This window comes from Rhinoderma darwinii, chromosome 1 (genome assembly GCF_050947455.1).
Source record: "Rhinoderma darwinii isolate aRhiDar2 chromosome 1, aRhiDar2.hap1, whole genome shotgun sequence".
NCBI lineage: Eukaryota > Metazoa > Chordata > Amphibia > Anura > Rhinodermatidae > Rhinoderma > Rhinoderma darwinii.
In genome coordinates, this window is record NC_134687.1 from 124,159,447 (window position 1) to 124,447,804 (window position 288,358).

General features: G+C 43.0%; 2 protein-coding genes across 5 annotated transcripts; one reads left to right on the forward strand and one right to left on the reverse strand.

Moving 5' to 3' along the window:
* Positions 1–8,320: 8,320 nt before the first annotated feature.
* Positions 8,321–143,663, reverse strand: ARFIP1 (ARF interacting protein 1). Of its 4 annotated transcripts, XM_075860345.1 has the most exons (10): positions 143,504–143,662; positions 116,692–116,771; positions 98,325–98,426; positions 75,195–75,303; positions 59,559–59,654; positions 58,720–58,823; positions 52,030–52,251; positions 43,763–43,920; positions 24,543–24,717; positions 8,323–11,747 (listed from the first exon to the last, which is right to left on the reverse strand). In XM_075860345.1, exons 2-10 carry the CDS (start codon positions 116,767–116,769, stop codon positions 11,592–11,594), a joined length of 1,200 nt encoding a protein of 399 aa, XP_075716460.1. In that variant the 5' UTR covers positions 116,770–116,771; positions 143,504–143,662; the 3' UTR covers positions 8,323–11,591. The 4 variants fall into 4 exon arrangements, with proteins under 4 accessions (XP_075716463.1, XP_075716461.1, XP_075716460.1 ...); XM_075860348.1 differs by lacking the exon at positions 98,325–98,426 and having other exon boundaries at positions 8,321–11,747; positions 143,504–143,663; XM_075860346.1 differs by lacking the exon at positions 116,692–116,771 and having other exon boundaries at positions 8,322–11,747.
* Positions 143,664–235,675: 92,012 nt separating this feature from the next.
* TMEM154 (transmembrane protein 154) lies at positions 235,676–258,369 on the forward strand. The gene is made up of 5 exons (XM_075849686.1): positions 235,676–235,946; positions 236,507–236,540; positions 243,820–243,902; positions 246,277–246,322; positions 258,185–258,369. The coding sequence occupies exons 1-5, from the start codon at positions 235,676–235,678 to the stop codon at positions 258,195–258,197; spliced, it is 447 nt and encodes a 148-aa protein (XP_075705801.1). The 3' UTR covers positions 258,198–258,369.
* Positions 258,370–288,358: the final 29,989 nt, after the last annotated feature.

Below are 288,358 nucleotides of genomic sequence, written 5' to 3' on the forward strand. Positions count from 1 at the left end.
TCTAATCTGGCCTTTCTATTTTTGAGGCTGATTAATGGTTTGCCCCTTGTGGTGAACCCTCTGTATTTGCTCTCATGAAGTCTTCTCTTTATGGTAGACTTAGATACTGATACACCTACTTCCAGGAGAGTGTTCTTCACTTGGGTAGATGTTGTGAAGGGGTTTTGCTTCACCATGGAAAGGATTCTGCGATCATCTACCACTGTTGTCTTCCGTGGACATCCAGGCCTTTGGAGTTCACAAGATCACCAATGCACTCTTTTTTTTCAAGAATGTACCAAACTGTTGATTTGGCCACTCCTAACATTTGTGCTATCTCTCTTAAGGATTTCTTCATTTTTTCAGCCCAACGATGGTCTGTTTCACTTACATTGAGAGCTCCTTTGACCTCATGTTGTGGGTTCACAGCAACAGCTTCCAAATGCAATGCCACACCTGGAATCAACTCTAGACCTTTTACCTGCTTAACTGTTGATGGATTAACGAAGGAATAGCCCATTAAATAGCTTTTGAGATAATTGTCCAAGTATCTTTGGTCCCTTGTAAAAGAGGCAGCGACATATTAAAGAGCTGTAATTCCTAAACCCTTCCTCAAATTAGGATGTGAATACCCTCAAATTAAAGCCGAGTGTCTGCACTTTAAGCTCATATTGATAATAAAACGGTATATTCAATAAGTTTTGGTAAACAGCTAAAATGCCACTGTCCAAATAATTCTGGACTTTACTGTATGTCCCTAACAGCTCCCAGGCCTGCTTTATTTAAAGGGCGCTTACTAAACGGACTAAATTGCCCCCTGCAACCCTTCACCTGGGAGGTGACTTTAATGTGATCTTCTTCGACTTAGTGGACTGCCTATCCCTAACTGGTAGGTCCTACATCTCACTCAAAGCCGATTCTCTTCAGACTTCCGTAAACTCATAGGAAAATACTCTTTATATGACCTATGGCGTATTAACCCCACTGACAAGTCTTACTTCTTTTTTTCACCGGTGCATGGAACCCATACGCATATTGATTACTTCTTTGGTAATACCCCAAGAGGTAACAAACCCCACACCCTTCTAGCCAAAGTTATGAGACCAGACTGAGCAATCTATGCCATGTGTCCTTAAGGGAAGCGATGGACGTGTGACATATGATCCAGATGCCATTGCTGGCATTTTCCATGATTATTATTCCAAGCTGTACTTCTTGCCAGACTGTCTACCCAGTAATACGGGTGAGAGGGAACATCGCTTCCGCTCTTTTTGTTTGAGTCTTGTCATCTTCCCTCTCTCTCCTCTACAGAAATCGCCTCCCTCAAGGAGGCTCTGTCACCAGATTATAAAATCCCTATCTCCTATTGAATGTGCTCGGCGCTGCAATGTAGATAACAGTAAAGTTTTTTTTTTTTTTTAAAACTATCATTTTTGCCCAAGTTATGAGCAATTTTAGATTTATGCAAATGAGCTTTTCAATAGACAACTGGGCGTGTTTTCTCGTTTTACAAACTGGGCGTGTATTGTTTTTTACCAACTGGGCGTGTTTACTCGTTTTACCAACTGGGCGTTGTGAATAGAAGTGGATGACGCTGACCAATCAGCATCATACACTTCTCATCGTTCCCACCCAGCTTTCACTGCACAGACACACAGCGTGTTCTCGCGAGATCCCACTGTGACGTCACTTCCTCCCACAAGTCCTTCACCATCGCGTCGGACGAGAGAAGACACATCGGCTCCAGGCGTCCGAGAGGGTACAGTTGAATCTGCAGCAGCATCACCGTGTGCAGGTAAGCATAGTGAACTCCCTAGAGACGAGCATATTACCCTCTCGGACACCTGGAGCCGGTGTATCTTCTCTCGTCCGACGCGATAGTGAAGGACCTGTCGGTGACGTCACGCTGTGTGTCTGTGCAGTGAAAGAAGCTGGGTGGGAACGATGAGAAGTGTATGGCGCTGATTGGTCAGCGTCATACACTTCTTTTCACAACGCCCAGTTGGTAAAACGAGAAAACACGCCCAGTTGTCTATTGAAAAGCTCATTTGCATAAATCTAAAATTGCTCATAACTTGGGCAAAAATGATCGTTTTTAAAAAAAAAACAAACTTTACTGTTATCTACATTGCAGCGCCGATCACATTCAATAGGAGATAGGGATTTTATAATCTGGTGACAGAGCCTCTTTAATCAACACATCACCATAGAGGAAATTGTGCTATTAAAGACCTACCAAATGGAAAATCTCCAGGCCCTGATGGACTGACTTATCTCTACTACAAAATATATAGCCTCGAACTTCTACCTCGACTTCTGCGTCTTTTTAACTCCTTTATGTCTGGGGACCCCATCCCATCTACTATGTTGCATTCTTTCATTACTTTAATACCTAAACCAGGAAGGGATCAGACAGATTGTAAAAATTACAGGCCCATTGCACTACTGAATGCTGATCTTAAAATATTCACTAAAATTCTAGCCTCGCGTCTTTAACGATTGTGGATTAGGGACGGCAGCCAAAGATCAGGTGGGATTTGTCCTGTTCCGACAAGGGGGGGACGAGATAAAGATTTCTGCCTACGAGGTGATTATCAATAAAACTGAGGCACTCTCGCTATGTAACCTATTCCAGTGGCGGTATGACTCCCTCAAATATCTGGGGGTCCGGCTGAAACCTGCATATCATTCTCTCTATGCCCACAATTTTCCCCCTATGAACAGGAATATACACAACTTTTTGGATAAATAGCTGAAGCTACCTGTCTTTGGTCGTATTTCTGCGGTCCAAATGACTACTTCCGAAGCTACTCTGTTTGAAACGCTTCCTATTCCTGTACCCATGGGTGATTTAAAAGCAATTCAGGCTTTACTGCGATATATATGAGCACGAAAAAGACACCGAATTGCAAAGTTGGTCATGCTAGCTGACAGAGAATTGGGGGGCCACGCAGTCCCAAATATCCTCTATTACTATTGGGCCTCACATATCCCAGAATGGTCCACACTAGCAGCTTACACTAAATGGATGGAAATTGAAAGACTATGGTTGGCTCCTGCACACCCAAATTCTTTACTATGGAACAATCCATACTCCCTTCCCAATAATTTCCTACTAGGTCCCATGATGCACACCCGTGACGTGTGGGAAATATTCTTTAGGCGATTACCCCACTGTTCTACAAACTCCCCCTCAACATCTTTCCTGTTTCATCCACACTTTCCTGATGGCCAGACGGCGCAACTGTCCAGATCTTGGTTCAACAAAGGTTTGTTTAACTTTGTGGACATAGTTGATCACACCACCAGGAAAATACATCCCTTTGACTGGCTACAAGACAAATTTTCCCTGCCCATACAGAGTAAATTCCACTACATACTGATAATGCACTACGTCAACTCTGTCTCCAGTGGTCATCCAGTGTCCATCCATACTTGGTTTGAATGATTATGTAGGCTGGGCATCTCAGCTAAGGGCCTTATTTCTGCTATCTATAACATTTTGCTTAATCCAGCACCTGACCAATTACCCAGACACTCTTAGGACGGATTTACACGAACGTGTAATACGTCAGTGCAACACACGTGCTTTTCATGCTCGTCGCACGGACCTATGCTAGTCTATGGGGCAGTGCAGACTGTCAGTGATTTTTGCGCAGCGTAAGTCTGCTGCGTAAAACTCACGACAGGTCCTCTATTTCGGCGTTTTTCGCGCATCACGCACCCATCGAAGTCAATGGGTGCTTGAAAATCACACGCACCACACGGAAGCACTTCCATGGGACGCACGTGATTCACGAAACAGCAGTAACACTATGAATGGAAACAGAAAAGCACCACGTGCTTTTCTGTTTACAAACATACAGTGTCATAATGATGCCGGCTGTGCGAAAAGCACGCAGCCGCGCACCATATGATCATGACACACGGAGCTGTCAAGTACATTTTGCGCGCGCAAAACGCACACGCTCGTGTAAATCTGCCCTTACATGCAGCAGTGGGAGGGGTATTTAGGGAGACCAATTTCAGCTATTACATGGCAAACTATCTGCTAAAACTTTGGTATGTACGATTTATAGAGAGAATCAATATGAAGTGTTGATGCACTGGTACCATACACCTGAATCCAACGATCCCTGCTACTTGCTGGGATGTTAAGGTGCTAGAGGGTCTTTATTTCATATTTTTGGGAATGTCCAAGAATAGAATCCTTCTGGGATGAAGTTAAACAGCTCGTATTCAGTACAGTTTAGTTGGATATCCCTTGGTTCCTTTATCGTACTGGTTGAATGTCCTGCCCATCCCAATTGGAGAGCTATCCTTAGCACTTCTCTTGCACATTTTGACAGCAGACAGATGTCTCATAGCTCACTGCTGAAAGCAACCCACCCCTCCCATGCTCACGGATTTATACTCCAGGATTAAAGATATTAGATGTCTAGAATACCTTACTGCTGTAATTTTTGATCGCCTAAAGGATTTCTCGAAAGTTTGGCATCCATGGGATGTGTTCTCTATTACAGGTCGTTTGTAGATAGTGACTTGCCCCATCCTTATTCTGACAAACGAATGGTCAGGAAGCCCTGAAATTTCCAGTTTTCTATCCCTTTTGTACTCTTTGTCCCATTACATATGTCTTATAAGTTTTTGGCATACTGTTCATCACAAAAGCTAGTGAACTGATACTTTCTATCTGGTATGTTTTTACTCTTTATATGCCGTAGATATGCTTAACTTGCTTCGATGTCATACTAGAAATACTATACGGATGTGATTTTCTACTTCCCATATTCATGGTTATTATTGTAACACATTGTTTGCTTCTCCTTATTTTTATTTTTTTTATTGCAACTGAAAAAAACCCTTTCAATAAATATAGTTGAGAAAAAGAAAAAAAAAAAAGAGGCATAGCTTATGCCACAGATAGAGGAAGATCTGCCAAACGTAGTCTATCACCAGGTTGGTGCACCACCAAATTTCCATTTGGATGCTCGCCGATACCTGAATGAAACGCTACCGGAACATTGGATCGGCCGCGCCGGAAACAACGATTCACCAATGTTGCGCTGGCCTCCATGATCGCCAGATCTAGCACCCTACGACTTCTTTCTGTGGGTCTACATCGAGGAGTCCCTATCTGCACACTCAGCTACAAGATCTGAACAACCGGAGACCATGCATCACTGAAACAGTGGAGTCCATATCCGAGTATATGTTGGCACACTTCTGGACTTCCGCCTAGAGATCTGCCGTGTCACCAATCACTTTGAACATTTCTAGTGTATAGATAAAATTTGGATAGTGTGTATTTTCATGTTAATAAATGAGTCAGGCTCTCTCAGTTATGAATACTGAGGCTATAATTTTGCACCATCTTTTTTTAATCACCCTATATAATACAGTGACCATAACCATGCCTTTAGATGAAACTATCCATTTACAAATGGTCAGTGGAATGGTTACAGATTACTATAGTTCGTTAAACTTTCCCTCCATAGTGCTATTTTTTCCATGACTTCATGATTTCTGAGAAGAATCCAAAAATTTGCACGTTATTGATATAGCCAACAACAAATGCACTGTAGCTATCATGTCCATGTAAAGAAGCCAAAATATCTAACATGCGTAATTTAATAACTTCATATTCTACTATCTATTGTGCCATGTTTATAGCTGTCTCTCCCTGCTGGTGTCCAGTCCTTTGTGGGCATTACGTCAGCAGCTGGCAGTTTATGCATTGTCACCAGGGCACGCGAAGTATGCTGTAATCTAAGGGAGTGAGACTATAGGTGTGTCTATGAGAAAGTGTGAGTGAAACTATAAAAATCTAGAAAGTCTGACCTGATTTGTAATGACCTTTGCGATCCTGAAGAAAAAGCATTCTTACAAATAAATATAGAAGAGATTTTTCAAATTTTTTTACATAATGTAGAAAATGGCACCAATTCCAAATTTATCAAAATAGTGCACGTGATATGATAAAGTTCAAACAATTCACTGGGCATGTAAGACACACTTCTCTTTACTCCAACTCACGGCAGCCATACACATACAGTAATCGAGTATTTAGTGTCGAATACATTTTATGACTTTTCTTAGTCATGCCCATTTTCCTAGAGTTTTGAAAAGTGTTCCTGTATGCTAGTTTTTTTGCTGTAATTTGCAACAGAATTCCCACACACGTTCATAAGGTGCCACCAAATCTGCCACTGTAGTGAAATGAAAAACATTTAGAACTGCTTTGAGGAAAAAATATAGCAAAACTGAATTTAACCCCCTTTATTATCCCATGTAATAATCCACAATCTCACTCTGGTACGTCAAAATCATGTCGTAAAGCCGCCTGGATTTAGGGTATGTTCACACAGAGTGTTTTCAGCCGTTTTTCGGGCTGTAAATATCCAGAAAAACGGCTGATAAATCTGAAGCAGAACGCCTCCAAACATCGGTCCATTGATTTCAATGGGAAAAATGGCGTTCTGTTCGGAAGAGACGTTTTTTTACGCGGCCGTTTTTCAAAACGGCTGCGTAAAAAAACGGCCGTGGAAAAGAAGTGCATGTAACTTCAGTCGTTTTTGGAGCAGTTTTTCATAGACCCTATAGAAAAACAGCTCCAAAAATGTCCGTTAAACGCCGCGAAAAACACGACTGATTAAAAGAAGTCTGAAAATCAGGAGCTGTTTTCGCTTGAAAACAGCTCCGTTATTTTGAGATGCTTTTTATTTTGTGTGTGCACATACCCTTATTCTCGCTATTAACCCATTAAAGACCAGCCTATTTTAGACCTTAATGACAGCCATTTTTTACGTTTTTCCATCGTCGCATTCCAAGAGCTATAACTTTTTTATTTTTGCGTCGACATCGCTGTGCAAGTTCTTGTTTTTTGCGGGACAAGTTGTATTTTTTAATAGCACCATTTTGGGGTACATCTAATTTATTGATAAACTTTTATGAACTTTTTTTGGGGGGGGGGGGGAATAGAAAAAAACCTGCAATTTTGCCACACTTTTTTGCGCCCTAAATTTACGCCGTTTAACGCGTGGTAAAAATAACACAATAACTTTATTCAGCAAGTTGTTGCAATTGCAACGATACCAAATTTATATAAATTTTGTATGTTTTACTACTTTTACACAGTAAAAACACTTTTTTCAAACTTATTTGTTTTTGTTGTCTCCATATTTGAAGAGCCATAACTTTTTTATTTTTTCGCTGATGCAGTTTGCATGAGTCAGTAAATGCGACTTTTTATCACATTTTTTTTTTAAGGCAGGATTCAAAGAAAACAGCAATTTTTGCATTGTTTTTTTACAACGTTCACCGTGCGGGTTAAATGATGTAATAATTTTATAGTTGGGGTCGTTACGATACCAAATATGTGTTACTTTTTAACTTTATTCTTTAATAATAAAGCAGTTTGTAAGGGGAAAAAGTGGACTTCACTATGCGATCCTCTGATCACATTTAGAATACACTGCAATACTTCTGTATTGCAGTGTATTATACCTGTCCGTGTAAAACGGACAGGCATCTGCTAGGCCATGCCTCCGGCATGACCTAGCAGGCATACACTACAGGCAGACCTGGGGGCCTTTATTAGGCCCCCGGCTGCCATTGGAGACAGACACGAGAGGGAGCTCCCTTCCTCTCTCCAAAACCACTCCGATGCGGCACTCGCTATTGAGCACCGCATTTGAGGGGTTAAACGGGTGAGATCGATACGAATATCGATCTCATCCATTCGAGCAGGGATGTCCCCAGCTCTCAGCTACCTCTGGCAGCTGAGAGCAGGGAGATTTAATGGCTCCCTGCTGTTTATATATTCCGATGCAGCGCCGTAAAAAGGCTATTGCATCAGAATAAAGCCGGTTAGTGGTCGCTGTAAAAACACTATGGGGCGGTCACTAACGGGTTAACTAAATCCTGTTTTTGCTATTGAAAACCATTAATGATCCCAGTAGAAGGAACAAGGAAAGCCTCTCCCAAAGGAAAAGTGCTCCTAATGTGTCACGCGTACTGCAGAGCCATGTGCACGTAATTTGTAGGGAGAAACAAGTAGTACAGAGCTATAGGCCCTCGCTGCTGTTATATGGGGCCTCTGTACAGCACCATGTCACCTCTGTAATAAGTATCAGATGTTGCATCCCACAATTCCTTTTCTGTTGAGCTCCATATGAATTTTGTATTTGAAAATAGTAAGAAAAAAATAAATCGATGTGTTTACCTAGAGAAGAAAGTTGTGCAGCACAATAACTACATACATAAAGTTCACGCAGAGCCATATTAAGGGTTGATAGTACTCTATTACAAGAACAGTATTTAAGAATAGAAAATATAATCAGACAATGGAAAGATATCACATATATGATGTAAATAGACACTAATAATAACCACCATTGGAACTAATGCATCATTGGACTATTCAACATATTATACAAAAATCTCAAGATATTTAATAGAGTAAATATTGTAAATAAAGTCAATTTGTATAAGATAAACTCAAAATAAAACACACAGGAATGCAGCTTCTCCAAGTGAAGAACATACATGATAAAAAGAATGGAATAGTTCAATGACTCAAGGTGTGAGTGACCGGCTTCTCCTGGCCCGGAACAAGCATTAATAGTGCACTTATAGAGAGGAAAGGAACAGGAAAAAGTCATCATCTAAAAATCCATAAAAGGCACATCATTGCAAGTTAAGGCCTGTACGGTTGTATACAAAACATTCCCATCACCCTGACACGTCTTCATCTGGCAGCACAGGCACATATATTTGGTTCTTCAAAGTCCCAAAAAAATATAGTGGAACAGAAGAGCTGTTCTATGGAGTGATACTGGAGAGCAATTTGGAGCCTTAAGGCCCAGGGGATCCCTCCTCCACCCCCATTACAAGTTATCTGTAATGATGGAATTATTAGTGTTTCTTTATAGAATGTAAGCTCGTTCAATAGCACTTCCTGTAGGGAACTCTTACATAAATGGTAAAATACATTCTAGGACAATAACAACATACATTGTTCCCAAGTTCCATAAATAGGATTACTTTTATTGTATAAAACAAAAGAAAACTAGATTTAAAGAAAAAAACTTCAGTTTTGCCGTGAGTATTGGGCGATCCTCCACCCGGGTCCCCCTTCTTCAACGACTTGAGGGTGCGCATATCTCAATAGCATTCTCTTATAAATGGTGCAATGCGGAGGTGGCGGCACATGTTTGCCAGGAACATTCCTGTAGGGTCACTATGGAAAGAGAGGCTGTGACAGGCTTATTGACCCCCCCCTACTCATAAACCAAGTGTAGAAGAATTGGTGTGTGAGGGGAGGGTCGCTAAAATTTCAGGAAAAAAAACGAATGTTCTATTCTGGTGTCAATTATTACAATGGTTAAACTGAGCCCCTTAAATCACCAACCGGCTCCCACTAAACGCATAGTAAAGCGAGTTATGATAACCACACAGGCTGATTTTACAGCTCTATACAAAGATCAGGCAAGAATCAGACTGTGTAGTGTAATAAGAACTTCTGAAAACTGGAAGTGCTCAGTATCACACAACGATATCTGCTGACATACTTGGAAAATACTTTGCTCATTACATAGACTTTCGTTTCTGATGGAGAGTGGTGTTGAGTTGTCCAGGGTAAGAAAAAAAGGTCTGCCCCTTCCTCCTCCTCGAAACCGCACCAATAATTATTGCAGTGTATCCCTCTTCAAGTGAATGGGGCCAAGCTGCAATACCAGACACAGCCCATGAACAAGACTGGCGCTGTTTCTGGCACAAAAGTGAACTTTTTTTCTTATTGTAGATAACCCCTTTAAATTCTTAAGGCATCTACAGACAGGACAGACGGCCATCACGTATAAAGCGACTGTGCTAACAGGCCTGACATTCTTACCTCTATTATATTGCGCTAACATTTAATTATGTTGCCATAGCTTCTTCCCTGCATTGGCAATTTGGTGGAAGGAGGAGTCTTAAACACTCCCCACAGCCGGCACTAAAGCTTGTATTAGACACCAGCATAATCTAGTAGTGAAAGGGGAGTAGATTGGTGAGATCACTTACCCGGATCTGCCGTCACCACTCTGCAGTGGCAGGCTGGAATCGAAGCACTGCGTGACGAAGACCCAGTGTATGGCTGCAATTAATGGATTTTCATATGTGGAACTTAATATTTCTGATCCATCTATAGTCCGTTAATAGAGAACTTCTGTTGATCAGTAGCTTGTCATGGCCCATAACAGATTTACAATAGGTTATAAATCTCCCAACGATATAAACAATCCTCCCCCTTAACTCATAGAAAAGGGAAGGAATGAATACCCCGCTGCACAGCCGGCGACACCGTTAGGGTTCAAGGGGGCAGGTGGATATGGGAGGTACAGGTGGTGTCAGCTAGACATATACGCAGTTCATTATCCTTCTTGTTACAGTATATACTATACAGATTTATAGATGAAGTTGATCTAACGTGCGGTTTTCATCTACACCACTGGGGCAAAATAATTAGACAAGAAAACAATTTGAGCAGCCTGAACTGTGATGCGATCAGCAATTCTTTTTAAAAACAACTTTTACATTAAAGTGACGTCTGAAGATGTTTAATAGATCGGAATATAAAAATCAGTAGATACCTGTACACATCATGAAACACCCACCTTAGAATTACTCCCCTAGACTGCCGTTCAAGCACGAACTGTACAAATCTGCTTTTCTCTTTTAGGCTCAGGTTGCACACAGACTCTCGGGGCTCTTTGTAGCAGACAAGTCTCACTTTGCAAAGATCATATGACGTGTTTAATTTTATTTATTTTTTACACCATGCAGATGTACGAAGCTAAATGCAACAGAATTCTGGCCCAATTTGCACCCAAACACGCCTTGCGCCAGATTTATTTTGTGTTTTAGATACTTTTTACTCCTAGAAAAAGGGTGTGGCTTAGTGAATAGGTGGCGTGGCTTAAAATGTGCACCAAAATTTGGACCCAAAATATTGGTCTAAAGTAAACAAATCAAGAGGTAACCTAAGGAAGAGAATTGTATATAACATGTTTAGCAAGAGGTGCCAAATTTCTTATACAGAGTACGCATCAGCTGCATTGTCTGGTTTTAAGATGTCTTAAGTTTAGGACCGTAATAGTAACTCTGCCCGGATGTATTTTTCATAGATAATGATGTTTTATTATGAGGCGGTCCTGTTACTCTATGGGGGTAGAATAAAAAGAAATCAATCATGACTGACAAATTACAAATAAAAATTCCATCAAGATATGTTGCAGTCCCATGTAAATTGTGAGGCTCAGCCTACTCCTATAGACTATCAAATGTCACGAGATAGAAGTCTGTATGTAGCCCTAGCTGAACAGTGCAAAAATACATTTCTATGTAATCCTATTGAAAGAGCCTGCCATCCGCATACAGAAAGTAACATAAAAGTGTTCTATAATAAAGTTACAGAATAGACATTTTTCACCATTAACCTGATAGAGTATTAAAAACTGACATCGGTCTGTGTATAGAAATCATTAATAGAATTCTTTAACCCCTGCCCCTTTCATCAAATTAAATGCATTGGTCATGATCGGAGATTGCCTTCTTGTTTTCTGGATAAGTTACTGCTCTTCCAGCCAGGAAGGAGCATCCACTCCCGGGGTTTTCAATTTAACATGGAATTGCTTCAATGTTTGTTCAAGCTGCTTTTGGTTCCCGGCAAAGTAGGCAGCAATTGCGTTGTGGAACAAGACGAGCTGATTATGAAGAACTTTAACCTGGACGTGAAGGGGAGAGAAAAAAATGTGCATTGGAATAAGGATTAGATAAATAGCCATTTTTATAGTGTTCTATAAGAAGTTGGCACAACAGAGTAAAAAGAAATTCACCCTGAACAAATCCCAGTGCGTACAATTGTCAAACTGGTAAAAAAATCTATTTAGCAGTTTCTCGGTTCTACTATATCCGTCTCTAAAAATGGCGAAACAGACTGCAAAGATGTGGTCGTCCAGCGTTTACATTCCGCTGGATGCAAATACCACTTAGTCATTCAGGGATCTGTCCCCTACACCTGGATTGTGCTACAACAAAGGTCTCCCATTCAGGTGTCTGGGAAAGCTGGGAGAAAACCCCCACAGGATATTTAATGTCAACCATATAGGTGGTCAGCCAGCTTTCCCAGAAACAAATACGGTTATAAAATGTCGGAATAGAATTTTTTCCATTTAATCAGAAGAGGACAATTCAAGGACTTGTATTTGCTGCTGATTCTCGATTGTGGGGAGCAACTGAATGGATAACATGATATAAACTGTGCTTGCTTCCACATATAATGACAAGTTAGACATATAATCATTGCGTTGGGCATATGCCCAATGTGTTCTTTTGGCATCCGACAGTCTGGTATATGTCAGCATACTTTTTATCTGCTGAATAGGAAGGTGTCTATATCTTTATAATGGTGGCCTAAGGGCCACATGTGTAACCGTATCACACAGTTGCAAAGGTTCATGGAATACATCTGGAGTATTTCTTGATGTGTACGTCAAATAGATGCCTCAAACGCAACGTGTATATAGCCCAATATGTCTATTTGCGGCACTGGAAAAAAAAAAATCCAGAGCAGCTATGGTACAGTGAATAATTTACCACCGGCATACATAATAGATTCCTATGATTTCTAAGTGATTTGTACAAATATACTTCAGTGGCTTTACAAACAGGAGTTAAGAATTATTCATGGAGAAGGATATTTTAAGTTTTTAAATGCTTTGATTATTATAAATATTTTACACTTGGTAGACTCAGCAGGGCCCCTTCACCGGACACCCTATACTTGGTATACTCAGCAGAGCCCCTTCACCGGACACCCTATACTTGGTATACTCAGCAGAGCCCCTTCACCGGACACCCTATACTTGGTATACTCAGCAGAGCCCCTTCACCGGACACCCTATACTTGGTATACTCAGCAGAGCCCCTTCACCGGACACCCTATACTTGGTACACTGGACACCCTATACTTTATATACTCAGCAGAGCCCCTTCACCGGACACCCTATACTTGGTATACTCAGCAGAGCCCCTTCGCCGGACACCCTATACTTGGTATACTCAGCAGAGCCCCTTCACCGGACACCCTATACTTGGTACACTGGACACCCTATACTTTGTATACTCAGCAGAGCCCCTTCACCGGACACCCTATACTTGGTATACTCAGCAGAGCCCCTTCACTGGACACCCTATACTTGGTATACTCAGCAGAGCCCCTTCACTGGACACCCTATACTTGGTATACTTGGCAGAGCCCCTTCACCGGACACTCTGTACTTGGTATACTTAGCAGAGCCGCTTCACAGGACACCCTACACTTGCTATACTTCGCAAAGCCCCTTCTTTATATTGGTCCTACACTGGACATGCTTCCCTCCACAGAGCCCCATAACCACACCCCCTTTCACTTTCTACACTTAGCAGAGCCCCTTAACTAGACACCCTTCATTTACTATACTTTGCAGACTGTACCAGCTTCCACTTGCTATGCTTTACAGAGACTATTCACCGGAATCCTCACTTGCTGTACTTAGTAGGGTCTTAGTCATCACTGGTAGATTGGAATGTTCTGCCAATCATTTTAGGAGGAGTTCACAAGTATAAGCCACGAAATGGACTAAAACGTGCCAACATGCGGTTTTACTGCAGATTGATACAATTTTCAAATGGATTGTTAATGGCCTTGCATTTTTGTGTGAACTCATCCTAAAGGATTCCCAAGTCTCTCCAATGCAGGATCAATGTAAATGAAAGCCACTTGCACATATATCATATCAGTACGTGTTTATATTATGCGTCGTATGTTGACAAACACCCTAGTAAAAATTGGAAACGATTGAGCAGAAAAGCAGACGGCCAAATAAATAAATTCCCATCCGTCTACAAGTGGATAAAAATAAATCTTTTCTTGAGGAACAAGAAACCTTCTCAATAACGTACAGTGGGATTAAAAGCTTTCTTCTGCACAGAATAAGTTGAAGCTCTTTGTCTCCCATTAGAGAATTTTCTCTGAGGTCCAAATATAATTTGTAATAAGTTTATATAATCAGCTTTTCGCAAATGGAGAAGACAAACAACACTTTCCCAGAATTTAATTAGACTGCTTAAGGCAACCATGTTTAACGGCTAAGCTGCTCAGAAAGTTCACTGCGCCCTCAAACAGCAAAGTTCCCCTGAACGAAGAGCCATCAAGAAGCAGAAGAATGCTTTGTTCTGTCCCGATATGTGCCTAGTCCTTTGTAAGACCCGAGCAGCATGATGTCACCTCCTCACTACCAGCTATTTAAAAAGTCCGTTCCTTGATATGCTGGCAATGGGGGGGGAATCAAAACATTTCATCCTGAGGAAAATCACTTTTTCCCTGCTCTTTTATGAAAACATTCCCACAGAAAAGGAGAAATAAGCGAGGACACAATAGGGAGGTTTCTGCATTTGGCCTCTTCCGGCGGGGCACAGGCCACTTTGACTTGCATCTTACTGAGGACATTAAATAAATGTCTAAAGTAGGAAAACCCTTCATTAACATGTTACATGTGGATTTTGCTGCAGAATCCCTTCTAATCTACTGTGAACAACGGCAACAAAATAAGAACACCGCAGATTTGAAGATCCGCAGCATGCTCTGAATTCCGTGCAAAAAAAAAATGTTTTGCAGCATGTGGGTGAGAGATCAAATCTTATCCACATAGCTGGTACTGTGATCGTATTTCCCTCCCTTGTGGACCCGGCCTAAGGTTTCATACAAGGCAATTTTATAAAAACAGCAGGCTCTAAAATCAACCAAATAAAATAATGGCGAGAAGCTGAATAATCACTTGTATCTAGTCTGTAAGTAAATACAACACGTAAGTGTGAAGGTTGCTAGGAATCTCTGCAGACACCATGTGAAATGTAGTCATAAATGACAGCATGGCAGAGTCCTGGGGGGCACAGTGACCTGTAGATGCACGGCTCGAAGCGTCACAATCACTTTCCACAAGATATAAATGAGTTACCTTCCCCTACATATTATCAAACAAGCTAAATAGCTTCCGGTAAGACTCTGATCAATGTTATAAAGGTTGGTATTATTTGCGCACGGTATAGTTGTATTCACTTAGGCATTGTGTGGCACGGCTACTTAGAATACTGTTAAGTATGTTATTTAGTGGGGATGGCACTATATAGTAATATTATTTAAGCAACAGTATAAGTGTTATTTGGCCAACATATGGCTATGCATGGTACTTATAATTAGGAATTGTTTGGTATGGTTATTTGTACACGGTGTGACAAAACACTATATGGAAAAGAGTGCCAACAGAAGGTACTACACAGGGCAACATTCAACAAAAGGCCGTCCCTGCCCGTACATGGTGTGACCCTAAGCTTCCACAAGCAGCAGCTTATTCCCCCCACCCAATTTAAATAAATATAGATAAAAACCACAGTCGTGTGCATGAGGCCTTACACTGGGCAATTATTTTCCTGACTGTTTGTGGTTTCTCTGAATTTTTTGTGTAAATGGACCTTTGTGTAAATGGCCCTTTAGTAGGAGGGCTTCACTAGAATGTCATCAGTTTCAGCACAACCTTAATGACAACTTCTAAAGGGTTAAGGAGAAATGCCCATGACCACTCTGCAGTACTAACGGTTATAGAGTAACAGCCGTCCATATATAAATGAGGCTGTGTCTATAACAACTAATTCATAAAACAGCAACAGCTCCAATACACAGGTAGGTAAAAATGGGGACCAGCTCCTTTCCTGTTCTCATCGGATCCAAGTTGTGTTCTTGTTCCTGCAGGTCAGGCCGGGAATGCACTGATCTCCAGACGTAGACACATGTTGTAGGTGAACAAGTATTGTGTGTGCATTCCAATGAAGACATCAAAAACCCAGCAGCCGGTTTTCCTTATTACAGAGCAATACATATTTTATTTTAAAAGGAGCGTGCCCCCAGATCTGCCATACAAATAGCTCCAAACTGATTCCATGCCTCGTAGGGCTTTGCAAATCATTATGTTAACAAAGTCCTTCACCCAGTGGAAAACTATTAATTTTGAACATCGACATTTGCAATTAAGTTGTGTCAAATTCTACTGAAATCAGATACACTACAAGTTCTCACAAGATATCATTTGTCTGCAGATCTATGACTAATGGTTGAGAGGTCTTCCTCTCTTTTTACCCAGGTGTTATTACTTTGTGCAGTACAGCTGAACATGACTGGATCATTCACCACCGATGTGTCACATGGATTGAACCTTTGTCTTTGAAGATGAGATTTTCAAAGAAAAGTCTGTTTTGGATGGTTTAACGCCATATATACAACCCATATCTTCCCCACAGCAGACTCATTAAATCTGAGAACTAGCATGTCAGGAATACAGAAGGCAGCAAGAGTTACAGATTTCATCTAGAAGAAGTTTCTAGAGGTTACCTTCTTCGTCTCTGTAAAACTTGATGCCAAAAGAAATCCTGGATTACATATTTATTCATAAATAACAAAACCACAAACTCAGACTTAGGCCACTTTCAGATGTCCGTATTCTGCATCAGTATTTGTCAGCCAAAACTAGGAGTGGGACATAAACAAGACAAGTATAATGGAAAGATTTGCACTTGTTCTACGTTTTGAACCCACTCTGGGTTTTGGCTTAAAGGGAAGGTGTCACGAATTATTATTTTTTTTTTATCATATTGCTTTTAGTATGATAAAAATATAAAATTAATTTATTTGTGTTCGTGTGTTCTACTTTTGACTTTTTTTTAATTTTTACTTCTCTATGGAGGCTGCCATTTTTTTTATCATCTCTGTATGTGTCGATTAACGACACATACAGAGATGGAATACGGCACATACATCCCCATAGAGAATGCGATGGAATACGGCACATACATCCCCATAGAGAATGCGAATGGGAGCCGTTCCATTCACTGCAGCGCCGTTCCCATACAGACCAAAACGAAGCTCGTTAGCAGAGCGAAATCCAGCGCCATTTCTATGTGGACCGGAAGCTGTTGCCGGACAGTCAGATGACGACTTCCGGCCGCGGCTTACAGCCATATGATCAAGGAAGCGAAGGCGCAAGGAATAGGAGCGGAGGCAGGAGCAGGTAAGTAATGTTTGTGTATGTGATGTGTGTATTATGTTCAGGTATGTTTGTGTTATACTGTCTGCTGAGCACTGTATCTAATCCTCCTACACTGTGCATTCGCTCAGAAAATGGCGGCACACAGTTTAGGAGGTTTGAAGATTCAAACCCCTCCTTCTCCTGCCACTAGCCAGAATAAGGGAGGGGGGATTGTGTGAGGACACTAGAGCGTGTGTGTCTACCCCAAATTTGCAGCATAAAGCAATGAGGTTGCTTTACCACATTGACCATGCTGCAATTTTGGGAACTGCTCCCTCTAGTGACCAGCACATGGAAAGGTTATAAATTAGAATCTAATTTATAATATTTCCTGATTTGTGAAAAAATTAAAATAAATGTGTAATCACTTAAATAATAATAGTTTAAAAAAGAAAATAAAAAACTTTCTAGCGACACATTCCCTTTAAAAATACTAATGTAAAATACTGACCAAAATACTGCCGAGTGAAAGTGGCCAGAGGCTCTGTTCACATTCGTGCTCAGGGGGTTCTGTGAAGCTTAAAGGGGTTTTCAGAGTTCTTAAAAAAATTGGAAAGGGGTAGGAGGGATGTGAAAAAAATAAAAAGAGCCGTTGCTCAATTCACAGATCCCTGTCGTTCCAGCGCCGCAACTTCCGTTCCTCCCTGCCGCTGTGTATTGACATAGCCGCAGCGATGATGTGCTTGTATACCCACATGATCGCTGTAGCCAATCACAGGTCTCAGTGGGTATACGGCACAAGATCGCTGTTGTCAGTGGTTTGCTGTAGCTATCCCGTGAGTATACGGGCACGTCCTCGCTGCAGCTATGTCAATACGCAGCAGCGGGGAGGAAAGAAGCGACGGCGCTGACACGATATGGATCTGTGGGGTGAGTAATGTCTATTTTTTTTGCATCCCTCCTGCATTGGCCATTTTTTTAAAAATAACTTGGAGAACCCCTTTAACCCCTTAAGGACACAGCCTGTTTTCACCTAATGGACCAGGCCATTTTTTTCAAATCTGACACGTGTCAGTTTGTGACAATAACTTTGGAATGCTTTTGTTTTTTTCATGCGATTCTGAGATTGTTTTCGTGTGACACATTGTACTTTATGTTAGTGTTAAAATTTGGTCGATAAATTCAGTGTTTATTTGTGAAAAATACCAAAATGTAGAGAACATTTGCAAAAATTAGCATTTTTCTAAATTTGGCTTTTGGAGCTCAAATTTAGCTGGAGTGGTTTTCAGTAGCATGTCGCATTTGCTAAGCCCCTGAGGGGTCAAATCAGTGGAAACCACCCAAAAGTGACCCCACTTGGGAAACTACACCCCTGAAGGAATTTATCGAGGGGTATAGTGAGCATTTTGACCCCACAGGTTTTGTTTGCTGAATTAAGTGGAATTAGACCGTGAAAATGAAAATCTACGTTTTTTCTAATAAAATGTAGTTTTAGCTCAGATTTTTCCATTTTTACAATAAATAATGGAGAAAAAAAAGTGTCCCAGCATTTGTAAAGCAAATGCTTCTGAGCATGGCAATACCCCATATGTGGTGATAAACTGCTGTTTGGACCCACGGCAGGGCTTAGAAGGGAAGGAGCACCATTTGACTTCTGAGCTCAAATTTAGCTGGAATGGTTTTCGGGTGCCATGTCGCATTTGAAAGCTTCCTGAGGGGACAAAACAGTGCAAAACACCAAAAAGTGACCCCATTTGGGAAACTACACCACTGAAGGAATTTATCGAGGGGTATAGTGCGCATTTTGACCGCACAGTTTTTTTTCCTGAATTTAGTGGAATTCTGCTGTGAAAATAAGGCCTCATTTACACGAGCGTGTGCGTTTTGCGCGCGCAAAAAACGCTGCGTTTTGCGCGCGCAAAAGGCACTTGGCAGCTCCGTGTGTCATCCGTGTATGATGCGCGGCTGCGTGATTTTCGCGCAGCCGCCATCATAGAGATGAGGCTAGTCGACGCCCGTCACTGTCCAAGGTGCTGAAAGAGCTAACTGATCGGCAGTAACTCTTTCAGCACCCTCGACAGTGAATGCCGAACACAATATACACCAACCTGTGAATAAAAAAAGACTTTCATACTTACCAAGAACTTCCTGCTTCCCCCAGTCCGGGCTCCCGGCCGTTGCCTTGGTGACGCGTCCCACTCTTGTCATCCGGCCCCACCTCCCAGGATGACGCCGCAGTCCATGAGACCGCTGCAGCCTGTGATTGGCTGCAGCCTGTGCTTGGCCTGTGATTGGCTGCAGCTGTCACTTGGACTTAACTGTCATCCCGGGAGGTCGGACCGGAGTTATCGGTAAGTCAGAACTTCTTTTTTTTTAAACAGGTTCATGGATTTTCGGAGCGGAAGTCACTGTCCATGGTGCTGAACCAGTTTAACGCTTTCAGCACCGTGGACAGTGACTGTCTCCTGACGTCGCGTACCCGAACATTTTTTACCGGTTTCGGTCAAAACGAGTTTGGCCGAACCCGGTGAAGTTCGGGGCGCTCATCTCGAATTTGACACTCCGTTTGGATGTTTGTAAACAGAAAAGCACGTGGTGCTTTTCTGTTTACATTCAGGAGTTTGACAGCTCTTGCGCGAATCACGCAGTTCGCACGGAAGTGCTTCCGTGCGGCATGCGTGGTTTTCACGCACCCATTGACTTCAATGGGTGCGTGAGTGCGCGAAAAACGCACGATTATAGAACATGTCGTGAGTTTTTTTCTGCGCACACGCGCTGAGCGCAATTCACGCATCGTCTAAACTGCCCCATTGACTAATATAGGTGCGTACGACATGCGTGCAAAGCACGCGCATCGCACGCGCGTCGCACGCGCGTATAATACGTTCGTGTAAATGAGGCCTAAAAATTACTTTTCTTCTGATAAAATGTGGAAATTTTCAATTTATACAAGGAATAAAGGAGAAAAGGCACCCCAACCTTTGAAAAGCAATTTCTCCCGATTATGGCAATACCCCATATGTGGTAATAAACTGCTGTTTGGACACAAGGCAGGGCTCAGAAAGGGAGGAGCGCTAGTAGGCATGCAGATTTTAGCTGGCTTGGTTTTTGGGAGCCATGGAGTATTTTCAAAACCCTATAAAAAAGTACCAGAGTACAGTGGTAGCCCCCAAGAAGTGACCCCATTTTAGAAACTACACCCCTCAAGGCATTTATCATTTGCCTGGACATATGACAGGGCTTGGAAAAAAGAACCGAGGTATAGCGCTGTTACCATCAACAAGGGACCATATATGGTCCCTTGTTGATGGTAGCAGCGTTATACCTTGGTTCCTTTTTACATATACCTGATCTTCTACTATAGTGGTTCGCCCTCCCAGTGGACCGGCTTTAGAACCTAGCTGCAGCTCCATCATATCTACCAATCCTGTCTAAACCAGAGTTGTGCCTGCTGTTGCACAACTCTAATAGGTGGATGTGATGTTATCACCTTATTTTCATCCTTTTGTTCCTTTATAGTTTGTGACCTGCACCATGTGGCACCGTGTTTTTTTGTCCTCTAGATATGACAGGGCTTAGAAGTGAAGAGCACCATGCGCATTTGAGGTCTATTTTGGTGATTTTCACACCATTGGCCTACAATTGCAGGGCTCTGAGGAAAATAGTAAAACAAACCGCCAAGTAGTGACCCCTATTTAGGAAACAACACCCCTTAAGGCATTTTAAGGGGTGTGGTGAGCATTTTGACGGCACAGGTGTTTTTTCATGAGAAATTAATGCGCAACAGATGGTGCAAAGTGAAACTTCAAATTTTCCGCTGATATGACATTTTAGTGCACAATATGTTGCATCCAGTTTGTGCTACTGAAGACAAATACTTCATAAAATTTTAAGTGGGTTCTCCAGTGTATGGCGATACCATATACCTAGACGTAAACTGCTGTTTGGGTACGATGTAGGGTTCAGAAGGGACGGAGCGCCATTTGGCTTTCAGCGTGCAGATTTTGCTTGGTGGTTGTTCTGTTTGGGGTATTGCTGAAATTTCCGTTTATAATGTGGAGGCATATGTAATCTGTGAGGCGTACATCAGGGTATAATAAGAGTATAATAATGGGGTAAATAAATAATAATCCGCAGATATGTGGCCGGTGTCGCACCGATAAATGTTGCCCAATCTTATCTACTTTTTGGAACACTCTGCACCTTTTGTGTCGCTATATTCTAAAAGCCAGAACTTTTTTCTTTTTTCTTCACCAGAGCTGTGTGAGGATTTATTTGTTGCAGGACAATCTGTTGTTTTCATTGGTACCATTTTGGGGTACATGCGATTTTTTGTTCACTTTTTATAAAAAAATTTGGCAAGCAAGGTGACCAAAAAACAGCAATTCTGACAATGTTTTTTATTCTTTTTTTTTTTTTACGGCGGTCACCGTGGGCTATAAATTACAACTTTACTTTACTCAGCGGGTCGATACGATTACAGCAATACCAAATGTATATATTTTTTTGACGTTTTTCAGTGTTTGTGCAATCATTTTTTTAAAAAATTTTATTTATTTTTTGTGTCACCATATTCTGAGCGCCATTACTTTTTTATTTCTCAGTCAAAAAAGCTGAGTAAGGGCTTGTTTTTTGCGGGACTGGTTGTAGTCTTTATTGCTATCGTTTTGGCAAACTTTTTGATCACTTTTTTTTCCATGTTTTGGGAGGGGTGGTGATAAAAAAAAAAAAAGATTCTGGCGTTGTTTTTTATTTTTATTTTTTGCAGTGTTCACCGTGCAGGAAAAACAACAACATTACAGTTTTAGGCTAAGTTCACACTTTGTTTTTTGACGAGTTTCTTGACGCGGAAACCGCGCCGCAAAACTCGTTAAAAACGGCTCGAAAATGCCTCCCATTGATTTTAATGGGAGGCGGAGGCGTCTTTTTCCCGCGAGCGGTAAAACCGTCTCGCGGGAGAAAGAAGGGATATGCCCTATCTTCGGGCGTTTACGCCTCTGACCTCCCATTGACATCAATGGGAGGCAGAGAAAGCGTATTTCGCAGCGTTTTATGCCAGTGGCGCTCACGTGCACGGAGAGGAAAATCTGCCTCAAACTTCCAAACGGAATTTTGAGGCAGAAATTCCGCCTGCGATACCAAATTTGTGTACTTTTTTTCACGTGTTAATTTTTTTCCTATATTAAAACACTTATAGGAAAAAATACAGTGTTTGTTTTTATTAACTTGAAACTTTTATTTTTACACTTTTATTCACCTTTTTTTTTAGTCCCACTAGGGGACTTAAGGGCCTGCACTTCTGATCTTCACACTAATGCATTGCACTACCCACGTTGTGCAATGCATTAGAGCGGTCAGTCATTCACTGACAGCAAGCCTATTAGGTCCCCACTCTGGGCGGGGGCCTAATAAGCTATCGTACGTGGCAGACCAGGAGGCCATTTTTAGGCCTCCGGTTGCCGTAGTAACGATCGGCAGCTCCACGATCACATTGTGTCGATGTCGATCACTACAAACCACTAAGATGACGCGATCGCTTTTGATCGCGGCATCTAAGGGGTTAATGGCAGGGATCGAAGATGGCGCAGGCTCCGTCATCAGCCGTCGGTGTCAGTTGTATATTACAGCTGACACCGTGCTGTAACGAAAGGCCATTGGTAGGCCTCCGATCTGCCAGAACAGCCATCGGAACCCAGCGATTTGTATTGCAGGGTTCCGATCTGCTAGGAAACACCACAGATGCAGCTCTTGCTTTTAAGGGGGGTTTCTAAGGGGTTAATCGCCCGGATCGGAGTCTAGCTCCGGCCCTGGCCATGCAGCAGGGTGTCAGGTGTAACATACACCTGACACCCGCTGGCGATGGTGCGGGCTCACCAACACAGCGTATCAGTACGTTGTGTTGCATTAATTCCTTAACAATGGACGTCGTTAAGGGGTTAACAGTTTGCAACTCTCTTCTTGCCGTCAAAAATACCAAAAGTCGAACAGACCCCATTATAGTCAATGGGGCCATCAGTGTGAGTTTGGATCAATTTGAAAACGAGAAGGCATGCCGCTAGTGTGAAGAGAGACAAATGTCATTTTAATTATACATTGAGTTTACAGAATACATGGTATTATATGAAAGGTGGGCTTTGACACAATTCACATCTTTACACTGATCTACAGGTTATGCCCTATTATCCGTATATTTAGGACAAGAGAGTAAAGTCATTAAAAATGTCGAAGTCTGACTATCCCTTCAAGATCTCATGGGGGTACGGAATCCCGGGGGACTCAATCTGATTCAGAGCAGATAGGGACCAATATAGTGAAATGGAAAAATAATTTAGAGGTTACCATTACTGATGAAGTGGTTAAAAGTAGATAACTAAATGGGTTAGAAAAGATCAAATCAGAAATGGAGGAAGACTTTATGCTATAAAACCATGATTATATTGCATATAATATGCTGGATAGTTAATATTCAGGACTATAAATAGGAATGCCCTAAATGCAAATCTAATGCATTGTTATGGGACATGTAATAAGCTTGATTCATTTTGGATTAACATACAAGAAGAGCTAATGACTGAGATGGGGATGCCTAAATATAAGTTGTTCCCTGGCTTTATCTATACCACTATGAAAAGAATTAGGGGGGCGGTGGCAAGTCTAAGAGAGTAGGAAGGATATAGCATCTTGTCCGTCTGGCTGGTATTGTTGGTAGCAGAAAGACAATATTCTAAAATAACTAATTTAGTTGAATTTTCTAACAAGTGAAAAATCTTTAAAAACAGAACACTAAACCTAGGAATGAATGATAAAAGTAAACAGAATATATATTTTCCCTACTGTTTATCAGTCTGCAGGATACTCTACATGTTCCTGAAACAAATGTAGAAATCCTGCAGAGAACAAAGGTGGTAGTCTAAATGAATCAACCATCACAACATCCTCTGGCAGAGTGTTCCATATTCTCACTGCTCTTACAGTAAAGAATCCTTGTCTATGATGATGCCGAAATCTTCTTTCCTGTAGGTGTAGAGGATGCCCTTTTGTCATGGTTACAGGCTTAGGTGTTAAAAGTTCTCTTTACTGTCCATTCTCTGTACATTGTATTTAAATTGCTCCTAAACCGTCTTTTTTCAAAACTGAATAACCCCAAATTTTAAAACCTGTCTTGGTAACTTCTTTATATATTTCTCAATTGTAATATGAGACAAATGGGGTCAAAGGAAAGGAGGAGATGAAGGAAGTGCTGGGATTTATTTATTTATGTTTAATGTTTCTTTATTCTCTTCTTTTGTCATCCACTATAATATTTATATTAACAAATCTGACGTATAGAAACTAGCACAAATTGTTTACTGCATCTGTAATGGCAAGAAAAAAAATACCTGTGTGACATTGTGACAGTGACTAGTTAACGTCCCGCTAATGCCTTTTCCATTTCCTACCACATTATTGTGCTTTTCTTACCTTGTTCTCCTCTAGGAATTTCAGTTTGACAGAGACATCATTTCTCATCTTGTCATACTTTTCCTTGTGAATCTGAAACATCTGCTGAGATTGCTCAATCTTCGGCATTGTCGTGGCATCCCGTGGTCCTAGATTCAGCTCCTCCAAATCTGTACGGTAGGCATCATACTCAATTCTGTAATGAATCCACCACCACAACATTCATTAGTGCTGAATATAATACACATAATATATATAATACACCACAAACATCATGACTCTTCAGCACAATTCTATGAGTACAAGTTACAGTAACCGCTTCAATTAGAAATGATTTCAGGGCAATTTCTAGATGCGAATGATGAGCCAAATTAAATAAACATGAAATGCATAACGATAATAAATATGCCATCTGTCTCAATGTATGAGGCATGGTTAATTTTGAAAGTATCTAAGATTCTAATAACTATTGAAAAAGGTGCCGTGTATTATAAAGTTACAGGAGGAGATATATTTAGGCCTCATGCACACGACCGTATTTTTGTCCACCCGTAAATACGGGTCCTTGGTCACACGTATTCGACCCGTATTGCACCAGTATTGCACGGACCCTTGCCCGTAAATACGGGTCCGGTGTCACCAGTATTCTACCCGTATTTACGGGCACGTTTTCGCTGCAAAATTGCACTGCAGTAATCGGCAGCCCTTCTCTCTATTAGTGCAGGATAGAGAGAAGGGACAGCCCTTTCCGCAGTAAAAGTAAAATAAATTTATACTTACCCGGCTGTTGTCTTGGTGACGCATCCCTCTCGACATCCAGGCCGACCTCCCTGGATGACGCGGCAGTCCATGTGACCGCTGCAGCCAGTGATGGGCCTGTGATTGGCTGCAGCGGTCACATGGGATGAAACATCATCCCGGGAGGCCGGACTGGAGGAAGTAGAAGAAGAGTTCTGGGTAAGTTAACATTTAATACTATTAACTCCGGCGGTAGTCACTGTCCTGGGTGCTGAGAGTTACTGCCGATCAGTTAACGGTTTCAGCACCCTGGACAGTGACTATCCAGACGTCGCCTAGCAACGCTCCCGTAATTACGGGTGCCCACACGTAGCCACCCATAATTACGGGAGCCCCATTGACTTCTATGGGTCTGCCCGTGCCGTTATTACGGCCTGAAATAGGACATGTTCTATATTTTTCAACGGCACAGGCACCTTCCCATAAGCATACGGGAAGGTACCCGTGGCCAATAGAAGTCTATGGGCCCGTAATTACGGGCGTTTTTACGTTCGTGTGCATGAGGCCTAAAATGGTGTTTCATATGCCAGTCTTAATAAATAGTGTCCTGGATTAAGATGTGACGCATTTATAAACAGGTGAACGCCTCTTAATAAATGTGTTGCATCTTTTTCAACTTGCTGTGCGCCACAATCGTTGCGTAACAAACACAGTTGACGCAGCCGGTTTCCATCTCTCTTTGCCCCCACCCCTGATCGGACACAAAATAAAAAATGTCTCACCTCACCGTTCTACCTTTTCCCCCTGGATCCCCTCATCTTCTCACAGCAGGCCGCATCGCATACAAGGTACTGATGCTGAGCAGCGCAGAGAGAGTTATATGCAACGCAGCACTCAACGTCCTGATTTCTGCCTTGCATCAGTACCTTGAATGCGCCGTGGCCTGCTGTGAGAGCCTGGGGGGGGGGGGGGATCCGGAGATGAGAAGCGGAGTGGTAAGTAAAAAAATTTTTTGTCTGATCTTGGGGAAAAGTTCGGGGCCCTCTACCTTGTTACGCTCCACAAAGCGATATCTACGCAAGCTAGGAGCAGACGTCGATTTTAGCTATAATTTACGCCGGTGTAATTATAATTAATTTGTTGAACCGAGGGCAGCTTTGCCCATTTCCTAGAAGCCTCATCCACTTTTCCGAAATTGGGGTGAACGTTGTAAACAGCCCAAAAGTCGCAATTTTCCCTGCAAATTGCAACTTTTGTTCCTTTTGCAATTTTTCTACCTTCTAGCGCCGCGGCCTGATGTGGAAGCCTGAGGAGATCTGGGGGGGGGAGTAATTTTATTTTTCATTTATTTTAATAGCCTGCCTGTACACTGCACCCCTAGATTTTTGTAAATGATAAAAAATTAGTCGGGCCGCGGGTTTCTCTGCTCCTTTAACTAAGCCCCGCCTACTTTTTAGAAAAGTGCCGGGAGCGACGTAAAAACAGCCCAGAGCAAATTGCGACTTGTGTTATTTGCGACTTCTCTACGCCAGAAAACTGCTGTAGAAAAGTTAATATTTTATTCTCTGAATGAAAAAAAAACAAAAACTGCATCATCACAAGGACCCAGAATATCGTCATTAACCCCCCAATCACCAAGGATATTATTATCTGCCTAGAGATTAAGACCATCATTACTAACCTCCAAGAAAGCAGGGATTTTACAATTAAGGTAACTTTATAAAAATGTATGTGCACCTTTGCTATATAGGCATCTATAAACCTGGAGAATTGGGTGTTGGTGGTTGTAGTACTTTTATTTTCATGACCTGCTTTCTCTGACAAACCTGACTGTTGACCTGCACATTCATAGCAAAAAGCAGGGGAGTAATACATGACTGAAGGATAAGACGAAACACTGGGGGAGTTTTAACAAAACTGGTGCAAAGGAGATGTGGAATAGTTGCCCATAGTAACCATCTAACTGGCTTTCCTTTTCAAAAGAGCTTCTGAAAAATGAATTGGTTGCTATGGACAACTACTTTAGTTTCCCTTTGCTCTAATTTTAATTATTCTTCGCCACTGGGAGACTGTTTTCGTGTCTGCAACCACAGAGAAGCCGCTGCATCAACCTAGTGAATATACTGTAAGTCTGTCTATGACCAGGAGTATTATAAAAAACCGAAAACCAGACACTGATAGACCGAATACAAAGTGCGTGGTGAGTGGAACGTATACTTTAGTCTGAATAGCCTCCCTATCTGCACAGTATCTCTGGGATCCATTACATTTCCCCACCTGCACGACGGCTAACGGCAAAAACTTCAGAGCAGCCGATCCCCGGCTGCATTTGGTCTATGCCCAGGAAAGCTACATCACTGGAGATTCCCTGGGGTAGCTCCAGTGATGTAACTGTCCATATATTGGATAGCTACATCACTGGGGCTGCCCCAGGGAAGCTCCAGTCACGTCGTTTTGCCTGTCCCCTATGTTTCCCCCTCAAGATCTTGGCACTATATAAAGATTATTAAAGGGTGACAGTCGGCCCGCCGTACAGGTGGACTGCAGGCTTGGTTCCTGCTTGCACACGATGGCACTTTGAGGGGAAAGTATATGGGAAAGGACAACGGGAGGGAGGGTGCTGGACGTTAGTCTCCCCTCCCCCCTTCCAGATCTTAAAAGTAGCTGGAGTCCCCAGCTGATCATCTCTGCTTGGGGGAGCTACGTCGCTACCCCAAGCAAGCACCAGTGGCGTAGCTTTCCTGGACCGTGATAAGACGACTAGGATTCACGTTTTTTTACTGGATAGTGTAGCGTAGTCGACTTTGCTATTCTATTCAGAGGCATTCAATAAAAACGATTACCCAATGTATACCGGAAGATGGAGGCCAACAGTACATTCTCTTGGAATTGGTCGGTGTAACGGGAGACTATGGGTGCTTTTGACGTATTTGCTGGGAGCTTTTAGCTAGGACAGAATCTACTGTACAAGTGCCCTAAATTACATATGGAATCTTAAAACGGATCTGGAAGAAGGATTAAAAAGGTAAAGGAAGGAAATATAATTACTGTAATGTAAGGTAGACTAATAATATATGCTGGTTTCCGGTTTACACTGAAATTTGACGGTGATCCAATAAAACCAGAACATACCTCATTCAGAGGACATGCCCAGTCTTAACACTTCTATTAGAATTCACACCCAGCACAGACAGCACATAATTACGGAAGAGCTGACATCCATACAGTAGGAGCAAATTAAGCAATTTGATTCACAGTCAAGTTCTGGCGGATTCTAAAAATGGCAGCTGAATCATAAGCCTTTGAGCAAATGCTCTATTAATCTGAGCATATGTTCCACCTAGAGATGCTATTGATGCAAACGATCAACTAAATGTCCTACATACTAAAGTTATAAATAAAAGCTAACTACATATCTAAGAATAAGGGCCTGTTCACATCAGCATCACTCTTCCGTTCATGGTTACCGGGTTTTTTAGCGGAAACAATACCATAGTCTGCTACGCTATTGTTTCCGCTAAAAAAATGGAAACCTTACGGAATGGAGACAAACAAAAACCATTTGAAACTGAAGCATTACCATTGAAATCAATGGTAATGCAAACGGAAGCAATGGTTTAGGTTTGCCTTTCAGTTTATGGGTGCCTCCGACGGAAAGCTGCAACGGATCCCATGAACGGAAGGGTGACACTGATGTGAATAGACCCTAACTATCAAAAGGTAGAAGTTAACTACAAGCACCAGTTGGTATGAGGATAATCTAATCTTATTTTCATTAAATCTGTTAATGCATAGACCTACAAAATATCATTTTAGGTTATAAAAAAAAACCAAAAAAAAAAACCCTGCACTTGTTAAAATACATGAGGATTCAGTTTGATCTCCAGATTTTCTGCACAATGCATTGGTTTCCTGCAAAAGTATGTGTTGCCAATATGAATCTCACTTGAAGGGAAGTTATTTTTAGTTCAACAATTCTGCAAAGTGTGCACATTACCAGTGAAGCCAAGCAATACGGCAGTGGAGTAGAACACACCTTTTGCAACAATACACCACTGGATCTAGGTTTCATCAGGATTTAGAAAATTAGGTCCCAGTGGAAGAAAAAGTCCTGGTATAGATTTTGCCTGCTAGCAGAATACGTTGTGGGCACAACATAGCTCTGTCTTGGCATCAGGTAGTTATTAGGCTCGGATCATACTGGCGTTTTTGTCATTGAGTCACATATTATGGCAAATGGACATCACACGAGGGTGGGGAGAATCGAGACCCTTCTCTAGGAGCCCTTAGGGAGGCTCCTGGTCTGCCGGACTGGACCAGTCTATTATAAATCGACAGCCATTCATTTGAACGGCCATCCTGTAATGCTGCTTTTGGCCTGCAGCTGCCACTGTGGGGGAAATGACTGGCCACGACACGGTTTCCACCAGTAACAACAGCCAAAGGTCACAATAACGCCTCTACAGCTGTCATTGACTGAAAAAGCATTTTTGCTTTTTAAAATCAGCCTCATGCGTATTTATAAGCATGAGACTGACTACAGAAATGAACGAGAGCCACGCCACTGTACTATTGTTGAAATCCATCCAATTAAAATGCTTTTTACTTACAGCCGATTGTCATAGACTAAGTAGACCAGCAGCTGATTGACTGTTTGAGTGCAGCGGCCCAGGATGAGCAGCGCAGCCTTTCAGGTGCTCTCACTAGGATCACAATTGCAAATGCATTTTGAGGGCTCTGGGATGACCCGGAGAGCTGTGGCCTGGAGACCGGTGGGCTCAGCTTCCAGGTGGTACCTGGACTTCGTCAGGGAACCACTGAGCCTGGGATTTAGTTTATGCAGGGAACAACCACCCTTGCTTTTAAGGTACACAATAACTGCAGGTATAGCAGCACTTGTTAATGTAAGTTTATGTGCCAAGATACTGGTAGCAGGTGACGTTGTCTGAACAGTGTGAGGAACATGAATGTCCCTTATAAAGGGAGTCTGATGGTGTTCCTCGTTCCATAGGGTAAATATATATATTTACTGTATTGCATACATATATATTGTCCCTGCTGTTGCCCTGCAATATGCTACTGGTGCCTTTTTAAATTGTTTTTAGTATCGGTCAAATTTCTTTTTTGATGGCCCACAAAACTTCACATTGGAGCAGTAAGCTTGGGCAGAACAATCCCTATGCCTGGTCATGACATCGTGACTGGAGGAGTTCTGATGGCCGGAGTAGTCTTGATATCCTGTAACAACTTGGGCAGTGCAGTCCTATCATACCAGCTTAGCCAGGAGTTCATAACATCACATATACCTATATTATATGAAATTCAATTACTGAAAAGAATATACTCCACGGCTAAAAATACTCCTTAAAAATGCTAAGAGGAGTATTTTTACTATGCGGGAAATTTTTTAGATCAACCTCTGATAACTGCTGATCAACATGGGTTAGAGAAACCAGACCTGCGGCAATCTGAAGACCTATTAGTTGAAATTGATTTTTTCTGATGGCAAATACTCTCAGATAATCTGTTTCATAAAGAATAAAACGCTTTAAAAAGCTTCTCAGAGACTTTGTGTATTTTAAAACATCCCTGTCGGGACTTGAACCCAGAAACTCCTGTGTCCCAGGCAGCAGCTCTTCTCACTGAGCTTACTGGTGCTGCTGGACAGCTCAACTGCTGAATCAGTTGTCTAGTTTCTCATGGCTTTTGCCTCTCTGGATACCCGGCCTTCATTACCTGATTGGTCTCACGCTTTTGGCGTACTATAAATGTCTAGCCCTTACCCTTCCTGATTGTCAGACTATTGAGCTTGCTGCCTGTAGTCTAGTTCCTTTCTAGACTGTTGCTGCTCATTTGTGTACTGAACTTGCACCGTTTCCTGACCACGTCTCTGCCTCCTACTACAAGCTGTTGCTGATTATCTGTGTACGGACATTGGACGGTTACCTGACTACTCTTGCTATTGTCACCCCCCTGCCAGATTATTTCAGCCACTGGATTCTAAATCTGCTAAATGGTTGGCATAGCCATTAAGGGGGCTTAGACAGTTTAAATTCCATAATATCTCAGTCTGATGAGTTAAAGGGGTTCTCCAATTTGGAAAATCCCTACTTGTTAGAAAAGTCCCTTGACAATAAGCTGATCACAAAAAGTGTCCCCTGCGGAGTCAGGAGAGGAGGATCCTGAACAGGGAACACCCTCTATAAATGCGCAGTTCTCTAATAGGGTATGTGAAAATGTGTTTTCTAAACTGGACAACCCGTTTAAATTCAATCCTTACACTTGTGCTACACCCATTGAACATAGGTCATTTTAAATATTTCCCCTAGACTTTGTTGCCACCCAACATCAGGAGTGTGGTTAATAGAGCAGTAGGACAGACTTAGGACATTAACACGAGCGTATCAGACTCACGCGCATGAAAAATGCACGTGAATCTGGTCCGTGTGTGTGCGCGCGTGCGTTGCGTTATGCATCAGTGTGCTTTGCGAGTGGCATGCGTTATTCACGCACTCGCAAAGCACATTTTTTTTAAAAATTATTTTCAATCTAATTGATGCGCAAATCACGCACCGCACACAGATGTGCATCGGTGCGTGGTTTTCACGCACCCATTGAGTTCAATGGGCACGTAAGTGCGTGAAAACGCACCAATATAGGACATGCAGTGAGTTTCACACAGCGGACGCTCGCGGCGTGAAAACTCACATGTGTGAACGGCCCCATTGAAATCAATGGGTCAGTGTGCTGCGCCGGATTTCCATGTGCAACACATGGTAATTATTCACGTTCGTGTGATTGGGTCCCTATGTGACGTTGTTTACATGAGTCTACCTGTACACTCCATAGTGATTATTCCTATGTAGCATATAAAATGGAATACAGAGAGAGACTTCAGTGCAGGAGATTTTAATTAAGAGATATATATATATATATATATATATATATATATATATATAATATAAATGTAAGCTAGTTAAAGGCAACAACCACATTGGATCGGGACATCCTACTGTCCATATTAGCTGGAGAAGATTAACTAAACCATCATTGTGAATGTAAACACAGACCATTATTAGCAATAGAAGATGCAGAGCGGTATTATGCTGTAACTGGAGTCTCCGGTAAATTATACTGTTGGTAGACTTGCGAACATTAAATGCATGCAGATACGAAATAATATGAATATTAATAATGCCGGCTCTTTAAAAAAAAAAACAAAAAAAAAACGGACAGAGTACAATTTTTATTAGGAGCATCAGATGCACAGAATTATTCAAGAATGGACATGTATGTGCAGTGTGGAAGCATTTTCCCCAGAATATATAAACCATTATCTGATCGTATAAAACATTTCATAATGTGCATCCGCAACTATATAAGCAGGACCAATGCCACCAATAATAATAATACTGTGTATTTAATACTAATCACTTCACACAGAACAATAGCACAGTAAAACATAATGAAAATAAACTGTGGTGTCATAAAAACAACTCTAGATACATCTTACTTGCTGCTTGAGCCTACAGATCACTTACATGAAAGTGCTCCCCCTGCTGCACAGATGAGCACATACTGAAAAAAGTGCATTCAGCTATGGAAAGTAATACAACACGCTGCAATATTCATCAATGCCTCCATGCCTTTTTGTAGTGTAGGCAGGGCCGGCTTTAGGTTGGATGGCGCCCTGTGCGGGACTCTATTGCCGCCCCCTACACAAACCAAAAATGAACCACACATATAGACACGCTGGAACATATATACCGTACATACATAAAGACAGATATTTATACATACAGGCAAATATACATACACACATCTGGAATATATACATACATACATACATACATACAGGTAAATATATAGACATACAAACACATACACACGCGCGCGCGCACACACACACACACACACACACACACACACACACACAAGTACATAAAAGGCACATATATACAAGCACAAAGACACATTCATAAACAGACCCAAATATACCCACACAGGCACATATATACACAGCACAGATAATGTAGTAGATGTTACCTGCAGTCCTATGTAACACCACAGATAACACACAGTAAATAACTGAGTACAGATAATGTAGTGGATGTTATCTGCAGTCCTATGTAACACCACAGATAACACAGTGATAACTCTCTGAGTAAAGATAATGTCGTAGATGACAACTATACCCACAGACACACACACACACACACACACACACACACACACACACACACACACACACACACATACATATATATATATATATATAAGGGCCAGCAGGGTATAAAGGGGGCAGCAGGGTATATAGGGGGCAGGACAGATATCTTTGTTTTATCTGTTCTACTTTAATATTGAACACAAACTTTTACAAGGAGACAAACACATGCAGACATATACACACACACACACACACACACACACACACACTAACATATACACATACAAACAGAGACACATACTGTATACACAGAGAGAGGCACACACACACACACACACACACACACACACACTCTCTCTCTCTCTCTCTCTCCCCATGCTGACAGGCTTTGTGCAGGACGGGCTGTGGGCCGAGCTTCCTCCTCTGCTCCTCGGCTCTTATTTACTCCGTGTGTGTAACTAAGAACAGAGCAGAGTAGAGGCAGAGCCCAGTGGTGCCCCCTACATGCTAAGGCCGGCCCTGAGTGTAGGTAAGGTAAGTAAATCTTTACAAGCATGGGACCGAAAGATAGCCAGATATATTAAAGGGTTGTTGGTATTATGGGATTGCATTTGTCACGTCAGTGGATGCAGCAGACAGAGTAAATCCCTGTTCGCACAGAGTTTTGTGACATACTTTATGCCACGGAAACCGCTGCAAAAAACAGCCGAAATTGCCTTTCATTGTTTTATATGGGAGGTGGAGGCGTTTTTTTTCCTGCGAGCAAAAAAGCAGCGACATGCCCTATCTTGAGGTATTTTTCTCCTCAAAAACTCAATTGAAATCAATGGGAGACGGAAAAACGGCACAAATGGGCGACGCGTTTTTTTTGTGTGTAAATTTTCTAATTCGAGAGCATAATAATCAGGGGCACAGAAAGAAAAAAGCCAGATAGAAGACACGCAGGTCCAAAATATTGCATCAAACAATCAACCGAGTGTGGGAAATCAATATTGGAGAGTGGGGAAAGAGGAAAATAAAGAAAAAGAAGAGAAAAGAGAAGGCCGAAGCAGTTTGACGCGTTTTTCCAGGCAAAATGTTCTGCCTGCAAAAAATTCTGTGTGAACATACCCTAAAAGTGCTCCTCTTATTTTTAAAGAGTTATTTCAACCAAGGAGTAAAACATTTGCAGGAATTCAACTTAATTGTATATAAGCACATGGGAAAAACCAGATACTCGCTCACTCTATAAATGGTACAAACATGACAATTGCTCTATCACTTCATCCACAATTTATTACATTGGCACTGCATTGTGAATGGGTCATAATAATGCACCACTTAAATTAATGGGGATGATGAAGCCAATACCTTTCTATGCCATACAGTAGTATAAAATTGGTGCACATACATGAACCGAATACCATTCTATGGCATACAGTAGTATAAAATTGGTGCATGCACATGAAGTGGATACAGTGTATGCCATACAGTAGTATGTTGGTGTACATACATGCCTATGCCACACAGTCAATATTATATTAGATATTTGCTATAAACCCATCTTCTACACAATACATCTACCAGTAATGTGTCAACACCTAGGCCTATCAACATGACAAGTTGTTTGTAGGATGTTAAGACATATTGCTTGCAGCACCCTGAAATGTTACAGGAGAGTTGGAACATGTGCCCACTTGGCACTGAAGTCTGAACGATCTTTTTTTTAATCAAGTATTTCTTTATTAAAGATTTTGTTAAACAAATAACATACGAAGTACATACCCCTTAACCCCTTAATGACCAGCCTATTTTGGACCATAATGACCAAGCTATTTTTTACGTTTTTTAATCGTCGCATTCCAAGAGCTATAACCTTTTTATTTTTGTGTCGACATAGCTGTATAAGGTCTTGTTTTTTGCGGGACAAGTTGTATTTTTTAATAGCAACATTTTGAGGTACATATTTATTGATTAACTTTTATTAACTTTATTTTTGGGGGGGGGGGGGGAGAAATAGAAAAAAATCTGAAATTTCGCCACTCTTTTTTGCGTCCTAAATCTACGCCGTTTACCGTGTGGTATAAATAACACAACTTTATTCAGCGGGTTGTTACGATTGCAACGATACCAAATTTATATAGTTTTTGTATGTTTTACTACTTTTACACAGTAAAAACGCTTTTTTTTCTAAATTATTTGTTTTTGTGTCTCCATATTTGAAGAGCCGTAACGTTTTTATTTTTTCGCCGATGCGGTTGTATGAGGGTGTTTTTTTGCGGGACGACTTGTAGTTTTTATTGGTACCATTTTGGAGTAGATGCGACTTTTTGATCACTTTTTAATCACATTTTTTTAAAGTCAGGATTCACAGAAAACAGCAATTTTTCTGTCGTTTTTTATTTCATTTTTTACAGCGTTCACCGTGCGGGTCAAATAATGTAATAGATTTATAGTCGGGGTCGTTACGGACGCGGCGATACCAAATATGTGTAACTTTTTTACTTTATTTTGGCTTTTTAATAGTAAAGCAGTTTGTAAGGGGAAAAAGTGGGTTTTTCATTTTTTTTCACATTTTTTTTATTAACTTTATTAAACTTTTTTTTTTACTAGTCCCACTAGGGGACTATAACATGCGATTCTGCGATCGCTATTATAATACACTGCAATACTTCTGTATTGCAGTGTATTATGCCTGTCCGTTTAAAACGGACAGGCATCTGCTAGGTCATGCCTCCGGCATGATCTAGCAGGCATTCGCTCCAGGCAGACCTGGGGGCCTTTATTAGGCCCCCGGCTGCCATTGGAGACACAGACACTCGGCGATCGTATCGCTGGGTGTCGGTGGGGGAGAGAGGGAGCTCCCTCCCTCTCTCCAAAACCACTCAGATGCGGTGCTCGCTATTGAGCACCGCATCTGAGGGGTTAAACGGGTGAGATCGATACGAATATCGATCTCACCCGGCAGAACAGGGACGCTCCTAGCCCTCAGCTGCCTCTGGCAGCTGAGAGCAGCGAGATTTGACAGCTCCCTGCTCTGTTTACTTATTCCGATGCCGCGACGTAAAAAGTCTATGGCATCGGAATAAGGCCCGTTAGTGACAGACGTAGAAACACGATGGGCCGGTCACTAACGGGTTAAATACACGTACCGAAGAATGACTATCACCGTACCAAAATAGTCTGCAGCATCTGCACTCTATCTCCAACTGATTCCCATCCCACCCTTTCCCTCCCCTCCCTACCTGGTGCACCTGAAACATGTTCGGATTATTCTAAAACATGCACATTCTACACAATCATGTGAGTTATACATATGATGAACCTATTCCACACCAATATCAGGCATTATGAACATCCTCAATATTAAATACATACCTATAATATGCATAGTTAAGAAATATAGATAAGTAGGAACATTCCATATTATTTTGTCTAGAGTCATAGTAGAGGAAGCCAGTAGTGAGTTATCCAACCACAGGGCCCACATTTCTTCAAATTTTTTACTTTTTAGATATATAGGTTTTTCCATACTAACAAGCCAATTTATTTTATCTACAATTTCTTTATGTGTAGGGGTTATTTCTTGCTACCATTCTTGAGCTATCAGCTTCCTTGCCATGTACAATATTTAAGCTATGACCGTTTTAAACACTTCAGAGCCCTGTAAGTCATCTACACTACCGTTCAAAAGTTCGGGGTCACCCGGACAATTTTGTGTTTTCAATGAAAACTCACACTTATATTTATCAAATGAGTTGCAAAATGACTAGAAAATATAGTCAAGACATTGACAAGGTTAGAAATAATGATTTTTATTTGAAATAATAATTTTCTCCTTCAAACTTTGCTTTCGTCAAAGAATGCTCCATTTGCAGCAATTACAGCATTGCAGACCTTTGGCATTCTAGCTGTTCATTTGCTGAGGTAATCGGGAGAAATTTCACCCCATGCTTCCAGAAGGCCCTCCCACTAGTTGGATTGGCTTGATGGGCACTTCTTGCCTACCATACGGTCAAGCTGCTCCCACAACAGCTCTATGGGGTTGAGATCTGGTGACTGCACTGGCCACTCCATTACAGATAGAATACCAGCTGCCTGCTTCTTCCCTAAATAGTTCTTGCATAATTTGGAGGTGTGCTTTGGGTCATTGTCCTGTTGTAGGATGAAATTGGCTCCAATCAAGCGCTGTCCACAGGGTATGGCATGGCGTTGCAAAATGGAGTGATAGCCTTCCTTAATCAAAATCCCTTTTACCTTGTACAAATCTCCCACTTTACCAGCACCAAAGCAACCCCAGACCATCACATTACCTCCACCATGCTTGACAGATGGCGTCAGGCACTCTTCCAGCATCTTTTCAGTTGTTCTGCGTCTCACAAATGTTCTTCTGTGTGATCCAAACACCTCAAACTTCCATTCGTCTGTCCATAACACTTTTTTCCAATCTTCCTCTGTCCAATGTCTGTGTGCTTTTGCCCATATTAATCTTTTCCTTTTATTAGCCAGTCTCCGATATGGCTTTTTCTTTGCCACTCTGCCCTGAAGGCCAGCATCCCGGAGTCGCCTCTTAGCTGTAGACGTTGACACTGGCGTTTTGCGGGTACTATTTAATGAAGCTGCCAGTTGAGGACCTGTGAGGCGTCTATTTCTCAAACTAGAGACTCTAGTGTACTTGTGCTTTTGCTCAGTTGTGCAGTGGGGCCTCCCACTTCTCTTTCTACTCTGGTTAGAGCCTGTTTGTGCTGTCCTCTGAAGGGATTAGTGCACACCGTTGTAGGAAATCTTCAGTTTCTTGGCAATTTCTCGCATGGAATAGCCTTCATTTCTAAGAACAAGAATAGACTGTCGAGTTTCACATGCAAGCTCTCTTTTTCTATCCATTTGGAGAGTTTAATCGAACCCACAAATGTAATGCTCCAGATTCTCAACTAGCTCAAAGGAAGGTCAGTTTTATAGCTCCTCTAAACAGCAAAACTGTTTACAGCGGTGCTAACATAATTGCACAAGGGTTTTCAAGTGTTTTCTAATCATCCATTAGCCTTCTAACACAGTTAGCAAACACAATGTACCATTAGAACACTGGAGTGATGGTTGCTGGAAATGGGCCTCTATACACCTATGTAGATATTGCATTAAAAACCAGACGTTTGCAGCTAGAATAGTCATTTAGCACATTAACAATGTATAGAGTGTATTTCTGATTAATTTTATGTTATCTTCATTGAAAAAAAACTGTGCTTTTCTTGCAAAAATAAGGAAATTTCTAAGTGACCCCAAACTTTTGAACGGTAGTGTACGTATCCCAAGATACAAACATACCGCAACATTAGGATATTAACAGAATAAAATGAATTAATAACATCCACCACTTCAGTCCAGAAATGCTGAAGCTCTGGGCACGACCACATCATGTTTATAAGGTCAACACTGGTATCTATTGCAAGTGGGAGAGTTTAGCAGTCCAATGTCAAAAAGGAACTTGGATTATATATCACTGTGACCAGGGGCGTAACTAGGAAAGACTGGGCCCCATAGCAAACTTTTGACTGGGGCCCCCCTCCCCTTGGTGTCACACAACCCCCCCCCCTTGTAGATAGTGCCTTTTTTACAGCCCCCCCCCCTGTAGATAACGCCATACAGCCCCCCCCTCTGTAGATAGCGCCATACATCCCCCTGTAGAGAACGCCATACAGCCCCCCTGTAGATAACGCAATACAGCCCCCCTGCAGAGAACGCCATACAGCACCCCCCTGTAGAGAACGCCATACAGCCCCCCTGTAGGGAACGCCATACAGCCCCCCCTGTAGGGAACGCCATACAGCCCCCCCTGTAGGGAACGCCATACAGCCCCCCCTGTAGGGAACGCCATACAGCGCCCCCTGTAGGGAACACCATACAGCGCCCCCTGTAGGGAACGCCATACAGCGCCCCCCCCCCCCCCCTGTAGGGAACGCCATACAGCCACCCCCCCTGTAGGGAACGCCATACAGCGTTCCCCCCCCTGTAGGGAACGCCATACAGCGTCTCCCCTCCCAAAAAAATGCGACCTACAGTGTGTCCAACAAAATACATGTATCCCCTCTCCACAGGATCTCCACAGGATAGGGGATACATGAGTGATCGCTGGCATTGATAAGGAGAACGGGGGACTGAAAGTCCCCTGAACTTCTCCATGACAAACCTCGGACTTCCGGCGTCTGCGCAGCTCAATAAAAATGAAAGGAGCGCTGGTCACGCATGCGCACAAGCGCGACCGGCGCTCCATTCATTTCTACGGAGCTGCCGACATAGACCCCGGAAGTCCGAGGTTTGTGATGGAGAACTTCAGGGGACTTTCAGTCTCCCGTTCTCCCTATCAATGCCAGCGATCACACATGGATCCCCTGTCCTGTGGAGATCCTGTGGAGAGGGGATACATGTCTTTTGCTCTATTTTGCGCCTTCAGGACCAGACACCGTTTAGCCATTTTTAGCACGTGTTAGTTAAATGGCTATAACTTTTTTATTTGTTGGGCTAACGACGTGATTTTTGCGACGTTTTTTCCGTAGATAATGCAGGTTTCATTTTTTATCGTTTTTATACACAGCTTTTTTGCTATTTTAGAATTTTTATTCATAAAGTTTGAAAATAATAGTAAAAAAATAAGCTTTTTTACATTTCAGCTATTTTTTTTTTGGTAATAACATAGTTAATAGACCTTTTATTTGTGATCGTCATTGTCTACCGTAAATTTTAATATATTACATGTCCATATTAGGGTAATTGGGTCAGCGCTAGCTTTACAACAATGATTGGCGGGGGGGGGGGGAAAGTTTTTTTTTGGGGTGGGTATTTTATGTGTATTTATTATTTATTTTTTTTTGCACTTTACTTTATTATTTTTTTATTACTATGGTCTGTCCCTCAATGGTCAGAAAAGACCTTTGGGGAACTTTATATATTTTTTTTCTTTCTTTTACACCATGTTTTTCCACTGTAACTGGAGATGCACAGCAGCCCCAGTTACAGGGGAAATCAGCCCTCTCATAGTGACGATTGTCACTAATAGGGCTGTGCTGGGTCTAGTAAGACCCAGCAGCAGTCTGTCACTAACGGCACCCGGCGATCATGTGACCAGTCACATGATCACCGGGAGGAATAGAGACACTCCGCTGCTGCTGTCTCTATTCCTGTACACAGCGCGCATTCAGCGCTGTGTACAAGTGATCGGAGAAGACAGAAGCAGCGAAAGCTGCTTCTATCCTCTCCTCAGGGTCCCCGGCAGTCACCGACAGCCGGAGACCCGACATTCAGCTGCCCGATCGGGCAGCAAGTTAAAACCCGAGCCGTAGAAAGTCTATGGCTCGGGTTTTAAGGACCCTGACCGCTGGCCGTAAAAATACAGCCAGCGGTCGGGAACCAGTTAATGGCAGAGCGGGGAGATACCTCCCTGCTCTGCCGTAGTGTTCAGTGGCGTCCCGCTGTAGCAGCAGTAGCGGCTGCTAGCGGAGTCTCCGGCCATGGTGGGGGCCCGTGCCGGCGGGCGACACGGGCCCCCTCATGCCGCGGGCCCCGTAGCAGCCGCTACGGCGGTAGTTACGCCACTGACTGTGACATTCTATGTGCCTCACTAAGCGACAATCTGGGGATATAAGCAACAATCTCTTGCCACTGTCCATCTTCTATAGGGCCGAGACCTCTCTCCCACTTTTCTTTAACGGTTAAAGGGGAATTGGAATGTATCTTTTCCAATAGAAATTTATACGCAATAGATATAAGCCCTTTAGATTTCTCTGCAGAACCCACAAGAGTACCAACAGGATTATTAGTGCATGTACCTAAGACTCATACATGGAATTCTGACTCCGGAGCATGTCTGAACTGTAGGTATTCAAAAAAGGAAGATCTTGGTAAGGCAAATTCAGATTGTAGATCAGAAAATTGTTTCATTACCCCTTCTTTGTATAATTGAGTTAACCACTACATACCCTTAAACTTCCATCTGCCAAAACCCTCCAAACTAGGAACTTCTGGTAAGCCTGGATTATCCCAAATGGCAGTAATTTGAGTATGTCCTGTTATACCCAAAAGGGTCTTAGTCTTTCTCCCATATTCTATGCAATTGGTATATTGTGGGAAACTGTCTAAAATGTATCCGAAACGTATTAGTATCAAGCGCTGCCAAAAGAATATCACAGTGTATGAAGTTTTTTTAGCAGGTCTCAAATGTATTTGTGGTCACCTAGCCCCCAACTCCAAAGATGTTGCAGCTGTGCTGCTAAATAATAAACCCCAGGATTAGGAAACGCCAATCCATTGTCCATCTTAGACCTTTGTATGGTGTCTAATTTAATACGTACATGTCCCCTCTTCCAGATAAGATCTCTAAACAACCTACTGACCGCGATAAAAAAGCGTTGGGGTATCCAAATTGGAGAATTATGGAGAAGAGAGCGCAACTGAGGCATCCACATCATCTTTAGGAGATTAGCGCGGCCCACTATAGATAGGGGCAAGCTACACCAGGCGCCTAGTTTGTTTCGCAATCTCACAATTAAAGGTTCTAAATTAAGACGCTCATAATTGGTCAAATACCGTTGAAATCTGCACTCCCAGATACTTAATGACAGTTGCACATCTTAATGGAATCCGCTCACTTTCCAGAGCAATGAGGGTCTCATCCAGCGGCAAAAACTCGGATTTTGCCCAATTAATGGACAAACCGGAATATGCTCTAAACTGTCCAATAACGGACATCACAGCATCCAACGTTTGTCCTGTATCTAATAAGAGCATGTCATCGGCGTATAAAGCTATCCTTTCCTCCACTATACCTCGCCTAAAACTACTACCCTGGATATATGCTAATCCAAGCCGCTAAAGGTTCTATGGCTATCGCGAAGAGCAGGAGAGACCAGGGACAACACTGTCGTGTGCCCCTGCCGAACACCTCGGTCAATCCCCCATTAATCCTCACGTGCCACTGGAGCCTCATACAGTAGTTGAACAGATTTTATGAACCTTTCACCAAATCCCAAACATTTCATGACCTGCCACAGATACTCCCATTCTATACTGTCAAAGGCCTTGGCTGCATCCAAAAGAGCATATAGCCCGTCTCACTATGTTTTCCACTGGTATCTACAAATTCAAACATAATCTCCTAAGGTTAATAGAAGTCGATTTTGCTGGCATAAAGCTGGTCTGATCCGGATGTATCAATGATGTTATTATTTTAGATAAATGTACAGCCAAGGCCTTTACAATAATCTTCACATCAACTGGGAGTAGGGATATCGGCCTATAAGAGTCTGGTAATAGTTGATTCTTTCCTGGTTTCGCCAGGACCACAAAAATAGCCTCCTTCATGGAATATGGCAAGGAACCTGACAGCAAGGCCTCTTCGTATACCTTCAGCAATTCAGGAAGAAGCACATCCCCTAACGGTTTATATAATTCCCCCGGTAACGCATCTATCCCAGGAGCCTTATTGTTAGCTAGAGACATAGTAGCATCTTGCAGCTCCTCCAATGTCAGCGGAACCTCTAAGAAATCCCTAACAGTCTCCGAAAGTGCACCCAAGGGTATGTTGGATAAAAATTATTGTATCTGGTCAGATGACATGAGCCATCTATATTTATAGAGACCCCTATAGAAGAGATTAAAAATCTCAAGTATGTGAGCTGTGTCAGTTACTAGAACACTCTGGGGTGTATTCATAGAGGACACATGTGAGGAACCTTCCTGTGCCCTGGCTATTTTGGCTAACATACGTCCTGCCCTATCATGGCAACGTTACATGGGGCTGCCCCCTTGTTTCTAATCATTTAGATGACTTGTTCGCTATTTACCGTGGCATTAGACGGGTTAAACGAGTGGAATCCCACTGAAGTGTCGGCTCTAACACACAGCCGACACACTCGTTCTATGGAGTAGGCTCAGCCCGTGAGCTCCTTTCATACCCCCATGGGTATGTGGGGAAGGGGTTAAAGAGGACTTGTCACTATGTCATAAGTTGAAGCAATTTACTGACCTGAACAGCGCTTTCTCCCGGATTCCAGCACGGTTTCTTTTTTTCCTGGACCTCCCTGCTCCAGAGATATGGCCCACTGTTGTGCTGGCTCCCTATAGGCTAATTTGGGTTGTTCAGGCCTTGTTGGCAATATCTCTGGTACGGGGGTCCAGGAAGAAAAGAAAAATATCGCTTAAATCAGGGAAACAGCAGTGTTCAGGTCGATAAACCAGTTCAACTTATATGACCTAGTGACAGGTCCTCTTTAATGGCTATTTATATATTTCTGAAGCAAAACTTTAAAAGTACCACACAAGAAAATGTGAAAATGATAAAATTGAATCACATTTTTCCCCCCATTACCTTGATGTCTCATACTGTTTGACAGTAATGAGCGTATCTTCAATTGTCTTGTTCACTAGTGTATTTACACTGGAGATGAAAAAATTGATGGCCCCCAGAAGAGTTTCTCCATTTTTGGCAAGAAGTTTCTGAGTGTCTGCATTGTATCCAAATTCTTCCTAAAATACATCAAAATGCAAAACATCACACACAAATAAATAATAATAAACAGTTTGCCAAAAAGCATAAACCAAGAAAAATGTAGAAAATAACTACAAATGGGTGGCACTCCTTGCTTTTATATTTTCTTTGCTATATTCATTCCCAAATGCTAAACTACTGGAGAGGAGGAGGGGGGCTTTCTACAAAATGTAGCTTATTGTTGGGGGTCCCAGCAAGTCTGATAAACTTATTGTCAAGGGACCCTTCTAACAAGTATGGATTGTCCAGAAACCGTGGACATGAGATGGTCAGAAGGATCCTTACGGCTAGCTTAGAGGTGCCTTTATACACCACAATTTTACAACCCATCGATGAACGCATGTCTGAGGATCTGTTAGACATTTCCCTTGTTCATCCTCACACAAGCCATGTGCTAGGCAGCAATGCCTGGTGTAAATGCTAAGCATCAAGCTGCATTTATATTTACGGATTGTGCCACCAACCCTGATCATTTTTGGGGCAGCAAGATTGAGGATTATCAATGTTCATCTTCTTCAGTCACACTGGTTAATTATTGTTATGATAATGCAGAACAAAGATAGGTAACTGCCTAGAGTAACACTCGGCCGGTGCAGCAAGCGCCGATCAACGAGACATCTTTGATCGGCGCTCATTTACTCCTGTCACACGGAGCTATGGATGGGGACTGGCGATCCTTACTCCGATCGCTCGTCCCCAGACATCATCATGCCGGCAGCGAGTCTCCCTACACAGGGAAGTGTGAAGCAGACAACGATAATATTTTACTTTTTTTAAAACTATACGATAAGCAGATGATCGAGCGTTTGCTCGTTCATCTGCTGAACGCTGCCCTGTTTACACAGGCAATTATCGGCAACGAGCGTTCTATGAACACTCGTCTGCACAATAAACGCCCAGTGTAAAACCCCCTTAAATGGGCCTCTAAGCTTTGTGATTTATGGTGGGTGGGGTGTGGGAATTCAGTTTGCTTGATAACATTGGTCTTCGCTTTGTATGAAAATGCGCCCTGTGTTTTCGTATAAGGTTGAGATAGGGAAATTAAACTTAGGGCACTAGTGGGGACAGGGCCCAGTACAAATACCATAATGCCTTACAGGTCATTTATGTCATAATTTGGATAATATAATGGTAGATCACATCAATAGGTTCAATAGTGAGACCTTAAAAAAATGTTTTTAAGACCATCTAAAAAACACACAGATGCCAGACACCGCTCAAATGACAGGAAGAGCCGCATTTGAACATTAGTTGCTATTTATTGAAGCCACCAGCATTTGTTCTGAAAATAGAACATGAAGAAGGCAGATCAAGTACATGCCGAGCATTTGTTATATAAAAAGCAAGATCAGAGACGATGATGTCATCAGGACAGTAAGACACTGAATGGGAACAATAACAAGGGGTTGGCTGGCAAGCAATTATACACGATCAAAGGAGAACTCAAATGTCAAATAAATCATCTCATTGACGGTAAGAAAGAGATGCTAAGAGAAGAGCTCCAGGTACAACAGTAATGATGATGCACATGCCCAATGAGTAGCATGCACATTACTATGGAAACATGCCTAAAAACAGGACATGTAGGACATCGAGCTATTATGGTAAGTGGGATGAGGGCGAGGACAGCCCAGTCCAGGCTAGTTATTAAATCAGATATCCCTCCATCCTAGTGGAAATACTAAGCGAACATAAAAACACATCATAAACGGATAACAAAAAAAAAAAAAAAAAAAAAAAAAAAAAAGAGTGCTCTTTTTCAGCCACCTTTTCTAATTTTACTATGCCAACGTTGTAGTCAGGGTAGATGAACACATCTTTATCTGCGGTAATGCCAAAGTACTGTATTCACATACAAGCCTGAGCAGCCTACGGGAAGCGGTCGCAATAAAATAATTGTTTTAGGTTGTAAATGTCATAGTGATCTACATAACAAGGTTTTGGCTTGGTAGCAAGACCTTACTGATTTAGTTTTAATAAACACACATTGCCTGCATCACCTTCAATAGATTATGGTCGATGATTAAAAATGGATACACAAATTTTTTTTTTATTACACAAAAAACAAACCAACAAATCCATGAAACCTATAGTTAATCACAATATGATGCATATGGATATAAAACGGCAATGCACAGAATGAATGACATAGTTATGTTTGTAGTGACATTACATTGTGCACATATATACTAATATAAAGCCTGTAAACATTTAGAAGAGCCAACCATATAGTTTCTGTTTTTACCCCCCCACTCCACAGCCATACACCGTAGAAGAAAACGAACACTTGGTGACAGGGCAATCTTCTTACGTGCCCAGTGCAAATTTGACAAAATCCCCTTTCATCCAACATACGGTATAAGGTCACTTAGCGTTCCGTAAATTCAAGTTTTAAAAAAAATAGGACTTTGAAGAGCCACAAATTTCACAAGAACAAACGTCTACATATTTTTTTTTTTCAGTCGGTTCCCAGGGAACCATTTAATGCCTCAATGTATAAACTGAAGAAAGGAAGGTGATCACAGCACCGGAGAGAATATGTGATGTAATATGACGGGTGCAAGCCTTTACAGGAACCTGATCCAAGGATCTACAAATGGAAACCACAATCTTCAAGGAACAAGGCAGCACATCCAAAAATAGGAATTTCATTTACCCACAAATGCGCCGTTTCAGTCCAGCAGACCAGATGCTTGAGAAAGATCCTGCTGGACTGAAACATCGCATTGGTGGGTAAATAAAATTCCTCTTTTTGGATGTGCTGCCTTGTTCCTTGCAAATTGTTGTTTCAATGTATATACTCTCCAGCACCACTTTACCCCCAAGTAAATTGGCAAAGCTGGCCCCAAAAACCTAAACATTCTTCACCTGGATAAGTACCTCGATGCGCGTTCGATATTAACATTTTTGTTACAGGTTAAAACAAAATCTGTAAAACTTTCAAACTGGTTCAACAAGAAAATAAATTAATCTCATTTAATTGCTTTCAAGGAAAGGGACTAAAATCAAGAAAGACCAGATAAGATACGAGACCGTCTTGTTTGCCTCAGCAACATTTTCTATAAAAGGATTGAACGAGTGCACCTCAATGTACAGTACAAAATGATCTAAAACACAAACTGTACTAGTAAGTTATGCAACAATGTTAAGTAAGTAAACATGCTAACAGGACTCACAAATGTCATCAATAAAACATGGGCACACGGTGTAGAGAAGCAGAGATTTATGGAGAGTTTCCGGGTTTTGTTTCCAGAAGCACTTTAAGCAAGAGTAGCTATTAGATGCCGATGAAGGGTTAACACCCATTTCATGATGGGGGGGGGTCAAATTTCATCTTTTGAAATGCTACATTCTAAAAGGTGATCTTATTAGACGCTGATTTTTTTTTCTTTTTTACGGGACAGATGGTACTTTCCTGATGTACCAAATTGGAGCCAAAACAATTGGCCAGAAATGGGACGCTTTTTAACTGTTTAATAGAACAATGCATTTAACCAATACAATTTATGTGAAAAATTAATCCTCCGATTCTCCTACGAATAGAAAAAGCAAGTACGTGCACTTCATATAACATCTGGCATCGCTATAGTGCCCAATGATTGTAATTTTTGATGGCTTCTCCTTCCGTTAGTTCATATGCAACAAAGGACACAGACAGTTGGCTACGGTTAATGGTAACACACTATGGCCTCATTCACACTCTCGTATTTTGGATCAGTATTTGTAAGCCAAAACCAGTGTGGTTCCAAAACACAGAAGAGGTACAAATCTTTCCATTATACTTTTTCTCTATTTTCCAATTCTGCTTAGTTCTTATACATACGGATGCAAAATACTGACCAAAATAGGCAAGAGTGAATAAATGAGGCCTTAGGCTATGTTCACACTGAATTTTTTGACGCGGAAACCGCGCCGCAAAACTAATCAAAAAGGTCCCGGAAATGCCTCCCATTGATTTCAATGGGAGCCGGGACATGCCCTATCGTCGGGTGTTTACGCCACTGACCTCCCATTGACTTCAATAGGAGGCAGAGAAAGCGTATTTCGCTGCGTTTTATGCCCGCGGTGCTCAATGGCCGCGGGCGAAAAACGCTGCGAAAATCGGCGTGCAGTGAGAGGAAAATCTGCCTCAAACTTCCAAACGGAATTTTGAGGCAGAAATTCCGCCTGCAAATAAGGCTATGTTCACACAGAGTTTGAGTGTTTGCAGTTAACCCCCCCGACTGGAAAAAAAAAGGACCCTTCCCTACCAAAGTATATTTACGTTTGGCGGTCAAAAGAGGTTAAACTAGTAGCTGCTAAAGAGTTCCACCAATGCAATTCACATAACCACAGTTTATGGTCTGTACACAATGTCTGGCATCCAACTGATAAGAACATTTAGGGTATGTTCACATGGAGTTTTTTGCAGGCAGAAAATCTGCCTCAAAATTTTGTTTGGAATTCTGAGGAAGATTTTGCTCTGCCTGCACGCCGATTTTCACCCGCAGCCATTAAGTGAGCAAAAAACGCAGCGAAATACGCCCTAAGATAGGGCATGTCGCTTCTTTTTTCCAAGACGGTTTTACCACTCGCGGGGAAAAAAAACGCCTCCACCTCCAATTGAAATCAATGGGAGGCATTTTCGGATGTTTTTTTGGTGCGTTTTCTGACACGGCTTCCGCGTAAAAAAAAACTCGGTGTGAACTTACCCTTAGGGGGAACATTGCACCAGTAGCAAATTGTATATGTGTTAGGTTGGGTTCACAAAATGCGGTAAATATGCAGGGTTTTTTCCCCGCGATTTTGTGAAAGTCATGGCAAAAAAAACAAAACATTCTGACCGCGACCTGTAAATTTAGGCCTTATGCACACGGCTGCAGCTGTGTGCACGGTCCGTGACTGCGGCACGGACAGCCGCGGAGTGTCATCCGCAATTCACGGACCATGCACACTTTGATTTAAATGAGCCCGGACCGCAAATGCAGCCCATATAATGACTTGCCCTATGTTTTTGCGGTCTGGGCTCCCGGCCAATGCACAGGCCGTGGAAACCACGGTCATTTGCATGGGCCCATAGTAATGAATGGGTCCGCAATTCATCCGCATTTTTACGGATGAATTCCAGATGCAAAAACACGTTCGTGTGCATGCGGCTTTAGTCTAAGGCCCCATGCCCACTTCCATTTTTTCCTTCAGGGTGCTAGCCATTTTTTTGACGGCTAGCACCCTGACCCATTCATTTCAATGGGGCCATGCACACTTCAGTTTTTTTGACGGTCCCGTTGTTCCGTTCCGACAAAAGTAGAGCATGTCCTACTTTTGTCCGAGATTCCGTGACTGTGCGGCCCATACAAGTCAATGGGGCAGTCAAAAAAACTGATAGAGGCTGCTGATCAGTGCTGGAACGCAGCGATAGAAAGAAAAATAAGTTCATACGTACCCCGGCCGTTGTCCTGGTGAAGCGTCCCTCTTCTGACATCCTGTCCGACCTCCCTGGATGACGCGGCAGTCCATGTGACCGCTGCAGCCTGTGATTGGCTGCAGCGGTCACATGGTCTGAAACGTCATCTCAGGAGGCCGGTCTTTTAGAAGAGTTCTGGGTAAGTAGTAACTTTTTTTTTTGTTGCAGGTTTTTTAAAATTAAACATTTATAATCTATATTGTGAGCATGATACTCACTGTCCAGGGTGCTGCACTGATCGGCAGTAACTCTTTCAGCACCCTGGACAGTGAATACCGCTGGACAGGGAATACCATGTGCGGCGCTCACAATATCGTGTACATAGTGTGAATGAGAACAGTTTCCTCTCGGAAACTGAAACACGGAAGTGTACACGGAGTACACACGGGAAGCACACTGATCCATTCACGGACACACGGGGCCGTGAAAACGGTGATGGAAGTGTGCCAGAGGCCTTAGCCAGAGTTACCCAACCTTTTCAGGCTCGAGGCACCCCTGGAAAAAAAAACATTTCCTCAAGGCACCCCTACCAAAAATAGTTAAAAAAAAAAAAAAAAAAGGCTCACATTTTTTTTAAGCCGTTAACGCTAATGCAAAAACCGGAGGCAAAAAAGCACTCCAAACGAGCGCTGCAGGTTTTTTCTGCCTCCTATTAATTTCAATGGGAGATCAGAGGCGGAAACCACTCAAAGACCATCAGCCCCCACTCACAGTAAAATAACCTTCTGCCCCCCACTCACAGTAAAATGACCATCAGTCCCCCCTTCACAGTAAAATGACCACCAGCCTCCCCCTCACAGTAAAATGACCACCAGCCTCCCCCTCACAGTAAAATGACCATCAGCCTCCCCCTCACAGTAAAATGACCATCAGCCCCCCCCCCCTCACAGTAAAATGACCATCAGCACCTCCTTCACAGTAAAATGACCATCAGTCCCCCCTTCACAGTAAAATGACCACCAGCCTCCCCCTCACAGTAAAATGACCATCAGCCCCCTCCAGTAAAGGGACCATCAGCCCCCTCCAGTAAAGGGACCATCAGCCCCCTCCAGTAAAGGGACCATCAGCCCCCTCCAGTAAAGGGACCATCAGCCCCCTCCAGTAAAGGGACCATCAGCCCCCTCCAGTAAAGGGACCATCAGCCCCCTCCAGTAAAGGGACCATCAGCCCCCTCCAGTAAAGGGACCATCAGCCCCCTCCAGTAAAGGGACCATCAGCCCCCTCCAGTAAAGGGACCATCAGCCCCCTCCAGTAAAGGGACCATCAGACCCCTCCAGTAAAGGGACCATCAGACCCCTCCAGTAAAGGGACCATCAGACCCCCCCCCCCCGTAAAGTGACCATCAGCCTCCCACTGACAGTAAAATTACCATCAGCCCCTCTAGTAAAGTGACCGTCACAGACAAATTGTGCTTACTCCTGGGGAAGGCATAAATAAGGAGGTGTAACAGGAGAGAATTACAACTCCCAGCACGTCCAGGCTGTTATTAAGAGATATCGTAGGACATTACAGGGGCGATATATAAGAAGAGAGAACTACAATTCCCAGCATGTCCAGGCTGTTATGTGATATCAGAGTACATTACAGGGAGGGGGTATAAGAGGAGAGAACCACAACTTTCAGCATGTCCAGACTGTAATATGATATCAGAACATTTACAGGGAGGGGGTATATGAGGAGAGAACCACAACTCCCAGCATGTCCAGACTGTAATATGATATCAGAACATTTACAGGGAGGGGGTATAAGAGGAGAGAACCACAACTTCCAGCATGTCCAGACTGTTATGTGATATCAGAGGACATACAGAGAAGAGGTATATGAAGAGAGAACTACAACTTCCAGCATTCCCCTGGCTCCAGTTCTCACACAATTGCTAACAAACTATATAAGAAATACTTGCCCTGCCCATTGTTAATGGCTCCTCTCCCTCCGTCAGGCTCTTCTAGTGGGAAGAGGTGGGCGGCACTTGCAGCAGACGTGCGCGCGTCACATCTGCTACAAGCATAGTTAAAGTAAACGTCGAGGGCGGAGCTTGTAGCTCCGTCCCCTGGACGAATCTCACGGCACCTGGCTGGGAACCACTGGTCTAAGCATTCCTATTTAAATAATACAATATAAGACAGCTGTGATAGTAACTGCTGTGTGAGAGGCACAGTATTTAAAAATACAAAGTGTTACTTGCATATTGATGCAACGGTCACGCAAAAAAAATGTTTGTAGATGCAGCTAGACTGGATTTTTCAAAACATTTTCTCAAAACTCGTAGGTCAAAGTCGCAAGCGAAAGTTGTCGTTTAATGGCTCATAATACCAATTTTTTTTTCTTAATACCATAAAATTATATATCATTGGATAGATCATTTCGGGAACACAGAAGGGCAGGAGAGGGGGTTGTATACAGAAGATCAAAAGTGTGGAGAGGGGGGAAAAGCATCTAAGTTTTCAGGGAGGTCAGATCACACAGAAAATAAAGAGTTTTGAAATTCCCACACATGTTCAATGCTGGCTGAATATACTGACATATTCCATTTTTATTCCTTCCATGTGATAGTATAGTATATGTAATAGAATACTTAATGAAAAGGAAATTAGGCCAAATGACAGTGTAAATAAGAAGCCCAATATATTGTAGTTATACTCACATGTAACTCTAAAGACTTTAAGCTAAGGTCCGCAAACGCATCTCCCAGTTGCCTTTGTGTCTGCACCATCTGATAGAGCTGTGAGGAGAGTGTCTGAGCCAGCTTTAATATATACTCATACTTCTTTTTGTTGTCTCTCAGAATTTCAATCTGTGCTTCTAATTCCAGGTCTACAGTTCTTGAGCCACGTCCTAGCTTCTCGGAGAGTATCTGCCGGGTGCACTGCAGAGGTACAGAAAAATTTCAGAGAGATAAGCAACCTCTTGCAATATGGTTGTCCTCATAATAAAATCGTATTCAATCATTAATCTTACACAATTTACATAGTAGATTATGGTTAGCAACAACTTGCATTTAATTATTGTAGTATTTGATGGTAGCCTCTACGAGTGTTCAGCGGTTGCATTAGAAACCACATTCTAACCGCCAGTGGCACAGCTTGTACCACCTGCTGTGATATGGCTGAATCCATTACATTCTCGTCGAATAATGCCGAAAAAACGGTTTTCAGCATGAAATGTAAAAATGCCAAACTGGGTTTTTGAGAAAATTGCGACTTTTCTACAACAGAAAAGTGGCGTAGAGTGCTTAATATTTCCCCCCAGTGTTTGTTCATGGTAAACGCCACTGCTGTATAGTTTGGTTTAAGAGTGTTCTAAGAAATTAGAAAAACTAAATGTACATTGTGGTGGACGGTTTTATCTGCTCTCCAGAGAACAGGTCTGGCAGGACAGCTTGTTACAGTGACGGCAGGGAAGATAGCCTCCCACTTATATCTGTAGTCTCAAATGATTTAATCCAATGAGATATAGCTTGATGTAATGCATGTTTCCCATACCAGGATGAATTTCTCAGGTTATACAGTAACATACATAATCGATGGTCTTTAAAGGGGTTTTCCAGCCTGTAAAAATTGATGTCCTATCCTTATGATAGGGCATCAATAGCTGATTGGTCGAGGTCTGACTCCTGGAAAACCTGCCAATCAGCTGTTTTGAAGGGGGTGCAGCTGCTTTCCCTTAATTTTTTCTTGCTCACTGGGAATCGTTGACACACACTTAGCGGCAATTCACAGGTATTGCAGACTTCTCCCATTCACTTCATTGGGAGAAGACGACTGCAATACCTGGGAATCGCCGCAACATCCATGTCGACGATTCCCAGTGAGCACGTAGAAATGAAGGGGAAGCAGCGCTTGTATGAGCACAGCACTCCCTTTAAAAACAGCTGATCAGCAGGGGTCCCAGGAGTCGGACCCTGACCAATCAGCTATTTATGGCCGATCCTGAGAATAGGGCATCAATTTTTACTGGCTAGGAAACCCCTTTAAGCATAATGTGCCTATTAAAACTTTAATAATCCGAGACATCGAAAATAAAATTCAACTACACAAAAATGAGTCAATCGGATTTAGTAATTGTCCTGTTGAAACATTCACACAATGCTTTGCTCACAACTGCTCCACTTCAACATGAATATCCACTTCACCAGGGTGAATATCTCTGTGGCAGATGTGAGCATGTTCGTCACCTGGAAGCTCGCATTAGAGATCTGGAGGAGCAGAATGCAACACTGAGGGCGATAGACAATCTTGAGCGGAGCATGCTGCTGACAGAACATGCAGTTAGTGGAGAAGAATTGGAGGGTGAAGACATGGATCAGCAGGATCAGGCAAGTAGCTGGGTTAATGTAGTTAGGGGCAGTAGAAAGGGGTCCAAGAAAAGGAAGGCCAATCCTGTTTCTGATATTCCAAGCAAAATTGCCAAGTTGGGTGATGATGCGAGGGTGTCAGTCTCAGAAATGGCAGCCCTAGTGGATACTGATCTCCCTAACAGCCGGGAGAACAGCCCAGCTAATAGTCGGCGGGATGGTAATGCAGGTAAGCCAAGACAATTGATAGTTGTAGGGGATTCTATCATCAGGAAGACGGATAGAATAATTTGTCGCCAAGACCGCCTCAACCGAATGGTTTGCGATATCCCTGGTGCCAGGGTTCGGCATGTGGTGGAACGGGTGGACAAATTGCTGGGAGGGGCTGGTGATGATCCAGCTGTCGTGGTCCATGTCGGTACCAACGACAGAATAAATGGTAGATGGAGGAGCCTTAACAATAATTTTAAAGAACTAGGCTACAAGCTGAAGGGAAGGACCTCCAAGGTTGTATTCTCAGGGTATGTGCCATGCGCATCACAGGAAAGACAGCGGGAGCTCAGGGAGTTAAATGCATGGCTGAAGTCTTGGTGTAGAGGAGAAGGATTTGGGTTCCTAGAGCACTGGGCTGACTTTTCATTGGGGTACAAACTGTATTCTGCAGATGATTTGCACCTAAATGGAAGGGGGTCCGCTGTGCTGGGGGAGAGAATTCTAGCTGGGGTGTCGGAGTATTTAAACTAGAACTGAGAAGGGAGATCAATGTAGAAAATAAAGGGGTAGTCAGGTTATAGAGGGGTAAGACTTTATTGGTGGGGAGAGAAACAGACTGTGGGGAGAGGACTAGACAACAGGATAAGGAGATCCTTTTGTTACAAAACAGCAGTGTAAATAAAAATGCCCAAATAATGTAAAATAATCACAGTTCTGATAATAAAAGTGAAAAACTGAAAGGAAAGTTAAAGTGTATGTTCAGAAATGCCAGAAGTCTAGCAAGCAAAATGGGGGAGCTGGAGGCCTTAATACTGGAAGAAGATATAGATATAATTGGTGTTGCTGAAACATGGCTAGACTCTTCACACGACTAGGCTGTAAATCTACAGGGTTTTACACTTTTTCGGAAAGACAGGACAAATAGGAAAGGCGGTGGTGTATGTCTGTATGCGAGAAGTGATATGAAGGCGAGTGTGAAAGAGACAATAGTGGGTGAAGACTGTGAGGAGGTTGAAACCTTGTGGGTGGTTCTAGAAAGGGAGGTAAATCACTGAAAAAAATACTTTTGATGTAATCTATAGACCCCCCCCCCCCCCCAATATAACTGAGGAGATGGAAGTTCAGAAATACAAACAGATGGAGCGGGCTGCACAGGCGGGTACTGTAGTAATAATGGGAGATTTTAATTACCGGGATATTAATTGGTGTCATGGTTCGGCTTCAACTGCAAAGGGGAGACATTTCCTCAACCCGTTGCAGGAAAATTTTATGGGCCAGTTTGTGGAAGACCCGACTAGAAGTGAAGCTCTGTTGGATCTGGTCATTTCTAATAATGCAGATCTTGTTGGGAATATCAATGTTCGTGAAAACCTCGGTAACAGTGATCATAATATAGTTACATTTTACCTATACTGTAAAAAACAAACGCAGGCTGGGAGGGCAAAAACACTTAAAGGAACAGTGTCACCACAATTTTTTTTTTAATATGTTAAAGAGGTTAGTGCTTTATTAAAAACGTTTGGATTAATTTGTGTGTTTGTGTGTTACTTTTTTTTATTTTTACACTTTTTCTTCCCTATGGGGGCTGCCAATTTTTTTTCCATTTCTGTATGTGTCGATTAACGACACATACAGACATGGAATACGACAGCTCCAGTCCCATAGGGACTGCGAACGGGGCCCGTTCCATCCACTATCATGTACGCCGCTGTGTGGGAACGGCGCATGCGCCGCTCCCACACAGTTCAATTTGAAATGCGCGCCGTCCGGCGCCATTTTCCTGTGGACCGGAAGTCGCGGCCGGACAGTAAGATTACTACTTCCGGTCGCGGCTTCCGGACTTGTGCACATGGAGCAGCGGCAGCAGACGGAGCGGATGGACCGGAGGGAGCAGCGGCGACTGGAGCAGGTAAGGGATTTCTATATATGTTTGTGTTTCAGTGTGTTTTACTACTGTATGTAAACCTACTACACTGTGTGTTAGCTCAAAAAATGGTGACACACAGTGTAGGAGGTTAGACCGTTCAAACCCCTCGTTTCTCCCGGCACTAGCCAGGTTAAAGGAGGGGGGGATTCTGAGAGCTCACTAGAGCGAGGGCTTTTTACCCAATTTTGCAGCATAAAGCAATGTGGTTGCTTTACCAAATGCAATGCTGCAATTTTGGGAATGGCTCCATCTAGTGACAAGCAATGGAAAATATTATAAATTAGAATCCAATTGAATCCAATTTATAATATTTTCTGACTCGTGAAAAAAATAAATAAAAATTAGAACAATGTTTAATCACCTATACACTAATTGTTTAACTAAAAAAAAAAAAACATGTTTTGCTGGCAACACATTCCCTTTAATTTTAAGAAGGCCAATTTCCCCAGGATGAGGGCTGCAATTCAAGATATAGACTGGGAAGAACTAATGTTAAAAAATGGGACAAATGATAAATGGGAGATTTTCAAATCTACTTTGGGTAATTATAGTGCAAAATTTATTCCTATAGGTAACAAGTATAAACGACTAAAATTAAACCCCACATGGCTTACACCTTCTGTAAAAAGGGCAATACATGACAAAAAAGGGCATTTAAAAAATACAAATCTGAGGGTACAGCTGTAGCCTTTTTAAATTATAAAGAGCGTAATAAAATCTGTAAAAATGTAATAAAATCAGCAAAAATACAAAATTAAAGGCAGGTGGCCAAGGATAGTAAAGCAAATCCCAAAAAATTATTCAAGAATATAAATGCAAAAAAGCCAAGGTTTGAACATGTAGGACCCCTAGATAGTGGTAATGGGGAGTTGGTCACAGGGGATCAAGAGAAGGCAGAGTTACTAAATGGGTTCTTTAGCTCTGTATATACAAGAGAAGAAAGAGCAGCTGATATAGCCGGTGCCAGTGCTGTTAATATATCAGTTGATATACTGAATTGGATGAATGTAGATATGGTCTAAGCTAAATAAAATAAACGTGCACAAGACCCCAGGACCAGATGGGTTACACCCTAGAGTTCTTAAAGAGCTTAGTTCAGTTATTTCTGTCCCCCTCTTCATAATATTTAGAGATTCTCTAGTGACTGGTATTGTGCCAAGGGACTGGCAAAGAGCAAATGTGGTGCTTATTTTCAAAAAGGACTCTAGGTCTTCCCCGGGTAATTATAGATCCGTAAGCTTAACATCCATCGTGGGGAAAATGTTTGAGGGGATATTGAAGGACTATATACAGGATTATGTGACAAAAAATAGTATTATTAAGTGACAGCCAGCACGGTTTTACTAAAGACAGAAGTTGTCAAACTAACCTGATCTGTTTTTATGAAGAGGTGAGCAGAAGCCTAGACAGAGGGGCCGCTGTGGATATAGTGTTTTTGGAAGTTTGCAAAGGCATTTGACACTGTCCCTCATAGACGTGTAATGGGTAAATTAAGGAGTATAGGCTTAGAAAATATAGTTTGTAATTGGATTGAGAATTGGCTCAAGGACCGTATCCAGAGAGTTGTGGTCAATGATTCCTACTCTGAATGGTCCCCGGTTATAAGTGGTGTACCACAGGGTTCAGTGTTGGGACCACTATTATTCAACTTATTTATTAATGATGTAGAGGATGGTATTAATAGCACTATTTCTATTTTTGCAGATGACACTAAGCTATGTAGTAATGTTCAGTCTATGGAAGATGTTCGTGAATTGCAAGCGGATTTAAACAAACTAAGTGTTTGGGCATCCAGTTGGCAAATGAAGTTTAATGTAGATAAATGTAAAGTTATGCATCTGGGTACCAACAACCTGCATGCATCATATGTCCTAGGGGGAGCTACACTGGTGGATTCACTTGTTGAGAAGGATCTGGGTGTACTTGTAAATCAAACTAAATAACAGCATGCAGTGTCAATCAGCTGCTTCAAAGGCCAGCAGGATATTGTCGTGTATTAAAAGAGGCATGGAATATTGCCACTTTACAAAGCATTAGTGAGGCCTCATCTAGAATATGCAGATGACGGAGGGAGCGCCCCCTTGTTTTTTGAGGGGGTTTTAAATGGAACAGGATTTCACCATATTTTTTGTATGTGCCATTCATATATTTATATAAGTTAATCATGTCCCCCCTTAGTCGTCTTTTTTCAAGGCTAAATAGGTTTAGTTCTTTTAATCTTTCCTCATAACTTAGATTCTCCATGCCCCTTATTAGCTTTGTTGCTCTTCTTTGTATTTTTTCCAACTCCAGGGCATCCTTTCTATGAACTGGAGCCCAGAACTGAACTGCATGTTCTAGATGAGGCCTCACTAATGCTTTGTAAAGTGGCAATATTATATCCCTGTCCCGCGAGTCCATTTACTCCATCATGTACCTTACACATTAACCCATTATGACTGAGAAACATGATGGGGTTAATTACTAATGTGAGGCACATTCAAAATTCATCACACCGCGTGCCTCATCAGAAAATGGAAGATTTTTTTTTTTATTACGGTTGGCAAAGTAACGTTTTGGTATCGAAATCGCAATACTACACAAAGTATTGGTATCGAAGTCCAAATTCTGGTATCGTGACATCCCTAGTGTGGACAAGCCCTTACAGGACAAGCATTTTATAGGCTTAGCATTTAATTGCTGCATCTAATATGAGGGAGGGGTGGGGTCGGACAAAAATGAATGAAATTAAATTATACTATGTAAAACAAACAGTTCCCCCCCCCCCCCCAATGAAAAATCATCCTGTAAAAGATGGCAATAGTCTTGTACAGCTCTAGGTGTATCGGAATAGAAAGCTTATATTAGAAAACAAGTACAATCCCACCAATAAAGAAAACAGATCTCAATATTATTCAGACCTTGTATGTATTTAAACTCCATCTTCTTACTAATTCAAATTTTTCAATAGCTGTATTTCTTGGTTCTTCAGCGAGGACAACAGGGCCACTTCTCTGACTTTCAGCTATGGAATCAAAGGGAAACAATGAAAATATTTTAGATCTATAAAAGAAGACGAAATGCTGCCCCCATACTACTCCATGTAAAAAGTGCAGAGAATCAGAGTTATATAATAAGAAATTTTCAACATTAAAAACGAACACGCGTTCATCTTACTTGATCAAAAGGCACAAATTCATTCATCTTTTACAAAATTATCATTCCAGACCAAATAATATTATTTCACTATGTGGTGTCATTAGTATACAGTAAATCAACAGGAAGACTGTCACCAATAGAACTGCAAGCGGAAATGGGTAAATAAGTGGTTATTGTAGCATCTGGATTTATTTTTTTCAGCAACGTCTTGTAAAACAACATCACCCTGCTCAATTCATACATTCCTCATGGGGTGTTCATCCAAGGTGTGTACACCAAGGATGGCCTTCACAGAAGCTTTAACCAAGCTCAAGGACCAGTTCTTCTATTCTGGTCTTTTCACCTTCGCAACTGGGAACTATGGAGCTCATACCCCCAATTATGGGCTACCCACACAACACAGTATAATCCGTATCGCATAAAGACAGAGTGATGTTGCTTTTACACAAAAGGAGAGATTAACTTTTTAGAATAATTATCAGAATATTAAAGCAGACTAACACGATATAATAATAACCAGGATGTTATTAGGGAAATAAAGGGATTAGTGCAGCAGCAGCAGCAGCAGCAGCTCCATTGGGGTTACCCAGAATTGCAGTACCTGACGGAAAAACTAAATCATCTTCTTGTGCAGCCAGTCTGCTGGCTGCTGTGCTGCTGGGAGAAATGACTGGAGACCTGGGTGCGGAGAAGGAACCTAAGAAGAGCACAAATTGCATGGAAATTAAAATAGTTAATACAAACATTTGTAAAATATGAATGGAAGGAATTAGACCAGACTTACTGCGGATAGGAAACACTGCCGACAGTGCATTGCTAACACTTATGAATGCATTCATTGCAGAGCAGTTCCTCCAAAATAAGACTTAAAGGCTATGTACGCCTTCAAAAGCGATTATTATTTTTAATAAAATTGTCAGCGTGTTTGGTGCAACTTTCAAATTAGTTTTTATTACAAATTCTTTTCACTTTTTGAGATACAGCTGCTCTGTATCCTGTAAACAGAGCAGCTGTAACGTTCACGAAGACTTGCATCCGTCAGGTCCGTGGGATCTATCTGTAATTGATCACATCTAAGTTATGAACTTAGATGTGATCGATTACACGCCGATCCTGCAGGTCAGACACAAGCAGGACCCGCTTTCAATGAACCCGTCAGTCCCACTGACCTGACGGATTCACAAGGGAAATCTAGGTGTTATATACAAAGCCGGCATCAATTAAAGGAACACTAAACATAGAAAATGCACAGAAAATTTAAAACAAAAACGCCAGAAATTGCTCCCTAATCTCCTCCTCCCCTTTCATCCTATTTTGTATCATATTACAGTTAAAGGCTATGTTCACACGGCTTAGCAAAAAACTTCTGAAAACACGGAGCTGTTTTCAAGGGAAAATAGCTCCTGATTTTCAGACGTTTTTTAATCAAACTAGCGTTTTTCACGGCTATTTTTGGAGCTGTTTTTCTATAGAGTCAATGAAAAATGGTTCCAAAAACGGCTCAAGAAGTGACATGCACTTCTTTTTCGCGGGCGTCTTTTTACACTCTGTTTTTTCGAAAATGAGGCGTAAAAAAATGCCTTGTTGGAACAGAATGCCGTATTTGGAGGCATTCTGCTTCCGATTTTTCAGACGTTTACGGCCTGAAAACCGTCTGAAAACAGGTCGTGTGCACATACCCATCTCAGACATTTACTGCATATCAATAAATTAAAGTAAATAAATAAAATTAGATCCAATATTTTTTAAATAAACAATTTTCATTAAACAAATATCACAAAAATACATATAGGCCCAGTTCACACAGAGGTTTTTTTTACACGAAAGTCAGTAAAAAAAAAAAGTCTGGTTTTCCCTTGAAAACAGCTCCGTATTTTCAGAAGTTTTTTAGTAAGCGTGTGCACATACCCTCACAGGAAAAAAATAAATATGGCCCCTTGTTTAGGGGAACAAAAACAAAAAGTATTTTTTATTTTTTTTAACCCCTTAGTGACCACCAATACGCCTTTTCACGTGAGTCACTAAGGGACCTTAGGCTAGGCTCACGCCTTTTCACGTGAGCCTAGTCTAAGTCCTGCACGGGTCTCCCGTGCAGGCTGGAGACGGGGCTCTGCTGTCTGATGACAGCTGAGCTCCTGCTCCAACGCCCGCGATCGAAGTTTACGTTGGGGATCTATGCTGGGGATGAATGTTTTCTGGGGGGAGTGTCGGACCTGCTTGTGTACTTTGAGGGGGGAGCTTTGGTGTCAGGGTTTTTACTTACTCCACTGCATCGAGTGGCAAAACAGGTGTGGACAGCGCTTAAGAAACAGTTTGGTATCACGGGACCCCATGTATCTTGGCCCTTATGGCATAATCCCATGCTTCGTGAGCTGCATCAGCTTGACGGTGCTGAATTCTGGGAGGACCTCGGTGTTACCCACCTGAAGTTTTAATTGAGGAGGATTTATGCTTAACCTTTGATCAATTGCAACATAAATATGAAATTTCCCCTAGGTCCTTCTACAGGTAACTGCAGCTCTGACATGCCCTCACATTTCCAGGGTATCCTCATCATGCTCTGAAGACACTTGAGATTGTTGATTTGTTTTTTACTAATGGCAGGCTTGGATGTATGTCATGTATTTACTCCTCTCGGGTACAGAAAACCTGTTCTAGACGGGTCATGCCTGCTAAAGCGGGTTGGCTGGGAGTTCTTCCTCTCCTGTCCGATGATGATTTGGAGAATATGTGGTCTTCCCTGGTCTCGCCGGCTGCTAACAACCGACTCAGGCAACTCTATATCACTCATCGTGCCTACTTGACACGACATGTCTACATAGAATGGGGGTGATTCAGTCCACCGAGTGTCTGAGATGTCACCAGGAGGCTGCTGATATTTGGCATATGATTTGGAAGTGTCCTTATATTACATCCTTTTGGGGTGAGGTTTTGTCTCATCTCTCTGGGTTCATGGGGGCCCCACTTCCTCAGGACTCACGTCATCAAAATTCTTCATTAAATTTTTCTTCAGGGAACCTTGTTTATGGCCCGTAAGGCCATTGCGCTGCGGTGGATGGCACCTGCGGTACCTGCTTTGACTCCGTGGAAATCTCTGGTAAATGGCCTACTTCCGTATGAAAAAGTTCTGTATCATCATCGTAAATGCCCTACCAAATTTGATAAGATATGGGCCTCCTGGTGGGCTATTTCTGACACTACTGATTAGGTGACTGTGTGGGCGCAACATGCTTATTGTTCTTGTAATGTTAATTTTTCTTGTATATTTACTGTGCTAATATATCTGAACGGTAAAGCTGTATATTGATTGACTGTTAATGTTGATAGTTTGGCGCTTTCGCCTATGTATTTGTAACTAAATCTTATAAATAAACCGAATTTTAATTTTTTTCTTTATGGCTTTCAAAATATGGAGATGAAAAAATAAATCGCCACATCCTGAAGGCCAAAAGTACAACTTCCCAACCAATTTTTTTATTTTTTATTGTCTCAATGCATCTAAAGTTAAAAATAAGGCAACTTTGCAATAGATCTTAAAGATCTCCTAACATTTTGTTTCTAGAGCTTCAATGGATCACCATGGTAACAGTCAACACACAAATTCTGTATAGCCTGATCCTGCAGTCATATTCCTTTATCCCTCTCCTCTACTTCCTGCTAACCTATTGAATGTCCGTCAGCATAAATTAGGGGACAAAGTGAAAAAAGTAGGACTGCAGGATCAGACTACACAATTTATTTGTTGTCGGTCTGCATGGAAACATATAGGCCTGCATAGGAGCTGAAGAAACAAAACAGCAATAGTTATTCTTTTGTTTTGTTTTTTAATAAAGACCTAGTGAAAAGTTTTTTTAAACAAATTCATACAAAAAATGTATGCCGTTTTATAAAAGGTAAGCATAAACATACAGAACAAAAAAAAAACATACATGCAAATAAAAAATAGCCATCAGCAAGTGAAATAGCAATGTAGATAGGACACGTCACACATAGAACAGTCTCGTACTGCAACATCAGAAGGCAGAGTACCCTGAGGAAACCCTGATCCAGAGTCAATAGTGCTATAATCCGGCACCACAGCAAAAATGTTAAAGTGCACCGTTAGGTGTCAGCAGCAAATAGAATGGTACAGAGAAGGAACAAGTACAACACTGACAATAAGACACCGGGATAGAAAAGAGAGGGGAAAAAAAAAAAAGTGGGGGAAGGAGTTAAATGAACTTATAATGAAAAACAAAGTCCACCGCTAGGTATGCAACCCACTTGGTAACCAAGTATTCTTGTAATAGATATATATTTCTGCTGTACGGGCACACGTATTCTCGTAAGCCACGGAGTCAAATCTGGGTTATTTGTGAAGGTGGTCCAACTAGACCAAGTATGTTGAAAAGCGTCAATCCACTAATAGGTCATCAGCCATTATGGTTTCCATACGTAAAATATAGTTAACCTCAGCCACCTACTCAGCAACAGTTGAGGTCAAGGTAGACCTCCAGTAACTTGGTATAACCGATCTGGCTGCTGTGAGAAAATGTCGCAACAGACCCTTATTAATCTGGGAAACAGGTCCAGGAATGATAGAAAGAGGAGTCACCGTAGGGGGAAGGTCTCACATCAGACCCTGTAACTTGAGAATTTGGAAAAAATTTCTTTATTTTTAATTTTAGATGCATTTGGACAACAGGAAAAAAAATTGGTTTGTATAGGTGTAACAAAGGTTAAAATTGGCCTTGTCCTACATGGGTTAAGCAGGATCTCCGGGTCCATGTGTGGTTACAAACTTGCTCTGCCAAAAGGAAGATTTATTTTATTGGCAAACAAACGAAACTACTGTTCAGTGAAATATCATTTATAAGCTCCACATAACCTGCCAAATAATCTGATTAAATATGATTTACAGGATGAGCTGGAAAAGTGCCCAGTACTACATCATCATGCAGCAAATCTGGACATATTTACATATTAGATTGTCAAATTCTATCAGAGTTGCATAATAGCTAAGCAGCGTCAAAACTCCAAAAATAATGTGTTTACATCTGGCAACAATGAAGGAGAGGAGTGCATAAATACTGACCCAAGGTACTCGAATCATAAAGACCATTTTCTATAAATGTAATCCCATATTAAAACCTCCACTTCACCATAAGTCTCTGGGGATAACCTAACCAAAAATCAAGGATGAGGGAAAGTGAATTAACCCTCTAGTGCCCAGACTTTCTGTTTCTCCATCGTCTCTTGTTAAAATCCATTTTCTGGCTTGTTTTTTGGGGGATAACGGAAAAAAAAAATTACGCCATTCTTTTTCGCATCTTAAGAAGAACCTGTCGTTAGGTCATTTAAGTTGAACTGGTTAAAAGGGGTTTTCGGAGATCTAAAATAATTTTTTTATTAACCCCTTCACGCAAAATAACGTGTCTAGTACATTGTAGTGCGGGGGTAATGTATGGAGAGCGCTCACGCTGAGCGCGCTCCATACGCTGCGGATGTCGGCCGTGTTTTACAGCAGACACCCGAGCCTAACTGCCAGGAACAGCGATCGCGCTGTTCCTGGCTGTTTAACTCCTCAAATACTGCGGTCCGCAGCATCTGAGGCGTTGAAAAGAGGAGGGCGGCCCTCTCCGACAGCTCATCACCCCCCTGCAGTGAGACCTGGGGGTGACTATGGTTGTCGTGGCAGTCTATGGCAGGGCTTAACAGATGCCTGTGAAAATGACAATATACTGGCTGTATTGTACCAGCGATCTAACGATTGCTGGTTCCAGTCACCTAGAAGGACTAATGAAATGTATAAAAAAAAAAAAGTTTAAGTATTTAGTAGTGAAAATAAGTTAAAGAAAAAAACCTTTTTAAATTGGTATAGCGGAGTTCGTAAAAGTCTGAACTATTAAAATATAGCATTATTTAACATGCACAGAGAACGCCATAAAAATACAAAAAATGAAAACACCAAAACCGTTGTTTTTTGGTAAACTTCGCTCCAAAATTTTTTTTTTATAAAAAGTGATCAAAAAATTATATGCACCAGAACATAAATGTGCTTTATTTGCGGATGATATCCTCATATTTATAACGTCCCCCTTACTACGCTCCCCAACATTTTCCATACCCTTACCCAGTTTGGAGACATATCGGGTCTTCGAGTCAATAATCATAAATCGGTGGCTTTAAATTTGTCCCTTCCAGATAGATTAGTAAAGTTGTTACAATTAAATTTTGACTTTGCATGGGCATCCCACTCCCTCACTTATTTGGGAATTAAGCTTACGCCTTCCGTGGATACCCTTTACAAGTCTAATTATTTACCTCTTCATTAAACTCATAGAAGCCAATCTGCATGCTTGGTCTCAATACCCATTGTCATGGTTTGGTAGAATTGCTTCAGTCAAAATGACTCTTGCCTAGAATACTCTATCTTTTCTGCAAACTCCCGATTAGAGTCCCTTATAAAGATATACAGGTCATACAGTCCAAAATAATGGGATTCCTTTGGGGTAACAAGAGATCCCGTATTCATAGAAGTACAATGTATACTCCTAGGGTGGCGGGGGATTGGGGGTTCCGCATCTTTTACATTATTATCATGCAGCTCGAGTGGCACAAATGACGGACATCTATATGAAACCGTACCGTCCTCAATTGGTGCAGCTGGAGAGTGTTGCGTGCGGGCATATACAGCTTGAGACTATATTGTGGCTCCACCCTCGGGATAGACCTCCAGTAATGGCACCAATATTATCACAAATGCTTGGATTGTGGGACGCACATGCTGGTAGGTATTGCTTAAAGTCACCACATGCTCCATTGGCAACCATCTGTTGTAATCCTGACTTCCCTCTGGGGTTACAGATGTGAACGTTCCAGTGGTGGGTAAACAAAGGATTTTATAGGATTATACTTTTTTGTAGGGCGTGATATGAAGACCTTGGAGTTTTTCAAAGAGACCCACTCCCTCCCTGGTTCTGAATTCTTCAGACATTGTCAGCTCCAGCATTTCTTACTTTCATGGAAGGCTAAATTTGAGGACGTGTCCACTATGACTTCCCTAGAGAGACTATGCCTATTTCCTCTTTCTGGAGGTAGGATCTCGTCTATTTATTCAGGGTTGGTTACTCCCAGTATTAAATTATCTTATATGACTAGATGGGAGTCGGAGCTTGGGAGGGAGTTGGATCTTAAATCAATGGCAGGATATGGCATTCCAGGTGTCTAAAATGTCCATGAACACTTCCTTAAAGGACGAGTGTCGCGAAAAATGTTTTTTTTATATCAATTTGCTTTTAGTGTTTTATTAAAAAAGGTTTTATTTATTTGTGTGTTTGTGTTTTACTTTTTTTTATTTTTTAACTTTTTCTTGTCTATGGGGGCTGCCATTTTTTTTCCATCCTTGTATGTTTCGATTAACGACACCTACAGACATGGAATACGGCACATACAGCCCCATAGTGAATGCGAACGGTGCCCGTTCCATACACTATGCTGTACGCCGTCTGTGTGGGAACGGCGCATGTGCTGCTCCCACACAGTCCAAATTGAAGGTCTTCGGCCGAGCGACGTCCGGCGCCATTTTCTTGTGGACCGGAAGCCGCGGCCGGACAGTAAGATTACTACTTCCGGTCGCGGCTTCCGGACTTGTGCACTTGGAGCGGAGGGAGCAGACGGAGCGGACGGACCGGAGGGAGCGGCGGCGGCAGGAGCAGGTAAGTTAGGTCTGTGTATGTACGTGTTTTAGTGTGTGATTACTACTGTATGTAAACCTACTACACTGTGTGTTCGCTCAAAAAATGACGACACACAGTGTAGGAGGTTTGACCGTTCAATCCCCTCCTTTCTCCTGGCACTAGCCAGGATAAAGGAGGGGGGATTCTGTGAGCTCACTAGAGCGAGTGTGTGTTCTCACATTTTGCAGCATAAAGCAATGTGGTTGCTTTACCACATGCCAATGCTGCAATTTTGGGAATTGCTCCATCTAGTGACCAGCACTGGGAAATGTTATAAATTAGAATCTAATTTATAATATTTCCTGACTGGTGAAAAAATTAAAAAAATTAGAACAATGTTTAATCACTTATACACGAACTGTTTAACTAAAAAAATAAAAAAAAAAATTTCTAGCGACACATTCCCTTTAATTGAAGCTAGATATAAGGTTGTGCTTCGATGTTACATGGTTCTCTCCAGGCTCTCTAAGATTTATCCCTCTTAAGATTCGGGTTGCTTTTGAAATTGTGGACATGAGGGTACCTTCCTCCACATTTGGTGGGATTGTCCTATAGTGGTGGGCTTTTGGATGGAGATATTTGATTTTATCGGGTTTCTAACCAACAGCTTGGTCCCAGTGGATGTCTCTGTTGCTTTACTTAAAGGGAATGTGTCGCTAGAATTTTTTTTCAGTTAAACAATTAGTATTTGAGTGATTACGCATTGTTTTAATTTTTTCACAAGTCAGGAAATATTCTAAATTATATTCTAATTTATAACATTTCCATGTGCTGGGCACTAGAGGGAGTAGTTCCCAAAATTGCAGCATGGTCACTGTGGTAAAGTAACCTCATTGATTTATGCTGCAAATTTGGGGTGGACACACTCTCCTCTAGTGTCCTCACACAATCCCCCCTCCCTTCTTCTGGCTAGTGCCAGGAGAAGGAGGGGTTTGTATCTTCAAACCTCCTACACTGTGTCACCATTTTCTGAGCGACTGCACAGTGTAGGAGGATTAGATACAGGGCTCAGCAGGCAGTATAACACGAACATAATACAATACATCACATACACGAACATAAATTACCTGCTCCTGCCGCCTCTGCTCCTGTTACTCGCACCTTTGCTTCCTTGAACATATGGCCGGAAGCCGCGGCCGGAAGTCGTCATCTTACTGTCCGGCAGCGGCTTCCGGTCCACATGAAAATGGCGCCGGAATTCGCTCTGCGAACGAGCTTCATTTTGGTATGTGTGGGAGCGGCGTACGCTTCAGAGAATGGAACGGCTCCCATTTGCATTCTCTATGGGGTTGTATGTGCCGTAATCCATCTCTGTATGTGTCGTTAATCGACGCATACAGAGATGATTAAAAAAAATGGCAACCCCCATAGAGAAGTAAAAGTAAAAACACAGTAAAAAGTAGAACATGAGAACACAAATAAAATTTATGTTAATATCATATTAAAAGCAATATAATAATAAAAAAAAAATATGACACCTTCCCTTTAATGGTTCACTGCCCCCGATGTCTGGACACCTCAAATGATTGATTCGTTATGTACTGTTGGCGGCCAAATTGGCTATTGCTCGATCTTGGCGTACCATCACGATCCCTATGGACTTAGTTAGGAATAAACTATCATGGATAATGATTAATGATCAGCTTCACAGTCAGCTCCTAGAGCGACAGGTTCAATTCGACAAGACTTGGGCTCCGTGGAAACTATATTTGGCCATTTAATGTACCCTCCTCTGTCTCCCCGTCTCCCTCTCCCTTTCGGTCTTCCTCCCTTTCGGTGCTTCCTCCTTTTCCTTTTCTACTGTTAGGTTCTTATTTACTGCACAACTAAGCGCATACCTATGTTTACGGGTGTATCCGGCTTATTGCTGGTCAAGAGCTGATGCATCATATTCCGCGTTATTCATGCTTGAATTGTGAGATGCTTATAGCAATGTATTGACTCTCTCTGTTCTGTCGTGATGATGCATCTTTAATATTATTTGTCACTAGAATGTTTTATTTGTGCCGCTGCAGTGACATGTTGGTCATTGAGGTGGCTATTTTGTATGTTGGTTGTGTTTCCAGTATTGCAAAATTAATTTTAAAAAAAGTAACAAAAAAATTATATGTACAAAAAAATAATGCCGATAAAAACTACAGCTCGCCCCACTAAAAAAATAGCAACGATAAAATAAAAAAAAATAAAAAAAAAGTTATGGCTCTCAGAATGTGGCGACACAAAATAATTTATTTTATTTTTTTTAACAAAAAGTTTTTTTTCTTTAAAAGTAGTCAAATATTTATTTGGTATCACGGTAATCATCTTGAGCCACAGAATAAAGTTAAGTTGTCGTCTTTACCGCACGGTGAAAGCCTTGAAAACGAAACCCAAAAAACAATTGAGGAATCTGTTTTTTTCCAAATTCAGCCCGCAAAGAATTTTTTTTCAATTTCAGTACATGAAATTATACTTTAAACGCTACCAATAGAAATTACAACTCCTCCCGCAAAAAATAAGCCCTCACACCACTTTTGATGGAAAAATAAAAAAAAGTTATGGCTCTTCGAAGGCGGGGAGGAAATACTTAAAATGAAATTCTGAAAAATGGCTGTGGCGGGAAGTCGTTAATGGTCTGTTGCTTTTTTTAGCCATAAATAAACCCCCCAAAATACCTTTTGTTAGTCATCCTTTTCTTTCTGTGCTGTAAACGTGTTTACAACCTTCACTTTGTGAGAAAATTACACGCAGGCGGTGTGATAGCGCAGAAGTGGTCATGCGTGGTAAACACTGATAATGTAGAAACCACGCATGCTCAGAGACGTCGGAGGAAGAGGATTTGGTCCACCCCTTCTTCATCCAGTGTACAGCGACATCAACGTACATTGAGCCGGCCGGAAAAAGGAGATGTACGGGGCAGCACCGGAAGAAAAGATTTCAAGATAAGAGACGCATCACATGACCGGCGCTGGAATCGGGTGTAGGAATTAGTTTATAGGTTCTGGAAAACCCCTTTAACTAACTTGAATAGCACTGTCTCCCTGATTCCAGCGCGTTTTTCTTTTTTTTTTTGCCCGGAGCCCCCCAATCCAGATATATGGTCGGCATCAGAGGTAACCGCTAGAGCAGAAGCCTGGACGGCACATGAACTGAACACTGACCCATTAAAGTCAATTGGCAAATTTAGATGTCCGATTTTCCTCAAGGATCGTTCACACGTTATGGATTTGCAGAAAAAAATCTGCAGATTGCAAATCGGATTTCTGCCGGGGATTAGCTATCAGATCCACAGACTGGTTGGGGTGCCAGATACAAAAATGAATTTGCTACAGATTTTATGGATATCTCCGGAGGACAGATATTCTCCTGAATTGGGCATAAAATACCCTATTTACATGTATTACAAGCAGAATGTGAGTGGAATCTATCAGGATTTAGGCACAGAATCTGCACCCAAATCCTGACAGTCATGAATCTGAACTGAGACTGAACCATCCAAAGGAAAAGGCCAAGGCATCAGATCGCCTCTCCACATGGATGGGATCTGCATCTTTTAGGCGAGTCGTATTGCAAGTCACATCTATAAAGTTAGATGTTGGAGAGCACTGCAGCTAAAAAAAAACCAAAAAAAACAAAAACAAACAACAGCAGAACAATAGTAATACATGCATGTGCCTGGACGTTACCATGGCAACCAATTTATTTGTATTTTTTTTCATTTTAAGCTTGCCAGCTGCATTTCGAAAACTCTGCACAGTATGGAACTGCCTTTAAAGTGAAGTTGGGGAGCATTCAGGCAGCAGTTGCATTACAAAACATCAATATAAATTAGAATATCAGGAATGGAGAATGAAATCCTCCAAAGCTTCCCCATAGAAAAAAAAAAATACAATCTGACACAAAACACAAAGTTTATTCGGTCCACTGGTTATGTGATAATAATCGTTCTATAATGTTTTTCCATGATGCACAGATCAGGCAGGTTTTTCTAATATGTCATGATATTAACAAACAAATGCAATTACAAGGACATACAGTAGTAGCTGGAGGCATGGAAAATTTATAATAAACAAAATGAGATCATTTATTGGCAAGTATAATCTATGATTGGTAGATTTTTTTCTTTTTTTTTAAAATGTCTACGCCATATAAATGTATTATGAATTACCAATGAAAACAGTGACTGAAGAACGGAGCCAATACTGCACAATGATATGTAATCTTCTGTTTGGTCACTGTAGACAAGTAAGGCCATGCTTAAAGGGGTTGTCCAGTTTAGAAAAACCCAGTTTTATATACCCTTTTAGGGAATTCTGAGTTAATATAAGAGGGAGATCCTCTTTTTAGGGTCTTCATTTCTTGGCCAGAGATAAGCGATTACAGAAAGCATCTCTCGCTCTGTTGGACCTCTCCTATATTACACAGACAACTCATCGACATGAATGGACAAAACCGCACGTAATACTCAACGTGTGCATTCGGCCTTACTGCTGGATTTCTCCCCACACATCTTATCGATGATTGTCACTTTGTGAACAGCTTATTGTCAAAGGACTTTTCTGACAAGTAGGAATTGTCAAAAGCAGACAACCACCTTAAAGGGAATGTGTCGCTAAAAATTATTATTATTTTTTTTTTTTAGTTAAACAGTTAGTTAGTGCATGCACGATTTCCTCTATATAGCTCTTGGGCCTCATGCACACGACCGTAGCAGTCTGCACGGCCGTGATTTTCGGGTCGGCCGGCTGCGGACTGTCAGCCGCGGGCCACCCGCAAATCGCGGGACATGCACATGGCCGCCGTCATTGTTTACAATGAGCCCGGACCGCAGAAGATGTCCGTAGTAGGACATGCCCGTTCTTTCTGCGGTGCGGGTTCCCGGGCCATGCACGGACCGTAAAAACTACGGTCGTGTGCATGGCCCCATAGAAAAGAATGGGGCCGCAATTCTCCCGTGGATTTTCGGGGGAATTGCGGCCGCAAAAACACGTTCGTGTGCATGGGGCCTTACACTGTCCGTAGCAGTGACACGCCCCTTTGCCAGAAGACTGATCTTGACAGCTGAAGTGAGAGCGTGTGCACCCTCTCCTCTATCCTCGCTCTTGTAGTAACACTGTCCATATCGGATTGGACAGTGTCACAGCCATAGTAACACGCCCCCTTGCCAGTACACGCCCCATTGACAGTTCAGGCGGTTATTTAAATATCGGGTGCCAAATATAACGGCACCGATATCTAAATAATGGAGGAGGGTAGAATATTATTTTTTTTTTTTTTTAAAGTGCCCCAGGGTTTGTGCAGCCCCACCCATTACATGCTGCAAATGTATGGTGAGGTAAAAGGTTCTCTTGAAGGAAATATGCACTTATGCAAACATTTATTATTGCTCCAGTGAATGAAAAAATATATAGTCCCCACCAAAAATTCCGGAACATCCTCATAACTTTTGAACGGCTTGAGGTAAAGGGTTGAAATTTGGTGGGATTTAATGGGGTCATAAAATCTACCAGTCAATGTCAAAAAATGCCACCGCCACCCCCACCCCCAGCCCCTTGGGGGCGGTGGGGTGGGCGGGGACAGCAAAATCTTAAATGGCACGGGGAGGGGGGTCGAGTGGGGGCTCATTTGAAAGCTCTTTTCAATAGAAAAACAATGCTGCACACGATTTGGAGATAGGACTTTTTTTTTGCTACCAGTGGTGGACCTGTGACATGAAACGGTCTTCCACAACCTCACCTTTGTTGCAGAGTTTGGCAGTCTAGCATTATTCAACTGCCTAAAATTTTTGCACTGTACTGTACATTGGCGTTTACATTTATACACTTATTTTGTCAAAAATGCAGAAAAAATGCTTTTCTGTTTCAAGTTTTATTTATTTATTTATTTACACCCTACACCGATCTTAAGGCTATGTTCACACAGAGTTTTTTGCCGGAGGAATTTCTGCCTCAAAATTCCGTTTGAAAGTTTGAGGCAGATTTTCCCTGCAAGCCGATTTTCACTGCGTTTTTCGCCCGCGGCCATTGTGCGCCGCGGGCATAAAACACTGCGAAATACGCTTTGTCTGCCTCCCATTGAAGTCAATGGGAGGTCAGAGGCGTAAATACTCGAAGATAGGGCATGTCGCTTCTTTTTCCCGCGAGGTGGTTTTACCATTCGGGGGAAAAAGACGCCTCCGCCTCCCATTGAAATCAATGGGAGGCAATTTCGGGCCGTTTTTGACGAGTTTTATTGGCGCGGTTTCCGCGTCAAGAAACTCTGAGTGAACATAGCCTTAGAAATTATGCTAAAATATTATTGTGCAAGTTGTTATGGTCGTGACAAAATACTGGTCATGATTACGGGCATGGTCGTGTGTATAGGGGGCCTAAGACTTGTGATTTCTGAACTATAGCCTCACAAAACAGACGGATGTAACCAGGGTTCTGAAGTGCACATCCAGTGCTAGGATACTTCAACATTTATAAAATCTTTTTATCCATAGCTGCAGTCCGAGGAAGCTGTCTGGAAAGCTTGTATCTGTAATCTATCCAGTTAGCCAATAAAAAAAACAAAACAACATCATGTATCTAGAATTCGTGGCCCATTTTAAGTTCAAGTGATGCAAAAAAAAAATATAAAAAAAAAATTAATATTTGGTGGTTGCAGAAAAGGAAGTATTTGCATGGCTCCACTCTATATAATAGAATGAGGGAAAAACTACATATCTGTGATGGAATAATACATCCACATACTTTGTTAGGGCTGGGCGATTAATAAAATTAATTTGATTAATTCGCCCTCAAGGGCTCTCACGATTCCGTTTTTTAACAGAATCGTTGAATTGATTCTATAGTGGCGCCGCCTCGTCACTGCCTGGTCTGCCCCGTCTGACAAGCTGCCCCCCGTTCTGTCTCTGCTTCCCCATGGAACTGCTGTCCTGTTCTGAACAAAATGATACAGTGCGGAACAGCAGTTCCGTGGGGAAGCAGAGACACCTAGTATATAGCCACACTGCAGATAGCACCCCCCCTTGCATATCCCACCCCCCTTGCATATACCCCCCCCCTCCTTTATAGGTCACCCTGCGGTAGCTCCCACTAGGAGCTGAATCCCCGGGCAAAGCGTTGGCAACCTCTGGCCAGGGATTCAGCTCCTAGCGGCAGCTACAGCGGTGTCATCTACAAGGAAGGGGGGTGCGATCTACAAGAGAGGGGGTGCTGCGATCTACAAGTGGGGTGGGGTGATGCTATCTGCTAGGGGGTATGGCACCATCTACATGGGCACTGTGGCACTATATTGGGGGTGGCACTATGTGGGCACTGTCATTACATGTGGGCACTGTGGCACTGATGTGGGCACGATCTACATGGGCTCTGTGTCACTATATGTGGGCACTATCTACATGGACATTTCGGCACTATACATGGGCACTGTGGTGTTTTCAGGGGATTGGGACAAAAAACCCTGACAAACGAAATCCATTTTTTATTTTTTTTCCAACGGCCATGAAAAACGGACAGACGCACTGGAAATGGATGAGAATTTGGAGTCACTGACTCAAAATGGACATTAAAAACTAACAAATAATTAGTTTTTAATGGCCATCTTTTTTTCACTGTCGTGTGGCTGTAGCCTGAATGACTATGATGCCAGGAGTCCCGTTCACATGTACCGTGGTCGGGCTGGGAAATCCGGCAGGCACACGGGTCATTTTTCACTGTCATGTGAATCCGGCCTTAAAGAGGCTCTGTCACCCGATTATAAGTGCCCTATCTCCTACATAATCTGATCGGTGCTGTAATGTAGATAACAGTGGTTTTTATTTTGAAAAACTTTTCATTTTTTAACAAGTTATGAACAATATTAGATTTATGCTAATTCGTTTCCTAATAGACAACTGGTTTTATACCTTTTTACCAACTGGGCGTTGTAAAGAGAACTGCATGACGCTGACCAATCAGCGTTATACACTTCTCTTCATTCATTTTTAGCTGTACTCGCAGCACAGCGTCACCTAGCGAGATCACGCTGTGCTGTCACATACTCCCACATTAACTTTACCGAAGTGTCTTGAGAGTGAATAGACATCGCCTCCAGCCAGGATGCGATGTCTATTCACACTCCCGACACTTCGATAAAGTTTCTGTGGGACTTCATCACAGCACAGCGTGATCTCACCTGGTTTTTCTGATGAAGTGGTTTACGTTGCACCATTACCTCAATATGTAAAGATGCCCTAATTGTACCAAAACAACATTGAGTACAATAAGGATAACAGACATTATTTGAATACTCAGATTTTGGGAGCTGAATATATTACAAACTGCATGCAATATTTCCTTCTGGTCTCCACAACTGCTTTCGCATATAATCTGTGCATTCCCCATAGGGATCAATGTTCCCCACTACTAATTTTAAGACATGTTGCACTCTGTTAGCTTGAGTGACCTCTGCAGAGCATAAGGGGGCAAAGTATTTCAGTACCAGCTTGAGAATAGTTACTTGGACATGTCCATTTATAAAAATAAAAAAAAAGTCTTGCCTTAAAAATGTCTTACCCTGAAAAGGCCCAGCTTCTATGATTCCTTCTTTAGTGCTATCAAAGCCACGGGAAGTCATGTGAGTTTCTGAAAGGCCAAGTCCCATTGGCACGGATCGCTTAATGTCCTTCAAAAACAAGAAAGGAGAAAAGAAAGTCTCAGTTTCATGACCAGTATAAAACACTTTCTTTACCTATTATTATTATTGTGTAAATCTATCATTAATACATAAAAATTGGGCAACAGAAATGAGCCTTCTGTAAAAAGAACAAGATCGCTACTCGGAAATCAGATTGTATAAATGGGCCTTTGCTTCTAATCTGATTGGTTTACAATGCTATAATCCACAATACTACTGGAATACAGATGAAAAGGAGAATTGCATTACACAAGCAGAGTAAGCAACCAGCACCAATAGCATGTAAACCAAGAGCATTACTGCAAACTGACAGGCAGTCTATTAGACCTAATAGGCATATAGCAATGGCAGGCCGGGAGCCTTGGTTAGGCCTCCGGCTGCCATTGCAACCCAATCACAATCGCGGGTCCCCGATCTGTGGCAGAGGGAGCCCCCTCTCCCTCTGTAAACCACTTCGATGCCGCAGTTGCTATTGAGTTCATAAGCTAAGACGTTAAACATCCGGGATCGAAGGTAATTCTGATCCCAGCTGTTATCAGGTAGCCAAACACCTGCTCCTTGTGCCAGGCTTATTTTGATGCACTGTAAAAAGACTTGTGCATCGTAATAAGGCCCCTTAGTGACCACCGTGAAAAAGGCATCTTGGCAATCACTAGGGGTTAAATGTAATACGCTTGTACCTACATTTTAAAATAATTCAAACCCGCAACATTTGCTTTGCTAAAAAACTGTTGGGCACCCTCTGCCAGGCAAGTTCATGCAAGGCTGTGTTCACATCAGCGTTGCTTTCCGTTGAGGGGTTCCGTCTGAGCTTTCTGTCTGGGGAACCCCTCAACGGAAAGGCAAACAGAAACCTTAGCTCCCGTTTGCACCACTATTGATCTCAATGGTGACGGAAACTTTCCTAATGGTTTCCGTTTGTCACCATTATGACAGGGTTTCGTTTTTGACTGAATCAATAGCGCAGTCACTGTTGTGACGGAACCTGTCACAAAAGTGACAAACGGAAACGATTAGTAAAGTTTCCGTCACCATTGAGATAAATGGTAATGCAAACGGAAGCTAAGGTTTCCATTTGCTTTTCCGTTGAGGGGTTCCCCCGACGGAAAGCTCCGCTGGAACCCCTCAATGGAAAGCAACACTGATCTGAACAGGTCCTTACTGTATAATGTAGAGGGAACATTTTATTTAATATGCTACAGTTGTGTCACATTCATCATATTCATATGAGCATGCTTTATCAGTAAAACTTGCACCAAATTATACATGTACGTTCAAAACCGTTGGAAAAATTATGCTAATGAGTTTCTCAATGGACAACTGGGCGTGTTTTTACTTTTTACCAACTGGGTGTTGTACAGAGGAGTGTATGACTCTGACCAATCAGTGACTAATCAGTGTCCTACACTTCTCATTGTTCCAGCCCAGCATGATCCACAGCACAGTGTGATTGTGCAGTGAAAGAAGTAAACACGCCCAGTTGCTAAAAACACAATACACGCCCATTTGGAAATAAGAGAAAACACGCCCAGTTGTCCATTAGAAAGGCTCATTTGCATAAATATAAAATTGCTTATAACTTAGCCAAAAATGATCGTTTTTAAAAAAAAACAAAAAAACGTTACTGTCATCTACATTGCAGCGCCGATCACATGCAATAGAAGATAGGGATTTGATAATCTGGTGACAGAGCCTCTTTAAGCTAAATATAAATACTGCAATGTGAAAAAAAATGATACAATTTTTATCTCCACCAAAACATGAATTCTGAAACACACTCTGCTTAGTCAAAGATTTATATGTACACATTTTCAAGACCCTTAAGCTAAACAGCAGTAATATAGTAATTTGGTAAAACCAGTTTAGACAAGGAGCATTGGCATAAATCTAACACAACCTGGTCCAATACACGAGAACATTTGATGTATAAAGTCATTGATATGATATATTTTAGCACACTATATTTGACTAGTTGGTAGACTAAGAAGTTGGACAAAGAGAAACAATAAAAATGTCATGACATCACTGGAAGGTTTAGATACCTAGAATTGACTGCAGAAAATACAATGCAGTCTAATGGATTTCCTTCTACAAATTCCTAGACATAGAAATGCCAATTAGTCATTCTTGCAGGCCGTTGCTTTTTTTGCCAGTAGAACAAAACAGCGGTCACCAAGTTGTTATACTGCAGAATACATGTCACCTAACATCTGTGCAGCACATTACAGGCCGGCACCGGTTACCGTAGTGTGAGAGTCAAAATATTGTACATGAAACGTAGCCATCATTGGTGAAAAGGTGGTCATTCTGGTCACAGTAACCTGTAGCGGGAAGGAATCCAGATGATCAAAAGATGAAACGTTTTTGGGCATTTTGGTTGGTTGTGCCTAGAAGTGGATAGTGGGTTATCCCCAGCAATGGTGCCAAGTTAAAGAGGCTCGGTCACCAGTTTAATACTTCTCAATCTCCTACCTATTCTAGTAAACACTTTGATGTAGATAACTACGGTTTATTATTGACAAAGTTCTGATAATTTTCAGATTTATGATAATTTTTTCTAAATACCCAACTGGGCATTTTTTTTCGTTTCACCAATTGGGCGTTGTAAAGAAAAGTGTATGACGCTGATCAATCAGCATCATAACCTGCTCTTCATTCATGCCCAGCTTTATTCACAGCACAGCGTGATCTCGCGAGATCACGCTGTGACGTGACTTACTGCAACAGTTCCTTCACCAGAGCGACGGGAGAATGGCCAGACATCGCCTCCAGCCATGCTAGGACTGCTGCTGAGGATAATCGTCCTAGCACGGCTGGAGGCGATGTCTGGTCATTCTCCCGTTGCACCGGTGAAGGACCTGTGGGAGGAAGTCACGTCACAGCATGATGTTGCGAGATCACGCTGTGCTGTGAATAAAGCTGGGCATGAATGAAGAGAAGTGTAAGACGCTGATTGGTCAGCGTCATACACTTTTCTTTACAACGCCCACTTGGTGAAACGAAAAAAAAAAAAAGCCCAGTTAGGCATTTAGATAAAATTTGCATAAATCTGAAAATTATCAGAACTTTGTCAATAATAAGGCTACATTCACACGACAGTGAAAAAAAAATGGCCATTAAAAACTGATCAATAGTCAGTTTTTCATGGTCATTTTGCATCAGTGTGTCTCTAAAAATTCATCCATTTGCAGGCAGTCTGTCCGTTTGTCATCAGTTTTTCATGGACGTTAAAAAGAAAAAAAAAAGAAGAAAGCAGGATGGATTTCATTGGTCAGGTTTTTTTTTGTCCCAACCCCCTGAGCACACCAGTGCCCATGTAGTGCTGCAATGTCCCTGTAGATAGTGCCCACATATAAAAGTGCCAGTGCCCACATAGTACCACAGTGCCCACATATAAAGTGGCGTAGTGCCCACATATAAAGCACCAGTGCCCACATAGTGGCACAGTGCCCATTGTAGATCGTGCCAAACCACCCATATAGCACCATCCCTGTAGATAGCACCCCCTCGTAAAGACCACCCCCTTCCCCTGTAGATAGCGCCACTGTAGCTCACTGTAAGAGCGGAATCCATCTGGACGGGGATTCCGCCCATAGAGGAGCCCCTGACGTCTCTGTCCATATATGGACATGCCATCTACAAGACTGGTGTCCCCGGCCAGAGATCTTGCGATGCTCTGGCCGGGGATTCCATTGTTGAAAGCCCTGACTTCACTGTCCCTATATGGACAGTAATGTCAGGGGCTTCACGGGCTCAGTGCTCATAGTAGCACTGTATGCGGGGAGACCTCGACCAGGATCAGTTTTTTCCGGTCGTTACAAGGATTGTTTCCTGAAAAACGACCGGTAAAAACTTCTGTTGACTTCTATGGGAGCCGGTTGGCAATGAAAACTGCCAAAAATAGACATGTCCTATTTTTTTGACGGCCAATATTCACCCATAGAATACACCCATAGAACTTCATTGTTCTGAAAACGGCCGTTAAAAAAACGTCCGCCACACGGCCGTTTTTCACAGTCGTGTGAATGTAGCCTAAAAGTTTAAAAAAAAAAAAAACGGAGTTATATACATCAAAGTGTTTATTAGATTAGGTAGAAGATAGACAAGTATTAAACTGGTGACAGAGCCTCTTTAAAGAGAACCTGTCACCAGGTCCTAATATCTAATGTACATATACTACCTTTAGCTCGTGCCCTCTCTGTTTTCAGCACCGTTTTCTTTGTTCTGCCCCCCACGTTAAAAAAGGTTAAAATTGTTGAATAACGTTTTCAGTGCAGTGGTGTACAAAAAACAAAATGAAAAAAAATTAGAAAAGTTCCCCAAAAAATACCTTTCCCCTTTTTTTCCTCTAAAGTAATGTGTAAAAAAAAAAACCTGTAAACGTTGCAAAAATAAATAAACGCCAGAATCGCTGTCATGTTTTTTTTTATTACCTTAGGCTAAAAAAATATTAAAAATAAGTCATAAAAAGTGATCAAAAAGTCGTATGTATCAATCTAACTTTAAAATTAACATGAGTAATTTTGAATCCTTGAGTGTCTGGCGACCTTAATCTTTATGAGTGGCTCGCCACTGTCTCTACATTCCCTCTCCACTTTGGCGAGATTAAAGGCTATGTAAATCTTTGAAAGGGATTTTTTTTTTTTTTAAATAAAAAGGTCGGTGTGATTGGTGCAGCTTTATAATTTGTTTTTATTAAAAGAAAAAAAACAACTTTTTGAGATACAGCTACTTTGTATTCTCTATACAGAGCAGCTGTATAGTTCGCTAAATCCTGTTCCCATCAGGTCCGCAGGATTGACGGGTTCAGTGAAAGCGGGTCCTGCGTGTCTGACACACAGGATCCAACGGTTATCCATCACATCTAAGTTCATAACTTAAATGTGATAGATTACAGGTGGATCCTGCGTGTGTCCGCTGACACGGAATGAGTCAGCTCCGTGGGATGGACGGATTCAGGTCTTCGCAAACGATACAGCTGCTATGTATAGAGAATACAGAGCAGCTGTATCTAAAAAAGTAAAAATTATTTTTAATAAAAACAAATTATAAAGTTGCACCAGTCGCACTGATTGACCTTTTTATTATTTTTTTTTAAAAGTATTTAGAGTTTCAGATATCTACCTCCTTGGACCTATGTTACTCCATGAACTTTTTCCTCCTTCTATCCCAGATAGTCTCTTATAACCCCTTGGCCTATTCCTTTCATCTCGTGTATGGGTAGAATAAATTTACTCAAAATTATAATTCTCCCAAAAATTCTCTACCTCCTACGGACCCTCCCAATCGCACTCCCCCCATACTTTTCTCCTCCATAAGACATAAGTTTACTGCTTACATCTGGGGTGGGGCCAGGTCAAGAATTACTTATAGTATGCTTATACTACCCAAGGGCTCTGGGGGAATGGGACTACCTGATATATTCTCCTATTATCAAGCAATTCACATATCTCGACTGTTTGATTGGTTTGATACCTCATCTTCTAAAACGTTATGTGCCCGTGGAGATCATGGTTGATCTTACGTTGTCAACTCTGTTGTGGCTGGATCCCTGTTGTTCTAAATCCTTCTAGAATAATTTGCTTACTAGTGCTTTTGTCTCCATCTGGCGTTCGGTGCGGAATAAACTGTGCAGTCCTCTCTAAATCTGCCCAATTATGTCTGTATCTGACCTGGTTATATTCAGCTCCAAACAGCTGGATTGTCTACCTCTAATTCCTACTGTGGTTCAAAAACTCCCGCATGAGAGCATTTTGAGGGATGGGGCCTTACAATTCTTTACTAACCTAAAATCTCTACCTGCGCTCTCTTCTCTTTAATGTATTCACAATTAAAACACTGCTATGAAGAAGCTGCTAGATCTACTCTACAAAAGCATTCAGTGACGTGGCTGGAGGCCCTACTTCTCTTAAAAAACGACTCCTAAGCAGGTGATCTCTAGGTTATATACCAAATTGCTTGTCTCATCCAATTACGTCTTTCTACCTTCCATTAGAGCATGGGAAAGGGAACTTGATATCACTGTGGAGGATTTGCATAACAGGGTATAACAGAACAAGTCAACAAATAAATTGGTATGTAGATGGTACAAAACAACCTCTGTTCTGCATAAAATCTACCCTGATAGCAGCCCCTTATGCTGGCGTTGCCTCCAGGCACCAGCTGCCATATCTGGTGGGTTTAAGCCATATTGGACCCAAATACAATTGCTCCTATCTGATATCTGCTCTCATCCAATCCCACTCACGCCTAACATAATATTCTTAATCTTATTGCCTCCTGTACCCGAGGGCTTCTCCAAGTCACTTTGGCAGCACCTACTGGGTATGGCAAAGTCTCTTATCTCATTGTATTCGGCTACCACTACATCACCCCCAATTAGTCACTGGCTGTCGAAAGTTTCTCAGCTGGTCAGAATGGAGGAATTGTCATGTAATCACAAATCGTAGGGCGATCTGGCAGCCCTGGTTCAGCTTTCGTCAAGATTACCTTTTTCTTTAGCGCAGGACCTGCTTTGCCTGTGACCTGCAGCATATATTTACCGGAGTTTGGCTTTTTTAACCTCAACAGGTCTTACTGTATTCTGTTATATATAGTTTTTATGCCTGCTTTTGTAATAACATTGCTTGTATTTCTTGATGTGTGTTCCAGTTCATACTCGTGTTGTGATTTAAAGATTATGAAAATTTCCATTAAAAAAAAGATATTTCAAAGAAAATAAAACAAAAAACACACATACCAAAAAATGTTACCAATAAAAACCACAGCTCGTCCTGAAAAAATAAGCCCCACCGCTCAATCAGAATGTGGCGACAAAAAAAACTTGTTTTTTTATCAAATGGTTTTTCTTTGTAAAAGTACCAAAATATAAAAGAAAAAAAAGCTATATACATTTGGTATTACCATAATCGTATTGACCAGCATAATAAAGTTAAGTTGTCGTTTTTACAGCACGGTGAAAGACATAAAAACGAAACCCAAAAATAAATGGTGAAATTGCCGTTTTTTCAAAATCCACCCCACATTTTATTTTTTTTAATTACCCAGTACATTATATGGTTTTTAAATAGTAGCAATATAAACTACAACTCCTCCTGCAAAAAAAATAAGCTTTCACACAACTCCGTTGACGAAAAAAAACCAACGTTATGGCGTGGAAGGTGGCGAGTGAAAAACGAAAAAACTAAAAATGGCTGTGACGGAGCACGTAGGTCAGGATACCAACAAATGTTCATATATAAATATTTATATATACAGACACAAATAAAAAAACACAAAAGCAACAATTCCATTTATATTGATGTACAGTAAAGACAAGAAAAGGCAGGTTCAGTAAATAAATTGACCTATTTAAAATGCAAAACAGGATTACCTAGTATATGCTAATTTAAGAAGCCTGACTATTTATGCATGGTATAGGAAAAACTTATTCTAGTTATGACCTATTTAACCTGAACTTCATTTTCTTTCAACAAGAGACCTAATAGCAAAACATCAGAACGTTATCATTTAAAGCATACCTCCAGTTATACAGAAATACATAGTGCAGGACCAAACATTCTTCCCGAGCAGCACAGACTGGCCACTGGCTCTTAGATAAAGGCTCTGTCCAGATCGGTGTTGTGGATCCCATATATAACAGAAGCCACAAAGCTGTGATGGATCAGCCACACGAGGGACACCAGCGGTGCCGAACTGACCCCACTGACTTCAAACATGGTGTGTCGTTTTGATGGGAAAAATGGCGCTGCATGCAGAGTCTGACACCAGTGTGAACATAGCCTAAGCAGTAGCTCCCTGCTCTGCCCCCTTAGCTCTAGCCTTCAGTACGGAAGTGGGCACTGTAGAATCCCATTACATCCTAAAGCTCCATCCAAACTGAAGACGGGAACCGAGGAGGGAGAAAACTCTAATCTCCTACTGTATAGATATAAACAGCCCGTAGTACAGACCGTGGCGTCTGTGTGGATTTTAGAAGCAAAATTGGCTGACTCTTTGAAGACCAAGGCCTCCAGATGCCTAAATGTCTACAGAAAAATGTCACCTTTTGTAACGACCCATTCCGAGGGTGTTTTGTTTTTTTCTTCTAATATTTTGGCCAAATATTTTTATTCTCCTTTTTTGGGGGAACAGTCCCATCTGTTCTGTTAATGTGATACCAAAACACATCCAGCAGCTTTTCGTTTTTTATAAAGAGGAAATTGGAAAAATAGGGGGAGAGATGCAAGTTTCCATTTTTTTTTTTACTTTTGTAATTTAATTATATTAGTTGAACCAGACAAATATATTTCACAAAAAAAATCCTCGCTCTCCCCCGTGTATGACGATACCAAATACATAAACTTTGCTCTACCTACATCATTTTTATAACACCAGAGTACAAGTGTCTCCATTTTTTTTCCAGTGCGCCTCCTGCCATTAGGCGGTATGTGTGATCTGTAGACTAACTAGAAATGTTTAATCTAGGCGCGAGAGCAGAGGCAGCGCTAGAGAGACAAAACCAAGTGACGGGAAATAATGTGTGGACTTGATAGAACAGTCTGTGATATGGTTGTATTAGAATATAGGTTCATGACATCCATGTAAAATGCATAATAGAGGACGGTCCCTGGCGGTGCTGGGAGGTTGGAATAGGGGTTAGGATTTTTCTTTTTCTTTTATTTTCCCCCTTGGGGTTGGAGGTAGTTGGTATGACGTGAAATGTCTTATTCCAGCAATTCTTTCTGTGCAGATGAGAGATTATAGTGATCTAATGCCTGCGTACAGAGAAATTCTGAGAGGACACAGATTATGTCCTCCCAGCATGTTCCTCTCTCCGTGTGAGAGTTAGAGACCCGTCGTTGAATCTTCACGGGTTTCAATAGAAGATGCCCGAAAGCAGGAAGGAAGCTCTCAGCATTCAGATCCACCTGCTTAAAGAGGCTCTGTCACCACATTATAAGTGCCCTATCTCCCTATAAGGAGATTGGCGCTGTAATGTAGGTGACAGTAATGCTTTTTATTTAGAAAAACGATCTATTTTAAACCACTTTCTGAGCGATTTTTAGCTTTATGCTAATGAGTTTCTTAATGCCCAAGTGGGGCGTGTTTTTACTTTCGACCAAGTGGGCGTTGTACAGAGGAGTGTATGACGCTGACCAATCAGCGTCATACACTTCTCTCCATTCATTTACACTGCAGCATTGCGTTCTTACTAGAACATGATGTGCAGCCACATACACACACATTAACGTTAATCAAGTGTCCGGATAATGAATATACATGACCTCCAGGCCTGGACGTCATGTGTATTCAGAATCCTGAAACTTCTGAATCTTTTCTGTGAGATTTCCAGCAAGGGAAACGAAATCTCGTTTACCTCGTAATCTCACAAGATTACACGTGGCTTGCTGGAATCTCACAGAAAAGATTCAGAAGTGTCAGGATTCTGAGTACACATGACGTCCAGGCTGGAGGTCATGTATATTCATTATCAGGACACTTGATTAACGTTAATGTCTGTGTATGTGGCTGCACATCATGTTCTAGTAAGAACGCGATGCTGCAGTGTAAATGAATGGAGAGGAGTGTATGACGCTGATTGGTCACTGATTGGTCAGCGTCATACACTCCTCTGTACAACGCCCACTTGGTCGAAAGTAAAAACACGCCCACATGGGCATTAAGCAACTCATTAGCATAAAGCTAAAAATCGCTAATAAAGTTGTTTAAAATAGATCGTTTTTCTAAATAAAAAGCATTACGGTCACCTACATTACAGCGCCGATCTCCTTATCTAGGAGATAGGGCACTTATAATGTGGTGACAGAGCCTCTTTAACACACCCTGCAATTTGAGCGCTACATATAGCATTTCTGTCATTTCAGGATTGAGCTGACAGTGTCAGTCAGTAGTAAAACTCAGAAAGGTATGAAAACGAATGAAGGTTGCAGTCAAACTGTTTTTTTAACTCATGGTCATCACTAAAAAAAAAAATTTATTATTTTGTTCCATGTCAAAGGTGTCCAAAGCCTTCAAAGATAGCATACAGGCTACTTGCAGCCACCACTAGAGGGAGGTTGGGAGCCAGTATGCAGCAAGTATCCATGCTCCCTGCAGGCAGCCAGCATGTAAACTTTTAACTCTTAGGCCCCCTGAACACATGCGTATTATGCGCGGATTTGCTGTGCAGATTGTAATATAGTACTACGAAATAAATAAGGTTTCATGTAATCTCGTCTACACGTTGCTTCATTTTTTTGTGCATAAATTGAACTGCGGTGCATATTTCAAAATCCACAGCATGTCAATTTATCTTGTGTTTCCGCCTCAGAATTGTATCTGGAAAATTTAGAAGAAAAAAAACGCACCAAAATCCACACCTATTTCCGCATCAAAATTTAAAAACTGCTCCTAAGAATCCATTAAAAAAAAGCAATACGACGTGCGGATTTGAAATTATGATTAGAGATAACCAAAAGTGGCAATAATTGCATATACGTTGACAATTTTTGCGGGACTGACCCAAGAACCAGGACACAAAAGGGGTGGGGTTATGACACTTTTTCTTGAAAATTGGGATTTCAAAGTTGGCGAGTATGAGAATAAATTCATCCATTGTAATAACCAAACAACTCCTAGAAGCGGTTCCAACAAAAGTGCAAAAATAAATCAATTGATGATAATCTATCCTAATCTGACAGAACGATCAATGGCTTTTCACACATTTGCTAGTTTCTACTAGCTGGTCCTTTTAACGCTAGTAACTAAGTTGTGGGCATTACTACAAAACCCATTTCTAGGTAGAAGGTTTGCGGCCAGAATTTTTTTTTTTTATTGTTTGGCAGAGAACATAGCGGTATTGAAACGATCATTGACACTGGCGTGTAATTTCAGCAAGTCTTGGACACAAAATGACTAAAAGGCCGGACACATTTAGCTGTCAAATAAAGTGAATAGAATTGTATAAACTCGCCGTAATACTGTGGTAATTAAAAAGGCGGCATTTTTTTTTAAATATTATAGATCTGGTTTTTTTTTTGTAGTAACATAATGCAGTTTTTAATAGAAGCACTTTCGGGAACTTTTTTTTTTTTTTTGAGAAACAGCTCTAGGCAAAAGTAACAAAGAAAACTTCAAATCATCACAGCAAACAAAACAGTGGTAATAAAAAGGCTATGTAGCATTTAATGAAAACACTATTACAATGATAATACATCTGCCTACTAGACAGAAAACTGGCTTGCACACACCTGAGAAGAGAACTAACTGCACAAGCGGAGTCGTTTTATAAGATATGGGGGAGGGGGTTATTTAGCCTGGAGCCCGATTATGCATTCAGATACGATGACAGGTCCCAGCTATTGCATCACTGCCAATTTGCTGCACCTATTTTGCAGCAGCCACTCCCTGGGACCTTTAAAAAAAATAAAAAATAAAGCTGCTGCCACACTGCCATTCTATTAAACCTCACTTGTAAGGAGGATCTATTCCTTGATTTTGATTCTCTGTGACTGACAGTAAGCCATTTATGCGCTGAAGTGAAATGTGAGTGTTTAATGATGCGATCCGGAGTCTGAAAGTCTGAAAGGAGTAGTAGTGCTGAGGTGCGCAAACAGGATTAGTGGGTGTTACGTGGGATCTACATCTCTCAGTATATGTTTACACCGTGCTGGAATACATGTCATCTCAGGCTAAACCACTAAAGACACTTTATCCATTGTAATCAGAAAAGTAACTAAGCCGCCCATAGAACAAAACACCTCATAAAACAATTTCTATAAAACAGCATAGTGGTCCCTCGGCAGAAAACCTCAAATAATGGAAACATTAATATTATAACCAGATTATATCAAGGACTTTACGTGTAAATATAGGCCATTTCACAATGAAAAGTGCAATGGTCAGGACAATGGAATGGGCATTACCAGCCGGCAGCGCATTTTCACCCTTGATTTTTTCTAGAAAATGCAGCTTATATATGTAGTTGGGCAAATAAAGAATAGTACAGTACGTCACGAGAAATATGCATATCCCCCGCATGTAATGTACAATATGTTAGAGTCTGACTAGGTGCGGCCAAGTCGTAATAATTTATTATCTGAACCCAAATGTGCACCGCAAGGAATTTTCGGACAAAAAACTGCACCAAATTGAGGTGCAGTTTATCGACCGGAATGACCGCTGCGGAAAAAGAGATTCATACTTACTTAGCCATAGCGACGCATCACTGCGCTGTCCTGCAGCCTTAAGGGATGACGTTTCATCCCACATGACCACTACAGCCTGTGATTGGCTGCAGCTGTCACAGGAGATGAAATGTCATCCCAGGAGGCCGGCCTGGATGAAGAAACACAGAATTCTGGGTAAGTCATTTTTTTTCTGAGTTGCGTTTTTTTGCAGCGGAATACTTGCTTTTCTACTGCAAAAAACCGTAACATCTGCTATTTGTTGCGAATTTTACCTCCCCATTAAATTAAAAAAAAACGCAATAAATAAACAGCGTTTACGCAAATACAATTGACATGCTGTGGATTAAAAAAAATGCACCACAGGTCAAAGAGTGTTTTTCCCCATTTAGCCTTTATGCAGCGTGTGGATGAGGTTTGTTCAAATCGTTGCGGAAAATCTGCAGTATTTACTTTATGTGTGAAATGGTTGTCACATCTTTTTCTAAGGCTCCATTTACACTACAGATTTTCTGCCAGTAAGAGAACCGATCGACCATATAGCTAGCTGATCGGCCCTCATTTAGCTCTATTTACATGGAGCAATCATCGTACTATATGTGTCCAAATAATAGTTATTGTAGCAAAAAACTTGGGGACAGCATCCGTATGGCAAAAGTAAAAAAGTGTTTATTAACACATCCCAATATCAATAGTGCTACGTTTCGACCCCGCAGGAGTCTTTATCCAGCATAAAATACATATGGCATAGAGAGTTATATATACACACCCCTGTATAAATCACATCCAATCCAATGGAGCTACTAAATAACACACCCATATTGCACATGTGAATATAGTGACCCTAAACAGGCATCATATTACATAATACAAAACATATGTTATTTGCATGCTGCAGGATGTCACTGCCCTGCTTGCCATACGGATGCTTTCCTCAAGTTTTTTGCTACAATTGATTGTCCAGGAGGGATCACTGGACTTGGAATTTGCATCCAGCTGAAATTGAGTAGCTGTATTCCGATCAAGTGAGTGCTGTGGATAACCAGTCTATCAAATAATAGTTATTGTGATGGTTCAGGCACATACAGTTTAACCCCTTAATGACCGCCGATACGCCTTTTCACGGCGGCCACTAACGGGCTGTATTCTGATGCATAAGACTTTTCACGGCGCTGCATCAGAATAAATAAACAGAGGAGGGAGCCGTTAAATCTCCCTGCTCTCAGAGGGAGCTGAGGGCTGGGGGCATCCTTGGTTGAACGAGTGAGATCGATATTAGTATCGATCTCACCCGTTTAACCCCTCAGATGCGACGCTCAATAGCGAGCACCGCATCTGAGTTGTTTTGGAGAGCGGGAGGGAGCTCCCTCTCATTCCACTGACACCCGGCAATAAGATCGCCAAGTGTCTGTCTCCGATGGCAGCCGGGGGCCTAGTGAATGTCTGCCTGTAGTGAATGCCAGAGGCCTGGCCTAGCAGATGCCTGTCCGTTTTAAACGGACAGGCAGTAATACACTGCAATACAAAAGTATTGTAGTGTAATATGCGATCATCCGATCGCTTTTATAATAAAAGTCCTCTAGTGGGGCTAGTAAAAAAGTTTAATAAAAGTTAATTTAAAAAAAGTGAAAAAAAAAGGAAAAACCCACTTTCTCCCCTTACAAAATGTTTTACTATTAAAAATGTGATAAAAAGCAATCAAAAAGTCGCATCTACTCCAAAATGGTACCAATAAAAACTACAAGTCGTCCCAGCAAAAAAAAAAGCTCTCATGCAACTGCATCGGCGAAAAAATGGAAAAGTTATGGCTTTTCAAATATGGAGACACAAAAACAAATAATTTTGATAAAAAAGTGTTTACTGTGTAAGTAGTAAAACATACGATTGCAACAATACAAAATTTGTATAGATTTTGTAACAACCCGCTGAATAAAGTTATTGTGTTATTTATACCACACGGTAAACAGTGTAGATTTAGGACACAAAAAAGAGGGGCGAAATTTCAGGTTTTTTTCTATTCCCCCCCCCAAAAAAAAAGTTAAAACTTTATTAATAATTTCTATGTACCCCAAAATGGTGCTATTAAAAAAATACAACTTGTCCCGCAAAAAAACAAGACCTTACACAGCGATGTCGACACAAAAATAAAAAAAAGTTATAGCTCTTCTAAAGGGACGATGGAAAAACGTAAAAAATGGTTTGGTTAATTATTGTCGGTAACACATCCCTGTTTACACGGGGAGATGTGCTAGAGACAAACGATGAATTTAATGCCCTCAAAAAAGATCTGATCGGCTGACAAACGAGCATTTGCTGGTTGATCGTTGGGAATGTTAAATGGGCGACGATAAGGAAAGAGTGTTCAGATGAGCGCACGTTCGCCCAATCATTGGCTTTTGTAGAAGCGCCTTAAAACCAGTTCCCACAGGTTTTTGTTACTTCCCTGCAGGGATGACTTGCCGCACATACATGTGACCGCTGCAGCCAACACTGGCCTCAGTAGTACTGCTAGAATGTATGGCACAGGTCTGGTGAGGCTAGTGATAGGCTGCAGTGCTCACGTGCAGGAGCGGAACGTAATCACTGCAGGTAAGAAAACAAAGGCTGATGCAGACCACAGGATGGAGCAAAAGGGGATTGAACAGGGGAGTATTTTATTTTAATTTTTTAAAACAACTTTCCCGTTCTTAGGCCTCATGCACACGAACGTATTTTTTTCCTCCTGTAAATACGGGTCCTTGGTCACACGTATTCGACCCATATTGCACCAGTAGTTACTGCTCCTACAGTCACTGTGTCCCGTGGTCACGTCCATGCCACTGCTCCTACAGTCACTGTGTCCCGGGGTCACGTCCATGCCACTGCTCCTACAGTCACTGTGTCCCAGGGTCACGTCCATGCCACTGCTCCTACAGCAGTCACTGTGTCCCGGGGTCACGTCCATGCCACTGCTCCTACAGCAGTCACTGTGTCCCGGGGTCATGTCCATGCCACTGCTCCTACAGCAGTCACTGTGTCCCGGGGTCACGTCCATGACACTGCTCCGACAGCAGTCACTGTGTCCCGGGGTCACGTCCATGCCACTGCTCCTACAGCAGTCCCAGGGTCACGTCCATGCCACTGCTCCTACAGTCACTGTGTCCCGGGGTCACGTCCATGCCACTGCTCCTACAGTCACTGTGTCCCGGGGTCACGTCCATGCCACTGCTCCTACAGTCACTGTGTCCCGGGGTCACGTCCATGCCACTGCTCCTACAGTCACTGTGTCCCGGGGTCACGTCCATGCCACTGCTCCTACAGTTACTGTGTCCCGGGGTCATGTCCATGCCACTGCTCCTACAGTCACTGGGCCATCACACGGCCTTACGAACATACTTAGATTATGTTTAACCCGTTAGTGACCGCCAATACGCCTTTTCATGGCGGCCACTAACGGGCTTTATTCTGATGCATAGGCCTTTTCACGGCACTGCATCAGAATAAAATTGCGGCGCCGTGAAAAGAGATAGCTTGGAGCACACTCTGGGGACCGTTGTTTGCGGTCCCCAAACCGGCGATCGCCGGTATTCAACGAATACCGGCGACCGCCGTTACAATTAACGCAGCGGTGGAAAATTAACATTTTTATCTCCTCTCACCATGAATGTTTGGTGAGAGGAGATAAAAAACTAACCTGAAGGGCCTCCGATCGACTTACCTGCAAACGCTGATGCTGCTGCAGAATCAACTGTAGCCTCTGGTGCCGATGTGGCCGTCACGATGCAGGACCTGTGAGTGACGTCACAGATCTGCACTGTCACAAGCTGGGCGTTCTGAAGAGAAGAGGATGTTACTTCTCATCAGAGCGCCCAGCTAGTGAAAGTATTAAAAACGCCCCGATGTACGCACATAATACACACCCACTTGGACTTTTACTTTTAAACACACCCACTTGGACTTTTGCAAGCCTCATTTGCATAACTACAAAAATGGTCATAACTTGGCCAAAAATGCTCGTTTTTTTAAAATAAAAACGTTACTGTAATCTACATTGCAGCGCCTATCTGCTGCAATAGCAGATAGGGGTTGCAAAATCTGGTGACAGAGCCTCTTTAACAATTATTAGTGTGGTGAACATGAACCGCAGAAGCCGCAGAATGTTCTCTGCAGAGCAGGCATACGCCATGCTATGCTCTAGCGGTTCCGGCAGTGATACAGACACTGCGTCAGAAGCAGAACTTGGCTCAGAAAGCGACAAGTTCTGCTTCTGCCACTGGACCCCCCAGCCCTATGGTGGTGGACGCAGCGGTCAGCGGTGAAGCGTCAGGAGACGGGCCTAGTACTGCAGTCCCTTCCGCAATTTGGGATCCTGCAATTGCTTTCTCCCCCCAAGTTTTGCCATTTACAGCGACTCCAGGCATCAACGCAGATGTCTCAAATTTTAGTCCCTATAATTTTTTTCATTTGTTTATAGGCGATCAGGTCCTGGAACTAATCGTCCAGCAGACTAATTTATACGCCAGGCAATTTGGCACCCAAAATCCCAGGTCTTGCTATGCTAGAGGATGGATCCCCACAACAGTTTCTGAAATAAAATTTTTGGGGGGAATTACCCTAAACATGGGGATAGTAAAAAAAACCTCTATCCGCTCCTATTGGGCTACCAGCGCTATCCATAGCACGCCTGTATTTGCAGCCGTTATGGCCCGAACGCGCTATGAGACTCTAATGCGTTTCATGCATTTTTCTGACAATACACAAATCCCCCCAAGAAGTGACCCAGCCTATGATCGCCTCAACAAACTGAGACCCCTAATCTCCCTCCTAAGTGACTCATTTTTCAATTTATACACCCCAGGCCAAAAACTAGCGGTAGATGAGTCCCTTATGTCCTTCAAGGGCCGTCTATCGTTTCGACAATACATCCCCTCCAAAAGAGCCCGATACGGAGTGAAACTCTATAAGGTGTGCGAGAGCACAACGGGCTACACCTGTGGCTTTTTCATTTATGAGGGCAGGGACCGCCACCTTAATCCCCCAGGATGCCCAGAGGATATTGGCATTAGTGGGAAAATTGTCTGGGAACTCATGGTGCCATTCCTACAAAAAGGGTACCATGTGTACACCGACAATTACTACACCAGTGTCCCCCTGTATAAGTCCCTTCATGCTGCGAATACAGGGGCCTGTGGGACGGTACGAAAAAATAGAGTCGGCTTCCCTCAACGACTGGTGTCCAGGCGACTAGTAAGGGGTGCGTCACTCTCATTTGCAAGTGACCAGTTGCTCGCTGTCAAATGGAGTGACAAAAAGGACATGTACATGCTCTCGACCGTGCACGAGGACACCACAGTGGCAGTAAGAGAGAGGGGCGCTACCTCTGATAAGAGGAAACCGGTCTGCGTGGTGGACTATAACAAGTTCATGGGGGGAGTCTATCTATCTGACCAGGTCCTACAACCGTACCTGGTCAAGTGCAAAACTAGGGCCTGGTATAAAAAGGTAGCGATCTACCTTATCCAAATGGCCACTTACAACAGCTATGTGCTCTACAAGACCCAGGGAACACTCAGTTTCGTCCAGTATCAGGAGAAAATTATAGAGCACCTCCTGTTTGACTCCCCCGCACCTAGAGACTCCTTCGAGTCAGAGGATGTCAAAAGGCTCACTGAGCGCCACTTCCTTCACCCCGTCCCTGCCTCTGTGAACCAAAGATACCCCCAAAAGAGATGCCGGGTGTGCAGTAAACACGGAAGGAGGAGCGATTCCCGGTTTTACTACCCCATGTGCCCTTCAAATCCAGGCCTGTGCAACTACCCCTGTTTTGAGACCTACCACACCGTTTCTAATTATTAATTTTATCTATAATTTAGGGAAAACCAAAAAGGGTGGGGTGGGGGGGGGATTCTTTTTAGGGAGTCAATTTCATTTATGCATATTTTTTTGTTTAGTTTCTGGGCTTTCCAAGGGAGGGAGGGATTCTCATGGGGAGGTTTATTTATTTCAGACTGTAAAACTAAATTTCCCCTTTATGATTTTTTTATACAATTATTGGACAATTAAATCCAGGACTTGATCACTCACAAATGAATACAGTTTATTGTGCAGGAGCCCACATCTGTCTATTCAGAACATGGACCCCACAAGTGTTCTTGAAATAAAAAATAAATTTGGGCATTGCATTTATTAGTAGATAAATCCAACACCTGCGGCCCGTGCCGCCCCTGAATTAGTGGAAGTCGTGCATTTTAGCAATGGTTACAAGAATAAATTGAGGACGTGTTTCCTTGTTCTGATGACTATGTCCTGCCACATACAGCTGTTACATTCCTAATTCTGTACCGTGATACGGGCATGATATTTTTTTTTGGAGGATCTCTAATAATCGAGCTGTTCCTTATCAATACACCATGGGCTTTGTTACGGTTCTTCTGGAAATACTCATTTTGGGGATTAGTGATCCTTTACTGTTCCTATAGATGGTTTTGGACACTGTCCCTTTATATATTCTGTAGGTGATTGGTTGTTTTGTGCTCATAGCGGTTCCTACCTTGCCGGGCAGGGGCCTGTTATGGTGTACCGCGTCACTTGGCACATTCGTCCCTCATAAGGATTGATGGAGCTAAAGAGACGTTGTACAACCAGTCACTGAAAAAAAAAAACCTTGTCTTGACAGCCCTGCAGGTTCTTCTATCTAGTGAACAGACTCGAGTTTGCAACATAGGTGGATACATTTTCCTACATTTGTTTGAAGATATTGCCCGTCACTCCAGTACAGTTTATTTTTTCCTCTCTGACTGATTTTATATTAGGACAGAATTCTGTCCACAATGACATCATAATGGCACCAACTGCTTCTTCAGCAAGACATAGTCATAAGTACAGGCAAATACGTCTATAGCAACATGTATCCATTATGAATACACGGCTTCACTTCTCTTCTGTATGCCGCACAAATTTATTAATGTGGCGTATTTCTAACAAAATAACCTTCTACCACGTCTCCTCTATTTCATGTGGAAACGTAATAAGAGTGAAGAAAACATTATATACCCAAAGTGTCTGAAATGATACCCATTATTTCCTCCTTTAAAAAATTTTTGGTCCGCATGCCCACTGCACCACTAGATGAATACCTTTAGGGGTTTAGTTTTTAAAATGGGGTCATTTCTGCGTGTTTTTTTTTTTGTTCAGGCAGCTGAATGCCGCTAAATGCATGATATGGGGCCTAGAATTTATTCAATTGTGCCCTGAAAGCCAAAGGGTGCTCCCTCTCTTTTTGGCCCAGCCACACGTCTAATAAGCAGATTGGGGCAACAATGAGAGTATTTTTGAAAACAGGAGAAACGGGGTGATAGATTTTGGGGTGTGTTTCTTCATTCTTATGGTTGCTTTACACAGAAATCGGTCTTCAAAGTGATATTTTTATGGAAAAAGTGATTTTTTATTTTTTTTCACCTGCTATGCATTAAATTTAGCAAAAAACTGTGGGGTCAAAATACTCACTACACCCCTAGATAAATACCTTAAGGGGTCTAGTTTTCTAAATGGGGTCGTTTATGGGGAGTTTCTATCGTTCTGGTAGTTCAAAACCTCTCCAAATGTACAGTGGGGCCTAAAACATTTTCAAGCAAAATATGAGTCCTGAAAGTCTCCGGGTGCTCCCTTCCTTTCAAGCCCTGCTGTGTGTCCAGGCAATGCATTAGAGTCACAATGGGGGCATTTTTGAAAACAGGAGAAACAGGGTGATAGATTTTGAGGTGTGTTTCTTCATTCTTATGGTTGCTTTACACAGAAATCGGTCTTTAAAGTGATATTTTTATGGAAAAAGTGAGATTATATTTTTTTACGCCTGCTTTGCATGAATTCTTACAAAAAAACTGTGGGGTCAAAATACTTACAACACCCCTTAATAAATACCTTAAGGGGTGTAGTTTTCAAAATGGGGTCACTTGTGGGGGTTTCCACCATTCTGACACCTATGAGCCTCTGAAAACCTGGCTTGGTGCAGGAAAACCAAATATACTTCAAAATGTATAAAATTATTACTAAACTTGTAAGTCTTCGAAATTGCTCAAAAAATAAAAAAATTTTTTCAAAAGTCCTGCCAAAATAGAGTAAAGAAATGGAAATATATATTTAATAAAAAAAATTGTACTGTATGTATGTACATATGTGACATATTGCCGTTAAAAATAGGGAAAAATTATAATTTTTACAAAATTTCTTCATTTTTTCTATTTTTTTATTAATTTCCGTAAATCCTATCAGTCTACTTTTACCACTAAAATAAAGTACAACATGTGAAGAAAAAACAATGTCAGAATTAGGGTATGTGCACACACACTAATTACGTCCGTAATTGACGGACGTATTTCGGCCGCAAGTCCCGGACCGAACACAGTGCAGGGAGCCGGGCTCCTAGCATCATACTTATGTACGATGCTAGGAGTTCCTGCCTCTCCGTGGAACTACTGTCCTGTACTGAATACATGATTACAGTACGGGACAGTTGTCCTGCAGCGAGGCAGCGACTCCTAGCATCGTACATAAGTATGATGCTAGGTGCCCAGCTCCCTGCACTGTGTTCGGTCCGGGACTTGCGGCCGAAATACGTCCGTCAATTACGGACGTAATTAGTGTGTGTGCACATACCCTTACTTAAATATTCAAAACTTTCGCTGAGTTATTCTCTGATAAATTCAGACATACCAGATTTAACAAATCTGGCTTGGTCATTAAGGCCCAAACAGGCCCGGTCATTAAGGGGTTAAAGACTGTATCCATTTCTTCCTACTCTGAAGGATGGATACATGATGTTGAAATCTGTTGCTATATGTTCTCCTGTTTATAAAGTGAATGGCTATCTCCCAAAAACAAAAGCGACACCTACTACAGGCTTGCCCAGGTGACTTCTTACCAGCAGCTGGGCTGAATGGGCTGCAGCAGTATTGTGTGAACCTGCTCAAAGCAATGTGCAGTGTTCTGTTTCCGCACCTTGCAATGTGCCTGACCTCCAATAACCTTCAGTGCATGGAATACCTAACCCAGTGTTGCCTAAAAAGCAGAAGAACTCCAAGAAAGCCACTCATGGCACTTGGCCTAATCCATCCTCAAACGTAGTTGAGAAACCAAGTTCACACATGATGAAATTGCAGCATATTTTTAGAGCAGATTTACAAGGCAAGCATGTTTATAGGGGAGGGAGAAGGAGTCAGCGGTTATTTTGAACCCGTATAGTAGATTGGCCTTTTATTTTGCACTTGACATGTGTTCTACTTCTCAAGACCCAAGTATATAGAATTCTTCATCCTTAACGTTAACAAATAAATTAAACCATATTGTGGCCGTGGTTTCAAAGATCTAAGCCTACTAAAAAAACAAAAACCATTGGCAGTATAGCTGTATAAGGCTGTGTTCACATCTGCGTTATGGTCCTGTTCGGATGTTCCGTCTGAGCTTTCTGTCAGAACGGGACCATGAGCAGGCACAAACGGACACCGACGGAAACCAAAAGGTTTCTGTTTCCATCACCATTGATTTCAATGGTGACGGATCCGATGCCCGGGGCTTCAGTTTGTCTCTTTTGTGCACCGGATCCGTCGTTTTGCCGGAAGCAATAGCGTAGTGAACAGAGCCTTACACCGACAGGCATAATACACTGTACTACATGAGCAGAGTATTATGTAAGCAAACAATGTTCATAATGATACTAGACGTTTTTTCTATTAAAGTTACATTTTACAAAATAAAAATCCAATGTAGAAGAAATAGCAAAAAAAAAATCCCCTTTTTCCATTATAAAACGCTTTGTGAACAACTTTACGAACCCCTACTATAACAGTATTGTTCTATACCCCACATTAAAAAAAATCTATAAATTTAATAAATCGCCATAATCGTAACAACCCACAGAATAAAGTGGACATGTCGTTTTTAAACGCATAATAAAAACAAATCCCAAAAACAAAAAAGGTGGAATTGTTTTCATCGGAACAAAAAAATGTAATAAATGTTATTCAGTACATTATACGTACTCTAAAAAATACAACTCATCCTGCAAAAAAACACAAGCTTCATATGGCTATGACCTTAAGGGGTTCAAAGGGGCTCTGTGTTTGAAAACAAAATAGCCCCTAATAAATATTGCAGGATTCACTTTCTTTACATAGAACATGCCAGCTCAGGCAGTGTTACCCATATACGTATGTATCATGGGATAAGAAATAGCATTAAAACGGGTATTCCAGTATCCGCAAATAAAGCTTATAAATTGTATACTGAAAAGTTTAAAAAAAAATAATAAACTTTCTGTATCAATAGCTCATGGTTATCAAGAGCACTGCTTGCAGTCAGGGAATGGGAGCCTTCATTCTTTAATTCCAAAGGATAAGAATATTTCCCAGTCATGTGATGGACACACATATGTATGGCTCGTTACATTAAAGTTGTCAGAGCTCTGTTTTGTAACCAGATGTGCAGTACATGGCAAGAACAGATTGTCATCCTCTGAAGGAAATAATAAAGACTCCCATTCCGACTGCAAGTAGTGTTCTTGAAAAACTATGAGGAATAGATACAGAAAACGTAAGAAAACGGTGTAGCTTTTCATTAACCAATCAACCTTGATTTTCTGGAACCACAAAACCCTTTTAAAGGGGTTGTATGAGATTAGAAAAACACCCATAAGTTTTCTTTGAAGAAACAGCACCACTCTGATCCATGGGCTGTTTCTGGTATTGCAGCTAAGTCCCCGTTAAGTGCATTACAAAGTGATTTCTAAAATAATATGGCCTTCATATACTGGAACCCAAATACTTTATGTATGTCAATTATACTACATCCATGAGTAAAAATAAATACCATGTTAAAATTGTGCTCTAAAGTTTCATCAAAGTCTCCATTGCTAGTTACAGGAATTTCAGCTGCTGTGCTTCTTGGTGAATCTGAATCCATTGCGAGCTCCTACAAAAAAAATAAAAAAAATAAAAATTCATGTAACTAAAAAAAACAAAAATGCTACCATACGAGAACTGTGCTTAAAGAGGCTCTGTCACCAGATTTTGCAACCCCTATCTGCTATTGCAGCAGATCGGCGCTGCAATGTAGATTACAGTAACGTTTTTATTTTTAAAAAACGAGCATTTTTGGCCAAGTTATGACCATTTTTGTAGTTATGCAAATGAGGCTTGCAAAAGTCCAAGTGGGTGTGTTTAAAAGTAAAAGTCCAAGTGGGCGTGTATTATGTGCGTACATCGGGGCGTTTTTAATACTTTTACTAGCTGGGCGCTCTGAAGAGAAGTATCATCCACTTCTCTTCACAACGCCCAGCTTCTGACAGTGCAGATCTGTGACGTCACTCACAGGTCCTGCATCGTGACGGCCACATCGGCACCAGAGGCTACAGTTGATTCTGCAGCAGCATCAGCGTTTGCAGGTAAGTCGATCTTGCGCTGAGACCTGAATCCGTCACGTCAGCAGCACTGCCAGTTTTAGTGTCAGCGGGTCCTGTGTTATGAACTTAGATGTAATCGGTAGCAGCTCAATCCTGCGTGACAGAGACATGCAGGACCCGCTGACACAGCTGCTCTGTATACAGGATACAAAGCAGATGCATCTCAAAAAAGCAAAAATATTTCAAAAAAAAAAAAAAAAAGCATTTAGAAAGTTGCACTAATCACACAAACATTTAATAATTTAAAAAAAAAATATGATTTCAAAAAGGTGTACATAGCCTTTAACCACCATTTATATCCTCTGTGTCGCGCTCCCTCCTCTCTTACAGCATTCTCATTATTGCTCATACATAATCATATGAATCATCTCCCATGCAAGTCTTAACAAATTGAACAATATTGCTACTCAATGATCCATAAATAACCATCATTGTGTCACCGGTCCTGGACCGGCAAAGGAATGAATCATCTGCAGGGTTAAAGATTACCAACACATACAATAGTATTTTGGTTTTTTTAAACAGTGCAGCAGATAGTTAATAAAAATAATTGTTACGATATATGATGCCAAGTATATCAGTGCCGTGGCTGTACACATTCTGTAATAAAAAATTATTTATCAATATGTATATCTAGCTCTCTCTCTACTGGGGGGGGCCACAATCCATACTCTTTACATGACCCCCATTAAGTGATGTAACACCGGAAACGCAGATTGCGACTTTCAGAAATCTGTTTTTAGGTAGATAATCTGGAGGGACATTTTAAATAAAAGGTGCAGTCACTCGTGGTGTATTTACCTTATATTTCCGCAGCGTAAAAACGCTAGAAAAAAAACTTTACAATGTAAGCCTAGAAGAAAGATATTTTGCAATGCAAGCCAATGAGAAATCGGTCTTACTTGCGGAATATTTGTCCAATTGGACAGTTTTCTGCAGCAAAATACGCCACGCGTGACTGCACCCTAGAAGGTTTCACCATTCTTTATTGCCTGCTACATGGAGGGTTTAGCTAGAATAGATGTGTCATATTTAGCACTGCATTAACAGTATGACCAAAGTATATAAACATATAAAGAACACACGGCCGACCTCTAGATCGCGTAGAAACAACTGGTTATGCTAAATAGAAATTGTGCGGCACAAGCACTTTATTTACCAGTCAAACAGCGGCATCTACTGGATGCCAGTGGGATAACACCACCTTTGTCTGTAGTAGGAAAGGAACAGCATTGCCAGCTACACAGGCCTCATGTACAGGACTGTACAACCGCCAAGTCTGGATTGAAGGGCTTTTTTGGTTTTCATCACACCAATCTGCAGATATAATGCACCAATGTATGGCTAGCAAGAAAGGGGTACAGATATAGTGAGAAATTTATATTCAAAATTATTTCCCCATACACAGAATACCGCTACAGTATGCTGTATGCCCCAAACGTAATGTAAACCACTATCTTTGTAAAAACGCATTTTGGGAGGGGAAACCAAGAGGTTTAGAAAACCGCACATCAAAAGGTTTCTTCGGATGTAAACTTTTTGACGTACAGGGGCAGATTTAACAGGACTGGCGTTTCATACACTAGTCTAAAAAGGAAATGCGTTGGAGTGAATTGCCTCTTAAAACATTTGGAGCATTTTGCACGGTGCTAAATTCTGAAAATTAAATCTATGCGTAGATTTGCGCCACAATTCGTCCCATATTCTGACTTAAGCATTAGTAAATCTGTCAAAAATGTGGAAACCACGGCCACTTCCAGTAAACCCTCACCTACCTTTTTCAACACTCTTCAAAACGGACGAGTGACGAGAAAAGTCGCCTTTATTTTTTTTAGAAAAAAAAAGGTTGTGTTTTTTTTGCACAAATATGTTGTGTGTGCCATGATTTGCATGTTTAAGCCAAAAAATAGGCTCAAATCTATTGATAATTTGCCCTCATTGTGTCTTTTTTATTGGCTGTTACAATATAAACCAATATAAAAAAAAAAAAAAAAAACACTCGATAGAATCCCCTTTCACATTTACAGAAAAGGTGTTCCATATGATTTTAGTTTGTTTTTGTAACCCCTCGGCCACATCCATATACAGTTATGTCGGATGTGCATTACCTCAAGATGACACCCGTCTGCACCCGTCTGCAATGGCCGAAAACAGAAATTATTCTCATTACATCCGCTTAACCCCTCAGATGTCGCGGTCTGCAGCATCTGAACAGTTAGAAAGGAAGGGGCTCCCTCTGTCCTCCGATCAGTCCCCGCCCCGCTATGCGTGGTACCTTTCAGGAGGTTGACATGGCAGCCAGAGGACCATTAAAAGGCCTCCAAGATCCGCCATCAGTGCCATTCTAAAAAGGCTTGATAGTAGAGCATAGATAAAGGCAATAAAGTATCTAATGTTCATATGGTAAAGTCCCACTAAAAACTAAACTAAACAAAAACATTTTAAAAAGCATAAAAAAAATTAAAATAACTAAACGTTTAAAAAAACGCCATTTATAAAAAATAAAATTAAAAAAAATTAAACAATTGGTATCGCCGCTTTTGTAAAAGTCTTAACTATTACAATTTAATATTATTTAAGCTACAGGGTAAACCCCATAAAACTCCAGAACTGCTGTCTTAGCTCTAAAAAAAAAATAAAAAAAAAATAATAGCGTGATCTTGATTCATGCAGGTGCCCCAAAATTATACCAATAGTAGCTACAGCTAACCCCACAAAAAAAAAAAACAAGCCTCCCCACTGCTCAATCAGTGGAAAGAGAGTAGCACATCATGAAAAAAAAACTATATCAATTTGGTATCACGGTAATTGTATTGACCCACAGAATAAGGCCTTATTTACACGAACATGTTTAACGTCCGTGATACGCGCGTGATTTTCACGGACCTATGATAGTCAATGTGGCCGTTCAGGCAGTCCGTGATTTTCACGCAGCGTATGTGCGCTGCGTAAAACTCACGACATGTCCTATACTTGGCCGTTTTTCGCGCATCAATGGTTGCGTGAAAATCGCGCACGGCACATGGAAGCACTTACTTAATTTCTTTTTCTAAACAGCAAAACCGCGTGTCATAAGGATGGCATATGCGTGAAAATCACGCACCCACGCACCATCCACTGATGACACACGGAACTGCAACGCGCGCAAAACGTACATGCTCGTGTGAATCCGGCCTAAAGAGTGTGACTACACTTTCACATTTTTAATCATAGAGACATATCTAAAGTTTGGATTGGTGGGGGTCTTGGTGTTGAGACCCCCACCGTTGCTGAAATGAAGGTGCAGAAGCGCACAGCTGAGTACTTTGCACCTTCTTTTCAGCAACGGCGTAAGTCTCAGCACCCAGACCCGCACCGATCCAAACTTTTTATATGTCTCTATGACATATCAAAAGTTTGATGAAAGTGCAGTTACTCGTTAACACCTCATTTTTACCGCACGTGAACGGAAAAACAAAACCCAACGAACAATGGAGTCGTCGCAGTTTTTTCCCATTCTACGCCACAAAGAATTTTAGTTTTCCAGTAGATTATATGGTACATTAAATGATACCATTCGGTGTACAGAAAAAAAAAAAAAAAAAGTTGGGTCTTTTGGAATGCAACAATAAAAAAAATGAAAAAACAAAAACAAAAAAAGACAACGAAAATAAAAACACGAAAATTGTCTACAAGTGTTTAAAGCTGCCCATAGACCACGATCAGGACGGAATGCAATATTCTAATATGCAAACCATCTAGATTCTACCTCTTTTATTAGTGACTCTTTTATGGTGACTCCGAGCACTAGGTGTAAAGTGTCATTCACACTTCAACAGAGATCTAGTGCTTCAACTAGACAGATATTACAATAGTTACAAACGGATTGCTGTAAAAGTAAAAGGAAAGAGATACCGTAAGGACTAGATTAGGCTTTGTTCTAGGGCTGGGCTATTAATCAAAAAATAAATTGAAATTCAGCGCAGTTAATCGACGTCATCGGATGTCTGTTTTATCAATTATTTTCTCCCGGTTTAAAAACTGTATCTGCATCTTCAGGAACAATACAGTCGGTAGAGCAGGAAGCCGTAAGGTCCATGCTCTACCATTCACCATGTATCGCTGGACGCGAGGCAGTAACGCAAGGCATTATCGCGCCCGTCTGCGCCGAGCTGCACAGGGATCTCCTCCACTCGTCATTGGAACGGGGTTAGGTGGATATGTATATTATTATTTTTATCAGGCACTATTGGGGGCATTATACAGCATGGGGCAGCTATGGGGGGCATTATACTGCGTGGAGGACAGTTACGGGGGGGCATTATACTGCGTGGAGGACAGTTACGGGGGGGCATTATACTGCGTGGAGGACAGTTACGGGGGGGGGGGCATTACACTGCGTGGAGGACAGTTACGGGGGGGGGGCATTACACTGCGTGGAGGACAGTTACGGGGGGGGCATTATACTGCGTGGAGGACAGTTACAGGGGGGGCATTATACTGCGTGGAGGACAGTTACGGGGGGGCATTATACTGCGTGGAGGACAGTTATGGGGGGACATTATGCTGCGTGGAAGTCATTTACGGGTCATTACACCTCGGAGGGCAGTTATGGGGCATTACACTGTGCAGAGGGCAGTTATGGGGGCATTATACTGTGTGGAGGGCAGCTATAGGGGTATTATATTGCGTGGAAGTCATTTATGGGGGCATTATACTATGTAGAGGCAGCTATGGGGCATTATACTGTATGGAGGGCAGTTATGGGGGGCATTATACTATGTGGGGGCAGTGTCAGGGGGTATATTATATACAGTAGTATGCAGCAGGCTCAGGGGATAAATATTAATTCAATGGCGTAGCATGCAAATAGGGGGTGTGAAATGCAAAAAGGGGTGTGGCCTAAATAATCGTTCAATAATTGTAATCGAGGTTACATGTTCAGCTAATCGTGATTTTGATTTAGGTCATAATTGCCACGCCCTACTTTGTTCACACTGGCATTACGGCATCTGCAATCAGAACAGATCTGCTACAGTTCATCATAATCCATTTTTTTGTTTCCCCTATTTACTTGTAAGAGGTCTTTTTTTTTTCTTTCCTTTTTTACAGGTCAGAATATCTAAGCATGCTACACTATTCTGACCATCAAAAAGCAGCAAAAGACCTAGTACAAGTGTGAACAGAGCCATTATTTATTTAACTGTGACCAATTTCAACAATTCAGGTGTGAAAACAGATCTAGCCCATCTTTACAGGGATAGTCCCAATGACCCTTACCTGTACAATCTATTCCCAAAGAAGCAGACTTCAAAAATAGAACTGACGGCATAGAAAATGTGATATTTATTGGTTTTACATAAACCACAAAGAATTACTATGCTCTACATTTCAAACACTGAAAAATAATGGATGCAGTTATCAGAACTTGCACTGTAAAAATAATAAAAATACCATCAGACGGGCGAATGGTAAGTTGGTTTTGCGCTCTATAAGAGAATATTAGATTGCCCCCACCCTTGAAATAAATAGATAAAGCTTTAGATATAAAGAACAAATAATTATATACTATAAGGCTACATTCACACAAACGTATAAGATTCACGGGCGTGAAAAACACGCGCAAATCTGGACCGTTATGTATCAGTGTGCTTTGCGAGGGACATGCGTTATTCACGCACTCGCAAAGCACATTTTTTTTAAAATTATTTTTAATTGAATTGATGTGTAAATCACGCACAGCACACGGATGTGCATCCGTCTGCCATGCGTGATTTACGCACCCATTGACTTCAATGGGCGATAGGTGCGTGAAAAACGCACCAATATAGGACATACAGTGAGTTTTAAGCAACAGACACGCTGCGTGATAACTCCTGCATGTGTGAACGGCCCCATTGAAATCAACGGGTCAGTGTGCGGTGCGTGATTTCCACGCATAGCACACGGACGAGTTTTACGCTCGTCTGAATGAGACCTTAGGCTCTGTTCCCACCTGCGTCAGAGACCCCGTTAGAAGCCTCCGTCGCAGATTCCGTAATTTTTGCTGGACAAATTAGAAAACAAAGCAGATGTGAAGAAAGCCTTAATTATATTATTTGAGTAAGTAAAATATCTATAGTTCGGCCACAAAACATTAATAATTTTACCATTGCATGTGGTATCCAAAACGTATAAACGATGCAGAATAATACACCAAGAAGATATAATACTACAATATTCCATTTAAATAAGCCAAAATACTTGTCCTCAGCGTTACATATAGAAGCAGATACTGCTGCTTGAGGTTAGGCCTCATGCACATGACTAAGGGTATTTACTCTCCGCAAATACACCCGTAGCTGTCCGCTATTGCGGAAGCGCCTATAGACTTCTATGAGCGATTCCGTGCCGCGTGGCGGACAACCATAGGACATGTTCTATATTTTGTAGATCATTTGTACGGCCCAGACGCACATCCATAAATATACGGAAAGGTGTCTGTGGCCTATAGAAATAAATGGGTCCGCAATTTCATCCGTAATTACCTGATCCGTAATTATGGATGAAAACTACGGTTGAGAGGTTACAATAATTCGACGGGAAATCAGGTGTAAAATCTGCTGTTTCCCAAACGGCTCATAATCAGGCACCAAGCTGTTTTTACAACAGCAGACCCATAAGTAAGCAGCATGTAAAAATGTATATAAACTGGCTGCTGGGCAAGTTGATAAATCATAGCGTTATTAAATGTAAAGGGAGATTCTGAAAATTCTACAATTTTAGGTAACTGCAGCATATGCCTAAGTTTAACACCTTCACGACAGCCATACAGCTATATACGTTCCAACCGCCGATGCCCCGTGCAGTTGTCACATATATAAACGTTGGAAGCCTGGAACGGGGTTTAATGTGTACAGTGCTGCTTCAGTGTAAGCTGCGCTGTACTTTCAGGTCTGCCGGGGCTGTAGATAGCGCCACACACAACCTAAGCTCCCCCCTGCAGATAGAGCCAACTAAGCTCCGTCTAGGAGCAGAATCCCAGGTCAGAGCGCTCTGGCTGGGGATTCCGCTTCTAGAGGGACTCCCTGACGTCTCTGTCCATATATGGACAGTGACATCAGGAGTTCCCTCTAGGTGCACAGTCCCCGGCCAGAGTGTTGCCGACGCACTGAACGGGGATTCCGCTCCTAGCGGGAGCTTAGGTGGCAATATGTTGCTTACTATGTGTTGTAGTAAGATGGTGCTATCTGCGAGGGGGTGGCGCTATCTACATGGGCACTGTATGTGGCACTATCTACAGTGGGCACTGGCACTATCTACATGGACACTGGTGTTTTCAAGCGGTTGGGACAAAAAAAAAATTCATTTTTTTTTTTTACGGTCATGAAAAAGGACGGCAAATGGCGGTTAACCCCTTAATGACCGCCGATAAGCCTCTTTACGGCGGTCATTAGTGGGCTTTATTCTAGAGCGCCGCCATTCTACGTCGCTGCTGTAGAATAAAGTAAACAGAGCAGGGAGCCGTGAAATCTCCCTGCTCTCAGTTGCCAGAGGCAGCTGAGGGCTGGGAGCGTCCCTGCTCTGCCGGGTGAGATCGATATTAGTATCGATCTCACCCGTTTAACCCTTCAGATGCGGTGCACAATAGCGAGCACCGCATCTGAATGGTTTTGGAGAGAGGGAGGGAGCTCCCTCTCATCTCACTGACACCCGACGATAAAATCGCAGAGTGTCTGTGTCTTCTATGGCAGCCGGGGGTCTAATAAAGGCCCCCAGGTCTGCCTGGAGCGAATGCCTGCTAGATCATGCCGCAGGCATGACCTAGCAGATGCCTGTCCGTTTTAACGGACAGGCAGTAATACACTGCAATACAAAAGTATTGCAGTGTATTATAATAGCGATCGGAGGATAGTGAAGTCCCCTAGTGGGACTAGTAAAAAAGTTTAATAAAAGTAAATAAAAAAAAATAAGTGAAACAAAAAAAAATGAAAAACCCACTTACAAAATGCTTTACTATTAAAAAAAACTACAATAAAGCAAAAAAGTTACAAATATTTGCTATCGCCGCGTCCGTAACGACCCCGACTATAAAGCTGTTACATTATTTAACCCGCACTGTGAACGCCGTAAAAAAATAAAATAAAAAACAATGGAAAAATTGCTGTTTTCTGTTAATCCTGACTTAAAAAACATGTGATAAAAAGTGATCAAAAAGTCGCATCTACTCTCAAATGGTACCAATAAAAACTGCAAGTCGTCCCGCAAAAAACAAGACCTTATACAGCTATGCCGACGCAAAAATAAAAAAGTTACAGCTCTTCGAATGTGACAATGGAAAAATGTAAAAAATGGCTTGGACATTAGGGCCCAGAATGCAAGCAGGGGGAAGGGGTTAAAAACGGTCAGACGGCCGGGAAATAGATTTAAATTTTGAGACACACGGATGCAAAAACAGCCATGAAAAATTGACAGTTGATCCATTTTTAACAGACTTTTTTTTGCGTTGTGTGAATATAACTTTATAGCCCTCTTCACTGGACACAGGGGCATCAATGACCCTTGGTCATGAAAGTTTTAACGGGAATGTGTCCTCAGAAAATGACCAACTGTTTAACGTTTTTATGTTAAAAATATTCGTGCTTTTTTTTTTATTTGTTTTTATTTTCCACTAACTATATCAGTGTTACCCAGTCAGGGCTCCCTGGGGTTCCTTGGAGCCTGGTCAGGGGTGCCCCAGAACACAGTAGCAAGACCTGTCATTTTTAGGCCAGGTTCACACGTAGCGTAAAATACCGCAGATTTTCCGCAATGTATTTCCGCAGCATAAGGGCTTGTCCACACGTAACGGAATTGCTGCAGAAAATGTTTGCAGCCATTCCGCAGAAACTAGTAGAAATTCCGCTATGGAAATACCGCACCATTTACTTTTTTTCGAATGCTAGGAGATGGAGATTTCTCCCCTGAAAAACACAGCAATTCTGTCCACTTTCCACAGCAGGAATGGACGTGCTGCGGTACAAAAAAAACACAACGAACCGCAGGTAAATTTTTGAACAGAAATATTACGCAGTGTGTGGATGAGATTTGTTACATTTCACCCACTTTGCCGCTACTGTAATCTGCTACGTATTTTCCGTCCGCAATACCAGACGGAAAATACGCAGCAATTTCCGTTACATGTGGACAAGCCCTAAATACAGTAGCAGCAGAGTGGATAAAATTTTAACAAATCTCATCCACACGCTGCATAAAAAGGATCAGCTGAAAAAACCGTACTTACCCAGATCTCTCTATTCCTGTGTCCAGCCCGGCCTCCAGTGATGGCGTTTCATCACGTGACTGCTGCAGCGGTCACATGGGATGAAACGTCATCATCCTAGGAGGCCGGGCTGCAGGAAGTTAGAGGGACGCGTCGCCATGGCTACCGTTAAGTATACGTTTTTGGTTATTTTTTACATGCGGTTTTTCGGCCAGAATACCCTGCATCGTCCAGGGCGTATACGCGGTGTACTTTTACATAGCGTATCCGCCCTGTGTGAACATACTCAGAGTAGAGATCGCAAACTAATTCCAATATTCTCAAAGATGCTTGGCAAAACTCGTCTCAGAATATAGAATTATAGGCTGCATTACCTCGTTTTACCATGCTTCTTTAAGGTAAGAATGGGATCAAGGATTCCCCAGAAGTGGAAAAGTTGTTCAGGGGTTCCCCTATAGTTATAAAGTTGGTAAACAATGATCTATATTTTTAAATAATTTTCAAAATCTTGCAGTTTTTACTCTGACCACTGAGCCTCACTGACACTTCCTGTTCTGTAGAGATCACTTCTGAGCTTTCATTATCACAGGCAGAATTAGTTCACACAGAGTTTTTTTGCAGGCGGAATTCCTGCCTCAAAATTCCGTTTGGAAGTTTGAGGCCGATTTTCGCTGCGTTTTTCGCCAGCGGCCATTGAGCGCCGCGGGCATAAAACGCCGCGAAATGTGCTTTCTCTGCCTCCCATTGAAGTCAATGGGAGGTCAGAGGCGTAAACGCCCGAAGAGAGAAGCGACATGCCCTTTCTCCCGCGAGGCGGTTTTACGGTTCGCGGGAGAAAACCGCCCCCGCCTCCCATTGAAATCAACGGGAGGCATTTTGGGGCCATTTGTGATGTTTTTTGTCGCGGTTTCCGCGTCAAAAAACTCTGTGTGAACCCAGCCTTACACTGAAAGGTAACACTTATATTTTATAGCTGGAGGTAGAGAACACAGGATCGACCATTGACAATAGGTGACTGAAAGAGCACCCCTCCCTGCACAATAACCTTTGCATGTCACAGAGCATGCCCACAACACTTCCCATAGAAGTTAATGGGTCATCTCCAGACGGTTTCCTATGGTCCATGAGGCTGCTGTAAAGCATATGTCTGAATGCTGTTAACAGTGCAGCGAAGCTGCTTAGGCCTTATTCACACAAATGGAGAAAAGCGGAGTGGAACTTCACATTGGCTAAAAAGGAGCCAGCAAGCATAATGCAATGATGTTCTTTTACTTCTACTATTCTGCATACATAGCAAACTAGTAGAGACTCTACTATACAAAGATACGATGTATCCATTCACACACAGCTAATAAACTAGCACAAACAAAAAGGATACATTTCATGGGTCATTTTTTATTTAAAAGGAATTATAGAACTGCAGCAGAATACAAACAATGGAGAGCGGACAACAACCAGCCTCAGTTTCCAAGACGGGTGTTCTACATTGGGCTTTCCCTAGCTAATGGGAAGAAACAGATTTTTTTTTCACATAGCAGCAAACTAATATCAACACCAGCACCAAAGTATGAATAAAATGAAAGACTAGCTAGTCCGAGATTTCGCTAACCATCATTAAATAAGCAAGCCTAGCTGAAATGACCTGCAAATTATACAGCAAGTGATGCATTATGATGAAAATGCACGTCTACAGCCATCAATAATGGCATTTACATTATTGTACTGTACTATTTTATGCAGCACCAAGGTAGCATCGGATCCCAGTCTGACAGGTGGCCATACACTAGTGATTTTGATGGGCCAAAACGACAGCTTTAGAGGATTATGATCCATCGATTGTTCATATTTCATGCACCAAACGATTATATTTGACAGAATAAGCAACCCGCAAAACCTGTGTGGGATATGACGTGTTGTATTTTTTCAGTAGTTTGTCGTGAACCGTGGTTAAGACTGTACATAAATCTACATTTCATACAACCTACCATATGTACACAGAACGCACCAACCAATTACGTCATAAAATTTGTTCCCACTTGGACGAATGCGTCTCCGCACAACATGCGCTCTTTCGTATACATTTTTCCGCAGATGCAGATTACCAACTTTTCATCGAGAAATCGTTACATATCTGTTTTATCAATAGACTACGGAAAAAGCCGGCTGTCCAAAATCCTTTTAGTCCCTTAAAGAGTATGCAAGCAGAAGTGCTACTGGCCCTAAAACAACCCAAATCAGATAAAATTATAATCTAGTGTTGGGGGTGCAGTAAGGAGGATCTGGGGTTCGGTATCCCTATTTGCACGATCAGTGGGGTTCCAGCAGTGGGGCCCCACAGCGATCAGAAAATGATCACCTATCCTGTGGATAGGAGATTATTTAGTATTTTGAGAAAACCCCTTTAATAGTTTAAGTGATTTGCTTTTAATTGCCACACTAACTCACAATACTTCAAATTTATAGATGTGTACCGAATTTATTTCTGCTTTAACAATTAAAAATACACATATTTAACCCCTTTGTGACCAGCCTATTTTAAAGCTTAATGACATAACTCTTTGAATGCGATAATAGAAGAATTTAAAAAAATTGCTCAAACTTTTTTTTCCTTTTTCCGTTGACATAGGAGTTTTTTTTGCCAGATGAGCTGTATTTTTCAATGGCATCATTTTCGGGTACATATAATTTTTTTGATGAACTTTTGTTAACTATCGGGGGGGGGGGGATAAAATAAAATAAAACAGACATACTGCCATTGTTCTTTAAATTTACATAGTTCACCGTGCGGCTTAAATAACAAGTTACCTTTATTCTTTGGGTTGATATGATTACGGCGATACCAAATATGTATTTTTTTTATGTTTTACTACGTTTGCACAATAAAAACACTTTTGAACTGAAATATTTTGTTTTTGATTAGTCTAATTCCAAGAGCCATAATTTTCGTATTTTTCCATCGATGTAGCCATATGAGGGCTTGTTTTTTTGCGGGACAACATGTGGTTGTCATTGGTACCATTTTGGGGTGCATGGGACTTTAACTTATTTTTTTGGGGGGATGGGATGAAAAAATAAAAAATTAAATAAAAAGAAATTCCCCTTTTTTGCAGTTTTTCTTTTATGCTGTTACCTTATGGTTTAACCCCTTAACGACCGCCCACCGTCTTTTGACGTTGGGCGGTGCATGTACTCAGTCTACAACGACGCCTTTTGGCGTCGCTGTAGTAGAGTGGGTTTAACGGCAGCCTGGTCAAGTCTGCACTAAAAACCGGCTGTATGTAACAGGTCCGGTTCTTAGTGCAGCCATCAGGACCTGCCGATTTCGTCGTAACAGCATGTGACCGCTGTGACAGCCAATCACAGCGGTCACATGCTGTTACTGTGTACAGAGCCGCCGGGAGTGTCTAAATGACAGCTCCTGCTCTAAGAACGAGCTGTTGCTAGCAGCTCTGTTCTTAGAGCAGTGATCAGGAGCCAATAGTATTGGTTCCTGATCTTTTTTGTGTTCACTATGATATCCAATCATAGTGATCACTACTGTAAAATAAAAGTAAAATATGTATCTGTTTCTCCTCACTCTGTTCTAGCTGTGGAGAGAAACAGATACAAGTGTGTCAGTGTCCCCTACACAAAATCACTTGTTCCTCACACAGTTTCAAAAAAATAAATAAATCATTTTTTCAGTATTTTATAGTATATACATATATATATATATAAATATATTTACTGTATATACGAAGAATCGTACTATAAACGACTTTCTTTTTAGGGTACGCTGTTAGACGGCGTGTACGCTGTTAGACGGCGTAGGGTTCTGTTCTGGGCTTGGGTTTACAGTTTGTGTTAGGCGTAGGGTTTAGGTTTGAGGAAAAAAAAAAAAAAAGTTTAATTCTTTTAGTGTGATTAGTTGATAAAAAAATTGAAACCGCTAGTTACGTTTATTATTTGCGGTTTAGACTGTATAATCATTATGGCTGCCAAAAGATACAGCGTTGAGGAAGCCTATCAGATGCTATGCTCCGATATGGATTCTGCATCTGAAGTTGAGCTTTTACTTGAAAGCGACAGCGAAAGTGTCGCTTCAAGGGATTCTACGGATATGAGACCCAACACCAGTGATATGGGAGACGGCGCAGTTGCCACAACGTCCGTTCAAAGTGCAGCCCCTGAAATTGCGCAACCCCACCAAACCAATTTAGTGTGGGAACCCACAAGTCTATTTTCTCCCACCATAAATGACTTTATTGCTACTCCTGGCATAAGTCCCAATGTCAGTAATTTTTCACCACTAAATAATTGTAATATTTTTATTACGGACCAAGTTTTGGAACATTTTGTGCAGGAAACAAATTTGTATGCCAGGCAGTACATTGCCAATAAGCCTTCGTCACCTTATGCCAGGTTGTGGAACAAATGCAACGGAAATAAAAAAAATTCTGGGCCTCACCCTTAACATGGGAATTATAAAAAAAAAACTTTATTAGGTCATATTGGGCATCAAGCCCTATACATGCCACCCCCATTTTTTCTGGCATTATGTCACGCAGCAGGTACGAAATACTTATACGATTTCTCCACTTTAGTGACAACCTACAGGCACCCCCTTCCAGCGACAGAAGCCGTGACCGGCTGTATAAATTAAGGCCTTTGCTAAATTTTCTTAATTCCTCCTTTTTAGGAGCATATACCCCTGAACAAAATTTAGCAGTGGATGAATCGCTAATGAATTTCAAAGGGCGTCTCTCATTCCGCCAATTCATACCCTCAAAAAGTGCAAAATACGGGGTAAAGATCTACAAGTTATGTGAAAGCACTACTGGCTACACATGTGCATTTAAGATCTACGAGGGTAAAGACAGTGAATTCAATCCACCAGGGTGCCCTCCAAATATTGGTACCACTGGTAAGATTGTGTGGGATTTAATTGGCCCTTTCCTACACAAGGGGTATCATGTATACACGGACAGTTTTTATACCAGTGTGCCATTGTTTAGAGCCCTTCATTGTGCCAACACCGGAGCCTGTGGCACAATACGCAGGAATCGCAAAGGTTTGTGGATAAAAAAACTACCAAAGGGGAAGTCATGCACTTTTCAAATTGAGAAGATGCTGGCTTTAAAATTTTGTGACCGCAAGGACGTCTACATGATCAGCACTATCCATTCAAGTGCAACAGCAACTGTTAGAGAACGTGGGGCCTCTGCAGATAGACAAAAGCCTGTGTGTGTCATCGGCTATAACAAATTCATGGGTGGGGTAGATTTGTGCGACCAGATGTTACAACCTTATCTGGTTAAAAGGAAAACCAGAACGTGGTATAAGAAAGTGGCAATATACCTCATCCAGGTTGCAATGCACAATGCATTTGTCCTGTACAAAAAATCAGCAGGCAGGGCTACATTCTTTGAATTTCAGGAGAAAGTGATTGAAGATCTCATATTTCAATCTGCAGACCAGAGAGTAGTCCATGAGTCAGAGGATGTACGCCGACTTGTTGAAAAACATTTTTTACACCCCATCCCTTCAACACCTAACCAAAAATACCCCAAAAAACGGTGTCGGGTCTGCAGCAAACGAGGACAGCGAAGTGAGTCACGATATTATTGTTCCGCTTGTCCTTCCAACCCTGGTCTATGCATAAGTCCCTGTTTTGAAATCTATCATACCATCGCACATTACTAATTTTCTTTTGTGAGCTATAAAAGTTAAAATGCAGGATTTATTTAGGATTTTATTTTTCTGTACACCTTTTTTTTTTTTAGGGAAACAGCTTCGCTGTGTATTTAGGAGATGCCAAAATGTAGGGTTCTTTTAGAGATTTCTTTTTTTTAATCACTTTTTTTGGGAGGGAGGGAAATATACTTTTCTAGACTGAGTCATTTTGGGATATAACCCAGTTATATAATGTGGAATAAGGCCCTGAAATTCATTCAAGATAAAATTGTGCCCTGAAAGCTTTTTATTTCCTTTTCCGTTATGACTATGTCCTGCCATAAATAGCTGTTTCTCACTGGGGATACGGCATAATTTTTTCTTTTTATTCTGAGGATTTCTAATAAGCGAGCTGTTCCTTATCAATACACTATGGGCTTTATTATAGTTTTGTTCGGGTTTTTGGTGGACCTCTTACACCCGACAATACTTCTAGAAATAGCGACATTAATTTGGGGAGTAGTGGTCCTTTACTGTATCTATACATACGGTGTGGGACACTGTCCCTTTATATATTCTACAGGTGATTGGTTGTTTTGTGCACATGGCGGTTCCTACCTTGCCGGGCAGGGGCTTGTTATGGTGTACCGCGTCACTTGGCACATTCGTCCCTTATATAGGGATTGATGGAGCTAAAGAGACGTTGTATGACCAGTCACTTTGAATAATAAAGTCATTACAGCCCTACAAATTTTCTTTCATCCTGTGAACATGCTCTAGTTTTCCACATAGCTGGATACATTCTTCCTCCTTTTTTTGGGGATATATTGCCTTTTTCCGCCAACAGTTTAATAAATTTTCCCACTCTAACTTACTATATATCAGAGCGGGTTGATATACATAATGTCTATGGACTGACATGATTTCAGGACAGCTGCTTTCTTAGCACGACATAGTCATAGGGTGTAGAAACTGTTAGGGACATATATTTCTCAATCTAGAAAAGTAGAATCCTCCCATTTTCAAGCAAAATGTGTGTCCTGAAAGCCTCCGGGTGCTCCCTTCCTTTTGGGTCCTGCCGTGTGTCCAGGAAACTCATTAGGGCCACAATGGGTATATTTTTGAACACAAGAGAAACAGGGTGATACATTTTCTGGTGCATTTCCTTATTCTCATGTCCTCTGTACAAGAAATCTGACCTTAAAATGACACATTTGTGAAAAAAAGTCTAATAAAATTTTCTTTCCACCTGCTTTGCATTACTTCCTGCGAAAACTGTGGGGTCAAAATACTTAGTACACACCTAGATGAATACCTTAGTTTTCAAAATGGGGTCATTTATGGGGAGTTTCTATCTTTTTGGCAGCTCAGTGCCTCTATAAATGTGTAATGGGACCTGAAACATTTTCAAGCAAAACGTGTGTCCTGAAAGTCTTCGGGTGCTCCCTCCCTTTCGGGCCCTGCCGTGTGTCCAGGCAACGCATTAGGGTCACAATGGGGGCATTTTTGAAAACAGGAGAAACAGGGTGATAGATTTTGGAGTGTGATTCTTCATTCTCATGGTCGCTTTACAAAGAAATCGGTCTTCAAAGGGATACTTTTATATAAAAAGTGTTTTGTTTTTTTTATTTCACCTTCTATGCATTAAATTTAGCAAAAAACTGTGGGGTCAAAATACTTACAACACCCCTTAATAAATACCTTAAGGGGTGTAGTTTTCAAAATGGTGTCACTTGTGGGGGTTTCCACCATTCTGACACCTATGAGCCTCTGAAAACCTGGCTTGGTGCAGGAAAACAAAATGTACTTCAAAATGTTGCCACTTTCTGTTTTCTCTGCTATTGCTTGCCGTGTGCCGTCACGGATGGTCCGGGCGATTATCAACACAGGAGCATCAGACTGGTGAGCTGGAGGTTTCCTCCCATTCCCTTTTTCCCTTCATTACCACCATATTATATTATACTTAGTATACCAAAGGCTTCGTTCACATCTGCGCCAGGGTACCGTTCCGGCGTTAAGTCGGAACGGGACCCTGACAGACAGAAAATATATAAATAGTCGACTACGCTATTGATTCCGTCAAAACGACGGAACCTTTGCTCAACGAAGACAAACGGAAAACATTGGCACCGGATCCGTCACCATTGAAATCAATGGTGATGCAAACGGAAAACTATGATTTCAGTTTGTGTCGGTCAGGGCTCAGGAACGTCAGAACGGAGCATAGCGCAGATGTGAACAAAGCCAAAGCATTATTGCTTGTCAGTGTAAAACGGTCAGGCAATTAGAACATGCCTCTTGCACTGCCTAATCGGCATACAATCATAGCATGCCTAGGGGTCTGTTAGGCCCCCCCGACTACTATGGCAACCCATCCGCAGCCCGCGATTTCATTTGCAAGCCGCCGATGGGTAACAGAAATTACACTCACTCTGAAAGTGCTTAGTTGCCGCGGTCACTGTTGACCACTCAGATTCTGGCCGTTCGAGCAGGAGCTCGTCTGTCTAATGACACCGCCCACTCCAGCCCGCACGCGGCACCCGTGTAGGATGTCGACTAGGGCACCCTGAAAAGGCAGCTGTCTAGCCTAAGGCCAGTCAGTGACTGCCATATTGGTGGTCACTAACGGGTTGATAAATATGGGAACACACCTTATCCAAATGAATGAACCTAGAAACAAATGACTTATTAGCCTTAAGGGCTTGCAATTTCCACCATCTCTGTCATTTAAATAACAGCAATGAGTAGTAGGACACAAATGGGGACATTGTGCCTTCAGCCTTATAGTGATGAATTATCCCCAAACAGCTAGCATTACACGGCTTTGCAATTCCTTACAGAGATTTCAATGCCAGATTAAGATAGCTAATAATTTCTAGGTTATATTTATCTTAATAACAGACCTCAGGGTCAGAAACAACATCTTCAGGATCAGGTAATGTTGCATCATTAGTTGTTGTATCACTTGTGTTGTCAGACATATCTGGAAATAAAATAAACAGAATCAGCATGCATTGTGTGAACGGTCTGATTTAACTACTTATTGTCTTATAAAGAACCCATACTTTAACAAATTACAGAGTCTAAGGGAGGCCATACATTTTAGATAGTTGTCTGCCAAATGCTCGTTCTGTCCCAACAGTTATTCCTCCCAACTCCACGATACACATGCACACTTAGCCGAGAGTGCATGTGTTCTTTGAGAGAAAGCTGCTGCCAGACTTATCTAACAAACTAAAGGATCGGGCATGTTGAAATTCAACATGCCTGACCCTTCTCTCCCCAACATCTGCCATCGAGGAGAGTCGGGACACCTCCATACCCGTAGGATGGTTGGCCGGTCCCACTGAAATAGGTGGGGTCGGCCAACATAAATCCTGTAGTCAGTACACCCCGTTTACACAGGGAGCTTGTCTTGAATGTCTGACTTCTGAATCTTGTATGAATTAGAAATCTTCAAATAGTTGCACACTGGATGGTTTACAACATTACGACAAAGAAACTTGACTGGAAGCCATAGGAATCCTGAGTTAACACATAATCGTATCAATTTAAAGGATTTGTCTACTTCAGACAATCCTGATCCATATGTCCCTTTATAGGCACATGGACATAATAGAGCAAGGCCCACTGCAAATAGCGGCTTTCCGGCTTGTCTGTGCATTAAAAGGGTATTCTCAACTCATACATTTATGGGATATCCACAGAATATATAAATGATTCTATGAGTAATGGCTCTTGTGAGCTAGAAACGCGTCAGAGAGGACGGACGTTTTATGTATTGTGTCCACTTTAAAGGGAAAGTGCGCCGCTCCCACACAGACCAAAAGGAAGGTCTTTGGCAGAGAACGAAATCCAGCGCCATTTTCATGTGGACCGGAAGCCGCGGCTGGACAGTAAGAGGACTACTTCCGGCCGCAGCTTCCGGCCATATGTTCAAGGAAGCGAAGGCGCAAGGAATAGGAGCAGAGGCGGCAGGAGCAGGTAAGTTATGTTCGTGTATGTGATGTGTGTTTTACGTTCGTGAATGTTTGTGTTATACCGTCTGCTGAGCCCTGTATCTAATCCTCCTACACTGTGCAGTCGCTCAGAAAATGGCGGCACAGTGTAGGTTTGATGATTCTGACCCCATCCTTTTTTCTGGCACTAGCCAGAATAAGGGAGGGGGGGGGATTGTGTGAGGACACTAGAGCGAGTGTGTCTACCCCAAATTTGCAGCATAAAGCAATGAGGCTGCTTTAACACATTGACCATGCTGCAATTTTGGGAAGTGCTCCCTTTAGTGCCCAGCACATGGAAATGTTAAAAATTGGAATCTAATTTATAATATTTCCTGACTTGTGAAAAAATAAAAAAAATTAAAAACAATGTGTAATCACTTAAATACTAATTGTTTAACTAAGAAAAAATAATAATTCTAGCGACACATTCCCTTTAAGCTGTTCAGCCTTCCGCTGGCTATCTAAATAAATAAATAAAGAAGATTTATTTTCCAAATTCCACAAGGAGTGCTGATCTTTTCCTCTTGAATATCCACAGAAAATGCCATAAATGTGCGATAGGTGCTCCATTAAGATTTATAAAGTTACAGAAACCACTCGCAAAGGTCGAATTTGCACCAGTCCTGTGGATATGCCATAAATGTGTGAGTTGGGAATAAACCTTTAAAAGAGATGATTGCCAGCAGCTCCATCCTGTTGTCAGTAGAGCTGTAACATGGGAACAGGTTGTTCAAACTTAATTTCAATATGGATGATGAGGTACTTTAGACCATTCTTTTTGAACAGCATCCTTAAATCAGACACATTATTATTATTTTTATTTTATAGCGCCATTAGTTTCAGGGCACTGTACATCGGAAATACAGAAAGGTTTAAGTACCTTGAAAACAACAAAAATAACAAAAGTACAATAAACATGAGCTTAATGAATGACAGACTGGTACAGAAGGGGAGCGGACCCTGCCTGCGTGGGCTTACAATCAACAAGGGTAGGGGGGTGGAGACAGTAGGTGCGTGAAGAAGCTGTTCATTTGGTAGTGTAGTGCTCTTCTGGAATATTTTGTGACTCCTTGGATGAAACGCAGTCAGGTTTTTTCCAGAGCTGCTCGCGGAAAAAAAACCCAAAAAAAACAGCACGTCCTTTCTTCGTCTCTGACCTCCTATTGGAATCAATGGGTGGCAGAAAAAAAAACACGACACTCGTTTCCGAGCGTTTTCTACTGTGTTTTTTGCGCTCAGTCATTGAATATGCTTCAATTGCCGCGGGCGAAAAATGCTGTGAAAACCGCAGCAAAAAAGCGCAGGCAGGTCAAAATCTGCCTCAAAATTCCAAAACTTCGCGTGAACAGGACCTAAATACACATTCACCCCTCATGAGAATATTTGAGAGATACCCTCACTATATAGACGGTTTGAGAAAACTGGTCCACACCTTTTGGTCATGGCCAAATTGACAGAGCACCAATGACATGGTTTCAATTGTTACCATATTCAATTGTTACCAATATATATCGCTACACTGTTAGTCACATATTTGTTTAGGAGAAAAGGACGCTTGGTGCAAAAGGGACTTTAGTTACATGTTAAAGAGGCTCTGTCACCACATTATAAGTGCCCTATCTCCTACATAAGGAGATCGGCGCTATAAAGAAGATGACAGCAGTGCTTTTTATTTAATAAAACAATCTATTTTCACTACTTTATTAGCGATTTTAGATTTATGCTAATGAGTTGCTTAATGCCCAACTGGGCGTGTTTTTACTTTAGACCAAGTGGGCGTTGTACAGAGGAGTGTATGACACTGACCAATCCGCGTCCTGCGCTCCTCTCCATTCATTTACTCAGCGCATAGGGATCCTGCTAGATCCTTATGTGCTGTCTTATACTAACACATTAACGATACTGAAGTGTTTAGACAGTGAATAGACATTCCACAGGATGTCTATTCACAATCCCTGCACTTCGTTACTCTGTCTGTGGTAGTTACAGCAGAGGAAGCGTAATGTCACGAGATTACGCAGTAAATGACAGGTTACAACGAGATTACGCCTCCTCTGCTGTAACTACCACAGACAGAGTAACGAAGTGCAGAGATTGTGAATAGACATCCCGTGGAATGTCTATTCACTGTCTAAACACTTCAGTATCGTTAATGTGTTAGTATGAGACAGCACATAAGGATCTAGCAGGATCCCTATTCACTGAGTAAATGAATGGAGAGGAGTGCATGACGCTGATTGGTCAACGTCATACACTCCTCTGTACAACGCCCACTTGGTCTAAAGTAAAAACACGCCCACTTGGGCATTAAGCAACTCATTAGCATAAATCTAAAATCGCTAATAAAGTGGTTAAAACAGATCGTTTTATTAAATAAAAAGCACTGCTGTCATCTACATTATAGCACCGATCTCCTTATATAGGAGATAGGGCACATATAATGTGGTGACAGAGCCACTTTAAGTTTAGTGTCCCTTTAAAGAGGCTGTCACCACATTATAAGTGGCCTATATTGTACATGATGTGATCGGCGCTGTAATGTAGATTACAGCAGTGTTTTTTTATATAGAAAAACGATCATTTTGACGGAGTTATGACCTATATTAGCTTTATGCTTATGAGTTTCTCAATGGACAACTGGGCGTGTTTTACTTTTTGACCAAGTGGGCGTTGGATAGAGGAGTGTATGACGCTGACCAATCAGCGTCATACACTTCTCTCCATTCATTTACTCTGCAGATAGCGATATAGCTATATCGCTATGTGCAGCCACATACACAAACACTAACATTACTGCAGTGTCCGGATAATGAATATACATTATCTCCAGCCTGGACGGGATGTGTATTCAGAATCCTGACCACTTCTGTAGTGTCTGTGATTTACAGCATGGCATAGTCTCGCGAGATTACGCTGTAAGCGGTCATTCACAGCGAGATCTCGCTGTGCTGTGCTGTAAAGCACAGAGACGCTACAGAAGTGGTCAGGATTCTGAATACACATGACGTCCTGGCTGGAGGTAATGTATATTCATTATCAGGACACTGCAGTAACGTTAGTGTTTGTGTATGTAGCTGCACATAGCGATATAGCTATATCGCTATGTGTAGAGTAAATGAATGGGGAGATGTGTATGACACTGATTGGTCAGTGTCATACACTCCTCTGTACAACGCCCACTTGGTCAAAAAGTAAAACACGCCCAGTTGTCCATTGAGAAAGTCATTAGCATAAAGCTAACATAGGTCATAACTCAGTCAAAAATGATATTTTTTCTAAATAAAAAAACACTGCTGTAATCTACATTACAGCGCCGATCACATCGTGTACAATATAGGGCACTTATAATGTGGTGACAGAGCCTCTTTAAGATAAATGTTTAGTATATAAAGACAACCTCCAAGTAAAAGTGCAGCTAAACATAAAATGGTTATATCTGAGGAAACCAAAGCAAAAAGTCAGTCAATGTAAAACAGTGGAATGTGTGAGAGTGTATTAAATGAGACAAGTCAGCGAATGGTAGCCTTCTCAATGATTGCTTCTTCCGTGATTATTTTGTGCCAGCACCAGCAGCAATTTTCTAGTGGCAGGTCAATTATAGAAGCGGTCATTAGCTGCAGGGTACAGATGAAGATAATGATTCCATTCCAGCACTGGACACGTACTTGCCTTGATAATTGAAGACCTGTTATTCAATGTGATTGTCTTAACTGATCATGCAGAATCTTACAAGAGCAAGGCTGAAGAAATGCAATAAGCTCGATTACTAAAAAAAGATAGCAAAAAGGGGAAAGAAAAAAAAAGGATATAATACAAAATAGCTGTCATGTCCATGGCCGCGGGCCGTCAGGCTCACTCACCTCCTGACGCCCGCAGCCATGGATCTGCCAGCGCTGGCCCCAGTATCCTCCTCAGAAGACGCCATCGCTCACCTCTGCCAGGTCCCATAGGGCGCGTACGCACACTCGTGCCCGCTCTTAAATGGGCAGCACGCGCACCGGACTTTTATGTTTAAATAGCCCATAGCACCCTGGACTATAAGAAGAGACCAGCCCCTTCCTCCTACGCCTGAGCGTTGTTGTCATACCCTAAGTTTGTCTATGCAAATGGTCTCCTAGTGTTTCCCAGTTCCTGTATCCAGTTACCTGTATCCCGTGCTATCCTGGTCAAGTGCCGTGGTGAGCTGAAGTCGTGCTGTGCTGTATACCACGCCTGTCCTGGTACACCACGCCTGACGTCTACCTGCTGTCTAGTCTCAGCCGAGCCTGCCTTGCTACTGTCCGAGCTGCCACAGGTACCCTATACGAACTATAGACTGTAACCTGCGCCCTGTTGGCCAGCTGCCATACCGCCAAGGCGGTAGGGCCCAGTGGGTCCACGAATCCATAATCGGACACTAGCGCTGTACATCTCAAAACGTATGCTTCACTCTTATATCGCTATGACAAAGCTTTATTGACTGCAGAAGAGAACAGGTCATTGTTCTACAACAGTAAACACAAAATATTATTCATGCACAGAAATTCACCTTATATGTATCAGTTTCAATGTAAAATAGCCATGGATGATAAAAACCAAACACACAAGAAGCGCATTGTGCCACAGAGTACAGAATGGTAGGAAGTTACCATTCAGAAAACATGTACAAATGACACCGGGAGATCTCGTAGAATACACAAAAAAAAGCCATGATTTTATTACATATTGAGGAAGAAAGTCAAAGTAAATATTTGTTTGTTTAAGCCTTTTGCCTTGGAATAGATAAATGTCCCCAGTAAACGTAAATCCTTACATTTTTCCTTTCGATCAAAGTGTGATGGGAATTATGATCACTGCAAGGGTCAGTTCACACGTTTCTTAAATACTGCTGTTTTTCCGCGACAGAATTTGTTGTGGAAAATCCGCAGCAAATACAGTAGCAGCAAAGTGGATAAGATAAAACAAATCTCATCCGCACGCTGCATAAATACAGAGCGGAAATACCGCCCACAAATTGACCTGCATTGTATTTATTTAATCCGCAGCATGTCAATTGTATTTGTGTAATCGCCGCTTTTTTGTTGAGGGAGCTAAAACCCACAACAAATAGTAGATGTTGCGATTTTTACAGCAGAAAATCTGCGATTCCGCAGCAAAAATCGCAACTCAGGAAAGAAAATCTTACACTTACCTAGAATTCTGTGCTTCTTCATCGAGGCCAGCCTCCTGTGATTTGCTGTAGGTCACATGGGATAAAACGTCATCCCAGGAAGCCAGACTGTAAGAAGCAGGAAGTTCTGGGTAAGTATGAATGTTTATTTTTTTTCTGAGTTGCGATTTTGCCGCGAAAGTCGCAACACCTGGCTTTCTGTTGCGGATTTTGCATCCCCATTGAAAACCCGCAACGGATTTAAATGCTGCACCACAGGTCAATTTGAGAACATTTTTGCTGCATTTTTTTTGCGCAGCGTGGGCATGAGATTTTCAAAATCTCATCCACTTTGCGGCTATTGTAAATGCTGTGGAATTTCCACACAGAGGTCAATTTAGGAAATTCTGCAGCGTCTATACTACGTGGGAATCTGACCCAAGGGTGAGTTCACACAGGGCAGATACGCTGCATTAAGGTACAAAGCGTATCCACCCTGCCAGCCGCAGGGAATTTCTGCTGAAAAGCCGCACCTAATTGTCAACTGCGGAAAACAGAAGAGAGAAAAAAAAATAACCAAAACGGCCATACTTACCCTCTGACGTCATGCAGACCAGCCTCTCGGGAAGGCATTTCACCCCATGTGACTGCTGCAGCGGTCACGTGGGATGAAGCGTCATCCCAGGAGGCCGGCCTGGACGAAGAAGCAAAGAATTCTGGTTAAGTATGGGCGTTTTTTGTTTTTTTTCTCTTCTGTTTTCCGCAGTGGACATTCCGAACTAGAACAGAGATTGTGAACTAGACCCCCTCATTCAACATCAGTGTCTGACCTCACAAATGCTCTTCTTGATAAAGGGGCAAAAATCAGGCCTATTGAAGTGAATGGGGATGAGCTGCTATATTACACAACCTGTGGACAGGTGTAGTGCTGCTTTTTTGAAGAACTGATTTAACACAAGATCTGCTACTAGATCTTGCTGGTTTTGTATTGCTTTTTATTAGAGAAGTTTCCTAATTGGTTATCTCTGCTTAAACTTCTGCTTTTAGTCTTGTGAAGTTCTACATTACAGTTCTGTGAAGGAAACAAACGTCGTTATTAGACTTCCAGGATTAGCAGGTGTTATGTCATAAGCACAGCACAGATGTCACAAGTGGGCAGGATCCATGACAACATTAAAAATGAAAACCTTGCCCACTAGAGCGGGTGTCAAACGGTCTAAAGACAGCTGGGCTCCTTCACTGACGGGATCAGAGTTACCTCTACTCCCGCCCGTTTAACCCCTTAGATGCCACAGCCAACAGCGACCACGGCATCTAAGTAGTTTTAGATGGGGGGGCTCCCTCTGTCACCCTATCGGCACCTCTGCAGGATGCAGATGGTTTCCATGGCAGCCGATGGCCTAACAAAGGCCCCCATTATTAGGCCCTGCCAGAGGCCTAATAGGAAACCAAGACTGAATAAGCACAAAACAGCCTAAATCGCACACCATTGATTTCAATGGGAGGCAGAGGCATTGTGTTTCCCTGGTGGCTTTTGGGTGCTAAAGGAAAAAAAATTGCCATGCTCTTTCTACGAGGGCTTGGGCAAAAGATGCAGCAAAAAAGAAAGCGTCCAAAAGTCTGCCTATCAAAAAACTCTGTGTGAACTTGGCCATCAATACCTGATTGGTCAGGGTCTGACTCCTGAACCCCCGCCGATCAGCGGATTTGAAGGGGCCGCAGCGCTTGTAAAAGCACCGCTTCCCCTTTACTGCTCACATTGTGAATCACCGACACCCTTGTGAAAAATCAGCAGTATTTATGCGACGTGTGAACTTACCCCAACGGATTTTGTTGCGGAAAAGCTGCAGCATAATACAGTAGCAGCAAAGTGGAGATTTGAAAAAAAAAATCTCATCCACACGCTGTGTAAATAAGCGGAAAAAACGCTCTGAAATTGACCAGCGGTGCATTTTTTTTTTTAAATCTGCAGCATGTCAATCGTATTTGCGGAATCGCTGCTGCAGCCAATGACAGGCTGCAGTGGTCACATGGTATGAACGGTCATCCCAGGGCTGCTGAACGTCAGAGGGACGTGTCGCAATGATAAGAATATCCATTTTTTTTCATTGCAGGATTTCTGCAGCGACATTCTGGCCGAAAAACTGCACCACAATTTAGAAAAGTTTTTCGGCCAGAACCCCCTGCAAGGTGCGGTGTGCTTTTATGCAGCGGAGGTTCACAGTATTACAGCCTTTTCCCATTCACTTCAAAGGGAGAAGGCTGTAAGACTGTGAACCGCCTATACAAGAGTGTCAGTGATTCACAGTGTGAGCAGTAACAGGAATGACGGGAAAACCGTGCTTGTTCGAGTACTGCGGCCCCTTCAAAACAGCTGGTCGGCAGGGGTCCCGAGAGTCGGACCCTGATCGATCAGATATTGATGGCCTATCCTGAGGACACGCAATCAATTTTTAGTCAATTTTTTTTTCTGCTGATTTATTACAATTGAAAACCTCAAACTTAAAAAAAAACAAAAAACAACACACTTGAAATACATGCCATTTTTCAAATGTGTTTTAAAATGGTGGGGGGGGGGGGGGGGGAGAGTGTGAGTGAATGAGGCCTTAGGCCGGAATTACATGTAACTTTTGTGGCATTTTTTGATGCAGCTTGGTAGCCACAGCCAGGAGTGCATACAAAAAAAGGGGATGTATATACAAAGGACTTCTGCAGTTTTTGCACCGTCAACAGGAAGGAAACGAGTGTGCTTCCAGCCTAAATACGGTGTGCGATTCCAGTCTAATAGCTGCCTGTCACGATCTGTGGGTATGTGGACCCACTGGGCCGGTCCGCCGTAGCGGTATATCAGCTGGCCAAACAGGGTACAAAGTCAATGTCTATAGTTCGGATAGAGGTACCTGTGGCAATTCAGATAGTAGCGATGGTTTAGGCTCGGATGGAACTCTGGCAGAAGGCAGACAACAGGTGCGGTGAAACACAGCGGGTGTAGCAGGCATCAACACGACTCCAACTCTGTACAGCACAGGAACATGGAAGCACGGGATACAGGTAGCAGGAACGGGAACACTGGGAACTGCAGAACACTCAAGGGACCAGTTGCAAAGACTGACACGGGACGGTACAAACAACGCTCAAGCAATGAAAGAAGGGACAGGGCCCTTCTTATAGTCCAGGGTGATCTGGGAGCAATCAGCTCAATCTCACACATATGTGCCCTCTGGCTCTTTAAGGCTGGACTGAGCTCGCACCCTAGTGGTCACTGCGGGACAGGACGGCCGCATGTGCTGGCATCTCTGGAGAGAAGGGCGTCGGCAGGATGAGAAGAGTTCGTGGTCAGCGACCGTGGACGTTACACTGCCATTTAGAAGATTGAAGGGTGAATTCAAACACACACACATATATATATATTAATGATAAATATATGTAATGTCTTGATAATGGATATATTTGGCTAAGGCTCTGCTCACATATGCGTGTTGGCTTGCGTTCATAACAGAAACCGTGACGTATTCCGGATTAGTCGTTCAACGGATCACAATGGCACCAGAAAGAACCCATTGACTTGCATGCTGGGCTATTCTTGCCGTGAAATCTGAACGGAATCTAAACGGTACCTTCATTGGCAGTTGGCCTGTTTATCATACATTTCATTAGCAACATTCACACTAGCATGACAGATTTAACGGTTAAAAAACACGTAAATCTGTCTGCGTGCGTTGCGTTATGCATCAGTGTGCTTTGCGATTGGCATGTGTTTTTCACACACTCACAAGCACTTTTTTTCAGTGTAATTGGTAATTGGCGTGTAAAACACGGACAGCACATGGATGTGCATCTGTGTGCTGTCCATGGTTTTCACGAACCCGACACTCGCTGCGTGAAAACTCACGCATTTGTGAATAGCCCCATTAAAATTGTATCAACGCACAGCACATGGATGAGATTCACGCTCGTCTGAATGAGCCCTTAGTTTGAAGCATCACACCAGACAACTTAAAGGGTTATTCCCAAGTTGAGTCAATTTTTTTTTTTTTTAGACATTCTAAGTAGGAATTAAAAAAGAAAACATTTGCTGTGAAAAAAAATAAAAAATTAATTCCTTAACTACCTTTTTTTTTTACACTTGATAACTCAGCTAGTGCTAGTTATCTTTTGTAAAAAGGGGCATGAGCAGCTCGATGTCAATCAAGCCGCTCTGCAGTGTGCACGCTCCCGACGGTGCTAGATACTGTAGTTCTAGCAACATTCACCCCGTTTCGGCAAGCCACTTCTCCCACCCAGCTAAGCTGCCCCCCCCCTCTCACCCCATGTAATATGTTTAGCCGCCGCACCGGTGCTGCATCACCCGGCGAACAACAGAAGATATATTTAAAAAAAAACAAAAACTCACCTAAGACGTTCCTACGGAGATCTGAACGGTCCCGTCACTTTCCATCTTACTGCTACTTGGTGCCGCTCGCAGTCACAGTAACAATGCGTTGTGGCGCATATGACGTAATCATATCACACTCACGTGATTACGTCATCTGCTCCCACCGCTTTGTTATTGTGAATGGGAGCAGTAAAAAGAAAAGTGACGGGACCGTTCAGATCTTCGTGGGAACGTCTTATGTGAGGTGTGTGTGTGTGCGTGTGTGTGTATGTATATATATGTATGTATGCATATGTGTGTATGTGTGTGTGTGTGTGTGTGTGTGTGTGTGTGTGTGTGTGTGTAAATAGGTATGTATGTATGCATTTGTGTATGTATGTTTGCATGTATGTATCTATGTATGGTTGTATATATGTTTGCATGCATGCGTGTCTGCGCGCATGTATATATATGTCTGTATGGCCATGTATGATACACACAAATATATATATATATACACACACACACATATACACACACACACACACACACACACACACATCACAAACCTTCAGCCGACCGCAGACTTCTCCTTACGACTGGTGCCTTGCCCTGCATCTACTGCGCATGCGCCGATTTGCGCGTCCATGAGAAAAATTACATCCTCTTCTAAGGACGAAGAGGATATCATTGCGCATGAGCAGCCACCGCTAAAGGTAAATAACGGTGGCCGGATCCCTAGACAACGAGCTACAAACAAAGAGGGACTGACAGCGACTTCAATCAACAATAGCAAGAAAACGACATCGCTGGGCGACAGACAGGTAATCAGAAAAATTATTAACTTTAGAAGGGTGAGCTTAATAGCTACATTTATGAAGATGGGAATAACCCTTTAATGAAGGAAGTAAAAGGTAATCAGACCATTATCAGAATGAACCTTCAATTCATTCATCCACACCCGTCTCCGTTCTGTGTACGAAAGTAGATTTTCTTGCTCAGTCAGTTATACCTCATATGATCTATTGTTAGGATGGCAAATTCTAAGACTGAACAGAAAACGTTGAAAGCCAAGTTAAAAGGAAGTGAAAAGAAGAGCTTACTTAAACATAATGTATCTTCTAGCTTTTTGCCTAACATATCAGCATAAGTTTGCTTGGGGCGTTAGCAACAGTCCATTCATGCATCCGATAAAACCCGCAGACCTCCAAATTGTAAGAACTTGCGTAGTATAGACATTTCTATCAAGTGTGTTTCAGTTCCTCTCCATTTTCCAAATCGGTGGAACCAGTGGTTAAAAACATTTTTATTTACATCTAGAAAGTGAAAACCAAGTCTGGCTACCAGCTGAGAGGTGGATAAAATTATGTACAGACTATATAGGATAAAAGCCCTACAGATCGGCACGGACGTGGCATTAACACAATGCGGCTAACAGTCATGCCGCTGCATCTGTTAACCCCTTAAAGAGTCTCTGTCACCAGATTAGAAGTGCCCTATCTCCTACATAATCTGATCGGCACTGTGAGGTTATGTTCACAGAGTTTTTTGACGCGGAAACTGCGCCGCAAAACTCGTCAAAAACAGCCCGAAAATGCCTCCCATTGATTTCAATGGGAAGCGGAGGCGTCTTTTTCACGCGAGTGGTAAAACCGGCTCGCGGGAGAAAGAAGGGACATGCCCTATCTTCGGGCGTTTACGCCTCTGACCTCCCATTGACTTCAATGGGAGGCAGAGAAAGAGTATTTCACTGCGTTTTATGCCCGCGGTGCTCAATGGCCGCGGGCGAAAAACGCAGCAAAAATCGGTGTGCAGGGAGAGGAAAATCTGCCTCTAACTTCCAAACGGAATTTTGAGGCAGAAATTCCGCCTGCAAAAAACTCTGTGTGAACATAGCCTAATGTAGATAACAGTGGTATTTATTTTGAGAAACAAATCATTTTTGACCAAGTTATAAACAATTTTAGGTTTATGCTAATTCGTTTCTTAATAGACAACTGGGTGTGTTTTTACTTACCAACTGGGCGTTGTTTAGAGAAGTGTATGACGCTGACCAATCAGTGACCAATCAGCGTCATACACTTCTCATTGTTCCAGCCCAACTGTACAATTAGGCTGGATTCACACGAGCATGTTCGGTCCGTAAAGGACGGAACGTATTTCGGCCGCAAGTCCCAGACCGAACACACTGCAGGGAGCCGGGCTCCTAGCATCATAGTTATGTACGACGCTAGGAGTCCCTGCCTCGCTGCGGGACAACTGTCCCGTACTGTAATCATATTTTCAGTACGGGACAGTAGTTCCACGGAGAGGCAGAGACTCCTAGCGTCGTACAAAACTATGATGCTAGGAGCCCGGCCCCCTGCAGTGTGTTCGGTCCGGGACTTGCAGCCGAAATACGTTAAGTCCTTTACGGACCGAACATGCTCGTGTGAATCCAGCCTCACACTGTGCACAATCACACTCTGCAGTGAAAGAATCTGGGCTGGAACAATGAAAAGTGTATCACGCTGATTGGTCACTGATTGGTCAGCGTCATACACTTCTCTTTACAACGCCCAGTTGGTAAAAAGTAAAAACACGCTCGGTTGTCTATTAAGAAAATAATTAGCAGAAATCTAAAATTGTTCATAACTTTGTAAAAAATGATTGTTTTTCAAAATAAAAACCACTGTCTACATTACAGCACCGATCACATTATGTAGGAGATAGGGCACTTATAATCTGGTGACAGAGCCTTTTAAACTAGTCAATAGCGACCACAGCATTTATAGTGGTTTTCCCAGAAAGGACATTTATGACATATCCACAGGTTGTGTCATAAATGTCAGATAGATGGGGGTCCCACCTCTGGGACCCGCATCAATCTCTAGAATGGGGCCCCCTAAACCCCGTTCTATGTTACCCAGCTCCGCGGTCTTCCAGCCACTTCACTTCCTGGTTACATGGTCGAGTTACGCAAACAGCGTAACTCGCTGAGCTACGCAGTTTCCGTAACTCCCATACAACTGAATAGTAGTTACGGAAACAGCGTAGCATGGTACGCTGCTTCTGTAACTGCCATTCACTACTATGGGAGTTACAGAAACAGCGTAGCACAGCGAGTTACGCTGTTTCCGTAACTCATCCATGTATTGCAGTGTATTGTATCAGCGATCTAATGAACGCTGGTTCAAGTCCCCTAGAGGGAACTAATAAAATGTGAAAAAAAAATAAAGAAAAATACATTTTCAGGAGTGTAAAACAAAATTTCAAAGTTGAAAAAAATAAATAAATAATCTTTTCCCATTTTTCCCCAAGCACAATGTAAAAAGAATAAGAAAAGAACAAAAAAATTGGTATCTCTGCGTTCGTAATAGCATTATTTGAGTCACACAGTGAACGGCGTAAAAAAAAAAAAAAAAAAAGAAGTAAAACCCCAGAATCGTCTTTTGGTCACCATAGCGCTAAAAAGAATTAAATAAAAAGTGATAAAAATTTATATGTACCAAAAAAATGGTGCTAATAAAAACTACAGCTCGTTCCGCAAAAAAATAAGCCCTCACACCGCTCAAACGATGGAAAAATATGTTATGGCTTTCAGAATGTGGTGAAACTGAACAAATTATTTTTTTTAACCAATACTTTTTTCTTTGTTCCTATTTTCTGTTTAAGACGCACCAAGGTTTTATAGTCCGAAAAATATCGTATTTATTATAAACTTTAAACTTTTTTTATAGTCCCACTAGGAGACTTCACTATGCAATTGTAACAACTCCCCACCGTCAGACGGCTGTGACCAAAGACTCCTGCCAGCGTCTCCCTCAGAGACGCCGGCTTGCGCGGCTGTCCTTTCCTGTGTGCTAGGGTGCGCACACTCGTCCCTGGCCTTAAAGGGCACGCGCACATACCAAAAGTTCCCTAACCAATCTCCAGATCACCATGGAATTTAAAAAAAAATATAAATAAATAAAAAAAAAAAAAGGGGGGGCTCCACCCTACCCTGAGAGTTGTTGTCTACCCATGTTCGTATTGCAAACGGTCCCTTAGTTGTATCCTGCTCCCAGTGTCCCGTACCCAGCTTCCTGTACCGCAGCCTTTAATTAGAGTCGTGTGAATCATCCGCCACATCTGCCGTCATCCGCCACGTCAAGCTCCATCCGAGCCAAAGCCTCTGCTACTCTATGGACTCTTACGGACTTACGGACTCTGTGCTAAGGACTTTGCATAGACTTTATATAGACTGTGATTTGGCCAGCTGTCACTCCGCTACGGCGGAGCGGCCTAGTGGGTCCACATACTCCTAGATCGAGACAGTGATCATTTATAATACACTGCACTACTTCTGTATTGCAGTGTATTATGCCAGTGTAAAACTGACAGGCATCTGTTAGGACATGCATAACCGGCATTCACTAAAGGCAGACCTTTGGGCCTTTGTTAGTCCTGCGGCTGCCATTAAAGCCATTAGCACCCCACGATAGCATCGTGGGTTGCCGATGGGGTGAGAGATGGTGCCTAAAACCACTCAGATGTGGCGGTCGCTATTGACCGCCGCATATGAGGGGTTAAACATGACAGGAGACCACTGCTATTTGTTTTTTCTCCCCGCTCTCCAAGAGCTACAACTTTTTTTTTTCTGTCGACGAAGCCGTATGAGGGCTTGTTTTTTGCAGCACGAGTTGTAGTTTTTAATGACACCATTTACTGTACCATATAACGTACTGAAAAACGGAGTAAAAATATTTGTGAGGTGGATTGGGAAAAAAATAGCAATTCCATTGTTTTTTGGGTTTTGCTTTTACGGCGTTCACCGTGTGGTTAAATAGACATGTTAACTTTATTCTGCGTATCGATTTGATTACACTATACCAAAATGTATATAGTTTTCGTAGTTATGTTTTATCACTTTTACATAATAACAAAAACATTTTTTTTTTTTTTATTGTTTTATATCGCCATATTTCTGGGAGGCATGCTTTTGTTTTTAATGGTACCATTTTAAGTTGCATACGACTATTTGATCGCTCTAAACTTTTTAGGGGAGGTGAGGTAATCACAAAATAGCAATTCTGGAATTTGTTTTATTTACAGCATAGACCGTGTGGAATAATGTTATTTTACAATAGTCTGAACTATTACGGATGCGATAATATCAAATATGGATTTTTTTTTTCATATTACAAAAAAAAAATGCTTAAAGGGTTTTTTTTCCCCCACTTTGAATTTTTTTCCCCTATATTAGTAAAAACGTTCTCATTTTGAAAATTTTCTTTAGTCCCACCATGGGACTTGAACATGCGATCGTTTGATCACTGGTATAATGCACTGCAATACTAATGTATTGCACTTTTACCACTCTGACAGGTCTTAAAAGGAGGACCGAGATGTCAGACTTGGGGGCCTTCATTAGGCCCCCAGACAGCCATGAGAACATCACCACCCCGCAATCACGTTGCGGAGCTAAGTTGGACCATGGAAGTAGGGGGACCCCTCCTCTTTCTAGCAGCTTAGCTTCCGCGGCTGCTATTGACCACCGTGGTTAAACCCTTCAGGATTAGAGTTTCCTCTTATACAGGCTGTTACAGTAAAGTGTCGACAGGAACATACAGCCTACACCCGCTAGGTATGGAGCGAGCTCAGCCCATGAAATTGTTTAATATTTCCCCTTTCTAGCTAGAACACTAAGGGTATGTTCACACAGGGCAGATACTCTACGTAAAAGTATCTGCCCTGGAGGCCGCAGGGAATTCCAGACTAAAAACCGCACCAAATTGTGCCACAGTTTTCGTCCAGGAATGTCTGCTGCGGAAAATAGATTTAAAAAAAAAAAAAAGCGTATACTTGCCCTTAATCCATGACAACGTGTCCCTCTGACGTCCTGCAGCTCAGGCTCCTGCTATGACGTTTCATCCCGTGTGACTGCTGTAGCCTGTGATTGGCTGCAGCAGTCACATGGGATGAAACATCTTCCCTGGAGGTCTGGGCAAGTATGAGATTTTTCTTTTTTCGTAGTTGCGATCTGCAGCTTTTCCGCCACAAAAAACGCAACATCTATTATTGCGGGTTTTACCTCCCCATTGAATTTAACAGGGAAAGCCCACCACAGAAAAGCAGCGATTCCACAACATAAATTGACATGCTGCAGATTGTAAAAAAAAAAAACAGACGAAAAAACAATTGATAAATTGAACTGCGGTGCGTTTTTTTACGTAGCGTGTGGATGAGATTTGTTTAAATCTCATCCACTTTGCTGCTACTGTAATATGCTGCAGATTTTCCGCACAAATCCGTTGCGGAAAATTCACAGTATTTACGCTATGTGTGAACCCGGCCTAAGGGTGGCTTCACACACTCGCGTTTTCCTGGCGTTTCTTGCTGTAAATAACCGCTTTGGACAGATGTTAACTTGAATTCAATGGGGAAATATAAACTGCACTACAAACATGGCAGGTTTTTTTTTTAGGTGGCAGTTTTATTTTGTGTTGCGTGTGTCAACTTGTGTGGTGCTTTTTTATGGCATTTTTCAGAATAAATGATGCGTCGCAAAGAGGGATCCTTGCAACACTTTGAATCACATGATCTGCAATGTGAAAAACTCTATAAAAAGAAATGCAAGCAGTAAAACACAGTGATTGTTAAAAAAAAAAAAAAACACCATGTACCATATTAAAAAAAAAAATTATATTTTGTTTTTATTTCGGGTATATTTGGCACAAAAAAAAAAAAATGCAACTGCGCGTGAAGCCTAAGGCCCTTTTCACACTTTTTTTGACAAGTCTTTTGGCGCGGAAAGCGCTCCGCAAAACTCGTCAAAAACCACCCGAAAATGCCTCCCATTGATTTCAATAGGAGGTGGACGAGTATTTTTTACCGCGAGCGGAAAAACCGCGTCGCGATAAAAAGAAGTGACATGACCTATCTTGAGGCGGTTTGCGCCTCTAAAACCCAATTTCTATCAGTCAGAAACTGGAAAAAAAACGCCTCGACGAGTGTTTTCGCGAGTTTTTGTCAAACCACTGAGCAAAAAACATCTGGGGCAGTTTTTGCAGGAGGAAGTTTCCTCCTGCAAAAAACTCAGTGTGAACAAAGACTAGAACACAGACTAAGGCCTCATGCACACGACCGTAAAAACACCCGTTATTACGGGTCGTAATTACGACCCGTAATAACGGGCTCATAGACTTCTATTGGCCACGGGTACCTTCCCGTTTTCTTACGGGAAGGTGCCCGTGTCGTTGAAAAAGATAGAACATGTCCTATTTCAGGCCGTAATAACGGCACGGACAGCCCATAGAAGTCTATGGAGCTCCCGTAATGATGGGTGGCTACATGTGTGCACCCGTCATTACGGGAGCGTTGCTAGGCGACGTCGGTAAATAGTCACTGTCCAGAGTGCTGAAAGAGTTAACTGATCGGCAGTAACTCTTTCAGCACCCTGGACAGTGAATTCCGATCAGAATATAGAGCAACCTGTAAAAAAAAAAAAAAGACGTTCATACTTACCGAGAACTTCCTGCTTCCGGTCTCCCGCCCGTTGCCTTGGTGACGCGTCCCTCTCGACATCCGGCCCGACGTCCTGGATGACGTTTCAGGCCATGTGACCGCTGCAGCCAATCACAGGTCAATCACAGGCTGCAGCGGTCACATGGACTGACGCGTCATCCAGGGATGTCGGGCTGGATGTGAAGAGAGGGACGCGTCACCAACACAACGGCCGGGTAAGTATGAATTTCTTTAACTTTTATTACAGAAAGGGCTGTCCCTTCTCTCTATCCTGCACTGATAGAGAGAAGGGGCTGCCGATTAGTGCAGTGTAATTTTGCAGCCAAAAACGTGCCCGTAAATACGGGTGGAATACGGGTGACACCGGGCCCGTATTTACAGGCACGGGCCCGTAAATACTGGTGCAAAACGGGTCGAATACGTGTGACACCGGACCCGTATTTACGCCAGTATTAACGGGTAGGAAAAAATACGGTCGTGTGCATGGGGCCTAAAAGGGGGAATATATTAAACACTGCGCCAGTTTTCCAGTATAGAAAAGTCACAACATGACATCATTTGCACATCTTGGGAACATTCAAGGCTTATGCACACACGAACGTGGAAATCGGCCGTGTTTTTAACTGCCGTCGCATGGCCGCATAAAGATCTTGGTACTTTTATGGGACTATTCAGACGGCCGTTATTTTAACCGACTATTTCTCAATAGACTCAAGTCTCCGGGATCCATGAAAACGAGCCCCACACGGACGCAAATCGGCCATACTTTACCGGCTGATTTGACACATATAGCCTTAATCAAAGGAACTTAAAAGGTTAAAATACAGTACTTTGAAATATGAAAAAGAACACGGTTTTAAAAGGAGTTTTACTAGATTACAGCTCAGCTCTCTCATACACACATACATATATATATATATTTCTCAAGCTTGGGTCTGGAGAAATATACATGGCTTTAACACCAATGATACAAAGCAGAATGTGATGACTCTTCAGTCATTTCACTCCATCCTCCAGCACTTGCGCCTCCTCCCACAGTCACTCCTAGGTCTCAGCTGGGTGTGCTGGACACGTACACGGCAGTGATGATGATGATGAAGCTGCAGATGTGTCACAGCTCCACATCGCCACCACTTGTCTGCCTCACACTCATTCACTTTATGTACTGCAAGTCACCACACAAGAGGCTCACTGACATGAGGTTTCCATACACTGTATTTATGTATCCAGCTACACATGAGGTTTCCATACACTGTATTTATGTATCCAGCTACAAAGGAGACCAACCTCATGAAGTTAGGGCACCTATTAGATCAGGTAGACAGAAGACTGTACGCTTTAAAGAGGTATTGCAGTCCGAAATATTTATCACCTATCCAATGTTAGATCTATATACATGGGGTATTCCCATCTTAAAATGCCACAGATTGCTTTATAAGCAGAAGGTGGAACCAGCACCCCCATTGATTGCTCTACCCTTTCCGTAAATCACAAAGTCCTCAATAGAGTGGAACATGCCCAAGGGTGGCCCCCTCTCCATTGAATTCAAAGGGAAAGCAGGTGTTGTGAATCAGCTAACAGGGGTTAAAGAGGACCTGGCATGTTTTTGGGGGTTTTTTCCTCCAGATACCAGCGCTGTAAATTTTTTGTCTCCTGCATTGTTATGACGCTGTCAAATCAGAATGGACAGCCTCACAACGATACAGAGGACCTGTAGAAAATCCTGCAGGATCAGCAGGTCTTCTGAATCACTGCGAGGCTGTCCACTCTGATTGGACAGCGTCACGGCGATGAAGGCGTCACAGGAGACAGCGCCTACGGAGGAGAAATTAGGTCTTCTCTGTACCTTTACTCACAATTAGTCTATTTGATGCCAAAACGGAGCTGGGGCCATACCAAGACAACGTGTGTGTGGGGAGGTGGGGGGGGTGTATGTGAATCTTAAATTCTGACATGATGCAGAAATATCTGCAAGAATCCGTCCCATATATCTGGATGCAATGGTTTCTGCAGCGTGTGCATGGATTTCTGCATACTACATCCAGATGAATGGAACGGTCTCAGACATTTCTACAACTAATCTTTCTACCACATATGGACTTACCCTAAGAACATAGCAGTCTGAATTTTCACAGATCTGACAACTTGCATGTTTGGTTATCTGAAGATCCGCTTACTAGCTAGGGCTCCTTTAACTATATAATCCTACACTGACCAAGCTTGGTATGACTTTCTAGGAAAAGGATTAATTAATTAGATCTGTGCTGTGGTGTAGAGGAAGGAGCGCATACGATGCAGCAAGTAAAGGAGCTCTCACTAGTGGGTGCATTTCAACCCACACACCACATGCTTCCGAATCACAACATAGCCTTTATTGTACAAAATTGAAGCATTTATGAAAATCAAAAATGGAATAGTCTAAGGCAATACTCAGACATTGCGGAATCCCCGTGGAATTTCAGTGTGGGCAGATCTGCATATAAGTACAGTACAGTGCAAGTGAATGGAGCTATAGAAAACCCCAATGAAATGCTGCAGACATTTTGAGTGGGTTAACTGACGCGGTCATGCGGAACCCTCTCGTTCAAATCTGCATGTAAAGCCTCAAGTGTAGTACGGCTTTCTACGCAATCCCACAGAAAAAAAAATATATATATATATATATATATATATATATATATATATGTTGTGTTCCTTGAATGACCAAATTCCCTGTTAGGTAGCAATGCCACCGGTCATCTAGATTTTCCCCTAGTGGGTAGGGTATCCGCACTCATCAAATAAAGCAGGCTCACTGGTTGCCAGTCCGTTCTCGTTGCTCACTTGGGAGTAGCGGGGCTTTGTGTTTTGTTTAAAAAAAAATAAATGTTAAAAAAAATTACAAGAAATTTTGCGTATTTATTCGTGGTTTTAGGTCGCACCTATACTAATTACTTGGGATGCCATTGTAAAATCCCCCAATATGGCCTGAAGGGTTTTCACAGCCGAAGACACATATGAAATGCCGTGCTCCGATAAGGAAAGCGCAAGCGAAGGTGAAGCGCAGTTGGAGCTCTCATCTTTGTCCGTATCAAGTGACTTGGAGTCTGCACCTACCCATCAGCACAGAAGAGCCATAGTTCCTGCTTTGCTGGAGCTAACACGGGTAGCTGCGGGCAATTATACCCCCCGATGCCTGAATTTACAGCCCCCTCAGGCATTCAAATTGATAATCTATGGGGCTGAAACCTGTAGTATTTGAAACATTTTTTTTCTGACACGCTTTTAAATTTAAATCTCCCTGAACCCCGACTCGTTTCATGCGAGAGGCCAAAATTGGACCCTCACAAACGCAGTGGAATTAGGGAAGTTTTGGGGCCTATTTTTAAGCTTTGGCCTCGTCAAAAAGCCAAGTATTAGAGACTATTGGTCCCCAGATATTTTATAGAATACCCCCCCCGTACTGCACAATTATGAGAAGGACACTATTTGAAGCTATCCTGAAGTTCCTGCACTGCAACGACAACAGTCATTAGACCATTAGTTGGCCACTACTCAAAGTTTTTCCCAAGTTTAAACCCCCCAACAAAACATTGCGGTAGATGGATCATTAGTGAGCTTCAAAGTTAGACTGCACTTCAGGCAGTATCTACCAAATAAATGAGCCCATTTCGGCATTAACATGTATAAATTAGGGACAACGTTTATAACAGTGTCCCATTACTAAAAGTTCTCTCACCCAGATTCACATTGGCGTGCGGAACAATCCGCAAAATTTAGAAGGGCCTCCCCAAAACTTTGCTGGGTCAGATCCTAAAATTAGGAAAGAGCAGAGCTGTCCGCAGCGACAATCTGCTCCTCCTGAAATATAAGGATAAAAGGGACGTCTTTATACTGACCAGCATTCATGACAGCAGCTGCCGCCTTGTCCCTGTACGTGGATCCACCACCCAAGTCGCCAAAACCATTTTGCATACAGAAAAACAATAAATATATGGGGGGGTTTTGACCTGTCTGATCAGGACATAAAACCATACAGCGCCATGCGGAATACAAAGGTGTAGTATAAAAAGCTTTCTGTCCAGATCACACAGATGGCGTTATACAACACTTTTGTCCTCTGCAGATACGCTGGTAGTGGGGAGACTTTCCTGCAATTTTGGGAAAAAGTCATTACATCCCTGCTAGCTGCTGACCAGGAAGGGGAGCGCAGTTCATCTGGTACTACCGTCAGCAGGATAATTCCCAGCCAGCATTTCCCCACAGAAATCCCCCCCCCCCCCCCCACTGAAAAAAACAAAACCGAAGCCCCCAAAAAGGTGTCGGGTGTGCACCAAGCAAGGCATTCAGAAGGAAACCACAAACCAATGTGAGACGTGTCCCACAAAACCCGGCCTGTGCATTAAACAATGTTTCAAAATATATCGCACCTCCTTGGATGTTTAATGCATTCTTTGTCCACCTTTTCGGTCTCCTTTATTGGCCATCACAATTTTTTTTTACTGACCCTCCCAATTGCTCATTTAAAATTTGTCAATAAAAACCCTAAAACAAAACTAAAAATTCTCACAGAGAACCCGAGGGAGTGTCTATCTCATCCGGATTGCAAAACTGAGTGAGAAGAATAAATCCAGATGAGATTGGTTTTCTCAGCAAATCTTTTTTTTTGCTGAGGCCTTAGATTTATTTTTTGGTCTGGATTTTATGGAATGGTGGGTAGGTTGGTAGTGGGACCTGCCATTCCCTCTCCCTCCATTGCAGGTTTTCCACGTTGTCCTCAGTTACTTCTCAAATTTAAAAAATTCTCACTATACCCCTAGATGAATACCTTGCAGGGTGTTACTATACAATCTAATATTTCTCACTATACCACTACATGAATTCTTTTAGGGTTTTAGTTTCCAAAATGGGGTCACTTTTCTGGGGTTTATAATATTTTGAAACCCCAGAGCCTCTGTTTTCACGACACATGGCAGTAAATACCACCATAGTAGGCATCAAATGTTGCATGGTACTCTTTACCATCTGAGACCTGCCATATACTCAAACAGCAGTTTATTACCACATATGGGGTATTGTTGTACTCGGGAGAAACTAACAAATTGTGGGGTGATATTTCCCCTATTACCCCTAACTAAAACTAAAATATTTGACCTAAAAAAACAAATTATTGGAAAAATGAAATTTTTCGTTTTCAGGGCCCAATTCTAATAAATTGCATGAAACCACTGTGGGGTCAAAAAATGGACAACACCCCATGATGAATTCTTTGAGGGGTGTCGTTTCAAAAATTGGGTCACTTTTGGTAGGTTTCCATTGTACTGGTACTTTAGGGGTTCAGCAAATGCATCATCACACCTGAAACCATTTGAGCAAAATCTGTCCTCCAAAAGCCAAATAGCACTCCTTCCCTTCTGAGCCGTGCCGTGTGCCCAAACAGCAGTTTACAGCCACATATGGGGTATTGCCGTATTCAGGAGATATTAAGAACAAACTGTGGGTGCTTTTTTCCTTTAACCTCTTGTGAAAATGATAAATTTGGGGCTAAATCAAAATTTTCATTGAAAAATTTCTTACATTTCTTTCTTTTCGGCCGACTGTATTAAAAACTTGTGGGATCAAAATGCTCACTATACCACTTGAAAACTTCCTTGAGGGTTGTAGTTTCCAAAATGTGGTAATTTGTTGGGGGTATCCACTGTTCTGGTACCTCAGGGGCTCTTCAAATACGTCATGGCACCAGAGAACAATTTCAGCAAAATCTGCACTCCCAAAGTAAATGGTGCCACTTCCCTTCTGAGCCCTGCCGTGTGTCCAAACAGCAGCTTATGACCACATATAGGGGTAGTTCCGTACTCTGGGGAAGTTCCTTTACAAATGTTGGGTTTTCTTTTCTCTTTTATTAGTAGAGAAAATAAAAAAATTGAGCTAAAGCTACATCTTATTGGGGAAAAAAAAAAAAAAGTAATATTTTTCCTTTTCACTGCCCAATTGTAATGAAATCTATGAAACACCTGTGGGGTCAAAATGCTGACTACACCCTTAGATGAATTCCTCAAGGGGTGTAGTTTCCCAAATGGAGTCACTTTTGGGGGGGGGGGGGGTTTCCTTTGTTTTGGCATAACAATACCTCTTCTAACCTGACATGGTGCCTAAAATATAATCTAAAAAAAAAGAAGGCCCTAAAATCCACTAGGTGCACCTTTGCATCTGAGGCCTGTGCTTCAGTCCATTAGCACCATAGTGCCACATGTGGGATATTTCTAAAAACTGCAGAATCTGGCCAATAAATATTGAGTTGCGTTTCTCAGGTACAACCTTCTGTGTTACAGGAAAAATGGAATTTACGCAAAAAAATGAAATTTGTACATTTCCCCTTCACTTTGCTTTCATTTCTGCGAAACACCTAAAGGATTAAGAAACATTGTTTTAAATACTTTGAGGGTGCAGTTTTAAAAATGGGGGTTTCTAATATATAGGCCTCTCAGTCACTTGAGAACTGAACTGGTCCCTAAAAAAGTAGCCTTTTTGACATTTTCTTGAAAATATGAGAAATTGCTGCTAAATTTATAAGCCTTGTAACATTCTGGAAAAAAAAAGGATGTTCAAAAAACAATGCCAATCTAAAGTAGACATATGGGAAATGTTAACTAGTAACAAATGTGTGGCATTACTATGTGTTACCAGCAGATACATTTAAATTGAGAAAAATTTTCATTTTTGCACATTTTCTCTAATATTTGGTGTTTTTAAAAAAAAAGGAATGAATTTATCGACCAAATTTCATCCCCGACAAAGTACAATGTATCACGAGAAAACAATCTCAAAGTCGCTTGGATTGGGGAAAGCATTCCAAAGTGATTAGCACAAAGTATCATGTCAGATTTGAACAATGGGGCTCTGTCATTTAGTCCAAAAGTGGCTACGGCGGGAAGGGGTTAAAACAATGATGCAATAGAAATTTGGGAAACAGGTACTTATTACATCACTAAGAGCCAGTCTGGGGCTATGTCAAAACAGTCAATTTCAAAGTTGCTTGCAACATTTAAAAAAAGAAAATGTCACAGCTGTGCACGAGGTCCGACTTGTATATGACAAAATGCAGTCTAGAAATATGTATTACAGCTGCGACTAAAAACAGATATCATACAAGGTTTTATAAAAATAAAAAAACGGTTCTAAGAACCTCCCAAAAAACAATACATGAACCTGCAATCGTTTTTTCAGGACTATGAGACACCCGTGTGACACCCTGAAAAGTCCGCGGCAGGAAAACTTGCCTACGTTTGTCTGATCTCTGAATATCCTGGTTCTTTAAACCACTTCCTTTTCCTTATCTTTTTCACAAAACAGTCATCAACCTTAGATCTCAGTAATCTGCAGCTATAAACTGAAGCACACACATAAAATGTTAGCTCTTTACAGTGAGTGTGTAATTAACCCCTAAAATACAACTACGCGAGTGCTCCCCACACCTAAAATGATACCTTTCCTTGTCTGTACCTCTCAGTAAGAGATAAATAAATGGTGGTATTCTCACATAAGGACCCTACAGTACAAATCTAGCTCAGGGTAGGATTACATAAGTCGTCTTCATGTGGCGGTTGTTGCCACAATCGCAGTAATTGCAGCAAAACCGCTACAAAATAACGACTTATGTAAACATACCCAAGGATTCATCTTCCTCCTGAGATAAACACTGAACTTGTTACCCATCACACAACCTGCAGCGGATCCTCAGCTTGGGATTGTATTTTCATTACACTGAGGTTTATCCAACATCTGTCATGTAATCGCCTAATGTGTTGACTTTACTAATGTAACCAGTAAATAAACGTTTAGCTGTCCGAATGTAGTCATTTGTGACAAAGCATTGCAGGGTCATGCTGCCAAGTGTGCCAGTACCATGGCACGCATGGTTTATGATTGTAGCGGAGATTGCCCTTACAATGTCCCATGATATATAAGATGGAGCATAGAATGACAGACTATTCTGCGTTTGGAGGATCTGGATTAGGTTTTTGAGACATCATTATGATCAATAACAAGACATATGGAACTAGACAAGGGCATATGGATGCCATAGCAGGTAGTACCGTGCCCCTTCTATGAACCAGAGCAGCGAAGTGCAGCTCCCACTCTGTAGATCCAGCCCTACAATGAACTACATGGTTGGCCATTCATATGATAAGGTGCAGTCACACGTGGCGTATTTGCCTTGTATGACTGTACAGCGTCTAAAATATTCTGCTTAAAGAGGTGTTGTATGTGCCATTTATTAATGACATTAGTACTATGGCAATCAGATGGATCATATGCCCACACGCCCAAGAGAAGTACTGGCGAGTGCGCCTGAAACATTGAAACGCCTCATCTATGGAGTGTTAAGAAGTTTATTTGTGCTGTAGGTAAATTTGGGAGCGCTCTCTTCCAATCCTAAACACTAATGGGGTTCATTTCTGACTACAGACTCGTTAAATAGAAAGTGATTCTAAGCAGTGGGCGACCTGTGAGCCCTAAACGCTATTCTGATTGGTTAAGAGGACAGCACTGGTACCGGTAAGACCCATGTACACCCCAGGAGCAGAGTCTGTGCAGAGTCCTGCAGGAGAGACGGCACATAAAAGGAGTAGAAAGTACGGGGAGTCTGACGTGAACACCTGCCGAGTGACCACTAGTCCCTTCATACAGGTGCATGCTCCCCGCCTACCTGTTGCTGCACTTTACACACTGCATATGTACCACAATGCCCACATCCACCTTCTTACCTGCTAATGAACGGCGTCCCTCCCCCACGTCTCCGTGCGTGCACCCGGCTCCCCTACCACACGCTATTTCTCTCAGGCCAACTCAATGACCCTACACCCGAATAGACACTTCCAACACTACCCGGAAGTGTAGCCACTTAGCGGGGCTCTCTTGCCACAAGCTATCAACTCTATGATCCGGATTTACTGTCGAAGTCACTGCATGAAGCGTGTCGTCCCCTACAAAGATGGCGGCGCGTCAGGCTAATTGGTAAGTGTTGTCGCCCTCTGCTGCTTGGAGGAACAATTACTTGGTTGGATGTATCCTTTTAGTGTTTTTTTACATTTTAGTACTTTATACATTTTCACTTTTTCTTTTGGAACATTTTAAAATTAAATAATTTGGTTATTTTTAAATTGTCCAATGTATGAATTGTTTGCATGTTTGTAGGAGATTAGTATAAAATTGGTATATAATAAAGTATATTTGGGTGATAATGAATACTATTGAATGTTCATTTAGTGTCTTGTTTTTTTAATCCAGTTCTAGTCTTGGTTGCCAATTTCCCAGTTACTTCCAGTTGCGTAGCTGTAGGGGGTGCAGAGGTAGCAGTCGCAACTGGGCCCTGGAGACTAGTTTTCACAGACCCATTCACTTTAGCAGGTGAATCGGGTACGTGAAAGTGACCCGATTCTCCGATCCATGGAAGCGCCAAACACTGCATCAAAACTGTGTGCGTGTTTGATTCTGGCCTTAAAGGGGTATTCTCATCTTACAAAGTGATGGCATATCTCTAGGGCAGCGGTCTCAAGCCCGCGGCCCGCGGGTACGCGGGTACAGCGCTAGTACAGGCTCTGCTCCGGGACTCTGTGGAATTCCCTGACATCGCTGTCCATATATGGACAAGGTGTCAGGGTCTTCCCCAGAGCGGAGTCCCGAGCAGAGCGCTAGTATAGGCTCTGCTCCAGGACTCTGTGGAATTCCCTGACATCACTGTCCATATATGGACAGTGTTTCAGGGTCTTCCCCCGAGCGGAGTCATGGGCAGAGCGCTAGTACAGGCTCTGCTCCGGGACCCTGTGGAAATCCGTGACATCGCTGTCCACATATGGACAGTGAGTCAGGGTCTTCCCCAGAGCGGAGTCCCGGGCAGAGCGCTAGTACAGGCTCTGCTCCAGGACTCTGTGGAATTCCCTGACATCACTGTCCATATATGGACAGTGTTTCAGGGTCTTCCCCCGAGCGGCGTCCCGAGCAGAGCGCCAGTATCGGCTCTGCTCCGGGACTCTGTGGAATTCCCTGACATTGCTGTCCATATATGGACAGTGTGTCAGGGTCTTCCCCAGAGTGGAGACCCGGGCAGAGCGCTAGTATCGTCTCTGCTCCGGGACTCTGTCGAATTCCCTGACATCGCTGTCCATATATGGATAGTGTGCAGGGTCTTCCCCAGAGCGGAGACCCGGGCAGAGCGCTAGTATAGGCTCTGCTCCGGGACTCTGTGGAATTCCCTGACATCACTGTCCATACATCGACAATGATGTCAGGGGCTTCCCCAGAGCAGGAGTCCCAGTGATGTCAGGACCACAGCTGGAGTCCCATGAAGAGCCTACTAGCGCTCTGCCCGGGACTCCAGCTCTGCGGCAGCATCCACGGAGGGCACTGCGGCAGCATCCACAGAGGGCACTGCGGCAGCATCCACAGAGGGCACTGCGGCAGCATCCACAGAGGGCACTGCGGCAGCATCCACAGAGGGCACTGCGGCAGCATCCACAGAGGGCACTGCGGCAGCATCCACAGAGGGCACTGCGGCAGCATCCACAGAGGGCACTGCGGCAGCATCCACAGAGGGCACTGCGGCAGCATCCACAGAGGGCACTGCGGCAGCATCTACAGAGGGCACTGCGGCAGCATCTACAGAGGGCACTGTGGCACTATCTAAAAGTGGGCTGCCCAATCTTGACACGTGTGTCTGCCAAACGCTGCCAACTGAGCCGCCAGACTGCATTTAGCGACACATAAACTGGAAAACTGGATTGTTGAAATAAGCACGTGGAGAAATATCTCAAATTTTAAACCTAGCGGTATTATTATAGTAATGTAGTTTTATTATTATTATTATTATTATTATTATAGTAATATAGTGTTATAGTAGTTCAAATAAGTAATTTATTAACAATAATTTTGTATTGTATCAAATTTGAAAGTAATGCGGCCCGTCAACTTCCCATTTTTTCTATATTCGGCCCACTTACCCTGCCGAGTTTGAGACCCCTGCTGTAGGGTATGCCATCCCTTTATAAACGGTGGCGGCCCATTCTATGGGACCCCCCCACCAATCCTAAGAATGAAGGGATCGCAGCGCTGATTTACAGTGGCACCGCTGGCAGTGCAGGGGACTGCAGCCAGCCTCATTAAAGTGAACTGGATTATAACACAGTTGCCTGCACATCGGGTGGCCGCAGCACAGCTGTGCAGGGAAAAACAGTCAGGGTATGTTCACACGCAGTAGCAAATTACGTCTGAAATTACGGAGCGGTTTTCAGGTGAAAACAGCTCCTGAATTTCATACGTTTTTGCAAGTACTCGCGTTTTTCGCGACGTCTTTTACAGACGTTATTGGAGCTGTTTTTCGGTGGAGTCAATGAAAAACGGCTCCAAAAACGTCCCAAGAAGTGACAAGCACTTCTTTGACGTGGGCGTATTTTTACGCGCCGTCTTTTGACAGCGACGCGTAAAATTACACCTCTTCTGAACAGAACATCGTAAAACCCATTGAAAGCAATGGGCAGATGTTTGCAGGCATAATAGAGCCGTCTTTTCAGGCGTAATTCGAGACGTAAAACGCCCATATTACGTCTGAAAATAGGCCGTCTGAACATACCCTGAAGGGGATGCAACGCTGCAGTGCAAAAACCTTATTAAAGTACTGAATACACATACAGGGCAGTCACATTGAAATCCTTACATGGCCACAATATATCAGGATACGGATGGTGCTCCAATACATTGTGAGTAGAAAAAGACAGGAAAATGACAAACACTACTACACATAACGTAAAAGACAGGGAGGGATCTGACAAACATTGCTGTCCTCTGCAGTCACAGTCCTCTAGTATATAACAATGTTAGGCCGGATTCACACGAGCATGTGCATTTTGCGCGCGCAAAAAACGCAGGGTTTTGTGCACGCAAAAGGTCCATAAAAGCTTTGTGTGTCATCACCATATGATGCGTGGCTGCGTGATTTTCGCGCAGCCGCCATCATTATGACACTCTGTTTTTATGTTTGTAAACAGAAAAGCACGTGGTGTTTTTCTGTTTTCATTCATAGTTTTTACTGCTGCGGAAGTGCGTCCGTGTGCCGCGCGTGATTTTGACTTTGACTTCAATGGGTGCGTGATGCGCGAAAAACGCACAAATATAGGACATGTCGAGAGTTTTACGCAGTGGACACATGCTGCGTGAAAATCACGGACTGTCTGAACGGCCCCATTGACTAACATAGGTCCATGCGAAGCGTGTGAAAATCACGCGCGTTGCATGGACGTATTATACGTTCATCTGAATAAGCCCTTAGAGTAAATCTTCTGCTCAGCTATTTGTCTATTTCTGGAGAACCTTTCAGGCATTACAGAGATTGAGACATTTATATGGGAAGTTGCATGCAACACAGATAAAAAAAAATTTTTGCAATGTGTTAACACTAAATACAACAATGTGATTACTTTTCATAACACTGACATTATTATGCACAATCACATACCGTATCTGAGTATAAGGGTGTGTTCACGTACCCTAACCACTTATTTTTGCCAAAAGTACAAGCCCTTCTTCACATACGTATTTTTATTTTTTATTATTTTATCTGAATATGTTTCCCTCTATCATCAGTGCCGATCGTCTCAGCTTGTTGATTAAAATAGTTTTTATTAACCCCTTCCCGCTTTGGCCACTTTTGACCTTCCTGACAGAGCCTCATTTTCAAATCTGACATGTTTCATTTTATGTGGTGATAACTTCGGAATGCTTTTACCTATCCAGGCGATTCTGAGATTGTTTTCTTTTGACACATTGGACTTTATGTTACTGGAAAAATGTGCTCGGTACATTTAGTATTTAATTGTGAAACACATCAAAATGTACAGAAAAAATTCAAAAATTAGCATTTTTCTCACTTTAAATGTATCTGCTTGTAAGACAGGTACTTATACCACACAAATTTGTTGATAATTAACATCCCCCATAATTGGCATAATTTTTTGGACATCCTTTTATTTTTCTTGGACGTTACAAGGCTTAGAACTTTAGCAGCAATTTCATAAGGCAATTTTTTCAGGGACCAGTTCAGTTGTGAAGTGGCTTTTATGGCTTTATATATTAGAAACCTCCAATAGGTCACCCCATTTTAAAAACTTCACCCCTCAAAGTACTGAAAACAGCATTTAGAAAGTTTCTTAACCCTTTAGAAATTTCACAGGAATTAAACCAAAGTAGAGGTGAAATTTACAAATTTCTTTCTTTTTTTTTGCACAAATTCATTTTTAATAAAAAAAAATTTGTAACACAAAGTTTTACCAGGGAAACACAACTTATTTATTGCCCAGGTTCTGCAGTTTTAGGAAATATCCCACATGTGGCCGTTGTGTGCTACTGGACTGAAGCACAGGCCTCAGAAGCATAGGAGTACCTAGTGGGTTTTAGACCTCCTTTTTATTAGAATATATTTTAGGCTCCATGTCAGGTTTGAAGAGGTCTTACGGTGCCAAAACAGTGGAAATCCCCCAAAAGTGACCCCATTTGGGAAACTAAACCCCTTGAGAAAATTATCTAGGGGTATAGAGAGCGTTTTGACACTGCAGGTTTTTTGCAGAAATTATTCTAACTAGGCCGTGAAAATGAAAATCTACATTCTTTCAAAGAAAATTAGGTTTAGCTAATTTTTCATAATTTCCACAAGGGCTAAAGGAGAAAAAGCACCGCAACATTTGTAAAGCAATTTCTCCCGAGTAAAACAATACCCCATAAATGGCTGTTTAGACACACAGCGGGGCTTAGAATGGAAAGAGCACCATTTGGCTTTTGAAGCTCAAATTAAGCAGGAATGGTTTGTGGAGGCCATGTCACATTTGCAAAGCCACTGAGGGACCAAAAAAGTGAAAACGCCAAAAAAGTGACTCCATTTAGGAAACTACACCCCGTGAGGAATTCATCTAGGGGTGTATTGAGCATTTTGACCCCACAGGTTTTTCAAAGATTTTATTAAAATTGGGCAGTGAAAATAGAAACAATCCTTTTTCTTCAATAAGATGTAGCTTTAGCTCAAATTTTTAATTTTCTCAACAAAGAAAGGAAAAAAGAACTCCAACATTTGTAAAGCAACTTCTCTGGAGAACGGAAATACCCCATATGTGGTCATAAACTGCTGTTTGGGCAAATGGCAGAGCTCAGAAGGGAAGGAGCGGCATTTGGCTTTTGGAGCACAGATTTTTCTGGATTGGTTTCCTGACAACATGTCGCTTTCGCAAAGCCCCTAAGGTACCAGTACAGTGGAAACTACCCAAAAGGGACTCCATTTTGGATACTGCACCCCTTGAGGAATTAATCTAGGGGTGTAGTGAGCATTTTGACCCCACAGGTGTTTCATAGATTTTATTTGAATTGGGCAGTAAAAATTTAAAAAATTTTTTTTCCAATAAGACGTAGCTTTAATAAAGGAGAAAAAGAACCCCAATATTTGTAAAGCAATTTCTCCCGAGTACGGCAATACCCAATACAGTGGAGGAAATAAGTATTTGATCCCTTGCTGATTTTGTAAGTTTGCCCACTGTCAAAGTCATGAACAGTCTAGAATTTTTAGGCTAAGTTAATTTTACCAGTGAGAGATAGATTATATAAAAAAGAAAATCACATTGTCAAAATTATATATATTTATTTGCATTTTGCACAGAGAAATAAGTATTTGATCCCCTACCAACCATTAAGAGTTCAGCCTCCTCCAGACCAGTTACACGCTCCAAATCAACTTGGTGCCTGCATTAAAGACAGCTCTTACATGGTCACCTGTATAAAAGACTCCTGTCCACAGACTCAATTAATCAGTCTGACTCTAACCTCTACAACATGGGCAAGACCAAAGAGCTTTCTAAGGATGTCAGGGACAAGATCATAGACCTGCACAAGGCTGGAATGGGCTACAAAACTATAAGTAAGACGCTGGGTGAGAAGGAGACAACTGTTGGTGCAATAGTAAGAAAATGGAAGACATACAAAATGACTGTCAATCGACATCGATCTGGGGCTCCATGCAAAATCTCACCTCGTGGGGTATCCTTGATCCTGAGGAAGGTGAGAGCTCAGCCGAAAACTACACGGGGGGAACTCGTTAATGATCTCAAGGCAGCTGGGACCACAGTCACCAAGAAAACCATTGGTAACACAGTACGCCGTAATGTATTAAAATCCTGCAGTGCCCGCAAGGTCCCCCTGCTCAAGAAGGCACATGTACAGGCCTGTCTGAAGTTTGCAAATGAACATCTGGATGATTCTGAGAGTGATTGGGAGAAGGTGCTGTGGTCAGATGAGACTAAAATTGAGCTTGTTGGCATTAACTCAACTCGCTGTGTTTGGAGGAAGAGAAATGCTGCCTATGACCCAAAGAACACCGTCCCCACTGTCAAGCATGGAGGTGGAAACATTATGTTTTGGGGGTGTTTCTCTGCTAAGGGCACAGGACTACTTCACCGCATCAATGGGAGAATGGATGGAGCCATGTACCGTCAAATCCTGAGTGACAACCTCCTTCCCTCCACCAGGACATTAAAAATGGCTTGTGGCTGGGTCTTCCAGCACGACAATTACCCGAAACATACAGCCAAGGCAAAAAAGGAGTGGCTCAAAAAGAAGCACATTTAGGTCATGGAGTGGCCTAGCCAGTCTCCAGACCTTAATCCCATCGAAAACTTATGGAGGGAGCTGAAGATCCGAGTTGCCAAGCGACAGCCTCGAAATCTTAATGATTTACAGATGATCTGCAAAGAGGAGTGGGCCAAAATTCCATCTAACATGTGTGCAAACCTCATCATCAACTACTAAAAATGTCTGACTGCTGTGCTTGCCAACAAGGGTTTTGCCAGCAAGTATTAAGTCTTGTTTGCCAAAGGGATCAAATACTTATTTCTCTGTGCACAATGCAAATAAATATATATAATTTTGACAATGTGATTTTTTTTTAATATAATCTATCTCTCACTGGTAAAATTAACCTAGCCTAAAACTTCTAGACTGTTCATGTCTTTGACAGTGGGCAAACTTACAAAATCAGCAGGGGATCAAATACTTATTTCCTTCACTGTATGTGGTCATAAACTGCTTTTTGGGCACAAGGCAGGGCTCAGAAGAGAAGGAGCGCCATTTCGCTTTTGGAATGCAGATTTTGCTGGATTGCTTTCTGGTCACTATGTAGCATTTGCAAAGCCTCTGTGGGACCAAAACAGTGGAAACCCCCCAGAAGTGACCCGATTTTGGAAGCTACACCCCTCAAGGTATTTACCTAGGGGTGTAGTGAGCATGTTAGCCCCGCAGGTGTTTTGCAGAAATTAGTTTGCACTTGATGTTGTAGAGTGAAAATGGGATTTTTTTCCATAGATATGCCAATATGTGGTGCCCAGCTTGTGCCACCATAACAAGACAGCTCTCTAATTATTATGCTGTATTTCCCGGTTTGAGAATCACCCTACATGGGGCACTAATCTTTTGCCTGGACATTCAACAGGGCTCAGGAGTGAAAGCGTACCATTCGAAATTGAGGCCTAATTTGGCGACTTACAAAGTATTGGTTCACAATTGCAGGGCTCTGATGTGAAATAATAAATAGAAACCCCTCAGAAGTGACCCCATTTTGGAAACTACACCACTGAAGGCCTTTATTAAGGGGTGTAGTGAACATTTTCACCCCACAGGTCTTTTTCATAAATGAATGCGCTGCGGAAGGTGCAAAGTAAAAATTACAATTTTTCCCCAGATATGCCAATTTAGTGGAAAATATGTCATGCCTATCTTATGCCATTGGAGACACACACCCCAAAAATTGTTAAAAGGGTTCTCCCAGGTATGGCGGTGCCATATATGTGGAAGTAAACTGCTATTTGGGCACACTGTAGGGTTCAGAAGGGGGGAGCGCCATTTGGCTTTTGAAGCGTAGATTTTGCTTGGTAATAGTTTTGTTTGGAGTTTTACTGGTATTTCAGTTTATAATGTGGGGGCATATGTGAGCTGGGCAAAGTTCATACGGGGCATAGTCAGGTGGTATAATAATGGGGTAAAATAATCCATAGATGTGTGTTACGCGGTGAAGCAATCCTTTCTGCACAGGCCAGTGTTGCACTGATAAATGTCCTTTCTTATCCCCCTTTTGGTCCACAGTCCGCACCTTTGCAGTTTGGGGAATTTTTCTGGGAAAGTGCTGTCCTGGTATAATTCGGGCACCCTCGCTTCCAGCAGATATGTTTGGGCCCTCCCCTTACTGGTTCCCTAATTTTAGGGCCCCGATAAATCGCCTCTTGAAACAGAAGAAATGTTCTACTCGGGCCTGCACAACTGCATATTTTTATTTCCTGACTTATTGGAGTCTTAACTAATTTTATTTTTTCATAGACGTAGTGGTATAAGGGCTGTATTTTTTTGCGGGGTGAGCTGTAGTTTTTTATTGGTACCATTTTGGATACATGCGACTTTTTGATCACTTTTTACCCTATTTTTTGGGAGGCAAGGTGACCAAAAAACAGCAATTCTGGCAGTTTTTTTTTTTTTTATAAAGCGTTCACCATGCGTTATAACTTATATCTTAGCTTTATTCTGTGGGTCAGTATCATTCCGGCGATACTGAATTTATTTAATTGCTGAGGTGATGAGCTGCAAACACCTTAAAGAGGCTCTGTCACCAGATTTTGCAACCCCTATCTGCTATTGCAACAGATAGGCGCTGCAATGCAGATTACAGTAACGTTTTTATTTTTAAAAAACGAGCATTTTTGGCCAAGTTATGACCATTTTTGTATTTATGCAAATGAGGCTTGCAAAAGTCCAAGTGGGCGTGTTTAAAGTAAAAGTCCAACTGGGCGTGTATTATGTGTGTACATCGGGGCGTTTTTACTACTTTTACTAGCTGGGCGTTCTGACGAGAAGTATCATCCACTTCTCTTCAGAACGCCCAGCTTCTGGCAGTGCAGACAGCGTGTTCTCGAGAGATCACGCTGTGTCGTCACTCACAGGTCCTGCATCGTGTCGGACGAGCGAGGACACATCGGCACCAGAGGCTACAGTTGATTCTGCAGCAGCATCGGCGTTTGCAGGTAAGTCGATGTAGCTACTTACCTGCAAACGCTGATGCTGCTGCAGAATCAACTGTAGCCTCTGGTGCCGATGTGGCCGACACGATGCAGGACCTGGGGCAGGAAGTGAGTGACGTCACAGCGTGATCTCTCGAGAACACGCTGTGTGTCTGCACTGCCAGAAGCTGGGCCTTCTGAAGAGAAGTGGATGATACTTCTCGTCAGAATGCCCAGCTAGTAAAAGTAGTAAAAACGCCCCGATGTACACACATAATACACGCCCAGTTGGACTTTTACTTTAAACACGCCCACTTGGACTTTTGCAAGCCTCATTTGCATAAATACAAAAATGGTCATAACTTGGCCAAAAATGCTCGTTTTTTAAAAATAAAAACGTTACTGTAATCTACATTGCAGCGCCTATCTGCTGCAATAGCAGATAGGGGTTGCAAAATCTGGTGACAGAGCCTCTTTAAATGCAGCGATCGCTTTTTACCGCTGCATTTGAGGGGTTAATGGCGGGGATCGAAGCTAACTTTGGTCCCCGCCATTACAGCAGGGTGTCAGCTGTAAGATACAGCTGACATCCGGGGATGATGGAACCGACTTCTGAGCCGGTGCGATCCATTTGTCGTAAGTATACAACATTTTGCGGGAAGCACTGGCTTTCCATGACCTATTCTTACGACAAATGTCGGGAAGGGGTTTACAAACAATATTCAATATGATACATACAGTGTCAACTGTATCACAGAGCCGGCCAAGAAGCAATACACAATAAATACTTCATTGAATAGCCATAGTGTGACAGTATATCATACAGCAGTGGTCCCCAACCAGTGGCTCGTGATCTCTAGCTATGTGGCTCACCATAGGAGCTCTCAGTTATCGCCATATGCACTGATTCAAATACGACATCCAGACTGAGTATAGTGTATTTACAGTACACTAAATTTTACACTAAAATATCATGATTTCTTATTTCTAATGTCCCTGCATCATTTTTTTTAAATTAACGTGGCCCAACCACTACTCAAAGTTAAATGTGGCTCACAGGTATAAAAGGTTGGGGACCTCTGATATACAGTATTGGACTTTTTAAGCTACACATTCGACACCACACTACACAAACATTCACTAACCATTCAAGACAGTGATGTGGGATGGGAATTGGAAAAGAGGGAATAGGTAGGTGGGAAATCACCGGCCCATTATTGAAAGACAAGACACAAGTGAGGGATGAGGGGGGAAGGAGAAAGGTATAAATAATCTTCATCAACGTCCATGACAGTGTAGTCCCTAAGAAGCCTCTGAAGTTACCTGTGACAAATAGGAGCTCACTGGCAAGGCACTTATCCAATGAATGGGCACTATCTTGCTGCCTTATCTGTATCACTGACTTGTCCAATGTGCTACACAGGACAAGTAGCAATGGTCACAGATATTTAGTTACTGTATAGAGAGCACTAGTCACTGATACAAGAAGTCACCGATAGTTGGGAGAGAAGGTCATCAAGCATGTAGAGGTGAGAACATGAGTGGGAAATGTATAGCAGCAGGTTGTAAGGTATTTTACAGTTATTAGGCTACAGAAAGAGGATTTACAAATTGACCAGGTTTAAAAAAAACAATATAATTCAGTTCATCAGGTTTAGCCCTTATTCACACGACAGTGAAAAACGGCCGTGTGATGGCCGTCCTTTTAACGGCCTTCACATGGCCGTTTTCAGAACAATTATATTCTATGGGTGCATTCACACGGCCATTTTTTTAACGGCCCGTGAATAATGGCCGTCAAAAAATAGGACATGTCCTATTTTTGGGCCGTTTTAACGGCCTGACGGCCCCCATAGAAGTCAATGGATCTGTTTTTAACGGCTGTCAATACATGTAACAACCGTTAAAAACGGATCTGTTACATGGGGATTGGCAAGGGAACTACTAGTTCCCTTGCTGGCTATCGTTGGCTTACTCAGTGTTGCAGTGCTTCATCAGGTGTGGTCACTCGTCTTCACGGGTTTGAAGGCACCTTGATGACGTCATCGCCCCGTCGCGCTGCCTTGCCAGATCCCGTGCAGACGAGTGACCACACCTGAAGAAGACAAGAGACGGCACTGCACCCGTGAGTATGTTGGCAATGATCTAGGGGGAGGCTGGTGTGGCACGATCTACAGGGAGGCTGGTGTGCCACGATCTACAGGGAGGCTGGTGTGGCGTCATCTACAGGGAGGCTGGTGTGGCACCATCTACAGGGAGGCTGGTGTGGCACCATCTACAGGGAGGCTGGTGTGGCATGATCTACAGGGAGGCTGCTGTGGCACCATCTACAGGGAGGCTGGTGTGGCATCATCTACAGGGAGGCTGGTGTGGCATCATCTACAGGGAGGCTGGTGTGGCACGATCTACAGGGTGGCTGGTGTGGCACCATCTACAGGGAGGCTGGTGTGGCATCATCTACAGGGAGGCTGGTGTGGCATCATCTACAAGGAGGCTGGTGTGGCATAATTTGCAGGGAGGCTGGTGTGGCACGATCTACAGGGTGGCTGGTGTGGCACCATCTACAGGGAGGCTGGTGTGGCATCATCTACAGGGAGGCTGGTGTGGCATCATCTACAGGGAGGCTGGTGTGGCATCATCTACAGGGAGGCTGGTGTGGCACGATCTACAGGGAGGCTGGTGTGGCACGATCTACAGGGTGGCTGGTGTGGCACCATCTACAGGGAGGCTGGTGTGGCACCATCTACAGGGAGGCTGGTGTGGCATCATTTGCAGGGAGGCTGGTGTGGCACGATCTACAGGGATGCTGGTGTGGCACCATCTACAGGGAGGCTGGTGTGGCATCATCTACAGGGAGGCTGGTGTGGCATCATCTACAGGGAGGCTGGTGTGGCATCATCTACAGGGAGGCTGGTGTGGCATGATCTACAGGGAGGCTGGTGTGGCATGATCTACAGGGCGGCTGTGTGGCATCATATACAGGGAGGTGTGTGGCATGATCTACAGGGAGGTGTGTGGCATCATATTCAGGGAGGTGTGTGGCATGATCTACAGGGCAGCTGTGTGGCATGATCTACAGGGAGGTGTGTGGCATGATCTACAGGGAGGTGTGTGGCATAATACACAGGGAGGTGTGTGGCATGATCTACAGGGAGGCTGTGTGGCATCATATACAGTGAGGTGTGTGGCATGATCTACAGGGCAGCTTTGTGGCATGATCTACAGGGAGGTGTGTGGCATATACAGTGTCGTGTGTGGCATGATCTACAGGGCAGCTGTGTGGCATGATCTACAGGGTGGTGTGTGGCATCATATACCGGGAGGTATGTGTCATCATATACAGGGAGGTATGTGGCATCATATACAGGGAGGTGTGTGGCATGATATACAGGGCGGCTGTGTGGCATGATCTACAGGGAGGTGTGTGGCATGATCTACAGGGCGGCTGTGCGGCATCATACACAGGGAGGTGTGTGGCATGATCTACAGGGAGGCTGTATGGCATCATATACAGTGAGGTGTGTGGCATGATCTACAGGGCAGCTGTGTGGCATGATCTACAGGGAGGTGTGTGGCATCATATACAGTGAGGTGTGTGGCATGATCTACAGGGCAGCTGTGTGGCATGATCTACAGGGAGGTGTGTGGCATCATATACAGGGAGGTATGTAGCATCATATACAGGGAGGTGTGTGGCATCATATACAGGGAGGTGTGTGGCATCATATATACAGGGAGGTATGTGGCATCATATACAGTGAGGTGTGTGGCATAATCTACAGGGCAGCTGTGTGGCATGATCTACAGGGAGGTGTGTGGCATGATCTACAGGGAGGTGTGTGGCATGATCTACAGGAAGGTGTGTGGCATGATCTACAGGGAGGTGTGTGGCATCATATACAGGGAGGTTGTGTGGCATCATATACAGGGAGGTATGTGGCATCATATACAGGGAGGTATGTGGCATCATATACAGGGAGGTATGTGGCATCATATACAGGGAGGTGTGTGGCATCATATACAGGGAGGCTGGTGTGGCATCATCTACAGGGAGGCTGGTGTGGCACGATCTACAGGGTGGCTGGTGTGGCACCATCTACAGGGAGGCTGGTGTGGCACCATCTACAGGGAGGCTGGTGTGGCATCATCTACAGGGAGGCTGGTGTGGCATCATTTGCAGGGAGGCTGGTGTGGCACGATCTACAGGGTGGCTGGTGTGGCACGATCTACAGGGATGCTGGTGTGGCACCATCTACAGGGAGGATGGTGTGGCATCATCTACAGGGAGGCTGGTGTGGCATAATCTACAGGGCAGCTGTGTGGCATGATCTACAGGGAGGTGTGTGGCATGATCTACAGGGAGGTGTGTGGCATGATCTACAGGAAGGTGTGTGGCATGATCTACAGGGAGGTGTGTGGCATCATATACAGGGAGGTTGTGTGGCATCATATACAGGGAGGTATGTGGCATCATATACAGGGAGGTGTGTGGCATCATATACCGGGAGGCTGGTGTAGCATCATCTACAGGGAGGCTGGTGTGGCACGATCTACAGGGTGGCTGGTGTGGCACCATCTACAGGGAGGCTGGTGTGGCACCATCTACAGGGAGGCTGGTGTGGCATCATCTACAGGGAGGCTGGTGTGGCATCATTTGCAGGGAGGCTGGTGTGGCACGATCTACAGGGTGGCTGGTGTGGCACGATCTACAGGGATGCAGGTGTGGCACCATCTACAGGGAGGATGGTGTGGCATCATCTACAGGGAGGCTGGTGTGCCATCATCTACAGGGAGGCTGGTGTGGCATGATCTACAGGGAGGCTGGTGTGGCATGATCTATAGGGCGGCTGTGTGGCATGATCTACAGGGCGGCTGTGTGGCATCATATACAGGGAGGTGTGTGGCATCATATACAGGGAGCTATGTGGCATCATATACAGGGAGGTGTGTGGCATGATATACAGGGCGGCTGTGTGGCATGATCTACAGGGAGGTGTGTGGCATGATCTACAGGGCGGCTGTGTGGCATCATACACAGGGAGGTGTGTGGCATGATCTACAGGGAGGCTGTGTGGCATCATATACAGTGAGGTGTGTGGCATGATCTACAGGGAGGTGTGTGGCATCATATACAGTGAGGTGTGTGGCATGATCTACAGGGCAGCTTTGTGGCATGATCTACAGGGAGGTGTGTGGCATCATATACAGGGAGGTATGTGGCATCATATACAGGGAGGTGTGTGGCATCATATACAGGGAGGTGTGTGGCATCATATACAGGGAGGTATGTGGCATCATATACAGTGAGGTGTGTGGCATAATCTACAGGGCAGCTGTGTGGCATGATCTACAGGGAGGTGTGTGGCATGATCTACAGGGAGGTGTGTGGCATGATCTACAGGAAGGTGTGTGGCATGATCTACAGGGAGGTTGTGTGGCATCATATACAGGGAGGTATGTGGCATCATATACAGGGAGGTGTGTGGCATCATATACAGGGAGGCTGTTTGGCATCAGATACAGGGAGGTGTGTGACATCATATACAGGAGGTCTGTGGCGTTATCTACAGGGAGCAGTGCATGGCAATATCCACATGTGGACAGTGTGGCACTTTGTGCGTAGTTACTGTGTGGCACTATCTACGTGGGCACTGTATGGCATTATCTTCAGGGACACTGAGTGCGAGCATCAGCACATATCCATTAGCCTTGCCCTTTAAATTATACATTGTAATATAAAAAGCTACACAGCTTGATACGTTCAGATCAATACTGATAGCGGGTGCATGGTGAAAATAAATGTATTACGAAATTTTCTTTTTCAACACCTGGCATTACAGCAGACATCACAGAATGCCAAGAAACATGGACGTAGAGCACCTAATTTTGCTTGTCCAGTTGTGGCCAGCTGTCTGGGACACGGCTAGCGAAGAATACCATAACCGCCACCGAAAGGATGCCGTCTGGGAAGAAATTGGGCAGGAGATGTTCCCTATCGAGTTGGCAAAAGGAGGCAAGATGCGCGATCTGGTTGGTAAGTAATGCTGTCCCTTTGTTGACTGTGCTATTGATTCTATCAAAAAAAGGGAACCCTGTCACAACGTTGACAAACGACAACCTTTAGCAACGTTTATGTCACCATTGAGAACAATGGTGAAGCTAAGGGAAGCTAATGTTTGTGTTTGCCTTTCTGTTGAGTGGTTCCTCCCACTGAAATCTCCAACAGAACCCCCCAACGGAAGGGCAACGCTGATGTGAACAGGGCCTTACCTTTGCCCTTTTCATACAATTGCCATAACTTTAACCCCTTCCCGACATGCGCCGTACATGTACGGCGCTGTCGGGAGGTGCTTCCCGCAAAGCGCCGTACATGTACGGCGCAGTGATTGTGCGGGCTCAGAAGCAGAGCCGGCACCATCACCGCGGGGTGACAGCTGTATTATACAGCTGGCACCCTCCTGTAACTGCCAGGACCGGAGCTACTCTCCGATCCGGCAGATTAACCCCTCAGATGCTGCGCTCAATAGAGCGCAGCATCTGATAGGTTTTCACCCGATCGGCAACCCAGTGATGCAATCGCTGGGTTGCTGTGGCAATCGGACGCCAGAAAATGGCGTCCGAGTCTGCCTTGTACGGGAGCCGATGAGGACCCGCCTTCGGCGTGTCCTCATAGGCTTGCTGTCAGTGAATAACTGACAGCGCTAATACACTGCACTACATATGTAGTGCAGTGTATTAGAGTAGCGATCGGGGCCTCAGGCCCTCATGTCCCCTAGTGGGACAAGTCAGAAAAGTAAAAAAAAGTTAATAAAAATGTGGTAAAACAATAAAAACACACACATTTCAAATAAAAATAAAGCCAAACTGACTTTTTTCCCATAGTAAGTCTTTTATTATGGGAAAAACCGTAAAAATTAAAAAAACTATACATAATTGGTATCGCCGCGTCCGTAACGACCCAAACGACAAAACTATTATGTAATTTATCCCGCACGGTGAACGCCGTAAAAAAAAAACATGAAAAACAACGCCAGAATCTTTGTTTTTAGGTCACATCTCCTTCCAAAAAATGCTATAAAAAGTGATCAAAAAGTCACATTTACTCCAAAATAGTACTAATAAAAACGGCAATCCGTCCCGCAAAAAATAATCCCTGACACCGCTTTGTGCACGCAAAAATAATAACGTTATGTGTCTTAGAATATGGCGACACAGAAAACAAATGATTTTATAAAAAAAGTGATTTTGTTGTGCAAAAGCCGCAATACATAAAAAAAACTATATAAATTTGGTATCGCCGTAATCGTATCGACCCGCAGAATAAAGCTAACATGTAATTTAGGGCGCACTGTGGATGCCGATAAAAAAAACAATAAAAAACGATTCCAGAATTGCTTGTTTTTGGTAATTTCCTTTACCAAAAAATGAAATAAAAAGTGATCAAAAAGTCTTATGTGTTCTAAAATGGTACCAATAAAATCTACAGCCCGTCTCGCAAAAAACAAGCCCGCACACCGCTCAATCAACTGAAAAACAAAAAAGTTACGGCACTAGTAATGCGGTGATGGAAAAACATCTCAATGCCCAGGCCGGAGGGGAACATTCCTTCAGTTTCAGGGCCCGAGTATTTAGGAAAGGAAGGGACATAGCACATCCGCTGGAAGCGAGGGCACCCGTATTATACCAGCGGAAAACTTTCCCAGCAATATTTCCCAAACTACGAAGGAGAAAAAGTCCCCAAAAGATGCAGAGCGTTACAGAAGGGGGATAAGAAAGAAAACAGTTTATCAGTGTGACACCGGCCTGTGCATAACGGATCGCTTCACAGCGTAACACACACCTATGGATAATTGTATTATTTACCCCATTATTATACCCTCTTATTATGCCCTGATGTACTCCGCACAGCTTACATATACTCTGATGTACCCGCACAGATTACATATACCCTGATGTTCTCCACACAGATTACATATGCCACCACAATATAAACTGAATACCAGCAAAACTCAAACAAAACTACCAAGCAAAATCCATGCTCAAAATGGCGGTCTTTCCCTTCTTAGCCCTACAGTGTGCCCAAACAGCAATTTATGGCCACAAGTAAGGCATTACCATACCCGGGAGAACCCGCTTAACAATTTATGGGGTAACATTCTCCAGGGGCACAACATCTTGTGTGGTGAATGGGCAGATCAGTGGAAAAATTGCAATTTTCACTTTGCACCATCCACTGCGTATTCATTTCTGAAAAACACCTGTGGAGTCTAAATTCTCACTACACCCCTTGATAAATGCCTTTAGGGGTGTAGTTTCTAAAACGGGGTCACTTTTGTTTGGTACATCAGGGGTTTTGCAAATGCAACATGGCGTCTGCAAACCATTCCAGCAAAATCTACGCTCCAAAAGATAAATACCGCTCCTTTTCTTCTGAATGCTCCCATATATGTCAACAGCTGATTATAACCACATATGGGGTGTTACCGTACTCGGGAGAAATTACTTTACAAATGTTGGGGTGCTTTTTCTTCTCTATTCCTAGTAAAAATGAAAAATGTTGATCTAAAACGACATCTTGTTGGAAAAAAAAATTATTTTTCATTTTCATGGCTTAATTCTAATTAATTCAGCAAAAAACCTTTGGGATCAAAATTTTCACTATACCCCTAGATGATTCCTCAGGGGTGCAGTTTCCCAAATGGAGTCAATTTTGGGGTGTTTCCACTGTACTAGTACTACAGGGGCTCAGCAAATATGACATGGCGCCCAGACACTATCCAAAATCCAAATGGTGCTAGTTCCATTCTGAGCCCTACCGTGTGTCCAAACAGCCGTTTATGACCACATGTGGGGTATTGTTTTACTCGGGAGAAGTTGCTTTACTAATTTTATGGTGCTTTTTCTCCTTCAGTCCTTGTGGAAATGAAAAAAAAAAACTAAACCTACATTTTATTTCAAAAAATGTAGATTTTCATTTTTACGGCCTACTTCCAATAAGTTCTGTAAAACACCTGTGGGGTCAAACTGCTCACTGTACTCCTAGATAATTTCCTCATGGGGTGTAGTTTCCAAAATGGGGTCACTTGTTGGGGGTTTCCACTGTTTTGTCCCCTCAGGGGCTTTGTAAATGCGACATGGCCTCCGTAAACCATTCCTGCTAAATTTGAGTTCCAAAAGCCAAATGGCGCTCTTTCCCTTCTCAGCCTCGCCGTGTGTCCAAACAGCCTTTTATTACGACATGTGGGGTATTGTTTTACTCGGGAGAAGTTGCTTTACTAATTTTATGGTGCTTTTTCTCCTTTAGTCCTTGTGGAAATGAAAAAAAATTAGCTAAACCTACATTTTATTTGAAAAAATGTAGATTTTCATTTTCACAGCCTACTTCCAAAAATTTCTGCAAAAAACCTGTGGGGTCAAAATGCTCACTATACCCCTAGATAATTTCCTCAAGGGGTATAGTTTCCAAAATGGGGTCACTTGTTGGGGGTTTCCACTGTTTTGTCACCTTAGGGGCTTTGTAAATGCGACATGGCCTCCGCAAACCATTCCTGCTAAATTTGAGCTCCAAGAGCCAAATGGCGCTCTTTCCATTCTAAGCCCTGCCGTGTGTCCAAACAACCGTTTATTACCACATGTGGGGTATTGTTTTACTCGGGAGAAATTGCTCTACAAATGTTGTGGTGCTTTTTCTACTTTAGTTCTTTTGGAAATGAAAAAAAATTAGCTAAACCTACATTTTATTTGAAAAAATTTAGATTTTCATTTTCATGGCCTAGTTCCAAACATTTTTGCAAAAAAACTGGCCGGTCAAAATGCTTGCTACACCCCTATATAAATTCCTCGAGGGGTGTAGTTTCCCATATGGGGTCACTTTTGGGGGGTTTCCACTGTTTTAGTTCCACAAGACCTGTTCAAAGCTGACATGGTGCCTAAAATATATTCTAATAAAAAGGAGGCCCAAAATCCACTAGGTGCTCCTTTGCTTCTGAGGCTGGTGCTTCAGTCCAGTAGCACACTAGAGCCACATGTGGGATATTTCCTAAAACTGCAGAACCTGGGCAATAAATATTGAGTTGCATTTCTTGGGTAAAACATTCTGTGGTACAAAAAAAATGGATTCAAAATGAATTTCTGGAAAAAAATAATGAACTTTGTAAATTTCACCTCTACTTTGCCTTAATTCCTGCGCAATGTCTAAAGGGTTAAGAAACTTTCTAAATGCTGTTTTGAATACTTTGAGGGGTGCATTTTTTAAAATGGGGTGACTTATTGGGGGTTTCTAATATCTAAGGACCTCAAACCCACTTCACAACTGAACTGGCCCCTGTAAAAATAGCATTTTGAAATTTTCTTGAAAATGTGAGAAATTGCTGCTAAAGTTCTAAGCCTTGTAACGTCCTAGAAAAATAAAATGATGTTCAAAAAACGATGCCAATCTAAAGTAGACATATGGGGGATGTTAGTTAGCAACATTTTTGTGTGGTATAACTGCCTGTCTTACAAGCAGATACATTTAAATTGAGAAAAATGCAAATTTTTGCAATTTTTCGCTAAATTTTGGTGTTTTTCACAATTAAATACTGAATGTATCGGGCAAATTTTGCCAGTAACATAAAGTCCAATGTGTCACGAGAAAACAGTCTCAGAATCACTTGGATAGGTAAAAGCATTCCGGAGTTATTACCATATAAAGTGAAACATGTCAGATTTGAAAAATGAGGCTCTGTCAGGAAGGTCAAAAGTGGCCAAAGAGGGAAGGGGTTAATCCTGTTTTCGTCATATGTTGCTAGAACTGGCTGCCATTACCGTACTTAAAAGTGACTTTGTTAGAAGGTCACAGGTAGCACTTTTGAGGATTTCCTCTTGTTACAGGTCCCTTTATGTTTAAACTAGCTTAATCGTTTATATACTTTTTTTTCCGTTAAAGATGTGAAGTCACGATGGGCATGTTGCCGTGACCAATATAAGAAATATCTCAGGGAGCACGCCAGGAGTGGGGATGCCCCTTTGAAGAAAAGGCCCTACTCCTATCACAAGCAATTACAGTTTCTTAACAGAGTTATGGACATGCGGCCATAAGTAATTTATTTTGAACGTGTTTTTATTTTTAGTTTATACCATATTAAAAATAAATCAAATAACATTAAAAAAATTCTACTTTGGTCGCTAACATCATGCAACAGGCAGTTAATTGTTTGTGAGTGGTAAATTGCATGATATTGGGACCAAAGACCCCTTTGGTCAATACTATAGTATTGACCAATATGGCATGTACTTTCACACTGATTAATCATACATTTTCCATGTCTTTCACAACATAGATCAACTGATAATTTGTTGGTCCATCCACCACAGCAGCAAGAGGATGTGGAAGAGGTCGACCTGGATGCCACCCAGATCGACCTTCCTGATGCCCAGGACCTCACTACAATCAACACCGAGGAGCTAGGGACTCCCTCAGTTACAACCTCTGCCATCCGTCGAGTGCAAAGACGGAAACGTTCAACAGCTTCTGCCCATGCGGAGAACGTAACCAGGGCTAGAATAAACCAGAGGGTACGGGAGTACCTTGAAAGATCCTCGCAGGAGTGTGTTGAAGAGTCATTCCTACGATCTTTGGACCCCTCTTGCGCCGGATCCCAGAAGCTCACATGGCAGTAATATCTGTTTTGGAGGCTTTTGTCCCTCCAAATAATCCATCCCCCATAGGGAGGTGCCTCAATGCATATCAACAACAGCTGGATGAGGCACAATTTCCACCTGCAACAACTGGGACACGCAACCATTATTGGGGAATGGAATCGTCCCCACTCCTTTTTAGTCCGGACCGCACCCATCGTAGCGATTATGATGCTCATGGGCAATTTCCATTACAGATTCCGGCTGCACAATCAGCCGTACCATACAGCCGACCTGGTCCTTCTACAGGACAGTATGGACCGAGCCAACCTGGACCGTCGTCCTACTCGTCAACTGTACCACCTGGACCATCTGGCACACCACCTGTCCCAGGCTACTCGGGGCACTACCCTATCCAGGGTAACCAGGACGTTTTAGAGGGTGGTTTTATTAGAACTACCCCTGACACCTCTTTCCAGCAGTTATTAGACAATTAAATTGTTTTGTTTCTTTAAGTATTTCTTTTAACGGTACTTTTGTACCATGTTGGTTCTTTTGTTGTCGCCATGTTGGCGTTTTTGAATTGTTAACTTTATTGTATTAAAAGTTTTTTTTTTTCACTTTTACAACGGTGTCGTGTGTCTTCTTCCAGCAATGTCCACTGTATAGCAGTGGCACCACAGTACTGAAGCTCTGGTCCTAAAACAGCAGAGCTGCATCTGGCACCTGTCCCTGCTTACAGCTTCAGAGGCATAGAGGCAGCTGGTTCTGATGATCTGTGTGGGTGTCTGATTGTTGCACCCCACAGATCATTTACTGAAAACCTATCTTGTGGATAGGTCAGCAGTATGAAAACCCATGTGGACACAAAACCAGTTGAAAGGGTGAAATTATTTAAAAAAGTGATATCTCATAGTGAGATGTCAGAAGTTTTTTTATCACTGGGGATCCGAACACTTCGACCCCCACGAATTGCTAAAAAGAAACTGCTAAACACTTGGGAGAGCGCTGTGACACATTATTTAGGATTGGCTTTCCTCAGAGTGGTGTATGGGCTCAATAGAAAATGTATCAGTCCGTACACTGCTCCAGGGAAAGCCAATCATAAACGAAGCGGCCCAGTGCTCACCTATAAGGCCTCATTCACACGGCAGGGTTTCCCGGCCGGGTGCCGGCCGTTCATAAATCGGCCGGCACCCGGCTGCATTAGGAATAATAGACCCCTAATGGGGCTATTCACACGACCGATTTTTTGACGGCCGGAAAAACCGGCCGTCAAAAAATAGGACATGCTCTATCTTCGCCCGGGTACCCAGCCGCCCGGCTCCCATAGAAGTCTATGGGGCCGGGTAATACACGCCCATCACCGGGATGTGTGATGGCCGGGTTTTCCGGAGCCTGCGCTCTATCTCCTCCTCCTCACAGCGCAGAGTGCATGTGAGGAGGAAGAGTTGATGCCATTCTGACGAATGGCATCGCTGTACACGGTGTGGCAGGGCCGGGGTGTACAGCAGGTGGAAGGGAGCGCTGCGCTGGCTCCCTTCCCCTGCTTGAAAAGCACCCTGGCCCGGCGACACCTTCGATGGCGCCGCTAGCAGCTGCAGCTGCTGCTGCTACTACTGCAGCGACGCCACTATAGCAGAGCTGGGAGGTATCTGCCCGCTCTGCTATGTGCTAGCCGCACTTTAGCTCCTTGAAGGAGCGGAATCCCCGTGTTTTCGGGGATTCCGCTCCTGGACAGAGCGCTTGATGTCTCTGTCCATATCTGGGCAGTGACATCAGGGGAAACTCCTGAAGCGGAATCCCCGAACACATGGGGATTCCCCTTCAGGAGTTGCCGCTGATGTCACTGTCCGGATCTGCCCGGCCCGGCACGGATGCAAAACTGAATGCAAACCGGCCGGGCAAAATGGCCGATTTTACCGGCCGACACTCGGGCTCGGGAACGACCCGGTCGTGTGAATCCCGCCTAAGTGCTTCTGCCACTTAGTTTTAGCGATAGGTGGGATGTCTCAGTGCTCGTGCCCCCAACGATCAAAACTTCTGACATGTCACTATAACATGTTAAAAGTTTAGCAACAGTTTAGATAAAGGGGTTGTCCGTGCATGGATAGGTTTTTCATACTGATAGGTCATCAGTACATGATCGATGGGGGTACGACAGCCGGACCCCGCACCGATCAGCTGTTCCGGCTGCCTCCGAGCACCGGATGTTATGCAGTGGCAGGTTTTGGAAGCAAATGGCTGTGTACACTGAATAGTGGATGTGCTGCAGTTCACATGAATAGGATAAGAGCAGCAGTACTGCACAATGACCGCCTCCAGCACGGGCTCCCAAAATTGCCCAGAGATCAGCCAATTCTGAAGTACACTGTCTACAGGTACTGAGGATATATTGCAAGCCACAAATAGCTATAAATACTCCAGAAAACAATGCAGAAAAACTAGGGACTCAACAAAGGTCTTTATGCAGTAGAAGCCAGAGAAAATAGTGTCTAGGTGAACATGTGACCTTCTTTTGGGTGTTTTCAGGGGGTTGGGACAAAAAAAACCTGACCAATGACATTCATCAGTTTTTTTTAACGGCCATGAAAAACTGATGTAAAATGGATGTCAAACGGCCATTAAAAACGGACAGACGGACTGGAAATGGATGAAAATTTGGAGACAAACTGATGCAAAATGGCCATGAAAAACTGACAGTTGATCAGTTTTTAATGGACATTTTTTTTCACTGTTGTGTGAATGAGCCCTTAGAGTTATATCTGTTTCTTTCCTCTGTGTTTTCTAAAAGTGACAACAGGGAATGGCAGCCATTGCTGCTCCTATAGTGGTTGTCACCTGTTTTTCCTGAATGGCTCCTTATCAGGAAGCAAAGCATCTTAACCAAGAGGCTAGAAAGATTGGAAACAGCCCCTAATTTCCTGATGTCTGAAATGATGACATTTATAAAAATGTGAGGCAAGAATAACGCAAAGGGTTATATGTACTGGTGATGTTTTTATTTTAGAGGGAAATACCTTTAACCCCTTAATGACCAGCCTATTTTGGACCTTAATGACCAAGCTATTTTTTACGTTTTTCAATCGTCGCATTCCAAGAACTATAACGTTTTTATTTTTGCGTCAACATAGCTGTATAAGGTCTTGTTTTTTGCGGGACAAGTTGTATTTTTTAATAGTACCATTTTTAGGTACATATTATTTATTGATTAACTTTTATTAACTTTTTTTTGGGGGGGAATAGAAAAAAATCAGAAATTTCGCCACTCTTTTTTGCGTCCTAAATCTACGCCGTTTACCGTGTGGTATAAATAACACAATAACTTTATTCAGCAGGTTGTTACGATTGCAACGATACCAAATTTGTATAGTTTTTGTATGTTTTACTACTTTTACACAGTAAAAACGCTTTTTTTTCAAAATTATTTGTTTTTGTGTCTCCATATTTGAAGAGCCGTAACGTTTTTATTTTTTCGCCGATGCGGTTGTATGAGGACTTTTTTTTGCCGGACGACTTGTAGTTTTTATTGGTACCACTTTTTATCACATTTTTTTAAAGTCAGTATTCACAGAAAACAGCAATTTTTCCATAGTTTTTTATAATTTTTTTTACGGCGTTCACCGTGCGGGTTAAATAATGTAATAGATTTATAGTCGGGGTCGATACGGATGCGGCGATACCAAATATGTGTAGCTTTTTAACTTTATTTTGTTTTTTTAATAGTAAAGCAGTTTGTAAGGGGAAAAGCTGGGTTTTTCATTTTTTTTCACTTTTTTTAAATTAACTTTATTAAACTTTTTTTTCACTTTTTTACTAGTCCCATTAGGGGACTATAATATGCAATTCTGCGATCGCTATTCTAATACACTGCAATACTTTTGTATTGCAGTGTATTACTGCCTGTCCGTTTAATATCGATCTCACACGGCAGAGCAGGGACGCTCCCAGCCCTCAGCTGCCTCTAGCAGCTGAGAGCAGGGAGATCTGACAGTTCCCTGCTCTGTTTACTTATTCCGATGCCGCAACGTAAAAAGTCTATGGCATCGGAATAAGGCCCGTTAGTGACCGACGTAGAAACACGATGGGCCGGTCACTAACAGGTTAATCGGGTCCCGACCGACGGTCGGGGTCCTTAAAACCCGCGCCATAGTGTATTTACGACAAAGGTTTTAGCTTGCTGCCCGAGCGATCGGGCAGCTGATTGTCGGGTCCCTGGCAGTCAGTGACTCCCAGGGACCCTGAGGAGAAGATAGAAGCAGCTTTCGCTGCTTCTATCTTCTCTGATCTCTTCCACACCGGGCTCATTGAGTGCCGTGTATATTGATCCCGGTGATCATGTGATTGGTCACATGATGCCCGGGTGCCGTTAGTGGCAGGCTGCTGCTTGGTCTTACTAGACCCAGCACCGCCCTATTAGTGACAATAGTTGCTGTGCAGCCCCAGTTAGGGTATGTTCACATGGCGGGGGTCCGTAACGGCTGAAATTACGGGGATGTTTCAGCCTGAAAACATCCCCGTAATTTCAGCCGTACCGGCATGTGCAGGCGCTTGAATGCCGCGTCAATTACGGCCGTAATTAGCGCTGCTATTCATTGGAGTCAATGAATAGCGGCTCCAATTACGGCCAAAGAAGTGACAGGTCACTTCTTCTACGTGGGCGTCTATTTACGCGCCGTCATTTGACAGCGGCGCGTAAATATACGCCTCGTGTGAACAGACAAACGTCTGCCCATTGCTTTCAATGGGCAGATGTTTGTCAGCGCTATTGAGGCGCTATTTTCGGGCGTAATTCGGGGCAAAAACGCCCGATTTACGTCCGTAAATAGGCCGTGTGAACATACCCTTACAGTGGAAAAACATGGTGTAAAAGAAGACAAAATAAATAAATAAAGTACCACAAAGGTCTTTTCTGACCTTTGAGGGACAGACCATAATAATAAAAAAATAAAAGTTAACCCCTTAACACTCATTGACGTACTATTACGTCATGGTAAGCGCCCTGTTCGCGCTCCGTGACGGAATAGTACGTCTCGGGAGTAACGGCCGTTTCGGCCGTCCTCCCGACACATACAGGAGCTGTGACAGCTGCTGTCTCGTACAGCAGCTGTCACAGCTCCTACAGCGGGGACCGATCGCTGTGTCCCCGCTGATTAACCCCTGAAAAGCCGTGTTCAATAGCGATCACGGCTTTTTAGGGGTTAAGCTGCCATCGCCGGCCTGCTACACGATAGCGGCCGGCGATGGTGACTATGGCAACCGGACACCAAACAATGGCGTCCGGCTATGCCATAGACGGAAGCCTAGTGGGTCCTGACGAAGTCAGGACCCACTATGCTTGCTGTCAGTGAGTAGCTGACAGTTCTAATACACTGCACTACGCATGTAGTGCAGTGTATTAGAATAGCGATCAGGGCCTCCTGCCCTCAAGTACCCTAGTGGGACAAAGTAAAAAAGTAAAAAAAAGTTAAAAAAAGATGTGTAAAAATAAGAAAATAAAAGATTTAAAAGTAATAAAAGTAAAAATCCCCCCTTTTCCCGTATCAGTCCTTTATTATTAATAAAAATATATAAAACAAATAAACTATACATAATTGGTATCGCCGCGTCCGTATCGGCCTGAACTACAAAATTATTTCATTATTTATCCCGCACAGTGAACGCCGTAAAAGAAAATAATAATAAACCGTCCCAGAATCACAATTCTTTGGTCACTTCACTTCGCGAAACATGGAATAAAAAGAGATCAAAAAGTCGCATGTACCTAAAAATGGTATTGATGGACACTACAGTTCGTTACGCAAAAAATAAGTCCTCGCACGGCTTTATTGATGGAAAAATAAAAACGTTATGGCTCTTAGAATATGATAACACAAAAAGTGAATGATTTTTTACAAAACTTATTTTATTGTGCAAACGCCATAAGACATAAAAAAAACTATAAACAACTGGTATCGCCGTAATCGTATCGCCCCGCAGAATAAAGTGAACATGTCATTTATAGCGCACGGTGAACGCTGTAGAAAAAATAGAATAAAAAAACAATAGTAGAATTGCTGTTTTTTAGTCACCGCGCCACTTAAAAATAGAATAAAAACTGATCAAAAAAGCCGCATGCACCCCATGAAAAGTACAATGAATTCCTCAAGGTCTCTAGTTTCCAAAATGCTGTCACTTTTGGGGGGTTTCCACTGTTTTGGCACCACAAGACCTCTTCAAACCGGACATGTTGCCTAATAAAAAGGAGGGCTCAAAATCCACTAGGTGGTCCTTTGCTTCGGAGGCCGGTGCTTCAGTCCATTACCGCACTAGGGCAACATGTGGGATATTTCTCAAAACTGCAGAATCTGGGCAATAAAATATTGAGTTGCGTTTCTCTGCTAAAACCTTTTGTGTTATAAAAAAAAGTGGTATGACTTCCGGTTCCGGCGCTGGGGATGCAGGACGCGAGTGACTGAGCTCCCGCTCCCGTCCAGCCTGTTTGCTCGCAATAGTCGCTTCGGCGACGACAATCAGCGGTGAAGTCACCAGCCCTGCACACGGAAACATCACCGGTGGTGCCTGTATGGACAGGTACCTCCTCAGAAGCGCGCAGAAGCCAGCCATGGAAGACTCAGCCGCGGCCGTGGTAAAGGGAGGTAAGATGGCGGCGCTTCCCGCCACTGCGACCCTGCTATACACACAGGAAGATGAGCTGCAGCACCATCAGTCCCAGCTTTCAAGCCCGACAGAACACATAATGTCCGCTCTTCCTGCAGCCATTGATTATGTAGCCCTGGCCCGTGAAGTAGTCAAACAGATAGCGCCAGACCTGCAAAAGGCGCTGGAAAAAACGGTGCAAGATTCCCTAAACCGCGTGCATGCGGAGTTGGCACAAGTCACTATCAGAGCTGATGAGTTAGAACAGCGTATGACGCTGCTGGAGGATGAAAATTAGCGTCTGCAATCCAAACTTAGAGGGGTGCTGTCTGTTACTACGCAGTTGGGGGACAAGGTGGAGGATCTGGAAAACCGCTCCAGGAGGAGCAACTTGCGACTGGTGGGGCTGAAAGAAACGGTGATATCTTCTGATTTGCAACGAGTGTGTGAGAGGACATTGCCAGAAGCTTTAGGTCTTCCCCGTCCCTGCCGGGTGGAGAGGGCGCACAGAGTGGGACCGGACCCCAGAAACCTCCCAGCAACAGACGACCACAGTTCGCTACGTCCCAGACAAGTAATCTTTAAGTTGTTGGACTACAATGACAAGGTGGCACTCATGAAAGCATTCCGCAGCAGATCGCGTCCTTTGGAAATAATGGGCATGAAAGTGCTACTATTTGAGGATTTCTCGGCGGAGGTTGCAAAACGAAGGCGGGCTTTCAGCAAAATCTGCACCGCGCTGTTCCAAGCGAAAATACGCTTTAACCTGCAGTACCCAGCCATCTTGCGGGTGTTTCAAGAGAACGGGCGGAACAAGGTTTTCACCACGCCACAGGAAGCGGAGGACGCACTTACGGAGCTTTGTAGGCACAGACCCCAGCAAGAGGAGCGACACAGTCCAGTACACAGTCCAAATCGCAAGTCGAGAGAAGCCAAACGGTACCGACTAAATATGGAGCGAACCTGGGCAGAAGATTTTATGCCCACACCTGGAAGATCCCGGGGGGGGTCGAGCCGGAAATGGAGGGGACTCTCCGAAACCGCAGAGGCGAACGCGGGACCGCACCCGATCCACGTCTCCTGATTGACGGATGAAGTCCTTTTCAGCACATTTTATTTAAGCTGCTGTGAAGATGATTTTGTGGACGCTGTAGACCAATTGCAGATTCCGACCGGTTACAGATAAGTTTACAGATAATTTGAAAGTTTTGAGGGAAATATTTGGCGGTCTTATACGGCACTCTGTACCAGTCAACAGTTGACCTATTGTTATAATGATACAATGTTACAAGGTTGAAATGTATGCATGCTGGTATTTCCCTGCATTTTCACTACAGGGGATTAGTGAGGGAGTTAGATCAGGCTCTGAGATTTTTCCTTGTGGGCAGGATCGACCGGGAATGATACAATGCCTCCCACACGCAAGGGATTAGTTATATCTGCCACAGATGGCGGACTGGGGGAAATTGTGGCAGGAGATCTGGGAAAAGGAGGTAGGGAAACCTTGAGGCGAAGCAAGATTCATGTGGATATGTGAGGATATAATCCAAACGGACTCTAGGCTGTTAAATTGACGATATGGGAATGTATAAAAGTGTGCACAGGCGGCAAAGAGGTAATGAGGTGGCAAGGGCAGGTGCTACTTCCTCATGGAAGGAGCCATATATGCAGGCTGGGGGGGAGGGGGAGGGAGGGGCGTGTTTTGACATAACAGAAAAAAGTGAAGTCACGTACACCAATGGGTATTAAGGGGTTGCTAACCCTTGCCGTAGGTGATTTTATGGTTTTGTTAGATAAGGGCCGGTTGGCCTTGACATGGAGTTTGGTTCTGGCTTATAAGCCGGGTTTTGGTTATGTTGTTAATGTTTATACATGGCTCTTGGAAAAGGACGGATCTGACTCCCCGAACTTAGCACGACTTTTAGGAACTTTAGCTCATCTTATAGACGGCCCAATAACATGAAAATAGTCTCTTGGAACGTTAAAGGGCTGAGATCCCCACAGAAACGGACCAAACTTTTGCGACACATGAAACGATTGCACCCAGATGTGACCCTATTGCAGGAAACTCACCTTACCGAGCCGGAGTTTAAGTATTGCAAAAATTCTGGGTGGGTCAGGTTTTTGGCTCGTCGGCAAGGGAGGGTAAGGCGGGAGTTATAATTTTGGTACATAAAAATTTTGCGTTTACGCTGGTGTCCCAGGAGCAGGATGACGAGGGTCGTTGGATCCATCTGGTGATGGAGCATGCAGGAGAAACCATCAGTATTCATAATGTGTATGGCCCAAATACGGTTAACACTGGTTTTTTTGGTCATTTGGAAACCCAACTCCAGCAGGATCGCACTAGGTTTTTGATTCTAGGGGGAGACCTTAACACTGTAGGGTCGTCAAAGGAGGATAGGAGCGCAGGGACTAGTTCGCAGAGAAATAGAGATAGGATCTTGCCCGACTTTTTAAGACACACGGCCCTAATAGATGCGTGGAGGTGTCTACACCCAGATGCGCGGGAATATACACATTTCTCCCATGTTCATCAGTCATGGTCGCGTATTGATTACTTGCTAGTTAGTGACGCATTATCGCGGCGTTTACGTGAAGCGGCAATTGCAGATCTAGTTATTTCGGACCATGCTCCGGTTACCATTACCTTGGCCGACACAGTAGCTAGAGGAACGGATTTTATTTGGAGGTTTCCCTCCTTTCTGGCAAAGGATGAGGGCTTTATACAGAAGCTTAAGGGGTGGTGGATGGAATTTGATGGGGATAATGTAGCGCATCGCTCGGAACCGTCATTGTATTGGCGTACAGCCAAAGCGGTAATACGAGGGAAAATTATGCAATATATGTCTAATCTTAAACGTAAGACGACCGAAGGATACAAGGCAGCGAGCGACAGATTACGGTGTGCATACACAGCATTCCTACATTCTCCATCACCGCCATTGGGGGAGGAATGGAGGGAAGCCAAGCAACAGTTTGATCAATGGTTAGACAAAAGAGAGAGTATTTACCGGTCCCAATTTGATGCCGATTTAATGCGTTTCGGCAATAAAGCGGGCAAATTATTAGCGCGATTAGCAAAGGGGAGGTATGCACCGTCACACATTTCAACACTTAACGAATCAAATGGAACTCCTACCTCAGACCCAAAAAAAATCAACACCATATTAAGTAAATACTACCAAGCCCTTTACTCAGAAACACCCATAGATCTCCAAAGGGGGAGGGAATTTTTGGAGAAGGTAAAGCTGCCAGGGCTCACCCTGGAGCAGAATGGTCACTTGAGCGCAGAGATTACATTAGAGGAAGTTTGGAGCGCCATTAAGACCTTATCTAACGGAAAGGCACCGGGTCCGGATGTATTCACAGGGGAGTTTTTTAAATCTCTGAGAGAAGACATCAGCCCTACCTTGGTGGCATATTATAATATTTTACTTGGAACGGGGGCTTTACCAGCAGAGGCCAAGGTAGCGCATATAAAGGTGTTACCCAAGAAGGGGAAGAATCCTCTTGACCCGGGGTCGTACCGTCCCATTTCACTGATAGACCAAGATCAGAAATTGCTCACAAAAATTTTGGCCAATCGGCTGGCTATGTATCTACCCACACTGGTGGGAAAATCCCAAGTAGGATTTGTAAAGGGCAGGGCAGCAGTGACGAATCTACGCAAAGTGTTGACGGTGCTAGAAACAGTCAGGCACGATCTCCAACCAGGTACCAGGCCGGCACTTTTAGCGCTAGACGCAGAGAAAGCCTTTGATAACATACAATGGGAATGGCTGGGGATGGTGCTAGGCAAAATGAACATTCAGGGAGACTTCCGGGTCTTCCTGAAGGGAGTCTACAATAGCCCGCAGGCACGTGTTCACTCCTCAGGGTTCCTATCAGATCCCTTCCAATTACATAAAGGAACACGACAGGGTTGTCCCCTGTCGCCCCTGGAGGAATCGGATATGTTCAGAGGCATTCAAGTAGGGTCTTGTGCAGTGAAGTTAGCCCTGTTCGCTGATGATGTTATACTTTTTATGTCAAATCCTCAAGAGCATTTAGGGACGATTTTTCAATTTTTGCAGGAATTTGGGCAATGCTCGGGATATAAAGTCAACGTAGCTAAGAGCGAGCTGCTGGAGTTGGGCAGGCCATTGCCTAAGACCTTTTGGCAATCCTTGGGTTGCGGGATATCACCGGTTGAGCACTGCATTACTTATCTGGGTATCAGAATAGGGAGGGTACCAGACACTCTGTATGGCCTAAATTATCCCCCGTTAATTAAAAAAATACAAGCGGAACTCACTAGATGGGGCCAATTACCGTTGTCCCTCCTGGGAAGATGCCATCTGATTAAGATGGTTAGTTTCCCCAGATTGCTATACCCTTTTCAAACACTTCCTCTCTTATTGAAGCATGTGGATGTCTCTAAACTGACGGCTTCATTCACTAAATTTATATGGGCAGGAAAAAGGCCGCGCATAGCACTTACCAAGCTCATGATGGGCAAACAAGAAGGGGGTGTGAACTTTCCGAATGTCAGGGGTTATAACGTGGTCTGTCTTTTTCGCCATGTAGTAGATTGGCTTCATGAAACAAGCAATTATTCCAACTTAGATCTGGAGGGGGAGTATGCCTCGCCCTGGAACCTGAAAGCTTTGTTACATTGTAGAGTTGCTTCTCTTCCGTGCCGTCTCAAAACCTCCATTGTATTGAGAGATACAGCCCTAGCTTGGAAAGTGGTACGTAAGCAGTTTGGGTTACCTCACCTGGTATCGAAATATATGCCGTTGAGCGGACACCCGGAATTTTTACCGGGAATGGACAAGGGGGACGGAATTGCCTCATGGGGGAGGGTAGGCATTGGCAACGCAGGGGATCTTATGCACACAGAGGAAAAGAGGTGGTTAACTGGGGAGGAAATCACCACTAAACTCAGACCCATAGCAGGTAGAGTCAATTTTTTGCAAGTACTCCAGGTACGAACATTTTGCACCTCCAGGCTGAGGGATTTGAGTAAGGAAGCTACCTCGCACACTTTGGATGAGGTCATAGGTCCAACAACTGGGCGGGCGACCATTTCAGGGATGTATAGAGCATTGAGAGATGGTTTTGTTCGTCCGCAATTAAGGATTAGTTTTAAAATCTGGGAACGGTGGACTCAGGACCCAGGTATAGGAGAGACCATACTAGGGGGTTGGGAGATGGTACGGAAGAGTGTTATAAATAAGAGCTGGAGGGAAACCTATTTTAAGTTGATGCATGCAGCTATATATGGCTTTAATATTTTGCCTTCACAATCTTTCCCTGATCGCATTACAAGTTGTCCCAAGTGCAATACACCACTGACGAATTTTTGGCATGGAGTGTGGGGGTGTGTACATACGAAACGATTTTGGGGGATGGTACAGAAATATATTGAGGAACATTGGAAAACGAATCTCCCAATGACGCCTCAAGCGCTACTATTCCATCAGGCGCGGCCGCCGGAGGAAGAGAGTGCTCGAGGAGTGAGATCACCTCTCGTGCTGGTGCACACGATTTTACTGGTAGCCTTGAGATGCCTCCTGAGTAAATGGTTAGAGACAGATACGCCGGGGTTAGAATTGATTGTGTCACGGCTGAAACAGTTATTGGTTCTTGAGAGGGTGGAGGTGGAAAGGCGGAAGGAAATGGGAACCAAGAAGCTATTTGATAAGTGGCAAATATTCATATAATCGCAATATACAGCAGCTGAAATAGCGGAAATTGTTAAGCCTTTCCAGTACACAAAGTGGTACTGCACACAGCTCTTGGCAGGCACCTTAGGGGGGTTGCAACTTTGAACCAGCTGGGGGATAAAGGATGAGTAGAAACTTATTGATGACCTAGGTCGTGTCGGGGTTGGGGGAAGTCATGCTTTCGGTCCATTTGAAGATCGACAATTATGCCATGTTTATATGTTTATATGTTGTGTTGAATTTAATTCAAAGTTAATTCCATGACAGTTGAGTGCTGCGCACTTATGATGTAACTTTTACGTGAAATGTTTGTAAGAAAATGTGAAAACTCACAATAAAAAGGATATTTAAAAAAAAAATAAAAAAAATAAGTGGTATAAAAAGGATTTTCTGACAAAAAAAAAAAGTAGATTTCACCTCTACTTTGCTCTAAATTCCTGTGAAACACCTAAAGGGTTAATAAACTTTCTAAATGCTGTTGTGAATACTTTGAGGGGTCTAGTTTCTAAAATGGGGTGTTTGATTCGGGTTTCTAATATATGGGCCCCTCAAAGCAACTTCAGAACTGAACTGGAACCTAAAAAATAAATAAATTAGGCAATACTTCGCTTCTTACATTATACTGATAATGAGCCGTGCCCACCCCGAGATGACCCCAGTTTTGACCGTTTGTATAAATGGAGACCCCTATTAGACCGTTTCAGTGCCCGTTTTTCCCAAGCATACACCCCCGAGAAGTGTATTTCTATTGATGAGTCCTTGATACATTTTAAAGGGAGGGTTCAATTCCGCCAGTACCTGCCGGGTAAAAGGGCAAGCTATGGCGTAAAGATGTATAAGCTGTGCGAGAGTGCATCAGGGTATACCTACAAATTTAGGATATATGAAGGGAAGGACACCAGTATTCAGCCCCCAGAATGCCCTCCCCCCCTTACTGGGAGTTAATGCAAAAATTGTGTGGGATTTGGTGCACCCACTGCTGGACCAGGGTTACCACCTCTACCTGGATAATTTTTATACCAGCGTCCCACTCTTCAACCGCCTCGCTTCCAGAAGTCCTGCGGCATGCGGCACTGCTAGAAGAAATCTGAGAGGCCTCCCTAAGACTCTGCAGGGCAAACGCTCAGAAGGGGTGAGAGCAGGGCACAATCTAGCAGCAACATATTGTGTTTCAAGTACAAGGACAAGAGAGATGTCACACCAGTACCCATGTACCTGTACGAGGTACCAGTACAGGGACCCCCAAACCAGACTGCATCCTGGACTACTATAGGTACATGAGAGGGGTGGACTTGTCAGATCAAGCCCTGAAGCCCTACAGCGCTAAGCGGTGTGGTATAAGAAGCTGGCCGGGCACATCATACAGATGGCATTGTACAACGCGTACGTGCTACATCGATGTACAGGCCAGACGGGAACTTTCCTGGAATTTCAAGAGGTGGTTATCAAGAAACTAATTTTTATGGACCAAGAAGGGGGGGGGCACCCAGTACTTCTGGAGGCGAGGCCACACGCATCGTACCAGGGCAACACTTTCCAGGAGAAGTTCCCCAAACTGGCAAGAATAAAAAAAAGTCAAAAGAGGTACAAAGTCTGCTATAAGGGATGACACAATATATCAATGTGACACATGTCCCGAAAAACTAAGGCTCCGTATGAAAGAGTGCTTCAAAATTTATCATACATCCCATGATTTTTAATCCCCCCCAGTTTTACTTACCCTGATGCACTCCGCACAGCTTATCCCCCCTCGTCTTTCCCCTCTGAGCCCTGCTGCGTGCCTAGGCAGCTGATTGCAGCCACATGTAGGGTATTGACGTACCCGTGAGAACCCACATTACAGTTTATGGGGTGTATGTCTCCGGTCAAAATGCTCACTACACCTCTAGATGAATGCCTCAAGGGTGTAGTTTTTAAAACGGGGTCACTTCTTGGGGGTTTCAACTGTACTGGTACCTCAGGGGCTACTGCATACATGACTTTGCACCAAAAAATCCCCAGTAGGCCAAATGGTGGTCCTTTCCTTCTGAGCCCTCCCATGGGCCCAAACGGCAGTTTATCACCACAAATGGGGTACTGCCGCACTCAGGACAAATTGGGCAACAGAATGGGGTATTTTATTTCTTGTGAAAATTAAAAATTTTCAGCCAAAACTACATATTATTGGAAAAAATAATTTTGTTTTAATTCCCAGCCCAATTCAAATAAGTTCTGTGAAAAAACTGTGGGGTCAAAATGGTCACAACACCCATAAATGAATTCCTTGAGGGGTGTAGTTTCCAAAATGGGGTCACTTCTGGTGGGTTTCCATTGCTTTGATACCTCTGGGGCTCTGCAAATGCGACATGGCACCCGAAAACCAATCCAGCAAAATCTGGACTCCAACAAACACGTAGCACTCCTTTGCTTCTGAGCCCTCCCATGGGCCCAAATGGCAGTTTATCACCACAAATGGGGTATTGCCGCACTAAGGACAAATTGGGCAACAAAATGGGGTATTTTGTTCCCTGTGAAAATAAGACTTTTTGATAAAAAATGCCATCTTATTGGAAAAAATGTCATTTTTTTTATTTCACAGACCAATTCAAATAGGTGCTGTAAAAAAACTGTGGGGTCAAAATGATAACCACAACCATGAATGAATTCCTTGAGGTGTGTAGTTTCCAAAATAGGGTCACTTCTGGTGGGTTTCCATTGCTTTGATACCTCTGGGGCTCTGCAAATGCGACATGGCACCCGAAAGCCAATCCAGCAAAATCTGGACTCCAAAGAACAAATAGCGCTCCTTTCTTTCTGAGCCCTCCCATGGGCCCAAATGGCAGTTTATCACCACAAATGGGGTATTGCTGCACTCAGGACAAATTGGGCAACAAAATGAAGTATTTTATTTCTTGTGAAAATAAGAAATTTTGAGCTAAAACTACATATTATTGGAAAAAATTATTTTTTTTTAAAATTCCCAGCCCAATTCAAATAAGTTCTGTGAAAAAACTATGGGGTCTAAATAGTCACATTACCCATAAATGAATTGTTTGAAGGGTGTAGTTTCCAAAATGGGGTTAATTCTGGTGGGTTTCCATTGCTTTGATACCTCTGGGACTCTGCAAATCCGACATGGCACCCGAAAACCAATCCAGCAAAATCTGGACTCTAACAAACACATAGCGCTCCTTTCCTTCTGAGCCCTCCCATGGGCCCAAACGGCAGTTTATCGCCACAAATGGGGTATTGCCGCACTCAGGACAAATTGGGCAACAAAATGGGGTATTTTGTTCCCTGTGAAAATAGGAAATTTTGATCATAAATTACATCTTATTGGAAAAAATTTCATTTTTTTAATTTCACAGCCCGATTAAAATAGGTGCTGTGAAAAAACTGTGTGGTCAAAATGATAACAACAGCCATAAATTAATTCCTTGAGGGGTGTAGTTTCCAAAATTGGGTCACTATTGGGGGATTCCTACTGTTTTGGCACCTCAACACCTCTTCAAACCTGGCATGCTGCCTAAAATATATTCTAATAAAAAAGGGGCCTCAAAATGCACTAGGTGCTTCTTTGCTTCTAGGGCTTGTGTTTTAGTCCACAAGCGCACTAGAGCCACATGTGGGACATTTCTAAAAACTGCAGAATCTGGACAATACATATTTAGTAGTGTTTCTCTGGTAAAACCTTCCGTGTTACACAAAAAAATTGAATAAAATTGAAATTCAGCAAGAAAAATGAAAATTGCAAATTTCACCTCCACTTTGCTTTAATTCCTGTGAAATGCCTGAAGGGTTAAAAAACTTTGTAAATGCTGTTTTGAATACTTTGAGGGGTCTAGTTTTTAAAATGGGGTGTTTTATCAGGGTTTCTAATACATAGGCCCCTCAAAGCCACTTCAGAACTGAAGAGGTACCTTAAAAAAAAGGCTTTTGAAATTTTCTTAAAAAAATGAGAAATTACTGTTTATGTTCAAAAAACGATGCCAATCTAAAGTAGACATATGGGAAATGTGAACTAGTAACTATTTTGGGTGGTATAACCGTCTGTTTTACAAGCAGATGCATTTAAATTCTGAAAAATGCTATTTTTTATAAATTTTCCCTAAATTTTGCAATTTTTCAACAATAAACACTGAATATATCGTCCAAGTTTTACCACTAACATAAACCCCAATGTGTCACGAGAAAACAATCTCAGAATCGCTTGGATAGGTTTAAGCATTCCGACGTTATTACCACATAAACTGAAATATGTCAGATTTGAAAAATGGGCTCTGAGCCTTAAGGCCAAAACAAGGCTGCGTCCTTAAGGGGTTAAATAAAGTGTAAAAAACTTTAAGAATAAATACACATAAAATCCCCACCCAAAATAAACATTCCCCCCGCCAGTCATTGTCGTAAGGCTAGCCCTGACCCAATTACCCTAAAATAGACATTTAATACATCAAAATTTACAGTAGACAATGAAGATAACAAATAAAAGGTCTATTTTAGGGTAAAACTATATTATTACCATAGCTAAAACGTAAAAAAGCATATTTTTTTTACTATCATTTACAAACTTTAAGCCTACAAATTCTAAAATAGGAAAAAGGATGTGTATAAAAATGATAAAAAAAGAAACCTGCATTGTCTACGAAAAAAACATCACAAAAATCACGCCGCTAGCTCAATAAATAAAAAAGTTAAGGCTAATTAACTAACGTATGCTAAAAATGTCTAAACAGTGTCTGGTCCTGAAAGCTCAAAATAGCCTGGTCCTGAACTGGTTAAATTGCTGAGATGGTTTTGTCTTTGTGCAAAACACTGATTCAATCAAAAGGATATGTTTAGAATATCATGGGTCAAAAGAACCACGCATAAATCAAAATATAATCACCAATAGGGGAAATGCATGCTTAACCCATAGGAATAAAAGTAACATGCATTTTATTGGTATACATTAAAACCCAAATAAAAGAAACAGTACAAATCACATAAAAGACAATGGTGAGTATGCAGGGCAAAAATATGGTCGCAAAGAAAAGGGAAAATACGTTTTCACAAACCCCCAGACACAGTTAAACGGTAAGTAAACATTTGACAACCAATCGCTAAACCTAAGCGGCAGAAGCGATCGTGTGAGTGCTCATTCGCTTCTTTTCTGTTTGGCTTTTTCCGGAAAGCCGATGTATCGGAGTACGGGCTCATAGACTTTCTATTGAGCCCGTACTCCGATACATTGTTTTCCGGAAAAAGCTGAACAGACACGAAGCGGCTGAGCGCTCACACAAGCACATCTGCAGCTTCAGTCACTGGGACATGTCAGAAGTTTGTCAAGCGTTTAATTACCCTTTAAATAACTGAAATCACCAAATCAAGATAGATGAAGCAGTAAAGAGCATACAGTATAGGATGCAGGGTAAATAACCTGGTATTCCTGAATGAATACGGTTTGCAGCGATACAGATATGGTTTGTGACCATATTTTTGCCCTGCATACTAACCATTGTCTTTTATGTGATTTGTACTGTGTCTTTTTTATGCTATTTGTATTTGGCTTTTGATGTATACCAATAAAATTAATGTACAGTTTGTAGGTCATTTGTAGTAAAACTTGATTAATGGTTAGTCCTTTTATTTTTTTGTATATCTTTTCTGACAGATCAGTCGACGAGTCATGTTTGTTAGGCCCTGTTCACATCAGCGTTGCTCTTCTGTTGAGGATTTCCGTTGGAGGTCTCCGTCGGGTTGACCCCTCAACGTAAAGGAAAACTGAAACCTTAGCTTTCGTTTTCATCACCATTGATTTCAATGGTGACGGAAACTTTGGTAATGGTTTCCGTTTGTCACTGTTGTGAATGGGTTCCGGTGTTTTGACGGAATCAATAGTGCAGTCGACTGTATTTGCTGCGGATTTTCTGCAACAAATTCTGTTGCGTAAAATCTGCAATATTTACGCAAAGTGTGAACTGACCCTAAAGGTGAACATCCAGATTTTAAAACCATGTAATTTTTAGTCTGTACTAATTAATTATATCATGTATTCTTATAGGAGTCGCAGCTTCGTTTTTCTGATACAGAGCTCCAAATACTCTGTTTCCTTTCACACAGTCATAGAGTTTAATGATAAAATTACAGCTGCCTACAGCCACTACTCAGGGGAGCTTACTTCATAGTGTTTTATTATCAAATTCAATGCATAAATCATTTATAGGGAATCAGGCATCCAGGAATTCATCGTTTAACTTTATGTTTGTGCAGGGGACTTTATCTTAATATATTAAGATATATTATGAAAGTAATCAGCACAGAATTGTGGACCTATTTAGACAAAAAAAATCGAAATAGTATCCAAGGGTGAACATTTACTTTAAAGAGGCTCTGTCACCAGATTATAAGTGCCCTATCTCCTATATAATCTGATCGACGCTGTAATATAGATAACAACAGTGTTTTTTATTTTGAAAAACGATAATTTTTGAGCAAGTTATGTCATTCACAGCGTGATTTCGCGAGATCACGCTTGCTGTGATTTAGTACCACACAAACTTTACCGAAGTGTCTGGAGTGTGAATAGACATCGCGTCCTGGTTGGAGGTGATGTATATTCACTCTCAGGACACTTCAGCAAAGTTAATGTGGGTGTATACTACCATTCAAAAGTTTAGGGTCACTTATTTTTGCAAGAAAAGCACAGTTTTTTTCAATGAAGATAACATTAAATTAATCAGAAATACACTCTATACATTGTTAATGTGCTAAATGACTATTCTAGCTGCAAACGTCTGGTTTTTAATGCAATATCTACATAGGTGTATAGAGGCCCATTTCCAGCAACCATCACTCCAGTGTTCTAATGGTACATTGTGTTTGCTAACTGTGTTAGAAGGCTAATGGATGATTAGAAAACACTTGAAAACCCTTGTGCAATTATGTTAGCACCGCTGTAAACAGTTTTGCTGTTTAGAGGAGCTATAAAACTGACCTTCCTTTGAGCTACTTGAGAATCTGGAGCATTACATTTGTGGGTTCGATTAAACTCTCAAAATGGCTAGAAAAAGAGAGCTTTCATGTGAAACTCGACAGTCTATTCTTGTTCTTAGAAATGAAGTCTATTCCATGCGAGAAATTGCCAAGAAACTGAAGATTTCCTACAACGGTGTGTACTACTCCCTTCAGAGGACAGCACACACAGGCTCTAACCAGAGTAGAAAGAGAAGTGGGAGGCCCCGCTGCACAACTGAGCAACAAGATAAGTACATTAGAGTCTCTAGTTTGAGAAATAGACGCCTCACAGGTTCTCAACTTGCAGCTTCATTAAATAGTACCCGCAAAACGCCAGTGTCAACGTCTACAGTGAAGACGCGACTCCGGGATGCTGGCCTTCAGGGCAGAGTGGCAAAGAAAAAGCCATATCTGAGACTGGCTAATAAAAGGAAAAGATTAATATGGGCAAAAGCACACAGACATTGGACAGAGGAAGATTGGAAAAAAGTGTTATGGGCAGACGAATCGAAGTTTGAGGTGTTTGGATCACACAGAAGAACATTTGTGAGACGCAGAACAACTGAAAAGATGCTGGAAGAGTGCCTGACGCCATCTGTCAAGCATGGTGGAGGTAATGTGATGGACTGGGGTTGCTTTGGTGCTGGTAAAGTGGGAGATTTGTACAAGGTAAAAGGGATTTTGAATAAGGAAGGCTATCACTCCATTTTGCAACGCCATGCCATACCATGTGGACAGCGCTTGATTGGAGCCAATTTCATCCTACAACAGGACAATGACCCAAAGCACACCTCCAAATTATGCAAGAACTATTTAGGGAATAAGCAGGCAGCTGGTATTCTATCTGTAATGGAGTGGCCAGCGCAGTAAACAGATCTCAACCCCATAGAGCTGTTGTGGGAGCAGCTTGACCGTATGGTACGCAAGAAGTGCCCATCAATCCAATCCAACTTGTGGGAGGGCCTTCTGGAAGCATGGGGTAAAATTTCTCCCGATTACCTCAGCAAATTAACAGCTAGAATGCCAAAGGTCTGCAATGCTGTAATTGCTGCAAATGGAGCATTCTTTGACGAAAGCAAAGTTTGAAGGAGAAAATTATTATTTCAAATAAAAATCATTATTTCTAACCTTGTCAATGTCTTGACTATATGTTCTAGTCATTTTGCAACTCATTTGATAAATATAAGTGTGAGTTTTCATGGAAAACACAAAATTGTCTGGGTGACCCCAAACTTTTGAGCGGTAGTGTACATACATGCAAACATACATACATGCAAACATACATACATACAAACATACATGAACATATATACATGCAAACATACATACATGCAAACATACGTACGTACGTACGTACGTACGTACGTACGTACATACATATATATATACATATATACAAACATACATACATACATAAATACATGCACATATATATATACATACATACATGCCAACATACATACATGCAAACATACATACAAACAAACAAACAAACATGCAAACATACATGCATACATACATACATACATGCAAACATACATACATACATGCCAACATACATACATACATGCAAACATACAAATATACATACATACACACATATATACATACATACACACACATATATACATACATACATGCACATACATACATACATACATACATACATGCAAACATACATACATGCAAACATACATACATACATACATACATGCACACACACAAATATACATACATACATACATACATGCAAACATACATACATGCAAACATACATGCACATATATACAGGCAAACATACATACATGCAAACATACATACATACATACATACATACTGCTCCCAGGTTTGGGGAATTTGCTCGAATGAAAATAAAAAAAAATAAAAAACACATAAAACGTTCCCACGAAGATCTGAACGGTCCCGTCACTTTTCTTCTTACTGCTCCCATTCACAATAACAAAGTGGTGGGCGCAGATGACGTAATCACGTGAGCGTCAAATGATTACGTCATCTGCGCCACAACGCATTGTTACTGTGAATGCGAGCGGCGCCAAGTAGCAGTAAGATGGCAAGTGACGGGACCATTCAGATCTCCGTAGGAACGTCTTAGGTGAGTTTATTTTTTTAATATATTTTCTGTTGTTCGCCGGGTGCTGATGCAGCACCGGTGCGGCGACTACAGATATTACATGTAGTGAGAGGGGGCAGCTTGGCTTAGCTGGGTGGGGAGGTGGCTTGCCGAAACGGGGTGAAAAGAGTGTTGTGTTGTTGACATTCACGGTGTGTTCGTCTCAACCGGGCTTACCGTGCCTGCTTGAGACGAACATTCTCCCGATGTTACTAGAACGACAGTATCTAGCAACGTCAAGAGCGCGCACACTGCAGAGCGGCTTGATTGACATCTAGCCGCTCACGCCCCTTTTTAGAAAAGATAACCAGCACTTGCTGAGTTACCAAGTGTAAAAAAAGGTAGTTAGGGAATTAATTTTTTTAAAATTTTAACAGCAAATGCTTTAATATTTAATTCCAGCTTAGAATGTCTTAAAAAAAAATTTTGGACTCAACTTGGGAATAACCCTTTAAGTTAGTGGACTTTTAATATCTCAAACACTCTGGCTTCTATTTTGTGGGATCTGTCACATTTGTGTGAATCTAGCCTGAGTGTCACTAAATGTAGTCCAGCTGCTCAGTTGGCAGCGTTTGGCAGACACAAGAATGTCAAGATTGGGCAGCCCTCTGTAGATACTACCACCCCCACCATAGATAATGCCACAGTGCCCTCTGTAGATAGAGCCACACCCCCTAGATAATTTCCCAGTGCCCTCTTTAGCTAAAGCCACAGTGCCTTCTGTTGGTAATGCCACCCCTCCCATAGATAATGCCACAGTGCCCTCTGTACAGAGTGCCACACCCCCTAGATAATGCCACAGTGCCCTCTGTAGATAATACCACAGTGCCCTCTGTAGATAATACCACACCCCCCTTTGTAGATTGCCATGCACACTTCTTTGCAGACAGTGCCACACACACTCCTTTGTAGATAGTGCCACACACATCTATAGATAGCTCCATTGGGGCTCCCTCTAGGAGTGGAATCCCCAGCCAAAGCATTGCCGGCTATTCGGCCGGGGATTCCTCTCCTGGAGCAGCCACTGATGTCACTGTCTATATATGGACAATTACGTGAGAAGCCTCGTCTATCATCGGAATCCCCGACCAGAGCTCTCTGCAGGGCCAGCGTCACCACCCGACGAAACCGGGGGGGCCACTCGGCCGCCGGGTGCTGACGCTGCCGTCACGGCTCCTCCAAGAGTGGAATCCCTGGCCAGAGTGTTGCCGACAGGATTCTGCTTCTAGAGGGAGACCCTGTCTAGGAGACGGCGTAACTATCCCTATAGCAGCCATAGCGGCTGCTACAGGGCCCCAGCATGAGGAAGCCCTTGCCATGCCCCCCATGCACAGTGGCTCTGATAGCAGCAGCTATGGCTGCTACAGCGGTAGCGGCACCACTTTCAATAGTATCTGCATCATTAGGACACAGATACTATTGAACGCTATGGCAGAGCAGGGTGGTAGCTCCCTACTCTGCCTAGTAAATGGCAGAGTGCTAATAGCGCTCTGCTCCTTGACTCAGTCTCTAGGGAAGCCCCTGACATCTCTGTCCATATATGGACAGTGATGTCAGGAGCAGAGCAGTGTCCCAGGCATAGTGCTAATAATGCTTTTCCCGGGACTTTGGCTCTGGTGCTGCCCCTAACATCAATATCCATTTATGGACAGTGATGTCAGGGGCATCCCCGGAGCCGGAGCAGAGCCTTTGCTAGCGCTCTGCTCGGGACTTCAGCTCTGTACTGGATATCACTATCCATATATGGACAGTGATGTCAGGAGCAGAGCAGGAGTCCCAGGCAGAGTGCTAGTAGCGTTCTGCCCGGGACTATAGCTCTGAGGTTGCCCCTGACATCATGGTCCACATATGGACAGTGACATTAGGGGCTCCTCCTGAAGCAGAATCCCCGGCCACAGAGTCGACAATGCTCTGGTTGGGGATTCCACTCCTAGAGGGAGCCCCAAAGGCGATACCTGCAGATAGGGGTGTTGTGTGGCACTACCAGGGAGGAGGGCTGTGTGGCAGTACCAGGGAGGGGGCTGTGTGGCAGTACCAGGGAGGGGGGCTGTGTGGCACTACCTGAAAGGGGGGCTGCGTGGCACTACATGGGCGGGGGGCTGTGTGGCACTACCTGGGAGGGGGGCTATGTGGCAATACCTCAGAGGGGGCTATGTGACACTACCTGGGAGAGGGGCTGTGTGGCACTACCTGGGAGGGGGGCTGTGTGGTACTACCTGGGAGGGGGGGCTGTGTGGCACTACCTGGGAGGGTGGGCTGTGTGGCACTATGTTGGAGGGGGACTGTGTGGCACTACCTGGAAGGGGTGGCTGTGTTGCTACTGTGGGAACTAAGTATATGGGGGTATAAACTGGGGGCCTAACTTCTTAATGGGGGCATAATCAGGGCCTAACTACTATATGGGGGCACAAAGTGAAATTTTCTGCCATTTAACTGCCACCGTGAGATACCCTGCAAAGGGGCCCACTAAGTCTGTGTCACCCAAGGGCCCACATAAACCTGAAGCCGACCCGGGTGCTCTGGCTGGGGATTCCACTCGTAAAAGGAGCCCCAATGAAGCTATCTATAGAGAGGGGGGTTTAGCGTTGTCCACAGGGTGGGGTGTGTGGTGTGGCACTATCTACAGGGGGGGTGCGGCGCTCTTCATTCGGCCTGCTTTCTGCTCTCCCACTGTCAGCTTACCGCAGATGACAGCTTCAGGGGCCGCATGCGGCCCGCGTGTTTGAGACCTCTCCTTTGACCCCTATACAGGGATATGGTCTTTGCTGCGGGGAGGCTACCAGGACGCCACCTCTTAAGGTGGCCCCGGCGGAGTAGCTGCTGGACAAACAGGCTAGAAACAGGCACTGGCAGATGTTTGAAAGCTGATAGCGAATCACTGGTCACAAGTGGATAGCGGATAGCTGGACACATGCAGGTAGCGGGTAGCTGGATACAGGCAGACAGTGTGTATCTGAATACCGACTAATAGCAGACAGGGCTGCACCTGCCATGAGGCGAGGTGAGCCTGCCGCCTTAGGCGGCGCCACTGAGCTAAAAACGGGGGGTGACGCAGGAACCGGAGCTTCCGCTGCCGATATCCTGAAAACCATCCTGGGACTCCATTATACTAACGGAGACATACATGTGGTGAGAGGGCAGAAGGAGGTGATCCTGCAGGCACGATTCTGGATCCATCGGAGGCTGTGATGACCCGGTTCAGGAAATCCAAGGCGGCAGAGGACGGTGAGCTGGGGCTGCAAGATGGCGCCGACATGTGCTCGTATGCCGAGAGCAGGGATGTGAGTGGGGCGGAGGCATCCAGGTTGGAGCGCTTTGCCAGGAAGGCCCCTATGAAAGCTGATGCGGGTGGAGGGATGTCGGATGGAGGGAAGGAGCAGGCTGGCCGCTCAAGGTCGAGATATGAGCCGTTGCGAGCACAGATGGAGTCAGAGGAGGAGGAAAATGGAGAAGACGCTTCAGGCGGTTCAAGAGGAGGATCGGATAGAGGCACGCAGAGTCTGGACAAACCTGGCCCCACGCTGGCAGATGTCTTCTCGGCGGTAAGCCTGAGTAATACCACGCTTGCTAAGCTTACCTGCCAGGTGGGGGGGATTAAGGAGGATCTATCTATCATACGCCATGATTTGCAGAAGGTGTCAGAGCGCACAACAGCGGTGGAGGGCCGAGTCAGCGACTTAGAGGATAGAATGCTGCCCATGAGAAGGGATGTAAATGCGGTGGTGGTGGATGTTACGCATCTTCTATCTAAAGCTGATGACCTGGAGAATCATTTAAGACTAAATAATGTGAGGATGGTTGGAATACCTGAAAAAGTGGAAGGGTCCAATCCGGACTCCTTCTTTGAAAAGTGGCTATTGGAGGTGTTTGGCAAAGAGTCGCTGACCCCACTGTTTGCGGTGGAAAGAGCTCATAGAGTGCCCACGCGTCCTGGTCCACCTGGATGGCCACTGCGGCCTGTTCTGGTAAAGCTGCTTCATTATAAAGATAGAGATCTAATTCTTCGACAGGCCCGGGAACGACAAGACATATGGGTGAACGGTGTGAAAATGTGATATTTTCAGCGGATTTCTCTGCAGAAGTTCAGAAACGGAGGATGCAATTTCTGGACATTAAAAGGCGGTTGAGGAACCATCGGGTTCAGTACTCCATGCTGTATCCTGCTAAGCTTCGGGTGGTGGCGTTGGGATCCGTGCAATTCTTTGAGAATCCGAAAGATGCACTAAGATGGCTGGACAGTCACGAAGATCGCCTACGGCAGGATCGAGAGGAAGCGGCGGCGTGATCAACAGGTGGATGGTTGAAGTGGAGACTCTGCTATGAAAGGAGGAAGATGAGTCGCACAAGGGAATAAGGCATTGTTTTATGCATTTATATGTTGGTCTATAGTTGGGCTGAAGTCTCTATGTCATTGATGGCGGGAGGAGAGGAAAGTGCTGTCAGTTCAAGGGCAGAATTGGATATAGGAGTCATAAAAATGCTACTTGTTTATTGAGGAGGAGGTAGCGGGAGGTTCTTGGTTCTTAAGGTTAAAATTGTGGAAAAAGGATGTGTTTCTACAAAGTGAATGGGAAGCTGTATGGTCATAGTGGTGAAGTTTTCTTCGCCAGCCCGGGCCCTCTTGGGAGGGTATGTTTATGAAAAGTTGGGTGGGATAGGGTGGTGGAGGGGGAGGGGAGATGTTTTGGAGGGAAAGGGAGTTTAAAACGCAGTACGCTCTGATTGCCACTGGATGTAATGGAAATAGTCACTGTCAAATGCAAGAAATGTCCAGATGGGGGGTAGGGTAAATCTTTTGTCCTGGAACGTGAGAGGTATGGGGGAGGTAGCTAAAAGGCGAGCTATATTTGACTACCTGAAAGGGCAGTCTGCTGGGGTGATGGGCTTGCAGGAAACTCATCTTACTACTGATACGGTGCAACAGGTGCATAGGGTTTGGATCCGGCACAGCTTCCATTCCTTTCATTCTACATACTCGAGGGGGGTTAGCCTCCTGGTTCATAGGGATGTACCGTTTAGCTGTTTAGATTCCTTTAAAGATAGGGAAGGTAGATATGTCGGGTGCATTGTAAATTGTTTAACTGGGAATGTATAATTGTGGTGCTGTATGTGCCTCCCCCGTACTCTGTGGTTCCGATAAGGGAGGTGTTGGAGAAACTGGCTGGATGGCCTATGATACCGACTATATTGATGGGAGACTTCAACAACATAATGGATAAAGGGTGGGATAAATTTCCAAAAGGGGGGGGGGGTGGGAGATGTCTGTCTGACGAGGTTTGGTAAATACATGACGGAAGTTGGGCTCACGGATATTTGGCGGGCAAAGTGGCCGTCTACTACGCAATACTCGTGTGTATCATCTACATATGGATCACTGTCCCGAATAGACCTAATGTTTAATAATGGAATGGGGATGGAATGTGTGGAAGGGGTGTAATATCTACCACGATCGCTGTCTGATAACTCCTCGATGTTATTAAAGATCTGAACAAGTTCGCAGATGGGGGGGTTGAGAATGCACTGGAGGCTAAACCCGTTCTGGATACGCTTGGTGGGAGAGGAGACAATAAATACAAGCCTGCGAGAATACTTCGAGTTTAATAAGGGTACGGTCCCTACAGATATTCTATGGGATGCTATGAAGGCGAATACAAGGGGGGTGTATATACGGGAGATCACGCTCATAAAAACTAAGACACGACAAGTGGGTCAACATCTGACAGACAGGGTGACAACAACAGAGGAGAGCCACATTACTAATAACACTGCGGAAATGTTAGCCCAATGGAAGGCTGCTCAAAAATTGCTTAGGGAACATCAGCTGGAACAAGCAGCTAATAAAAGATTGTTTTTGCAACAAAAATACTATGAGGAGGGTGAAATGACGGGCAGACTGTTAGCAAATATCGCATGGCCGATGCGGGAGAGTGCGTTCATTCACCAGTTACAGACAGCAAATGGGACTCTGGTTGGAGAAACAGGGGATATATTAGGTGTGTTGACATCATTTTATACGGAACTATATCGCACTAAGGTGGACTATCCGGACTATCTTCTGTCAGAATATCTAGCAGAAATGACATGGCTTACTTTAGGGGAGGAAGAGAGGGAAGGGTTGGAGGAGTCAATTACTTTAAAGGAAATACAGGAAGCGGTGAGTTCTATGGCAAATGAAAAGGCCCCAGGGATGGATGGTATACCCACTGAATTGTATAAAACATATGGAGAGACGGTTCTGCCAGAGTTACTGGAGGTGTTCCAGGATAGTTTCGCCAGAGGGCGCTTACCGCAGACGATGTATGAAGCTGCTATATTTGTAATTCCTAAAGATGGGAAGGACCGGACGCAACCTGACTCTTACAGACCGATATCTCTGCTGACCGCGGACATTAAAATTTTAGCTAAAGTACTGGCTAACAGTTTGTCGCGAGTAGTGACTAAAATTGTGGGGATGGATCAGTCGGGATTCATGCCATCGCGCTCTACAGCAGTTAACTTGCGTAGACTTTTCTTAAATTTGCAGACAGATGCTCCGGATGCACGGTGTAGAGCAGTGCTGTCTTTGGACGCCGCCAAGGCGTTTGATAGTGTGGAATGGGGTTACTTGTGGACTGTATTGGAGCGGATCGGCTTTGGAAGGAACTTTATAAAACGGGTACAATTACTATATAAGGAACCGGTAGCTAGGATCAGAGCAAATGGAAGGATGTCGGACTCTTTTAGGTTGGAGAGGGGGACTCTACAGGGTTGCCCACTTTCCCCACTACTATTTGCGCTGGCAATTGAACCCCTAGCAAATATGGTAAGACAACATCCGGGGATAGAAGGGTTTCGTTGTGGGGAGCTGGAGGAGCGCATAGCACTATATGCGGATGATATCTTGTTGTTCCTGGGGTAGATCGATTATTCATTGCCAGTGATAATGACGGTATTGGAGCGGTTTGGCAGATTTTCAGGGTTAAAAATTAATTGGAACAAGTCGGTGTTGCTGCCACTCCAGCCAGTAGATACGCCATTGATGATTGGAGGAATTGAGGTACCGTGTGTACGGAAGTTTAAGTATCTGGGAATTACGGTATCGGCAAGGGTGCAGGACTTTGTTGAGTTGAATGTGATACCATTATTGAATAAATTAACAGATAGGACCAAAGTATGGCTTGGGTTACCACTGTCAGCGCTGGGACGAGCAAATCTCATCAAAATGATTCTGATGCCCCAGGTTCTTTATGTTGTGCATAATGCCCCAGTGTGGTTGCCTAAATATTGGTTCACGAGAATACATAATTTGTTTAGGGACTTAGTGTGGAAAAGGGGGATCCCCAGGATTAAAATGGAAAAGCTACAACTACCAGCGGAACAGGGAGGGTTAGCTATTCCAAATGCATGAATATATTATCTAGCGGCTCAAATACAACACTTTAAAGGCTGGAAGAATAGGGAGGAGTGGAATTCTAGTTGGAAACTGGTGTACTATTTGGGCCAGAGAACGGATGAACTAGAGGCCATGGAGTCTCATAAATTAAGGAGGGAGGCGAGAGGGAAACCGACTTTGCTATTACTACATAGAGTTTGGTGGGAAAGTAAGAAAATATTGGGGGTTACAGGATGCTCCAATTATATGCCCTTATGGGATAATCCATATCTATGGGAATTTAATATTTTAGAAGGATTTCAGGATTGGGAACAAGCAGGGATCAGACATGTGCACCAGTTGTATGAAGGAGGTACTCTTAAGCTCTTTGCACAATTACAGGAAGAGTTTGGACTCTCACATCGGCTGTTCTACCAATATCTTCAGTTAAGGCATACGGCGCAGGCTCAAGAGAGGATGGTGGACTTGAGTTGCTCCACTATGGGAGGGATGGAACAGGTGTTGGGGGCACAAGACACTAAAGGGATTATTTCGGTGCTATATAGTACGCTACTCTCCAAATTCCTAGGAGATCCGCTGGTGGAGATCAGACGTAAATGGGAAGAGGATGTAGGGACTATAGCAGATGAAGAATGGGAGGAAATACTTGGATCGTCCAAAATACTCTCTATTAGTGTAGCGCACAGGAGGTCACAACTCTTTCTGTTACATAGGGTTTATAGGACGCCTAAGGTGCTATGGCAAATGCGAATTAGATCAACAAAGGAGTGTCCTAGGTGTTTGTTTGATGGGGCGGACATAAAACATATGTTTTGGAGCTGTCCGATGCTAAATGTCTATTGGAAAGAAGTTAAAGGAATGGTATCTAGAGTATATGGTAGAGATTTCCCACTGGAACCTAAGATCTTTTTATTGGGCTGTATGGGGGAGGAAGGAGGGGATGGAGTGGAATTGCTGGCTATTAAAAAGGTCCTGTATCACGCTAGGAAACTAATTGCAAAATATTGGCTGCAGGCGGATCCCCCGGAGGTGTCTGAGCTGGTTGGATATGTGAACCACACAGTATCACTGGAACATCGAATATATCTGAAAAGAGGGGCAATTCATAAGCATGAGAAGCAATGGGGTAAATGGGTGAACACCTATGTTAATGCAGTACACTAGATGAGATTTGGAGGTGGGCTGACACACTTATATTGTCAAGGTATGGTGGGATCCCTGTTTGATATGCAGGAAGGATGGAGGAGGTGGAGTGGCTTGACGAATCAGGAGACAGAGGAGGTACTGCGAGGGGGGGGGAGTTAGGTTGACAGGGGTAGGGACAGGGACGTATTTGAAGATACAATCAAAAATGATGGATACATATTATAATGTAACTGCAGGAATTTTGCATTAAGCACGAGATGTTATGTTGTTAGTTTTTTTCCTGTTATTTATTATCGGAAATGCAAAAGCTGTATAACGAATGTTGTATTCTCAATAAAAACTTGTTTGATTTAAAAAAAAACGGGGGGCGGCATCTTGTGCATACGGTCAGGGCCTGGGGGGACACGTGGAGAGGGCAGGGGAGCATACTTTACCTAGCAGACGTGCGGCACGACAGACGCACGTTTGCTAGTACACTCCTCCTCTCTGACGCTGCACGCGCCGCCAGATAGGAGCATAGAGAAGCTGGGTGTCTGCGGTAGGAGCAGTCGAACGCTCTCCCCTGAAGAAAAGAAGAGAGTGGCTGGTAAGTAATGAGGTGAGGGCAGGAGGCTGAGTCATTGTTAAAGACTAGAGCGGCATAGCGCTGCTTACTGCTCCTGCCCTCACTAATTTAAAAGTTATGGGCCGATGTGTGTGTGTGAATGGCCGCCATCAGAGCAGTACTAGCGGTACTGTGGTCACCCACCACCCCCCCTTGTGGCTCCCCCCCCCCCCCCAGACCTGCTGTAACTTCTCCTTCTCCTGGCAGGCTGTCAGAAGAGGGAGAACAGTAATAGTAATAAAACACTCTTTCTTCTAAATATCTATCTATTTCATATCTATCTATCTCATATCTATCTCATGTATTTATACTCTATCTATCTATCTATCTATCTATACTCTACCTAGCTATCTCATATCTATCTATCTATACTCTACCTAGCTATCTCATATCTATCTATCTATACTCTACCTAGCTATCTCATATCTATCTATCTATCTATCTATCTATCTATCTATCTATCTATCTATCTATCTATCTATCTATCTATCTATCTATCTATCTATCTATCTATCTATCTATCTATCTCTATCTATATCTATCTATATCTATCTATCTGTCTGTCTATCTCATATATATTGATATATAGTATAGTTCTAGGCTGGGGCTACATGACGACTATGGCCACGACACAGGTCCCATGGCCAAAAATCGCTTTGTCCAGTAGCCTACATCGCAAGTTAAATGACTGCGACCACATTCAGTCATTACTTGCCATGTAGACTACGGAACATAGTGATCAGTGAGCGTGCGACCTATGTCGAGACCAAAGTCGCCGTGTAGCCCCTAGATAGATAGATAGATAGATAGATAGATAGATAGATAGATAGATAGATAGATAGATAGATAGATAGATAGATAGATAGATAGATAGATAGATAGATAGATAGGAAAACATTCCAAAACAAAAAAAAATAGAATAGAAATAATAGTAATAGAAGAACAATTTGCTTTTAAATTGGCACATGGCTAAAACTCGGCCCTTATAGCAGTTAGTAATAACGGACTGCATACAGGCTGCTAATGAATGACCAGATACAGGCTAACCACAGTTAGCGATATCCTAGTGGAAGGGGTGGCTGTGTTGCTACTGTGGGAACTGAGTATATGGGGGAATAAACTGGGGGCCTAACTTCTTAATGGGGGCATAATCAGGGCCTAACTACCCCATGGGGGCACAAAGTGAAATTTTCTGCCATTTAACTGCCACCGTGAGATACCCTGCAAAGGGGCCCACTAAGTCTGTGTCACCCAAGGGCCTACATAAACCTGAAGCCGGCCCTGGTGCTCTGGCTGGGGATTCCACTCGTAAAGGGAGCCCCAATGAAGCTATCTATAGAGAGGGGGGTTTAGCGTTGTCCACAGGGTGGGGTATGTGGCGTGGCACTATCTACAGGGGGGGGTGCGGCGCTCCTCATTCGGCCTGCTTTCTGCTCTCCCACTGTCAGCGTGCCGCAGATGACAGCTTCAGGGGCCGCATGCGGCCCGCATGTTTGAGACCTCTCCTTTGACCCCTATACAGGGATCTGGTCTTTGCTGCGGGGAGGCTACCAGGACGCCACCTCTTAAGGTGGCCCGGCGGAGTAGCTGCTGGCCAAACAGGCTATAAACATGCACTGGCAGATGTTACCTTGAAGGATGAAAGCTGATAGCGAATCACTGGTCACAAGTGGATAGCGGATAGCTGGACACATGCAGGTAGCGGGTAGCTGGATACAGGCAGACAGTGTGTATCTGAATACCGACTGATAGCAGACAGGGCCGCACCTGCCATGAGGCGAGGTGAGCCTGCCGCCTTAGGCGGCGCCACTGAGCTAAAAACGGGGGCGGCATCTTGTGCATACGGTCAGGGCCTGGGGGGACACGTGGGGAGGGCAGGGGAGCATACTTTACCTAGCAGACGTACGGCACGACAGGTGTATGTTTGCTAGTACACTCCTCCTCTCTGACGCTGCACGCGCAGCCAGAGAGGAGCATAGAGAAGCTGGAGGTCTGCGGTAGGAGCGGTCGAACGCTCTCCCCTGAAGAAAAGAAGAGAGTGGCTGGTAAGTAATGAGGTGAGGGCAGCAGGCTGAGTCATTGTTAAAGACTAGAGTGGCATAGCGCTGCTTACTGCTCCTGCCCTCACTAATTTAAAAGTGATGGGCCGATGTTGTGTGTGTGTGTGTGTGTGTGTGTGTGTGTGTGTGTGTGTGAAGGGCCTCCCAGACCTGCTGTAACTTCTCCTTCTCCTGGCAGGCTGTCAGAAGAGGGAGAACAGTAATAGTAATAATAAAACACTCTTTCTTCTAAATATCTATCTATCTATCTATCTATCTATCTATCTATCTATCTATCTATCTATCTATCTATCTATCTATCTATCTATCTGTCTCATATATATTGATATATAGTATAGTTCTAGGCTGGGGCTACACGACGACTATGGCCACGACACAGGTCCCATGGCCAAAAATCGCTTTGTCCAGTAGCCTACATCGCAAGTTAAATGACTGCGACCACATTCAGTCATTACTTGCCATGTAGACTACGGGACATAGTGATCTTTGACCGTGCGACCTATGTCGAGACCAAAGTTGCCGTGTAGCAGATAGATAGATAGATAGATAGATAGATAGATAGATAGATAGATAGATAGATAGATAGATAGATAGATAGATAGATAGATAGATAGATAGATATGTGATAGATAGATAGATAGATAGATAGATAGATAGATAGATAGATAGATAGATAGATAGATAGATAGATAGATAGATAGATAGATAGATAGAATAGAAATAATAGTAATAGAAGAACAAATTGCTTTTAAATTGGCACATGGCTAAAACTCTGCCTTTATAGCAGTTAGTAATAACGGACTGCATACAGGCGGCTAATGAATGACCAGATACAGGCTAACCACAGTTAGCGATATCGGACTAGATAAAGGGCTGGTAATGGATAACCGGATACAGGCTGACAAAAAATAGCAATAGCACCCTGGATAAATGGCTGGTAATGGATAAACGGTCACAGGCTGACCACAGATAGTAATAGCAGACTGAAATCAGATGCACGCAGGAACCTTCGCTGGATAACACTAGGTTGTTGCAATGTTGCTTAGGCACCATGTGGATAGTCAAGGTGCCTTAAATAGTCCATGGGTTAACCGGGATTATATGAATGAGTTTTGAATTTTGTGCGTGCTGGCCCTTAAAAAGAACACTTTGGCCGCGAGCAGAGGACACCAGCGAACGTTAGTGGCCTGGAGGATGGACAGGCCGCCGGAAAGGTGCGAGACCCGGAGGGGGGGACCGCTGGCAGGAGCAGGACCGTCCGCCGCCGTTACAGCCCCATGAGAAGTATTTTCAAAAATCACTGATAAATATCACCTGTAGATGATGTAGACTAGGCACGTCTTCTATCAAGACCAGGAGAACTATGACCCACTTCAGAAAATTGAGACGGGAAAGTACAACTTCTATTACCTCAGTACCTAATGGTTTCACATTATGCAGCATTAACTGGTTCAGGACCGGGCTGTTTTGAGCCGTCAGGACCAGACACCGTTTAGACATTTTTAGCACGCGTTAGTTTAACGGCTATAACTTTTTTATTTGTTGGGCTAGCGACGTGATATTTGAAATGTTTTTTTCCGTAGACAACGCAGGTTTGGTTTTTTTTTAATCATTTTTATACACATCCTTTTTGCTATTTTAGAATTTTTAGGCTTAGGGTATGTTTACACAGCTTATTTTCGGATGTTTTTCGGGCTGTAAAGGACCAAAAAATGGCCGAAAAATCTGAATCAGAATGCCTCCAAACATCTGCCCATTGATTTCATCGGGAAAAACGGCATTCTGTTCCGACGGTGCGTTATTTTACACGGCCGTTTTGAAAAAAGGCCGCGTAAAAAAGTGCCCGCGAAAAAGAAGTGCATGTCACTTCTTGAGCCGTTTTTGGAGTCGTTTTACATTGACTCTAAAGAAAAACAGCTCCAAAAACGGCCGTAAAAAACGCAGCGAAAAACGTGAGTTGCTAAAAAAACTGCTGAAACTCACATGTTTTATAGTAAGCGTGTGAACATAACCTTGGAATTTGAAAATAATAGTAAAAAAATAAGCTTTTTTAAATTTTAGCATTTTTTTCTGGTAATAACATAGTTTCACCCTAAAATAGACCTTTTATTTGTAATCGTCATTGTGTACCGCAAATTTTAATATATTACATGTCCATTTTAGGGTCATTGGCTCAGGGCTAGCGTTACTACAATGATTGGCGGGGGAAACTTTTTTTTTTGGGGTGGGTATTTTATGTGTATTTATTATACATTTTTTTGCACTTTATTTTACTTTTATTTTTTTATTATTATGGTCTGCCCCTTAAAAGGTCAGAAAAGACCTTTGGCGGACTTTATTTTTTTTTTACTTCTTTTATACCTTATTTTTCCACTGTAACTGGGGCTGCACAGTGGAAATCATCCCTCGTACAGTAACTATTGTCACTAATAGGGCTGTGTCTAGTAAGACCCAGCAGCAGCCTGCCACTAACGGCATCCCCGCGATCATGTGACCAGTCACATGATCACAGGGACCAATAGAGGCAGAGGCAGTGTAGAAGAGATCAGAGAAGATAGAAGCAGCGAAAGCTGCTTCTATCTTCTCCTCAGAGTCACTGACTGCCGGAAACCCGACATTCAGCTGGCCGATCGCTCGGGCAGCAAGCTAAAACCCGCGCCGTAAATAGACTATGGCGCGGGTTTTATGGACCCGGACCGCCGGCCATAAATACACAGCCAGCGGTCAGGAACCGGTTAAGACAGGCTATGGAACCAAAAGTTTAATATTATCTCTCTCTCTATATATATATATATATATATATATATATATATATATATATATATATATATAAATAAATACATTTCTGTTGTATGATGTCTGTTGTCTGATGTCTGTTCTTTATGCACGGCCAAACAACTGGACCTATCTGCACCAGTTTTGGCACATAAGTAAATCACACGCTTCTGAAGGTTTAGACTGGGTTTCAAATATGACACCACTGGCTTCCACATCAAGGAAAGCCCTTTCATACCAGTCATGCCTCCAAAAAGGAACCCTGCACTTAGATGAAAGACTCCTGTGGCAAAGCGCATGGCTGCTGCCCGAGCTGCTGAAATCTCTCAACAGTATCAAGCTTGTGGATTTCCGCATTCTCATAAATTTAACCCCTTTCAGACCAGTCACTTGGACTTTATTGGATATGTTGGCTTCATATCAGTAGGAAATTAAGTTCTTAACCACACACACAAACAGCAAATAAATGGACCCGTGTGAAGCCAGATAACTGCTATTCTATATTATAAAAGTCAATGTCTGTCTGTTTTCCATAGGCATCCAAATGCCTGAACTATTTGACCCCAAATATGGCACATAGGTACATCGGATGTTCTGGAAAGTTTTCGTAAATGTCCCAACCATGCCGTTGTTCTCTGTTATCAGCCCTTATCACATGATCACGATCCAATACTATAAAAGCGAATACAGACATTTGCTTTTATAGTAAAGATGTTTTTATCTGGCAGTAGCAGGTAGTGCACTTTACAAGATAATCCTAGATAAGAATGTACAGGGGAGCGATTACCCATAGCAACCAACTAGATTACTGATGGCCAGTAGGAAAGCTGCATTACTAGCTTCAGAGACTCCTCTTTCCCAACTGAAAGTTGATGAAATGTGTGATACTGCTGCACGAGCTGCTGAAACTCCTCAGCAAACTCTGGCTTTCTCAGCAACAGATCAGACAGGTGGTTCTCAGAAGTGCAGAGACTCCTGCCCGAACCCAGGCCAAATTCTTCATTCACTGACATATACACACTTTTACACCAGGTTCCCATAACAACCCAGTCATTTTTTGTTTTACATCGGGTTTCCATAACATTCCAGCCATCTTTCTTTACTCATGGTGAACGGACTGTACCTATACTACATTGTATCTATATTGGATTTCAGCATTCTCATGATTTGAACCCCTTTCAGACCAGCCATGCCTCCAAAAAGGAACCCTGCACTTGGATGAAAGCAAGCAAAGCGCTGCCCGAGCTGCTGAAAACTCTCAACAGACCCAAGCCCCTCTCCAGGCTGACAGGATGCATCACAGCCAACAGCGAGCTGCTGAATCTCTCCAGCAGACTGAGGCATATCAGTAGGAAACAAGTTTTTAACCACACACACAAACAACAAATAAATAGACCCGTGCGAAGCCGGGGAACTCTGCTAGTAAAATATATAAAATGTTTATAGTGATGCTGATTAAGGCTCCATTGATGTCAAGGCTCCTGTTTATTATGGAAGCCATGACAATGTGCTGGATCCATCATGTGATGCATTCATTTGACGGCCAACAGGACCACATTGACTTGTAATGGAGTCCGTTATTGTTCTGCCATGGTTTCCATCGTTTTGATGACAAGAATAGCACTGCATGCTGCACTATTTCTTGCCGTCAAAAGTGACAAGACTTAAGACAGAGGCCCACAAATGTAGAATGAACGTAATCTAAAAGAAAAATAAGCAAAATATATATATATTTGCACTAGTTTGGAGGGTTTATCCAATAAGTATGCCCTGGATGTAATTTTACTAAATATTGAATTTCTTCAGAAAGAGATTGAGAGCTGCAGTTCTAAAAAAGCTGAATTGGAAGAAAAACGACATACACTTATGGATGGTGACGAGTTTTCTGCCTATCATGATAAATTCCTTGGCATTCTACAAAAATTTCAAAGAGAACAGGAAGAAGTAAAACGTCATAAATGGTTTCGAGACAGAGATGATTATGCTACAGGCAGAATATACAACTGGAAAAAAGACCAACAGCCACAACAGAAGAAACCCACTTGGAGGGATATGAAAGGAAGGTACCCAAGGAATAAGAACTCTCCTGCACATGATTTTTTAGGGAAGAGATGACTACACCGGAATTAAACAACATCGGACCAGGAGAGGGGGCAGAAGGTACAACAGAGGATTCAAAAACAAGGAATGTGAAACACCTAAGATCAACAGCACAACTGAAGAAAAAGTATCCTCTGACCACCAACTAGTGGTAAATATCTCTAGCCATGTTTTGTCCACAGATGAATTGTCGGTTCTATGTAAAGGGCTATCATTTTGCCCCATTAAAAATATGGACTGGCTGCAGCTTGACATTGACCTGAATAATTTTTTCAGGTCAGTGAGAATCAAGACATGGTATTCCCAACAGCCTGATCCTGTGAGTAGTGTTAATACAGAACCTGATTATGAATTATGCTTGAAACGTTGGGGTTTGTTTAATAAGAGCAGTTCACAGCCGCCAACTTGTATACAGGTGGTTGAAACGTTCATCTCTTCCGTCCTGAAGGATGTTGTAGATTTTAAACGTGAATGTCGCTCTGGGCTATCTTTGCACACTCCGCACAATCTATCTGTTAGAGAAAAAGTGGCACTTGAGGGGTTGATCCATAACAGTGACCTCATTATTAAACCCGCCGACAAAGGGGGAGCGGTCGTTGTTATGGACCGATCCCTTTATTTACAGGAAGTCTATAGACAGCTGAATGACACAGCTGTATATAAGAGGATTTCGACAGATCCTATGAAGGATATTCAGAAACGAATAAGAGTGCTGGTTGACAATGCCTTTGCTGATGATATGATAGACAGGGATTTGTATTTATATTGATGAATTTCCATCAATCTGACAATTGTGCATGGATAATTTATATCCAAGTTTTTTATAAAAATCTTAATAATAAATAAATTTTGTATAAATTGTTTAATACAGCCTTATCTTGTATTTATTTCACCCAAAGTGTGCTGGTTGGTCCATCAGTTTTTCTTTTTTCTTTTCTGCTATATTTATTTTGGACGGCACCGTGCAATATATATTGCATTTCTTTTTGGGTTATTAAAAGGATAATATTTTTTCTTTTTGTTATAGGGATTTATATACCTTTTTAACACCTGCATATCCGATAACTCCTATACTGTACTGTCTGCCCAAAATACATAAAAGTATTGTCAATCCCCCAGTGAGACCCATAGTCTCAGGTAGGGAGTCGCTTCTTAGCCCCCCTGCCATTTTCCTTGATAAAGTTTTGAGAAGTTTTGCCGCATCTGCTAGATCGTATATAAGGGATACAGCGGATTTTCTGAGCAGAATTAGAGATATTGAGATTCCCAATGGGGCTTTGCTGGTCTCATTTGATGTGACCAGCCTGTATACTACCATCACCCATACGAGGGGTATGATGAGTGTGGGCAAAGCACTTGATGGAACTGAATTTTCCTGTGAGTGCAAAGAATTTTTGATGGGCCTGTTGGATATAGTGCTAACCTGTAATCACTTTCTGTTCAATGATGAATACTTTATGCAACTTCGTGGAACAGCTATGGGGTCCAATGTGGCCCCTACGTATGCCAATATTGTCATGGCTGACATGGAGGAGACGTCGATCTATGTATCCCACCACTTTACTTCGGTACTTGGGTGGTGGCGATACATAGATGACGTCTTCCTCATTTGGACAGGGGACCTGCTTGGTTTGAACAGTTTTTTTGAATATTTAAACTTGATAGACTCCGACATTCAATTCACAATGGTTGTTTATGATAGTCATGTCCAATTTCTTGACACCTTGGTTTGCATACAAAACAATAAACTTGTAACTGATTTATTTGTTAAAGACACGGACTGCAACAATCTACTCAGTTTTGATAGTCATCACCCTAAGGGGATGATCAAATCCCTACCGTATAGTCAGCTATTGAGGGTTAAACGGATTGTTGATGATCCCATTAGTTTAGACCATAAACTCAATATGATGGTAAGGAAGTTTATAGACAGAGGATATCCAGAGCGTCTTCTTAAGACACATCTGGAAAGAGTAAAACGAGTTGATAGGGCCCAACTAGGTCAGGATAAGAAGAAGACTCAGCGGAAAATGGATAGACTCCCTATGGTTTCCACATTTAGTGTATGCAGTCCTAATGTGGCAAGTATTATCAGAAAACATTGGGGAATTTTGAGTAACTACTATGATAAAGTGATAGAATTCCAATCCCCTCCTTTATTTTCATACAGAAGACCCCGTCATTTAAGGGATAGATTGGTCGTAACGGATGTCAGTGCAAGGAATATTCAGGTTAGAGGTAGACAACAGGACTCGACACGGAATGGATGTTTTCCCTGCCTGTCCTGTGATAGCTGTGCGATTATTCTCAAAGGCAGTTCTTTTATGCATCCCACCACCGGTAAAGCTTATAAGATTACCTCCTACTACACATGCAGAAGTGACTATGTTATTTATATTTTACAATGTCCTTGTAATTTGATTTACGTGGGGGAGACCACAACTGAATGTAGACTGAGATTAAACAATCACAAGTCCAGTATACGTACGAAGAAGGTTGGACTCCCTGTAGCGCGACATTTTGTAGAAATGGGTCATAGTGTACAACAACTTAGATTTTGCATTATTGATAGGGTTCCCCCTCTTAAACGGGGAGGAAATAGGGAATTGATCCTTAAAGAGGCTCTGTCACCAGATTTTGCAACCCCTATCTGCTATTGCAGCAGATCGGCGCTGCAATGTAGATTACAGTAACGTTTTTATTTTTAAAAAACAAGCATTTTTGGCCAAGTTATGACCATTTTTGTAGTTATGCAAATGAGGCTTGCAAAAGTCCAAGTGGGTGTGTTTAAAAGTAAAAGTCCAAGTGGGCGTGTATTATGTGCGTACATCGGGGCGTTTTTAATACTTTTACTAGCTGGGCGTTCTGACGAGATGTATCATCCACTTCTCTTCAGAACGCCCAGCTTCTGCCAGATCACGCTGTGACGTCACTCACAGGTCCTGCATCGTGTCAGACGAGCGAGGACACATCGGCACCAGAGGCTTCAGTTGATTCTGCAGCAGCATCGGCGTTAGCAGGTAAGTCGATGTAGCTACTTACCTGCAAACGCTGATGCTGCTGCAGAATCAACTGTAGCCTCTGGTGCCGATGTGTCCTCGCTCGTCTGACACGATGCAGGACCTGTGAGTGACGTCACAGCGTGATCTGGCAGAAGCTGGGCGTTCTGAAGAGAAGAGAAGTGGATGATACTTCTCGTCAGAACGCCCAGCTAGTAAAAGTATTAAAAACGCCCCGATGTACGCACATAATACACGCCCACTTGGACTTTTACTTTTAAACACACCCACTTGGACTTTTGCAAGCCTCATTTGCATAACTACAAAAATGGTCATAACTTGGCCAAAAATGCTCGTTTTTTAAAAATAAAAACGTTACTGTAATCTACATTGCAGCGCCGATCTGCTGCAATAGCAGATAGGGGTTGCAAAATCTGGTGATCGGTGGATCAATAGATTAAATTCCCTTCACCCTAACGGTCTCAACATTGATTACCCCTTGAATGTATTCAAATAATTATTTTATGTACATCTAGGACATTGTGGTCCAGATTGCTTTGAGAGGTCATTCTCTGTATGTACAGCCTTTTGGATTTGGCCTTTGCATTCCTTGGGGATTCCTTTGCCTAGTGATATTTGTTCATGATCCCTTCACCTCTCTAGATATAGTCTGATGTATAGGAATAGGAGAGCAATTATACTGCGATAATTTTTTTAATATACTTACCCGTTTCTTCTTTCTTCTTTTTTATTATAGATTGAAGTCTCGATATTGATATTGGAAGACACTTACCAAGTGGAACAAGGAATTCTGTACACATGTGGCCTCTTTTTTCTGTCAAAGGAGAGTGTTTTTGAATTAAAAAAAAAATTATAAATTTTTTTTTATATATTTCTTCCTCTATGTGAACTGTTATAATGTTGTTGATTATGCACAGCTGCATCACATCTGCCATCTATGTTTGTTCAGTATCTTTGGGGTTGATTATTGACTCTGTATATATATTTTTAGAGCCGTGAATGATAGCTCCACAACTGGGGAGTTTTGATCTGAAGGTATGGGATTCTGCTCTTTATCCAGAGATCCCTTAATAGGAGTAATACTACACACCTCTGTGTTGATGATATATCATCACATTGGTACAGTATTTCTCCGTGAGGCTTGAGATTTGTACGTTATGTGTGCGGGCGATCTCTTGGCCCTTGGGACATTAGGTATTTTAATTGAGTAAAACCTACTACTGCATATTTTCACATACTCCGTTTTGAATTGCGGAATGCATTATTCACGACTTCATTAGAGGTAATTTAGTGATATTTTTACCCTATAGTTTGTAATATTGGCAGATTTGCCCTTAACAAACATGGCGTATTATGATGCATTGACCCTAGCACGACTGTGCGATTCGATGGGCCTCTGCTAGTGATGTAATCATGTCAGCTGTTGCGTCGCTGTGCAACATCACGGCGAGTCAGATCACATGGGATAGCCTGACCCAATGGACAGATAGAGTTGGGGCATGCGCAGTTCGGTGCCTGTGACGCCGAAAATTTTAATCTACACATGTTCTGTTCAGGATGTCCTTGTTTCTCCAGATTGGTGAGGGCCAGCTATTGTGTATTACAATGTGATTATTAATCGATATGCAATTAATGCATTACACTATTTTATATGCACGTATCACACTTGTTAGAATTCTAAAGTTCTTTATACCATTTGTCAATGATTGACTCTTTTACACATATATATGATACTTTGATACACTGTTACACGGGGTATTTTGTCAACACGAACTGTATAATTGCTGCTATTTAGAGTACTTGTTAATTGAGCTTTGTGCTCCCTATATATACCTGTGTGTGTTTTTCACTAATTGCTTGAAAATGCTTCCATGGAGGAAGTGAAACGTTGCTGTGTTGGGTGAATAAACTTCATTTTTTGCTATTGAGTGCTGTTTCTTTGCTCTATTTTTCATATATATATATATATATATATATATATATATATATTTCGATTGAAGCTTGGTAAGCAGTTTTATTTGATCTTTTTTGTAAATTTACAGCATTATATTCTTTCTGCTTACCCTAATATAATGTTAGGGTTTAAAATAGAATTTGAAGAATGCAGAGTATTGCTATATTGTAAGCAGGATTTCCTTTACTGTGAAAAGGAGCAGTAACGCATGAACTACGCTGTGAAATTCTAAGGATCCCAATGTGTCACCAAGACAAAGAAAAACATTGCATAAAAATTCCACAGGAATTTATAACCAGCGTGTGTCATCCAGGTATTGGTATGAAAGTTTTTCTTTCGAAAGTAGATGTCTCAACAAGCCCAGGCGGAGTTACATCACTTCCTAAGCACTCACTTGAATATATCTCCTAAGCTCTGATGAGAAAAGTTCACAGATAAATTGGAAGGAAACAGGAAATGTTGAAGTTCCTTTGAGAAATAGTGAAGAAAAATAGAATAAAGAAGTCGAGAAGATCAGAGACCAGGTAGGAAAACAGTGGCAGCTTTTCCTTTGCTCTTAAACGATGTGTTGGATTTTTCCATTATGATTAGCTTTCGTATATTCTCATTGTTTACACTGATAACTTGTGGAGCTTGCAGGATCCTTTAAGTACAGTGACTCGCCCTCCAGACGTTTCATTCACATGTGGAATGAATATTTCCTGTACGCAGATAGCAGTCACATTATTACTAGAAGTATTTCTGTATGTCATTTCACACTTCACTGGTTAGATATCCAGCTGATACTGGGAGGTACTGGTAGTAGTGGAAGGTAAAGCTCCCTCAATATGTTACAATAACCAGAAGAGATGCCACATTGTCAAGTTTCTTATATTGTTGTAATGTGTATGGACAACCCCTTGACATTCCTGTCCTAGTTTTATCATCTAGGAAATTGTTTATTCAATAGGGAAAATAAAAGTCATTTGTGGACCACATCACTGTGTATATATGAGGACCTCAAATGACTTTTCTAATATGGGCAGTGCAAACAGCTGCCATGCACTCATTTTGTGCAAGGAACAAATGTGATGCTCAGCATGATGACTAAGGTTGTAATCGAAAAAAGAGGAATACCACAGCACTGGACCATAGATGGCTGCACGCAGTGGCGGATTAAGAAGACCATGGGCCCTGGGCTGTTACCCAAACTTGGGCCCCCCTTCTCCACCACCACCCTGCCGCGCCGTAACTATTGCTAACACTACCTAAACACTAGTACACAAAGTAGGCACATTATGCACAAAGTACACACAGTACACAAAGTACGCACATTATGCACAAAGTACGCACATTATGCACAAAGTACACAAAGTAGGCACATTATGCACAAAGTACGCACAGTACACAAAGTACCACATTATGCACAAAGTACGCACATTATGCACAAAGTACACAAAGTAGGCACATTATGCACAAAGTACGCACAGTACACAAAGTACCACATTATGCACAAAGTACGCACATTATGCACAAAGTACACAAAGTAGGCACATTATGCACAAAGTACGCACAGTACACAAAGTACCATATTATGCACAAAGTACGCACATTATGCACAAAGTAGGCACATTATGCACAAAGTACGCACAGTACACAAAGTACCACATTATGCACAAAGTACGCACATTATGCACAAAGTATGCACATTATGCACAAAGTACGCACAGTACACAAAGTACCAAATTATGCACAAAGTACGCACATTATGCACAAAGTAAGGACATTATGCACAAAGTACGCACATTATGCACAAAGTAGGCACATTATGCACAAAGTACGCACATTATGCACAAAGTACACAAAGTACGCACATTATGCACAAAGTAGGCACATTATGCACAAAGTATGCACAGTACACAAAGTACCACATTATGCACAAAGTGCGCACATTATGCACAAAGTACGCACATTATGCACAAAGTACGCACATTATGCACAAAGTACGCACAGTACACAAATTATGCACAAAGTACACACAGTACAAAGTACGCACATTATGCACAAAGTACGCACAGTACACAAAGTACACACATTATGCACAAAGTACACAAAGTAGGCACATTATACACAAAGTATGCATAGTACACAAAGTACACACGAGTATGCACATTATACACAAAGTAGGCACATTATACACGAGTATGCACATTATACACAAAGTACACCTTGTAAACACATGAATATGGACATTAAACATACATGAATATGGACATTAAACACACATGCACTTACCTTTTATGTCTTCACTGCAGCTCTTCTCCTGCTCACAGCACAGAGCCCGCCGACAGTCTCCCCTCCCCCATGTCCCGACAGCTAGCAGCAGAGGAGAGATGTTTAGAGCAGGGAAGGGGGGCTGGAGGGGGAGCTTCTAAAGCAGCACAGACCACGGCTGCTAAGTAGAAGCAAAGCTCCACTCGCCTGACAGGTGCGGTCCTGGCACCGGGGCTCCCTCCGGTGCTAGCGACGCCACTGGGCATGAGGGGGTTCGGGCGGTCATAGGCCCCCTGGGAGCCTTGGGCCCCCTGGCAGCCTTGGGCCCCGGGCGACCGCCCGAAACGCCCTAATGATAATCCGCCACTGGCTGCACGCCTCAATAGGACCGGATCCACGGTCCCCGATACCAGATAGACAAAAACAGACGAGGAGACAGCACTTCCAACATATGTCAGCTTTTTAATCAGCCGTGTGATGTTTCAGTCCAACAGGACGTGCTTGAGAAAGGTCCTGTTGGACTGAAACGTCGCACGGGTGATTAAAAAGCTGACATATGTTGGAAGTGCTGTCTCCTCGTCTGTTTTTGTCTATAAGGTTGTATTCGGACATTGAGGTACAGTTAAAACATTTTTTTGTGGAAAAATGCATGGTAAAATTTTTTCGAATGTATATTTTCCATGTGGTTTTAATAGCACCTCAACTGCAACATCTGAATACACCCTTAGGGGGAATGTTATAACGTTTTTACACCAGTTTTCTGGCATAGAAATGTCACAAATTGCCCAAAAGTCGCAAAAATTATGACTTTTGGGTTGTTTCTCCTGCTCTCGCCACCTTTTTAAAAAAGTGGGTGGAGTTTAGCTAAAGGGCAACGCATTTATAATAATGAACACCATACACTGGTGTAAGTAATAGCGGAAATCTACGCCATCCAGGAGTGTGCCTTTTAATAAATTAGTTGCATCTTACTCCAGCTGGATTTTTATTAAGACTGGCGCAGTCTTAATACATCTCTCCATTCGTCTTTTTTTAAACCAATGACCTCCGACTAGGGCAACAAAACGGTTTATGGGCAACGGAGAAAAACTTAGCATGAACTGATGCGGATAATATCTCAATTGTACTGGAATTGCTGATAACACAGATCAGGTATAACCCACATGGTTTTACAAATAGAGTTCTCGGAAAAAGTATCTCCTCAATTATTGCAAATTTGTCACAACATGTAATATTAAAGCAGTTTTCCAACCTAAACAAGTAATGGCATATCGCTAGAATGTTTTGCTGATAGGTGGGGTTTTCTACCAATTACTGGAAAATAGGGGCTGCAGCAGCACTTTGCAAAGAAAATACTAAAAGGGACCCTTAGTGTTATCCTGCTCCCAGTGCTTCCCGTGCCCTGCTACCTACCTGTATCCTGTATCCCATGCTGTGTTTGGTTCCTGAACCTGTCTAGTCTTGGTGACGTGTTGTGCCGCCTGCTGTTGTACACCATATCTGGTGTCATCTGCCATCCCTGGTATCATCCGCCACGTCTGGCGCAACCTGCCCCATCTATCCCCATCCGTGCCTAAGCTTCTGCCACTATCTGGAATATCTCAGGTACCCTTGTGTTACGAACTTTTGTATAGATTTTGCATAGGCTGTGACTTGGCCAGCTGCCTCTCCGCTACGGCAGAGTGGCCTAGTGGGTCCACATACCCCAAGACCGTGACAAGTACGAAGGGGCTAAGGCCCTTTTAGTATTTTCTTTGCAAAGGGGCATTTGCAATATGAACATGGGAAAACTACAACAACACTCAGGCAAGGAGTGAAAGGGCAAGGCCCTTTTTATAGTTCATGGTGGTCTGGGAAATAATTAATTACATATGCGCGCTGGCCCTTTAAGGCCGGGAACCAGTGTGCGTGCACCCCCTTGCGGACATTGCGGGACAGAGCGGCCGGATGCACTGACGTCTATGGGGAAGGAGACGTCGGCCACAGGAAGGAGATCTGCGGATGCCAGCAGGTAGGGGGAGGCTGCGGTCCACGACCGCGGGCATTATAGTACTTGTGATTGTGGGGCCCCAGTGGTTAGACCTCCAGCGAACAGCAAGTGATGGCATATTCTAGTGATATGCAACTACTTGCTTAGGTGGGAAAACACTTTAAAGCAAAGGGTATTTAATGGGGTTGTCTCATGATAGACAACCCCTTTTATATAGGAGTTGATCACCGCAGGTCAGGCTCCCAAGACCCTTGGTAAATAGTTGATTTTGCTGGGGAAAGCAAAGCTAGCCATTCGGTAATACATGGACACAATCTGAGTCTGTCAGAGAAGCAATCCTTACAGAGCGTCCCTCTGTAAGGATTGCTGCTGCTCTTAGAGAGGTGTCCCAATCAAGGGACATCCCTTCTCTATTAGAGGGGAGGGTTGAGCAGGGGGAGGAAGCGGAAGCAAAGTGAGAAAGGCAAAGGATGCTCGTAAGATTTCTATGTCACCCCAGTGCTGGATTCTCAGCTACATTGCTCATTACTGCTATAGATTATCCTTCATGCTGCTGCAGCTCCTATATATTTGATAGATAGAGATAAGAGAGCAGAATTCTTCTCTTCTTTGTGTGCAGTGTATAGAAGACATAGTGGAAAACTGCTAAGGAATGAAGAATACAAGTTATATAATGGCCAGAAATAGTGTTATTCTTCATGTACACACATATGACAGTATATTCTGAAAAATTAGGTATGCTTTAAAGAATACCTAGACTTTCAGGTGACTTTTGAGAATTATGTGTACATGAAAAATTACAGTATTTCTGGCCATTATGTGACATATATAGCATTTCTCAGCAGTTTTCCCCCTCTTCAGGCTCTATATCTAGCTCTCAGTTTTTCCTGAGCTCAGCTCCAGAGAGGGAGGAGACTGTGCTGCTATCATGTCTGCCATGAGATCCTGCTCTCCTATCTCTATCTATCACACATATAGAAGCAGTATCAGCAGCATGAAGGACATCATACAGCAGTACTAAGAAGTGTAGCTGAAAATCCAGCACTGCTGTAAGATAGAATTCTTACCATGAAGCTGCAGCACATCTGCCTGTGTCTCTCTCATCTGTCTCCCTCAACCTCATCTTCTCCTCCCCTCTCCATAGATTTCCTATGGGTAGCAGCTGTAACCTGGTCTCTTAGTGTACGGATTCCTGTGTACGGACTTTATCATTAAATTCAGAGGGGGAATTAAACACCAGACTTAATCTAAAGGAAGTTGGAGTAAGATGCGCCTAATTTATGAAGAGGCACATGCCTCCAGCCAGGAGTTTGCTATAATTTATGACAATTTTCTGGCATGAATTATAGTGCATTTACCCCTTTTGCTAGGCCCCACCCACTTTTTTTTTTTACATGGCTGAGACAGCGCAAAAATGGATGCCGCTAAATTTTTGCTCAAGAGTGACTTCTCTATGCCATAAAAATGTTGTAGAGGGCTTTATAAATTAAATCCAGTGATTAACACTTAAGGAGGCAGGCAGGAGGGCTGATATGCAGAGAGAGAGGCATTTTTCTCTAACAAGATATATTACAAAGTTTCTTATATTCACTTTACTAGTGATTTATGTAATTTAAAAAAAAAAAAGTTTAGTTACTCTTTAAAGGGAAGGTGTCATGATTTTTTTTATTATTATATTGCTTTTAATATAATATTAACAAAAATTTTATTTGTGTTCTCATTTTTTACTTTTTAATGTATTCTTACTTTTTCTTCTCCATGGGGTCTATACTGCACATACAACCCCATAGAGAATGCGAACGAGAGCCGTTCCATTCTCAGATGCGTGCGCCGTCTGTGTGGGAACAGCGCATGCGCCGCTCCCACACAGACCAAAACTAAGCTCGTTCGTAGAGCGAAATCCGGCACCATTTTCATGTGGACCGGAAGCCGCTGCCGGACAGTAAGATGACGACTTCCGGCCGCGGCTTCCGGCCATATGTTCAACGAAGCGAAGGCGCAAGGAGTGTAGACCAGCGGAGGTGGCGGCAGGAGCAGGTAATTTATGTTCGTGTATGATGTGTGTATTATGTTCGTGTATGTTCGTGTGATACTGTCTGCTGAGCCCTGTATCTAATCCTCCTGGCACTGTGCAGTCGCTCAGAAAATGGCGGCACACAGTGTAGGAGGTTTGAAGACATTCAAACCCTTCCTTCTCCCAATGCTGCAATCTTGGGAACTGCTCCCGCTAGTGGCCAGCACATGTAAATGTTATAAATTAGAATCTAATTTATAATATTCCCTGACTTGTAATCACTTAAATACTAATTGTTTAACTGAAAAAAAATTATAATTTCTAGCGACACATTCCCTTTAAAGTGTACCTCCGACTATAATCAACTTTCCATAAATCAATAGTACAAGCAAAGATAAGAAATGCTATAATATATCTTATTTGCGTAAAATGCCTCTTTCTCTACAGATCAGACTCCTCTACTCTTCCCCCCTGCCTCCTCCACTGATCACTCACTCTCAATTCATTGCGATCACCATTACGTACATGCATGTCACAGTGCGAGAAGGGGGCTCTTCCCATGTATGTGATTATGCGGGAAGGGCTTAATGATTGGACAACCCCTTTGAGTGATGTTGTTAATAGTGTTATATTAAATGTGAACATATGATTTAAATGATTTGCCCAACTTTAAAAAATTTGGGCAGCTGCAAATGGGTTAATAAAAAAAGCCCATACTCACCTGTTAAATCCCCTACCAAACCAGTGCCATTAATCCTGTGGTCCACCAACAGTCTCTGTTCACCAGCACGTGACCGCTGCAGCCATTCACTGACCACACCAGTCACATGCTGTACATGCAGGCATTACCACTACAGCACGTCACTGTCATTAAAACTTTCAATTGAGAAAACATAGAAATTAATTCCACAATAGCATAAACCACATAAAATAAATTAATGCTTTATTCTTATACTAAACCAAATAATACTGCAGGCAGAGACTGAATCAAATATATAAATAGACTATATACTGTGCCAAGGGGTTATTACAGTTTTCTATGATTAATCTTTTGCCGAACATTTTCAGAACTTTTAAAGGTGAACACATAAAACACAATTGTCTAGCTAACATACTGAAAGAGGCTCTGTCACCAGTTTATTAATTACCTATCACCTAACTTTGCTGCTGATAACTACAGTGTAATTTGTTTTAAAAAAAAAAGTTTATTATTTTAAAAGTTATGAGTGTTTTTCTAAAAATTATAATTTGGCTCTAATAGCCAAATGGGGGGGGGGGGACGACTCTTTTTCACTCTGGGCTGTGGAGTGTTTCTGTATGACGCTGTCCAATCAGCATACAGCTTCTCCCCCTTCCCTGCCCAGCAACACAGCCTGATCTTATAGTATACAGCTTCCATTCCTGACTGTGTATTCAACAAGCGCAATCTCCGGTTGTTTCACTGCGATCCTGGTGTCATATGAAAGATTATCCTCTTTCATATGCCAAGAATCTCCTCTTTCATATGCCACCAGAACCGATGATCTAGGTGGTCCACAACCCGAGATATGGCTGTTTGAAGTGACCCCCTTCCCTCTAGAATGTGTCTCATACTGTGTGAAGCAGCTTTATGCTGATAGGACAGCGTCAGAGGCTATGAGGTAGCTCCTCCTCAGGGGAATTGCTGGTGTTAACACCCACTTGGCTAGTATAGCCTAATTTATATATTTAGAAAAAAGCTCATATCGTTTAAAATAATAAAAGTTTTGGGACATAATTTTCACTAGCATTATCAGTGTGGCAGCGCCTATTAGATTAGCTAGGAGATAGGGCATTACTAAACTAGTGACAGACCCTCTTTAAAGACTCTTCCATAAAAAGCATGGTCAGATAGGCCAAGTGTGCTGGGATAGAATGATAAGCTGGTTTCGGACACTTTTGATTCTGCTTATCTTTTGGAGAAACAAAGGATTGGGAAGGAGACAACCTCTTTTTAAAATGTGGCTGCCGGGACTACCAATTGGTCGTCCCAGGTCCCGCTTCCGACACCCGTAGCAAACAGCTGATCTTACCAAGAGAAGCCACGGCCAGAAAATGTAGTATTACATGGCGGCCATTCACATGAATGTCCGTCCTTATAATACAAGAACAGCTTGTGTCTGCCAGAAAAGGAGCTGCTTGTAAGGAGCAGCGCTCCATTCTGGCAAATAGAGGGGGGTCCTGAACGAGGGACCCCCCCACTCTATGATGTCCATATGCCCTAATGAGGCATATGGACATGAGTAGTCTTTATGAGATAGTCACAGCCCATTTAAAATCTTCCATTGGGCCGACCCTAAAGACATTAAAATTCATGTCTATGACAAATTTTAAATTCCAGTACATTTATTTTTCTATTTCAGGAACTGGTATTTATTTATGAAGTACTCCATTGTGACATCACAACAGCGTGCGCCCTATAAATATACAGAATTGTTTTATTTATGGTCTCCTCTATAGTGATATTAAATTGGAGTGCATCCTATAAATACACATTTCAATGTTTCATTTATTCACTGTATTTATTTAGGGTGCACTTCATTGTGACATCACAGTATAGTGCAGCCTATAAAGCCACACTACATTGTTTGATTTAATTGTAATGTGTTCTGTTGTGCCATTGGAATAGGGCTCAGCCTATAAATAAAGACAATACGCCACCAATTCCCAACGGCAAAACTGAAATGCATATAGACCAAATTAGACACAACAGGCAGAGGAGGAGTTAAAAAAAAAATCAAGACTATCCTCACATTAAAAGCTGAAAATACAACTCATGCTCTTTTCTCCTGTCCTACACAGCCTAGGCCTTTTTCACACAAACGTGTCCGTTTTGCGAACATTAAAAATGCAACATTTTGCGCGTGTTGCAGTTCCATTTGACATCCGTGTACAGTGCGCTGCTGCGTTTTTTCCGCGCGTGTGTCATCCGTATGCCACGTGTTTTTTACGTCAGCAAAAAAAAACTGAAGGAGGTGTTTTTCTTTTTCTCATAATTTCTTTAGCAACTGTTGGGTGAATCACGGACAGCACACGGATGACGGATTGACTTCAATGGGTGCGTGATGTGAAAAAACGCACAAGTATAGGACATGCAGTGAGTTTCACGCAGCGGACACACGATGCGTGAAAAACACTGAATGTCCCCATTGAATTGCATAGGTCCGTGTGACGTCCATTGTTTTAACTCGCGTAACACGAACGTGAAATACGCTCGTGTGAATAAGGCCTAAGGGTATCTTCACGCAGTGTTCTCAGGCGTTTTTCGGCCGTAAGCACCTGAAAAAATGGAAGCTGAACGCCTACAAACATCTGCCCATTGATCTCAATGGGAAAAACTGCGTTTTGTACAAGAGGGCCTTTTTTTACGCGGCCGTTTGAAAAAACGGCGCGTAAAAAAAGCCCTGTAAAAAGAAGTGCATGTCACTTCTTGAGACATTTTTGGAGCCGTCTTTCATTGTGTCAATAGAAAAAAGCTCCAAAAATGCCTCCGAAAAATGCATCAGAAACGTTTGATGCTAAGACGTGATGACATTTTGTGGCTTAACCTGCTTTCATCCTTCTAATGCCATCGAATTGCTGCTCTTGACTTTCTTCTTTTATTTTTAATATGATAATCGGGAAATAGAGTGCAGGCTCACCATGACCTCTACTTACCCTTATACCCCTCCCCACCCTTGTTCTATCTCCCTCTTGCTTTTAACCTCCCTCTCCTTTCTCTATTTAGGTGATGTCATGTACCCTATGATTGATTTCAATGGCTGTTGATATAATGCAATGTTCGAAAGAGCCCAGCCTGTTATTGTACTTTTCTTTCACTATCTCGCGTTACTTATGCTCGATATGCACATTTATGATGGAACTATGTATCGTTGCTTGTCAATGGATATAATTCTCACCAGTGGCGTAACTACCGCCGTAGCAGCAGTAGTGGCTGCTACGGGGCCCGCGGCATGAGGGGCCCCGTGTCGCCCGCCGGCACGGGCGCCCACCATGGCCGGAGGCTCCGCTAGCAGCCGCTATGGCTGCTACAGCGGGACGCCACTGAACAGTACGGCAGAGCAGGGAGGTATCTCCCCGCTCTGCCATTAAACAAAAGACATGTATCCCCTATCCACAGGATAGGGGATACATGTGTGATCGCTGGCACTGATAGGGAGAACGGGGGACTGAAAGTCCCCTGAAGTTCTCCATCACAAACCTCGGACTTCCGGGGTCTGTGTCGGTAGCTCCGGAGAAAGAATAAAGCGCCGGTCACGCTTGTGCGCATGCGTGACCCGCGCTCCTTTCATTTTTAGTGAGCTGCGCAGACGCCGGAAGTCAGAGGTTAGTCATGGAGAACTGTTCTCCCTATCAGTGCCAACGATCACACATGTATCCCCTGTCCTGTGGTGAGGGGATACATGTCTTTTATTAGGACACACTGTAAGTCGCATTTTTTTGGGAGGGGGGACGCTGTATGGCGTTCCCTACAGGGGGGCTGTATGGCGTTCCCTACAGGGGGGGGCGCTGTATGGCGTTCCCTACAGCGGGGGGGACGCTGTATGGCGTTCCCTACAGGGGGGGCTGTATGGCGTTCCCTACAGGGGGGGCTGTATGGCGTTCCCTACAGACCCCCCCTGTAGGGAACGCCATACAGACTCCCTGTAGGTAACGCCATACAGTCCCCCCTGTAGATAACGCCAGACAGCCCCCTCTGTAGGGAACGCCATACAGCCCCCCCGTAGATAACGCCATACAGTCCCCCCTCTAGATAACGCCATACAGCCCCCTCTGTAGATAACACCATGCAGCCCCCTGTAGATAACGCCATACAGTCCCCCTGTAGATAACGCCATACAGCCCCCCTGTAGATAACGCCATACAGTCCCCCCTCTAGATAATGCCATACAGCCCCCCTGTAGATAGCGCCATACAGCCCCCCTGTAGATAGCGCCATACAGCCCCCCTGTAGATAGCGCCATACAGCCCCCCTGTAGATAGCACCATACAGCCCCCCTGTAGATAGCGCCATACAGTCCCCCTGTAGATAACGCCATACAGCCCCCTGTAGATAGCGCCATACAGCCCCCCTGTAGATAGCGCCATACAGCCCCCCTGTAGATAGTGCCATACAGCCCCCCCTGTAGGGAACGTCATACAGTCCCCCTGTAGGGAACGCCATACAGTCCCCCTGTAGGGAACGCCATACAGTCCCCCCCTGTAGGGAATGCCATACACCCCCCCTGTAGGGAACGCCATACAGTCCCCCCGTAGATAACGCCATACAGTCCCCCCGTAGATAATGCCATACAGCCCCCCCGTAGATAACGCCACACAGCCCCCCCGTAGATAACGCAATACAGCCCCCCGTAGATAACGCCATACAGCCCCCCCATAGATAACGCCATACAGCCCCCTCTGTAGATAGGGCCATACAGCCCCCTCTGTAGATATCTACAAAGGGGGCTGTATGGCGTTATCTACAGGGGGGCTGTATGGCGTTATCAAAAGGGGGGGTTTGAAAAAATACACTATCTGCAAGGGGGGGGTTGTGTGACACCCAGGGGAGGGGGGCCCCAGTCAAAAGTTTGCTATGGGGCCCAGTCTTTCCTAGTTACGCCCCTGATTCTCACCTTCTAATTGGGGCTGTACCTCTTTTGTTGTTTTCTTTATTTCTGAGGAAGTATTTACTTCCTTTAAGTTTTACTTTGTCTGTTTTGAAAATTAATAAAAAATTTTGAATATGAAAAAAACATTTTATGCTTTAAAAACGGCTGAAAATCAGAGGCTATTTTCCCATGAAAACATTTCCGTATTTTACCGCCGTTTTTACTTTAGCATGTGAACATAGCCGTAGGGTGTATTCACACGGTGTGGTTTTGCCAAAAACTCTGCCGAATACCACATAACAAAACGCATGCGTTTTTACCGCGATTTGCTTTGACTTTGCAAATTGTTGCAAAAACGCATGTATTTCTTCACTGCGGTTTTCATCGTAATTCACACGCGGCATTTAAAGAATTCTTCTAAGATATGCCTCAAAATTCACTTCATAAGCTCTTGCAAAAATAAAAAATGCTGTGAAAATCAGCTCCAAAACACCTGGATTCAGAGGCTGTTTTCACTTTCAACCTGAACATATGCCGTGTGAACATGGCTTTAGGCTCCAAGCACACAGATCTATGGATCTGTAATGCGACACCCATAAACTGTTCAGGGCCCATACTGCGCCTCTGTGAGTATCTGATCTCATACTCCGGCATATGGAGGTTTTTCTCACGGATTTATGTGACTATGGTTACATGCCCCATCACATGCCGTATTATAGGGGTATTTTCCCATAGAAGCAATGCATTACTGAGGCACCATATTGCAGCTCATAGAGTGCCTAAGGATCCATAATATGCTCTGGTCCTGCCAAGATGTAAAAAGATACTGGGTGGCTAAAAATCCAAGAGTTAGTAATGCACAAAAATATTCTAAGGCTGGGTTCACACGACCTATTTTCAGGCGTAAACGAGGCGTATTATGCCTCGTTTTACGCCTGAAAATAGGGCTACAATACGTCGGCAAACATCTGCCCATTCATTTGAATGTGTTTGCCGACGTATTGTGCAGACGACCTGTCATTTACGTGTCGTCGTTTGACAGCTGTCAAACGACGACGCGTAAATTGACTGCTTTGGCAAAGAAGTGCAGGACACTTCTTTGCAATGTAATTTGAGCCGTTCTTCATTGAAGTCAATGAAGAGCAGCTCAAGATTACAGGCGTCAAAGACGCCTCGCATAATGCGAGGAGGAGCTTTTACGTCTGAAACGACGCAGCTGTTTTCTCCTGAAAACAGTCTGTCTTTTCAGACGTAAAAGGAAGCTAGCGTGTGCACATACCCTTAGAGGTTGTTTATCCACCAGCAACTGAGCCCAAGTTCACACAACTATTATTTTCATGTGCAGTGTTGCAGAAAAAGTAAATCTATGGCTGGAGTGTTTTTAGTGGGCAATAATGGCAATATGATCCTTATATAGAGTACCATTGAAACAGGATATCAAAGGGATGTCCAATTTAGACTAAATTATAAATTCATTGTTTTCATAAAGTGGTTAAAAAGAGGAAGTGAGAGTTCCGAGGAAAATGTTCATAGATAGCGGTTTACAGGTATACTTGACTTGCTGCACGCTGTCAAAACACAAAATTAGAGGAAATTGAGATATTGCGAAATGATTAACATTACGTCTAAAATAGCCCATTAAAAGGAAATTTGCACACAGAAATAGAGTTTAAGGGAAATGTTCAGTCTCAATATTACACTTTGAAGGTGGAAGAGAACTAAGCCCACCAAATTTTATCATAAATAAATGTTAGCATAAATAAGTTTTGCATGAAACGTGGGTGCTTGGAAATATATGATTTTTGTCTGTCCCAATTATAAGACACAAGTCAAAGTACAGAGGTTTGTAGAACAATAATATTAGTGTTTAGGTAAAAGGTTGTATGAGAACAAATTTTAAAATCATTAAAAATCATGGACTTTATGTAATGCTTTAAAGCATCAGAATAAGCTGTTTTATGTGTGTACATCAGAAATAACACTATTTATTGCCATTATATGACTTTATTTAGCAGTTTTCCCCTCTGCAGGCTCTATCTCTAATTCTCTGTTGCAGCAGCAGCAGCATGGAGGACATTATACAGCAGTAATGAGCAGTGTAGCTGAAAATCCGGCATCGGGGTGAGAAATCACACTGAGGGTATGTGCACACGATAGCAGGCATTTACGTGTGAAAAGACAGACTGTTTTCAAGAGAAAACAGCTGCCTCGTTTCACACGTAAATGCTCCTCCTCGTACTATGCGAGGCGTCTGTGACGCTCGTAAATCTTGAGCTGCTCTTCATTGAGTTCAATGAAGAACGGCTCAAATTACGTTGCAAAGAAGTGCCCTGCACTTCTTTGCCGAGGCAGTCAATTTACGCGTCGTCGTTTGACAGCTGTCAAACGACGACGCGTAAATTACAGGTCGTCTGCACAGTACGTCGGCAAACCCATTCAAATGAATGGGCAGATGTTTGCCGATGTATTGTAGCCCTATTTTCAGGCGTAAATCGAGGCATAATACGCCTCGTTTACGCCTGAAAATAGGTCGTGTGAACCCAGCCTTAGGCTTCGTTTACGTCTGCGTCAGGACTCCGTTCATGGGTTCCGTCTGAGTTTCCGTCAAGGGAACCCATGAACGGAACCCTGACAAACAAACAGAAACCATAGGTTTCCGTTTGCATCATCATTGATTTCAATGGTGACGGATCTGGTGTAAATGGTTTCCGTTTGTCACCATTTTTTAAGGGTTCCGTCGTTTTGACGGAATCAATACCATAGTCGACTGCGCTATTCATTCCCTCAAAACGACAGAACTCTTAACCCCTTCCCGCTCCTGGACGTACTATTAGGTCATGGCAGCTGTATCGTTCGCGCTCCATGACCTAATAGTACGTCTCGGGAGTAACGGCCGTTTCGGCCGTCCTCCCGACACATACAGGAGCTGTGACCGCTGCTGTGTCGTACAGCAGCTGTCACAGCTCCTACAGCGGGGACCGATCGCTGTGTCCCCGCTGGTTAACCCCTTATAGAGTTCGCGGCTCTTTAGGGGTTAAGCTGCCATCGCCGGCCTGCTACGTGATAGCGGCCGGCGATGGTGACTATGGCAACCGGACACCAAACAATGGCGTCCGGCTATGCCATAGACGGAAGCCTAGTGGGTCCTGACAACGTCAGGACCCACTATGCTTGCTGTCAGTGAGTTGCTGACAGCTCTGATACACTGCACTACGCATGTAGTGCAGTGTATTAGAATTGCGATCAGGGCCTCCTGCCCTCAAGTCCCGTAGTGGGACAAAGTAATAAAGTAAAAAAAAAGTTAAAAAAAGATTTGTAAAAATAAGAAAATAAAAGTTTTAAAAGTATTAAAAGTAAAAATCCCCCTTTTTCCCTTATCAGTCATTTATTATTAATAAAAATATATAAACAAACAAATAAACTATACATAATTGGTATCGCCGCATCCGTAACGGCCTGAACTACAAAATTATTTCGTTATTTATCCCGCACGGTGAACGCCGTAAAAGAAAATAATAATAAACCGTACCAGAATCACAATTGTTTGGTCACTTCACCTCCCAAAAAATGGAATAAAAAGAGATCAAAAAGTCGCATGTACCGAAAAACTACAGTTCGTTACGCAAAAAATAAGTCCTCGCACGGCTTTATTGATTGAAAAATAAAAAAGTTCTGGCTCTTAGAATAAGGTAACACAAAAAGTGAATGATTTTTTACAAAACGTATTTTATTGTGCAAACGCCATAAGACATAAAAAAAAAATATAAACATAGGGTATCGCCGTAATCGTATCGCCCCGCAGAATAAAGTGAATATGTCATTTATAGCGCACGGTGAACGCTGTAAAAAAAAAAGAATAAAAAAACAATAGTAGAGTTGCTGTTTTTTAGTCACCACGCCACCTAAAAATAGAATAAAAACTGATCAAAAAGCCACATGCATCCCAAGAAAACTACAATGGATTCCTCAAGGGGTCTAGTTTCCAAAGTGGGGTCACTTTTGGGGGGTTTCCAATATTTTGGCACCACAAGACCTCTTCAAACCGGACATGGTGCCTAATAAAAAAGAGGCCTCAAAATCCACTAGGTGCTCCTTTGCTTCGGAGGCCGGTGCTTCAGTCTATTACCGCACTAGGGCCACATGTGGGATATTTCTCAAAACTGCTGAATCTGGGCAATACGTATTAAGTTGCGATTCTCTGAAAAAAACTTTTGTGTTATAGAAAAAATGGTACAAAGAGGATTTTCTGACAAAAAAAAAATTAAAATGTCACCTCTACTTTGCTCTAAATTCCTGTGAAACACCTAAAGGGTTCATAAACTTTCTAAATGCTGTTGTGAATACTTTGAGGGGTCTAGTTTCTAAAATGGGGTATTTGATAGGGGTTTCTAATATATGGGCCCCTCAAAGCAACTTCAGAACTGAACTGGAACCTAAAAAAATAAATAAATGAGGCAATACTTTGCTTCTTACATTATACTGATAATGAGCCGTGCCCACCCCGAGATGACCCCAGTTTTGACCGTTTGTATAAACGGAGACCCCTATTAGACCGTTTCAGTGCCCGGTTTTCCCAAGCATACACCCCCGAGAAGTGTATTTCTATTGATGAGTCCCTGGTACATTTTAAAGGGAGGGTTGAATTCCGCGAGTACCTGCCGGGTAAGAGGGCAAGGTATGGCGTGAAGATATATAAGCTGTGCGAGAGTGCATCAGGGTATATCTACAGGTTTAGGATATATGAAGGAAAGGCCACCCCCAAACCAGACTGCATCCTGGACTACAATAGGTACATGGGAGGGGTGGACTTGTATGATCAAATCCTGAAGCCCTACAGCGCCATGCGGTGTGGTATAAGAAGCTGGCCGTGCACATCCTACAGATGGCATTGTACAATGTGTACGTGCTACATCGATGTACAGGCCAGAGGGGAACTTTCCTCGAATTTCAAGAGGTGATTACCAAGAACCTAATCTTCAGGGACCAAGAAGGGGGGGGCACCCAGTACTTCAGGAAGCGGGACCACACGCATCGCACCAGGGCGGCAACACTTTCCAGGAGAAGTTCCCCAAACTGGCAAGAAGGGAAAAAGTCAAAAGAGGTGCAAAGTCTGCTATAAGAGGGCGATAATGGATGACACAATATATCAATGTGACACGTGTCCCGAATAACCAGAGCTCTGTATGAAAGAGTGTTTTAAAATGTATCATACATCCCTTGGTTTATAATTTACCCAAATTTTACTTACCCTGATGCACTCCGCACAGCTTATCTCCCCTCGTCTTTCCCCTCTGGGCCCTGCTGTGTGCCCAGGCAGCTGATAACAGCCACATGTATTGTATTGCCATACCCGGGAGAACCCACATTACAGTTTATGGGGTGTAGGTCTCCGGTCAAAATGCTCACTACACCTCTAGATGAATGCTTTAAGGGTGTAGTTTTTAAAACGGGGTCACTTCTTGCGGGTTTCAACTGTACTGGTACCTCAGGGGCTTCTGCATACATGACTTCACACCAGAAAATCCCCAGTAGGCCAAATGGTGGTCCTTTCCTTCTGAGCCCTCCCATGGGCCCAAACGGCAGTTTATCACAACAAATGGGGTATTGCGGCACTCAGAACAAATTGCGCAACAGAATGGGGTATTTTGTTTCTTGTGAAAATAAGAAATTTTCAGCCAAAACTACATATTATTTGAAAAAAATAATTTTGTTTTCATTCCCAGCCCAATTCAAATAAGTTCTGTGAAAAAACTATGGGGTCAAAATGGTCACAACACCCATAAATGAATTCCTTGAGGGGTGTAGTTTCCAAAATGGGGTCACTTCTGGTGGGTTTCCATTGCTTTGATACCTCTGGGGCTCTGCAAATGCGACATGGCACCCGAAAACCAATCCAGCAAAATCTGCACTCCAAAGAACACACAGCGCTCCTTTCCTTCTGAGCCCTCCCATGGGCCCAAACGGCAGTTTATCACCACAAATGGGGTATTGCCGCACTCAGGACAAATTGGGCAACAAAATTGAGTATTTTATTTCTTGTGAAAATAAGAATTTTTGAGCTAAAATGACATATTATTGGAAAAATATATGTTTTTTTTTTAATTCCCATCCCAATTCAAATAAGTTCTGTGAAGAAACTATGGGGTCTAAATGGTCACATTACCCATAAATTAATTCCTTGAGGGGTGTAGTTTCCAAAATGGGGTTCCTTTTGGTGGGTTTCCATTGCTTTGATACCTCTGAGGCTCTGCAAATGCGACATGGCACCCGAAAACCAAACCAGCAAAATCTGTACTCCAAAGAACACACAGCGCTCCTTCCCTTCTGAGGCCTCCAATGGGCCCAAACGGCAGTTTATCGCCACAAATGGGGTATTGCTGCACTCAGGAGAAATTGGGCAACAAAATGGAGTATTTTGTTCCCTGTGAAAATAAGAAATTTTTATAAAAAATTACATCTTATTGGAAAAAATGTCATTTTTTTAATGTCACAGCCCAATTGAAATAGGTGCTGTGAAAAAACTGTGTGGTCAAAATGGTAACAACAACCATAAATTAATTCCTTGAGGGGTGTAGTTTCCAAAATGGGGTCACTATTGGGGGATTCCTACTGTTTTGGCACCTCAACACCTCTTCAAACCTGGCATGCTGCCTAAAATATATTCTAATAAAAAAGAGGACTCAAAATGCACTAGGTGCTTCCTTGCTTCTAGGGCTTGTGTTTTAGTCCACGAGCGCAGTAGGGCCACATGTGGGACATTTCTAAAAACTGCAGAATCTGGACAATACATATTTAGTAGTGTTTCTCTGGTAAAACCTTCTGTGATACAGAAAAAAAAATGAATAAAATTGAAATTTGTTTATACAGAATCTGTTCCTTGAAACGGTGTTTAGATCCAGTGAGTAGCCATTCTGGATGGTGGATCTGACCCAGGCGTCTGTGGACGTCTTTAGCCATAGGTGAACAAACTTTTTTAGTCCTCCATCTACTGGACACTCCTCTCTCTTGGCGTCATAAGTTAGAATTTTTCTTAAAGGGTTATTTCTTCCTGGGTTACCCTCTTTCTTGCGTTTGAAAATACGCTGTATTTTTGACCCTTAGGGGACCTCCTTTTGGAACGGTTTTGAAAGGTTCTAAATGGCGGCCTTATTGGAGGACGTGGGATGGAGACCCCTTTTTCATCATTAATTAATTTAAGGATGTCTTCCAGCTGAGGGCCGAAGAGAGAGGAGGGATGGAATGGTAGGGAATGGTAGGGAACCTAAATTATTTTTAGATGGCACGTCCCCTGTTCATTGCTTAATCCAGAGGGTTCTACGCGCCATATTAGAGAGAGCCAGGGATCTGGAAGAAAACTTAAAGACATCCAGCGGCTCATCACACAAAAATTCCGAGGATCGCTTTCATGAGAGGGATATATTGCAAGATCTTCTCTCTCGGTCTCCTCCAGATCTTGAGAGAGCTGGCTAAGCCATGGACGAAGGGCTCTGGCAACCGGGATGGAAGCTGATGCCACTTTACACGCCGCAGCCGACGATGATTAGGCATTTTTTAATATGGAATCAGCTCTGCGATCCATTGGATCCTTTAGGAGCAAGGACTCCTCTGAAGGAAACACAGATTTCTTTGACAATCTGGCGACAGCAAGATCAACTTTGGGCGGAACATCCCACTTAGAACTGAACTTGGGATCTGTTTTGTAGATGTGTTTAAACCTCGCCCCTTGAGCGATGCATCTCTCCGGCTTATTACAATCTTTCTGGACCCAATCTGTAATAACAGGATGGAAGGGAAGGATTCTGTCTTTATTGTCCGGAAAATAATAAAGTTGTTCCTTTTTAGGTTTATGAGACACATCTTTATCAGTCTCCACGGTCAGTTTGATTGCTTTCAGCAAGTGTGGGACCTTGTCTTTATCTAACAGATAAATATTCTCTAATGGTTCCCCATCAGAGTCCTCTGAATCCAGATCCTCCTCCGATAGATCATATTTGGAAGGGGATTGCGGAGAGGGCGACCACTTTCTACCTTTAGATTTTTTCGGCATAGCAGCCGACTTAATCTCCTGGAAGATATCTGTAAGATGATCTTTAAACCAGGACAGAAAGCCCACGGCTTCAGTATGGAAGGATTGTTCAGGAGGTCTGAAAGATGAGCAGAAACTCTGGTCCCAATCGCCTGACAATGGTTGCTGACAACCTTTACACATATTGTGCTTGGACTTCCTTTTACGTTTCCTTTGAGATGCAGGACATGCCATCTGGGAAAAAAGGCATACAAATTAAAATCTTATTTGTAAGCGGCCTCAAGGAAGCAAAACCCTTCTCACATTACACAATGAAAGTTTTGGGTACCTTAATCTCCAGGGTCGAGCAGCTGCACCAGCGCCGTAGCCCCGGATTTGCGGTCCTTTCTTGAACCTCCGGGTTCCCACGAGACTTCCGTTCTCGCGCATGTGCAGACCGCACCGAAGTCCAGGAGAGTGCACAGCGCATGTGCCGGAATCCAGCGTACACCTTACCTTGGTGGCGGCTATCTTGGGACACCCGTCTGGAGGTGTATGGGATCCACGTCTAGGAGCCAAGGGACAGGTAAGACCTGTATGGCGCTCCAGACTGGAAGCGTGGCTTCTCATTACCTCCAGGTAAGATTTTTAGAAGCTAGGCAGAGGGACAGAGGAAACCGCCAGTATACAGCCCCCCATGTCCTCACGGGTCGCAGCTTAGGGACAGAGGACCCCCCTCTGTATAAAGCATTTTGGTATAGATTTCTTCAACTATCCATGTTCATAGAAGAGGAAAAACATGCTTTCTGAAGGGATTTGGGCTCTATTTAACCAGTTCAGGACCAGACTATTTTGAGCCTTCAGGACCAGACACCGTTTAGCCCTTTTTAGCACGTGTTAGTTAAATGGCTATAACTTTTTTATTTCTTGGGCTAACGACGTGATTTTTTCGATGTTTTCTTCGTAGACAATGCAGGTTTCTTTTTTTTATCGTTTTTTATACACACCCTTTTTGCTATTTTAGAATTTTTATTCTTAAAGCTTGAAAATAATAGTAAAAAAATAAGCTCTTTTACGTTTCGGCTATTTATATTTTTTGGGTAATAACATAGCTTTACCCTAAAATAGACCTTTTATTTGTGATCGTCATTGTCTACCGTAAATTTTTATATATTACATGTCTATATTAGGGTAATTGGGTCCGGGCTAGCATTACGACAATGATTGGCGGGAGGGGAAAGTTTTTTTGGGGTGGGTATTTTATGTGTATTTATTATTCATTTTTTTTTGCGCTTTATTTTACTTTTATTTTTTTATTACTATGGTCCGTCCCTCAAAGGTCAAAAAGACCTTTGGGGAACTTTAGATATTTTTTTTCTTTCTTCTACACCATGCTTTTCCACTGTAACTGGAGCTGCACAGCAGCCTCAGTTACAGGGGAAATCAGCCCTCTCATAGTAATGATTGTCACTAATAGGGCTGTGCTGGGTCTAGTAAGACCCAGCAGCAGTTTGCCACTAACGGCACCTGGCGTTCATGTGACCAGTCACATGAACACCGGGAGCAATAGAGACAGCGGCATGGCCGCTGCCTCTATTCCTATACACAGCATTCATTGAGCGCTGTGTACAAGTGATCAGAGAAGATAGAAGCAGCGAAAGCTGCTTCTATCTTCTCCTCAGGGTCCCTGGCAGTCACTGACAGCCGGAGACCTGACATTCAGCTGCCCGATCACTCGGGCAGCAAGTTAAAACCCGAGCCGTAAAAAGTCTATGGCTCGGGTTTTAAGGACCCTGACCGCTTGTCGTAAAAACACAGCCAGCGGTCGAGAACCAGTTAAGGTTACCTGGGACCTCTTAATTGTTTAATTGATTACTGCTGAGTAATATGTCTCTTCTATCCGGTCAGATGAAGTATCTTAACCCCTTAAGTGTGCTGCCTTAGGACGATCAGGAAAATATGATTTTTCATATATAAAAATCTTATACACCTGCCCTTTCCATTCACGAAGGTAGGGAGATCTAAATGAAATCCATCTTTTCAGGATCTCCAAATGTGCTAAAAAAAAAAGTAGTTGAAGAATCAATTGAACTCTAACTTTATTATATACTTTCTCAATTTTAATAGAATCCCCTAAGAGAATTAGAGTAAGATCTTGATCGGGCCAAAGGGGTAAAGTCAATTTAATGCATTCTATTTTCTGTGACCAATAGCGATGTAATTTGGGACATCTCCAAAGCAAATGTACAAGGTCTGTACTTGCAGAGCCACATTTAGGACAATCATCTATAGTTCTATTCCACATTTTAACCAATTTTTTTGCCTTGTAGTGCAATCTATTAACCACCATGAACTGTGAAAAGCAGTGAGCTACATCAAGTGAAGAGCCTTCTATATTTTTGAAGATAGACTCCCGTTGTGCTAATGAGATTTGACCCAAATCTCTAACCCATTTATCAGTGTAGTTAAAGTCAGCTAAAAAAAAATAAGCATTACAGAAAAGCATTTATAACAGAGAGCGATAACCCCTTTAGTCTGTGACCTATTTAATAATGTGTCCCCTATACCAAAAGGTTTTATTCTAAATCTACTTTTTACCTTAGTGATATGCCAAGCATGCATGTGATACTTGAGCATATAATAACCAATTGTGACTTGGAACCCCAAATTCATTTTGAATGGAGAAGAATGATTTTAAATCTCCATTTCTGAATAAATGTGAGACTTGATAGATCTTATATTTCACCCAGAACTGGACTTCTTGTATCCCATAAAATTCAGGTAAAAAGATGTTATTCCATAATTTCCATAAAGCCCCAAAAGGCCATTCTATCTCTAGCTTCTTTCCAGACCTTAGATTGTAATTTTAATAATGGATTTGAGGAGTAATTTGGTTTGGATAACACTCTCGATTCTAGGAGTTGAATAACATTTTTCCACACCCCTTGACACTCTTCCCTTAATATCAACTCATTAAGGCCTCATGCACACGAACGTATTTTTTTCCTCCCGTAAATACTTTGTCACACGTATTTGACCCGTATTCCACCAGTATTTACGTATTTACCGTAAATACGGGTCCGGTGTCACCAGTATTTCGCCCGTATTTACGGACCCATTTTCTCTGCACTAATCGGCAGCCCCTTCTCTCTATCAGTGCTGGAATAAGAGAAGGGGCAGCCCTTTCGGGCAGAGTTTGCGCAGCGATTGAAAGTAAAAGAAGTTCATATGTACCGTTGTCTTGGTGACGCATCCCTCTTTTGACATCCAGTCCGACCTCCCTGGATGACGCGGCAGTCCATGTGACCGCTGCAGCCTGTGATTGGCCTGTGATTGACTGCAGCGGTCACATGGGATGAAACGTCATCCCGGGAGGCCGGACTGGAGGAAGAAGCAGGTAAGTTAACTTTTAATACTCCAGTGGTAGTCACTGTCCCGGGTGCTGAAAGAGTTACTGCCGATCAGTTAACTCTTTCAGCACCCTGGATAGTGACTATCTCCTGACGTCGCCTAGCAACGCTCCTGTAATTACAGGTGCACACACGTGGCCATCAGTAATTACGGGAGCCCCTTAGACTTCTATGGACCTGCCCGTGCCGTTATTACGGCCTGAAATAGGACATGTTCCATATTTTTCAACGGCATGGGCACCTTCCCGTAAGTATACGGGAAGGTATCCGTGGCCAATAGAAGTCTATGGGCCCGTAATTACGGGCCGTAATTATGGCTCGTAATTACTGGCGTTTTTACGTTTGTGTGCATGAGGCCTAACTGACATATAATTCCAAAAAGTTAACTGTTGTAAATGACATGCAAAGAAATATACAGAAAAGTCAAGCATAGAAAAAACACCCTCATGAATTGGATTACATAATTTAGCGTATTTAATTCGGGTTCGTCTACCTCTCTATATCAGGTCATTTATGATAGATTCAAGAGTTTTGAATATATTTTTGGTTAACCAAACGGGTGCATTGCCAACGACATGCAATACCATTGGCAAAATCACTATTTTAACCAACGCTGCACGTCAAGAGTATTGGGTTAGCAATTTATTCCAGATTTTAATCTTTTGTCTAAGTTTTTCAAATAAGGGAAGAACGTTCAAGGAAATATATTCAGACAACCATCTGGATAATTTGATCCCCAAATATTGAAAGGAGTCTACTACTTCAATTTCTACTTCCCCCCTCGCCATATAAGATGGGTCAAAGGCCATAATTTTTTACTTAGACCAGTTAATTTTAATACCCGAACAGTTCCCAAATTGTTCATACACGCCGTCGACATGCCCCACATCCCCGATATCTCTCAGGAAGAGTAGCATATCGGCGTACAGTGAAATCTTCTCACTTTCTTAAAACAAAAAAACTCTTATTCCTGGATCAGATCTAATCCTTGTCGCCAATGTCCCTATCAGAAGGTTAAAAAAGAGTGGGGATAAGGGGCAACCCTGACGGGTACCCCTTGATAAAGGGAAAGTGGTAGAAAAGGAGCCCCCCATACCTAGCCTTCGGGTTAGAATACAGAAGATTCACCCATTTAATAAAATTCTCTCCCAAACCATATCTTTGCAGTGCCCCACAAAGGAAACTCCATTCTATTGTATCAATGGCCTTAGCTGCATCTAATGCCAACAGACCCCCATTATGGTATCTATCTCTTCCATATTCAATATTAACAAAGGCTCTTCAAATACTATAAGAATTAGATTTTACTGGGAGAAAACCAGTCTGGTCAGGGCCCAACAGCAAGGGGATTACCACCATAAGTCTATTGGCTGGAATTTTAGCTAGAATTTTCAAATCAGTATTAAGCATCCAACTAAGACACGTCCTTCTCCGTTTTTGGTAGTAATATAATAGTAGCCTCTTCCATCAAACTGTACTGGAGATTGGCATCTATTATATAACATAGCTATCCGAAGCTCAGATAAACCACGTGGTTTCCGAGGCACAGTTGATTGGATACCACGTCCTCGCTCAATATATATAATAAAGACCGTTGGAGGCACTCACCTATGTTTCCTTCTATGGAGAACTTAGTTGTGGTGGTGTCAAACTTCGGGCTGTGGCAAGTCCTCTTCGGCTTTGTGGTCATGACACACGACTGTATTCTGTTGTCCAATTAGCTATCAGCAAAACCCGGACTAAGACCCACGGCCTTCTCCTCCTCCAGTCTGTGCGATGTGAGTGACTCAGTGCAGACAGGCCCGATGACATCACTACATCGCTCCTGCCTTCGCCGAGCCGCTCACAGCACACTGAGCACAGTCCAGAGGAGGCAAAGGATCCTCCACCCGTCTTGGGAACGGCGATAGGAAAGTATGTATGTTATTATTTTTCTATGTGGTCCGTACATATGGGGCATTATACTGTGTATGGGAGGAAGGGGGCATTATACTGTGTATGGGAGGGAGGGGGGCATTATACTGTGTATGGGAGGGAGGGGTTGGCATTATGCTGTGTGGGGGAAGCTATGGGGGGCATTATACTGTTTGGGGGCAGCTATGGGGGGCATTATACTGTGGGGGCAGCTATGGGGGGTGTTATACTGTGGGGGCACCTTTCCCATCCCACCCCCTTATTTAGCTCACAGGTCCTCAACCTTGGGAACTTCCAAACCTTGCAATACTCCTCCCCCACCCACCTACTCCTCCATCAGCTACAGACATAATTCATATTTGGACAAAAAAAAAGACCATGCAATACACCTCTCCGAACCCACCTACTCCTCGATCAGCTATTGCCATAATTTATATTGAGCAAGACCAAAAATAAAAAAAATTAAATAGAACAGGAAAGCATTTTCCCCTACAAAAATTATAGAGTTATATCTTCTTGGAGTCCATCTAGGAAACTGGCTGCTCTGTAGAATAAAAATACGACATAAACAATTCATAGCCTAGCTGGAAAAAGTAGTGAATACTGCAGACCTGCCTTCCTCAGCCTATTCTTGACGTTGATGAATTTGATCCTTTTATTCGATGTTACTTGTGAATAGTCTGGATAGAGGGCTATTGTAGCTCCATTATGAGTGAGATCTAAGGCAGATCTTGCTTTCCGCAGGATAATGTCTTGGTCTCCAGCGCTCAGAAATTTAACTAATAGTGGTCTCGGTGGCCCCCCCTGGTGGTCTAGGTTTCAATCGTACTCTATGGGCTCTCTCAACTGAGAACGTATTTGACAAAGTGCTTTTCCCAAACGTATCCACTTATTGATGAATTGTACACCGTCTGCACTCTCAGAGTTCTCAGGAAAGCCAACCAAATGTATATTAGCTCTGTGCAACCTATCTTCCAGATCAGTCACTTTATTAGATATAACACTATTAGGGTATGTTCACACGTAGTGAACAAAAACGTCTGAAAATCCAGAGCTGTTTTCAAGGGAAAACAGACCCTGCTTTTCAGCCGTTTTTTTACCAACTCGCATTTTTCGCGGCGTTTTCACGCCGTTTTCGCAGCGTTTTTTACGTCCGTTTTTGGAGCTGTTTTCATTGGAGTCTATGAGAAAACAGCTCCAAAAACGTCCAAAGAAGTGTCCTGCACTTCTTTTTACGAGGCGTAATTTTACGCGTCGTAATTGCCGTACGACGCGTAAAATTACGCGTCGTGTGGACAATACAGTGTTCTACCCATAGAAAGTAATGGGCAGATGTTTGACGACGTATTTGAGACGTATTTCCAGACGTAAAACGAGGCAAAATACGCCTCGTATACGTCTGAAATTTGGCCGTGTGAACATACCCTTTGACTGTTTCAGTGGTAACACTTCTGTTTGTAAAGACACTATCGAGTCTTTAGTGTCTGATATCATGACTTCAGCTGTATCCATCCTCACATTTATTTTAGAGAGATCATCTCTTATCAGGGAGACATCTGATCTAATGCCCCCCATTTGTAGTGCAAGACCAGCCACTGCCTCTTCCATTTTCCTCAGAGTACACCGAATTCCAGTAAGAACTGCCCCCCCCCCCATTCTGAGCCCATTTCTGCTCCGCTCTCTATCTCAGGGTCTGAAGATTAAAAGATTCTTTTGGGCTTACAGGATCCCCATCTCCTCTTTTAGATTGCAAAAGCTTAATACGAGTAGAGGAAGTTGTGGGTGAACCTAAAAAATTTACAATTTTAGATGATTTTAAGGGGGCACCCCACTTATCCGTTTTGACACTGCCTCCTCAAGTTTTTTTCTTGGTGGCATGCTATCCCAGACTTTCCACTTCAATCAGAAATTCAGGCAGGTTACGTAGCCCAGGTCCTAGATATTCAGCTAAAAGCCAGTACTCTCAGGTCAGTCATTTTTCAGCAGGTGATACCACCGGCAGATACAGTTGAATCAAATGCAGGATCAGGGAGCTGACGGCTCCTTGCTCCGCGATTCATTGTGTAATGCCAGCTACAGCTGTAAGGGGCTCGATACAGACAGGCGCTATCTAGTGACATCATCGCACCTGTCTGTGCAGAGCCACACACTGCACAGAGTGGAGGAGCAGAGGGATCTCTGCCACTTGTCCTGGGAACGGGATAGGTAAATATTTATTTTATTATTTTTTTATTAAGCACTATGGGACATTACACTGTGTGGTGGCAGCTAAGGGGGCATTAAAGTGGGTTGGGGGCGCAATAGGGAAGTTTACTGTATGGGGTCAGCTTTGGGGGCATTATACTGAATGGGGTAGCTATAAGGGGATTATACTGTATGAGGGCATCTATGGGGCATTATACTGTATAAGGGCAGCTATGGGGGAATTTTGATGTATGCGGCAGCTATGGAGGCATTATACTGTATGGGGCAGCTATGGGGTCATTATACTGTATGGGGCAGCTATGGGGGCATTATACTGTATGGAGCAGCTATGGGGCATTATACTGTATGGGGCAGCCTAGGGGGAATTATACTGCATGTAGGCAGCTATGGGGGCATTATACTGCGTGTGGGCAGCTATGGGCCATTATACTGTGGGAGGCACCTATGGGGACATTATACCGTATGTGGGCAGCTATGAGTCATTATACTGTGTGGGAGGCACTATAGGGGCATTATACTATGTGGCAAAAGCTGTAGGAGCATTATACTGTGTAGGGACAGCTAGAGGGGCATTATAATGTGTGAAGACAGCTATAGGGGCATTATGCTGTGTGGGGACAACTATAGGGACAATATACTGTGTGGGGACAGCTATAGGGGCATTAAACAGTGTGGAGGGCAGCTATGGGGGGCATTATTCTATGTCAGGAGGCACTATGAGGGTATTATACTGTGCAGGGCAGCTATAAGGGCATTATACTGTGTGGGGGTCACTAAGGGGTCATTATATTGTGTGGGGGCCACTAAGAGGTCATTATACTATGTGGAGGGGGCACTAAGGACTCATTATAGTATGTGGGGGCAGCTATGGGAGCATTATTCTGTGTGGAGGCAGCTATAAGGGTATTATACTACGTGGAGCACACTAAGGGGTCATTATACTGTGTGTGGGGGCCCACTGGGTTGGGGCCCACTTAGATTTGTTTTGCCCCCCCCCCCCTGTGCTAAGCCCCTAGCTACGCCATTGACAGGCAGGATCTGCTTTCACCGAAGCCGTCAGTGCAGCTGACCTGACGGAATCGGTTTTGACTGCAGGATACAGCTTCTATTTATAGAGGCTACATAGAAGCTGTATCTTAAGAAGCAAAACAAACATTTTTCATTAAAGCCTATTTAAAGGTTGTTTAAAATCACTAAAAACATTGATTTATTTGAAAAACAATTATAGTTTGTTCAAAGGTGTACATAGCCTTTGAGTAGTTAAAACTACCAGTCTTTATGTATAAAATACATTTCCCATTATGAGTGCTTTAGGTTGGCAGAGTGGTTGTAAATGTATACAATGTTGGTGCTTTCTTTACAGATGGGTGATACCACTACTACTCAGGAAGAGCTCATAGAAACCAGCCAGACGTATCTTGTATTAACAACTCATGAAGACCAGACTCTATCCCCTGTTACATATGATGCCTTCAATGAAACAGACAATGAAGTCACTGATCCACCTGATGTTTTTTATTCAGACCTGATCACTATCCTGATATATGCTGCTCCTGCCATCATTCTGATCCTGCTGATACCCATCATTATTATAACTGTACTGCGCAAAAGACGAAAAAAACAGCAAGAAGGTAAAATGTTTTATATGTAATGTTAAAGGTATATTTTATCTTTATCTTCTAAAATGTTAAAGGGTATATCTCATGTATTTAATTTTAGTTTCATTAATTAGCTTTGAAGGCTATGTATACCATTCAAATTAACCCTTAAAGCCCTATGACATACTATTACGTCATGGCCATTAGCCTGTTAACGCAAAATGCCATACTATTGTGGCATCGTGTCAAGAAGGACCGGAGCTAGCCTCCGATCTGGCAGATTAAATGTTTAGATGCAGCGCTCAAAAGCGAGCGCTGCATCAATGGGGTTACTAGCATGTCGGAACCCTGCGATACAATCGCGGGGTTGGATGGCTGCTTTGGCAACCGGAGGCCTAACAATGGCCTCCTGTCTGGCAAGTAAGCAGGCCTATTAGGCCCCACCCTGAGGCGAGGTCTAAAAGGCCTCCAATCGCAAAAAGAAGATGGGGCGGGCTCAGAAGCTGTTCACTATTTGAAAAGTCATTTAGATATATATTTTCCCAAAAACTTTATTCTCGCTTTAATTGTACATTTATTTATTCTTTTACCATTTTTTTTAGATGTGTCAGCCAATGAAGATGTAAAAAGGTACATTTTTATATATAAGACTAGCGGTCTATTCACATGACTGCCCCGTGTAAAAAGACCCTTACATATAGGAGTGGATAGGATGTACGGATTGTCTGCACTGCAGTGTTGTGTTATCCCCCCTCTTACATTCTGCTAGACAGAACTGGGATTGTTGCCTTGACCAAGAGATTTGTGTCAGGTTACAGAGCGCATATTCATACAGTAACTCATTGCTTCTCTCTCACTGCCTACTTTTTCTTTTACTATATGGTACAATTTTCCATGGATCTTCCAGAATTACTTGACAGGGTCTAACTCTTAACCCCTTCACGACATTTGTCGTAAATATACGTAATGAAAAGCTAGTGCTTCTCGCAATTTGTCGTATACTTACGACAACTGAATGGCACAAGCTCAGGAGCTGAGTCCGTGCCATCAGCCGCTGGTGTCAGCTGTATGTTACAGCTGACACCCTGCTGTAACGGCGGGGACTGAAGTTAGCTCCGATACCCGCCATTAACCCCTTAAATGCAGCGGTAAAATGCGACCGCTGCATTTAAGTTGTTTGTTACTAATCGGCACCCAGAGACGAGATCACTGGGGTGCCAATGGCTGCAATGGCAGCCTAACACTGGCCTCCCAGTCTGTCGACTACAAAAACCTCCGGGCGGAGGCTGAAAGGCTTCCTGTAGCAACGGAAAGATGGTGCAGGCTCAGAAACTTAGCCCGCGTCATCAGCTGTATGTTACAGCTGACATCCTGCTGCAATGGCAGGGACCGGAGCTAGCCCTGATCCCTGCCATTAACACTTTAGATGTAGAAATCAAATGGTACATAGGTAGTGCAGTGTATTAGAACATAAATCAAACAGTTGGACCTTTTAAGTCCCCTAGTGAGACGAAAAAAAAAGTGTAAAAAATGTTGTAAAAATTATAAAAATAAGAGTTTCAAGTAATAAAATAAAACAATTGCCCTTTTCCCTTATCAAGTCTTTTATTATTCAAAATAAAAATAAACCATACCTATTTGGTATTGCTGCATCCGTAACGGCCTGAACTATAAAAATATTATCTTATTTATCCGGCGAGGTGAACGCTGTATAAAAAATACCCCCTAAGAAACGTTTCCAGAATTGCTGATTTTTGGTCACCAAGCCTCACATAAAATAGGATAAAAAGTGATCAACAAGTCGCATGTACCCCAAAATAGTACAAATAAAAACTACAAGTCGTCCCGCAAAAAAACAGCCCACATACCACTACGTCTATTCACGCTCCAAAAGCCAAATGGCGCTCCCTCTCTTCTGAGTCCTACACTGTGCCCAAACAGAAGTTTACGTTCACATAATTGGCATCGCCATACCCGGGAGAACCCTTTTAACTATTTTTGGGGTGTGTGTCTCCAGTGGCACAAACTTGGCACAACATGTTCGCCACTGAAATGGCATAGCTAAAGAAAAATGAAAATTTTTACTTTTCACCATTCGCAGCGCAATTATTTATGGAAAAGACCTGTGGGGTCAAAATGCTCACTACATCCCGTAATGAATTCCTTGAGGGGTGTCATTTCCAAAATCGGGCCACTTCTCAGGGGTTTCTTCTATTATTTCACATCAGAGCTCTGCAATTGTGAACCAATACTTTGTACGTAGCTAAATTAGGTCTCAATTTCGCATGGTGCTCTTTCACTCCTGTTGAATGTCCAGACAAAAGATTAGGGCCACATGTAGGGTGTTTCTAAAACCAGGAAACACAGCATATTAATTAATGAGATGACTTTTCTTGGTGGCACAAGCTGGGGACAACATATTGGGCACTGAAATGCCATATCCATGGAAAAAATTGGCATTTTCACTCTGCAACATCAAGTGCACACTAACTTCTGGAAAACACCAGTGGGGTTAAAATGCTCACTACACCCCTAGTTGAATACCTTGAGGGGTGTAGTTTCCAAAATGAGGTCACTTCTGTGGGGTTTCCACTGTTTTGGTCCCACAGGGGCTCTGCAATTGCGACATGGTGCCCAGAAACCAATCCAGCAAAATCTGCACTCCAAAATCCAAATGGTGCTCCTTCCTTGAGAGAAATTGCTTTACAAATGTTGGGGCTCTTTTTTTCTTTTTATTTGTTAAGAAAATGAAAAATTTTGAGCTAAAGCTACATCTTATTGGAAAAAACATGTAATTTTTATTTTCACTGCTTAATTCTAATAAAATCTCTGAAACACCTGTGGGGTCAAAATGCTCAATAGACCCCTACATTAATTCCTCAAGGGGTGTAGTGGTACCTTCGGGGCTTTGCAAAAGCGACATGGTGCCGAGAAACCAATGCAGCAAAATGTGTGCTCCAAAAGTCAAATGCGCCTTCCCTTCTGAGCCCTGCCCTGTGCCTAGACAGCAGGTTATGACCACGTATGGGGTATTTCCGAACTCTGGAGAAGTTGCTTTACGAATGTTGTGGGGCTTTTTCTCCTTTAACTGGTTGCCGACACAGGACGAGTATGCTTGTCCTGAGCGGCGAGCACTTCGCGCATTAGGACGAGCATACTCGTCCTGTGTGACAGCCGTCTGTGAGCGTCTGTGCGCGCGATCGAGAACGGGGCAACGGCTGTAATACACAGCCACGGCCCCGCTCTGACAGCGGAGAGAAGAGAAACATCTTCTCTCCGCCGTTAACCCTTTGAACGCCGCGATGAAAGCTGATCGCGATCAAAGCCCACAACTCGTATGGGCACACAGCCCAGAGTCCATTGAAGGACCCCAGGGCTGTCTGAACATATTTCCTGTTGTTAGGGCATACTGAGGTCTGCCCTAACAACTGCCTGTGTACAATCAGTAACAGGCTAATGTACTGGCATATAGATCTATGCCAGTACATTACAGTTACAAAATAAATAAAAAAATGATAAATCCCATTATGGGATAAAAAAAAAAAGTTAAATGAATGTAAAAAAAAATTTATGATAAATAAATAAATAAAAAGTAAAAAAAATACACAGAAACACACATTTTTTATAATAAATAAACTTTTTAAAATATAAGTCCCAAAACATGAAATAATATAGACATATTTGGTATCGCCACGACCGCAACAACCTGTACAACAAATGTATAACATTATTTATGATGATCGGTGTATGGTGTAAAAAAAATAAATATTAATATTACATATTAAAATATTTTCTGCATTTTCGCCAAAATAAAAATTAATAGAAATTAAATGATAATGTATTTGTACCAAAAAATGGTACCTACATAAAGTACAACTCGTCCCGCAAAAAACAAAGTCTCATACAACTACGTCGTACAAAAAATAAAAGAGTTATGAGCGTCGGGATGCAAAGAGGGAAATGTAAAAAAAATTGCTCTGTCCTCAAGGCCAAAATTGGCCGTGTCCTTAAGGGGTTAATCCTTGTGGAATTTTTTTTTTTTTTTTAGCTAAAATGACATATTATCGGAAAAGATTTCTTTTTTGTGGTGTTTCCTTTGTTTTGACACCACAAGACCTCTCCAAACCTGACATGTTGCCTAAAATATAATCTAATAAGAAAGTTCCAAAATCCACTAGGTGCTCTTTTGCTTCTGAGGCCTGTGTTTCCATAGGTAGCACACTATGGCCACATGTGGGATATTTCTAAAAACTGCAGCATCTGGGCAATAAATAATGATTTGAGTTTCTATGGTAAAACCTTCTGGGTTATAGAAAAAAAAATTCTTAAAAAAAAATAATTAATAAAAATTTAATTGTGAGGTATGTCCACACGGCCTATTTTCGGCCGTTTTTGGGGCTGTAAACACCCGAAAAACGGCCAAAAAAATCGGAAGCAGAACGCCTCCAAACATCTGCCCATTAATTTCAATGGGAAAAACGGCGTTCTGCGCCTCCAAACATCTGCCCATTAATTTCAAAGGGAAAAACGGCGTTTTGCTCCGACGGGCCGTTCTTTTACGCGGACGTTTTGAAGAAGGGCCGCGTAAAAAAGTGGCCACAAAAAAGAAGTGCAGGTCACTTCTTGGGCGTTTTTAGAGCCGTTTTTATTGACTCTATTGAAAACAGCTCCAAAAACGACTGTTAAAAACGCCGGGAAAATCACGAGTGGCTTAAAAAACTTCTGAAAATCAGGAGCTGTTTTCCCTTGAAAACAGCTCCATATTTTCAGACGTTTTTAGTCTAGCGTTTCACCTCCACTTTGCTTTAATTCCTGTGAAACGCCTAAAGGGTTGAGAAACTTTCTAATTGCTGTTTTGAATACTTTGAGGGGATGACTTATGGGGGTTTCTAATATATAGGCCCTTCAAAGCCACTTAAAAAATAGGCTTTTGAAATTTTCTTGAAAATGTGAGAAATTTCTTCTAAACTTATAAGCCTCGTTGAGTCCTATACAAATAAGATGATGTTCAAAAAACAATGCCAACATAAAGTAGACATATGGGAAATGTTAATTCGTAACTATTATGTGTGGTATAACTGTCTCTTACAAGCAGATACATTTAAATGTCGAAAAATGCTTATTTTTGCTAAATTTTGTTGTTTTTCACAAATAAGTGCTGGATGTATCGACCAAATTTTACCTCTGACAGAAAGTATAATATGTCACAAGTCACAGAATTGCTCGGATATATAAAAGCATTCCAAAGTTATTACCACATAAATTGAGACATCTCAGATTTGAAAAACGAGACTCTGTCAGGAAGGTCAAAAGTGGCTGCAGCGGGAAGGGGTTAATATAAGGATTACTCTCCTGTAATGGACCTAAAACAATTTTTTTTAACTATAACAAAAGCAACTGAAGTGTTCAGACAATCCTTCCTCTATTTCAGAGTACAGAAAATCTGTGTCATGTCAATGTCAACCCTTGAGCACCATTTTGTTTTTTTAATCTTAGGCTGGGTTCACACGACCATGTTACGTCCGTAATGTACGGAACGTATTTCGTCCGGAAGACCCGGACTGAACACACTGCAGGGGGCCGGGCTCCTAGCATCATAGTGATGTACGACGCTAGGAGTCCCTGCCTCTGCGTGGAACTACTGTCCCGTACTGAAAACATGATTACAGTACGGGACCGTTTTCCTGCAGCGAGGCAGTGACTCCTAGCATCGTACATAACTATGATGCTAGGAGCCCGGCTTGCTGCAGTGTGTTCGGTCCGGGTCTTCCGGCCGAAATACGTTCCGCACATTACGGACGTAACATGGTCGTATGAACCCAGCCTAAATAGGTCCAACATTCTCTGCTGACTATTTTCTTAAAATATCTTTATAGCAGATGAAGCTCTATTTTCTAATACCGAGCTCCAAACCCGCTGCATACGCATAGTGCATACAAGCAGTGGCGCAACTACCGCTATAGCAGCCGTAGAGGCTGCTACGGGGCCGCAGCATGACCCACCGGCACGGGCCCCCCCCATGGCCGGAGGCTTCGCTAGCAGCCGCTATGGCTGCTACAGCGCGACACCACTGAAGGGGTTGTTCCTACAAAAGACATGCATCCCCTATCCACAGGATAGGGGATACATGTGTGATCGCTGGGACGCCCAGCGATAAGGGGAACGAGGGACCGAAAGTCTCCCAAAGTTCTCCATGACAAACTTCGGACTTCCGGGATCTGTCTGCAGTTCCATAGAAATTAATTGTGCACTGGTCGCGCTTGTGCGCATGCGTGACCAGCGCACCTTTCATTTCTATTGAACTGCGCAGATTCCGGAAGTCCGAGGTTTGTCATGGAGAACTTCGGGGGACTTTCTGTCCCCCGTTCTCCTTATCGCTACCAGCGATCACACATGTATCCCCTATCCTGTGGATAGGGGATACATCTCTTTTGTAGGACAAACTATAGACCGTTTTCAGTTTTTTTTGGGGGGGGGGGGGGGCTATATGGCGTTATCTACAGGGGGGTGTCTTTATGGCGTTATCTACAGGGGGTGTGTCTGTATGGTGTTATCTACAGGGGGTGTGTCTGTATGGCGTTATCTACAGGGGGTTCTGTATGGTGTTATCTACAGGGGGGGTTCTGTATGGTGTTATCTAAAGGGGGTTTCTGTATGGTGTTATCTACAGGGGGGTCTGTATGGCATTATCTACAGGGGGGTTCTGTATGGTGTTATCTACAAGGGGGTCCGTATGACTTTATCTACAGGGGGCGTCTGTATGGCGTTATCTACAGGGGGTCTGTATGGCGTTATCTACATGGGGGTTCTGTATGGTGTTATCTACAGGGGGGGATCTGTATGGTGTTATCTACAGGGGGGGTTCTGTATGGTGTTATCTACAGGGGGGTTCTGTATGGTGTTATCTACAGGGGGGTCTGTATGGCATTATCTACAGGGGGGTCTGTATGGCGTTATCTACAGGGGGGTCTCTATGGCGTTATCTACAGGGGGGTTTATGGCGTTATCTACAGGGGGGTCTGTATGACGTTATCTACAGGTAGGGTCTGTATGGCGTTATCTACAGGGGGGTCTATATGGCGTTATCTACAGGGGGGACTCTGTATGGCGTTATCTACAGGGGGGACTCTGTATGGTGTGATCTGCAGGGGGGACTCTGTATGGCGTTATCTACAGGGGGGTCTGTATGGCGTTATCTACAGGGGGTCTGTATGGCGTTATCTACAGGGGGTCTGTATGGCGTTATCTACAGGGGGGCTGTATGGCGTTATCTACAGGGGGGCTGTATGGCGTTATCTACAGGGGGGGGCTGTATGGCGTTATCTACAGGGGGCTGTATGGCGTTATCTACAGGGGAGATTGGGGCTGTAAGACGTTATCTACAGGGGGCTGTGTATGGTGCTATCTATAGGGGAGCGCTGTGTGATACCCAGCGGAGGGGGGCCCCAGTCAAAAGTTTGCTATGGGGCCCAGTCTTTCCTAGTTACGCTCCTGCATACAAGTTAAAAAACTACAATTCTTACTGCCAGCAGCCACCACTAGGAGAAGCTTAAGAGCATACTGCATACAATTTATACATTAAACTTAATAGTAAAACCAGTATACAGTAAAATCCTAAGCTTCTTTTCTTGACTTCTGTGCGGCTCCGGTTTGAATGTACTGGTTTTGTTCTCCCCCATTGCAGCGACATCTTCCAAGAGTGTAGGTGTAGCTATTTCATTATACTCTAATGTAATAGAGATGTTTACAGCAACTTTAAAATAAATATTGTCCGGTATAGCTCTCTGTTATCTATCTATTTCCGCAGTACAATATAATAGCCCGCCAGATCTGACTTTTTATAATTCTAAATTCAACTGATCTTTAATGTATTAAAGAGAGCGGCTATTTTTTTTTTACTTTTTTTCAGTCCTATCTTTGAAGAGGATACTCCATCAGTAATGGAGATTGAGATGGATGATCTTGACAAATGGATGAGCAATATGGAAAACAGTATGCATTATATAAATGTGTCTATATCTTTGCTATGAAATTGCACGGTTTATCTCAGCAGCTCAAGCAGATATATTATGTCTGTGTTTGCCTCATAAATGCATGTTTTTATATCACTTATCACTATAGGGGCCTGTAACGTTGCTTTTATCACATAGCAGGTTAACATGCTGTGAGCAGGCACTCTGCTTTTTGCAGTCAGCTTTGACACAGATTTTATTGCGGAAATTCACATCCTACGCATGTTAATGTGGCAACCCGTTCACTTGCGTGGATTTTTGCTCATACCGCAGATCTGCAGCAGATACGCAGCAGAAATCCGAGTATATGCCTCAGAGCGGTAATACATATTGGATTTGATGCGGACATGTGAACAGGGCCTTAAGGTTACACAGTGACAATTGTGCCGCAGAAAACCGCAACAAAAAAATGCATGTATTTACAAGTGGTTCTGCCATGGCGCGGCTGAACTCCAATGTGTGACTACACCCCAAGGATGGGTTCCCATGTAGCGTAAATGCTGCGGAATTTCCGCAACGGAATTGTGTATGGAAATTCCGCAGCATTTACAGTAGCAGCAAACTGGATGAGATTTAGTAAATATCATGCCCACGCTGCGGTAAAAAACAAAGAGTAATAGTTAATAAATTGACCTGCGGTGCAGAATTTAATTCCGCAGAATGTCAATTTAGGCCAGATTCACACGAGCGTTGCGCATCTCGGACGTGAAAAAATGCAGTTTTTCATGTCCAAGGTGCATCCGTGCTTTGCACTGCGGGACGCGATGTCTCATATCCCCCATAGATGAGAGTCTATGGAGGGACGCGTGAAGCGTGAAAAAATAGGACATGTCCTATTTTCTCACGGACCCTTCACACGGTCCGTTGAAACAACGGCTGTGTGAACGGCCACATTGAATTACAAAGGTCCGTGGGTCGGCCGTTGTTTCAACGGCCATCACACGGACGTTTAACACGCTCGTGGGAATAAGGCCTTATGCTGTGTTATTGTTGATTTTCTGTTGCAGGTTTTCCCCCATTAAATTCAATCGGGATGCAAAACCCTCAACAGAAAGCCAAGTGTTGCGACTTTTGTGGCGATTATGCTGCAAAAATCACAACTCCGGGAAAAAAATAAACAACATACTTAACCAGAACACTCTCCTCCTTCCTGTCCGTCCAGTCCAGCCTCCTGGGATGACGTTTCATCCCATGTGTCTGCTGCAGCCAATTACAGGCTGCAGCATCACATGGCCTGTAATGTTATCGTATGAGGCCGGAGCGGACGTCAAAGGAGGGAGGGGGTAATTATGAGTGCTTTTTTACGCAGAGGAAATTCCGTCCGAAAAACCGCACCATAATTTGGTGCGCTTTTTCAGACGGAAGGTGCTGCGGGTACGAGGACAGGTACGCTGTGTATCTGACCCATAGGAACCCATCCTAATTTTTCCAGTTTAAAAAAAACAAACACATTACAGCTGTTTCCTTCCAACAAAAGGTGTTTCCACAGGTGTTTCTCTCCTTCTTTCCACTCTGAGTCTATTCACGCATTGTGGCTACAACACGGTTATTGCCGCAATATGACTACAGCATGTGAACAGACCCTTAGAAGATAACTTTGCGTTATGGGTCTGAAAAAAAATGTGTAGAAATGTAGGATGTGTCTAGAATCCATAACAGAAGACAGTTGATATGCAATAGATAAAGAAATTATTGTTAAACTTCTGGAGTTGGTAATTTGTTTTTGACTGAGGGCATCATGAATGCTGAAAAATACAAGCAAATATTAATGGGGTTCTGAATGGGATTAGCGCAGGGCCGGTTGGTGGAGCACCGTAGCCCCTTTGTAGTTTTATCAGACACAGTTTTTATCCATGGTGGTTAGGGTATGTTCACACGCACTAATTACGGACGTAATTCGGGCGTTTTTGCCCTGAATTACGTCCGAAAATAGCGCCTCAATAGCGCTGACAAACATCTGCCCATTGAAAGCAATGGGCAGACGTTTGTCTGTTCACACGAGGCGTGTATTTACGCGCCGCTGTCAAATGACGGCGCGTAAATAGACGCCCGCGTCAAAGAAGTGACCTGTCACTTCTTTGGCCGTAATTGGAGCCGTTATTCATTGACTCCAATGAATAGCAGCGCCAATTACGTCCGTAATGGACGCGGCGTTCAAGCGCCTGCACATGCCGTTACGGCTGAAATTACGGGGATGTTTTCAGGCTGAAACATCCCCGTAATTTCAGTCGTTACGGACGCCCTCTTGTGAACATACCCTAACAGTTATATTGGTTAGTATATAATGTATACTCTATTGTATCTCTTCTAAAATACCATACTGAATTATGTGACACTTTTCTCTAAATTTACAGGTTGTCGCTTGTCTACACTTGAAGAAGAAAACAAATTTTACACACGGTAAGATACACCTGCATCATTCTACCACTAGGCTCTAACCAAAGGAAGACTTCAGATAACAATCTGGCTAGAAGAAATTTTATATATTGACGGATAAAGCATTAATAAAAATCTGCTTGCAAAATATTTTATTATTATAAGAGCCATAATACGGCAGCATAAAAGTCTATGGGGGCCCTAATCAGGTCTGGCCTACAGCTGCTCATACTGTTTAGAGAGTTGTCGGCCGACCAGCTATTTCTCCTGACTCAGCTAAGCGTTCATGTTTATGTGGAGATGGGAATAAGCTGCTGCCACAAACCTTGACCGGCAGCTTATCTCCCACGTGAAGAAAGGATCGAGCATTTTCAAGTTCAAACACCAAGTGTGGGATCGGGAGTGCAAGCTCTGGGTACTCAAGCAATCAGCCACTAGTGACAGACTACGAGCCCTGTGCTATGAGCCCTGTGTGTCTACATAGCTGGCACATCCCTAATGCCGACCCTGCTCTAGCTCTGTGTAATGTCCGTGGCTGCGGGCTGTCAGCTCCAATCCCGTCCTGACAGCGGCAGCCACGAGTCGGCAAGTGCTAGCCCCAGCCCCCTCCTCAAGAGACGCCAGCGCTCGCATCCACTCACCTCAGCCGGATCTCGTAGGGTGCGCGCGCACGCTGGTGCCCGCTCTCAAAGAGCAGCACGCGCACCGGACCTTTTAATGAACTTTGACCCATGAGTACCCCGGACTATAAGAGGGGTCCAGCCCCCTGCTTCTATGCCTGAGCGTTGTTGTTGTTTCCTAGTTTGTCTATGTGATGGCCTCCTAGTGTCGTTCCTGTACCAGTTCCTGTTCCTGTACCTATTCCAGTTCCTGTTCCTTGCATTCCATACCATCCTGGTCTAGCACTGTGCTGTGCCAAAATCGTGTCGTGTTGTATCCACGTCTGACCTGCTTCACCTCGCCTGACGTCTACCTGCTGCCTAGTCCCAGCCGAGCCTGCCCTGCTGCTGTCTGAGCTGCCACAGGTACCTATACGAACTATAGACCTTCACCTGCTCCCTGTTGGCCAGCTTCCTTACCGCCAAGGCGGTACGACCCAGTGGGTCCATAGACCCTTCGTGACACTCTGCATGCCTCCAGTTTCATACATAAGTTTTTTTGTTGGATTCTGTATTAATCTGACAAAGAAAAATGCAATATGCTTCAGCAGATGCAGTATTACAGAACTATTCTCCAGTAGAAGCAGAACACATCCATAATAGAGCGCCATATGGAGGCACTATACATATTTATACACTGCTGCCCCATGTTTTCTTTCTTCTACCAGCTGCTTTTCTCTATAGGATCCTTTTTAATTCAAAAACACTTGTTAGGTTGTATTATGCGGCAAAAAATGCTACAAAACTGGGTGTAAATACACCCTACACAGTTAAAAAGTCGGTGCATAAGTTCACAATGAGTTTGACCTGCAACTTAGGATTTGGAGCAATAGATAGACAGTAACTCTCTGTAACTCACTCATTATTCTCCTCCATCCTCCTCTCTTGACTCTTCGGGCTGTGCAGGCAGCTGTTGAATTCGAGTGTTTTTTTTGCTCTCTGCTGCTTTGCCTGCTGCAATATTCCACTGGCCCCATTCCCACACTTGACCCAGGCCCGTCAAAGGAGCAGTACCCAATATACATAGGAAGTATTCTGACTGCACACATACGTCTTATTATGAGAAAATACCGTCACTTGCTATTGGCTGTAAAACATTTTTTTCTCACATCGACCACACAGTACAAATACTGACTGGGCTGGTGTTTCACGGGCCTGGTGACTCTATATACGGGAAAGCACTGATTAGTGACAGAAGCCCATGTAACCAAAGGGACACATTCGTCGTGCTTTAGGACCTACAGCATTGCCACGCCCCAAAAATGTTTGAAGACTGAGCATTGTTTTTTTGTATTTTTGATCCCCCTCTTCAATTGTACTTCAGGTGAGCGCCTACCCTTTGTCCAAGCCCTGTAGTAGATGTGATTGATGCATATCAGAAGACCAGAAATGCATGGGTGTAACTATAACCATAGCAGCTTCTATGGGGCCCAGAGAAGTGGGTTCACTCATGTGCAAGAACATTGTTCCTTTTTGTGGGGGAATAGCAAGTTGGTAGCTTTCTGCTATCCAGCACTAATCCATACCTCCCAACCGTCCCGGATCCGGCAGGAAAGTCTCGGTTTCTCACCGCTTTCCCGCCGTCCCGGGCGGTCTGCAAATGTCCCGCTGCGCGCTGCATCAGAACAGCTGATCGCTGCTGACTGCAGCAGTGATCAGAAGGCGGCAGGAGTCTTGCGGCGGTGTTCTCACTGGGATTGATGCCGGCCCGTCAGTGGACCAGTCCAGTCACCTGACCTGTCACCTTATCTGTCATCTGACCTCACCGGTGAGGTGACTGGACTGGTTCACTCCCGGGCTGGCATCGACATCAGTGAGAACGCCGCTGCAAGACTCCTGCCTTCTTATGATGGTGAGTGACGTCAAAGCAGAGCGGAGAGTAGCAGCAGTAGGGCCGGCTAAGCCCTTATTCACACAACAGGGTTTCCCGGCCGGGTGACTGCCGTTCATAAAACGGCTGTCACACGGCTGCAGTAGGAACAATAGACCCCTAATGGGGCTATTCACACAACCGATTATTTGACGGCCCGGGAAACCTGGCTGTCAAAAAATGGGACATGCCCTATTTTCGGCCGTTTACCCGGCCGCCCGGCTCTCATAGAAGTCTATGGGGCCGGGTAATACACGGCCATCACCTGAATGTGTCCTGAGTGACGACCGTGTCTTCCGTCGCTCGCACTCTCTCCCCTCCTCCTCCTCACAGTGCAGAGTGCATGTGAGGAGGAGGAGGGTCTTTTTTTGCACCCTGTAGGAGTCAGAATCCCTAATCCCTGGCCGGGGATTGGGTATTCCGCTACAGAAGAATTGAGTGACCACACTGTCCATATATGGACACAGTGACGTCACTCACTTCTGAGGCGGAATCCCTGACCCTGTGGCCGGGGATTCCTCTCCAGGAGAAGTCAGTGACTACACTGTCCATATATGGACATTGAAGTCAGTGACTTCTCCTGGAAGGGGGGGGGGATGGGTGCAACCTACAGGGGGCTCTGTGGCATTACCTACAGGGGGCTGGGTGGCATTACCTACAGGGGGCTGGGTGGCATTACCTACCAGGGGGGCTGTGGCATTATCTACAGAGGGCTGTGTGTGGCAACAAATTTAAATGAAATTCATCCGATTTTAAAATGGACAGGGAAAAAAAATGGATGCAAAACGGGTCAAAATCGGCCATTAAAAACGGCAACACGACCCGGAACAGAATCGGAACGGATGCAAAACGGCCGGGGAAAACAGCCCAAAACGCCCATTTTTATCGGCCGACACTCGGACCCTGTCGTGTGAATAAAGCCTACCTCTATCGCTCTCCGCTCTGGCGGCAATGTGGCACCTACAGGGTGACTGTGTGTGGAGCTATCTACTGGGGGGCTGTGTGTGGAGCTATCTACAGGGGTGCTGTGTGTTGAGCTATCTACAGAGGGCTGTGTGTGGCGCTATGTACAGGGGGCTGTATCTGACGCTATGTACAGGGGGGCTGTGTGTGGAGCTATGTACGGGGGGCTGTGTCTGGAGCTATCTACAGGGGGCTGTGTGTGGCGCTATCTACAGGGCAGCTGTGTCTGACACTATCTACAGGGGGCTGTGTGTGGAGCTATCTACAGGGGGATGTGTGTGGAGCTATCTACAGGGGGGCTGTGTGTGGAGCTATCTACAGGGGGGCTGTGTGTGGAGCTATCTACAGGGATGCTGTGTGTGGAGCTATCTACAGGGGGGCTGTGTCTGGCGCTATGTACAGGGGGGTTGTGTGTGGAGCAATCTACAGGGGGGCTCTGGTGGATGATTTTTCCATTGACCGGTAGCAGAGTTACACAACTGGAAAAAAAAATCCCCATCATGTAACTCTGCTACCTGTCAATTGAAAAGTCATCCACCACAGGGTCTCCCTCTTGATTTTCATTGTTCTCAGCCTTTTGGTTTGTCCTGCAGCTGCTGCCACCGTGATGAGCAAATGTTATACCCAAGATAGGAAAAGTAACATAAAGATGATATAACCTGATCCATAATAGCTGTGATATCCAGACAGTCCAGAGATCGGCAGTGAGAATGTGCGCTTGTTATTTGCAGAAGGATCTGGCTGTGATTTGATGTGTGGTTAGGGGGAATTGCTTAAAAATGTCCCTCTTTTCCGAATTCAAGTTAGGAGGTATGCTAATCTGTCAATTCTTTTGATATATGGCGCTGTTATCCATACCTTTAATTATTACAACCCATGCTGCGGTTTTATTTTTTTGCCACTAGCTGGTGGGGGGCCCACTTCATGTTGCTTTAGGGCCTTATGAATTCTAGTTATGCTCCTGCATAGATTGGAGGTTTGCTTGTCTTTTATAGATCATACTGGTAGAACAAGAAAATTACATATGGTGTTACAATAACCAAAATTCATTGGAAATAGTGACCACAGAGTAGATGATTGAAAGGTTGTTGCTGCGCCTTACTCCGCATCAGATTGACGCTTTCATGAATATATTACGTCATCTTATAGAAGCTTTAAGATAAAGCGCTTTGTCTTGTGCCATCTCTTTAACTCCTGTTATGATAAGTGGCGTGCTGGAAAAATATTATTTACATACGGTAATTACACGCCTTGCTCATCTGTAGCTTTCTTCTTTTTTTTTTTTATCTTGGACATAGTTGTGATAAATATATACAAACCGTTACGCTCTGTATTGCATTGATAAACGATTGCCTTGAGGATGTTTCCAGAATATGGCGTGCTTCTAGACTTCATGTGCCTACAAAATCAATTCCTTGCTTGGTCTATATTTAAGGAAATCATTGTAGTACTGCAGATCTCCTAGACATCCTGTATACATCCAAGCTTTCTTTTTGCCCATGAATGTTCTCTATTATCTTAAATGAGCAGAATTAGAGATGGTTGATAATATCCTTCCAAATGTTTGATCTCCCAGTAAGGGTATGTTCACACGGCTTATTTTCGGCCGTTTTTCAGGCCGTAAACGGACAAAAATCGGCAGCAGAACGCCTCCAAACATCTGCCCATTGATTTCAAAGGAAAAGACGGAGTTCTGTTCCGACAGGCCGATTCGCGAAAATGAAGTGTGTCACTTCTTGAGCCGTTTTTCATTGACTCTATAGAAAAACAGCTCCAAAAACGGCCGTGAAAAACGCGACTTTGAATAAAAAACATCTGAAAATCAGGAGCTTTTTCCCCCTGAAAACAGCTCCGTATTTTCAGACGTTTTTTTAGTAAGCGTGTGAACATACCCTTACATGTAAAGAAAGACGATGTCTTGCCTGATATTGTTGCACTGCTTTGGAAAACACATGTCATATTTGACAAGTCCTTATTATGGGTCTGAAAAACAGCAGCCACAGAGACTGGCACCCACAATGTATTTCTAGCCAATTTTCAAACCTCCTGCCTCCTCCATGGGATTCATTAAAGACAAAATCAATCCTTCCATCTAGAGCGCACCCCTGTTGCTAGGCAATTATTTTATAAAGATTGCTGGAGCACAAGCTGGCGCAGTGTCAATTGCTTCCTATATAGCATCCTTCCATTAGCATTGTACTGCTGTCCCTGGTCTAGGCAGAAATGCCAATAAGAGCACAGCATCTCCAATGCATGCAGCGTTTCGACTTGTTTTGAACATCAGTCACAAAAAAGCTGCATGCACAGAATATATCTCTTGTAAAATGCCCGATACCGGCAGCCTGCTCAGCTATACATCTTATGCAGGAAGATGCATTCCACGCGAGGCAGTTTTCTTCAGATGATTTAATGGTCCAAATAGATTTGTAGTCTATATTACAGTTCGGTTCACCAAATCAATACACTAATAGGAACTGCTGATTGATGTGTTGCTGGACCTAAGCATATACTCCAGGTAATATAGTAAGTAATACATCTGGAATATGAAGGTCATCTGTCTCTTATGCTACATCTCTGTTCCTGTAAGTTTCCACATCTTGTGGCACCTGTCACAGGACACTCTATATAAGATCATTTAAATCCCTTTAAGTTGATGTCCTCTGAAAGAAAAAAAGTTATTATACAATCATTCCACACCAATTTTACACATATTTAATATTCTTAGCATACTAAAAGGAGGTGGGAGACACTGACATTATGGAACTCCTTTGCAAGAAGTGTGTCTGGGCCCCTGTGCCTTCAATGGTAACAAAGCCAGACAAATATAAATATATTTAAACCGAAGAAGAATACCTATTATTTAAAGGTCATATAGTCAATATATATCAATTAGCATATGGGAACCTCTATAAAGCATAAACACCAAAAAACTTCCCTTGGATGCTGCAATAAGACCACATCAATCATTTCATAGAAAAATACAAAAATCTTTTATTGAAGACAAACAACACAGTTGATCAAAAACGGTTTAAAAATTACACCCATAAAAACAAAATGTACACTCAGTACATGAACAGACAGTGTTGGTTATAAGGCAGGGCAAAAAATGGTGGTACTGTGCATTCAATAGATATGAACCGTATTATATATGCATCACTACATGTATGCCAAATTTACAGATACTCAGACCATGGTCAAACCACAATAGCATCAATAACAATGTATATCAGCACGCCATGAACCCCTCTGATACAACATACTTCACCCACCATGAGCCATATTTCACTGCCACAACAATGTCAGAACACCCCAACGCGCGTTTCGCACCTGGCTTCGTCAGGGGGTGCTGAGTGAGTGTGACAAGAGGACCTATATAGTTAGTGCACAGCTGAAATGAACTAAAATTCAATGTAACCCCATTACCTGTCCATAGGATGTTTGTTGGCGCACACAAGAGGGGAGGCGGCACCTCGATCATGCAGTTCACGGCTTACGGGAGTGAGTAGTGAACAATTGCACAAAACTCAAGTCCATGTTGCGCCATGAACTACGTTATGAACGGCCCCTCACCTCGTGCATGTGCACTCCATCCGAGGACCTGTCGCAGACATCTTGAGTAATGGCACAACATAATGCCGTGCCATTATCCACAGATGTAAATCGACATATATGCAGGATCTCTAGATCTAATAAATGATGCACAGAGAATTATCATAACATGCATCAATTACATGAGGACCAAGCATGGACAGCAGATGAGCCATACTAAAAAGACATTGACTATCGCCATTTTTATAGTTATGAATAAATTTATGCCTAATGTATACACAAGTGGACCCAATGCATGCCTAGGGGGCTATCGTGTCGTTTGTTACAGGTTGATCTATGCTGTAATTGGTAGTCACTGTCCAGGGTGCTGAAAGTTACTGCCGATCGTTTAACTCTTTCAGCACCCTGGACAGTGACTATCCCCTGACGTCGCCTAGCAACGCTCGCGTAATTACACACGTAGCCACCCGTAAAGACTTCTATGGGCCTGCCCGTGCCGTTATTACGGCCTGAAATAGGACATGTTCTATATTTTTCAACGGCACGGGCACCTTCCCGTAAACATACGGGGAGGTACCCGTGGCAAATAGAAGTCTATGGGTGCGTAATTACGGGCCGTGATTACAGGCGTTTTATCGTTCGTGTTCATGAGGCCTAAGAGTGTGTATATTATGCAACCACATTATTTTTGTTTTTTATTTTTATTTTTTCACCCTAAAAGATTTCAGTTTGTTTTTCAATGGAATTGTACTGATTATAGGCGACATTAAGGGTATTTGCACACGATGAGAGGCTTTTACGTCTGGAAAGACAGACTGTTTTCAGGAGAAAACAGCTGCCTCGTTTCAGACGTAAATGCTCCTCCTCGCATTTTGCGAGGCTTCTCTGACAGCCGTAAATTTTGAGCTGTGCTTCATTGAGTTCAATGAAGAACGGCTCAAATTACGTCTGAAAGAAGTGTCCTGCACTTCTTTTGACGAGACTGTATTTTTATGCGTCGTCGTTTGACAGCTGTCAAACGACGACGCGTAAATGACAGGTTGTTTGCACAGTATGTCGGCAAACCCATTCAAATGAATGGGCAGATGTTTGCCGACGTATTGTAGCCCTATTTTCAGACATAAAACGAGGCATAAAACGCCTCGTTTACGTCTGAAAATAGGTCGTGTGAACCCAGCCTAAAAGGTGAAAAAAGTTCTGAAATGATTCATCTTGTACTGAGGTTGTAACATGACAAAAACCTGGCATTTTAACAGGGGTGTGTAGACGTTTTATATCCACTATATATATATATATATATATATATATATATATATACATACACACACACACACACACACAAACGTGTGCATTGTCAAGCAAACATTTTAAAGTGTAGCTAAACGTTTGACAAACTTCTGACATGTCATAGTGACATGTCAGAGGTTTGGATTGGTGGGGGTCCGAGCACGGAGGCCCCCACCAATTGCTATAACGATCAGCTGAAGCACTCGTGTGAGCGCTCAGCCGCTTCGCGTCTCTTCGGCTTTTTCCGGAAAGCCGATGTATCGGAGTACGGGCTCATATACTTTCTATTGAGTCCGTACACCGATACATTTATTTCCGGAAAAAGCCGAAAAGATACGAAGCGGCTGAGCGCTCACATGAACACTTCAGCTGCTTCATTCTAGCGATTGGTGGGGGTCTCAGTGCTCGGACCCCCACCAATCCAAACTTCTGACATGTCAGAAGTTCGTCAAACGTTTAGCTACACTTTAACTTTTTTGAGTGTTTCAATAAGTATACATTCGGATCCATTTAATAAATAAACAGAGTCTATAACATTGAGAATACCACATGGTAGATTCTGTATGTCCGCTTCCCAAAAAACATTTGACAAGTGGGGGGCATTCTAAAGGTATGTTCACACTGAGTTTTTTTGCAGGCAGAAAATCTACCTCAAAATTCTTTCAGTGACCTGCCGGCAACTCTCTTTGCCGCGTATTTTGCGCCGATTTTTGGCTGTAACACTTGAGCGCCCCGGGCAAAAAACGCAGCGAAACCCGCTTTCTCTACCTCTCATTGATGAAGAAAGAGCATGTGTGCTAAGAAATCGCCTCCCATTGATTTCAATGGGAGACGGAGACGTTTTTTTTCCCCACGAGCGGAAAAAAAGGCTCGAAGGAAAAAAATGCCTCCGTCTCCCATTGAAATCAATGGGAGGCTATTTCGGACATTTCTTAGTGCAGTTTCCGCGTCAAAAACAGCACCAAAAAACTCTGTGTGAACTAGGCCTTAGTTGTACTCACCAGATGCTGCCTTTTGTTGCTATAGGAGCAATGCAATTGTCTGGTTGTCAGTATTAATTTCCCTGCACTCAGTTAGCATAAGTGTAGGATTATATGACACTAGAGCTGAGCATTTATATTAGGAAGAAATAAATGAATTGTTTTCTCCAAATTAATTGATTTGAGTATTCACAAGCCTGTACAATATAAAAGTAGAATCAGTTCACTTATTATTTGCTAAAAGGGTTTGACAAGGATTAGAAAAACATGGTTGCTTTTTTCAAAAAACAGTAGCACACTTGTCCACAGGTAGTATTGCAGCTCAGGCCCATTCACTTTAACCCCTTCCCTCTGCTTGCATTCTGGGCCCTAATGACGAAGCCATTTTTTACGTTTTCCATTGTCACATTCGAAGAGCTATAACTTTTTTATTTTTGCGTCGACATTGCTGTATACGTTCTTGTTTTTTGCGGGACAAGTTGTATTTTTTAATAGCACCATTTTGGGGTACATATAATTTATTGATTAACTTTTATTAACTTTTTTTGGGGGGGTAGAAAAAAATCCGAAATTTCTCCCCTCTTTTTTGCGTCCTAAATCTACGCCGTTTACCGTGTGGTATAAATAACACAATAACTTTATTCAGCGGGTTGTTACGATTGCAACGATACCAAATTTGTATCGTTTTTGTATGTTTTACTACTTTTACACAGTAAAAACACTTTTTTTTATAAATTATTTGTTTTTGTCTTCATATTTGAAGAGCCGTAACGTTTTTATTGTTCCGCCGATGCAGTTGTATGAGGGCTTGTTTTTTGCGGGACGACTTGTAGATTTTATTGGTACCATTTTGGAGTAGATGCGACTTTTTGATCACTTTTTTTTAAGTCAGGATTCACAGAAAATGTTTCCATTGTTTTTTTATTTTATTTTTTTACGGAGTTTACTGTGCGGATTAAATAATGTAATAGCTTTATAGTCGGGGTCGTTACGGACGCGGCGATACTAAACATGTGTAACTTTTTTCCTTTATTTTGTTTTTTGTAATAGTAAAGCACATATGAAAGCTTATTCTCAAAAGTCACATGAAAGAGTAGGTACGGTTTAAGACTAAAACTCATTATCATGAGTATCAAGCTTTAATTTAAGCCTCTTTTCTAGCTTAAGATAACAGGTTTACTTTTCCAGCCTCAAACGTGCAAATGAGTCAGCAGCACAACTCTATTTGGACCTATTAAATGCAGCATTTCTGTCCTGAGTGATAGACATTTCTATTATACAAACCGAGGCAGGAAGTTCAGATTTGATGTAGTCCATTAGAAGGATATACTTTATATAACCTTGTTGTCTAGCCACAAGGTCATTGTGCTGATGGAAATAGATCAGTTTACAAGAAAGCCTCGGTACAGATTAAAATAGCACAAATTTATTTTTTACTGTATTGGAGTTTGAGCAATTGAAAGATAAATTATAGCTGTTCATAGCTGACCATAAATATAAAGATCTCCCTTCATCTGAATAACATTTTTTCATGATTTGGAGTCTAGCGTAATAATTGAAAAAAATTGTTTTTCATGGAGAAAATCTTTCCCATCGTTGGAAATCTTTTTCCATATGTCTACACGACTGATAAATGTTCCAGCTTGACTGCACCAATGTTCATACAATGTTTCAAGCTGTTTGAAAAGGCATCTTAAGCTATGGTCACATTAACATCAAGTCGAAAAGAATCCTACATTCCTGATACTATTTTCCCCCTAAATGGCAGACATCACGGTATAATCTGGCTGTCCTCATATACAATCGCTTGTTTGCTGATCCCACTAAAATAAGGAAGTTTGGTTGACATCTAATGATTTCAAGCTCAGGGCCTGTTCACATCAGAGTAAGGGTTCTGTTGATGGGTTCCCTCAGACCTTTCCGTAGAAGGAAGCCATCAACGGAAACCATAGCTTCCGTTTGCATTACCATTGATTTCAGTCGACTGCTCTATTGATTCCGCAAAAAACCCTGAAACCTTACAGAATGGAGACAAACGGAAACCTTACAGAATGGAGACAAACGGAAACCATTTGCAACGGAAGCATTACCATTACAATCAATGGTAATGCAAACGGAAGCTATGGTTTCCGTTTACCTTCCGTTGATGGGTTCCTCTAATGGAAAGGTCTGACGTAACCCTAACGCTGATGTGAACACACCATCAAAGAGGTTGTCTAACCCCTCCTGATATTGAAACAGGCCCAGTGACCAGCCGATCGCCGCATGTCCAGCTTCAGGAAGTTCATTTGTTATTGCTGAGGAAAGCTCAGGCTGCGCATACATTTCCCCATCAGTATTACATGCCAGAGTCACATGAGTGGCGGTACTTGAAATACATGGACAGGTTGGGTCTAAAACATATAAGCAGGGGTGTAGCATATATGCAGCCCAGCAAAGACTATGGATATTTTAGGCTATGATGAAACATATTGGATTAACTGCACTAGCTTTCTACTGTCCCTCTGCAATACATCTGACCAAGCCCAACATTTAATTTATCTCTACCAATAAATGTATATGTCTGTTTGTTTTGTAGTGTGGAGACCTGACGCTCATTTATAAAGGCTATCCTTCATCCCTCTATGCTGCAAGTGGATATTATCTCAAGACATGAAATCTCAGAAGTTATCCGCATAACCTGTTATATCATTTTTCATTTGAAATAAATGTTTTTAATATTTTTGCAAATACTGCCACAAAAACCACAATAATAATTAAGATAAAAGGCTGATAAACTCAAACACAAGCTGTGTGCAAAGAAAAAAAATACAGTTCAACCTACAACCATCAAGAAATCTCTCCAAAAACATTTCAAATAGCATGGGCTGTCATACATCATCAGTTTATGAGAAATGTTAATCATTGTAGACAATAATCTGTTAGGAATTACATAGAGGCCAGGCGACAATGAGAAAAAGTGTTTAATAGCCAGAGCTTACCTTTCATTTCAGCTACAAACCACAAATCCATTCCTCTGGGAGTCTGTAGGGGACAGGGGACTGACTTCTGAATGGAGTTGTCTTCTCTGTACCATAATAATACAATCTCTTGTCCGCTCTATATAAATCCTGGGCAATGATTTTATACACTGCACAATGTTGTTCTCTGCTACTATTTACTAACCTGTCAATACACACAGGACCCTCACAAAACTTTACACTAAAGTTATGGTGCCATGAAGATGTATTGTATTGTAGGCCTAGTTCACACTGAGTGTTTTGCAGGCAGAAAAATCAGCCTCAAAATTGGTGCTGGGTGCCAGATTGGGGAGGGGTACTACTCTGCCTTGTCGAGATAATTTAGATACAGGGCAGTAAATAAATCTTTGCCCCAGGTGGAGGAAAGCCTGGCTACAACTCCGCAATCTGTAGTACATTCCTCATACACAGTTGATAAAGTCATCTTTCACTGATTTTCAGCATTACCCACAAATATTTCTATCTATTCTCTAATATGCTAAATCTAAGTACCATTGAGACAACACACTGTTCAGTATTCATGATCCTGGTAACAGACCTTCCAGTGCCAGGCAGTACTTGTTTGATCTTCTCTGTTATGTTACTGGTAGCTGGTGGACATATCCTGGTATAATGCTGCCACGTAATGTAATTACATTATTAGTATGAGCCAATTAGGAATATGTAATCAGGTTTTCAATATTAGGACTAGTCTCCTTCCCTCTGCCCCTTTTTTCTGTGTCCCAGTTACAGTATGTACTTCTAGATCCATATCCTCCCTAAGCTCATGCACCTGAATCCTCTGTGTGCTGCTATCATAGCATTTATACCTACATACAAGGGCAGAAACAAAGAGGGGACCCCCATAGATCATGTCCTAGGGAATCCCTGTGATGCAATCGCTGCCCATACCTCTGATAGGCAGATAGCTCAGGGTCCACTGAAAGATCTTCAGGGCTGTCTGACTTTAATGCGTGATGTTAGGGTACTTATTAGTACACAGAATAAATGTGCTAGCGCATAGATGCTAGTATATTTAAATAAAATAAAAATAAACATCAGAGAGCAAAATCCATTGTAAGATTTTTTAAAAAAATGTAAATAAAAGTAATGGTTAAAAAAAACACAACACATTGTATTGCATATAGATATATTCGGTATCCTCCTTAAAGAGGCTCTGTCACCACATTATAAGTGGCCTATATTGTACATGATGTGATCGGCGCTGTAATGTAGATTACAGCAGTGATTTTTATTTAGAAAAACGATCATTTTTGACAGAGTTATGACCTATATTCGCTTTGACCAAAAGGGAGTTGTGGAGAGAAGTGTATGATGCTGACCAATCAGCGTCATACACTTCTCCCCATTCATTTACACAGCACATAGTGATATAGCTATATCACTATGTGCAGCCACATACACACACATTAACGTTACTCAAGTGTCTTCACAGTGAACATACATTACCTCCAGCCAGGACGTGATGTCTATTCAGAATCCTGACACTTCGGTAACGTTTGTGTGAGATTTACAGCAAGGCTAGTGTAATCTCGCAAGATTACGCTGTAAACTGTCATTTAAAATGAGATTATGCTTGATGTGCTGTAAATCTCACACAAACGTTACCGAAGTGTCAGGATTCTGAATAGACATCACGTCCTGGCAGGAGGTAATGTATATTCACGGTCAGGATACTTGAGTAACGTTAATGTGTGTGTATGTGGCTGCACATAGTGATCTAGCTAGATCACTATGTGCTGTGTAAATGAATGGAGAGAAGTGTATGACGCTGATTGGTCACTGATTGGTGAGCGTCATACACTTCTCTTCACAACGCCCACTTGGTCAAAAAGTAAAACACGCCCAGTTGTCCATTAAAAAACTCCTTAGCATAAAGCTAATATAGGTCAAAAATGATCATTTTTCTAAATAAAAAACACTGCTATAATCTACATTACAGTGCCGATCACATCATGTACAATATAGGGCACTTATAATGTGGTGACAGAGCCTCTTTAACACAACAGTAGAAGTTTTAACATGATTTTGTTTCACCATGTACAGCGTTAAAAAAAAAAATCACTGCGGAGGAAAGTTTCTAGTCTTTTAGTCTTGTAAAAAGTGGCCCAGTTTGTTAGGCCTGGAAATGTGTTGTTGAAATATATACATTTTATGGTGTATAGTATTTTGTATTGTTGAACACATTTGTGTTTTCTTTTCATCAGCAAATAATAAGGAGTTTTGTATAACTATGTATATAAAACTAGCAAAAAAAAAAAGTTATGCCACTCGGTATGACCAAGCAAACGATATTATGTGACACAAAAAGACCATCTGAAAGCTGCTGTGCTGAAGCTTAGACTGACGCTGCTACACGGATCTCACATTACAGTATTATGGTTTGACAAATTAGGTAGAAAATGTGTTTGGCTCATTCCTTCCACGTTGGCAGTGACAAATGACATCCCATATGCTACAGGCCTACACACGTCATCTACTTAAGGTATGATCCATTGCTCCTGTGATGCAGTACATGAATTTCCCTTTTACCGGATGCTGATAATGTGTTTGTTTATAGGAGGGAAAAAAGTATTATCTGATAAATGTCTTTGTCAGAATCATCCCCATGCTTCTATTTGAATCACGAAGATGTCACAATCTCTTGCACAAAACATTTTGTCTCATAGCACACAGAACGAGAACAATATTATAATAAATGGGATAAAAGGCGACACATTAGATCTACTTCATCAGCTTCTGATGATGCCTGGGTGCAAAATGAAGCTTCTGATAACCAAAAGGTTTAGGGCAAGAAATATTCTGTCTTGAAGGATTTTAATGAGGATAGTCGCATAAAAAACGCCTCCAAAAATGTTGAAAAAATAATGTATTATAAAAACCTGATTTGAATAGTACAGGGTGGGCCATTTATATGGATACACCTAAATAAAATGGGAATGGTTGGTGATATTAACTTCCTGTTTGTGGCACATTAGTATATGGGAGGGGGGAAACTTTTCAAGCTGGGTGTTGACCATGGCGGCCATTTTGAAGTCGGCCATTTTGTATCCAACTTTCGTTTTTTCAATGGGAAGAGGGTCATGTGACACATCAAACTTATCGAGAATTTCACAAGAAAAACAATGGTGTGCTTGGTTTTAACGTTACTTTATTCTTTCATGAGTTATTTACAAGTTTCTGACCACTTATAAAATGTGTTCAAAGTGCTGCCCATTGTGTTGGATTGTCAATGCAACCCTCTTCTCCCACTCTTCACACACCGATGGCAACACCACAGAAGAAATGCTAGCACAGGCTTCCAGTATCCGTAGTTTCAGTTGCTGCACATCTCGTATCTTCACAGCATAGACAATTGCCTTCAGATGACCCCAAAGATAAAAGTCTAAGGGGGTCAGATCGGGAGGCATTTCTTCTGCGGTGTTGCTATCAGTGTGTGGAGAGTGGGAGAAGAGGGTTGCATTGACAATCCAACACAATGGGCAGCACTTTGAACACATTTTATAAATGGTCAGAAACTTGTAAATAACTCATGAAAGAATAAGTAACGTTAAAACCAAGCACACCATTGTTTTTCTTGTGAAATTCTCGATAAGTTTGATGTGTCACATGACCCTCTTCCCATTGAAAAAATTAAAGTTGGATACAAAATGGCCGACTTCAAAATGGCCGCCATGGTCAACACCCAGCTTGAAAAGTTTCCCCCCTCCCATATACTAATGTGCTACAAACAGGAAGTTAATATCACCAACCATTCCCATTTTATTTAGGTGTACCCATATAAATGGCCCACCCTGTATGTCATTTTCGGATGATACATTCCCTTTAAGCTCATAAACATGTCTCAGGACAGGTAAAGTATTGGCTAGGTGATTCCACAGGCGGTATTACACCTCCAAAGTAAATAATGGTGACAAAATAGAAACAAAAAATGGTATATATACAAAAGAGAACAAGGAGTTATACACTATTTATATATGAAAGTAGAAAATCACTAATTTTATTATATCACAAAAAATGGGGAATATAAAATATACAGGAGATCCAAACAAGATGAACTGTTTAAAGGCTACACGCAATGAAAATATCACAGTGGTGCATATATCATACATGGGTTAGTTACAATCATTGAGATATGTGATATTAGCTACATAGTCATCTGGCTATAGAATACCCAGCCGCTTCCTGGGCACACAGACCACACTGTACTAATGGGTAAGACACCATGTCTAGGGTACTTATGTAGGACTCTTTTTATATGTGGGGCACTTAGGGCCTTTCTGTCAGTGGCAGCTGATCAAGCAAATTTTGCGGTTTTGCACACGTGCGGTCTCTTTCTTCTTGCCACAATCTGCTTTGCTTGCAGGGATACTACGTTTTGCCCTTCTCTTCTGTAGATATGTAAACTTCTCTCCACAATTTGGAATTGGCCGTGCAAATCTTTGCATTATGTGCTTTTTTTCTTATACATGTCCTAGATAGCGTATCCTATACCCAGATGTCTATGTAGCTATTAATCACATATCTCAACGATCGTAACTAACCCATGTATGATATATGCACCACTGTGATATTTTCATTGTGTGTAGCCTTTAAACAGTTCATCTTCTTTGGATCTCCTGTATATTTTATATTCCCCATTTTTGGGATAAAATAACATTTGTGATTTTCTACTTTCATATATAGTGTTTGACTCGATTGTACTTTAAGCTGCATTAACACAGCCATAATACCCATAATATATTCTAAGAGGTATTATCACATGACAGTCCTGGGTCCTTTACTAAGGACTTTGCTTGCATAAAAGAGTCCTGCAACTATGATGTATAGTATCCAGTATAAACGTTATTGTCAGCAAAAGGGTTGTTGTAACAAAGTGGAGTTGTTGCCTATAGCAACCAATAAGCTTCTGGCTTAAAATTTTCCATTTTATTTATTGTATTTTAGACATTTTGTACACCTACCTCAACACTTTTCTTTTGTGCAGTATTGGTATTCACATACGGCGGGATTCACACACAGCGTTTGAGTGTGTCTAACGTGCCTAGTGAGTTGTGCTAAACGTATCACACCACGTGCGCCACTTTGATACATTTCCCACAATTTGCTTCTGAGTGCATGCATCTACGATACTATTGATAAATCTCCTCGAATTGTTCTAACCTTCTGCAATTCATGAAAAGTTAAACTTCACATGACTCAAGAAATGTTGTAGCCGTTCATATTAGGGACCCGCGAATAGCTTTGCCGTTCAGGCTGGTCTTTTCTTCTGACAATCGATCGCTGCTGTATAACGGCTCTGGTGCAGACAGAACATGTATATTCAATAGCGCAAATAGTACAGTTGGAGGGCAGGCGGCGGTTGCTGCTGGAATTTGTAGTTCCACCAACCAAAACAAAAACTAAAACTTCCCTACTCAATTTCAATCTGATCAAAGTTTGCTTCTTGCATTCTAGTTCCAGGTTAATTCCCACCAGCATTTTACTACCTTCCTTCGTGGTGGTCATTTTACGCGCAGTTACCATAGCAACCACTTCTTTAACCAGTTAAGGACTAGGCTGTTTTACAGCTAAATGACCAGAGCAAATTTCACAATTTTGCTATGTGCTTCTTTACATGACTATAACTCAGCAGGTGAATAAAGTTCATCTTTGAATTTTACAGTCTTTTTAAAGGACAGATAGGGCTTTGTTTTAGTGTCAGTATATATCATTTTTGTTTTTTTCTCTAAAGTGGAGAAAATTGGAAAAAAATGCAAGAATTTAGCAATTGCGTCAGTTTATACCAGCATTTTTCACACACAGTATAGACCACGGACAAAATTAATCTCCTTTCACATTCTTCCACTTCTCCTGAGCATGGGGATACCAAATATGTGTGTCTTATTTATCACATAGAGAAGTAGGAGGGCGGACGATAGAAGAAGCTTATTTCACAAATCACCTTTTTTCAAAGCTGGTTTTACAAAACTCAACAGAGTTTCTATAACATTTCCAAAATATCTGCTCTTGAAGAGCCCAATATATTCATCTAGGGGTATAATGGGAATTTATTTTTTGGGGTTTTCTAAAAGAAGAAATTGCAGGTTTATCCAAATTGAGCTCTCCAGCAGATGAACTTTAGAAAACATCAAACATGACATCCACCCCCCACCCATTCCCTCCCTCACCCTTGGAGTAAAATTGGGGGAAAAATAAAAATGTAATGTAGGGCAAATATATTTTCAACTAATTAACTAAAATCTAATAATTCAGAACAGTGTGGTATTTTTTAAAACATGGGTCAGTGCACAGGCCTGGTTGCGAGGGACATGAGGGACAGAAATATCGGGAATCTTTGCGGTGCCCGTCTTTTCTGCAGACGCGGCACTTTTTCTGCGGGTTGCTTCTAGTTGGTTTTGGGGGAATCCGACTGATGAAGTGTCTTTCAGTCAGTCGCGTGACATCCTCAGACTGGGGGCATTCCCTGGTGTCCTGAACATCAAATATGAGGCCTTCGATAGATTTCTCCTGGAAATCCAGGTATGTGTCTCTGCCTCTGTTTTTTTTAGAGCACAAATGAATTGTGGATGGCCACCTGTAACAAATAAATGGCCACTTTATTGTACCAGGTTTTTGTTTTGCGTTTTACTAAATACGGCTGTAAAACCTGGTCGCTTAAATCCACCCCCCCCCCCATGTACTTGTTATATTCGGACACGCTCACTGGTTTGTGCTTGTCCGATGTTTCCCCTCTTTCCCTCACTGCCATTGTTCCTGCGGTATGAATCGTGCTTAGCACATACACGCCTTTGCGATCCCTGAACTTGACCGCCAGCAATTCCTCAGATGCATAAGCACAGGAGTCCCCCTTTACCATGCGCTTCCCCACTAATTGCTGTGGAAAACCAATTCGGTTTTTGCGCATGGTACCACATGCCCCAGTCCTTGCAGCATGCAAATGCCTAAACAGGGGCACACTGGAATAAAAATTATCACAGTAGAGGTGGTACCCCTTGTGAAGCAGAGGCTGCATTATCTCCCACACTATCTTACTGCTGGTGGAAAGATCAGGGGGGCATCCAGGAACATTTATTGTGCGGTCCCGCCCTTCATAAATCCTGAAGGCGGTGGTATATACTGACCCGCTTTCACACAATTTGTAAAGCTTAACGCCATATCTTGCCCTTTTGGAAGGTAGATATTGGCGAAAGCTAAGTCTTCCATGAAAGTTGAGGAGGGATTCGTCCACGCTTACATTCTGCTCAGGGGTGTAAAGTTGAACGAATACATTATTGAGGGAATGTATCAGTGGTCTTATTCTGAACAACCGATCACGGTTTGCATCGGTACTTGGGGGGGCCTGTGCGTGGTCATTGAAATGGAGGAACCTCATTATTGTCTCATAACGAGACCTGGGCATTACTGCAGAATATACTGGGGTGGCTTGGGTGGGTCTTGTTGACCAGTAAGACCTAATGGAGGGCTTTTTGACAATACCCATATTTAGGATGAGCCCCAAAAAAAAATTAGAATTCCTGCAAATTGGTGGGCGTCCAATCTCTGGAATGGGTGGATGAAGGTTTCTGCCTTATATACTGAGCGGCATATAAATCAGTTTCGTGGACAATCATATTTAGGATGTCGTCAGTAAAAAATAAATGGAAGTAATCCATTTGGACAAAATTTGTATTTTCCACGGTTATGCCAGGAGTGGCAGTAAATCCGTGGATTCTAGGCCCAAAAGATAGAGCAGGTGCCCATACAAGAGCCTGAAATGGAGGGACCAGGCTGTCCCGTGCTACAGCGCTACTAGGCCCTGCGCTTCCATGTTATGCAGTTTCAACTGCGTCAAGGATAACGGACCCTGAAAATGAACCTGAAGTGACGCCATAATCGTCACTGCCTACAACACCTTCTATTTCTGATGCGGTCTCAGACTCTGACCACAGCATGGCGTATGCCTCCTCAGCACTCAAGAACTTCCTCGCCATAACGTCACTAACACTAACTGAACACATTTTTTATTTTTTTTTTATAAAACACAAACTAACTGGTATATATATATATATATATATCTACACTACCGCTAACAAAAAATAAACCGCTATCTCTATATATATATATGTGGTGTGTGTATATATATATATATATATATATATATATATATATATATAATTATATATTCCCTACCTGCCTATTCTAATATAATAAAAGATAGAAAGGTAGATAGATATGAAAAAAGATAGATGGATAGATTGTATAGATAGATAGAAATCTATCTATACAAAGAGTGTATTGAAGTGTAACACTGTATATTTTTTCACAGTATTAGGCCTCATGCACACGACCGTAAAAAAACTCGCAAAAATTGACCCATTCACTTTCATTGAACGCAGAGACCTTTCCGTAGCGCTACAGATGGGTGTCCGTGCCGTAGAAATGTTCCGTTCTTTTGCATTTTGCGGGCCGTGCTCCCATACTTTGTATGGGAGCACGGCCCAAAAATGTGGGTGGCAGTCGGCAGCCGGCCATGCCCGCAATTGCGGGCATGGTTGTGTGCATGGGGCCTTATTCCGGCAGCAATTCTCTCAAGTATCTTCTTCTCCTCACACTGAAATAATATGTGAGGAGAAGAAAAAAGGCAGGAGATTTTCTGCCAGAAATGTCAAAATAAAACAAATGTGATCGCTATGATAGGTTTTAACAGCGATCACATGTTCAGGGACCATCAGATTGGTCCCTGATACTCTGCCCAGTGCCTAGAGCTGTTGGTAACAGCGTGGGCAGAGGGATGTGTGCACGCGATTGCGTGCACACTGTATTTTACATAGAAATGCATGTGATCGCTGTGATTGGTTGTCACAGCGATCACATGTTCAGGGACCAAAAGATTGGCCTCTGACACTCTGCCCAGTGCCCATGGCTGTTAGCAACAGCGATCGCGTGCACAGTCTCTGAAGTGCCGCCCTAATTAGTCTATACGGCGGACTTCAGAGACCCTGACCGCTGGCCGTAAAAACACAGCCAGCGGTCGGGAACCTGTTAAACCAGCCCTATGGTATATACATCATACATTTAATAATGAATGAACAGCAGCATATAAATATTTCACAGTTTATTGCAATGTATGCCAGTGATGTAAAGAAATAAAGTTGGAAGTTGCTAATGTTTAAGTGGAATCGTTGATAATGCACTCCAATCTGTGGGCAACATGTTAGAGGGCAGGGGGTGACGAACAGATTGACGTATAGTTTTGTAACAAAAAATTCATTATAAGTTGTACTTTATTAGCTATCTCTGGATTCAGACTCATACAGGGAAGGCTGTCAATCACTGTGTAAGACCACCCACTGGACTCCTAAACCCAGAACGAGCAGAGGTTTAAATGAATAAATTACAAGTTATATATGTCAACCTGCTCACCTACCCCTGCTCTATATCATGCTGCTTGCAGATTGGACTGCATTATTAATGTGACAGATTTCCTTAAAGCAGTAATTGTGCAGTTATGGCTACATGGTAGCATCTACCATCTGACTAGTTACGTTGTGACATAGTACCTCATGTGCACAGTCCCTGGATCGCTCAGGAGTCACGCGACATAGGAGAGATCGCCTGGTTTTGTGGCAGCCGCCACTAGGGGAGCTTGTAGCATATGTATTTATTTCGCTCCCACTTACTACAATGGCAGCTGCATAATTGAAGGCTCACAGGCATATTAGCCACTGAGACTGGGACTGTTGCTGGTCTAAAGGGTTAGGTAATTTAGCAGGGGAGGGAGGGTTTTCCCTCCCTCCTTTTTTGTGCAGGGTGAGTAAGCTATTTTGAGGTGGGCGGAGGGTTGGGAAGGCGGGGGTGTTTTAGGTTAAAGAGGCTCTGTCACCACATTATAAGTGCCCTATCTCCTACATAATGAGATCGGCACTGTAATGCAGGTGACAGTAGTGTTTTTTTATTTAGAAAAACTATTTTTACCACTTTATTAGCTTTATGCTAATTACTTTCTTAATGCCCAACTGGGCGTGTTTTTACTTTTCACCAAGTGGGCGTTGTAAAGAAAAGTGTATGACACTGACCAAATCAGCGTCATACACTTCTCTCCATTCATTTACTCAGCGCATAGTGACACTGCATTGTTCACTATGTGCTGTCTTATACTGACACATTAATGTTACTGAAGTGTTTAGACAGTGAATAGACATTCCTTCCAGCCAGGACGGGATGTCTATTCACAATCGCGATACTTCGGTAACGTTTCTGTGGTACTTACAGCAGAGCAAGCGTAATCTCGCGAGATCACGCTGTATATGACAGGTTACAGAGAGATTACGCTTGCTCTGCTGTAAGTACCACACAAACGTTACCGAAGTGTCGGGATTGTGAATGGACATCACGTCCTGGCTGGAAGGAATGTCTATTCACTGTCTAAACACTTCAGTAACATTAAAGTGTCAGTATAAGACAGCACATAGTGAACAATGCAGGATCCCTATGCGCTGAGTAAATGAATGGGGAGAAGTGTATGACGCGGATTGGTCACTTATTAGACCAAGTGGGCCTTGTACAGAAGAGTGTATGATGCTGACCAATCAGTGACCAATCCGCGTCATACACTTCTCTCCATTCATTTACTCTGCGCATAGGAATCCTGCGTTGTTCACTATGTGCTGTCTTATACTGACACTTTAACGTTACTGAAGTGTTTAAACAGTGAATAGACATTCCTTCAAGCCAGGACGTGATGTCCATTCACAATCCCGACACTTCGGTAACCTTTGCGTGGTACTTACAGCAGAGCAAGCGTAATCTCTCTGTAACCTGTCATATACAGCGTGATCTCGCGAGATTACGCTTGCTCTGCTGTAAGTACCACAGAAACGTTACCGAAGTGTCGCGATTGTGAATAGACATCCCGTCCTGGCTGGAAGGAATGTCTATTCACTGTCTAAACACTTCAGTAACATTAATGTGTCAGTATAAGACAGCACATAGTGAACAACGCAGTGTCACTATGCGCTGAGTAAATGAATGGAGAGAAGTGTATGACGCTGATTGGGCAGTGTCATACACTTCTTTACAACGCCCACTTGGTCAAAAGTAAAAACACGCCCAGTTGGGCATTAAGAAAGTAATTAGCATAAAGCTAAAATCGCTAATAACATGGTAAAAATAGATCGTTTTTCTAAATAAAAAGCACTGCTGTCACCAACATTACAGCTCCCATTTCGGAGGTATCAGCGGTCTCCTTCTGACTCCTACTCCTGGGATGTTTCTCGGGGTTCTGACCATGGGATTCATAGTCGCCGCTCTTCAGTGGGGACTCGGAGGTCCCCGTCGTCTGTTTTGGCTGGCCCCCCTGCGGTTCCAGTGCCAGCACCCACGGTGGCGGCTCCAGCTGTTCCGGTCGCTATGCCTTCTCCTGGACATGGTGAGTCTGACTGCCTCCGGGCATGGAATACTCATGACATGTCTGATGCTAATTTGTTGTCTGTCGTGCGATCTCTGTTAGCTGGTGCCGCTTCATCCCACGTTGTTCAATCGCCTCCGTCTGTGGTTGCTAAGGCCATGGTTGAGTATTTTGCCTTTGGCAGCTCATGTGTCTGATGAGGTTCATGATAAAATTGGTAAAAATCAATATATTAATATTTGGTCCTTTTTGTTGGTTGATTTGTCGACAGTAGATAAGGAGCGCCGTTTTGAGCGGGACATTCTGAGCAAGCCTAGGGTTATGAAGTCGTTTAATAATTGGCTGCAGGCCTTTGCGATTTTAGGGGGTGTGTTTAGTCAGTGTCGACCCGATTGTGCGGGTCAGTTTGTGTATTTGGATATTATTTTCAGTGCTTATAAATCGCATGGCGGAACTGCTTGGTGGCGGTACGATGAGGAGTTCCAGAGACGGCTGGGTCAGAGGGAGGGAGGGAGGGAGGGATACCAAAGCCACCGACGTGTGATGTTTAATGATGTCTCAGCGGACCTTTCAGCCGGCCGCCCCCGCGTGTTGGCTCTTTAACGAAGGGCATTGCCGGTTTTACGCCTCTTGTAAGTTCAAGCACGAGTGCTCCACTTATTGGAACCCATTCTGCCGTTAGATGCTCTCAGAGGGTCGGGGGGTTTCCCCCCCTGCGGGTGTTTGTCGGGAGCAGGACGCCGGTGCGCGTGTCCGTGATGCTCACGTGGTTAGAATGGTACCCCAAGAAGGCGGAGGCCGCCCTGCTTAGGGTTGGTTTTTGTTATGTTTTTTTTTCATTCCGTTTGTGGCTCAGGGCGCCCCGGTTTTGTTGCAGAATTTGAAATCGGCTTTTGAATTTCCTGATGCGATTAGGGACGATTAGGTGGCGAAGGAAGTCGAGCTAGGCCGGATGGCCGGCCCGTTTTCTAACCTTCGTGTGTCCCAGCTCGGCGTGGTTCCTAAGAAGGAGCCCGGGAAGTTTCACCTCATTCATCATCTTTCTTATCTTAGAGGAAGGTCGGTGAAAGATGGTATTAGCAGCGAAATTGCGGCAGTGTCGTATGTTTCTTTTGATCGGGCTGTTGATTTGGTGTGTCGGGCAGGGGGCAGGCGCCCTTATAGCTAAGTCTAATATTGCGTCCGCTTTTCGTTTGTTGCCGGTTCATGCGGATTGTTTTCATTTATTGGGCTATTTGGAGGGGTTTTTCTTTTATGACATGTGTATGCCCATGGGATGCTCGATTTCCGGTTACTAGTTTGAGGTTTTTAGCTCTTTTTTGGAATGGACGGTGCGGGAGGTCACGGGTTGTGGCGCTGTTACCCATTATTTAGATGATTTTTTGTTCGTGGGTCCTTCTTCTTCTGAGCAGTGTCAGTTTTTGTTGCAGTCCTTTCAATTTATTTCCCAGCGTTTCGGGGTTCTTCTATCTGAGTAGAATACAGAGGGCCCCGTGACGACGATGTGTTTTTCGGGTATCGAAATAGATTTCTGTGCCATGGTTTTTCATCTCCCAGCGGAGAAGGTTGCGAAGTTGCGCTTGGCGTTGGATTTGGCGTTGTCTGCCCGTAAGTTGTAATTGCGTCAGATTCAGTCTTTGTTAGGCTTGTTGGTTTTTGTGTGTCTGATTATGCCCATGGGGCAGGTTTTTTCCAGGCGGCTGTCCCTGGCTACGGCAGGGGTGTTGTTGCCGTCTCATCATGTGCGGATTTCTTCTTCCATCAAGGCTGACTTGCGGGTCTGACATACCTTCCTGGAGGATTATAATGGGCGTACGTGTTGGAGGTTGCCTCCGGTTTCTAATGTTGATTTGGAATGGTTTACTGATGCTGCAGGGGCGGTGGGTTTTGGTGATGTGTTGGGTTCTGCTTGGTGTGCGGATTCCTGGCCTAATTCGTGTAGGGCCAGGGGATGGTGTGCGTACTTGACATTGTTAGAGCTTTTTCCTATTGTGGTTGCTGTTGACCTATGGGGGACGTGCTGTCCAATCGTTCTGTGGTGTTTTGGTCTGATAATATGAGTGTTGTTTCTGCTGTTAATCGCCTTACTTCTTCCTCAGGTCCGGTTCTGGCTTTGCTTCGCTACCTGGTGTTGCATTGTTTACAATGTAACATTCCGTTTCGGGCCTGCCACATTCCAGGAGTCCATAATGTTGTTGCTGATTCTTTATCGTTTTAATTGGTAGGTCTTTCGTTCCCTTTGCCCGCAGGCGGATCTCGTGGGGACCAGATGCCCGGACTCCTTGTGGAGGCTGCTGGATCGCAGCTAGTCCCGTGGGGAGGTCGTCCTTGGCGCCCTCTACATGGGCGACTTATGGTAATGCGTGGAGGGAATGGTTGAGTGTGTCCGGAGATAGACATGTGGGGGAGGATCCTGTACTGCGTACAACCGTGACACTTGAGTATTTATCTGCAATGCATGGGCGTGGTGTGTCGGATATGGTGGCTCAAAGGCGTCTCGCCGGGGTCGCTTTCTTTTCCAAATTGTGGGGGTGGTTGGACGTGACTAAGTCCTTTTTCATTGCGCCAGCGTTAAAGAGGTGGGAAAAATTAGCGTTTAGGCGGGAATCGCGTAGGCTCGTGTCTTTTTCGTTATTGAAAGAGCTGATCGGGGCTTTATCGTCTGTTTGTTCTTCCCCTTATGAATCTGTTTTATTTGCCGCTGCGTTTTCGTTGTGTCTTTTCGGGGCCCTGCATATTTCTGAATTAGTTCCCATGGGGGCTGCTTGCCCCGGTGGCCTTCTGTTTGAGGATGTCGTGGTCTCTCCCACGCGCCTTCGGTTGCGGATACGTTGGTCTAAGACGGATGTTTTTGTGCAGAGTTGTTGGTTTTCGTTTAGGTCCGTTCCGGGGGCGGCTTGCCCGGTGACTAATTTCCTGGGTATGCGTAGAGGGGGGTGACGTTTTTATCGCATTTAGATGGCAGGCCCCTTACACGTTTTAAATTTTCTACTGTTTTTCCTGGGGCTCTGGTTCATGTTGGTAAACCCCCGGGAGAGTATGGTACTCATTTTAGGGGCGGCTACGATAGCTAGCGAGCTGGGGTTATCAGATGCGGAAGGGAGACGGATTGGTCGCTGGTGATCGGATTGTTTTGCTGGTTACGTTCATCCTGATCTTATGTTGCATGGATTACATTTTTCATTTTAGGTTCCAGACCGTCTATATGGATTCTTGGGCACTCCTCCGTGTTTTGGGCGGAGCATCGGTCAGCCATCCGACTGGGAGGATGGTCATTGGGCTTTGGAAATGCCGAAGTCTATTGGAGAGGCCTCCGGGGTCTGCACTGGTTGCAGGCTCTGCCCGAGGTGGTCAAAATCAGTAGGCATCGGCTTGTGCCCACGTTTTAATTTTGCACTTGGGGATAATGATCTGTGCTCGGTCCGGTTGGGGGAATTGATTTCACTGATCCATTCGGACCTGGAGAGGTTCGCTTCCTTTTTTCCCCGGTTAGTGTTTGTGTGGTCGGAGATTATTCCCCGGTTGGTTTGGCATGGCGCGAGGGATGTTAATGCCATAGAAAGGGACAGGCGCCTGTTGAATACACAGGTGTCTAGGTTTGTTCGGGCCAGGGGTGGAGTGGTTATTCGACATCGGGAGTTGGAATGTGATAACAGGGGATTGTGTTTGCCGGACGGGGTTCATTTGACGGATGTAACGTCTATGGCCACGGCCCGTTGTTCTGATTTTACCCCTCGACGGCCGTGGCCATGGACATCTGAGTTCCCTGCAGCGTCGTCGTCCTGTGATGCGCCGGCACTCACTTCCTGGTTTCAAGACTGTCTCCCAGAGGGCGCGCGCATGGCCTTAAAGGGCCAGTGCACACATATTGCAGGAAGTCTGCAATCTAGCCAAGAAGGCTACTGGGCTATAAAAAGTGCCCTGCCCTCTTGTTCTTTGTCTGAGCGTTGTTCGTTTCCCAAAGTTTTTCTGTCTAATGGTCCCCTAGTGTCTTCCAGTTTCCAAGTGTTCCCTGTTCCTGTATCCTGTTTCCCATGCTATCCAGATCCAGTACCATGCTGAGCTGTTGTCGTGTTGTGCTGCATACCACGCCTGTTCTGCTACGCCACGCCTGACGTCTACCTGCCGCCTGGTCCCAGCCAAGCCTGCCTTACTGCTGTCCAAGTTGCCACAGGTACTCTCTCTGGAGAAATGTGTGTTTGAGAAAAAGTCTCTTCCCTTCCTGGGCTTCATCATCTCCAATCAGGCCCTCAAGATGGATCCTGAGAAGGAAAAGGCTGTCCTGGATTGGCCATGCCCCCAAGGCTTAAGGGCCATACAACGCTTCCTAGGATTCGCCAACTTCAACTGGCTGTTCATTCACAACTTCTGATCTTTGACAGCTCCCATCTACGCCCTCGCTAAAAAAGGTATGAATGCCAAAGCGTGGACTCCGGAGGTAGAAGCCGCATTTGAATCCTTAAAGGGAATGTGTCGCTAGAATTATTTTTTTTTTTTCAGTTAAACAATTATTATTTAAGTGATTACACATTGTTTTAATTTTTTCACAAAACAGGAAATATTATAAATTAGATTGTAATTTATAACATTTCCATGTGCTGGGCACTAGAGGGGGCAGTTCCCAAAATTGCAGTATGGTCAATGAGGTAAAGCAACCTCATTGATTTATGCTGCAAATTTGGGGTGGACACACTCTCTCTAGTGTCCTCACACAATCCCCCCTCCCTTCTTCTGGCTAGTGCCAGGAGAAGGAAGGGTTTGAATCTTCAAACCTTCTACCCTGTGTGCCGCCATTTTCTGAGCGACTGCACAGCGTAGGAGGATTAGATACAGGGCTCAGCAGACAGTATCACACGAACATAATACACACATCACATACACGAACATAAATTACCTGCCGCCGCCGCCTCCGCTGGTCTACGCTCCTATTCCTTGTGCCTGAACATATGGCCGGAAGCCGCGGCCGGAAGTAGTCATCTGACTGTCCGGCAGCGGCTTCTGGTCCACATGAAAATTGCGCCGGATTTCGCTCTGCGAACGAGCTTCGTTTTGGTCTGTGTGGGAGCGGCGCATGCGCCGTTCCCACACAAACGGCGCACGCTTCTGAGAATGGAACGGCTCCCGTTCACATTCTCTATGGGGTGGTATGTGCCGTATTCCATCTCTGTATGTGTCGTTAATCGTACAGGTTAACCTGAGGCATACAGGTTTTCACTGACCGCTGTAAAGGTCATTTAGAGTTGGTATTTTTGATAAAGTTAATAATATGTTATTTAAATAATTATTCAAATTAATAAAGTTGTTGCCGATCCCCGGGTCAACCCTACTTTCAAAGAAGTCATGTGTCGGTGTTTAATTATTAAAGGGTTACTTCATTTTAGCTAGACTACCTCTGGTTTTAAGTAATTCATTACAGTCAAGATTCTTTGCAGTCATTTACAGTTCAGTACATGTGGACAGGGTTTTCAAAACCACATCCACATGTAATGGAATAAATCTGCCTGGAATTGGGGGAATACCGCAGATTTTCAAATCCGCAGCATGTCAATTCTGTCACGGACTTTACTCTTTGGAATGCACAGGATGAAATCTGCACCATGATTTCGTTATAGATTTGCTGCGAAATGCGTGGTGTAAATGGTCTGCAGGGTGTGGACTCTATTAAACCAAAAAAAGAGATCTTGATATCATGCAATTATATTTATCAGAATACAATTTTATTACATTTTTTATACATCAGTACAAAAATACAAAAAAATAACCCCCCTCCCAAGTATATACTATAGACATTTAAAATATATAAAAATAAAAAGCCAGGTGAATTCTAGTATGATATCATGAATCATGAATGGTAATAACTCCTCACAAAATACATATACCCCTCAGATAAGTGAAACTAGATAGCATATGTGTTCATATATGCACAGAATGCAAAGCACGATCTATTGAGGAAAATAAAATCTCAATGCATTAAATATATTGAGGTACATGACCATGCTAGTAATACTGATAGAAAGCAGTCTAAAGAAGGAGGATATCACTACAATTAGTAACAATTGATAATTTAGAGTTACTAGTGCTTAAAATTCAGCATACCTGAGGACATGTTGAGTATATAGTAAGGCACCTGGACACCGAGCACCTCGACGCGCGTTTCGCAACCTTCGTCAGGAGGTGTCAAATGCGTGGTGTAAATTGTTTGCAGGGTGTGGACTCTATTTGTGGCATCTGCAGGCAGCCAGATAGGTATCATTTAATTGCAGTGCTGTGTGAAGGAAAGCGCTCTACTGGCACTGTTTATGTGGGGTAGTTTGTTGGCACTATAAGGGTATGTTCACAAAGAGTTTTTCGCAGGCAGAAAAATCTACCACCCCATTCCTTCAGGAATTTTGAGGCAGATTTTGACTTGCCTGCACTTTCTTTGCGGTGTATTTTGCAGCGTTTTTTCGCCCGCAGCCATAGCGTGCCGTGGGCATAAAACGTGGCGAAAAACGCTTTCTCTGCCTCCCATTGATCTCATTAGGAGGTCAGATGGAAACGCGGGAAGAGAGCCTGTCGCTTCTTTTTTCGAGCGTTTTTTTCTGCCTTCAGGACAAAAACGCCTCCACCTCCCATTAAATTCAATGGGAGCCGATTTCGGCCATTTTTTGGCGCGGTTCCGACAGTTTCCGCGTCAAAAACAGCACCAAAAAACTCAGTGTGAAGTGGGCCTTAATAGGATCACTCTAATGGTACACTTAAAAGGAAACATTTTAATTGTGGCTATGGGTGTGCAGCCTGTGCACAGGTTTTACATAAAAGTATGTATAATATCCTGTTTCAGTCTATAGCCAAGGATACCCTGTTCATAAGAAGTGAGGACCTGCTCACCTTAGGCATCCCCTCTCACTGACTGCAGGAATAGAATTTTAACAGACACGACATCTGTCCCTGTATTTCGCCCTGTGTGCTCCCAGCAGGAATAATCACTACTAGAACATTCTAGCCGCAAAGGCGAATAACATAAATCAGCACAGAAAGAGGTGGTTACATGCAACATTATACATGATACATTTTTATCATACAACCTGCAGCAATTTAGTAAATACTACATGCCAGTCTAGTCACTGGTCTCCTGACTATATCAAAACACGTGTACTACATACATAGCTATGGCTATACATGTTTTTGCTATAAAAATAATCTTGAAGCGTGACTAAACTTACAAGAAACTTCTGACATGTCAGAAGCGTTGATCGGTGAGGGTCAGAGCACTAAGACCCCCACCGATTGCTAAAACAAAGCGGCAGAAGCGCTGATCCCACAGTTTCTGATTGTTTTTTCTTAGAAAGTCCCCACCGATCAAAATTACTGACATGTCAGAAGTTTTTTTTTTAAGGTTTAGTTACCCTTTATCTGATTGAAAAACTGATGTGATTAAGATTGAAGCATTAATATTGAGTCCAATGAAAAAAACAATAGGAAAAGCTGATTATAATAAAGTTTGTCTAATAAAAAGTATACTGCAAAAGAGAAGGAAAAAAAACAAATAATCCCCCAAAAAACCCTTACACCTCTTGCCCACAACCGCGTTTGGGCCGCGAAAAACGGTCCATGTGTCGGCCGGATTTCCCGACCCAACCACAGTACAGGTGAACAGGGCTCCTGGCATCATAGACATTTTATGATGCTGAGTCCCTGCCCTCCCGCGTAACTGCTGTTCCATACTCAACAAAATGATACAGTACGGAAAAGCAGTTCCGCGGGAAGACAGGGATTCCTAGCATCATAAAATGTCTACGATGTCAGTAGTCACGTTCACATCACTGACAGTATCAGACTGTGTAACGACACATAGACAACTAAGTGTTACCATTCCCCGTGTCAAGAGTAAAAGTCCAGGGATACACGATTACTTTTTGTGGAATATAACAGAAAAGTCAGTAGAGGTGACAGCTCCTTTATAAACCCAGTGACTCACAGGTTATGTCTTCTGATTGCAAACATTCTTTCCTCCATCCAGTCTAGACCACCATGATGACTTGTTCTGATCACTGCAGAGTTTGCCGTTGAGATATCTTTGGCCCCTCGCTTATACAACCATCACTAGCCTCTGTAGCAACACAAGTAAATTTAGGCCACACCTCTAAATAAATTCAGACCCCAGACCAGAACCCTATAATAAATACAGATCCAGGAATGCAACCAGTGCCCGGAATCTAACATAGACCCCAGATCAGAGCCCCTAAACTAATACAGACCCCCCTAAACTAATACAGACCCCTAAAATAAAAGACTTCAGACCACAACCCCTTAAATACACAACCCAAGCCATATCCCCTTACCGAATACAGACACCAGATCAGAGCCTCAAAACGAATACAGACCTCATACACTTACACAGCAGTTCACACTCTCGTCCTCTGTGAAGTCTTGTTGCTCTATGCTCTTGGTTCAGGACCTTCACAGATATGGTCATGTGACCTTATCTGTGCAGGTGCTGTGCACACATTTGTGTCAGATCGTTGCACAAAACAGTTTTGTCACAGAAAAACCGCAACAAAACCGGTATGTGAATCAATTGTAGTAATCTGCCACTGGCAAGGGGAGGGTAGATTTGCGATGATGAAATAAAAGGCAAGCCACTGAACCAGCTTGTCCATACATAGTACCAGCAATATTCAACTTGCAGTCAGATCCCCTGACCACAAAATTATTATTAGAATTATTTTTTAAGTGAAGTGGGGTTAGTTCTTTAAAAACCTTATAAAAGACATGTAAAATGCTGCGGACAGATGTTTGCCGAGAGTCTATGAGAATGACTACACACACAAGCCTACATTTACACCGAAACCTAGAGTACACTGCAACAAAAAAAGTTGCAAATCGCAACAAATTTGTGGTAGAAAAGTGGGCGTGTTCTCTAAGAAGAAAGAGTTTTAGTAGAACTTAAGTAGAAAGCGTGAAAATTGCGCAAATTTAATTGCAAGTCTATACCTGCTCATAATAGGCAAAGAAATTGTATTTATTTTTTACATCTCAGACAGTGCAAAAAGATCGATTACTTACCGGTAATCTGTTTTTCAAGAACCTATGACAGCACCCCTGGAGAGACGCCCCATCCGCTGGACAGGAAACCTGAGGATATAAAATGGACACACCTCTCCACACACCCAGTCTTTAGGAAGAACTCAGGATGAGAAGTAGTTTAGTTTGTATGTGGTTTTTTTTTGTGTTTTTTTTGGTGAAAGTCCCTCACACCTTAATATGTACAATATTTACAGGGACGCTCAAATTAAGGGTAGCGATCCAGTTTATGAGGGTCATGTACTACAGACATGGGAGGGTAACAGCGGGGTGCTGTCATAGGTTCTTGAAAAACAGATTACCGGTAAGTAATCGATCTTTTACCTATTCACCTATGACAGCACCCCTGGAGATGTAAAATAGAAATCATTATTTCTAGGGTGGGACCACAGCTTGTAGTACCTTTCTACCGAAGGCCAAGTCAGAGGCTGTATGTAGTTGTAATCTGTAGTGTTTAAAGAAGGTGTGAGAACTCCATGTGGCAGCCTTACATATTTGGTCTAGGGATGCATCTGCTCTTTCTGCCCATGAAGTGGATACGGCCCTAGTGGAGTGTGCCCCGAAGAATTCTGGGGATTTGAGGTTTTGGTTTATGTAGGCTAGCCGTATGGCCTGCTTGATCCACCTTGCTATGGTAGCTTTGCTGGCTGCTGAACCCTTATTGTGACCCTGAAACTGGATAAACAAATTTTGTGATGATCTCAGATCTTGGGTAACCTTTAGGTACTGGACGAGACATCTTCTTATGTCTAGGCAGTTAAACTGTTGTTCCCTCTGATTCTTTGAGGAGTCACAAAAGGAGGGAAGGACAATGTCTTGGTTTAGGTGAAAGGGTGAAACCACTTTAGGAAGGAATTCTGGTAAGGTTTTAAGATGACTATCATCTAGTAGTAGGGTATGTGGAGGAAAGGCAGAGAGGGCCTGGATCTCGCTCACTCTACGGGCTGATGTAATGGCTAATAGAAAGGTCATTTTGAGTGTTAGCATCTTCCAGGAAATAGAGTCTATGGGTTCAAAGGGTGGTTTTATCAAAGCCTGGAGAACGAGGTTTAAGTCCCAGGGAGGAACTGGGGACCTTATCTGGGGTTTAAGTCTGCAGGCGGCCGCTAGGAATCTTTTGATCCAGGGGTGTTCTGCTAATTTAAAATTGAAAAAGGAACTTAAAGGGAATGTGTTGTCAGCAAAACATGTATTTTTTTTTTTTAGTTAAACATTTAGTGTGTAGGTGATTAAACATTGTTCAATTTTTTATTTATTTTTTCACGAGTCAGGAAATATTATAAATTAGATTCTAATTTATAATATTTCCCAGTGCTGGTCACTAGATGGAGCTATTCCCAAAATTGCAGCATTGCATGTGGTAAAGCAACCACATTGCTTTTTGCTGCAAAATTGGGAAAAAAGCACTCGCTCTAGTGAGCTCTGAGAATCCCCCCCTCCTTTATCCTGACTAGTGCCGGGATAAACGAGGGGATTGAATGGTCTAACCTCCTACACTGTGTGTCGCCATTTTTTGAGCTAACACACAGTGTAGTAGGTTTACATACAGTAGTAAACACACACAAACATACATAGAAATCTCTTACCTGCTCCTGCCGCCGCGGCTCCCTCCGGCCTGTCCGCTCCGTCTGCTGCCGCTGGTCCAAGTGCACAAGTCCGGAAGCCGTGACCGGAAGTAGTAATCTTACTGTCCGGCGCGCATTTCAAATTGGACTGTGTGGGAGTGGCGCATGCGCCGTTCCCACACAGACGGCGTACACAGAAGTGGATGGGACGGGCCCCGTTCGCAGTCCCTATGGGACTGTGACTGCCGTATTCCATGTCTGTATGTGTCGTTAATCGACACATACAGAAATGGAGAAAAAAAATGGCAGCCCCCATAGAGAAGAAAAAGTGAAAAAATAGAAAAAAGTAACACACAAACACACAAATAAATAAAAACGTTTTTAATAAAACACTAACATAAAACTGACATGAAAAAAAAATTTTTGGTGACACTGTTCCTTTAAAGCCGAAATCTGAACCTTTAATGTAGTAGGCCTAAGGTTCTTTTTTAGTCCCGCCTGGAGAAAATCCAATATTAGGGGAATATCTGGATTGGTTAAAGGATTAACCTCCCTGCCTGCGAAGTTTAAGAATGCGTTCCATGACCTCAGATATATCTTTGAGGTAATCGGTTTCCTACTAGCTAGTAGGGTGGAATTATCCTTTCAGTTTCCATGCTGTCAAGTGGAGCTTCTGAATGTCAGGGTGTAATACTGGGCCCTGATATAGAAGATCTGGCCTGTCTGGAAGAACCCATGGTTGGTGTGACGACATTTGAGAAAATATCTGTGTGGCTAGGCCCATCAGTGAGGCCGATCTCGTACCCCCTTGTCGGTTTATATAGGATACTGTAGTTGTGTTGTCCGAATAGATCTTTAGGTGCTGACCTGAGATTGCCTGTATGGATCCCTTCAGGGCCTGAAGAACTGCTGCTAGTTCCCTGAAGTTGGAGGATCTGAGAGCGGTCTGCTGGTCCCACTGACCCTGAAGGAAAGATGAGTCGAAATGAACTCCCCACCCCCAGGGACTCGCATCTGTGGTCATATTGAGAGTAGGGGTTAACCTCCATGGAATACCCCTTGTGAGATTTGCCCTGTTTAGCCACCATCTGAAGGACAGCCTTGCTGTGGAAGAGATGTGAAAGGGTTGGTCCAGGGAGAAACTGCTCCTGTCCCATTGGTCTAGGATGTCAAAATGCAGTGGCCTGGACTTGAAGTGAGCCCATAGTACGGCTGGGATGCATGATGTCATGAGGCCTAAGACTGACATAGCTTCCCTTAAAGATGTCGTATGGTTCAGGTAGATCTCTGATATCCTGTTCATCAGGGGCCTGATTTTTTTCTTCTGGGAGGAAGGTCATCTGTTTGGAGGAATCCAGCAGGGTTCCTAAGAATATACATCTTTTTGATGGATTTAAATTTGATTTCTTTAAATTTATGTTCCATCCTAATCTTGTCAGTATGTCCCGGACTATCTGTATGTGTAGGGTCCGAGTTGGAACTATTTCTGCTACCACCAGGAAGTCGTCTAGACATGGAATCAGGAGAATGTCGTTCATCCTGATGTATGAGGTCATTTCCGCTATCAGTTTGGAAAATACCCTTGGGGCTTGAGAGATGCCGAAGGGGAGGGCTCTGTATTGTAGGTGGAATACGGACCCGTTGAGTGTTACTGCTACCCTTAGATACTTTTGATGACGGTGACATATGGGTACGTGATAATAGGCATCCTCTAGGTCTATTGAGGCCATCACGCAGTCTTTGGAGAGGTTTATGGTTGACGTGATACTCTCCATGCAGAATTTTTTGTAGGTCAGATAGCAGTTCAGTTTTTTTAGGTTTATAATGACCCTGTGTTTTCCTCCTGGTTTGTTCACTAGGAAGAGGGGGGAATAAAAGCCCTGACCTATCTCTGTGTCTGGAACCTGTATTAGGACCTCTTTTTTTATAAGTGACAGAACTTATACTTCTAGGATCTTTTGTTGGACTGGGTTCCTTAGGACCCTTGTGGGAAGGAATCTGTCTGGGGGGAGGGTTGTGAACTCTAGCATGTATCCTGTTTTTATGATTCCCAGAATCCAAGGATTCGATTAAATCTTCCGCCAATGTTTGAGGAACAGGGAAAGGCGACCCCCCACTGCCCCCTTGGCGTCATTGTTGGTCCCTATTTTTAGGGTCTTTCTGGGGCCTGAAAAGAAAGGACTTCTTGGAAATCTCGAGGGTCTAAATTCCTGTGCCCTAGGGCTAGCGTACCCCCTCTTTTGTTACTTGGCCCTCTGGGACGAAAGGACTCTCTTGTTGGCCTTGTTTGTGCCGGGAAAATCTTTTTACTGTCTGATGCCTTTTCTAGAATGTCATCAAGTGGGGGCCTGAAAAGGTAATCTCCTGAACAGGGGATCGCGCACAGCTTCCCTTTGGATCCGGTGTCCCCCTTCCAGGTCTTTAGCCAGATAGCTCGTCTAGCTGAATTCGCCAGGGCCGCTGATCTGGCGGAAAGGCGTACCGCGTCTACTGAGGCGTCTGCCAAGAAGTCTGCTGCTTTAGAAAGTGTTGGGAGGGAGGCTAAGATTTGATCCCGAGGGGTCTTGTCTTTCAGATGTACCTCCAGTTGTGCGAGCCACACTTTCAGGGATCTGGCCACGCAGGTGGCTGCAATGGCTGGTTTGAAACCCCCCGTAGAGGCTTCCCAGGTTCTCTTAAAGGGAATGTGTTGCCAGCAAAACATGTTTTTTTTTTTTAGTTAAACAATTAGTGTGTAGGTGATTAAACATTGTTCTAATTTTTTTCACGAGTCAGGAAATATTATAAATTGGATTCAATTTATAATATTTCCCAGCACTGGTCACTAGATGGAGCAATTCCCAAAATTGCAGCATTGCATGTGGTAAAGCAACCACATTGCTTTATGCTGCAAAATTGGGAAAAAATCCCTCGCTCTAGTGAGCTCTCAGAATCCCCCCCTCCTTTATCCTGGCTAGTGCCGGGAGAAACGAGGGGTTTGAACGGTCTAACCTCCTACACTGTATGTCGCCATTTTTTGAGCTAACACACAGTGTAGAAGGTTTACATACAGTAGTAAAACACACTGAAACACGAACATACATAGAAATCACTTACCTGCTCCAGTCGCCGCCGCTCCCTCCGGTCCGTCTGCTGCCGCTGCTCCATGTGCACAAGTCCGGAAGCCGCGACCGGAAGTAGTAATCTTACTGCCCGGCCGCGACTTCCGGTCCACAGGAAAAGGGCGCCGGACGGCGCGCATTTCAAATCGGACTGTGTGGGAGCGGCGCATGCGCCGTTCCCACACAGACGGCGTACACCATAGTGGATGGAACGGGCCCCATTCGCAGTCCCTATGGGACTGGAGCTGCCGTATTCCATGTCTGTATGTGTCGTTAATCGACACAAAGAAATGGAAAAAAAAATGGCAGCCCCCATAGGGAAGAAAAAGTGTAAAAATAGAAAAAAGTAACACACAAACACACAAATAAATATAAACGTTTTTAATAAAACCCTAACATAAAACTGATATAAAAAAAAAAAAATGTTGGTGACACTGTTCCTTTAAGGTAGAATTCGCCTTTCTATCCATAGGGTCAGACAAGGAGCATAGGTCTTCAAAAGGAAGGGAGTGTTTCCTTGAGATCTTGGCTACTGGAGCGTCGAGCCTGGGGATGTTATCCCAGTCCCTGCATGCGTCTTCCTCAAAGGGATACTTCCTTTTGAGAAACTTGGGAATGCTTGTCTTTTTATCAGGAGTTTCCCATTCCTTTTTAATAAGGTTAGATATGTTCCTATGGATGGGGAAGGTTCTATTCTTTTTAGGTCCTAGCCCTTGAAACATAATGTCCTGGATGGACCGTGGTTCTTTGGGGTCGTCTATATTCATAGTCGCCCTGACCGTTTTTAGGAGTAGGTCAACATCCTCCGTTGGGAATAGATTTCTCTCTCCCTCCTCACCTGAGGAATCGTAGGAGCTGTACTCCCCTTCGCCTAGCTGGGGGTCCCCTTCAGCTGAGGAATCAGAATCCAACCTGCTAGAAGAGGCGACCGATCTCTTCTCTTTCTAAGGGACTTTAGTGAGCTCCTCACTTCAGCCTTTACAATATCTTTAATGCTTGTGGCTAAATTTGTGGACTCTTCTGATATAATATTATCTAGACATTTCTGACAGAGTCTTTTGTTATAGGAAGATGCGAGTTTCTTTTTGCATATCGCACATTCCTTGTTATGGGCCTTATCCTGCTTTTTCCTAGGACAATCCCTGGCCTAAACATATGCACAAGAGAAAGGGGAACAGCATTAAGTAAGGGAGAGGTCCTTCTCTTACCCCACTCTGGCATCCTCAAGTCCCGGGCTGGAGGACTTGGCATCCGAGCGTTCAATGCGTCCTGGAGCTTCTCCTGGCGACTCCATGACTGTGGAAGCTGGAGAGCAAGTCCTGCTGTTACTGGCCTAAAATAGGCCAAAGGATTGGCTGGGAGGCCCTCGCTCCGGACGCTGGCGCACCACCTCCCCGCGTCGGCCACCGGAACACCGCCCCCTGGAGTATTGGACGCGCCCAGAAGTGACGCGTCGCGGCGACCGGACATGCCAGTGAGAGCGCCGGGAAGCCGCAAAGCTGGGTCTGGTCCTTCCCCAAGCCGAACGAGCCCCGGGGATCCGCTCCCCGCCTGAGGAAGGCCCACTCTGTGGACCTTAAACTACCACCTGTTTTTCAGCAGGAGGGGTACGATGGATCGGGAGAGGCGGGAGTACCTATCCCAGACTAAGGTTGCTCCCAGGGGGGAGACTTATACCTTTCCAGAGCACCCCTAGTGGAATAAGGTAAACCTTGCTAGGGGGTCTGCAATCCCGGAGAAGTGCTTTTTCCTCAGGAGAATCTTCCATCCGGAGGACAGGAAACCTGACTGGGTGTGTGGAGAGGTGTGTCCATTTTATATCCTCAGGTTTCCTGTCCAGCGGATGGGACGTCTCTCCAGGGGTGCTGTCATAGGTGAATAGGTAAATGGGCCAAATTTACTAAGAAGAATACGCCTTTTAATTTGGGGCTCTCTCTTTTACCAAGACTAGTGGATGGTACACCAGTCTTCGTAAATGTGAGCCATAGTGTTTTGGTTTGTGGTCTTTTTGGGTTTTTGTTTTTTTTCTAAACCACAGCATGCTGAATGCATTTTTTTTCCAGCCATTTTCTCTATAGACTTCAACAGGCTTTTTAATATGTGTTAAAAAAAAAAAAATGCATGGCTACAATGGCATTATTGAAAAAAAAAAATTCAAAAAAAAGGCACCAAAAAGCATGTAAAAAAACCTCCAAAAGAAACAGTAAGGCCGGATTTACACGAGTGTGTGGGTTTTGTGCGCGCAAAAAATGTGGCGTTTTGCGCGCTCAAAAGGTACTTAACAGCTTCGTGTGTCATCACGATATGATGCGTGGCTGCGTGATTTTCGGGCAGCCGCCATCATTATGACACTCTGTATGTTTGTAAACAGAAAAGCACGTGGTGCTTTTCAGTTTTCATTCATACTTTTTACTGCTGTTGCGCGAATCACGCGCGTCACACGGAAGTGCTTCCGTGTGCTGCGCGTGGTTTTCACGCACCCATTGACTTCAATGGGTGCGTGATGCGCGAGAAACGCACAAATATCGGACATGTCGTGAGTTTTACACAGCGGACACACGCTGCGTAAAAATCACTGACTATCTGCACGGCCAAATAGACTAACATAGGTCTGTGCGAGGCACGTGAAAATCACGACCGTTGCACGGACGTATATCACGTTCGTCTAAATAAGCCCTTAGAGTAAAATCTCTTCAAACCTGCAAGCTTTCTTGTAGTCGTTATTACACAAGCAAAAAAAAAAAAAAAAAAAAGTCTGGACCCATGTTTCCTGGGATAACCAAGCAAGTTGACACGTCTTTCTGCAATTATTCCTCGTCCCATCCACAATTTGGGGTATTTTGCCTCAAGCAGTGGATTGACTAGAATTCACGCCTGCCCATAGCAAAATACATTTATACCAATTGTTTATAACCGGTGAAAAGCAATGCAGCTCCTGAAACACCCAAACACTATCAACAGGTTACATAGGCAGAAGCAATGGGTATTGTTAACCTGACGCTGAGGAGTCAATGCTCTGCCATTGTAAGTGCACACTAATGCAAAAAGTGCAACACCCTTTATGTATGTTGCGAAGGGGTGAATAAACATAAAGACAAAAATAAAACTTGAATGTTTCGTACATACTTATAATTCTGAACAGAAACATTTTTTGAGGTGGATGTAAAGGTTTTCATAGTATGTTCACATGTGGCTTACTCTACATGTGGGAAGCAACGTTACGTAAATTGATCAATGGGCGCTCTTGTTTGTGGTTTGTAGTACACTACTAGAGGGCTCATCGCTCTCCCACATGCACCGAGTGAGTTCTTACAGTTGCTATGATACCTATAAAGATGGGGCAGGCGGATATAAATAGTACATGTTAAATTAGTTGACGTTGAGTAAGCGGATGTCTGGAAAGTAAAATAAGTCGGGCATTGTCTAGAACGTGAAAGTTCTATTACTCAAGCACGACAGTTACTGCAGCTCTTCTGGTCTTTCCGATTACAGAAGGGTATGTGCACACACAAAATCCAAAAAGTCTGAAAACACGGAGCTGAAAAACAGCTCCTGATTTTCAGACGTTTTTTAATCAAAGTCGCATCTTTCGCGGCATTTTCAACGGCCATTTTTGGAGCTGTTTTTCTATAGAGTCTATGAAAAACAGCTCCAAAAACGTTTGAAGAAGCGACATGCACTTCTTTTTCGCGGTTGATTTTACGTGGCCGTTTTGAAATACGGCTGCGTAAAAACGCGCCGTCAAAACAGAAATCAATGGGCCGATGTTTGGAGGCGTTCTGCTTCCGACTTTTCAGCCGTTTTTAAGTGACGTTTACGGCCCAAAAAACTTCTGAAAACACTCCTTGTGAACATACGCCTACGCTTTAGGATTTGCAAAAATGTAAAACTCTAAATAAAATTCCATGTTGTGACATGGAATAATATACATTTCAGAATACGTCCACCATTATCTCTCTCCACACCTACAACAGATTACTGAAATACGCATGACATAAATGAGAAATTAATAACCACATAGCTAATAACTTGGTGCTTCATCCCTTTTTTTTGGCGACAGTAGCTGCATTTTATAGGATTTTAAAAAGAGTTAACGTATGATCACACAGACCGGTCGTGGTTGTAACAGGAAGCAGACACCTAGGCCACATTGAAAAGCGTGTTCCAAATACATGTGGTTTGATCATGTTTTTATGGGGGAAGCGAAGGCTTGTTGTGTAGTCAATGGGAAAAACATGCAAGAAAATCAGGCATGCCCTAAAAGCCCAGTGAATTGTATGAATGGGATTTTTTTTGTAGCCTTGTTCACATCTGAACACTGTAGTAAAATAGGCCGAAATGCAATGGAATGTACTTCTAAGCTTTCCTATCTGCTCCTCCTTTTAGGATCCGATTTCAGTCTTAGCAAAAATAAAACAAAGCAAAAACTGCAGTGTGTGAACACGACTGTTCAGGCTTCCAAAATAAGGCAGAGTTCCTACGGGTGGGATACGCTGCATAATTTTACACAGGTATCTGAACCAACAGGGAATTCCGGTGGAAAAAAAGCATTTAATTGTGGTTCCGTTTTTTGGGCAGAATTTCCACTGCGGGAACCACTGTTTGGAAAAA

What these genes read in the sequence shown, in the direction of transcription:
- ARFIP1 (XM_075860345.1), bottom strand. Translation starts at nt 116,769, where the DNA reads ATGTCTGACAACACAAGTGATACAACAACTAATGATGCAACATTACCT. An exon ending in TGATTTAGTTTTTCCGTCAG is followed by an intron (nt 58,824 to 59,558) that starts GTACTGCAATTC and finishes TTGATTCCATAG; the next exon opens with CTGAAAGTCAGAGAAGTGGC. An exon ending in AATTCCTAGAGGAGAACAAG is followed by an intron (nt 11,748 to 24,542) that starts GTAAGAAAAGCA and finishes CTTCACGTCCAG; the next exon opens with GTTAAAGTTCTTCATAATCA.
- TMEM154 (XM_075849686.1), top strand. Translation starts at nt 235,676, where the DNA reads ATGGGTGATACCACTACTACTCAGGAAGAGCTCATAGAAACCAGCCAG. An exon ending in AAAAAAACAGCAAGAAGGTA is followed by an intron (nt 235,947 to 236,506) that starts AAATGTTTTATA and finishes TTTTACCATTTT; the next exon opens with TTTTAGATGTGTCAGCCAAT. An exon ending in GATGAGCAATATGGAAAACA is followed by an intron (nt 243,903 to 246,276) that starts GTATGCATTATA and finishes CTAAATTTACAG; the next exon opens with GTTGTCGCTTGTCTACACTT.